The sequence below is a fragment of the Camelus dromedarius genome, chromosome X (genome assembly GCF_036321535.1).
Source record: "Camelus dromedarius isolate mCamDro1 chromosome X, mCamDro1.pat, whole genome shotgun sequence".
Lineage (NCBI taxonomy): Eukaryota > Metazoa > Chordata > Mammalia > Artiodactyla > Camelidae > Camelus > Camelus dromedarius.
The window spans coordinates 102,331,244-102,619,601 of NC_087472.1; the positions used below are offsets into that span (position 1 = coordinate 102,331,244).

Here is a 288,358-nt window from a genome sequence, read left to right on the forward strand (position 1 = left end):
AGAACATGTTACAGGTTTGAAACTTGTGCCCTTAGGTCTATTGGCATAAGGTACAATAATGATATAATTTACATTCAGGTATAGATATATTGAAATTTTCTAATTTATCAGGAATTCTATTTTCAAAAACAATTACACATGCTTTCAAAGGCAAAGCATGCTTTTGTTGTGGTTATTTGCCTGCTTTTGCTCTAAGCTGACCCTTTTTTCACTCTGCTCTGTGACACCAGGGCTGGGACTCTGGAAACTGCTATTCTCCAAACTCCCAAGCCAGCTGCCTTCCCATTAGGTTCTGTCAATGGGAGGCTCTGATGGGAAACTGGAAGGAGGGACAAGGGACCTCTGGTTGTCAGTTTCCATCAAAAGCCCCCACTCTCCCCACACCTTGCGCTTGGCTCCAGCCTCCGGCTTCCTTCCTCCTTCCCAACATCACCATACCAGGTCCCCGCAGGGGCACCAGCACCCATGAGCCACGTCTTCCGTGGTCTGAGCAGGGCTGTGTGCAGCGCACCAACCAGCACACGGCCTCTCCTCCAAGCTTCCAGGTTCTGGTAACACCACTTCTTTCCTTTTGTTCCCCCAGCTCTAAGTGTGCTAGCTGCTTCTTGCAGTGACTAATATCAGCCCTAGGGGTACAGGAAGCAGTGACAAATATCCAGGTTACCTTGTGGTCCTCTCAGCTAAGCACCCAATTCTCTGTGTTGAATCCACTCTATTGGAAACACTTTGCACGAATATTTTCCTGTAGCTTTTATACAATTTTGCAAATATTTTACTATCTTATCTATTTCCTCTCAAACCCCAAAGGCCATATTCCTTACTTAAGAGAATCTGTGGTTGAATCCAGGACTTGGAGGGGGTAGGGGTTAAGGTTAGGTGAACATGAGAGGTTCTTTGGTTGTAAGCAACAGACTCAGGCCAGCTTAAGCAAAAAGGAATGTGGAAGGACACGGAGGAGCTCACAGAACAAAAGGAGCCATTCTAGACACCTAGGAAGCAGGAACCAGAGGCCAGCACCTTGGGGTGCTTCACCAGCAGGTCTAAGGAATCCACATGCCAGGAAGGGTGTGGCTAACTGGCCCCCAGGGGGTTAAGTACCTGCCCGTTGGCTGGTGGAGAGCAGGGTATCATGATGGACAGTCCTACCACACTGTAAGAAATCTGAAGAAGGAAGAGGACCTCACGCCCCCAAAAAATTTAGCATGCTGCTCCCTGGAGAAGGCCAGCAATTATAACAAACTGTCGCTACAGTGAACTTTAGAAGAGATCTTGAGTGGTAAATTAAAATTCATTGTGTACTAAAACTTTGAATAAAAGAACAATATGCTTGGGGTAGACTGCTCAGAGCAATTTTTCTAAAAGAAGGTTCTACATTGGAAGCCTTTTCATTTCTGCGTATGGATTGGGAAAAGGCCAGGAGGAATTTCCTAGTCAATATTTTTCGTTTGACAAATATTTATTTACTACGCACCAGTGAGTCTAAGCCCCAGAGATTCTGGTCCAGGTCATTTTCTTTATTCACTATCACCAATGCTGAACTCATGTAGCCTAACAGTAACAGCGAGCACAGCAGGGTAAGGTGGCTTTTCAGAAATCCAGAGGCACATGCCATAAAGGTTAAAAAATAACACATTTATAAGTATAAAACAATTACTTCACTCCATCTAATAAAATATCACAATAGTAAATGAAAACAAAGTACAAGTTCAAACAAGTACAATGTGTTTTCAATTTTATAATGATTTTCCTTCAACTCCCTCTCACATAACTGCATTAAATATTTTAAGAGAAATTACTTAGAATTCTAGCACACTAAGATAACCCTTTCCATTTGTAGAGCAATATACAAAGAATAAAGTAACCATCATCCATAGTTATCAGTAACCGAGAGACAGTGACTATTAATGTTTTGGTGTATTTTCTTCCACTCCTAATGATTTGGATGAAAATAATTTGGCCAGAAACAAAATTGGTATTCTTTACGCTCTTCTTTTGCTTGTGTAATTTTCAGATTTTTCCGTTTAGCAAAGCTACCATAGTGAGAAAAACAAACAATAAAGGAATGTATAAAAGAGCAGGAGCTGTTACATGCCTTGTTTATTCCAGGTATCTCCAGTTCCCAGAACACTGCTTGGCACACAGTAGGTACTGCAACATTTTTTTTTGAATGGCTAAGATTTTTGCCCAAAGCTAGTAAGACCGGGATGCTATCGAACACAGAATCACCCGCACCTTTGTCTGGGTATTATTTCCCTCTCTCATTCCTTTTGGTAAACAGTTTATTCTATCACATAGGATCACTTTTGCTGTCTCAATATTTAAGACTGATTAAATTCAAATTCCAACACTCACCAGCCATGTGACCTTGGCACCTGCTGCCTGAGCGTCCTCGTCTGGTAAGCTCTAGTCCAGTTGCTGGGGGTACAACAAAACAAAGTCCTGCCATCAATTTACATTCTAGTGTAGGAGGAAAAGCCTATGAACAAACATATGTCAAGTGGTGATAAGTGCCATGAGAAAAGGGAAAGTAAAGGGGATAGAAAATGATTACCTGGGGGCAGATGAGGGTGTGCTGCTATTTTATAAAGGGTGGTCAGGGAGTGGATAGAAGTTTCAAAAATACACTAGTGTCCAGTCTCAAACCACAAGTTGTGACGAAGTGCGAACATGGAATCAACATAGGGGGTAATTTGCATATTTTAAAAAATGAAATAAATTACCAGAATGCATCACACATATTAAAGGTCAGCAACGTGTGGTGTATGTAACTTGTTCTGGTTTATATACAAGTGTTCTAGCCTGTAAAACATGGCTGGTGTGGAGAAAGTGGTGGTTAACACTGTAGCAACTTTGAGATAAGCAGTCTTAGAGAAATGTACCTAAACAGCGCATCTCTTGGTTAAGATGGCCCACATCTTATGGGTGCACCTGTTGGTGTCTTATTCCATTGGTAGACTCAGCTGAGCAAGAGAGACCGACAACCACAGAAAAAGTGGGAGAAAAGATTAGGACAAGCGTGAAGAAGTCGGGGTGAAAGGCCAAACCAAAACTGAACAGTTAAGTAATTCAAGAAAGAAAACTGATGTTACATTTTTGAGGCAAAAAAATACCTGACCAGAAAAAGATTTTAAAAAATTTAGAGACCCAGAACTGACGGATTCAATTTAAGAACAACAACAGAAATCCAAAGCTAACGAAATAGGCTGTACATGATACTTTTGGATTTAGTGTATGATAGTACCTGAATATTTTCAGAAACTCCCCAAATATCTGCTCCCTATCCACTCCAACCCTCAGTGAGGTAGACAGCATAAAAAATTTTAGTAATATCGTCTGGGAAGGTTTCTTTTCTTTCAACCCTTTTAATGTTTAATGGGTTTTGGAAATCATGCCTACCCATCAGAAATAAGTAAAATATATTAATGGGAGACTGGAAATCGTCTCCGAAGACTTCTCTGACTGTGCACACGAGTTAGTTCCCACTGAAGCAGAGCTCTAAGGCACAATTATTGTACAACAAGGTGGGCAGACTACAATCCTCTGTCTAAATCTAACTCGCCACCTGTTTTTGTAGGGTCCACGAGCTCAGAAAGATTTGTTTCCATTTTCAAGCAGTTGAAAAAAATCAAAAGAACATTTTGTGACCCGTGAAAATTGTATGAAGTTCAAATTTCAGTGTCTATAAAGTTTCACTGGAATACAGCCAGGTTCATCCATATTGTCTAGGGCTGTTTTCTCGCTACAAGCTGCGTGATTGGCCCCAAAGCCTAAAGTTTACTATCTGGTCAATTTTAGAAAAATGTCTACCAACCAGTGTTTTAGACAAGAGGGCTGTATTGTTTAAACACCCTTCCAACCTTCTTCCCTCTTCAGCCGCTCCTCCCCTCCCCAGTTTCAGTCACTAACATTCCTGGGCCTGACATGAAAGGGAGAGCGTTATAATAATGAATTGTATCGTATCGGAAACTAAGAGACACCAGACAGTAAATTTCTATATAAGGCAATACAACTGGTTCCGCTAAGGACTAGAGTAGCGCCTGGGTTTGTTTTCCCGATCAGAAAAGTGGGCATCAGAGCAGCAACTATACAATTTCGTTTGAGAATCACCAAGGTCACATGCATGAAAGCATTTGGAAAATAATAAGGCAGCAAGCGTTTGGACAGGGGGGTGCTTTTGCAGGGGGAGCCTCTCTCGGAGCCTGGATGTAGACTGAGGTTCCCTTTGCACTAGGAACCTCGGCCACCTCCCCCCACCCCGTTCCCTCGGCTCCTGGCCCTCATTTTCATTCTGTTTTGGCCTTGCAGCCCGCTTTCTCCTCACCCCCACGCACTCCTCAGGGGCTACCAAGTCCCTGGGCAGAGCAGGTCTCAGGCAAGCCAGCCCTGGGTCAGCTGAGCCCAGCTCTCCCCAGCTTCTTCACTAGGAGTGGGGTCACCCTGGGACCCCCTCAGGTGACAAGCATGACTCAGCAGGGTCCGTAGCTGGGACGGAGGCTAGAACGCCAGTGCAGGGACAAAGTCCCCTGCAGCAGGAGAGAGTGCAAACATCATTTTAAGTATCCAAATTTGTGAAAAAACGAAAATGTAATTCAAATCAGCTTCGGGGCGTTGGCGGCCTGTGCCTGCACAGGCCTTAGGTTTAAGCCTACGAGGGAAGCCCGGCGGCTTCTGCAGTCAGAAAACGCCCGCGGCCTCTGCAAAAGGCCCCCCCTTGCCTCCGACTAACCCCATCTCGGCTCGACCAGGTCCCAGGAAAGGCCAGTCGGCTGGAGGAAGACCTTTCGGGATGCACAGAATTGTATGCCCGTGATTATCAGGGAGACTTTGAGGGCACAGTAATCTCTCGAGACTAGAAACCATTTTCCTCTCTCGCTGAGATTTTGCTTGGCTAAGCGGCAGCAAACTCCCTGCCCCCCTCCCCCCCGCCACGGCCACCGCCACCGCCGCTCCAAGCAGCCACGCCCCGCGGCCCCAGGGCTCGCCGCCCCAGGGCTCGCAGCCCCCACGCAGCTTGCACGCCGCACCTCCCTTCGCCCCACCCCCGGGCGCCCCCATCCGCCCCCGCGGCCGGCCCTGGGAGCACTGGGCGAGTCCTCGCGCCTGCGCCTCGGCAACTTCCTGCCGTGGAACACCCCGCCCACCCCCCCAGAAGCCCGCCTCCGAACCCCCCGCGAAACCTGCCTGCAGCACGTCATTCGTCGAAACAGCAGAGCCGTTGGCTCCCAGGCCCGCCTCTCCACCGCCTCTCACTTTTCCCAGGGCGGATGCGCCTGCGCTCAGCTGCCTGGGCGGGCTGGGAGGCGCGGGTTGAAAAGTCTCGTTCCAAGTTTGGAGAGAGAGAGAAGAGCGCCTCAGACCTCGGTACCCGCAAGCGGGGAGGAGGCAGGAGAGAAGGACGTAGCGTCTGGGGAGCACCCAGGCTGTAAGACGGAGCTCAGGCTTCGAAAGCTAGAAGTGTGTGACGCTCCTGGGAAAGGCAGGAGCGCCTGCGGTTGGGCTGCTCTTGACTAGCGAGGGGAGTCCGAAGCGGCGGCGAGGGGCGAACGACCCGACGCAAGATGGCGAGTAAAGAGAGTAAGAGGCCCTGCGGGGCGGCGCGCGCCGGGGCGGCGGGGGGCAGCGGGCGCGCGAGGCCGCGGCACGCGCCGGCGAAAGGCGCGAATTGGCGTGAGGAGCAGGGGGCGGGGCCGGGCGCGAGGCTGGGCGCGCGTCTCGAGGGGCCTACGCGGGACGAGGCCGCGCCGCGGAGGGCTCCGAGCACTTCCGGAGCCGGGCTCGGGGCCGCGGGTTGGGCCCCCTCCCCCCCACACCCCTCCGGCGGCGTCGTTCCCTCGGTCCCCGGGCGGAGGCGGCCTCCGCCGCCGGAAAGCGGGCACGGCGGCTCCTTCCACGCGCGCGCGTCGACTGCCTCTGGGTCGCGGCCCTTGTCCGGGGGATTCTGGAACCCGCCGGCTTATGGCTGCCGAGGCGGGCTTCGTGGGAGCCGAGGCCTCTCCTGGTGGGGGATGGAGGGAGCGGGCGGCTGGGTTTCTGCTCCACGTGGATTCGTCTCGCCGGGTGGGTCCGGGAGCCCCTCTACATACGGGTCGTCATCTTGGAACAGGTGCGAACAGCTGGAGCCGGCAAAAACAATTGCGATGTCCGTGTAATTAATTACCCAATTTTGTATACGCAAGCGGTATTGATTTCAAAGTGCAGAAAATCGGTTTCCTGGTGTTTATATTCTCTCCACGTTCTGGAATAGCAGTTAATTGTTCGTATCCAGATTAGAGGTTAAGGGGAAGAGTAGATAAGGTGTGGCCATCTCGAGGTGACCTCCAGTATCTGTATACAGATTCTGATTCCGCTCTCAGCCACTTAATCGTGTGGGCTTTCTCCAAATTTCAGTGTTTGAAGATACTGTGGAGGAGCGTGTCATCAATGAAGAATATAAAATCTGGAAGAAGAATACACCGTTTCTGTATGACCTGGTTATGACCCATGCTCTTCAGTGGCCAAGTCTTACCGTTCAGTGGCTTCCCGAAGTGACTAAGTAAGGGTTTTTGGCAACTTTTATTTTGCGTGTATTTAATTGTTGTCCCGAATTTTCTAGTTTTTGGCGTATTATATGTAGAACATAAGCATGTAATCAATTTAGCCCTTGGGTGAGGTGCCAGGTGATTTTTATTTCCAAAACTTAAGTGATTTATGGGATGATTTCTGACGTATAAGTGTGGCATTAAAAGGGGAGAGAGAATCTGTTGTGAGGATAATGATATTTGTAGGATGCATCGGATATATTTGACATTTTGGGGGCATAAATATAGAGCAGCATCTCTTTGGGGGCCCGACTAATGGATTTCTTTAAAACTCTATGGGAAAATAGCATATGTGCAGAAAAGTGCACAAATCATAAGCGTATGGCTTGATGAATTTTTACAAAATGAACACGCCCGTGTAACCAGCCCCCAGGATGAATAGATTTTAATTGGTAGAGGAGGAAAGAATTTAGCAGCAGGTCACCAAGGAAAAGGTGTTGTTACTGGCTTATAGTATGGGATACACTTTGAGGTTCCTGTTGGTCTTCATGAAAATATTATTTTCAGCTCTTTCTAAAATTTCTCTGGTAATAATTGCTGACATATATTGAGCGCTTAGAGAAGGGCACAGCTGTAGAGTTTTACGTCCTGCTATTTGGTTTAATACTGACAACAGTACAATAGTTACTTTTTATCATCCTTTTTTAAAAAAACTGATGTGGAAACTAGGGCTGAGATGTTAAATAACAAGCCCAGGATCACCCAGCTGGTAAGTGATGGAGCAGACTTTCGAACCCAAACCCGGTGGCCCCAGAATTGAGGCAACCTGTACATCAGGTTATCGTTCTCACACAGTTGGACTTTTCCTAGTAGGAACTTGGCCACATACTTTAAAAGTGTATTAAATTTGGGTAGTGTGAGCATTTAACTTAATGAAGATTAATCAAACTAATCTAGAGGAGGGGTTTTTCGACAAATTTAAAAAATAAGAGTAAATTAATATTCTTTATATAGTGACTTCATAATGGCTAGATCCTCCATGTATGAACATTGACTTCCATACAGATAGGGGCTTCCATTGGGCCTCCCCAAAATCTCAACGTAAATATACAGATGTGGAAAGAGTAGCCGAGTACTAAATAATGGAGACTTACAAGCATTGACATTTACAACAACTTTGACCATCAAATACTTAGAGTATTGAGGTTCTGGTTTAGAGCATCCTGTGCATTTGACTTTTTCTGTTTTCTTATTAAGCAGATTTAAAACTTTAACAACTTAATTTACATTCTTTTGAATCTTTTTGACCCACTGTGACAGTAGATGAGAGCAGGGTCTTTAAGGTTAGAGACTTGAGTTTGCATCATGCCCCCTGCTTCTTAGCTTTGTGAATTAGGGCAGGTTGGTAAGTCTCTATCCTCCAGTAGTCTGGTCTGTAAATGGAGGTGCTGATGGTTCTGACTGCCTGCATTTGAGGGCGTGAATAAGACCATGCGTGTTAAAGTGCTGGCGCAGAGTACATACACATTAAGTGGTGACTGATGGTAATTCTCCCACTCTTTCCTATTTAGAAATAATTTGTTAGGATGGAATAACTCTCTTCATTTGTATTTCAATTAAAGACTGCTTACTGAAGTCTTTTTAAAATGTTACCTGTAATGTGTTTTGCATAAAGATTTTGAAGATAAGAGATCTAGGGGAGGAGGGTATAGTTCAAGTGGTAGAGTGCATGTTTAGCATGCAGGAGGTCTTGGGTTCAGTCCCCAGTACCTCCATTAAAAATAAACCTAATTACCCTCCCCCCAAAAAAAACCCCAAATAAAGATAATCTATGTTTTCAGCCCAGATACTGCTTTTATGTTAACACTTAGGAACTTAACAGAAAATACTTTAACTAAATTATGTATTCCATAGTGTCTTTGCATCGAAAGAAGTGGGATCTACTGGTGGGACGTGCAGTGGCTCTGGGAATGCAAGAAAATGCCAGCCAGCCTGCATTCTTGGGTATTGAGAATGGCTGTGTGGTGACTTACAGGGTTCTCTTTAGGGTATGAAGGAACTGAGATTGTTTTGTCACTTTATAGAACAGTAGAAATGTTGGCTACTCTTAATAACCTGGCTTTTTGAGAGCTAGTCCCTACTCAGCCTCATAAGGCAGCCTTCTGCCTCCATATAGCAAGCTTCTGAATGATTACTTGCACTTTCTGAGCTGTTGTCCTCAAATTCAGTTAGGTGATCAGCCAAATAATTGATTTGGCTCTTTAAAATTTTTATTTAGGTATTTCTTAGAAATTATTTTTCAAATCTGCTAGATGATTAAGAAGTTATTTAATGAGAGATGAAATAAACATGTTTAGATGGTCTCTATTTTAAAAGCTTATGTAATCATTCAAATCAAGATGATACAAAACTGCATAGAGTGAAAAATAAGTCCCCCTTCCACATCCTCTATATTCCTAGTTCTCTTACCCAGAACAGAGGCAGTCACTATTTACAATTTCTTACCCATCCTGCCAGCATGAAGAAGTATGTATAGGTATCTTCCCTCCATCTTTTTTTCTGGTAGCAGGTTGTTCACTTGACTTTTTAGTTAGGCATTTATATTGGAGACTGTTTCCTATCAGCATGGTCTTTTTGTTTTAAGGGCTCTGTAGAATTCTGTTAGTGGATTATACAGTAATTTATGTCTCCAGTTCCTTACTGATGGGTATTTGTTTTCAATCTTTGACTACTTCAGTCAATGCTACTGAGAATAACTTGGTGATGGTCTGTGATTGTTCAGTGGATTTCTTAGCAGTGGAGTTGAAGTGGTCAAAGGATTCTGGCACTGAAAATGGACAAGGTCTTTTATTATTCATTAATGCTTCTGCAGCCTTAGGTGCATCCAGTATTAGAGAATAGTGTGATATTGATTGGCTCAGAGAAATAGACTATATTTTAATGATGGCAATAAAAAGACTTGTAAAAAGAAAAATCCTTATGATGATCGTGTCAGAGGAAACTGGAATAATTGAATTTTAGAGTCAAAAGGAGTATTTCAGACCCTCCAGTCCATCTTGTGATCATACTCTTTAGAAAAGTCCTATTATGAATTGATGTTTACTTGCAACTTACCTGTTGGTCTTAGTTTTTCTGCTTAACCTCACAGAAAAAAAGTATCATTTTCTTCCTTTTATATCAGCCCTAACATTGCTCTGTTGTGCTTCCTTTTAAGTATTCATGTTCTTTTCAAATGGTTCTTGTGAGATGTATTTAAGTTCTCTTTCATTTTAAGCCACTATTCCCTGTAAAGGTTTCATTTTGTCTAAGTCCTCCTAAAGTACATTGCCTAGAGCCTAATTTTTTAGGTGTGGTTTTTCCAGTTAAAAATAAGTGGGTAGGTGCTCACATGTGTTGCCTCCCCCTGCATTTAAGTTCATCTAAGATGGAATTAATTACCTTTTTTCGATAGCCACGTTGTATTCCTGGCCACTGAACATCCATCAACTCAGACCCATGTCTTTTTTCAAATAAGCTGCTATTGCTTAGCCATGACTGTCTTAGTCTTTTGGAGTTTTTGTCTGTTTATTGCTCTTTTTTTACCTTAAGCCAAATCTTGATAAAATTTCACCTAGTATTTTTTAAAACGTTTATTACTAAATTACGTGCCTAGAAGTAACCCCCAAACGTTTTTTTCTAAACCACTGTGTCCTTTGTACAACTGAAATTAAGAAACGGATAAATATTTAACTCATCCGGTGTTGGGGCCCAGACAGAGCCCTACTTCTCAGCCCTCCTCACTGAGGTAGGACCGTGGAACTCAGGTGAAAATTGCTATTCTGGATAATACAGATTGGGAAAGCATTGTTAAACAGACACAAAATCACTGCTTGGATCAGGGTGCCAAGAGGCATCGATGGGTTCTTGAGCCTCAAAATGAGTTTCCACAGACTAGGGTAAAGACACCCCTCCACCATAAAAATGAGAATGCCCATTTTATAAAGTTAAAGCACCATAAAGATAAATAAAGGGTTTTCACATCATGCCATTTGCACTTAAAACCTATTTTTTAGATGAAGAAATTGAAGCCACGGGGGAGTTGTGATTTAAGGAATTGCATATAGTGAATTTTAGTTTGAGCCAGGATTTAAACCCAGTTTTTCTGACTCAACACTTCATTTTTTCCATTCTACTTTGTTGCTTCTTAACTGGAAAACCAGAAACATGTAGTGTATTAAAATGGAAGATTTTTTTTTTAGGTGAGAAGTCATGATTTATGAATACAGGGATCAGTGATGGACTGAATTTGTTAGCAACTGATTTCTTGGAGGATTAGTATGATTTATTTTCTTTCCTAAACAGACCAGAGGGGAAGGATTATGCCCTTCATTGGCTAGTGCTGGGGACTCACACATCTGATGAGCAGAATCATCTCGTGGTTGCTCGAGTCCATATTCCAAACGATGACGCACAGTTTGACGCTTCCCACTGTGACAGTGAGAAGGGTGGTAGGTATACGGTGTATTTCAGTATTTGTGTTCAAGGGAGTATGTCTCTTTATGTTATTAAAACTTTATACTAGTATCTTTTGGCCCAGCAGTTTAACTTCTAGGACTGTGTCCTACAGAACTATTCACCCACATGTGCACAAGGATTTTATAGCAGCATTATTTGCAGCATTGAAAAACTAAGAGCAACCTATACCCCAGTTGTGAGTTCTTAGGAAATTTGTTAAACACATGATGGTATGTTTGAAATGCTGTGCAGCAATTACTAAGAATGAGATAATTCTGAAATTCTTCACATACACAAAGAACGAGATAAATCTGTATGCAATGGTATGGAAAGATGTGTTTCAGATAAATTGAGTAACTGGTATGTGATTATAGTATCTATTTTGGTAAAAGTAAAAACATGTGTTGGTGTACGCATAGAAAATCAGGAGGCATATACACCACAAACAGTTAATAGTGGGGGTTTTTATGGAAGCTGTTGACTCCCATCCCCCAATCTAAATGTACATTCTCCTGTTTTGGTATTCCCACAACCATCCAATTTTGCTGTTTTTGCTTGGAGGACTCACAGAACTCAGTAGCAAATTGTACTCATGAGTTTGTTACAATGAAGAATACCGAACAAAAGCAGCAAGAAAAAGATAATGCATCAGGGAGTCTAGGGAGGGCTGGCACTAGTCTCACCCAGAGCTACACAGGATGTGCTTTCTCTCTGGCAGCAAACAACAGGGGAACGTGTGGAGTATCTCCTTTCCAGGGACACACATTTGAGTGCCAGAGTCTTTCATGGCGGGGGGTGGGGGGGAGGCTGGTTTTGTAGGCACCTCATGCTGGTAACCTTTCATGACAGCTGAAGCTCAGGACCCCAGTAATGAAACCAGGTGCATAGCGTCAGTCTTGATATTTGTGCAGAGCAACCCTGACAAACTGGTACAGCATGGTCTGTTGCTCCAGGTGTACACCACGAAATCATCAACCTGTCAGTGACATAAAGAACATTCTGAGGCCCATGTTCCCGGGAGTTGGTCAAGGGTCAGCCGTGATTCTTGTGTCCCTCAGACTTGCGATGGCTAAGCAACCAGACCTGTTGGGTTAGTGCTTTTTGCACAGCCCAAGTGGTTGAATAGGTATTAACATTTCCCAGTATTTGCTTTAGGGTTTTTTAAAATCAAAAATGAAATACTACTTTATGGCTAAAGTCCTGCCACCCCTGCTCCATTCCTCCCTGCCTTCCTCACCAGAATTCATTGCTGTCCTGAGATTAGTGTGCCATTTTCAACTTTTTGTATTTTTATAGTCATACAGTGGTAAGTATACATAATGTTTTTCAGTTTGCTTTTTTCATTCAATTTGTGTGCGTATACCGTGTAAATGTCTAGCTCATTCTTTAACTGCTGTATAGTATTCCTTAATTGTGACTAAACCTCTGTTTATCCTTCTGTCAAGTATTTGGCAATTGGCCTGTGTCTATGTGGTTTGTTTGCTCTTATGAACAGTGATTCAGTGAACACTCTTTCCATGTCTCCTTGTACACATGTGGGAGAATCAATCTAGTTGAGTGGAATTGCTGAGGTGTGTGGTGTATTCATTGTCAACTTAAAACAATATAAAACTTTTTCCCAAAATGATTTAGTCAGTTTACCACTTCCACAGTTTACACGCCATTACCCTTCAAACCTTATGTGTTATTTCTGTAAATATTATAATCAGAAAATTTTTAATGGCTTTTAGTCCTGAAGTATGTACTTAATTGGATTTTCAGCTTTAGAATTAGTCTCTGGGCATAATATATGGATATATTAAGTTATTACTCACTTGCCCAGTGTTTTACATTCTAACAAGTTACTGAAATAATTCAAAGTTCAAAGTTAACACCTTCTAAAATTTTCAGTTATGGTAGTTTTAATGGGTACTATCATTAAGAAAGTGATTTTTCAAACTTTTCCTATTGAGTTTGAACAAACAGCCCCATGTGCACAGTAAATCTTACCTGGAAACCCAGTTTTTATTAAAAGGAGAGCTGTTCAGTTTGTTTTAACTAAAGGAATTGGGTAACTTGAATATCTTTGTAGCAGAAGTGGGGAAAAGAACCCTTGGGGTCCAGAGTGGTGGAAGCTTGAAAATAAAACCAAGGGCTTTGGAGCAGGTTCTCAGGAGGTGGAGGTGATAGGATCGGGGCAGGCGGGTGGGGGCTGTGGTCTTAGAAAGACTGAGGCATTTTATTCCATTGACACGATGGGAAGGGAAAGTGCTGAGAGGGAAGTGGGATATTGCATATGTTGTGTGAGAGGAGTTGTGTGAAATAGGATATGAATTTCAGCCACACACAAATAGTAAGCTGTTTTTGCCATAGTGAAGAAGGACTAAATTCTGATATTAAGTCATGGGAGCCAATGTTCATTAAGCATTCGCACATAGCAAGAACTGGCTGAAACTGAGAAATGGCTTACTGCTTTCGATGTGTTTTCGCCAGGCCCCAGCCAGTCTGTTTTACTTGTTACCTGCCTGGCTCCATTAGGCCGTTGAGTTAGTGTTCCTTGACCTGAGACACAGGGTGAGCTAAAAAGGAATGTGCAAAGAAGAAGCAATATAGGTCAGGAAGAGATAACAGTTATAATGTGAAGCCTCCGAACTTTTCAAGTGTCAGCAACACTAATTCAAGTTTTTATCTATGAGTACAGAAAAGAAAATGTTCTTGTTTGCTGTTATCTGCTTAGATGTTCTCTACTTGTATTCTTTCTGCATCATCTTGTTGCTTCTGAGAAGTTATCATACTTTTTATGTGGCTTTGTCACTTCCAAGGTCTTTTAAATAACAATTTAACACTATAGTCATATTCCCACACCAGATAGAGTGGTTAGCCCACTCATTTTAGCTTTGGCACGCCACTAGCAGTTGAAGCAAGTATTCTGGTGGAATCAGTATGTGTGTGTCTGTGTGTCTCTTGGGGTCGAGTGGGGGTTAGTTAGCATGGATTTCTGAGTCAGCATGGATTTCCAATATGAGGATGTTTTTGACGTCAGACTCAAGGAGTGTTCATATTGCTGAGGATGAACCTGTCTTAATGAAACCTAAAATAAGCTGTGAATTCATTTCAACACTTCATATGAGTTGTATTTGAACTAAAAGATTGAAGTCTGTTTATTATGTGGTTATTTGAATTTTGGTGAAAAACTACATCATCCTCACAACTGAAAGAATCTGATTTTTCATTGTTTTAAATCCAGCTGAATTCACTTGCATAAAATAGGTATCAATATTTTTCAATTCAAATGGGCTTTGAGAATAAATTAATTAGAAGTGGCAAGTGAACCCGTATTTTTGTGTTCTCTCTTTCATCCATTTGTGTTGTATTCTGTCAGGTTAAAATCTGTTGGGTTGATTAAACTAAGTGGTGAATTTTAATCTTAAGTATATGTGTTTATTTCTTTCTTCTCACATTAGAATTTGGTGGCTTTGGTTCTGTAACAGGAAAAATTGAATGTGAAATTAAAATTAACCACGAAGGAGAAGTAAACCGTGCTCGTTACATGCCGCAGAATCCTCACATCATTGCTACAAAAACACCATCTTCTGATGTGCTGGTTTTTGACTATACAAAGCACCCTGCTAAACCAGGTATGTAGTAATAAATTCAGACCATGCTTGACCTTTCTTCTTGATTCGGAGTGATAATTGCTTTGAGGTAATTCAAACTAGTATCCTCTAATTTTTAAAGGTTTAAAAATTGTTTCAGGGGTCCCATACCCACCCTCAAGTTCGATGATCTGACAGAAGGACTTCACAGCAAGTTACACTCCTGGCTAAGGTTTATTAAGCAAAAGATACAGAGCAGAAACAGAAGGGAAAAGATACACATCAGGCAGAGTCCAGAAAGGTCAGGCATAGACTCTTCCTTCACTGGGGCCACAAAAAATGTGCTTTCTCTCTAGCTGCAAACCACAGGAGCATGAATGTCTCTGTCTAGGGAAGCCCATTTGAGTCTCAACGTCTCGGGTTTTTAATGGCGGTCTGGTTACATAGGCACATCCTGCTCTTTGACTAGCTTTGGTAAGGGAAACTCAGGACCCCAACAGTGGAGCCAGATACGTCATAAATCTTGCTCAACAATCCTTCAAGTTTCGACAAGCTACTACAACATGCCCCACTGCTCTGGGCGTACATAGCTTCATCAGATGGCGACATGAAGAAATTTGTGAGGGTCACATTCCCAGGGGTTGGCTAGGTCACTCATGGTTGCAGGCTACCCTGGAGACATACATGGACTGAGCAGCCAGACCTGCTTTGTTAATTTTTGCCTCGCAAAAATATTTTAATAAATCAACTTGGGGGTGGAATAGGTTGTCACCATGTAAATTTGTAGGATAGCTATAGTTTTCAGTATTTTGTGTTAGAACTTAGTATCGGTTTTGCAAAGGAATCAGTCATCTTTATGGTCATGAAACCTGGTTTGCATTGAGTACTTGAAATGAAGAACAGAACAGCTTTTCAAGGTGGCTGTGAGTCATACCAAGTCCTTGTTTGTGTGCAGTGCTTTTCCAGGCATTATAATGAATGTTACAGCTCATTCAGTTAGGAATGAGAATTTGCTCTTACCAGTTCTAATAAACCAAAAATCACCTAGTAGTTAACCTATTTCTTTACTTTTTTCTTTTTTTTTTTTTTAGACCCAAGTGGAGAATGTAATCCTGATCTTAGGTTAAGAGGCCACCAAAAAGAAGGCTATGGTCTGTCCTGGAATTCTAATTTGAGTGGACATCTCCTAAGTGCATCTGACGACCATGTGAGAAACCTGTTCTTCCTAAGCTACCCATGTACTGAGCGTTAAAGTCTGTGTCATGGACAGCTCTGCTCTGAAGGAGAGTAATAGATGAAAGGTTTTCTAAGATAACACTGCTAGTTATTGTGATAACATTTCAACAGCATTTAGAGCGATGGTTATCACACTGCCCTTTGGGAGCCTTAGGATTCCGCAGAGCTCTTTTGAAGCAGCCTTAGATTGGAGGGAATGTGGGCAAAAGGTGTCCCATTATTTAAAAGTGGCCCTCTGTAATGGAAACTCTATGAAGTGTTTGGGAGGCCTGATGAAGTTACATTTTAGTTTAGGTTTTGTTTTGTTTTGTTTCTGGTTTTGGTTTTTTTAAACTGTTTTTTAAGTGTACAATTTAGTAGGGTTTAGTATATTCACAGTTTGTACAACCATCGCCACTATCTAATTTTAAAACATTTTCACCAAATGTCACAGAAGGTAACTCCATACCTATTAAGCAGTCACTCCTTCTCCCCCAGCTCTTGGCAACCACTAGTTTACTTTCTATCTCTATAGATTTATTTATTCTTGATATTTCATATAAATGGAATCATATAGTATGTGGCTTTTTGTGTCTAGTTGCTTTCTCTTAACATAATGTTTTCAAAGTTCATCCATGTTAAACTGTATGTTAGTACTTCATCTCTTTTTATGGCTGAATAACATTTCATTATATAGATATACTACAATTTATTTGTTTAAGTTGGTGGACATTTGAGTTGTTTCCACTTTGGGGCTATTTTGAATGTTGTTACTGTGAACATTTTTGTACAAGTTTTTGTGTGGATGTACGTTTTCATTTCTCTTGGGTAGTTACCTAGGAGTGAAATTATTGAGTCATATGATCACTCGATATTTAACTGTTTGAAGAAGTGCCAGCTGTTTTCCAAAGCAGCTGCACCACTCCACATTCCCAGGGTTCCAGTTTCTCCATGTCCTAATCGACACTTGTTATTGTCTGTATTATCGGCATTCTAGTGGGTATGAAGTGGTACCTCATGGTTATGATTTATAATGATGACTAATGATGTTGAGCATCTTTTCATGTACTTACTGGTCATTTCTATATCACCTTTGGAAAAATTTGTATTGAAATCCTTTGTCCATTTTTAATTTTGTTTTTTATTGTTGAGTTATAAGCATTGTTTATATATTTTACATACAAGTCCTTTATCAGATACACAATTTTTAAAAATTTTCTCCCATTCTTTGGATTGTCTTTTCACTTTTTAAATTTCTTTTGCATCACAAAAGTTTAAAATTTTGAGTCCAGTTTATGTATTTTTTAAATGACATTTTTTTGATATCATCTAAGAAATCATTACATAATCCAGCATCACAAAGATTTACACCTATGTTTTTTCTAAGAATTTTATAGTTTTAGCTCTTATATTTAGGTCTTTGATCCATTTTGATATAGTATGAGGTAGGGGTCCACCTTCATTCTGTTTGTGGATATCCAGCTTTCCCAGCACTCTTTATTGAAAAGATTCATCTTTCCCTATTGAGTTGCCTTGGTATCTTTAATATAAATTGTTTTAACAATTAAAAGTACCACGCAAATGCAAAGTGATCTTGTTAATTATGGATCGGTGCTTGTAGCATTCTTGCCACTAACAGCCTTATATTTTCTTTCATGAATTCCATACTGTAAGCAAAAAGTGTTTGGTATGATTCCCAAGCACAAGCTGAGAGTAGGCTTCTGGAGCTTTGGAAAGCTCATGTAACTTGGCCACAGTTAGCATTTTATGTCAGCTTTATGAGAGCAGGTTCCTTGCCACCTTCCTTGGTATGTCCCTGCACCTAGAACAGGGCCTGTCATATCGTGTAGATCTTTATATTTCTGTTTGTCATAATTTCTGTTAAGCTTTTTGAAATAATTGAGAGTAAATTTTTTTTACTTTATTTTTTCAATTTTGGGCAGGGTAATTAGGTTTACTTTTTTTTTTTAGAGTAAGTACTGGAAATTGAACCGAGGATCTTTTGTATGCTAAGCATGTGCTCTACCACTTGAGCTATACTCTCCCCCCCAACAAGAGTAGATATGACTCAGTCAAGATTCTTCAGTTGCAAGCAACCAAAACCAACTTCTGATTTTGTTAAATAATTTTTTCTACTTTTTTTGTAAATTTAAAATGTTCACAATTTTTATTTTTAACTTCTAAAGATAATCTTCAGGTAAATATACTGAGTGATCGTTTTTTAAAAAAAAATCTTTATTTTTATTTTTTAAAGTAAATTTATACCCCCTTTTCTATTCCTCCCACCCTCCAGCCCTGGCAACCACCAATCTGTTCTTTGTATCTGTAAACTTGGTTTTGTTGGTTTTTGCTTTTAAAATCTCTATGTGAGAGGGAGATCGTATGGTATTTGTCTTTCTCTGTCTAACTTACTTCATTTAGCATAATGCCCTTAAAGTTCATTTGTGTTGTCACAAATGACAAGATTTCATCTTTTTAATGGCTGAGTAGTATTCCATTGCATATATATACCACATCTTCTTTATCCATTCATACAGTGAACACTGAGGTTGTTTCTGTATCTTCACTATTATAAATAATGCCAGAGTGAACTTGGGGTTGCATATATCTTTTTGAGTTAGTGTTTTTGCTTTTTTCACATAAATATCCAAGTGGGATTGCCAGATTATATGGTAGTTCTATTTTTAATTTTTTGCAGAACCCCCATAACTCTTATCCATAGTGGCTTCAAAGGTGACTGCAGCTGATTTAAATAGAAAAGGAGCTTACTGGAAGGGGATTAGGTAGGGCAGTTCACAGAATTGCTGTGATGGCTAGAAAATGGCCTGGAAGAGAGGAGAGGCCAGATATTTGACTCAAATCAGGCCGGTAAGGATGTCACTCTTGCCACTCCTGGAATGTTGATGTAACACACACCCCTCCCCCAATCAGAACAGATTCTTCTTTGTTGCTAGTCACAATTTGAAGACCTGGTGAAATGATAGAGCCCAGGTCAAGTTCTTGCATCCATGCTGCAGGGGAGCTGGGAAGCGGGCGTCTACCTCGGTTCTCTGAAAGGAAGCTTTCTTCCGTTTCCCTCAGAGTGGACATAGGAGAGTCCTAAGCAGGGAGGATGGGTTATACTCAGGAACTTAATTACTAGTACTTTTTGAAGACACCAGTTTGGGAGTTGTTAGTCATAATTAATAGTTCACGTTTCCGAAGGGCTCTGCATGTGCCATGCATCTTGATAATGTTCCCAGGATCCTTCTGAGGTGAGGAGCAGGGGAGGATGGCAAGAGTTTCCCACATTACTTTCTCTTCTGTGCATGTAAATTGTGCGTCTGAGTGTGTAATGTCAACAGACTAAGGGCCCATGTGTATTATGTAAAATTGTTTTTTATTACTGGAAAATAGGTTGATTACAGAAACCTTTTCAGATAAGAAAGCGATTTAAAAAGAGATGAAGCCCATACTAGTGTCAGTGGAATTAGTATGAATATATCTTAATGGAATTACGTCTTACTTTAAACCACTGAGATGAGAATCATTGCCCTATAGCTTACAGTATTTTTTTCAGAGAAGTTTAAGACTTTCCTCAACATTTTTTGTGATAAGATGTCAAGAAGAGACTTAGCTCCCAGAGCCTGCAGATCTGTAATCTTTGAGGTCTGGGCAGGCCCCATGGCCTTTCAGGTGGCCTTATGGAGGTTCCTAGGTCCTCCACCTGTTGCACCTCCTGATGCCTCAGTGGTTTCTGCCATGGAGGGAGAGAGGCTTGTCCAAAGGCTTTTGCTTTTTAAGAGGCATGTCTTAGTGTTAATTCTCAGTCTCCCAACATAGTGTGAATTTTTAAGATGTGCATTTCTATTCAGTAGGTAATGACCACCAGGCTCTTAGTGTTGGGTTGTGTAATTTAGATGAATTTTAGATACTTGACTGAATGTATGTGGGTGGAAACTTGCCTGCCACCATGCTCAGTCTTCTGTCCCCATTACAGTGCGTCTCCCTTGCCCTCCACATCTCAGATCATGGAAGCTACACCCATACACACTGTGCAGCTTCAGTCTTGTTTATATTTCCTCTCCCTCATGTTTATTTCTAACTTCTGTGTAAGTTTGTTTTTAGTTAGGTTGTTTTAAATAAGATGTTAGAATTTAAGTTCAGTCTCTTATAACTCTCAATTATTTGTTCCTTCTTCAGACTGTCTGTCTGTGGGATATAAATGCAGGACCAAAGGAAGGCAAAATTGTGGATGCTAAAGCGATTTTTACCGGCCACTCAGCTGTTGTAGAGGATGTGGCCTGGCACCTGCTGCATGAGTCATTGTTTGGATCTGTTGCTGATGATCAGAAACTCATGATGTAAGGTGGAAAATTCAGTGGGATTTTGTTATATGGGTGTCCTGAATGACCATCAGTGATTGTGGTGGCCTTTGGTTTGATTTCTTTCTTTGTTTTTTTTAAATTATATCTTAGCCTTTAGAAAAAGAAAAAACAACTTTAGTGACGTATAATTGATATATAATAAACTGCAAGTAGGTATGGCCTTTTTACATAAAAGTTACTGTGTTATATAAATGAACACCACTTTGTATTTAGAAAAAGAGAGAAAATCGGGTATGTAAACATGAAGAAACATGCTTGGGTAGTGGTACATAGTAAAATTAGGATCAGGGTGGCTTCCATTGAATTTGAGGGAGGGGAATGATTGCGTTGGGCATAGCCGTGGGGCTTCATTCAACCACCTGAAATGCTTTTTATGTCGTAAAGAAACTAATACCTGAGGCAAACAAAGCAAAATACTGATACTTGACAAAGCTAGTCAAATTGTTAACGTTATTCTCCATGTATTTGTGTATGCTTGAACTAGTGTGTAATTCAGACAGGAACCTAATGAACAAGAAAGCAGGAATAGCCCTAACTTGCTTTCCACAGGTTTAGCGCATGTCGCTTAGTGGTTGGAAGCCTGACTCAGCACCCCTGCGTGGTTGGTGTCTCCCAAGGGGCGAGCATAGCGAGAAAACAGAGGCGTAGAGTGGTGCTGTCGTGAGTGCCAGCCTGTGAGGGAGAGGCTGGCGAGGGCTGCGTGGCCTGCCTGTGTGCTGTGTGCCTTGTGCCTTTGTGTTTTAGATGGGACACCAGGTCCAACACCACCTCCAAGCCGAGCCACCTGGTTGATGCGCACACTGCCGAGGTCAATTGCCTGTCGTTCAATCCCTACAGCGAGTTCATTCTCGCAACTGGCTCTGCAGATAAGGTTTCTCAGTTTTTGCATATTTGGTGTTTAAGAACCCACTTGTACTACAATTGGGTATTTTAAATTTTTTATGTGAAGTATAGAAACGAATTCCTTTTTATTTATTTTTCCTTCAGACTGTAGCTCTGTGGGATCTGCGTAATTTAAAATTGAAACTCCATACCTTCGAATCTCATAAAGATGAAATTTTCCAGGTATGTGTCAGTTTTCTGGTATCTCTGTCAGATTTTTGGTAACTTTTTGGTAGGGAGAAATCAAATTTTTTCCTTTTATATGGTGGGCGTGAGATGTGTGTTTTTCCTTTAAAGCTTCTATTGTATAAGTTAACTAGTGGGAGATAGCTTGGAGCTTTTTGAGCTTGGAGCTATTTTTGTTTGTTTTGTGGGGGGTGGTAATTAGGTTTACTTATTATTTTTAGAGGAGGTACTGGGGATTGAACCCAGGACCTCATGAATGCTAAGCATGTGCTCTACCACTTGAGCTATACCTTCCCCTCTTTGAGCTTGGAGCTTTTTGAGAGGTTTGATAGTTCAGAAATTGAAGGAAAAACCTTACAAAACAGGATCACCTTAAAAAGTGAAATACAAGGATTCTTCCTTTAAGCTGTGCCAGCCTCGTGGGTCCTCTAGTGAAAAAATACCTTGTATATGATTTAAAATAGAGCTTTGCATAGGCTAAGATACAGTTCACTGAAAAATTTAAAAGCTTCTTGGGATGGTTTTGGGGCTGAATGAGTTTATGGGGATGCCTAGCTAAGTAAGTTCCCCTGTGTTGGGGAGTACAACTTCCCTGGGGCAGGCTAAGGAAATGGACCATTTAAGAGCACCTGAAAGGACAGGACAAGGAGGGATGGGGGCTTGTAGGTTGAGGAGAGGATGCAGAACATGAGATTTTAAAATATCAGGGATTAGAACAATAGCCACAATCTGAGGGATGGATGATTCTTGACATTTTCAAATATGTATTGCTAGGTCCACTGGTCTCCACATAACGAAACTATTCTGGCTTCAAGTGGTACTGATCGTCGCCTGAATGTGTGGGATTTAAGGTAACTCAGAGTCTGGTGACAAGAAATTGCATAAATATGCTAATCTTGTAGATGATGTAATAATTCATAAACTAGAAGTGCAATTTGCTAATCCCAGTTTAATCAGTCTAAAATTAATTTTAAGTACCTTCCTAAAGAGTCTTTGTTCCATAAAGTAGAAGTGAATCAGCAAATGGATTGTTTAAAAAAAAAACTGCACATGTGAGTTTTTTCTCTTGATAATCAAGCCTAAAGTTGGAGTAGGGGTGTGTGTGTTTTAACATCCAAATTGATGGTATTGAAAACATTCTTGCTATAGGAAGGGGTGGAGACATCAGTTATTCATGTCTCATTGGATCTCACGTACCCTGAAGAACTAGTCTTTCTCAGTTTTTCTACCATTTGCTCTCCTGTGCTTTCATTGATTTTGCAGATAGGAGCTCTGCTGTGGGCTGTGTAACTGCTGGGGATGAACTTGGGAACAGTATAAGCACAGCCCATGCTGTCAGAGAGCTTAAGTTCTTTTGGAGGCTCATTGTATATAGAGTTCCTCCCAATTCTTAAAGTTCCTTGACCTGAGAGTTGCCATTCTAATAAGTTCAGACTCCTTTGCCCTTTTTTATTTTTTTGAGTCTTTAGAGCCATTAATAATGTTGCTCAGTTATATATACACATGTCTATAAGATGTGGTTATCTTAAGTTTAAATCATTAAATTACCAAAGGTAACTTATTTCCTACCTTTGTTAAATGTATTGCTTTGAAGTGGACTCAGTTTTTCAGTCAGGGCTGCCTTAATCACAGAGACAGTAGACCCATTTTCAATGTATGGAACAGAGACTACAGAGTAAAATGCTTGTTTTGTAGAACTTCTAAACATCAACTGTTTCATGTTCTTATGGAACAAACTGGCCCTGATAGATGCTTGAAAATGTAGAGAATCTTTAAGGCAGACATTTGAGTATACTCTTCTATTTGAAAACAATTTTAGCAGTAAAATTAGAAACCTAAAGCAAAAACCATTGTGGTATATAAAGTGGTGTAGCAAGGTTTGAGTCTCATGTTCTGGCAACTGAATTGTCCTTAAAGGTGCCAATAATAAATTTGCAGGCATTGTGTGATTTCTTCTTAAAACTCATTCGTGACTTGCTTACTATTAAAATAATACATTAGGTAAAATTATAGATTAAAATGGTCAGTGTTAGTGATTGTACTCCTGACAATGGGAGGAGAAATGTAATTGTCTACCAGACTGGTGTGTTTGGTTTGTTTGACTAGTTTTATGGGAAAGAAAACGTATCAGTTGGAAGGTTGTGTATTTTGGCTGTTGGTTCAGCTTTATTACTAGCAAAGTCCATCTGTGAGCTAGATACCAGATACTGTGGGCTGATATTGGTGTGTAACTTGAGTGATTTCACTGTTAGAACTGCCGGCAAATTCTACAAATTGAAGTTTTTGAGATAAGAAAAAATTAAAACTTAACCTTTCCTTTGCTTATACATTCCATAGTTATTAAAGTTCTTCTGTTACATCTTTAGACAGAGCTATAGTACTGATGTGTAATTATATCTCACTCCTGGAATGAAGAAGGCTTTGATTAAGAGTGAAGTGTAACTATATGTAAAATAGATAAACAACAAGTTTATACTGTATAGCACAGGCAACTATGTTTACTATCTTGTAGTAACCTATAATGAAAAAGACTATGAAAACGAATATATGTCTGTTCCTATATGACTGAAGCATTATGCTGTACACCAAGAATCGACACAGCATTGTAAACTGACTATACTTCAATAAAAAATTAAATTTAAAAAAGTGAAATATAGGGGCTGGGCATCAGTTCTTCAGTAGATATTTTATATACTTTTTACCTTTTAATTTTAATGCAGGAAATAGTTGAAATGTTGAATGAATGTTAAGTTAGTATTTATTATTAACAGTTTCTGTTTTGCAGCTTCAGTTATGAACAGCTCTTGCTATTTCCAGAAAATAAATACCCTACCTTCCCACCAAATAACTAATATAAAAACTCTTAACTGATAACAGTATGGAAATAAGTTGTGGGGGTTTTTTTATTGAATTATAGTCAGTTTACAATGTTGTGTCAATTTCTGGTGTAGTGCACAATTTTTCAGTCATACATGAATATGCATATATTCATTTTCACCATGAGCTACCACAAGATCTTGTATATGTTTCCCTGTGCTACACAGTATAAACTTGTTTATCTATTCTATACATACCTGTCAGTATCTACAAATTTCGAACTCCCAGTCAGTCCCCTCCCCTCTGGCAACCACAAGTTTGTGTTCTATGTCTATGAGTCTGTTTCTCTTTCAGGAAATAAGTTGTTTTTAAAGTGTGTGTGTGGTTTTTTTTTTTTAAATAAGAATGTATTTTTTTTAATGGGGGTACTGGAGATCAAAGCCAGGACCTTGTGGGTACTAGGCATGTGCTCTACCACTGAGCTATACTTGCCCCGCCCCAAAGTGTGTGTTTTAAGATGTGAGTCCTGGGCTGATGCTGGCTTTACAAACTTTCTTTCTTCAAGAATTGTGTTCTTTTTTTTATAGCAAAATTGGAGAAGAACAATCAGCAGAAGATGCAGAAGATGGGCCTCCAGAACTCCTGGTATATATTGGCTTTCTTATGCAAGATGAAATGTCAGATGCAGTTTGGACTGTTTGTCATTGCTTCATGTATCTGGAAATCAAGAACCTCGAATTCTAGCTCTTGAAGATGATTTCAAATTGGAGGTCTTGGAGGTTATTGTGATAGGGTTTTGACATCTATTGAAAATAGTAAATAGAGCCCAGTAGGTTTTTATGAATGTTTCTCTAAGAATAATCTAGGCTCCTGGAAAATAGTCTATAATAATGTCTCACGGATTTGCAGTTAGAATGCTTCTGAGGGTTTGGGGAGGGGGGCATTGATACTCAATTAGCAATACTGAACACTTTCTAATGTGGAAAACTTTTAATAACTTGATAATTTTTAAGTTCCCTGCCCAGAAAAATAAATGCTTTCTTGATCTTGTTGATGCCAACAGTATCCACCATCTTCCTCCCATTCCTAACCGAACTACCTTGGCATCTCCTCAGCCTCTTGAAGGTTTACATGGTGGTATCTGTCCTGTTCATCCTCATCCTTCCTGTCTGACTCCTTCATTGTACACTTCAAGTCACTTTATGGAGCATTACCAGACTTAGTAATGGTTCTTTGTCCTCATTCTGAATTCTCCATTTGTCACCACCAGTCACTTGGCAGATCATCACTTATTCCTCTGTAACGTGTGTTTAACTCTTAGGCCAGTGCTAATTTTTGGTATACTGGAGCTTGCCCACCACCTTTAAAAAGTAAAGGCCCTTGAGGGTGAGCCCTACACACAGAAGATGCTCACCAAGTCCTACATAGTGTGGACATCTGAGACCCCCTTAATCCTTGTCCAGCACGTTGCTATGCCCGACACCACTGGCCTGTGGCAGACATACCAGCAGGTTCAGTGTTAATACCACTGCTGCTTACAGTATCTCTCAGTAAGCTGCTGCCTTGGACAGATGACAGCATCTAAATGGTGGATTATATATTGGGTGACTTAATCTGAAAAGTCTCTTTTGTGATTCAGGGCTTCATAAATTTTAAGTATTTTTTAGCTAAGGTGTTGCTACTGCAGCTATTTTTGTCCAGCTATTACTTTTTTTTAAAACTTTGATAACACCTTTATTGAGATGTAATTTACCCACAATTCACTGTTTAAACACTTCAGTGGTTTTTAGTATATTCATAGAGTTGTACAACCATCACCACAAATCAATTTTTGAACATTTTTGTCCCTTTACCAAGAAACTCCACACTCTTTAGCTGTCACCTCCCAATCTTTTGCTAGCCTCTGGCCACCAATAATCTACTTTCTGTCTCTCTAGATTTGCCTGTTCCAGACATTTCATATAAAAGAAACCATACAACATGTAAACTTTTTGTGATTGATTCTAGCACTTAGCTGGAAACCTTGAAAACATGCTATTTTTTGATATTGCAGGGAGAAGAGAGTGTGTATATTATATTTGTATATTATACCTCTGTAACAGTTTAATGGCCCTTGAGAAAATTCACTAGGATTTGGCTTTATTTTTGTGAGAGTCTGAAATCAAGGGACATTTACGTATAGTAAACTGGATACTATTAATAATTATAACAGTAGCTTGATTTGATGACTCCTGTATATATTCTAAGCCAGTGGTCTGAAAGTATTTTCACTTGTGTCCCCCTTACAACTATTTTTAAAAGCTGTTTATCCCATCTCACATTTTTAAACTGATAAAATTACTAGGTAAAGTAGTTACCTTGTATATTAACCTAATTGGCAAAGAGACAGACCTCTCATTGTCAAACTAGAGTCAAATCAGACTTGTTAGGAAGGTGTGACTTGCCAGTTCATAACAAGGTACTCATATTGTCCTTGAGAGTTGATTCTTCTGAACCTTAATTGTGAGATAAATAAGGCTCAGTGCCTTCCTGGGATGTTGGCTGTTGCAGGAAGTAAGACTGCTCCCTTCAGCATTTCTTAGATCTCTGTTTAGCCCTTAAGGGGGACTTTCTGGAGTCCCTGGGGGTCCTCCCTCCCTCTCCTTGCCTTGGAGAGATTGAGGATGACTGAGAGGTATGCCTTTCCTTCAGTAAGGGGGAGAGGGGCTCTGTCACTGGGCCACAGAAGAACCAGACTACTCAGGCCAGCTTTTGGAAGGAGTATGTAACCTGACATTGAGATTTACTGCCTTGAATATTTGTATGTAACTGTATATTTCATAACCTTGCTGAATTCATGTTAATTGTATTAGCTATGGCAATGGCACTGTGGTCTTGCAGGAAAATGGCCTTATTTTAGGCAATGCAAGCTGAAATATTCAGGGGTGAGGTGTTCTATCCACAACATTGCTGCGGCTCGGCTGGTGTTGTCTGTGTAAGAGAAAGCACGTTAACAAAATATGAGTATTGGGGGAATCCAGGTGAAGGTCATCCAGGCATTCATTGGACCAACCTACCACCTCTTCTGAGGGTTTGGAAATTGGCAAAAAAAAAAAGTGGTAGAGGGCTAGATTATTAAGTTGGTACCACCCTCCATCCAAACTGCAGGACAGCGACCCCCAGTTGCAAGACTGATGCTCTGAAGACTATTAACATAAAATGAGATGAACCCAAGGCTTTTTTGTTCTTATTAACAGTTTATTCATGGAGGACACACCGCCAAGATATCAGATTTTAGCTGGAATCCCAATGAGCCTTGGGTCATTTGCTCAGTGTCTGAGGATAACATCATGCAGATATGGCAAATGGTGAGCTAAAATGTTTATTTTTCCTCAATGACTATCTTATAGAGACTTTACTAATGATATAATGTAATAGAAATATTTGAAATACTTAGGTGCATATTATATCAAACATTTATAGAAACAAGTCTTAAAAGACTTTTCCATTTTAACAAGTCTTTAGTTGATGCTGCATCTGTTGGGTCGGGAGAAGTCTGTGTACGTGTGCTCCGATTTTCATGATTGTTACACTCTTCAGCTGGGTTCTTGAAGGCATCAGTGCTCCGTGTCTACTGTCTGTCATAGGCATGAAGGAAGTATACAGGAGGGAAGTGTCACTGCGGTCACATGGTACTGAATTCCCTGTTGAGCACTAAGCACTTACGTGTCTGAGGCGCCATTGACCAGCCCTTTCGTAAATTTCGGGGCTATTGCCCCTTTGAACGATGTTTGAAATATTTTTGGAAATCACCTTTTATGCATAATTGAAATAAACTGGTACATGTGCAGTGAGGTATGTATGTGGAATTGGACGCTGGCAAGTAATTTTTGAGAACACTGCCTAGCCTTTCCTCATTAATTTTATTAAAGTCTTCAAGGGAAAAATACAAAGGAAACTACAAAATAATTACTCTAAAATGTATCCATATTTAATTTGCAACATTAAATCACACTGACCAGTGACTCTTAAAATCTGGATAGAACTATTAAATGCAATTTTTAGATAACCATGTGAAAAAACTGGGGAGTTTTACCTCTGATCTTATTTGGTTGTTATCTCCAGGCTGAAAATATTTACAATGATGAAGAGTCAGATGTCACAGCGTCGGAACTGGAGGGGCAAGGATCTTAAACCCAAAGTACGAGAAACGTTTCTGTTGAATGTAATGCTACACAAAAGCTTGGTTTATCAAGCGCCAAAAAGGCATTGTATAGTAGAGTCTAAGTGGGGTGGCGTATGGCGTTCTTTACCTTCTGATCCTAGCACTTTCAAGTGAGCTATTGCGTACTGTATCATATTGTAGCTTTTAGGGAAGAAAGGAATGTTGCTTAAGAAAGATCATCAGCGTTGTTTTAAAATACAAGTAGCAGGGTACTGCCTTTGATTCAAGTATTTTAAGTCCTCGTTTTCTCAGACTAAGTGCTTGCTGTGCGCAAATACGCAAGAATAACTTTTACACTTTTTCCCTCCAACACTTCTTGATTGGCTTTGCAGAAATAAAGTTTTAAAATAATTCTTGTTTTATTCTTTTAGAACCTGGGTAGAGGTGGGGATGTGTGTGTGTGTCCCTTTATGAGGAAGCAGTTAGGTATACATGTTGAGAACTTGCTGAATTTCTTTCCACGTTACATGACTATCTGATGCAAAGGTGGTGAGAACTTAGGTGTCTGTATTTTGTGAACCTAGAACTACCTGACTTCCATGTCATTTCATCTATAGCCTATTTGTGCCTGACCTTGGGCAGTTGTAAGCAAACCCTAGATTTCTCCCCGAGAAAGAATGCTTGTGTGGCCAGTTAGCTAAGGGGACAACCCAGCCTGCAGCTTGGCCATCAACCTCTTCTGTAAGGACTGCCATCTAGGGGTGGTTTTTACATTGATTCTTAAAAGTTGTTGAGGGAAAAAACCACCAGAACTACACCATACAGACCTTGGAGCCCACTAATCCTAAAATACTCAGTACCTGACTCAGAAAAAAGGCTTGCCAACCTGTTACATTTGATTGTACGTGCTCAGACACTTTTTGCTCACCATCAAGGTCTTTTCCTATGCGCCTCTGTGTATGTACCCACTTTCTTTTTCAGCTAGGCACACCTGTAGTGTTCTAACAGCTGCCCAAACTGGAGAAATCCATAGTCCTTATAGATCTGTAAATATTTGACAGCAGCTACGCTGTAGAATTTTTTTTCTAGTCATCTACTTTAGTGGTTTACAAAAAGGTACTAATAGAAGTCTAGCTACACAAAAACTTGCGTCACCCAGAGTGGCTGCTGCCCTGCCTCTTTCTTAGAACGTACAATAATGAAACCACCTTTTAGGGCCCAAGAAGCAGTATCTACAACTGTCTTTGGGCCATGATATTTAGAAAAAGTACCTTTTCTTCTTAGCTTTGAAGGAGAACAACTGATTAGAAATGTAACAAAATAAATTTAGGCCAGAAGTTTTACTTTATGATTAAAGATAGCTGGGTTAATGTCTTCACACGGGCAACAAAAGAATACACAGAAGCTGTTAAATTTATCATACATATTTACTTAATCTATACAGAATTGAGTAGATAAAATCAGATTCACATTAGTGAAAAATCTCTACAAAATGTCTTTGAAAAGCAAAACAAGACTGCCTCAACAATTTGTATCCTCATGAAAGACGTGGGCTGTAAAAATAAAGCAGTGTGTTTAGCACAAACTAGAAGATATCTGCATCGTTTTTTCACAGTTATTTCCATCTACAGTCTGAAAGAGGTAGATTTTTCTGCAACACCTGAGAATTGAACTGATAACCAGGTGTAATAAAGGCAGTTGCATACATAACTAAAAAATACTGGTCTCAAGACCAAGAAATGTACTCCTACAAGTCTGAGGATGAAATGGTCCATTATCCAGGACCCAAGTTTTCTCTACTCCTTAGAGTCTCCTGTCACTATAAATAATACATAGCAAGATTCCATGATGGTGCAACAAATGCAGTTGAAGTGATTTTTGACATTTCAACCTTTTCTGAGCCAGCCTGGTAACAATACAGTGTTCTAGAATGTGGTAGGAACAGGGTGTGCTACAAAGCCACAACACTGGGCTGGCGAGGTGGTTGCTTTAGGAGCATGTCCTTGTCAGAGGGTCCCGTCTGTATTTATTTACAGGGTAACGGGAGGAAAGATTCTGAAAGGACACCAAAAGCATCCCGGACAGAATCCATATCCTTTAAACACCATGATAGCATCTAGCTAAAAATACATAGGAAGCCAAAAGCAGCAGGCCAAGTACTGTGAATCACATTGCTTTATAAAGCCTGTGAAAACAGGCAACAGGTCCGAGGTTTACAATCTTCCACACAGGACAAGCACCACAAAGAAATGTGGTGGGCTACACAAATGGCTTAAAATGGAAGAGCTGTTCATCCAGCAGAGGTCCTGTGAAATGGGATCATTAGTACTAATCTTACAGTAGAGTGCATTTCTGATACATACCTTAATTTCCTCTTGGGGAAATGAGTCCAGTATTTCATTTAGTAGCCAAAGAGGCTGCTGGAGGAGGCAAAGACTCATTTTGACAGTAATTAGATAACTGACTTTGTGGGTTTCTTTTCTGCCACCGTCTGACCCCTTGATTAACCTGATGGAAGCTCAGATAATCATCCTCCACTCCAGGCGCTGTTTCCTATCTATTTGGCAATTTTCAATTCTTTTCAACCCAGTTTAGATCATGAATGTGACAGGACAAATAAAACTTTAACAGAGAAAAACCCTTTTAACTGGACAGAAAGTTTATTCAGTCCAGTAAGCAATGTAAGAAGTGTCAGTTTCGCTCAGTGGAATGTGCTAACATCAGTTCTAGCAGAGCCTTTTTATTTCACGAAGTATTTCAATGCAAATTATACCAGGGATAAAGTCAAAACTCTCATCAGTGCAGCCTGGTTAATGGTGTGTATAAACTCGGTCACATTCAACATTGTGAAGAACAAAGGAAGTTAAAGAACGAATCCAAAAGTGATGTGCTGCATTTCCAAAGCCCCCCATTCCAAGTGTAGAGACCTTGATAATACTGGGGTTCTTTTCCTTAAGGGGGGAAAAAACTAAGGGTGAGAAACAGACTGAAAGCCTAAGTAATTAGATCGTGGCTACTTAACTCTGCTAAGTTTCTCCAAAGTTAAAAATGCTAGTTCCCTGTCTTTGTTTTGTAATTGAAATCAGTTTCAGTTAGCATAGTCGTAATTAAAATTCCCTTTTAAAAACCCTGGAGGGGAGGGAAAAAAAATCCCAACCCTAGAGAACTGTGCTGGCAGGACCCTCGGAACAGTTGAACACCACTTTTAAGTAGCCAGAAGGTCGTGGAGGGATTCCCACTTGGCAAAAGCTACACGTGCTTTTATCCTCGTCGTCTTAAACCAACAAAGGACTTTCAGTGACAGCTTTCCCTGGTAACTGAAGGGTGTGCACCCAAATCCCAAACGGAAAGCAAACCAAGCACCAGGCTCCCAACACAGCTGGCTTCCAGGTGATCCAAATTCACACACTGCTTCTAACCTGAAACCAGAACAACTGTTTTTTTCGTCACATAATTATTGAGCCTGTTCCTCAGATGATTTGCCTGTATATACTACTTTGTTTAAAAGTTACACCTTTATGTACATAGTCTGCCCAAACTCAGAATTCCAGGCTTGTGGTCATCTATCTCAATTTGTCAAGTGATACAAATATCAAACAGCTAATCTGAATCAAATATGCTGTGTTTGCTTCTGACCCAAGCCCAGAGTTTTATTTTTACTTGGCATTTAATTGGGCCATCAGACAAAAACGAATCCTCTTGATATTTTCTTTTGAATAATATTGATGGGGGAGGCCAGGGCACTTAGAGTATTGTTTTCACATCAAGGAACCATTATCAGAACAAAGTTCCCTCGCTGGTCGGCCCTGTCTGGAGTGAAATTTGAATTCGGACAGTTGTGCGCAAGGAGCGGGGGAGAGGACAAGGCCGTGAGCACATGCACCCGATGGAGGCGGCGGCGGGAGGCGCGCACGCGGCCGAGGAGAGTCAAACTATGCAAACTGCCGAGCAGCCTCCCGTACCACATCAGTCCAGTAGTTCTAAGAAAATACAGATATAGTAGAAAAAGTAAGAAAATTTTCACCACAAAACCAATAGTCAACTACTAGCAGAGAAAGTTATCCACAAAATAGAGCTCTCGGTACAGTGATCGCACTCCGTCTCAGTCAACTAGCTCGACGCCGGGCGCGGCCTCCGGGGCACCCCCGGCTGGGGCGCTGGGCCAGGGGCGCGGCTGGTCGGGGGAAGCACGGGCGGCGCAGGCCTGGGGCCCCAGCGGTGCTGGGCCCAGGCCCGGGCCCGCGCCCGCCGCCCTGCCCGACACCTGTTCCTTTAGGACCTCCACCTTCTCGTTGAGCTCGTTCCTCTCGGTCTGCAGGGCCCGGCACAGCTTCTCGAGCCGGTCCAGTTTGATCTGAAAGGCCTTATACTCTTTATCACGGACAGTTTTCTGTCAAGAGGGACAAAGAAGGCAGGATTTATGTAACCTCACTGAATACAAACTGGGTTACTGGGTAGAAAAATGAAGTAGTTTTGAGTCACTTGTTTGATCACCTCTCGAACATGTTCAATTCCGTCGAACCCCTCCTAATGTTCTGGCCAGCTGCATTCTGCACACATCCCCACGACACCAGATGATACTTTGCACAACTAACGTCGGTCTAGGGTGACAGAACTAAATCCCCTCTTTTCATGTTTCTCGAAAGTAAGCAAAATCATCTTGTAAGAACATTTCATAGTGATGAAATATTAAGGAAATTCAAGACAAAGACTAGCAGATAAAAAATTAAAGCTCTGATTAAGTATAGAGAAGGACTCATCTTATTTCTACAGATTTCTGTTTTACCAATCCTCAGATGAGAACAAGATTCAAGGTGTGATATTTCATGTTTGTAAACAGTACACTTCTGCTGCACAAAACTGCCCAAAAATCCGACGGTGCCTTTTTGAAAAGACTAAGTCACGGCAGAAAGAAAGGCAGCTGGGCCGGTCACCCAGGCTCCCAGTGCAAAATCTGAGGCCAACTCCCTGACCTCAGCCCAGACCCCAGGAACCCACCTCTGGGTGGAGCCCCAACCTCCCTGGTCTCCAAGCTGGAGCCTAACACAGGCTGAGCTGCTGGAAAGCCAACAGCTCGCCAGGGGCCCGACGCCTGCAGCCTAACTACCGCCAGGACAGGTTATACTCTAACTCTGGCCAGAGTCCTCAGCGGTGACAGCAGTGTCACAACACACGTCCCCTGCCCTGTGAGGTACCTTACCTGAACATCATGAATCCCCATGACTAAGAACAAACCCCAGTCGAGGGAAATCACCTCACCTCTTCAGCCATTTGCAGAAGTGCTTTGTTATTGTTTTCCCATTTGGTCCGCCATATTATTGTTTCTTTTTCCAGTTTTTTAATTTTCTTTGTCATCTGTGGATCAACACAATTTCAGATTTAAGCTCTCAGTTCCATTTATCTCTACACCCCGTCCCACCACAAGAAAGTCCGCTCCTTCCTGCCCTCATCACTGCACCTGCCTCGCCAGGGGGACAGCAGTGCTGTCTGCTGGTGGCAGAGCTCATCTCAGAAGCTACCAGGGTGGCGGCAGCAGGAAACAAAATGGAGATTCGTATTGTGAGAAAACCAAATTAAATCTCAATTTCAGAGGCAGCAACGTGGAGGAAGCTGTCAGCCAGCATGCTCTGAAGCCTCACTGGTGCTGGAACGCATTTCACTCCAGCCGGGGGGACACGAGGCGAGCCCTCCTCCCCAAGTCCTATGAAAGAGTATCCATATTCGTGAGTTTCCTTCCACTAACTCACGTGACTCTTGGAAGGACAGCTCCCACCCCCACCCTGAAGATTTAAGAACTGGGGCTCTGCCACCCCCTCCAGGAGCACAGCAGGCTCAGGACAAGGGACAGATTCCAGGGACTAAGAAAAGGGAACAGTGTTCCTCCCGAGCTTTGGTTATCCTCACAAGTCACAAGGCTGCTTCACTCCACTCCAGACTTTACAAAAAAGAAAATGGGTCCAAAAATCAGGGGAATGTTCTACAAGGACCCCGTTTTCAGAAATTCAGACTGAGATTTCTGCCTGTCAACGGACCCATTTTCAGGAGTCCTCTGTGCACTGATGGCACCCAGCTCTGGTCCCAGTTGGGGTACAGGGGATGCAGATGATGGGACCAGCGCACTCGGGTCCAGAGGGATGGCGGGCTGGGGCGTCCTCTGTGCTCAACTTGGCTCAGCAGGGGCCTCGGCTGAGCACCGGCAGGCAGACCTGCGCACCGAATTCTCCAGATTACTGGGTCTAAAAATACCTGAAGGTGGTCATTTGAGCACTTAACATGGCTAAGCGCTGTCTGAAACACTCTCCTTTATGAAAGGCAGGTATTTTTCTTATTTTTAACAAGGAAGGCACAGAAAGGCTGAACCACTTGTCCTCAGTCACACACTATTCGATGCAACCAGGGCCTGACCCCAGACAGCGCACCCCAGTCCCTCACCGCCACCCATACGGTGCCACTGCCCGCCCACCTCCCTCCTAAAACACCTCCAAGGGGACTATGCCAAGTAAAATAAGGATAGATGGATTGATATGTATGTGTGTGTGTGTGTGTGTGTATATGTATATACATCTTGGTTCTTAGTTTAAGACCAAGGATATCGCTTTTCTCCATGCAGGCAGCAAAATCGAACAGAAGCCAAATAGGTTTGGTTGAGGAAGAAATAATTCAGTGGGAGTGTTACTGAGAAAAAAGTAGAAACACTGATATGTATATGTATTTATATACATCAACCAACCAAAATATGTAGTTACTAAAATTTCCAAGAACACAGAGCTTTGGGAAAAGGGTGTGTGTGTGTTGGGGTGGGGTGGGGTGTAATTACCTGAAGTAAAGAAAACAAAAGACACAACAAACGAAAAAGAAACCACTTTATTTCTAACAACAAATTGTATTTAATAGAGGAATTAACTTTAATAAGGACAGAATCTTAAGAGCCTAGAAATCGCTAGCTACGTGGGGTACTACTGAGGGCAAAATGACTACATGTGATGCCACTGGAGGATCAGAAAGGATAAACAAAGACAGTACCATAATGACATGAACTCGTCCAAGTAGTGACTGTGCTTAAAAGAGCCTCTTATATGGAGGCGCTCGGTGGTAGAGTGTATGCTTAGCATGCAGGAGGTCCTGGGTTCGATCCCCAGTACCTCCATTTAAACAAATAGAAATAAATAAACAAACCTAATTACCCCCTCCAAATGGCCTGGGGGGAAAAAGTCTCTTACATAAATTCCCTTTTAGGTAATGCTGCACTAAAAATACGCAAATACCTTTTCCATTTCCTGCCGGAAGGTTGTAAACAGTTCATTGCTTTTTGCCATGGTAGTCTGGAATTCTTCAAACTTATCCATATAAAGAGAAAGCTATGGAAAACAAGTATGAAATATTTTGAGTTCTAGGTAAATGATTTCAAATCCCAAATTTTTAAAAACAACATAACATGGTTGAACAATTACTTGGTGTAAGTGACAGAAATAAAAACAGACGCGCACTCAATCCTCAACATCAGACAGACATCAATGGCTGCAGTTTTAATAACCCACTGAAATGCACTGAAACAGGAAGTTTTGTTGACCTTACCATCTTTAGATGTGTTTAAAATATACAAATATTTATTAGCTCCATTCCACCAATTTTCATAAAACCAGGAGGACAAGGAATAGCTGTAAATTTCATACAACTAATCTTTTATGAACTACACTCTCTCCTTATATCTGAAAAACTATCCCTGGAAAATGATCCTTTTTTTTGGAATACCACCTGCACCGTTCTTAGCTTGATACTCAGGATATCTCTTTCCTGAACATAGGCAGGAAAATGAAACAGAAGCCAAAGAATTGGCTTGGTTGGGGGAGAAAGAATTCAGTGGGAGTAGTTAGGAGAAAAAAGCTAAAAAAGGTAGAAACTGATTTTTCTTTTAACTCTCACCCTCAAAGAACTGTTATTCTAACTGGGAAAATAATGCTACTCGACAAGGGAAGCAGTAGACTATGGAGGCACACTCTTCTCCCCAGGAAGAGTTCAGAGAAGCCAGGGGACAGGGGAGGCGCAGTGCGGCTGAGGACGGAATGGTGGCTGGGCTAAGTCTCTAGCGCAGGCTGAATTATTTCACTTTAGACCAAGAGGGAACCCTCAGGACCCATCTAACGTAACTACATTATTTCAGGATGAGGAAACGGGCCCAGAGGAAGAAAGCGCTTTGCTGAAGATCACACAATGAGTATCAAGAAAGCAGAGGAGAATAAAAGATCACCAGAGGCCAAGAAACAGCATGAGCGCCGTGCTGCTGTGGCTTTCAGCAGTGCTGTAAGGGGAGCAGCCAACAGCAGCAGCCACACGGGCGGGGCGAGGAAGAGAGGAAGCAGCTCCCCGCAAGGTCAGGCGGGCCAGGGTCCGGGGAGATGCAGACCTGACGTTCCCAGTGATGAGAGGCGGGGATGCCGGTAAGACAGCCAAAGCACAAGCTGGCAGAAAGGTGAGGCCGGGGGACAAGGACCAAGAGAAACGTAGGGACAAAGCGAAGAGTGCAGAGGATTTCGCAGAGGATTTCGGAAGGATGGCGGGTCTCAGGCAGCTGGAGGGAGCCGCTGTGGCACTTGAAGAAGATCAGAAGTTAGGGCCGTCTTAGTGTGGTCTGTTTTTATCAAAGATGGAACATGCGGGTGTACTGTCCCATCAGAGTTCAGTGTGGCCCACACGGGGCAGTTAGTAAGTGGCAACTACCACCTTGGACTTACGTACCTAGATTACAAAACAGTGGTCAAAACACACCAATAAGAGTAAGAGATCATCAACAAAGCCTGGCAACAGACTCGGTAGGAGCAAAGAATGAGATCAACTCTTGGAAGAGACAGACACATTGTGGAAGCAGGAAAAGGAAGAGGTGGCAACAAAAGAAACAAACTAATGATCAGATGACATAACTCAGAGTGACACCAATCACAGACAACAGAAGTTGCACTGGTACCAGTACAACAGCACGGGAGCTGCCTGTGACCCCAGAGGAAGAGCCTCTGGTGCCTTGCACTGGAGAGTTAGCCGTGACCCTCGATGTAAGGCCATCCTCCGAAGCCATATATAGATTGTGTGTACTTTCCCACATGGATTCTCTTTTCCATTTATATGGATGGCTGAATTTATAAGGCTAATAAGGGGCTCACATTTCCTAGAAGCATTTAAGCACGATAACTTATGGTGGAAAGTTCAAAAGATTTCTTGAATTTTCACTCTAAGTTAGACTAGCTTTATAGGAAATGAGTATCACCACACTGTAAAGTGTGCCCAAAGACCAAAAGCACTCATAAAGATTTAGGCCAGTCTACATTTTAGAACTATAAATTTAGAGTCCTCACGTCAAAGAAACTTATTACATAATAATCTTTTTAAATGAGCAATACTTTTTTCAACAGAATGTTATCTAGTTAAGTTTTTCTGAAACAGGGAGAATTATAGGTACAAATGCCTAATTTTCATCTGTCCATAAAGACATGGAAAGTCTTTACACAAGGCGCCCACAGAGAAAGACTGCATCAGAACAAACCTAAGGGCAGGGGGGCAACAAAGAAAAGCCTAGGCCCAAATGGCTTCAGCGGCAAATTTTAACAAACATTTAAAGAAGGCCTAAGACCAATTCTTAAATTCTTCCAAAAAATTGAGGAGACAGGAGCATTCCCAAACTAATTTTACAAGGCCAGTATTGCCCTGATACCAAAGCCAGAAAAAGACACTAGAAGAAAATCACAGGCCAACATCCCTGATGAATATAGATGCAAAAATTCTCAACAAAGTATCAGCAAACTGAATTCAACAACACATTAAAAAAAAAATCACATGCCATGATTAAATGGGATTCATCTTGGGAAGCAAGGATGGTTCAGCATAGGGTAAACCAACAAATGTAATACACCACATGAAAAGAACAGAATGAGACAAAAATCCCAAGATCATTTCAACAGATGTAGAAGAAACATTTGCTAAAATTCATTATCGATTCAGGATAAAAACAAATTAGGTATTGAAGGAACATACTTCAATATAATAAAGGTCATATATGAGAGACCCACAGCTAATAACATGTTCTACAGTGAAAGGGTGGAAGCTTTCCCTCTAAGAGCAGGAACAAAACAAGGGTGCCCACTCTCACCACTTCTATTTAACACAATACTGGAATTTGTAACCTGAGCAATTAGATAAGAAAAAAAAAAAAGAAACAGCATCCAAATCAGAAAGGAAGAAGTAACACAGTCTGTTTGCTGATGACATGACTTTATATAGAGAAAATCCTGAAGAATGCACTAAAAACTGTTACAACAAATTCAGTAAGTTTTCAGGATACGATAATCAACATACGGAAATCAGTTGTGTTTCTATACACTAACAACAAAATATTTAAAAAATAAAATAATCCTATTTACAATAGCATCAAAAACAATAAAATACTGAGGAATAAATTTAACCAAGGAAATGAAAGATCTATACACTGAAAACTATGACTCTGATGAAAGAAACTGAAGATGACAAAAATAAGTGGAAAGATAGCCTGTGTTCATGGATTAGAAGAATCAATATTTAACTTATGGTGAAAAAGACTATGAAAAAGAATATATTTATGTCCATGTATGACTGAAGCATTGTGCTGTACACCAGAAATCGACACACTGCAAACTGACTATACTTTGATAAAAATATATATACAAAAAAAGAATTAATATTGTTAAAAATATCCACACTAGCCAAAGCCATCTACATATTGAATGCAATCTCTATCAAAATTCCAATGGCATTTTCCACAGAAATAGAACAAATAATCCTAGAAATGGTATGAAACCACAAAAGAGCTCAAATAGCCAAAGCAACCTGGAGAAAGAACACAGCTGGAAGTATTATGCTCCCTGATTTCTAACTTTATTACAAACCAAAACAATAGGTTACTGGCACAGAAGCAGAGACACAGACCAACAGGACAGAAACAAACCCATACAAATATGGTCAACTAGTATTTGCCAAGGGAGCCAAGCATATTGAACGAGGAAGGACAGTCTCTTCAATAAAAGTTGTTGGGAAAATTGAATAACCAAGTGCAGAAGACTAGCACTGGACTGCTATCTTACACCACTCACAAAAATTAACTTGAAATAGATTAAGGACTTAAACTTGAGACCTGAAACTATAAAACTCCCAGAAGCAAACATAGGTAAAAAGTTCCCTGACAGTGGTCTTGGCAATGAATTTTTGGATATGACACCAAAAATACAAGTAACAAAAGCAAAAATCAACAAGTAGGACTACATTGAACTAAAATGCGTCTGCACACACAAAAAAACAATAATCAATAAAATGAAAGGCAACCTATAGAATAGGAGAAAATATCTGTAGACAATATATCCAATAAAGGGTTAATATCCAAAAAATATAAGGAACTCACACAACTCAACAGCAAAAAAACAAAAATCCAATTTAAAAACTGGCAGAGAAGGGGTAGGGTATAGCTCAAGTGGTATAGCACATGCTTGGCATGCATGAGGTCCTGGGTTCAATCCCAAGTACCTCCTCTAAGAATAAATAAATAAACCTAATTACCTCCCCCAACCAAAAATAAAATAAAATAAAAACTGGCAGAGACCTCCTATCAGGATGTCTTTAATAAAAAAAAGACAAGAGATAGCAAGTGCTGGTGAGGATGTGGAGAAATGGGAACACTTGTGTAGTGTTGGTGGGAATGTAGATCAGTGCAGTTACTATGGAAAACAGTATAAAGGCTCCTCAAAAAATCAAAAATAGAACTACCATATGATTCAGCAATCTCACTTCTGGGTATAAATCCAAAGAAAATGAAAAACAGGATATCAAAGAGCTATCTGCACCCCCACCTTCACTGTAGCATTATTCACAACAGCCAAGACAGGGGAACAACTTAAGTATCCGCTGACAGAAGAATGGATAAAGAAAATGTGGTTTTTATACACAACGGAATCTTATTCAGCCATTAAAAAATAAGTAAATCTTGCCATCTGTGAAAACACGGATGGATGTTGAGGCATTATGCTAAGTGAAATAAGTGAGACACAAAAAGACGAGTACTAAATACTGTATGATCTCACCTACATGTAGAATGTAAAAAAGCCAAACTCACAGAAACAGAGAGCAGAATGGTGGTTGACAGGGGTGGAGGGTGGGGAGAAAGGGGGAGGAGCTGGTCGAAGGGTGCACGCTTTCATTTATAACATGAACAAGTTACAGGGATGGAAAGTGCAGCATGGCGACTACAGTTAACGATACTGTCTAGTATACTTAAAAAAAAAAAAGGAAGGAAGAAAAGTCAGGAGTCCCCCATTAAGGTGGACACCACCCCCACAGCTCTACCGAGGAGTGGCTGCATGGTCAATAGGCAGTTTTTAAAATAGGTTACATGCTCATAGCGCAAAATTCTATAGATTTTTGGTTACACGATATGAAATTGCCTTTTTGTAGGTCAAGTAAGTCAGGTATCAGCAGTTTCATTTGGTTCATCTTATACAAAAGAACTAAAATCTGAAGGTTTATCAGTTTTTCTTTAGTTGGAAATCAGCTGACACATGTGGGAAGAGAGGGAGGGAGGAAGTATGTGGGATACTGGAGGAGGGTTCTGCAGATCACAGGACCAGCTGTTCCACCTGCCTGGTTCCTGGGACGCGGGGCTTGGGGTGCTACAACCAGGAAAGTCCTGGGCAAATCGGGGTGAGGTGATCACCCTAAATGGAGAAGAAAATTCCAAGAGGGACAGGAGATCTACTCTCAGGTCTGCTGGCAACAAGCAAAAGCATCCAAGAGGAGATTCACAGTATGTATCAAATGAACCACAGATTTTTTTTCTTACAAATTCTACTACCCCTGCTGTCAAGTTACCTGCTGTTTTAGTTGTACTTCTTGCTGTTTCATTTGTTCATATTTGTGTCTCGATTCTGTTGCTTCTTTTAATAACTAGAAAACAGAAACATTCTGGCAAAATACTGATAGTAATTACAAATAAGACTACAATGTCCAACCACCAGTTAGGCTTAATCCTTCCACTCATTAAGAATCATGAGTCTATAAATGAAACACTCCATCACATCAATTGCCAATTACCCATCTCTTTGATCTGTTCCATTGTCAACACGTAAGAATGTAGGAATAATCTTTTATTGCTTAGAAAAAGTACCCTGGAGGCCTAATAGTTTTATAAAACTTAGGGTTAAATTGTTGTGTTTTAGGTGAAAATAATTAGAAGTCTAGTATTAGCAGAAAACATGGGTAGGAATCTTAACGTTATCTGGGTGATTTAGAAAGCCCCTGTACCCCATGAGAGGCAAGACAAGGCAGGGTGAAAGGTTACAGAGCAAAACAATGATTTCTGGTTTCTGATCACTTTTTAAAGTGGGGGTAAAGGAAGGGGAACTTCCATTTATATACTCGAGTCTAGGAAAATTACACAGTGAAGTTGTAGAGCAGGCAGCTGTGAAATGCAGTCCCTGAAGTAAAATGTCACACTTAGTCCAGTAAGTATTGAGAAGTCCTTAAAACCAACCAGAAATATGTGTGTTGTGCATTCGTGTGTGGTTATATATGAAATTTATATTCCAACTTGGGAAACGACAACTGTCTCCTCAGTTACGCACGGGATGGTGCCGTCACATCATGTGGAAGGACCATGTGTGCAAAAAATGTCTCTCTTAACCCTAGACTCACACTCAGCATGGTATGTTCACGTCACCAGGGCTGCTCAGGAACCAAGTCTTCATACAGGCTCACCTCGGGGCCTAGGTTACTCAAGTGAAAAGTGGATGCAACAGTCCTCATTATCATAGTCATTTCTGACTTTCACTATGTTTTTGGTTAAGCAGGTAGAGTTAAATTTGCACGTGTTAAATATACATACCCAACGAGATCCCACTGTGTTCACAATTATTGACAGGAAAGATAACCTGAGCACACATTCTGGGAACAATGCTGAGTTATTAGGGTATAGAGAATTCTGCTAAAATTTTATCAGAAAATTATACCAGAGTAAACAAATAATTTCTCTAGTTTTGAGTTACTTGTTTGAAAACAAAGTGTAACAGAATGTAGTAGATTTATCTTTGGAAAGCTCAATATTAAACTGAATTCCCAGATTTAATATGCTAAATACTGGTATAATTCTTTAATTTGGTGACCACTACACCAGTCCAGTGTATCTTTTGTATATAAAGTTAAATAGAAATAAAACACTAATGCTTTCACACACACACACACACCCTTCACAATCTAGAGCGAAAAAACCAATTAGCACAACCCAGGGCTACATCAAATGTAGAGTAAGTTTAAACGCTTTAGACGGCACTGGCCCTTCTTTTGGCGATAATTCTTTTTTTAAGAGACAGCACTTACAAACTCTCTCTCTCTTTGATGTTTTTCATCAGCTTCTTTTATCAGCTGTGTCGTCTGCTGAAGCTTGGCGTCCACAAGCTGTTGCTGCAGTTCCTTATGTTTAAACACTTTATCAATGTGCTGGGGAAAGTAAAGTGTCTTCCGTCACTTAACAAAAAAAGGGACATAATGACGAGGAAACAACACAAGTTACGAGACCTGGCTCATGACCCTGCTTTTCGTGCCGATCCCACGAGAGCTGGTTACAGCAGCTGTCTGTCCGTCTGCAGCAGCTCACAGACCCTGGGCCCTACCCCCAGAGGTGAGCCCTCAGCGCCTCAGCAGCTGGGCTCGTATCTCCTATTTCTGCCCAAAGGTGAAAATGAAGCTCAAACTTTATCGAGATAAAGATGGATAAGGAGATCAAACCGTGAAACCCATCCACCATACACATAATTCCTGAATACTTTTTTCTCTCCATTAAATTCCCCTAAATTTCTCAGTTGGAGGCAGCACACTGTGACGGTAGGAATGGCCCCGGGCAACGTCCCCCCTTGCTGAACCTCAGTCCACTCACCCCTGGGCGGGGAACCACACCTGCACCACACAACTGCACAAGCCAATGCAATGGTCACACTATGGAAGGTGCTTGGGGCTGGGCGCTTATCAGATACTTGGTAAAAGGCCATTATTACCTCCAAGTGAAATTGTTAAGCAGTCATTTATGTACAATAAAGACATCAGAACATCCCTTCTCAAAATCAGAAAGAGTAATTCCTCCTGATCAAAGAAAAAACATTCAATAATATTCAAAATGAATCATATGCACAAGTAATGTGATTTAAGCATATATCTTTCAAATTTTCTGTATCTATAATGTAGCAGACTGTCATATGTAAACAACAAACTAAAAGAATAACTTTAAGAAAATTGACTGCTTTATAATCTAATAGAAAATGTATTCATTAGGACAAAACAAAGTTTCTTCAACAAACACACTGTTAATAATAAAAGAGAGAGAAAAGGAAATCTTTATGTTGGAGACTCCCTATCACACAGTGAAACAGATGGGCCTAAAGTGCATCTCGATTTAAATAGATTTTTTCATTTTTTTGAGGAAACAAAAATTTAAACAATGACCAGATATTTAATATTATTATTAATTTTTAGGTGTGAAAATGGTATTGTGGTCATGTCTGAAAATGAACCCTTCTTTTGACGTACACCCTCAAATACATATGAATGGACCGACACCTTGGATTTGCTTCAGAATAACCCAGGGGAAGGTGATGTGAATATAGCTGAAAATATGGTTTCATCTGCTGAAGCCAGGTGATTACTTTTCTTTGTGATTTTCCATAATAAGAAGTTAAAAAAAAAAGCAAGAAGAAGCAGAGAATGATAAAAAGAAAATCTTTTAAGAAACAACTAGTTTTTAAAAGGCTATATATAAAAGTCTAAATTAATATAATCTCAATTTTGGCTTGAAAACTGGGTAAAATATCCCAGAGATGCCATAACCTTTTTAAAAACATTATTTCAATCTATCTGTGTAAAGGATACAATACACATAAAAGAACATTTTACAAACTTAAAAGGCAGGGAGATGCATCATTTAAAAAAACCTAACCTCTTCTAATTCTGCCTATTTGACCTCTAAAAGGTAAGAACCTTGAAAAGCACATTAGCACTTATTTGTTTCTAATCTAGACACCATGTCCAGACGTCCTAGCTTGTAAAAGTCTTAGTTGGAAGCCAATGGCCAACGTGAGCAGCCACAGATCCTTCCAGTAAACTTACTTCAATGGCTGGATGAGGGTTTAGAAATAGGTTCTTTTTTTCTCCCAAATAGTATAAAACTCCCACTAGGAAAAAAAAATCTGAGCCAGAGTTGTGATGCAATGGTAGTCTAGACTGTACAGACTATCATAGTTTTCTGAGATATGGGGTATTTTGGGGCCAAATATTTATTCATTATTAGTCTAGATAAAGGGGAAAAAATCTCTGCTAAAATCATAATTTTCCAGCATCACGTGGAAGACCAGTAGTGCTTAACATGCCTCCAAGGAACTGCCTCACACACCCAAATCCACTGACTCCTGGGCCATCAAGTGATGATCCCAAAGAATCTTGTCCACGAGGAGGCTGAGCCTTTCCTACCCAATGCCCCGCTCCCACTGCGCATGCACACAACTTCGACAACACCTGTGACAAGAGCAGTGGAGGGAGAAGTCCTCGCTAATGATGAGAAGCCGCCTAAACAGGCAAATGCCGCTACCTCCTCCCGCAGCGCATACTGCTCGATGAGCTTCTTCAGCTTTTCTCCCAGCTCAATGTTCTCCTGGCGGAGCTTGGCGTTGTGTATGTCATGTTGTTCCAGCTGCGCCTGGATTTCATTCAAAGTGATTTGGAAGTGTGCAGTGGCTTCTTTCCGTCTTTCTTCCTCCTCTCGTGCCTGTTGCATGTTTTCTTCCTTATTACCCAAAATAACTTCTGTTAATGGTGCAGACCTACAGATGAGACACTCACAAAAGATGCTCCCACTATGGGGGTTCATTTACGGCTGCCCAGAAGTGCTGCTTCTGACCTAGAATTCCTTCCCTTTATCTGTGACCAGAAGGCTCTCATTTAAAAGCCGGCAGGTTCTCCCAAGTAGATAATCAGAGAGATGCAGACTACCCGGCTCTAAAATACTGCTACGTGGCCACCTAAAATCAGACCAGGAAGGAGCTTCCCCCTCCCCCCCAGCACTGGCTTCCTCCACGCTGGGTTCCCAAATGCCCTCCCCCTCACTGGTTCCTCAGGGCAGGATCTGAAATCAGCCTGAAGAGAGCGATTCCTTCTTGCACCTTACTTTCTAAGTCTCACCTTTTATTCCCTAGAGAGCAAGGGACAAAAGGAATCTGCAGCTTAAAAGCTGACTTCCACCTCTTGCTAGGATACAAGTGTTAAGAGAGCTTTACAAGCCTAAACAGTTCTCAGTCCAATCAAAATGTTGACATGCTGTGGGAAACAAATACCACTTATCTGAATGAGTATCAAAATCCAAGGACTCAAAAGCAAAGAAAAACCAACAGCTCCCATGTCAGGTGAAGGCCCACCTCCCGAGGGCCCCTGTGTTCTGGGCCTGGGGCCGCTGCCCCAGCCAGGGAGGCTGCTGAGCCTTCCTGCTCAGTCACAATCGGACGGAAACCGAACACGAAGACAGGCCGTGTTTCCGCTCTTCTCCCTTCTTCCCCTGTTGGTACCAATTAATCCTTGGGTACCTGCTCCCTCTTCTTTTAATCAGCCAAAGTGTAAGTGCTCTTCTAAAAGTATCTGGCAGTGGGGGAACCGGACAGGCAGGGGCAGCTGGCAGCGTAGCCTACTAAGAGACCCTGAGGAGCTCAGCGTGGGTTTCTCTTCCCAGACCCCTTTCCCACTGGGCTTCACGTCCACTTTTCACACATGCTAATTAACTACCTCAGTACTCAGCAGGAAACTGGCAACTTTGAGCTTTCTAAGCCATGGCCCCAAGTGGGAAAGCTGTGGTCTCAACATCACCCTCATCTGGGTTCCCCATGAGCAGGTATGAGGTGTGTTAAGAAGCATCAGGCCCAAACAAAATCAAAAAATGGGCAGTAGACCTAAACAGACCTCTCCCCAGTGAAGACATCCAGATGGTCAATAGGCACATGAAAACATGCTCAATATTGCTAATTATCAGAGAAATGCAAATCAAAACTACAATGAGGTATCACCTCACACCAATCAGAATAGCCATCATTAAAAAGTCCATAAATGCTGGAGAGGGTGTGGAGAAAAGGGAACCTTCCTACACCATTGGTGGGGCTGTAATTTGGTAAAGCCACTATGAAAAACAATATGGAGATTCCTTAAAAAACTAAAAAAAGTTACCATGTGATCCAGCAATCCCACTCCTGGGCATATAACCAGAGAAGATTCTAACTTGAAAAGATACATGCACTCCAATGTTCACAGCAGCACTATTTACAATAGGCAAGACATGGAAGTAACCTAAATGTCCATCAACAGATGACTGAATGAAGATGATGTGTATGTACACACACACAATGGAACACAACTCAGCCATAAAAAAGAATGAAATAATACCATTTGCAGCAACATGGACGTACCTAGAGATTATCATACTAAGTAAAGTAAGTCAGACAGAGAAAGACAAATATATGATATCACTTATATATGTGGAATCTAAAAAAAAAGACAAACAGACTTATTTACAAAACCGAAGCGGACTCACAGACATAGAAAACAAACTTATGGTTACCAAAGGGGAAGAGGGGGAATTAGGACTTTGTGATTTGCAGATACAAACTGCTATGTATAAAACAGACAAAGTCCTACTGTGTAATAATAGCACAGGGAACTATATTCAATAGCTTGTAATAACCTATAATGAAAAAGAATATGAAAAGAAATATATGTATGTATAACTGAACCACTGTGCTGTACACCAGAAACTAACACAACACTGCAAATCAACTATACTTCAATTAAAAAAAAAGCATCACGTCAAGCAAAATAGAAAGGTGGCACACCTGTCTCCAAGTAGAGACAAGAATTGATTTGAAATAGGTACACAGTGACTAAATTAAGCTAAGTCAGTCCCTCCTGAAAAAGAGAAAAAGGAACCAACGAACCTTTAATGTCTTGTTGTGACGCTGAAGTTCCCTGCAAAGAGACTCGAGTTTGCTTCTTGCCAAGATAGCCTTGCTGTGTTCACTCTGCAAGTGAACTTTCTCTTTCACGATCTGGGCTTGCTTCTTCTGCAGAATCTTCATTTGCTTCTGAACATTCCTGCTCTCTTCCAGCTAAAATTAGTAAGCACTTTACATTTAGGAAGTACAGTGAAAACCTTTGCATTATGGCTGGAAGAATTATAGTGAGAACTATGGAACACATTTTCAAAAACCAAATACAGTACTGTAGTGTAATATCTTATTTAAATGGTTTTAAGCCATGCTACCCTGCCAACCTCTTTTCCATTGGGATAGGAAAGCAAGCAAATAATTTAGGGCAGAAAAAAACAATTTTAATTTCTATGCTCCTTTCAAAAATAAAATAATATGATGTTTTGGAAAACTTTTTAGGAATCAGCATCATCAAATTTTGCTTTCCTGAAAAACATACACAAGCTACTTTATCGAAACAATCCTATCCTCTAAATTAGAACTTAATAAGCAGCCCTCAGGATTCTTGGCTAGTGAGACAGGGATCACTGCAATGGTTAAGTCTGGAGCAAATGCATCCATTTCAAGGTTAAATCAACACTAACAGATAAGATGGCAGCCTTACTGACCTTTTACTGAAGGAAATGATGCTGAGTCACAATCTCCAGAGCAAGAGTGACACCTGGTGGCCTATCAAAACATACCAAGAATCCTTACAGACAATATGCTTTCAGCTATTAAGAACATCTTTATGGAAATTCCTGCCAGAAACATGGTTTTGTTTTCGTAAAATACTCTTGTAAAGTCATCTTACTCTGGACCGTGGGCTGCAGGATCTGCACACACAATCAGTAACTCGATGGGGGGAGGGCTGGAACTGCCCCGGCCCTCCCCAATTCGAGGTAACCACAGTCCTGAATCCTGGGTTCACTAGGCCTTTGTTCTCCTCTGTACTTTTTGTCATCTGTGGGTGGTCCTAAAAGAAACCGTTTTGGTTTTAGTTGTTCTGACTTTATTGTGGCTACTGCAATTGAGAAACCACATTTTTTCTTTTCTTTAAACGAATTCAAGCTTCAATAGCCACACGTGGCTCGTGGTTCTATTGGGGACAGCACAGCTGCAGATGACATCACTAAGACTCATCCAGGCTGTCTGCACGCAGCCAGAGCAGGGGACAGCACACCTTTTCTGTAAATGGCCAGAAAGTACATAGTTGAGGCTTTGCAGACCCCATCCAGTGTTGGTTGTCTTCTAAGCAACACTTGAAAGACATAAACCCATTCTTAGCTTGGGGGCAGTACAAAAACAGGCCTTGCTGGCTTTGACCCAAAGGTTGTATACTATTCCACTTAAAAATTATATACTGCACACAACACACTTTGTTGACCCAGTCTCTTGTCAGTGGGCATTTGGGTTGTTTCCAGGTTCTACTGCTCACAGCGGCTCGAACGTTCTCACAAATGCTTCCTGGTATACACCTCTCCCATCAGCGATTTGTAAGAGATCATGCAGACACACAGCCTCTCCAAAACTCCATACAATCACAATTGTTTATTTATGCCACTACAATGGGCATGAAACAGTATCTCACTGTGGTGCTGATTTGCATTTCCCTGATCATCAATAAGGTCGAACATCTCCCTGTATGTTTAGGTACCTTTATGTTAAGATGCATCATGGATGTTGTTCCACTTCTATGAAATGCCTCTTACGTGTCTCTTGCTCGCTTTCCCATCGGGGTGTTTGTCATTTTCATACTTGTTTGTAGGTGTTTCTTAGATATTCTTGACACTAAACCTTTTGTTGGTTATTATTTGTTGGAAATATGGTTTCCCCAGTTTGTAACGTGTCTTCTCACTTCCTTCTAAAGTGTCTTTCGACGAACAGAAAGTCTTAACTTCAACATAGCCAATGTCTGCAATCTTTTCTGATAATGCTTTTTGTGTTGTAAGAAATCCTTCTCTTAATCGAAGTTTGGAAAAATAGTCACCTGTTACTATACTTAGACAAATCTAAATGATATCTAAAATTTCACTTAGGTTCTTAATCCATTTGGAATTAGTCATTGTGCATGGTGTCTAAGAATCTAATTTCATTTTTCCATTAGGATATTCACTTTTTAAGCTCTATTGGTAATTCTCCCCTAAATGCAACCACAGATTCCATAAAATGCTCTTCAAAATCCCCAAGGGGTGTTTTTTCCCCATGGAATTAATAAGTTGAATCTAAAATTTTATAGAGAGTAAAGAGGAAGGAATAACAAAGATACTTGTGATGAAATGAGAAGGATACACTTACCCAATCAGATATCAAAGTTTATTATTATACTACACTAATCTACACAAACTAAGGAATGGGAAAGAACAGCACCATAACGTGCTTAAGGACCATTTTACAGGCCTAATGGTACCCACACTTAGCAAGTGAAATGTGCCATAAACCCACGCCATATGGCAAATGTGGCAGCCACAAGACCCCCGAGTGGACCATCCTGACTGCAGCGCAGGCACCACTCCACCCGCTCTACAGGACTTTTCTATGTGTCTGAGCCACAAGCACAGTGATGTCAGATGATGCTGTCACAAAACAGACAGAGCAGTGACGGCAAAAGGGAAGTTTTCTGAATAATCCTTGGGAAAAGGCTATTACCCTGATGGCCTCACTGCTATGTAACCTATATACTCTACCTTTTAAAAGAAATGAGTGTGGTTTCAAGAAAGAAGGCTTATAACATTTTCTGAAACAGTAACTATTTCATCCTCCACATGTTCAGCACAAATCTAAATTGAAGAGATGATACTAAGCAAGTCTTCAATGTGTCACATCTTATAAAATGAATGTAGCAATTACTACTGGTGCTGAAAAATAACCATACCCACCCCCCACACCAACAAAACACCCTAGACCCTTGCTACTTGGCGTGTGATCCAAGGGCTGACAGCATCACCACCAGCCTGACCTGAGAGCTTGTTAAAATGCAGACTCTCAGGCCCCAACCCAGACCCAGTGAATCACAATGTGCCCTTGAACAGAAGTCCCAATATCTGTGTGTCTAAGAATGTCTGCCCAAGGCGACTACCCGCCCCTTCTCCTCATCCATGTGTCACAACACTGCCTGCTATGGTCACAACACTGGGTCAAGTAGCTCACCCCCTACACTACTTTTTTCTTTTACTCTTTTCTCCATTTTTTCCTTTTTCCTTTTTAGTTTTGTTCTTCTTCTCCCACCACTTCTCACATGATTCTCCTCATGTGGATGAAACCAATAGGAACTCTCTTCCACGGCCAATGGAAGAGTTCCTTTCCCAAGCCAGCAATCTGACCTCGTTGTGTTTTTTGCCATCTTTGTGTTTGTGACTGTCCTAGGCCGTTTTCACTGATGCACAGGATTTCCTGTAGCTCTGAATGGAAGGTGCCAGACTGCTGAATGCCAGCCAAGTGGGGGTCTACATGGACCCCTTTATAAACTGAGGGGAAGGAACTGTAATTCTTCGAATAATAAATAAAACAATTCATTTTCAAAGCTGGTCACTGACAAAAAAGCTAGTGCTTATGACATGGAATAACAGCTTCAACAACAGATGACAATGCATAAAAACTGTCCATGATAATTCACCTAAGTATTTCACAAAAGACATTGATTTAGCATATTAGAACCACTTATTCTAAAAGTTTCCCACAACCCTTACTTCAAAGGGTCCTATGACTTTCCCATTCTTCTACTTAAATAGGATGGCAGTGTTTCCATACGGACAACTGCTTTCCTAATTTTAAAAACAGAATTAACGCTACTTGAAATAACACAGGTCTGGAACAAATGAGGTCAATTTCTTTGGAAGATGGAAAAAGGAATGCCTGGCACATGGCAAATGCTAAATCAGTATTTCCCAAGACACAGTATTGTTTTAGTAAACTATTTCATCGAACTCACAACTTCAATCACAATGGTTAGAGCCTTTATCTCTAGAATTCCCTTGGGAAAATTTAAATACAGGAACCACCACACTCCAACTGACTGGCATCTAAAGACACAACATAGGAATGAAAAGGCTGAGTGAGAAATAGTCTAAGACTGAGTTTTAGAAAATCTATGCCGTATCTTAGCATTATAATGCTCTCTATATAGATCACCTTATAAAATGAAGTCATATAAGCAACAAAAAGCCCCAAGAAATCAGATTCTCCTCTTCAATTCTGGAGTAAAATATAATTTTACATTTAAAGCTATATTGGGGGGATGGTATAGCTCAGTGGTAGAGTGCATGCTTAGCATGCACGAGGTCCTGGGTTCAATCCCCAGTCCTTCCACTAAAATAAGTAAATAAATAAACCTAATTACGTCCCCCCATCAAAAAAATTTTTTTAATTAAAAAAAAAGCTATATCAAAATCATATTTTAAAAAGCTTATCAAGCACATACACATTTAGCTCTATTTTATATGGACCTCACTCCCTTGATTTAATACTCACAAGATCAGCATATTTCTTACAGAGAGCTGCCAGCTTCTCTTCTGGAGTTGAAAGGGTGTTTAGGGCTTGCATCAATAATAAAACTTCTTTTCCTGATGATTAACAAAATAAGAAATAAGTCCAGAAGAAGAAAGATCAAATCTAATCTGTAAATGCTTCGCTTCTGTGTTCTGATATCCAGAGTAAAATAATTTGCGCCTATAACTAGAAATAAAGACATTTACTAGCTAAATTAAGAAAGCTATTTTTAAAATCTGGATCAGCAGGCACCCCTTCCTCCCCACCCCCAACTCCAAATTTCTTCAGTCACTAACACTGTCGAGCTATTTGTAAAAAAAACTCTTGCTGAAAGCTTAAAAACTCCCTTGCTTAACTACTGATATCTAAGTTAAGACAAAGGGCAAGTTACAAAGGGCAGAATATTTTTAAAAGCTTCCTCCTGACCAAGTACGAATATAGAAGGAAATTCAAAGGGAGTTTCAGTTGGTACCCTCTGCCTATCTAAGACACACACAACCACTTGTGACACATATCTTTTCCTTTGAGCAATTTAAATAACTTCTGATGACTGAGTAGGCATATTCTGCCTGTTAACCAATTTAGTGTTGGGGGGAGGATGTCAAAATGGCTCTTCCCTTGGGGAAAGTATTTTAAGGACTCTGGCAGGGAGAAGCAGGTGGCTGGAATAGGAAGGGACAAATGGTGTTTCAAAATAAGTGACAATAATGTTTTACTTCTTAAGCGAGGTGGTAGGTACCATTTTTACTGTTTTAAATGTTCACTCTTTATGAAGGATATTTCATTACAAATACATACATTAAAATGACTTTAGTATATGGTGTACAGACTGCTATGAGGAAAATCAGCAGGCTGACTTCAAAATAGAATCCTTTTCTATCCAGAGAAAACTTTAGTAACAAAGCTTCTCATTCAGCCCAAGACCAGTAAGAATTTTAAAAGAGATGACTAAACATGATATGATTAGAAATAACTGTAATATGACCTGCAATTATTATGAAGATTTTTAAACTCACACGCTACTTAGTTTCTTCTGAAATATAATTCACTACCATAAAATTCACCCTTAAAGTGTATAATTAAGTAAGTATATTCACAAAGTTATACAACTATTACCACTGTCTAATTTCAAAACATTTTCATCACCTCAAAAAGAAACTCCATACCCGTGAACAGTCACCCTGCTCCCTGCTCCAGGCTCCTGGCAACCACTATTCTACTTGCTGCTTCCATGGATTTGCCAATTCTGAACACTTCGTATGAAGTGGAATTACCTAATTTGTGGCCTTTTGTGTCTGGTTTATTTCACTTTGCATAATATTTTCAAGGTTCACCTACTATGACTCATTACTTCACTCCTTTTCATGGCTGAATAATATTCCATTGTACAGACCAACCACATCTTGTTTATCCATTCATCACCTGATGGGTAACTGCATTGTTTCGACTTTTTTGGCTACCATGAACAATGCTGCCTCAGGCACTTGTGGACACGTTTTCAACCTCTCTGAGTACATAATGAGATGTGGAACTGCTGGCTCACATGGAAACATTATTTGTAACTTTTTAAGACTCCATCTGCTTTTACACATTTAATTGGGGCTGGTAATTTTGAAGAAATCTGTCTTGTTTGTAAGGAATTAAAATTATTTTTCATATTTCTATGAATGTTTAAGTTTTCCAAGTTAACAGAAAATGGATTTAATAAGAAGGATCATTCCAACTCAGCATACAGAAAACCAAACAAATTAAGCACTGTTAACCTTAGATATAATAAGTATAAAAAACTTAGAGGCAAACATAAGCTTAAAATAAAAGGGGAATTCAGATTTCATAATGAGATTTAACATATCACATTCTTAGTCCTAAATCTCCAACACAGCAGGACAAAGAAAACATACCCTTGAAAACCAGTCTTAACCCACTTTCTGCACTATAGATAACATGTCGTCTCTAAAGTTTTGTGACTAGTTTCAAAATGGAATGATACATAGTTTTCACAGTAAATTTTGGTCAGACTACATTAAAGATGCAAACAAGGCAAGTCAGATACTACTTCTGTCACTTTGACCCCAGATTTTTTCAAGAAAGCCAATTCTTGATTACTGAGAAAGAAATCGCTTTCTGTGCTGCTACCCTGGCCCCCCGCTCTTCACTGCAACAGACAGGCCAACTGCCCCACTGAGGACAACACATGTAGTAGCTGGACAACATCTCCCTCAACACTGGCCATTTTATAATCACGTGTGCTGCAGAAAAGACAAGTCAAATGAGCAAGGTGTGAAACGTCCAACCCCTGAGCAGAGGTTGTTACCTAAGGTTTTCTCTTTGTTCCTGTTGCACTCTGAATCCTGCCGACCATCGGGGGGGTCTGTTCGAGCCTCTTGCCCGGGAATTTCCTCCCTTGCCTCCTGTGTGCAGTACGCTGGGCTCACCAAACTCCTGCTCTTTGTTAGAAAGTCACTGCTCACATCCTCTTCTAATGAGTGTTTGTTACTTGTGCCACCGCAGTTTGCATCCTGATGTTGAAGAATATCATTTGACTGAGAGTTACGCAACATATCTGCCTTCACCCCTAGCCCGCACATTCCAGCTTCTTCCATTGTGCCAATCACAAACTAGAGGGAAAAGGAGGAGAAAATAGATGGAAAGGGGGTTAAGTCAAATGTAATCAATCTTCACAATCAATCGCACACCATAGGTTGACAACTTTTTTTCTTAGTTTGTAAAATCTATGTAAACATGCGGGTCTCTAAGTTTCACTGAGGTGACCTAACTGTAAAGAAGAAGAAAATTAAAGTTAAAACAAATCACACAACTAAGCAGTACCAAAGGAAGAAAGAAATGCCATTTAGTTATACACCTAAACTTATTTCAAAAAAAAAAATGTATCAAGTTGTGTTAGTGCCTGGCCAATAAAAAATAAACTTATTTCCCTATAAAAATTCACCACTTAAAATAATTAGCATCTTAAAAGGCACAAAATTACCCTAATGAACATTAATCATTCTAGTCTCATCCTCAGGGAGATGGGATGGCAGAGCTGGCTCCCAAGCTGTCTAGCAGAAACCCATGTTCCTCCAATATCCCATGGAGCTGGTACCACCGGACGACATCGTGGGACTCCCACGTCAAGTTCCGGCTGATAAAATGTGAGCTGAAGTGGTGACCTTCTCTTGGGTAATGAAACTTTTATTCTTTAAAGCACACATTCTTTCTCCACCATCTGGTCTTCACTCTGGCTGGATGCAAAGGTCTCCGAGCATCTAAGAACTGGCAGAGCCACAGGAGGAAAGCAGCCTGAGCCCTAAATCTCACATACACATAGAAGGAAAGCTGCCCTTCTACCACTCACACTGGACTCTTAGATGACTAAGAAAATTAATTTCTCTCACGTTAAGCCACAGACATTTTGAGATTTGTATTTTAAGCAGCTCTCCCTGCCCTAACAAATATAGAAAGTAGGCATGGGAGAGACAGCTTCATTCTAGTATTTTATTCTCGAATCAGTAATTTAACTTTACTTTCTCTTCTACCATATCATTAACCCATTCATTTGAGGGGGTGTTTTCCCCCTTGTTAACACTACTTGGCCATATGATGGGGCGCAAATTTAAATTCTGTACATTTTCTCTCTGTATGAAAGAGGGCCTCTTCCTTTTTTGAATAATACAACTGAAGGGGAGGTGGCTAATACCTTTCTCTTATCACAAGTGGACAAAAGCTATTTTACAAAGTTAATAGGAGAACAGAGACTTATTACTTCAAGTTGTTCAACTGAAGAACTGAAAATAATCTGAAGTATCCAAGTAGCAGGTAATGGAGAGGTTAAGAGAACTAAATCCTTATCTTGTACATCTAATGCTGATAAATCAAGTACTGCACTTTTGGAAGAACAAACTGGTGCAGCCACTTTTAAAAACTCTTTCACAATATGGACACCTTCCAACCCAGTTAATTCTACTCCTAGGATTTTACCCGAGTAGGTACGGGTGTGCAGCCAAAGGCCAAGAATGTTTAAAGCAGCACTATTTGTAATTGCCCCCAAACAAAATCAACCCAAATTTCTCTCAACAGAAGAATGGGTACACCATAGTATGTTCATGCCATCCAGCACTGAGAATGGACTAGAGGCAGCGTCACAGATGAGTCTCAGAGAATGCTGTCAGGAAGCTGCCAGAAGAATGCATAATGCAGGAAACCATTTACATATAAAGTTCAAAAATGGGCAAAGCTAATTGATAGTAGTAGAAATCAAGACAGTGTTTACTTTGAGGGGAAGGGTCCTCTAGGGGGCTTGGTAATATTCCATAGTTCTTAACCTGGATGGGGTAACAAAGATGTTCACTTTGTGAAAATTCATTAAGCCTAAACCTTTATGGTTTGTATACTTTTCTGAATATGTATTTTACTTTGATAAGGTTTATTTTTAAAGCTGCAATTTATATGAAGAGTTATGAAGAACTGAACCAGAAATATTTTTCTCTGGGGAGAGAGATTAGAGATGTGCTGCTTTTCAAGACGTTTTAAAAATAATGTACATGTAATATTTTCATTTCTTAAAAAAAACAATGCATTAAGGAGAAATGGGTTTAGAATTACGGTTTGATGTTTCACTCTTAAATTCTTTCCGAAAATTTAAAAATTCTCTTCCATATGTAATGCATTCCATAGAGCAGCGTCTCTCAAATGTAATCCAGAGGTATTAGGTCTACAAAATTTCATAACAAGGTTTTAGGAAACGTCTTTTGTTAAATTTCATTACTGCAGAAACTTCTTAAAGCCATTAATATGCCCAAATAACATATTACAGAACTATTAATATCATACCAAATGCAAAATGATCATTTTAACACTGTATTATAGATATAACTACTAGTTCCACATCTATTTTATATCAAATATTAAACTGTCACATCCTCGTTGGGCATGGATAATGTTAACAGAAACCCTTTACACAAAAGCAATACAGAGAAAACGGAGAAAAAAACTCCAAGTACTATTAATACCATCTTCCCCAATTTCTAAAAGATAATTTTTAAACCTATTCCCTGAAAACCATTAGCCTAAGAACAGGGCTACAAAACCACAATGCTGGCTTTAAATACTGATGGAAGTCTGTTAAAAGATAATTAAAATGGAAGATTGCTTATCTCTAACACGTAACAGAATTTCTCAGAAGCAGAATGATAATAAAGCTCACATAATACCAGAAAACATGGTGTCAAGCCACATCAAAAGTCTAATGAGCAAGCAATTTGTTGGAAGGGGAAGCATAAATAATTTTCACTAAGGAAAAGCTGAGGTCTCTCCCAAGATCAATTTTAGTAAGAAAGCTACCTGAGATTGGAATTGGTTAATTTCCAGTTTTCCAGTTCTATTGGTGATTTTTCATAACATCTTTTGAGATATAATTCACATACCATACAATTCTCTGGTTTTCAGTGTATTCACAAAGTTGTGCAACCATCCTCACAATCAACTGTACAACACTTTAGTCACCTCGAAATGAAAGCCAGTACCCTTTTAAGCTATAAATCCCTAATCCTCCCAGCCCTAGGCAACTCATGTACTTTCTGTCTCTAAGATGTGGTTACTCTGAACATCCTGCATAATGATTTCAAGGTTCATCCATGCAGTAGCATGTATCAGTACTTAATGTCTTTTTATTGCCAAATAATATTCCATTGCATGGATATACCACATTTTATTTATCCATTCATTAATTAATAGATATTTGGATTATTTCCAACTTTGGTTATTATAAATAATTTTGTTAAGCTTAGTTATTGCACATTTTAAGTGTTAGAATCAATTAGTCTAAGTCCTTCAATTTTATTATAGTGTTTTTTAAATTTACCTATTTTTGTCTCATTTTAAAATATAAAATTCATGAATGCAAAATCAAAAATAATAATAATAATTTTGTTATGAACATTATAAAAATTTATTATGAACATTAATGTACAAGTCTTTCTGGGGACATATGTTTACTTTTTGCCAGGGTACATGCCTAGGAGGAGAACTGCTGGGTCATATGGTCACCTTATGTTTATTCTGAGGACCCGCCACACCATTTTTCTAAGTAACCACACCATTCTACATTCCCACCAGCAGTGTGTGACGGTTCCAATTTCTCCACATCCTTATCAACACTTGTTATGTGTCCTTTTGATTACAGCCATCACAGCTGCTGTGAAGGGATCTCATCTAATGACTAGTGATGTTGAGAATCTTTTCATGTGCTTACAGACCATTTGTATATCTCCTCTGGAGAAGTTTTTATTTTTCAATTTTTAAAAAATTTTATTTATTATTGCATTAATTACTTTGGTGAGGGTGAATTAGGTTTGTTTATTTTTGGAGGACATACTGGGGATTGAACCCAGGACCTTCTGCATGCTAAGCATGCACTCTACCACTTGAGCTATACCCTCCCCACTGGAGAAATGTTTATTCAGATCCTTTGCCCACTTTTAAATTGGGTTGTTATGTTATTATTGAGATGTAAGAGTTCTTTATATGTACGAGGTACAAGCCCCTTACCAGATAAATGATTTGCAAATATTTTTTCTCATTACTGTTCTTCATTCTCTCAGTTTTGGAGAAAAGGCACAGTATAGTCACCTATTTCAAAATGTCATAGGAAATTTAACTAAAAGTTACTCTTTCAGATTAAAGCTGTATGTAATCAATAATAACTACATAGAAAAAAGACAGTTTAGAAAGGTCACATTGTTCACTTAACTCAAAATAATAGCTGGTGGCACTGAGTATAAATCAGGATATTAAATTAATCTGTGTAGTGCACAACCATCACATCTCATACTATAGTTTTTTTTTTGTCTTTTAATTGGTGTATTTTTTACCACAAAGTATACTTCTAATGTTATTTCATCACTCTCTATTTTTAGTTACTACTACTTCTTTTTTCTTCCCAGACACTCCTTTCACCTCTAAGCTTCTATCACACGTATTACATTATCACCCATTTGGTAGGTACATCCTCCCAGATAGTGACAGATTATGCATAAAAGGTCCTCGAGTGTCAACTGATGGAAAACACAAGGGGCCAAAATGGCTGAAAACAAGTTAAGCATTACCACAAGTTTGAGAAAACTACCATTATTATTTTATCATGAGGAAGAAGACAGTATTACATTTCCCTTCTCTCCTGTGCAATTAATTTTGATGTACTTTTCACATTTGCTAATGAAAGACTTATACTGGCTCTACAAAATCTTCTTGTTTATGAATAAGCCCAGTTCCAGCTGGGCCTGATTCCAACCCTAGTCTACAAATACTCTTGAAATAGCAGGCCCTAATTTTCCCTACTTGAGACTCTGTACTGGACCATTCAATATGAAACAAATTCTTAGGGCCAACAACTTTAAGTTGTAAATGATTTCTCAACCTTCATCTCCTTTAGCAGAGAATTCTGTATCATGTGGCCAATACAACTTCCTACTCTGCCCTCTCTGATACCCATTCTGGACGCCTTTGTTTGGGTACAATCTCTCATATAAACAGCAGCAACAGCAGCTAACACAGAGCAAATACGACATCCAGGCACTATTGTAAGCACTTTCCTATATTAACTAATTTAATCCTCACAACGTCACAAGGTAAGTACCAATACTATCTCTATTTTACACATGAGCAGACTGTGGCATGCTAAAGTATCTAGCCTAAGGACACAGTTAGAAAACTGCAGGGCAAAAAATTGAACTGTCAGTCTAGCTGCTAAGTTCATGTTCTTAATGACAATGTAGTGCTTCAAGACTACCCTTTGCCATACAAACATCCTTGTCCTGACCCGGCCATCTTACAGAAGTCTGTTGAATAATTGGGAGAGATGCTCCCAAAATATTATATTTTAAAAGAAATTACAAAATAGTATGCATCATCTATTTTATACATACACATGTGTGTATATGTATGCACATATGTATATACACATACTCACACAAAGTGTTAGGAGAAAATACATCTAGATATTAATAATGGTTATTTCTAAATGGTGTAATTATGGGTGGTGCTTTTTTTTGCTTCATTGTATTTTCTAGTTTTACTACAGTGAATTTTTATTACTCCTGGAATTTAAAAGAACTCAAAAAGAAAACTACCCGCACTAACAACACTGGAAGCATCACAGAACATGCCTAATTTTTACTAAAAACTCTAAGCACAGTCATAGATAAAAATTAATCTTTTATGTAACATAAATGGATACTCAAATAAAGAAGACTATGACCTACAACCCAACAAAAATGGGCCATCATGAAGCAAGGCTTCACAGAAAAGGAAACACAAATAGCTTATCAACATATGATTAACTTTACTCACAGTAACAGAAATCCAACTTAAAACTATCAGATACCATTTTTCACATCAAAAACTTTGACAACACAGTGTGGAAGAGGGTGTGAGGTATTCTCAAGCACTCCTGGTCGGGGGATAATTAGTTTAACCACTAAAGACTCCAATTCAGGGTGAGGATTGTCTGGGAAGGGGACAAGGTAACATTCTGGGGTCCATGGGAATGCTCTGTATCTTGATGAGGGTTTGGGTTCCAGAGCTGCACGCAATTGTTAAAAACTCAGCATGTACATATTTAACATGGCTTCATGGGTGAAGGGATGGATAGATAAGTAAAAAAGCAAGTATAAGAAACTGTCAATGCATAGGAAACAAATTTATGGATACCAAAGGGGAAGGGCAGGAAGGGATACATTAGGAGTTTGGGATTAGTGGATACACACTATTATATATAAAATAGATAAACAACAAGGATCTACTGTATAGCACAGGGAACTATATTCACTCTCCTGTAATAACCTATTATGAAAAAGAATATATATGTATGTATAACTGAATCATTACGCTGTACACCAGAAAGTAACACAACATTGTAAATCAACTATACTTCAATTAAAAAAAAGAAAGAACTGTCAATGATAGAAACTAGGTGGTGGCAATAAGATGTTCAGTATCAAATTCTTTCAACTTTATTGTATGTTTGAAGTTTTTCATAATAAAATGTTGGAAAAAAATCATCATGCCACATATGCTTTGACCCAACAAATTAATTTCTTATAATTTTTCCTACAGAGAAACCATTACATCTGTAAAGTGATATACATAAGAGATATTTATGCAGCATTATTTGTAGTGACAAAAAAATCAGAAATACCCTAAATGACAATTAATAGTGGACTGGATAGATCATCTGTCTACATCTATACAATGGAGTACTGTAGCATCTGTTAAAAAAATAAGGTCATTGTGTAATTACTGACCTGTAAGGATAGGCTGAAAAGCAAAAAAACAAACTACGCTGGAGTATGTACTATACTGCAGGCCATGATTGGGGGGGTTCAATGGGGAGGGGGGTGCCGTGTAAGTTTATGAGCAGAAGCTTATGTACAACCTCTGGAAGGAGACAAAGAATGGTATTAATGGAGGATAAACTGGGTGGGTGGGAATGGGAGGGGCAGGTCAGTGGGCTTACTTACGGAGCACACCTGTTTTTACCTTTTGAGTTAGGGACCACAAATTACCTTCAAAACAGTTTCTTGTTGTTTTTAAATACCAAGATGAATAGAGTTCTCTAATACAGTACCTATCATGAGGAAAAACAAGAGGAGGAGGAAATGTTTATATAAATTCCAATCTCAAATGAAAATGAAACAATAAATAGTTTCAAGATGAATTTCTATTTGAACTCTTCCCTGAATAAAATCCTGAAACAAAAGCTATCACATTTTCATTCCATTTACCAGTCTATAGTCACAAGCAGCATGTGTAGCTCTTCTGTCCTGGCCTGAAAGACACTTTGAGAGCAGTCATTTACTACAGCCCTGACCCCCACATCCCAGACCCTAGCCACACCCTCTGTTAAAGGATCCATTTCCCAAATCTCCCTCCATCATCCCAACACTTGGAGCTGAGATGACCCCTTAACTGAAGAAGATATGCCTTCAAAATGGACAGCCACCAGTTTATCAACAATTAATTCTAGGAACAAAGAATAACTATTATAGAAATTCTTACAAACAAACATGAACACTCTGTATTCACCTACTACTTGTAACAGCTTTTTGAATCAATACATTTGAAACTAAGATTGCATGGGAACTAAAAGCCTAAAAAAATGTAAGCTTCTTTCCCTTTTACTCTGTGAATAGAGAGAAAGATGAATAATTTTAAAGTGCAAGACTTTCACTGATGCTCCTTCAAATACTGTTGAAGCTAAAGAACCATATTTCTTTGGCTTATTTTGTTTAAAGAGCTTAAATGTTTTTAGTGATGGTTGTTCTTTTACTAAGACTGGCCTAAAGAAAAAACAAAAAAGCCAGCACCCACATTCACTTCCTAATTATTTCAACTACCATCTGCTTAAACCTGCTTGAATGCCCTGTAACCAGCACCAGGCATGTGCTGAGAGCAGATCACTCGGGCCCTGCCAAGGGCCAGGGCGGCCCACAGAGGGAGCAGCGGAGAAGGATGTGTACACTGATGCATTTCCCCGGGCTGAGGTCCTTAGCATCCCTAGCTCCTCCTTGCCCACAGCCTTCAGCAGCACCTCCTGAATTATGGGGGCCCGATTGGCCCCACCCAGCAGGATCACCTGCTCGATCTCATTCAGATTCTTCTCGGCACTCTGGAGGGCCTGCTGCACGGGCTAAGCACCCAGTCAGGTAAGTCTGCACACAATTCTTCAAACTCGGCTCCAATCACCTTTGCCCTGAAACCCACATCGTCCATCAGGCCCGGGATCTGTGCCATGTGGTTGACATTGGCACTCAGGACGGTCTTGAGTCAACTGGCCCCACACATCCTTGGCTCCCTAAAAAGCTGGTCAGGTGCTCATGCGGCTGGAGCTCCATCTCCAGGCTCTCCAGGTTTGGTCAAATCCCACTCCCTGGATCCGCAGCTATGGCTGCATCCCCGCATCCTTAGTCTTCACTGTCTGTTATAAAGTAGGCAAAGGGACCCTTCAGAACCTACAAGCCCCATTACCCCATTTAATCTTCTCCACTCCACTGAGAGGTGGGCCTTACTTTTCCCAGAAAAGGAAAGTGAGACTCAGTGAGCTGAAGTAACTTACCCAAGATCATATTAAAGTCAGTATAAGGGGTCAGCAAAATTCAAAACCAGGTCTGTCAAATTCAAGACCCTATGTTCCCACCATTACCCTACTCCCCTCCGTTCACACCGCAGCCTTGGAAAATGAAGTTCAAAGTCAAACAGGCAGTTACAAAACAAATTTAAGAAATTCAATGTCTAAAAATACACAAGTTGCTAGATGTACCAGTATGAATTTAGGAGCACACTGGGGAAGAGCTGGAGAATTTTTAGCAGTCATTAACTCTGGATTTAAGGAGGTGAGACAGAACTAATTTGGAGGTAGGGATATCTTCAAATAATATTAAGTGATTATATTTAAGGTATTAGGGTTTTTTTGTTTTGTTTTGTTTTACTTTTTTGTGTCTTCAGATAAGCTAAATTATCTCTAAAAAGCCCTTCAACCCTGTGTTTCTAATAACTTACCCTAAGAGTCATCAACTGCCAAACAGGAATGTGAAGACAAGGGTGCGTGCTTGCCCGGGCCCGTGCGGGCCAGCGCCGGGGCGGTTAGTACCCAGGACACCAAAGACGCTCTCTGCTCTCGGCATGTCTGCTATAGGCCTTGATTGATTTTGGAAATGTGAACCTCTCTCCTAAACATTTCCAGTATGTTGAGGGGCTTTCACATTTCCAAATACAAATTTTACAAACCTACCATTTTCGTATGTTTTTGTATTATTTTTTAAAATGGATGGATGGAGTTGGTGGGTTCACGTGCTTGTTAAACTAGAAAAGTGGCTTCAGCTTTAAACATCACTTAAAATGGTCTATATACTAAGGCTATTTTAAATCATTCTGGATAGCAAAGTTTTTCACACAGCTAACACTTTATCATTCATCTCAAAATTGTGTTTTAATCATTTTAGACCAAAGTTTTAAAATATGTATTCCATAACTCAATGCCTCCTTAAATAGTCTGTCTTACTGTGTTAGAACAAAGGAATGAAATGGAAGGGTTTTTATTTTTAACAGATAAAATGATATAATTAAGTTCTGCTGTACTTGTTTCTATGATACGCCTATATTCTTTAAGACAATAATTTCTTAATATCTCAAAACATAAACTCCTAAACGTGAGATCTCATTTTTATTTCAGATATGGAATACTTGTCTGAGACTTCCTAATTATATAGCACTGTCTTCAGAAACAGGCCACATAGACCCATATATGGGAATTTACTATATTAAAAACAGTGTCATATCAAATTGGTAAAGGAACTAAACAATCTGAGATATCTCCCAAGCCTTATGGGGGTAAAAAGTGATAAGCTGTCTCACCCCTCCAGATATATCAAGATTGAAACATGAAAAATGAAACCAACAAAGAATTAGAAGTTCTAAGTAAAAATTTTTTCATAACCTTAGCAAGTGGAAAAGGCCTTTCTCAGGAAATCAGACAAGTGAGAAGCTATTTTACTTTTTAAAGAAGAGATCAATTTACTAAATAACAATCGATAACTTTGGACTAGCCAAAAGACTACGTTCATAAGGGTTTCAAATGAGTCAGAGACTCAATTTTCAAGGGTTTGTGAATAAGTAGATCATTGTTAAAGAACTAAAAATGCCCAACATACAAAAGTGTGTTCAACCTCCTTCATAATTGAAGAAATACAAATAAAATGCAAATCAAAGTAATACACTATCTTTTACCAACCAGATTTAGAAGAATGATTTTTAAAAAACCCTTCATGTGGGCAAACAGGTCCTTCAGTACAGTCCTGGGAAGTCTATTGGCAGGGTGTTGGTTTTGCAGAGGTATTTAGCAACATTTCTCAACGTCTGAATGCACTTTCATTTTCACCAGCGACTCCACTGTAGTTTATCCCACAGATATTCTCACTCAAGGGCAAAGGCTATTCAGCAAACCACCGCTTGTTACCACGCACAACTACCGGGATGTCTACCAGTAAGGAACTGGTTAAATAAATAATGGTCATCCACACAAGGTAAAACAAGGCAGCTATTCAAAAGAATAAGGCAGAGCCATGTCACTACGGACAGATCTCCAAGGTATAATTAAGTAGGGAAAAAGAAACATCTGGTCCAGGATGAACACATCAGTATAAACAAAAATGTATTGGTACAGAAGCCAGTATACAAAGAAAATTTTTCTATATATTCCTAAAACTGTTCGCCATGTACAGTATTATAAAAAATATTATTATATTTTTTCCACTATTCCACCACATACCAACCTTCGAGCCTGAAGACCTGCAGGAGTTTGTCTCGAAGCAGTTCATGTCATCTTCTCTCTTTTCCCTGCTCTATGGACCTCTGTATCTGTCCCCCCCAATCTTTACACTACATCCTCTACTGGATTATTGTGGGAGTAGGATCTACTAAACATGATTTTTTTTTAATTGAAGTATAGTTGATTAACAATATTGTGCTAGTTTCAGGTGTACAGCAAAGTGATTTGGTTATACGTATACATATGTATATATCTCTATTCTTTTTTTTTTCCCCAATTCTTTTCCCTAAGCATGAATTTTTGTAGCCATTCTGGCTTATTTCCTTCTTAAAACAATTCTGAAAATTGAAATATCTCATTTAAACTTGGCCTCAATTTATAACCATGGCTAGGATATCTGCCAAATTGCTTTACCAGTTTAAAAAAAAAATTTAGTCATGGATAATGAACTCTTTCCAAGTACAATCAGATGGTAAATAGTAAAGCCTACTGTTTGAGACATATGGGATACACAAAAGAGGGTTACGTTAACAGAGTATGTATGAGGAAAAGTTCCGAGTGAAGGGAGGGAGGAAAAAACCTAACATTTACTAACTGCTATGTGCCAGATATTTAAAAATACATTATTTAATTTAGCCTTACAATTCTAAGATAGTGAGAATATTTTTCCATTATACAGATAAACAAGGAAGCAAAGTAGGAAGGGAGGGAGGGAGAAGAAAGCCATTATCTGAGCCCTACATGCACTCAGCCTGGTATGGACGTAATGCTTCTATGGGGAAGGTCCTCAAGAGTGACATCTAAAGTTAAGAAACACTGAAATATCCAAATGTCCATCGATGGATAAGCTGGTGAAGGAAATGTGGTGCATACAGGCAGACCTTGTTTTATCATGCTTCACTTTGTTGCACTTCGCAGATATTGTTTTGGGGTTTTTTTGTTTTGTTTTGTTTTGTTTTTACAAATTGAAGGTGTGCGTGGCGACCCTGCACTGTCAGATAATGATTAGCATTTTTTTAGCAATGAAGTGTTATTTAATCAAGGTATGTACATTATTTTTTAGACATAATGCTACTACACACTTAAGAGACTACAGTATCGTGTAAACATAACTTTTATATGCACGAGGAAACCAAAAAATCCACATGACTCACTTTATTGGGTTATTTGCTTTATTGCGGTGGTCTGGAACCCAACCTGTGCTATCTCCAAGGTGTGCCTGTATATACATACATTAGGACATTATACAGCCTTAAAAAGGAAGAAAATTCTGACACATGCTACAACACAGATGAACCTGGTAGACATCACGTTAAGTGAAAAAAGCCAGACACAAAAGGACACACATTGTATGATTCCACTAATATCAAATACCTGAAGCAGTCAACTTCATAGAGACAGAAAACAGAATGGTGGCTGCCAGGGGCTGGGGGCAGGGTGGATGGAGGACAGAGTTTCAGTCTGGGAAGGTGACAAAGTTCTGGAGATGAATGGTGGGACAGCTTGCACAGCACTGTGAATGTCTCAATGCCAAAGAACTGCACACCTAAAAATGGTTAAAACGGTAAATTTTATGTTATGTGTATTTTACCGCACAAAGAAATACAATGAATCATGATTTCAAATGTTCAAGCCTTTAGCAAATAAAACTTAACTTTATACAGGTCATCAGGAATTAACTGTAAAAATATTCTGATTGCTAGGATTACTGAATCGCTCCATTAGCAAGATAAAGCAGTTGAGTAGTAATTGGGATGCCATATTCCTCAAAACAAGTCTTAGGAAAAGGCCCAGGAAAAATAAACCTATTCTCTTCTGGCAAAACAGTACCGGGGAAGATGAAACAAGAAAAAGTAGACCCCACTTCTGATAAAATCAAAGGGCAGTGGTTCTCCAGTACACTCTGTGGACCCTTCCAGGTAGTCTGCAGGCTCAAAAACTATTTCATAGTAACACTGAAATGGCATTTGTCTTTTTTGGTGTATAGGTGTGTAGGTGTTGACACCTACACTGATGGTGCAAACGTTATCATGACTAACACTTCTGACTCCTTAGAACAAATCAAGGCAGTGGCACCAAAATATATCAGGAGTCATGGGTTTCATCACTATACCATGTACTCAAGGTGGGGGTGGGGACAGTTCACCTAAAAATGCCCTTGGGGAAGCAATAAAAAATTATTAATTTGTATTAAATCTCAACCCTTGAGTACACATCTTTTTCTATTCTGTGTGAGGATACAGAGCACTTCTGCTACACAACAAAGTATGCTGGGGATCTTGAGAAAAAGCACTAACGCAGCTCTTGGAATTATGAGCCCAACTGGCAGCGTTTTCAAGGATCACCTTTTTGTAGTCCTTTGAAGGACAGTCTATGCGTGTGTATTCAGACTTGGGTATCTGGCAGACATTTTCTCCAAAATATGTGAAGTGAGCCTGTCACTTCAAGGCAAACAACTCAAAGTGTTTGTTGTCAAAGATAAAATAGTGAGTTTTCAAGCAAAATTTAGAGTTTTTAAAAACTATCTGCCACCATGAGCTTCCCAATACTTAAAAAGACTTTTCTGTGGAAATCAGTGGTGATATTAACAAGATTTTGATATTGTAAAACAAAACGTGCTAACAGTTGGAAGAGCAACACAATTCAGTAAATCAGTACTTTCCAAATGACTAACGGATGATGTTACAAAATGATGCATGGGAGAAAACATCCATTCAAAGTGCAAAACAGACCCAGAGTTTTCAAACTACGAAAAGTTCAATGGGGTTTCAGATCCCACACTGGCAACTAACCTGCAAGAACAACTACTTGCCAAGTTTTGGTGTAGTATCGAAGAATTTCCACCATCATCTAAAAAGGCTATTAAAATATTCTGCCCTGTTCCAGCTACATATGTGTGTGAGGCTAAACTGTTCATACACATCACCTAAACTGGCACACTGCCGCAGACTGAAGCAGCAGCAGAGACAGAACTCAGCTGTCTCCTACTAACTCAATCATTAAAGAAATCTGCAAAAACGTAAAACAATGCCACTCTTCTCAACTCTTATTCTGGAAAATCAGCTACTTTTAATTTTACAACAGTATTTACATGAACGTGTAGAAGGCAGCTTCTGACAAGGCCCCCAACAATCCTCGATCCTCGAGGTATCCACGACCTTGTATAATCACCTCCCCTTGAGTGTGGGCAAGACCTAGTAACTTCTAAGGAAGAGAGAATTTGGCAAAAGTGAGAGGACATTACTTCTTTGATGATGTGATGAAGGACTGCCCCTCCTCCGCCACTGCGCAGGCACTCTCTCCTCGCTACTCTGGTGCAGCAGCAGCCATGCTGTGAGGTGTCCATGGAAAGGACCCCGTGGCAAGGGACCAAGGGAGTCCTCCAGCCAACAAGAGCTCATGAGGAACCAAGGCCTCAGTCCAACAACTTGCAAGGAATTGAATCCTGCCAACAACCACCCGAGCGAGCTAGGAAGTGGACCCTTCCCAGACAAGCCTTCGGATGACAGCAGCCCACCAGAGGTGGAAGCAGAGGACCCAGCTAAGCCAGTTCTGATGGACAGAAACTGAGATCATAAATGCTGCTTCAAGCACTAAGTTTTGGGGTGATAGTTATACAGCAATAGACAACTAGTACACCACCAGCTGATCTTTTCAATTGAATAATCATCTGAAAATTGTTTTGACTTCTAAAATATAGGAAGCATTATTAGGTATAACCCAACTAAATGAAAACTCCTTGGGATTCTCATTTTTAAGTGTGCAGAAAGATTCTGAAACCACAAAGTTTGAGGACTGCTGTGCTGGCTGCGGTGGAACAGGGACAGCGAGGGACTCGGCCAGCTCAGTCCAGCCACGGTCCGCGAGGGCTCCCTGTCTGGGCACCCAGAGCCGAGCAGATTCATCCCCAGGGAACACGAAAGGTGGGAGGACAGAGAGGAGAGAGCCGGGGCCTTCCTGTTCAACCACACCGAACAAATTAGCCTTTCCCTTTGGGCTGTGACTGGTGTACCGTACAGTATAACCACATGGGTGGTGAGGGAGAATTGGTATAAACCATTTTCCCTTGGCCTTTCTTTGTTGCTGTGGTTCATTCAGAAGCTTCTCCAACAGTACTTGATATATTCCCTCACGTAACCCTCAGAACTATCTTAAAGGCAGGTATGATGAACAAATAGCTTCAGTGATCAGGTAATTTTAAGTAATTTGTCCAGTCACAGACCTAGCACTTGGAAAGCAGACACTGAACTCTTATCTTTCTCTACATATTCCAAAGAGTATGTTCTTCCAAGGGTACGTTAAAAATAAACAGGTGTGGTTATGGTCACACAACTCCAAATATACTAAAACCAGTGAACTGTACTCTGTAAGTGGATAATTTGTATGGTATGCACACATCATTTGCCTTTTACTCAAAGGATGATGGCATGAGATTTCACACTTACTTCTAAAGCCATTTCTTTTATTAAAAGGAAGGGTGCTGGACTCCATGATTTACAAAATCACTTCTAGCTCTAAAATTGTAATTCAGTGATTATCAGCAATCTGAGAGATACCTGAACTAGCCTAAACACCTATCTAGGCAGCAAAAGGGTCAGGAAATAAGATTTTAATGCCCAAAGCTACAGCACTATGCTGGGGCTTGATCTATTTTGCCAAAGGGAAGGAGCTGAGCCACACATTCAGCACCTTCAAGTCACAGACTCTTAAGAAAATGGTCCTCTACTTTTTATGAGTGATCTAAGTGCAACATCCCTGTCCCAATTTTATGGAGTCATCCTTCCTCAGTTCCACATGGACCAATCATGATGCACATCTGAAACATCAACCCTTCTCTTTTTACTTGTCCTACTGAACCCAGCCACTTCAGCTTTTTGTTACCACTGTGTTGTGTAGACTTTGAGAGGTTTAAAAGGCTCCCTCTAAAACTTTCAATTCATCCAAATTACATTTGGAGGTGACTTTGCAGGAAGGTACACGGCAGCACACCTCCAAAATGATGTATCTTAAGGTCAACGTAGGGCCTAAGGGAATGAAACAAATGGTAGTAAAGATATAAGGCTCAAAACTCCCCAGGTTCCTGAATTACAACCACTTTCCTATACCCACAATGGCCCAACCCCACCCTTTAAAATTTGTTTTCATTCAGCAAAAACTAATACTCGTTTTACGTACCACCAAGTTCTACTCACATTCAACAAGGAACACATTCTCATTTACTATCCTTGAGAAATGTGTTTAGAGAGCACAAGACACATGGAATATGGGTAATGCCTTTGGAGCCAAAAGACCTCGGCCTCTGAACAGACCACTTACTACCTCCTGGGTGGCCATGGGGAGATCAACCTCTCAGTTTCCCGATCTGTAAACCAGGGATGTACAGGACCTACCTTCTAGAGTTGTAAGAAGATTAGATACAATGAATATATATTGCTAGCATGTTGCAGAACTGTTTATAATATCTGAATAAAGATACAATTTACAAATTATGCAAAATGCCTACATTCTTACTTTTAATATTGCCCACATGTCAATTCAAAAAATCCTTAAAGAAACATGTTTCTAAGCAACTGTACCTCTTCCTCACCAAACCATCCTACTTTGACCTGAGACAAGGAAAAACAGAAAAATGAAAAAGTGATAGTTTAGCAATATTACTCATGACAGTCGCAGAGTGGGAGGTGGGTGATGATAAGAGGACGACACTGGTCATTTAAAATATCTTTTCCTTCAAGAACATTTAAGTAGTTATAAGCAACAAGAGAATTTCAACTAGGAAATAAAGTAAATCATAAAAATATACTCCAGGTTCAAACCCTTAAAGGGTCATCTGGCCTATTTTTATCCTCTTCTAGAAACGCTCCACTTGGGAAAAATTTAACCGTAGCTAATTCTCAATGTTGATGAATACTGTATTAAGCTGATATTTCACTTTATACACTTTACTGTTACATTCATTATACTAACTTAAAGTTACTGATAATCACAACAGAACCAAACAAACAGGAACTGAGGAGGAAGGGGGCGGGAAGGGGAGGAAGAAAGAGGCAAAGGGATTTCTTTGGGATGTTGGGTTAGAACTTCCCAGGTGACAGAATCTGCGCGTGGAGTAGGGTACGTCAGTTGTATTATCAATTACACAATTAAATATCAGCTCAAGGCCAACTTTACCAACTCTGAGCTGTGCTATTTAAGCAAGGTTTTCTTTTGGACTGAGCTTCAGATGCCCTATCTATATCTGCAGAGATAAGGAAATATTAGATAGAATGTCAATTTTAAGTGCCTAGCACAATGCAGGAAATAGTGAGAACTCGGAATCCTTTCCTTTGAAACACAACTCTCTAAAAAGTATAAAATCTGAGCAGCTTATTTATTGAAAAGAAATCTATTATAGTGACTCCTTCCGTGAAGAATCTCACACAAAGGCAAATCACACACACTGTTTTATAAAGTCTGGATTTGGCGCACACATTTCTAAACAAAACTTCTCTAGTCAAGACCAATATAGAGGACACCAAATCATATACAACACCTACCAGTAACACAATATATCAACGTAGTATATTATGATCGATGAAAAGTGGTACTGCTGGAGGGACTGCTGTATCTGGTCTGCTCTCATTACTGCTTTGCCTGTTTGGTTCTTCATGAAAATAAAATTTACCAAAGCTTGCTGACAGAGTGACAGGGTTAATGATCACTGGGTGGGTGGGTGGGGAATAAACTAGGAGTTTGGGATTAGCAGATACAAACTACTATATACAAAACAGATAAACAACAAGGTCCTACTGTATAGCACAGGGAACTATATTCAATACCTTGTAATAGCCCATAATGAAAAAGAGCATGTACATATATGTAGAACTGGATCACTATGCTGTACACCAGAAACTAGCACAACATTGTTAATCAACTATATTTCAATTTTAAAAAATGTATTCCAAAAACACCTATTAAAAAGAATTAGATGACACTGTTGCAAATGGAAGATCACTTTGGTTCTTACTACTTAATTTCTGTGGCAGAAGAGTGGAAATTCATCATCAAGTCCACAAATGGGGAGAAAAGGTAATGAAATGGTTTCTTCCCATCCCATACTCTTGCTCCATCCTGACCTGATTTCTCCTCGTTATGGCTATCACAGAGAGATTCTGGGAAAAGGGAATACAAAGGTTGGGAGACAGAGAAATGAATCTTTCATATACTATCCCCTGCACACCAACTAAAATTCGCCACACCTGGCACGGTGCTGAATGTGTCACATTGACTCTTACACTTCACAACAATCCTATGTGGTCGGTGTCAGCATCATCCCCTCTTCACAGTGATGCAACTGAAGCTGAGAAGGATTGCGAAACCTGCCCAAGGCTGCACAGCTAGGAAAAGGCAGAGAGCCAGGAGTCTTGAGCAAACCCATACTATTTGCCCACTACCCACTACTTATTACCATAGTGTGGATGAAAGGGTACTGGATTCCAGGTTGGACTTCACGCCTTAGGCAAATCACCTGACCTTGCTGAGCAATTTATCGTCTGCAAATGAGGACAATGACAGCTGCCCAGCCTTCTCCACAGCATCTGAATGACACTGAAAGAGTTAATCTATCTGCAAATATGCCATAAAAACTAAAGGGGCACCATGTACATGTAAGACTGAGCAGAGGTTCCATGTATCTTCATCCTTCCTATTTGACCTAAAAATAAATTTAATAGTAGTTAAACACTTTTTAACACTCCAAGAAAAACTTTAAGGGAAAAAAATCAATCTTAGACATTCTGGAAAGGCAAAACTATAGAGTCTGTAAAAAGATCAGTTTGGGGGAAGAGAGGGAGGAATGAGTTAAATTTTTAGGGCAGTGAACTCTTCTGTATGATACTGTAGCGGTCGATATATCTGTCAAAACTCTTAGAATGTAAAATATCAAGAATGAACCCTAATGTAAATTATGGACTTTAATTAATAAGAATATTTCTAACAAATGTACCACACCAATGCAAGATATAAATAATAGGGGAAAGGGGTACATGTGAGGGGATAGATGGGAACTCTGCAATTTATATTCATTGTCTGGTAAACTTAAAACTGCTCAAAAAAAAAGGTTTTAAAACAAAATTTAAAAAAACTCAACCTTGTAAAACAAAGTCTACATAGGGATTTAGGAATTAGTATGAATGACCTTGGCATTCTAAAAATGCCTGGAATACTTGACAATGTAATATCCCATCTTTTTAGACCAATATTGTCCAACAGAACTTTACGCAATGATGGAAATATTCTAGATCTGCTCTAATACAGCAGTCACTAGCCACATTGGCTATCAAACACTTGAAATATGCCTAGTATACTGAGGAATGGAATTTTTAATTTCATCTAATTTTAATTAACATTTAAATAGCCACAAGTGGCTAGTGGCTATCATCTCAAACAGCAGAGTTTGTCTAAAATTCAAGAGCCCCATAGAAATGTATTGTAATGGGGGGTGGGAGGGGTGAGTGTATCTTAGTAGTAGAGTGAGTGCTTAGCATGCACAAGGTCCTAGGTTCAATCCTCAGTACCTCCGTTTAAAAAATAAAAATAAAAACAAAAATAAAAATGTACTGTAGCATCAACTTTAAAAGAAAAAAGTTACCTCAAGAGACCATTCAAATGGATGTAGTTGTGAGACAATGCCACAATTCCCTAAGTCAAGAGTGAATGAAGGGTGGTTAAAATAACCAGGAAGCAACACAGCCCATCTGCAACTGTTTCTCACTTTAAGTTCCATAATGTAACCCAATAGTGGCAAAACGGTCGCTTTTCCTTGAATTCCTTCAGTATTTTCAAAACAACCCGATTAGTTAAACATCATTTCTGCTTCCTGAAAAATAGGGCAGAGGTCAAGTTAGAATTAGGACTATGTTTTCAAGCTGGTGACCCAGAGGAAATAAAAAATGAAGGGTCGTAAGGAAATAACATAAACTTGACTTCTGCAAACCTAAGACAGTCACCCAATTTTTTGAATGAAAATTCAAGAACTAAGGTTTAATCATGTATTTCAATTCCACGTCACAGGAAATCAAAAGAAAACAAGATGCCTAGAAAAGCGTGAGCAAAGAAAGGTGCCTGAGGTAAGTCAACAAAAATGAAATGGTAGAGACACACAGGGCTATTCTTATCCAGCTGTTAACCAGAGCGCTACTCAAAGGGTCATTACCTCTTGGTTGTTTCAAATGATAGTTGATTAAAGCTCAGTTCCTAATTCAGACTTTTTGTCCTTATCCCAGTGGCAAAAAAGGTAACTCATGTCCTCAATTGCAGTGACTTTTTCTCAGAGTCCTCCCCTGGGGGTCCTATGAAATCAAACACTGAGATTGGCTCCCCACCCTCAGGGAATAAGTGCCGTGTCCAAAGTGATGGTGTTGAATCCCTAGAGTACATTCGGTCCACAGCTTCTTTCTCAGTTCTGCAAGTGCTGGATCTTTCTTTTAGAGTACAAAGAGAGGGAGAGAAAGAGGTAATTGAGAAGTAGTAACACCCTCATGCAGAGAGACATGAAAACACCTGACCTTAGAAATAGGTCCCAAAAGCTAACTCTTCACACTTTGCCCAGAGGTAGACGGAACCTTTGTTCTCCTTTTTCAAGTTCACGAACCGCATTAGAAAAATACTATTTCGTAAGTTGACACAGGAGTGATCTTTAACAGTATTCAAATGCTTAATTAGGTAATATTAAATAGCCCCGACAGATCAAGCAGGACGTCCAAACAAGTTGAACGTTTCAATATGTTCAACTGCAAGGAGAAAGACGGGTTTCCACCTTCCCAGCCCTTTTCCCCCTCACTTCTCTATTCCTGGGCCCAAAAGCCCTGTACCCTGGTCGTTGTGCAATCTTTTTCGAACTCCACCCACTGACTCCAGAACAAGTGGAATTCTCCCATTCTGAAGGTCTTGATTTTCCTGTATCCAGGGAGACACTGAAAACTCCTTGACGTGAGTCAAGTAAGGCAAGGGGAACGGTCCAGCCTGACTCCCAGATTAAGAGAGACCAAAGGCCAAGGTGGGGGAGGCGCTCAAGTTTCCGCTCACCAAGGGGGTAAAAAAAAAAAAGGAAAGGAAAGGTGAAGGGATAAAGAGCGAGAAGGGGAAGGGAGGGCTGGATTGGGAAGACCGGCTCTCTGCGATGCTGCTCGCAACTCTCCGGAACCCAGGTCCTCCAGCATCGCCTCCCCATCGCCCACCCAAGTGCAGCCAAGCCGGTGGCTCCCAGAGAGGAGCTCCGGGGCCTGGGTCCCGGGGGCCGAGCAGTCCCGCTCGCCTGCCCGCGTAGTGGAGGGGAGAGCAGGGGGCGGGGGAAAGGGGGCGCAGCGCAGCCCCGACTCCCGCGCGGTTATCTTACTGCGCAACAGCCTAGCCCGCGTCGCCCAGGCGCACCCGCAACGCGCCCTGCACACCTGCCCTGCGCGAGGAGGGCGAGCCCGCGACCCCAGGCAGCACCTAGACGGCGGCGCCCAGGGCTGGGAACAAGGGAAACCCACGGTAGGCGGGGGCTGGGATCGGCAACACCTGGTGCCCGGGGCCCCGCGGCGCCGGCTGCACGTGGCTGTCATACCTGGCGCGCCCCCGCCAAGCACGCCAAGCACCCCTTCCCGCTCCCACCAGGCTGCGCCCCCTGCTTTCCCTCCCGCCTCCGCCGCGCGCCCCCAAACCCCAACCATCGCCCCCTCCCACCCCATCCATCCCGGTCCCACTCCCCCAACCTGCTCCCACCGTCGTCACCCCCAGGAGGGAAGGGGGCCGGATGTTCGTCCAGTGGCTAAGGGTAACCAGGGAGAGTGAAGAGGTGGACCCCGAAATAGCTAGCCCCAGCATTCCCCCGGCCCGGCACAACGCGGGCGCCTCCCCCCCCAGACCGACCTTCTGCCGCGGGCTGCGTCGCCGTCCGCTCCGTCCGGCCTCAACCACCTCCTCAGCGCCGCCGCTTCTTCCCCGCGCAGCCTCCTCTACCCGCGTCGCCATGAGGTGACGGCAGCAGCCAAACAAGCGGCCCGACAAGGGGCACGGAACCTCACGGGGCCTCGTGCCCCGCCCCTGAATCCCTCCGCCAATCGCCGTGAGCATTGCTCCCCACGTGACCGGAGGAGGTTGGCCCCCCGAGGGAACGGAGTGGGATGGGGGTGGGGAGCATTGAAGCCTGGGCTGGGCTTCTGCAGGGCCGAAGGGCGAACGGAGGCCGCGCGAGTCTGCGCCAACTGAAAACTGGACTCCCGAACCGACTACAAGTCCCAGCAGGCGGCGCGGCCACGGCTCGCGGGCCCGGATCAGGATTGGAGCGTAATGCGGCGTTCTGAGATGGGGCGAGTATACACTGTGCTGCGCGTGCAGCCTACTGGGACTTGTAGTTTTCTGGGGACCACCTACCGATACCGGAAGGTATTCTTTATTATCCTGGAGGAAAAGTTTAGAAATATTTCAGGGTTTGGGAAGGACCATGGTCGGGGACACGTTGTGCTTTTGTTGCTCTTCTTCGAAATTGAGCCTGAATGATTGGGGGGTAAGGGGAAATACTTCGCTACTTTCAAGGTGGGAGAGATGTAAGAATTTGAGGTTTCTGGCTCAGACACCTGCCGTGAGTCCTGTCCCTCCACCAGAGTTCTCAGCACTGTTTACCAGTCCCGAGCTCCTGCGGAATGGTGGCTGCATCGTGCTCACCTGGCTGGACCGCCCGGGCTTCTAGCACAGTTCTCCGCACTTGGCGATTAATACACATTGAACGTATCCGGCTTTCTCTGCCAGTCGTTTCGTTACTGATTTTTTTTTTTAAACAAACTCGTTTGCTGAATTCGTTTTTTTGTCTTGAAGTGATTGCGAAGGGGATGGAGTTTTTCTTAGGAATACTCCTTATTTACATCTGATAGAACCAGATCTCCAATGACCGAACTTCTGACAGTACCAGACCGGCATGAAATCCTGGCATGTTGCCTTAAATAACTCATTATGAAAATTTGTGTAAATCCTATGGCTTTTTTAAAATTAGAGAATACAAAACAGTGGGAGCAGGCGCCAAAAAAAAACAAAAAACAAACTTACATTAAGAGTAAATTGCAATATTGAGGGAATTCCTTCTGTTACTTATTTCTGTAAATTTGAAGAAAGACAGAACAACTCAGTTCAGCTTTGAGATTTCAAAACTAGAGCAATTGATAACGAACCCATACCCAGACTTTATATAAAGCTGATGGCCTCAGCGACTATTCTTAAAAGCAAAAGTCCTAGCGAGATGCAGAATAAATCTATCGGAAATTCTTCTTTTAACTCGTCCAGGGATTTGAGTGTCAAAATGTTAAATTATGGTTAAAGAGAACACCGTGCAGCTACTAAAAATGATAAACGTTTTTTAAATTGACCTAGAAAATATACATAGCATAGTGGGCTTTAAAAAAAAATCCATTTATATAGAATTGCCTCTAGGTTTATAAAGAGATGTTTAGAAGGACATTAATCAAAATGTTCATGTTTTTCCCTGGGAGATGAGACTTGGGAGTATTTTGACTTCATGATTTTATGTATTGTGTGAGTTTAAGTACATATGGAACAAAAAAATCAATAGTTGCCTTTATTAAGAAAGCACAAGGACTATGCAAGTGGTGACCTCAAATCTTATGAGAAATGAAAAATATTTTAATTGTGTTTGTTTTATTTATACGTGTTCTTTTTTCAAAGGGATTTGGAAGGCTAGTAAACATATATAAACAATATGCCACAACAGTGTGTAGATACATGGATATATATCATATCATTCGTTTATAGACAAATAGAGAAATGAGAAGAAAGTGAAAGTGAAAGAAGGATGGGAAAAGTAAGCTGAAGTTATGGGACCCATAAAACACATGCCTTGAGAGTCTCGTCCACAAGCTGGAGATGAGCTATTTATTTTGAGATTCTTGACATTAGAGAAAAGAGAAAAACACAATTTACAGACTGATTCACAACATCACAAAATAAGAACCAACCGGGTGCTCGAGAGAAACAGCTAGTACTGCTCCCGTGAGAAATAGGAATTTCACAAGTCTGCTTCTTTTTGTTTGTTTGTTTGGGGTTTTTTTTGGGGGGGGGTGATAATTAGGTTTACTTATTTATTCATTTTTAATGGGGATTGAACCCAGGACCTTGTGCATACTAGGCACAAACTCTACCACTGAGCTCTACCCTTCTCCCTCACAGGTCTGCTTCTTACAATGTCTTTAATGGAGGCGATGTTGGCTTTTAAATCTGTCCAAAAGTTCTCTGATGCTCCTCCTTCCAAAGGTGGAGTCTGATTCCCTGGTTCTTGCTCCCAGGTTTAGGGATTGGATTAGAAGGAAAATAGTTTAGCTGGAGGGATATGTAGCTTCCCAGGCTGGGGAGACAAAGAATAGCTTCTGCCTGGCTCTCCGGGTCTTGGATCGCTCTCTTCTTCCCTGGGTCAGACTAACCTGATTTTGGTAGACCCATTCTTTGTTTAGAATTTTATCTTAAATATCTTCAAAGAGGTTACTGTCAAGCCTTAGCCCAAGGCTGTGAAAAGCCCTGAGCTTATCTCTGCTGAGATCCCTTGCTGGGGTTATATTTTAGGTTTTCAAGGGCTGTCATTTCTTTTTGTCCAAGTCTTTAAGAGGCACCCCTTGTTCTGTCTGCATTAATTATTCTCACATTTGCTCAAGGAGTTGTCTCTGTTTAGAACTGTGTCTGCCAGAAAGATGAAGGTCACAGGAAAAACAGCTCCTCACCAGTAGCGGTATATTCTCCCCAGGCTCCCTCAATGCCATGAATACCTGAATACAGCCCACTTATTCTTATGTTTAGTAAACAGCCAGGAGCCTGAGACACAAAACTGTTTCTTTAAGAGTAGTCAGCTTTCAGTGATTCCCCTAGCTCTCAGTCCTTTTAAGAGGCCAACTCGCCACTATAACAGAAGCAGGATTCTGTTGGACTTATAGCCAGTATCAGGGAACTGGAACCCTCAGAGCTCATAGCTGGACCCAGGGCCATTTAGAGGTTTGGCCTGACCCTTAAGGGAACAGGCTTCAGAGTGCTAGGTTCTCATACCCTGTCAATGCAAGGGTGAGAAGTGTCTCAGAAGTTTTAAACAATACACGTATCTAGTATATCATTAATTTCAACAATGTGAGCCCATTTCTGACACCCATCATACTGGCTAACAAGCTACTAATTTCACCAACAAAAACCCATTTCTATCCTTCATTTTGCTGCTCAGCAAAGCCTCTGCTGTTGACTGAGCTACGGCTAACAGAAGCATTTGTAGTAGCCAGAATCTGGAATACGGACTTCCTGATTAATATAGCTGACTACCCCTGTGTGTGAAGTCCTGAGTGGGATCATTGCCAGCCCTTAATTTAACACAACACACACACACACACACACACACACACAGAGAGACTACTAATACTGCTACTACTACTACATGGCCTTTGCGGGCAGTAAACTACAGATCTCGTCATGCTCTATATAATATGATCAAAGGTACTGACAAATCTAAAGAAGCAGTGTGGAAACCTAGAAAAGGGAAAGTCAGGGAGGACAGACTGGCAGCGCCCATCCAAGCAAAGTTTGGGAAAAAGAGAATCTTGGTCAAAAAAGAGAATTTCAAAAATAACAGCCCCATGGGGAGGGATAAATTGGGAGTTTCGAGATTTGCAGATACTAACTACTACATATAAAATAGATAAACAACAAGGGCCTACTGTAGCACACAGGGAACTCTTTTCAATTTCTTATAATAAGGTATAAGGGAAAAGAATTTGAAAAATATATATATATGTATGTATAGGTGAAACTGAATTGCTTTGCTATATACCTGAAGCTAGCATTGTAAATCAACTACATTTCAATAAAAAGTAAAATTTAAAAAAATAACATCCCCTTTTGCAAGGTGTGGGGATGGAGGCGTCATCATTCTAATTTAATGCCTTTGAAAGGGAGAATTGTTTTGATTTCTTATTCACTGCAACAACCTTCCCATTAGGCTCTGTCTCCCTGTGTTGGTCTGACTGTGGAGCGGGAGAGAGAGAGCAAAAGGATGTAGATGTGTGCTGTTGACTGAAAAATAAATCCACCACCTAAAAGTGGAGAATGCTGTTTTATTTGGTGGACTTACTGAGGACTCAAGCCAGGGGCATCTCAGATGGCTCTGAAAACCTATTCCAAAGAGGTAAGAGAGGAGCCAGGATATATAGGAATCTTTTGCTGAGGAAAAAAAACCATGTAGTCCAATATCAGAACATCAAAAAATTACTGCTAATCACAAAAACAGACATCTCAAGTTAATGATTTTAGTGCTTTTCTATGTATGGGAAGATGCAAGAGTCTGGGTTCATTGAAATCATTCCTTTGATCTGCACCTTAACTGTCGAGGTCCAGTATGTTTTTCTCCATCCTGAATCCCCTTCAGGTGCACAGGTAGGGGCAGCTACAGTGGCTGGTGGCTTTATGGCCACAACATCCTTTGTTTACTGAAGTGGCAGGCAACATTCTTTGTCCACAGTGTACACTTCCATGCAGTGAAATGCTTTCATTGCTTACAGTTAATAAAGGGACATTCTGACTTTGTAAATCAGGGCTGAGCGCTGGAGAGGGCGCATTCTAGGAGTGTGTTCAGAAGCCCCTCCAGCGCCCAGAATGTTTTGGGTGTTCCTGTTTTGTACCTCCAGCAGGCTGTACTTCCCAGACAGGCCAGTCCACTCCTCAGTGTAAGGGCTTGTTTAGTTGACTCCCCCAGCCAGGTGCTAAACGAAGTGAGGGCAGGGGCTGTGCCCACGGAGCTCCTGTCCCCAGTGCCCAGCAGCACGCCAGGCTCAGAGAAAGCTCTCCATATATACTTCTGGCGAAAAAGAGCCTCTGAATAGATAAAATACACCGATCACTCAGTTTTCTGAATCTACAGATGAGGGTCAAACCTCCAGTTTCCCAAGGAATTGGGAAATTCTTTGAAATTCTTCCCCATCCCTTTGTGTGACCTCTTAGAGAGTCTCCTGGTAGCCACAGAGCTGAGATCATCCCAGGGTAAACCTGGTGGCAATAGAAAGCTTTTATTCACTGGGGGTGAGGGAATAGCTCAGTGGTAGGGTACATGCCTAGCATGCCTGAGGTCTTGGGTTCAATCCCCTGTACCTCCATTAAAAAAATGAATAATCTAATTACCTCCCCTCAAAAAAGATGAAAAAATGCTAAGTAAAAATTAAAAAATAAAATAGTTGAACAAATGATTTAAAAATTAAATTAAAAGAAAAGAAAGTTTTCATTCATTGATTAAACATTTACTGAGCACCTACTACATTCCTAGACACCCAGCATACCACGGTTTAGAAAAAGGGCTGTCACACCAACACTGGACAGTGACACACATAACAAACAATAACAATTCAGAAGATAGAGGTATTGCAAAGTAACCTCTTGAGCATTATTTTCTACTGGTGGTGGGGAGGTTAAAGGAAGGTTTAAAGTGACATCTGAGCCGTATCTTGAAGGGACAACAGGAGTTAAATTAACCACGCTAGTTTGTCCACCTCAGAGTATTTTCAGAGAAAGAAAAACTCCTACTAACCATTAAAATAGCCAAGAGTATTATTACAACAAAAGAGTTGAATTTCATGTTTGTTGCATGCTATTAGGGTTGTAGGCACTGAAAAGGAGTATTTGCCTTTTCATAGAACAAAGAGCTTATTATTTAATTTGATTACTCAATACCATCCTTCTGGGCTCACCCTGATTTTAGTCCTTATAGGAATTTGGCCAATTTCAGCATTTGCTATACACGTCCACATTTCTGGCAGACAGTGTAAGATTTAAAAAATGATTATACTTTAAACCCAGTTTGCTCAGGCATATTGATGGCAGGCTGTAGAGTGTACTATTAGATTGGCAGACACTGGGGTACCAGCTCCAGCAGGAAGAGGATACTTAAAGACTTGTCATGTATGGGCTACTGTGAGAGAGTACATGCATTTCCAAAATTCAAAGACATATATTGTGTATATAGGCTTCATGAATTTTGTTCTGATTTATTTCTACAAGTCTCAGCCAGAATTACAGACTTTCAAGGAAATGAAAAGTATATTTGTGTATAAAGACAATGGTAAAGAAAAATACAAAATACTTGTGAGGTATTTTCTATTGAAAAATCACTATATAAAATGTCAGGTTTTCCTTCAGAGAATATTTCTGACATGAAATAACCTTCTTCACCAGTGTTTTCCAAAGTTGGTCCAAAAAGCCCAGTTTCAATTTCTCCTGGAATTATAAAATACAGATTCAAGTCCCGCCCCCCCAAGATCTAATTTGGAGAAGATTGGCGTCTTTAGGTATATTTGTCTTCCCATCCATTAATGTAGTAAATCTTTCCTTTATTTAGGTTTTCTTTGATATCTCCTTACATGGCATGTACATCTTTTGTCAGGTTTATCCCTAACTACTTTGTATTTTTTGCTTGCTAATTCAAACGGTAAAATGAAAATATTAGAATGAAATAATTTCAGACATACAATCAGCTATAAAGAAAATATAATGAATAACTGCTGTTGGTGCATCAGTCATGTCCTGTCAAAAGACAGAGATAAAAGTTATTTTCACAGACAAAATTTAATATAAAGAATGGTTAACTCATGTATTGGAGGGCTGAAAAGGCAAAAAGGGAACACTAAGGTAGGAATTGTAGAAACAGCTACAATTCCTAAAATTGGTACCAAAAAAGGAGAGAGGTTATTATTATGAAGACTAACAGAAACAGTGACCTACTGAACAGCACAGGGAACTATATTCAATATCTTGTAATAGACTATTATGGAAAAGAATAAAAATAAGATTCTGGATATATACATATATATGTATAACCAAAATCACTCTGCTGTATAGCTAAAACTAACCCAATATTGTAAATCAACTATACTTCATTTAAAAAAAAACACAACTGACTTGGAGGAGGGGCCCAGACCTCTGACGAGGGGACGCTGTCGATGCCAGGGTCGCACCGTGAGGTTGGTTCTGGGGAAAAGCTGCCCAAGGGAATCAACTGCAACCACTGAAACCGATTAGAGCCAGGAGAAAACCGCCGCTGAGTTTCTGCAGACAAAACCCGGAAACAAGTCCCCTCTCACCTCCAGCCTGCTCTCTAGCGCCTCCCAGTGGCAGGGCCCAACAGGGAGCAGCTGGCTAAGGAGAAAGGAGCGCGCAAGCGCAGGTGCTTGGCTTCTGGCTGGATGGGGTCCTTCCTGGAGGCCCTCAGCTTGGCTGGGCTTTTGCGGTGTCAGTGGCCCTAATGGCAAAGGGACATATTTACAGTGTCATTATCAATGCTAAATTTCTAACAATAATCTCTTCATATCATCCAATAGCCAGTCCCTTTTCAAATTTACCCTATTGTCTCTAGGCTGTATAGAGTATACATACATACCTAATATCATATGTTTTTACATTTATTGAGGTGAAAGTCACATAACATAAAGTCAGCCATTTTAAAGTGAACAATTCAGTAGCCTTTGGTACATTCACAGTATTGTGCAACCACCACCTCTATCTAGTTCCAAAACATTTCCATCACTCCAAAATAAAACTCATTAAGCAATTTCTCCCCATTCCTCTTCTCCCCCAACTACCAATCTTTGTTCTGTCTGAATAATTCATATAAATGCAATCATGCCATGTGCGATCTTGTTTCACTTAGCATAATGTATATATATTATTATAGGTACATATCTATAATTTTTAAAGTCTCATTCATGTTGGAAAGGCAGCTAGCAGTGCCTGTAACACTTTTTCGTTCCTAATATTATTCAACTTTCTCTTTTCTTCATCAGTGTTTCTTTGAGCCTAATCTTGGTTAATATTCATTCGTTCATTTCTGTTTTTCTATTTTCTTCTTTCTATTTTTTTTGATGTGTAAGGAAATGGCCTTATTGATGTTTCATATTTTAAAAGTAATATATACTAAGTGAAAAACTTTCAGACAGATATTGAGTCAAAAATGATCACCTATAATCTTACCACCAAGACAGAGCCATTATTAACACTTTATTGTAAAGCCTTCCAGTTTTCCAGATACAGCAGTAGACAGCACACACCCATGAGCATGCATAATTTTTCAACTTTTTAAAAAATGGTAAAATATACATAACATAAAATTTACCATTTTAATCATTTAGTAATAGTGAATGGATGAACTAGGCACTGAATATCAACAGCTCCCAAGGTCCACTGGGAGAAACCAGCAGCCATTTATGTCTCTTGATGTGAGAACACCCACCATGTAAGCTTTGTGTCAATGTGATCAAAACTGAGTGGGATTGTGGGGAGGGTAGAGCTCAGTGGCAGAGTTCCTGCCTAGCATACATGAGGTCCTAGGTTCAATCCCTGGTACCTCCATTAACTAAATAAACCTAATTACCCCCAAAAAATTGTTTTAAAAAAGTTTTTTAAAAACCACCAAAGTTAAAACAAATTTAAAAAATAGAAATTGAGTGAGATCAAACCTGGGCATCCAGCTGCCAGCTTGCAGGAAGTACCAAGGGCAGAGTTAGTTACTCCTGGAGCTATACTTGGAGTTTGCAGTCAGCAACATCCACACTGCAGGGAGGGGCAGGGGTCAAAGGGCCCGGGTTCCTCTGTAGATAAATTGTAAAGAAAAGAAAGGGATGGAGGGGAAACTGCAGATAAAATGACTTAAAAGACATTTACAAAAATGGGCAAGACTAAACCACAGTGTCTAGGGACACACACATCAGGCACACATGGGTGAACCATAAAGAAACAAGCACATGGTGACTGTAGAAGTCTTCTGGGGAGGAGGGAGGGAGGGAACAGTGATGGGGCTGGGGCCTTGGAGGGTATTCTGGGGTTGTGGGGGGAGCTGGCAAAGATCTGTTTCTTGACATGCACTGAGGTTACCAGGGTATTTGCCTACAAATAATTTATTAAGCTACACATTTGTTTGTATGTTCTACCTTTATTTTCCAAAAAACACAAAACCCCCCCCAAAAATCCCACAGAAGTCTCCTGCTTCACACATCCCCATCTCTCAACTCCTACTACCCAGAGACCACCATTTTCATCTCTTTAAACAGTCTCCTTTACTTGCCACTATATTTTGTACTAACAGACTTTTTTTTTCTTTTTTAAATCTGTTTTATGATTTTCACTTTTAGATCTCGGTGTAGACTTCTAGCTGCCCACTTTGAGATCAATTCTTCCTTCTTTCTTAGTAATACACACCCCCTCCAAATTACTAGTTGGACACATGGACATCGAGGATAAGACTATATTTCCCAGCCTCCCTTGCAGCTGGGCTGGCCAAATGACAAAGTCTCCAAGTGGAAATGCAGTGTGGGTGGTTTCTTATAACCAGAGAGCAGATGGTGCCATTTGCTTCTTGTCCCTTTCCCCCATCCATATGCTGGGCATGCTGGTAAACAATCCCTCTAGGCCAACATGCACATGAAAATATGTTTAACATCACTAATTATTAGGGAAATGGAAATCAAAACCACAATGAGTTATTACTTCATGCCTGTCAGAATGGCTATTATCAGAGTAGTGGTTACCAGAGGGGAAGGGGGGGAAAACAGGTAAAGGGGACCACCTGTATGGTGACAGATGGAAACTAAATTTTTGGTGGTGAGCAAGGTGTAGTGTGTAAAGGAAGTTGCCATATGTTGTATACATGAAACGTATATAATGTTATAAACCAATGTTATCTCAATTAAAAATAAAACAAACTATGTATGAAATAGCTAAACAACAAGGTCCTACTGTGTAGCACAGAGTACCGTATTCAACATCTTCTAATAACCTATAATGAAAAAGAATATATGTATAACTTAATCACTATGCTATATACCAGAAACTAACACAACTTTGTAAATCAACTATACTTCAATAAAATAAAATAAAATAACCCCTCTAGGGAGCCGAGGACTGGAAGGAACCAGAATTCCTAGCCTCTTGGAGCACACTGCCTAGCCTTGCTCACTTCCTCTGGACTTCATCAATGTGAAATAGAAATAAGCATCCAATTTAGAACACTGTAATTTAAAATTTTCTATCCCATGTCACCAAATTTATTCTTAAATCATAGGTATTAGATACAGATTTGTTTCTAGGCAAGAAGAGGGTCAGATGCTTTTTTAGCCACCCTCCCACACCACACCACAGGGACCAAAAGAGAATCCTAAAAGCTTCCAGAGAGAAAAGACAGGCCACATACCAAGAATCAAGAATCAGAATTGCATTAGTTTCCCAAGTGCAACACTAAAAGTTAGGAGGCAATATAGCAATGCATTCAAACTTCTGAAAGAAAAACTTTTCTAATCAAAAATTTTAGGACAGCTGTGTGTAAATCAATGAAGTACACCACACACAGAAATCAACTCAAAATGGCTTGAAGACTTAAATATAAGACAAGACACTGTAAACCTCCTACAAGAGAACATAGGCAAAACATTTTTTGATATAAATCTTAGCAATGCTTTGGCCATTGGAATATGGGCAGAAGAGACATGTGTCACTTCTGAGCAGGAGCATAAGGGTCAGTTAGCCACACTCTCTTCTCTGGCTTGAGATTGGTGATGTCCCAGACAAAAGCTGCCCCTCCCCTAGGTTCTGGGGAAAGGATGACACACAGGACAGAGCTATAGACAGCCCATGAGGGACAGCTAACATGCAGGAGGAATGTTTGTTGTCGACTAGAGGCCAGCGAAGTGTTGGGGTCATATGTTACCACAAAGTAACTTAACTTTGGGTGACACAAAAAGGGGTAACCCAGAAAAGAGAAAAATCTGAGGTCCAGAAAAAGGGACTCAACAAAAGAAAAAGGAGAAGGAAGACCCCAGCTCAAGAGCACAGATGGTCCAGATTCAAGCAGGAGGGCATAGGGTCGCTGGAGGGATGTTTCCTGAAGTGGATAAAATGACTAATTTACCTGAGGGGTTGGAATATATTGGGAGCAGAGTAACATTTCTAGCAGAGACTCTGGAAAAGAAATGGGTAATCAGTGTATAGAAAATCAAGCAAATAAAAACTGAGACAACTATTAAGTCAGAGACAAAAAGTTGAGCAAGAAAAGTAATGTATTCATAGGACACTATATGACTAGGTTGTGAATAATATTCACATGGAAATAATGTAAAAAAGAGATTAAATTAACAAAATTAAAACAACTACATCAGAAAGATGGGATGAAGAAGTGTCTGTGTGTGTGCTGGAAGTTTCCTTAATTCTTTCATAAATTTCTCCTCTCCATTTTGTTTTCTCTTTCTGGACTTCCTTTAGTTAGATGTAACACATTCTGGAATGATCCCCAATTTTTATCTTTTCTCTCCTATTTTTCTACAACCTGTTTTGCTCTATTTTCTAGAAGATGGTCTCAACTTTATCTTCTAATACTTCTAATGAACTTTTGACCTTTACCATCATATTTCAGTTCTCAAGACCTACTTCATATTCTCTGAATGTTCTTTTTTAATAGCATATTGTTATTTTTTAATAAATGCAATATTTTCTAATATCTCATTCAAGATATTAGAGTCTGGTTTTTTTGGAGAAGGAAGTAATTAGATTTGTTTATTTATTTATTTGTTTGTTTATTTTTAATGAAGGTACTGAGAATTGAACCCAGGACCCTGTGCATGCTAGGCATGCGCTCTACCACTGAGCTCTACTCTCTACTCCAGAGTCTGTTTTAAGTTCATTATAAAGTTTCCTATCCACCTTTCTCTTAATGGTTTTAGCATCAGTGGTGATTATTGACCAGTCCTTACTTCATCTGGCCTTGCAAAATGGTGATATTTGTATTTATTAGCTGGAATTCTTTATAAAGAACTTTCCCGCATCAGCTCTTCATGTCATCAGTACTTCTTCAAAACTCCTTCTCTATCCTGAATATAGTAAGCAAAGGGCAAAAAATTGTCAAGACAATTATTGAAGAATACTTTGTCCTGTCGAAAGGAACCAGGACTCCTTGGAAAAATGCCTGATTTCAGGTGTGAAGCAGGAACAATAAAGGTGGGTATGGGACGTCTTGTCATCTTGGTGGTGGGGGGTATGTGTGTATGTGTATGTGTGCATGTGACAAAGCAAAGAAGCTACCAAAGACTACTAAGATTGAGTCAAAGGGACTCAGGGTCCTCCTTGAAGAAGCTCTTATTGGCCTAAGACGGGACAATTTAAACATCAATATTAAAAAAAATCAATAAGGAAAATAAACTTAAACCCATCAGTTAAGAAGAATCCTTAAACTGACCTCTGGTTTAAAGCCTCAACTAAGGGAGCTGAAGTCTCTGCAATTCTTTGACTTTTCTTTCTTGGTCTGAAGGAGGTACGTGCAGCTCCAGCCATCATGTCCAGGGAACGAGAGAGAGGAAAGAAGGAGGCTGACTCAGGTTTTCTGGAAGTTCCCCTAAAGACTTTTACTTGCTTCTCACTGGCCACTCTCACCTGCTAGGGACACTAGGAAATGTAGTTTTATTTCCCCAAACTGAGCACATTGCTACCCCTTATAATGCAGAGTGAAGAGAAAGGAGAGAAATGATACTGGAAAGGAAGCCAGTCTGTTCAGCCACACTTTCATATCTTTGATTATATCCCATTTCTTGTTCCTAATATTATTCACGCCTCCTTTCCTTCCTTGATCAAGTCTTTAAAAAAATCATTTTGGCTTCCTTGATTCTTTGTCTGGCACTTCTGTTATGTTTATTATCCTTCCCTTCTACTTCTTTATCTTTGCTTATTATGAAGTCATTTTATTGATTTTTCTTATTTTCTCTCCATGTCAAGGACAGAAATTTCTGAAAACAGACAAAAAAAAATAGTGTTAACAAAAAGACATAACAGCCATTAATATTTTAGTGTAAGTCTAATTTTTGTATGGGCATTTTTCTATGCACATACATGCCCAACAGACACATACACATTTCTTTTTGGAAGAAAAAGTGTAATATCAAATATATTTTTGTAACTTGTCTTTTATTTGATACTATACGGTATCATTTGATACTATACGGTGAACCTTCTCGCGTGTCAAATATAGAGCTCCAACATCTCTGTAAGCGGTCAACAAAATCCTTTATCCAAAAAAAAAAAAAAAATTACTCTCAGAGCCTTGATGAGCAGAACTGGAGTCGGGGTCCCGGGTAGATGGGACGGGAAGCAGGCTTGGGCCGAGCTCGGGAGTTACACTTGACTCTGGGGGGCGGTGACTCAGCAGTCATTTGCATAACCGTAATGCATTGCACGCAATATATTTGGCACCCAAGCCATAGATTTTCTTTTCACCTATTATTTCAAAGAATGAAGTGCTTACCCAGTTCACTGAAAAAACTGCTGCAGGCTCTTGACCCGGTTTTACAGTCACCCTCACTGTTCTAGGAGTGGCAGTACCCTCATTACTGTCTCTCCGAACTTACCGCATTATTCGCACTCATGTTTTTCCTTCATGTTTGTGTGAGACTTTTTCTTACTTAATAATAGTTCCTGATATCATGGAAGCCTGAGTGACTGCATAATTTTTGGAGGCCTTACAATCAGTAAGGCTACCATTTGTGTGTAAAAAGATAGACTTGTTGAACTTTTCTTTCTTAGTACGTACGGTCTGTGCATGTAAGCGCGCATTTTGTTATATGCGCGCAGTTAACGAGTTTTCGTGATGGTCAAGTTTTTTGGTTCCGGCGTTCTATGTAGGTTTTTGTATTTCATATGTAAGTTCGTGTTGGTGAGTTTTGGTTTTTTTTTTTTTTTTAAAGTTTCCGTTTAGACGTACATTTTTTTGCGTTATTTTGCGCACTTAGGTTGGGTGCAGCTTGGGGCTTTCAGAACACTTTCAGGGATGTTATCGCATCTGTTACTAGTTGCAATAGGGGACCTATCCCTTGATTTATCTGCCATTTTACTAGATAATAGTAATCATATTTTAGACTCCCTAGGAGAACAATTGCTAATCAAGTAAGTGCATATTTGGCTTTTCATTTACGAAACACCAATTTTTGCTTTTTTTCCCCAAAAGTATTGTACCAGTACCCACTCGCCAGCAGTATATCGGCCTTTCCGTTGTTTCACGTGCTCAGCAACTCTTGCTTTTTTCAGGCTTTTACAATTTTTGACCATCTGGCAGGTGTGAAACCCACTGTTTAAAATATTTGCGTATAATTCCATTGTATGGATGGCTATGACTTGTTCAAATCAAGATTCTGGTGCAGGGCATGTAGATAGCTTCCAGTTTTTCCATTTTATAATCAAAGCATCAGTTGTCCAATTACTTCCTCAAAATAAATTCCAAGAGTGGAAATGCTGGACTAAATGTTCCACACATTAAAAAATTTGATCCATATTACTCAACTGCCATCCAGAAAGATTTTACAATTTTAGGTTCCCATCTACAGTATTTGCATACCTTTCCCCCTATACTCTTGTCAAAAGCAGCTTAAAAAAATTTAAATGATGTATATACCTAAATTTAAAAATGAAATGACACAAGGCTTTCAGAAGAGCAGACCCCCGACTTTTGCTTCCCCATCCCAATTCCCACCTCCCAGAAACAAGCATTTTAAACCCTTAGCAGTTTCATCTGTTTGCTTTTCTATCTCATGCTTATACTGCTCTTTTTGGTTTTGTTTTAAATTACAGCAGACACTGTTAGTTGCCCACCCTGATACCAACTTTGCCTCAGCCTTCAGAGGTAGCTCAGAATTCCTGAGCATTTATGGGGTTCAGAAGCATTAAAATATCCTTGTCACCACCCAGCCGCTGTTACCTGCTATCTTGTTTTTTTTTTCAATATGAATTTCTATCTTTTCTTTTTCATTCCTTTACTGTCATTTAGTGGGGTTTTGTGGATGGAGTGGAGATAAATGCACATATTTAATCTGCCATATTCAACCTGAAATCCCAAGATATTGTAGATTTCAGAAACTAAAAAAACGCTTTGAAGACAATTAGAATAGTATCTACTTTACAAAGTCCTCTCTTAAAATAGGATAACATTAAATCAATAAAAAATGTTAAAAAAAAATAGGATAACATTTAGGACACAGGATCGACTTTAAAAAATCTTAAATGAAAAAAAAATCTTAAATGGCTTTAATCTAAACAAATTCCTTAGTGTGAAGATCTAATCACATAACTAATTTAATTTGTGAGAAATATATAACCACATGTGTTTAAATCTTCATGGATATGTATTTGTCATCTGCTATGACTTAGTTTTCTAAGCACCATCTTTTGGGATAACAAACATTTTGTAATTTTATTTTCTTCGTATCAATGTAGTCTGTGGAAGTAATCATTCATTAAAATTAAAATGGTCTTTCTCTTTCAGCCATCTTGGAGACTGTGGAGGCCTGCTGGGAACAGGACTTCTAAAACGATAAATATGTCTGGAAGGCTGTGGTCCAAGGCCATTTTTGCTGGCTATAAGAGGGGTCTCCGGAACCAGAGGGAACACACAGCTCTTCTTAAAATTGAAGGTGTTTATGCTGGAGATGAAACTGAATTCTTTCTGGGCAAGAGATGTGCTTATATGTACAAAGCAAAGAACAACACAGTAACTCCTGGTGGAAAACCAAACAAATCCAGAGTAATCTGAGGAAAGGTAACTCGTGCTCATGGAAACAGTGGCACGGTTCTTGCCAAATTCTGAAGCAATCTTCCTGCTAAGGCCATTGGACACAGAATCCGTGTGATGCTGTACCCCTCAAGGATTTATACTTATTGAAAAGTAAATAAATAAAAGTGTAGATTTGTTCTCTTGAAAAAAATATTTTAAATAGCCTGTTTTCTCCCAATGAAACTGATTATATAAACTACATCAAAATTTCTAACATATGTGTGTGTATATATATATGTGTGTGTGTATGTGTATGTATGTATGTATGTATTTATTTATTTATTTTAATGGTGGTACTGGGGATTAAACCCAGGACCTCATGCATTGCTAAGCATGCACTCTACCACTGAGCTATTCTTCCCCCTATTTTTTAAAACTGAAAAATAAATTTGTTAAAATTGAATGCATCTAATTTTCATAGTTGAAAAATGTGTCTTTACTTAAAAATGCAGGGAAAAAAATCTATCACCAGAAAGAGCAACTGTATCAAGTAACTCAAATTATAGAAGCCCACTTAGAGTCCTGTTTTTTTCATACCAAAAGCAGTCAAGGAGGCAAATAAAAAATGGCAAGTTGGATGAAATCCTAAGTTTTCTTTTGGTAAACCTTTAAAATGTTCTTAAAAAATCCTATTTGAATGATATTTTGATTGTGAAAAACCATCTTGGTTACAACACGGCATCTGAAAGCACGATGAGTACAAATATCTGCTTTCTCACCTAAAAGATAAGGTTCTCTAGTTTACTTTTTCAACTATTATAAATTGAGACTTCTCACTTTAAGTTACCACTACTGAGTATAGGAGATAATGACATTGTGACCAAGTCCACTGTAGCAGCGCACAACCTTCTGATGAGACCAGTAGGGTCAGCTGAGGATTTGACTTGCCATCAACTGCTGTAATTGCAAGTAAATGGATTTTTAATTTTATTTTATTTAAATGGATATTGTTAATTCTCATATAGTATTGACTCCAAGCACCCAAAGTAGGCTTTAAGACTTAGTTTGGTTCAATGCTCGATTGCCTTTTAAACGACTTTTGTTACTTGATTTCTCACGCATAAAACACACCATCCATCCTTCAAAGCCTTCAGGGCAGGCACATCAGCCCTCCCATGCCCTCCAAGAAACTCAGAGAAAGCTTGTGAACACGTAAAATGGTTCTCGCAAAGCCTCACCTCTGCGATTCACAGTGGCCATTTTCCTTTGAAATGTGGTATTAGAAATAGCTGCTGTAGCAGGATTATTCATTGTCCCCCCACTCCCATCCCGGAACTTGGTTCCTCTTAACTGAAACAGCAGAGGTACCTATAATGCCAACTAGAAGGGCAGTGTCACCTGAGGACGCTAGTGAAGGAGTAAGAACAAGTAAAAAGCTCTGCTGCCCTGAGCGCATTTGTGCATTAGTCCTGCATCTCTCAACCTGTAAAGTCCATTCTAATCCCTGCGGGTCTGGGCCAGCAGGTCTGGGGTGGGGCCGGAGACCTTGCAAGTCTAACCTTAGCTCTATTCCCCTTTATGAAGCTCCCAGGGCAGGAGGAGGATGCGGTTGCTACCTGAGCTACACTCCAAGTACTGAGGTGTAATTCCCAGTAATGAAGTGTGTTCCTGTTTTGTTTCATGTATTTTTTTGTTTGTTTGTTTCATGTGTTTTTATGCACAGTATATCTTGTTGGCTAACCCCGCAAGCAGGTAATAAATACTTAGAAATTTCCCACCAAACATAATTACAAATTATTTTGCCCTTTAAAAGAGTAACACTTCACATACCTGTGAATCCATAAAAATATAGCATAACTGTATTTTTATGCTGTGTATAAAATCTTATTTTATTTCCACAGGACAACACACAATTAGGCAATAGACAATCAGGCAATAGGAGTATCATGTAAAATTGATAGCAACAACCATAACATATTTCAATTGTCACGTTAGGTTTTGTTTCTTTCTCTGAAAACTTTCCTTTTTTGTATTTATTCAATATTCATCGATAAGAATTTTAGTGCATATACTAACAGCTAAGCACTGTCATATTCTGATCTGCTTACATCTAGGATTTTTAACTACTTAAAAACATTTAATGTATTTCTTCCCCTCTAGAAAACTCTATTAAAAAGCAAAGAAATTTTTCCCTTCAATGGGATTATTTCAGAAGTTGCCAGACCCATCTCTGGGCTCAAACTCAGTAAACAGAAACTGTGGCACCAAAAGTGGAAATCTCTCGATGATGGGGTCAGGGGTTTCATCAGATACAAACCTGCAGTCCTTGCCGAGGAAGTCTGACTTATTTGCACAAGCAGATCCCAAATACAAACCCAAGAGTAAGGCTTGCACCCTCACCAATTCTCTAGTTGACTATATCTTTGCCAAAGGACCAGGGACTAATTTTTCTGGGGTCAAGAACAGAAATATGTACATGTTTCTTATAAAGAATTACCTTCATTCTATTCCCCTTTATGAAAGGCTCCTTGAAAAATCCAAGTTTCGGAAAGCAAATGCCATGGAGTGTTCTGATGTTCAGCCACCTGTCCTTTTCAAGTAACTGTGTTTTGTGAACGGTCCTGCTGGTGGAGCGGAATCCAGGCAGGACTGACCAATTAAGTTCCAAAAGTTGTACTCAGACAACACAATTTTATAAAGACTGACAGTTTAATTAAGACCAAAAAAGCAAAAAACATTTGTATGTGATGACGATTTAAACAACAGGAGACTTTAAGGTGAATGGGCTTGTGACAGTCATTAATACAAAAAGGATGAAAGGCCCTGCTTTCTACAAAAACCACGACGTAAAATTTAGGAAAACAGTATTAAATGTGGTATAGTTTAAAAAAAAGGCCCCGAAGAAAAACAAATGTTTTTGCACAGTATTTCTCCATGTCAAACCGTGTGATGTCTGTATCATTATAATCAACATAATTATTTTATCTTTTGGTTTCCAGATGGAATTTTAGAAAATACTTGCAAGAAAATAGTTCTGAAAGTGCTTCCTCTTAAGTTCTTTGGTACAATTTGGTCATTTTGACAGTTATTGATCCATTAGATAAGTACTTTAACATATATGTATCAACAAAAATGCAACAAGAAGTACAAATGTTTAGAAAACCACAATTGAAGAATATATTATATTTTTGACCTCACGGAAAACAGAACTCTAAAATTTTACTTATGTTTCTGTGGCAAAGATGTCTGCATCGACTACAAGAACATCTCTAGTTAGACTATTTATACTAAAGAAATGTTACATAAAACATCTCTTTTTGATTATTAGAATAACCATCCTATGTACTTTTTTTTAAGTAGAAGAGGCAAGTTTTAGCTTGAAAAAAAGACTAATTTTGAATTTCATAAAGTTATATTCTTTTGTGCCTTCTGATTCAGCAAGCATCGACATCTAGAATTTAATGTCAGTTACAGAATGTTAAGGATTATTCTTTTATTTCAGGAGATGGCTAATTTTCCTCCTGCAGCATTTTCTCTATTTCCTTATCCCAGTTTTCATCTCGTTTCTCTGATTCTGTCACCACTTCATATTCCTGAAGTTCCTGTTGTAGTTCTTTTTCCCAATCTGCAGAATCCTCTGAAAGAAACAAATGAGAGAAAAAAAAAAAAACTGAATTCCTAACACCGGTCCCAACAATGCAGTCCACTATAATTACCTGTGTAAGTCCTAACCACGGAAATATTTACCGTCTCAGGCTTCAGCACTGAGGGTGCTCAGAAAAACTGAACAAATCTGAACAGTGGCCAAAGAGAAATAAGATTAGAACAATAAATTTATTTAATACAGAAGCAAAAGTATCAGAAGTCGTCAGTAAATTTGGGGTATTATTTTTCTTTACCTAGGCCTCTGATTTTCCTGCTATTTAAATGGATAATTGATAATTAATATTTGGTCACAAATTAATTTTTACCATGACCAATGATGACAATGGTAGCAAAAACAGCTAACGTTTCTAGTGCACTCACTCAGCCAGGCCTAGGGCTACCCACTCTCTCTATATCACTCTTTTCATCCTTAGAACAATCCATGGACTAGATACACAATTATACACATTTGACAGATGGGGAAATGGAGGCTTAGAGGTTAAGTGACTTGCCCAAGGTCACACAGCTTGCCAGTGACAGACATATGGATGGAACCACAGTCTGTGCTTAATTATCTCCCATGAGTGGCAACAGACACAAGGACCTGAAGTCAGGTGGTCTCTCACCAAAGCCCGGCCCCTCCTGGGAGGCTCCACCTGAGCTCTCACACTGGGGAGAGTCAGAGCTGCATCCTTCTCCTTGGGTGCTCAATATACACGCAAGGCATACATACAGAATAAGGGATCTGCTATGCAGCGTTACAAAACAGCCAGAAAACAAAGCAGCTATTTAAAAAGTAAAAGCTAAAATTCATTTCCAACTCTTAAAAATTAACCCTTAAACTTAGCTATAAGGAAAACAGAAACCAAATGTTTAAAATTTTTACAGCAGTGACCTAAAGGGAAAAGGCACTGTGTGTTGGGTAGCAAACCACTGATTTCACAAATATTAGGTGCTTATTGGGTGCTAAGCTCCATGTTAGGTGCTATGGGGGATAAAAAGACAAGGTGTGACTGCTCTTGAGGAACTTACAGTTTAGCTGGAGGGCCAAGACACCTTACATGTAGAAGAATACTAAGTGGTCCAAGTTCTAATGAGGGTAGGAATTCAGAGAAAGAATAGCTTGCCGGGAACAGCCAGCCAATACCATGTGAATCCTGACCCAGTGCTCCTTCCAGTCTCGGTGGGGTCTCTGCTGAGGGTCAGCAGCAGCAGAAAAGGAACCAGGGCACAGTCTGCTCTAGCCCTTGCCTGCTACACCCGGGGCTGAGGCCTGCCTTCTTCCAAGGTGGCCAGCAGCCATCTTCTCAGAAAACAGATGGGGGTGGGGGTGGGTGGGAGGGGTCTGAGGGTAGGGAGCCCAGATTTTCACTTCCCCACTCGCTTCTCTCCTCTGCCCCCTCTGGCTCCTCCCTCCTTGCCAGTTCTTTCCCCCAGAGGGCCCCCGCAGGGTGCAGTGTGCAAATGGGCTTCCGGTTCACCTAGGGGAGGCTAGTTTCTCACCAGTGCTCTCTGCATGACTGTGGGAAGAGCCAGCTTCCTGAACTGTAAGTCTCAGAAGACTTCGTGAATGATGATTAACCCAAGCCTTTGCTTGTCATCCAGGAGAAGGCCAGTAATTTGTCCTGATGTGCCAAAGAAAGCAGCCCCATGGCTGGTACTTTTTTTCTAAACTACCTTAGTTTTTAAATCAATTTTATTTTTAAAGGCAGTCAGCTCCTTCTGAGAAGCCATGCTCTTGGGGCACACAGCAGCTGGGGAGAGGGTTTTCTACATACAGTATAAACCCCAGCAGGAGGCTGGAGGGCAGCATCTCCATGAGAAGGGATGAGCTGGCTTTCCTGACAGCTCCTGGCCACGTGTGTTGGGGCTGAGAAGCTTCGGAAGAATCACTTAACCCCTCTGGGTCTCAGTTTCTCCTCTATGTTTCTGGGCTTAGGGCAGAGGGCCTTGAGATCTGGTCATGTCTGCTAGAATCCACCTTCTGTTGGGGAACAGAGAAGCCGCTCTGGTGCAGAAGTTACAACACAGGTTTGTCTATCTGCTTCAGAATAACAGTCTTCTACAGTCAGCTTTGGCACTGAGGACAAGGACAGTGGTTCTGGTTGTTTTGTACCTTCAAGTGCGACTGTCTCCTCCTCCTTTTTGTCCAGCACCAGCTGCTCCATCTCCTTCCTCAGATCCTCCTGATTTAAGTTACAGGCATCAAAGGCATCACTGACAAACTCAGAAACACCTGGGCTGGTAGAAATCTCCTCTTCATCCTGAAATGCAACAAATGAGCTCTGGAAATGGTTTTCTAAGTGACATGCACAGAGCTCTTGTTTATGGTCCTCTCACAATTGAACGCAGCATCATTTTCATTCCCTTCCTCTGCTAGTCGAGTGGTCACTGCTCACCACCTTCTAACCTGCACAGTGACTCAGTAACTAGACGCATTACCAGCTCCATCTATATGCTCACTCATGGTTTGGATCACTGCAATCATTCTGTCCAATCCCTGATGTGCACATCTAGAATTATTCATGCCAGGAAATCGCCTCACGTCTCAGCTATAAGTCCTTAGTTCTTCAAGGACCAGACCCTTCTTCTTTAGAACAGATAAGACCCACATTTGTAAGTAGTTTTGAAATGGTATCTGAGATACTTAACATAGAGTGACTTCATTTCCAGACATCAACTACTAGGTATAATGTAAAGCTGTATTACCTCTTGAGTTTTAAGTTGAGATTTGATTACGACAGGTGGCGTTTTGGGCCGTACTGCCTCTAAGAAGTGAGAATAAAAGAGACAATAATTGCTTGATTCAATCCTGAATACATATTATAATAACAACCAAATTATCCACAAGTATGATGATACTAAATAATTTTCAGAAAAGAGCCTTTAATGTTACGCTTTCTGTTTTTCTCAAGTTATTATGAGAAACCATCTCAACCTCTTTCCTTTGGGGATATTTTTAATATATCATCATATTCAATGCCCCTTATATAAGATTTCCAGCAGGAAATAAATTTTGATTTCAGTGTTAGCAAAATTCATTGAAGAATAGTTCTGCTCTTTCTTTTAGGATGAGAATGAAGTTATTTATCAAGTTTTCCCTTCTTCACGTATGCTGGAGAGCACAAAGTAAAATGTAAGGCCCAGTCACAGCAGCTACTCTTTGTCACAGGCCGCATTTTCTATCTTCTCAACCTTACAACATGTACAGTCTTTACTGAACCCCGTCTTAAGGTCACTTAGTTATACAGGCAGTATTTGGAAAATGGCATTTTCCAATATATTAATAAAGAGGAAATACTAAAGGATGAGAGACAACTGGGATTCATATCAACATCTATCCGCCAAATGCCCAACGCTGCTGTATGGGGCAGCTTCGTGACACCTCCCTGACCCCAGTGCAGTGTCAGGTGCTCTTTGAGTGTCTGCACAACTCGCGCCTAAGGACACACTGTTTTGTGTCATCATTTAAAATTCCACGAATGAGTAAGTCTCCAGTTATAATAACTGGTACCTACACACAGTATGTGTTTGTTAAATGTTAAAAATGTGACACAAAATACATATTTTATTTTAATTACTACAGATATTAAATCATTGCTGATATTATCAACCACTTTCCCCAATGACTGGGGGTAAAACTGTCACGATAAGGATGAGTCAAATGTGTAACTGAATGGCGCCTGGCTCCAGGCTGGATATTTATAACTTGGAGTGGAATGGAGCTTAGCTCTGCGCTACAGACGATCAGCCTGGAGAAATGATCAGGCTGAATGGAAGATCAAGAAACAAAGATAAGTGGTGAACTGAGTTGGAGGAGGACAGAAGGTATAAAAAGTCACATGGCAAAGGACAAGGAAAGAGATGGGAAGATGACTGGTGAGGGAGGGAAAAATATAAAGGAAGAAATAAAAAAGCCAAAGAATGAGGGAAAGCTAGCAAAGTAAAAGCTTGGGGAAGACATGTGAGCAGGGTCAGAGAAAGGGCAACAAGAGAACAACGAGTATTTTCTCTGGAAAGAACTTTCCCTAAGGTGACAATGACACTTCTAGTACATACAAGATGACAAACTCGTGAAAGTCTCAAAGTTAAGAATGTGTTACAAGTAATTCTCATTTTCCGCGCAGGCGCACCTGCGCCGGGAGGTACCTGTCAGCGGCAGCTCGGCGTCCCTGCCGAGGCTCTTCTCCTCCTTCCCCGCGGCCTGCTGCTGCGCCGCCAGGGCCGTGAGCTGGGCCGACTGCTTAATCAGGGACACGCGGTAGAAGTAGTTCCTCCAAAACACTTCTTCCTTCACACTTTCAAAGACAGACAACAACACATTTGAGAATGCATGCGGAAAATGCATGCCAGGGTTATTTGCTGCAGTGGAGACTGGAATAGATGATTGTTAGGGACATTTTCCAATCTGAATGAGGCTCAAAGGAAATTCCTGTTTGCTTTTGAATTGAAAGCTGAATAACAGGATAAAAAGAACAGCTATCTTCTCCACAGCAGCAAAAGACAGCTTACAGAACACCAGTGAAGCCTCAGCGTTTCCTGGTATTTTAAAGATACCAATGCTGCCATCAGCAGAGGAAAAGGGGAGACTGCTGCGAGAGCACGGAGAGCAGCCGGGGAGACTGGAAGCAGAGCCAGGGCTCCACCCATTATTTGCTGTTTACCCAAGGATGAAGTGCTTTCAAGCAGTGAGAAGGAAGGATTGTGGCTATTGTTCCTTATGAAAGGAAATGTTTGGCAGCTTGCAAATAACTAGCAATCATTAAGAGTTAGCGATGAGGTGGAAGATGGTTGATAAAAAGACTGAAGTGTAGTTCAACCTGAGAACTCTGAGTGATTCTCAAACTTGGCTGTGCACTAGAATCACCTGGGGTGCAGTGTTGGCACCCAAGACAGGTAAGGTAAGTATCCACATAGGGGTGGCCTGGAATGGGGAATGAGAGCCTGCGCAGGGAGGAGGGTGTCTAAGCTGGGAAGGGGGTGGTGGCAAAAAAGGAAGATTGATCACTCACCAGGAGATTAAGTAAAAATATTAAGGATAGTGGAAACAAGGTTTCTCATCATCAGAAAAGGTAGTTACAGCCATGGAAAAGGAAAATTCCAGAATGAACCTTATTGTGAGGTATCACTGTGAACACATGGTTTTCATTCAACAGAGATGCAAACAAGTGCATGTGTGTGTATATGAGCACACTAGCTCTGTCCACTGAGCGGGCCAAGGAGTAGTGACACCCCAGTAACAATGAACCTGCCTAATGCTTAGAACTTGGTTTCTAAACACTATTTTCTGTTAAAAGGAACCAGAGCTCCTTGGATAAATGGCCAATTCTAGGGTTACAGTAGTGAAAGAACAAGGTAAGCTTGGACTTTCAAGTGAAAATCAAAAACCAAAAAAAACCTACCCCGAAACCGAAACCGAAACTGAAATTAAAACCAAACAAACAAAAAACAAAACAAAACAAAAGGTAAGCTTGGACTATCTCATGGCAGGAAGGAAATGCTCCAAGAATGATGGGGATGAGTCAAAAGGACACAGAAACCAGCTTGAACAGGCTCCCACTGGCAAATAGGTGATGATTTGAGCATCAAAATAAATAATGATAGCAATGGATTATAATCACTGCATAAAACAGGACCATGAGTCCATACAAATATACATAAATTCATGAATATACGAAAAATTTGAGGAGGAATGAGGTATTTACAGACTTTCAAAGTACCTCCCCAGAAAATAGTTATTAATTTCAAAGAGGAAAGGAGTAACTTTATAGTCGGGAAGGCTGGCAGACACCACCTTCTTTATCAAGTGACCAAAATGTAGGCAGTAATGGGACAAAACAGCAGTACGTGCCACCTGACAGGATGCAACAGACTCAAGGAGACTGATGAGGCACTAAAACCAAATGCAACATGCGAGTCTGAAGTGGATCCTTTGGCTAAAAAGGGTATTATTGGGACAAATGGTAAAACTTGAATAGGGTCTGACAATTAGATGGTAATAACGCATAAGTACCATTTCCTGATTGGGATAGTTACATCCTGGTTATGTAGGAGAATCCTTGTTTGTAGGAAATACACACTAAAGAATTCAGGGTTAATTGGGTATCAGGTCTCAAATGATTCAGAAAAAAACTTCTTTATACTGTACTTCCACCTCCTCTACAAGTTTGTGGTTGTTTCAAAATAATGATAAAAGACACTGATGACTGTGCTCACCTGAGAGCAATTAAATAAAAATCTCCAGGATGTACAAAACACGAATCAACAAAAAAACCCCTCTCCACCTGTCCCCCAACAAAACACAAAAGAAGGACAGCCAAGGAATGGCTTGGGTGACCTGCAGAGTATGTGTGGGTTGGTTTGTTTTCTCCTGTCTCATTTTATGCTCTAAAAATGTTTTGCTAGTAGAAATGACAAAAGGGTTGGAGAATGTCTCTCCACCTCCTGCTTTACTAGAAGGGATGCAAGTTCCTGGAATGCGGTGGGGTATATGGGGAGGGGAAAGCTGTGGAAGAAAACACGACAGAAGACTTTGAAGGAGTAAAAGAAAGCCAGTGAGAATTAATAGAAAATACTGAGACCCAGGTTTGTGAATGAGGACAGGGCTTGCCTTAGATAGGACTTCAGAACATGTGGTTGTCACATCTGTGAATGGCGAAGCTGGGCCAGAACTGACAGAGACAAAATGCAAGATTATCTACACAATTCAGGCCAGGTAACAAGATGATATGCAGCTAGATGCAGCCCATCTTTTCTTTCATTAATTCCACCAATATTTACCGACTGTCACATGCGTCTGGCTTCATGCTAGGTGCTGGGGGGATTCAGGGATGAATAAGACAAGCTGTTGGCCAAAACAGATGACCACAGAATAATGCCCTCTTACTTGTCAAGTTATTACTATGTGTCCAGCAGCATTTCCCATAATCACATGGCCTCATACCATTCTTTTTCTCATAACATCTCTTGGAAGTAGATCGGCAGGAGGGAGACCTGGCTTAACAATGGTTCATAGAGGGTCATGGACAACTACAAGCATTGCTGTACAAACTGCAGTATGTTACAGCTGCTAGGAGAGCTAAGAAAATCTTAGGCTGCATTAAAAAGCACAAAAGACACACTATGGTATACTGTTCTGCAATTAGACAACACATATTCACTTTGGGGAACTCATTTTCACAGGTTAATCACCTGGATGGTGACGGGGTACAGAGACTAGGACACCTGGGGAACAAATGAAGGAACTAGGGCTGTTTACCCAGATACGTTCAAGGGTCTTAAACCAGAACACCACAGTGATACAAAATTGAGACTAGCCTTCCCATGAGGGAGTGAGCTGCCTTAATATTTTCAAGGTCAGTTTTAATTTTGAGCTCTATAGAATGTCCAAAATGAAACAGGTATACTATGTAAGGTGGGCCATAGGCAATGTTTGCTCTCTTAATAAAAACAAACATCTGGACTGTTTTATTTTCCAGAGTCTCTCCCTCTCAATGTAAGAAGTGATCACAGAGACACACCACAGAGATACTCGGTTACCCTCTAGAGAGAGTCACAAAGCATATGACATACTAAAGGTTTTGACAAGTTCTATGATAAAGAAATCCATCAACTTTAGCAACACCCAAACGTTTATCTGACCACTTATGCTCTCATGGACCATTTTAAAGTATTAGTATGCGGTGAACACCTTCTGGGAAACACTGGGCGTATGTCAAAGCTTGAGGCCGGAAAGACTTGTGGCTTCCCTACTGTCGTCAGAGGGAAGGCCTCAGAGGGTGCCTGTGACAGCAGCAGGGCCTTGTCTCGTGCCAGCTGTCACAGGGAAGTACTAACATGCTAAGAGGCATTTTGAAATATGGAGCAAGTGTTTATTTTGTTTGGTTTTCTAAATTGTTCCTGGTTAACGATGCTGCTGTTCAGAAAAAGTGTCTCAAATGATCAAAGTAGCACTTCTGTATGTCAGGAAGGAAAAGTCCAGAAGTCTTCTATTTGTATGTGATGGCTCAATTTTGTTTTGTTTTAATATGGAAATTTCAACAAAATAAAAGTAGAGAGACTAGAACAATGAACCCCACGTACCCATGACCTAACTTCAACACGTTTCAAAATCTATGTCCCTCTCCCCTGCATACGTGCTCTTCTCTGGATGGGGTTGGAATATTTTAAGGCAATGTCAGATAGCATGTCCTTTTATCCATAAATACTTCAGTAAGCATTTCTAACAGATAAAGACTTATAAACACTAACTCTAATTTCTAAATCATCCCTAACAGAATTAGCAGTAGGAAACTGGAATTACATAACTCAACGGGTAGTTTACTTAGCCAGCAACAAATAAAAAATACTATTTGCCAAATATCAGTTCTCCAAAGCTTAAAAGAAATTGAAAATTACTGTCAGCGGCAAGAGAGGAGTCAAGAATTGGCAATAACCGAAACTACAGGCCTGCCAGGAGCACCCCAGGCCTCCCGGCCCAGCGCCTCGGGGCCTCTGGGCGCCTGAGAGCCCAGCGGAAAGCCGGTGTGTGGCCTGGGGTGGTCTGAAACTGGCTCCCAGTTGTGGGAGCCTTCAGGCCCTTCGGGCGTAGGCACACCTGACCCCAGAGCTTTGCTACTCTTCTCCCAGAGGCAGTTACTCCTGAAAGGTCTGACCTAAGAGCCCGAGATGAAAGATCTACAAACAGATATACACACATGAATTGTTCCAAGGCCAACTCCCAGAGTTTTGTGAGCATAATAGTAAAAAATAGATCAGATGATAAAATCTTTTATATCCTTAATGAAATATAGCTACTTTACAGTCTAAGGATTAAATTTGTAATGAGATTTTAGCCATAAAACACATACTTTTCTTTTGGGAGGGTGGGGGAAAGCTGTAGAAATTCATCATCAGTATGTTAGTATAGAGAGAAGAGTTTCACCAACACGTGTGAAAAAAAAAAGATTCTATGTAATTGCTGTTTCAAGTCTGGAAGAACACTTTCAAAGTATTCTCTCACAGATGGAAGATCTGTGCTGCTATGTGAACCAAGTCTAGCAAACATTTGTTAGAACCCCTGGAGGCCAGCTAAACATAGCAAAACAAACATGTGTTTTATGTGTGCTGCTTGTGAAATCACCACTAAAATAATAGGGTAAGAATTAAGTAGATAAAACCTACAGTGACAAGGAAAACTAGCAAGAAAAATACAGTGGAGGCTGAAAAGTTGATGGGCAGATAGTAAGCTATCTTGTACACCAGAGAGAGCTGCGCTGAGGTGCCTGACGGCGGGGCAGCCAACAAAAAGCAGGCCGGTTTATCAGGCAGAAGCACAGAAAGATGCTGGGACGGCAGGCCTCAGGCATCTTTGAAGGCTGGTGCAGAGGCCCTGAAGGAGCGCTGAGATGGCTCCTGCACTGCCCCTTCAGGCCAGGGACTGTGTTCGCCTGTGGCAGAGACTGACAGTTCACCAGAAGCCAAGGGCCATGCAACTCAGGGACAGCTGGCGCAGCGGAGGATGGGAGCGCCACGCTGCGCCGAAGCCACAGGGCTCAGACTCTCCCTGATGTGAGGCCTGCAGCCAGACAGGAAGCTGAGATGTCCTGCAGGGAAAGCCTCCCTGCCCACATGGCCTATGTGGGGCACAGAGCCCCAAGCACCCTTTCAGCTCGCGGTGCCTTCAGCCACAAAGGAATGGTAAGAAAAGCCTGCAACATGAACCACGGAGCCCAAAGCGAAGATTCAGAGAAAGAACACAGAGAAAACGGTGTCTCAAGAAAACTATACTTCGTGTCTTCTCAGGGAACAGTAAGAAACTGCATTCCTACAACCAGCACAGAGTGCCACACAACAGGAACACTCACAGAACACAAAAGACCATTGACTTTAAAAATGGGGCAGATTCAAAGTAAGGCACTGGAATTACAAACAGTGAGAAAGAAGTGGAGGGAAAGGAAAGGGGGTCACCGCTGATGGCAGTGTCACAGAAGACATTATGTGTGCAGTGGAGCTGAAAGGATAAGCAGGGATTTCGTGAGGAGAGAAGGGCCTTTGGGCAGAGAAAAGCCATGGGTGGCAAAGAGAACAAGACCGCCACTGCCAGGGAGCGGGGCCTGAGTGGAGAAAAGGCAGCGGCTGGGGCCTCGTGGGCCTTGTAGGCCTTAATTTTATTTAGAAGGACACAGGCACATTTGTTGTTTTTATAGGAAAATCAGTTTTACCTTCTAACTGGGCATAAAAGAGCACATTTCATCTGCACACCAAAAATCCCAAAAAGCCCACCCTGAGTTTTAATTTGATGCCCCCTCCTCCGTGTGTGTGCTAGGGGGAGGGTACTGCTTACAGTTTAGGAACAAGGGCAAATCTCATCCTGCTCAGCAGCTCGTCCTCCTGGAGCATGACCAAGGCGACGGGGTACATCTGATCAAAGTCAAAGTTAAACTGCACACCGGCTGGAGGGTCACGGAGGAAATTCCTCTTGTCCTTTGATGAAAACAGGAAAAACATGGGGAAAACCATGGATGCAATTAATACATAACAGCGCATCAGTTAATTCTCCTGAAGGCTTCAGGTGCAAAGTCCACTGAGCTGTCATTAACCTGCCCACCTAAGAGAGAGCAGAGAACAACTGACCTTTTCATATATTTTTTAACAGTCTCAGTTGGAGAGGGCCTCATGGGAGGCCAAGGAATTCAATTGTGCAATCTGTTGAAATTATATCATTTGAAATCATATGAATACATTTGTTTCAGTATGTGAAAACTTTTAAATATGTGAAAATTAGTGTAAATAATCTTAGAAACACTCTACCCAAAGTTAGAGTTAGTTAACCATATCACAAAAGTGAAATACATGACCCAACTCATTTCTCAAGTATGCACAAACCACACTTTCACCCCACACCTCTTGACAGAACCCAGAGGCCCAGGCTCTCCCTGATAAATCTCTGCCAAGCTCCTCAGGTCAGTCCCTGCACTGAGGGAATGCGACAGTAACTGAAACACAGTGCAGCTTCTCCACAGATCATGGCCAGGCTGGGGAAAGGCTAGATGTAAGAGAATGAAATTAGAACATTCTCTAACACCATATACAACAATAAACTCAAAATGGATTAAAGACCTAAATGTAAGACTGGAAACCATAAAAATCCTAGAAGAAAACATAGGCAGAACACTGACATAAATCGTAGCAACATTTTTTTGGCCTGTCTCCTAAGGCAAAGGAAACAAAAGCAAAAATAAACAAATAGGACCTAATTAAACTTAAAAGCTTTTGTGCAGCAAAGGAAGCTATCCACAAAATGAAGATAATCTACTAAATGGCAGAAAATATTTGCAAATGATATGACAAATAAGGGGTTAATATCCAAAATACACAAACAGCTCATACAAATCAATATGAAAAAAAAAAACAACAAACAACCTGATTAAAAAATGGGCAGATGACCTGAACAGACATTTTCCCAAAGAAGACATACAGGTGGCCAATATGCACATGAAAAGATGCTCAACATCACTATCAGAGAAATGCAAATCAAAACCACAATGAGATATCATCTCACACCTGTCAGAATGGCTATCATCAAGATGACCACAAATAACAAATGTTGATGAGGCTGTGGAAAAAATGGAACCCTTATAAACTGTTGGTGGGAATGTAAATTGGTGCGGCCACTGTGGAAAGTAGTATGGAAGTTTCTCAAAAAATAAAAACAGAACTACCTTATGACCGAGCAATTTCACTCCTGGGTATGTATCCAAAGAAAATGAAAACATTAATTCAAAAAGATACATGGACTCCAATGTTCATAGCAAAATTGTTTTCAATAGCGAAGATATGGAAGCACCCTAAGGGTCCATCAACAGACGAATGGATAAAGAACCTGTGGTATACGCAAAGGCAAAGCTTCCTGGATTAGGCAAATTTTCTAGGGAATAAGGATGACTATGAACTCCTCTGGGGAGGAGCATGACTCACACTGATTAACATATAAAGGAGTGTCTCCAAACCACCCCCTTTCCTACAGATAGAGCAAAATAACCAAGGTAAAAGGCTGTTGTTTTGTACCACTCAAACAACTGACTGTTGCTACTCTATTTCTTTTTTAAAATCTTTTTTGTTTGTACATATGATATATACTCATTTTTTGAAAATTCAAAGCAGCAAAGAAAAACACAGTCAAAAATCCCACCCTCCACAGACAACTCCAGGTAAATGTTTCCTCAGGCCGCGTCAGTGTCTGTTTGAATACAATTTGACGTAAACAGGAAGACCCTCACAGGCTACAGATCACCTGTTTTTCCTTTCCACTCAGGGTCCTGAACATCTTTCCATGCCTGATGTGGATATGCATACACTGAATAAGCCATGATTTACTTAGCCAGGCCCACTTAGGTAGTCTCTGAGATTGTTCCTAACAGAGAATTCTGCAAGCAACATCACTTTACAAATAGACAGCTTTTATTCCCTTCTAAAGTGATCTTTTTAGACTAAATTCCTGGAAGTAGGATTTCTAATCTAAAAGCACGATTATTTTGATACATATTGCTCGAACTGTCCTCCAGGAGACAGCAGCAGTTTATACTGCTACTAACAGCATCAGTTTCATTTCACTGAGCCCATGTTGGATTTTAACAACATTTTTGGTTTTTGAGAATTCCTAAACTAATAAAGCAAGAACAACTCTGAGTCTAAATGGATTTTAGTTATTATTTACCTTCCATTATAAAAATTTCAAAGCCTGAAGCTGCCCCAACCATGTCCCACCTGCATTTCTATGGCAGCCTCCAAACGGGCAGCTGTCTCCCATCCCATTTCTCCCGCCCACAGCAACCCACTTTCTACACTGCCCCAAGAAAACCATGTATCTTACCTATGACTAAAATCCTTCAAGGACTCCTTGCTGCCTTTGAGATAAAACCTAACCTTATCAGAATGGTATGAAAAGGTCCTCATGCCTTGGCTCCCTGTCGACTTCCTCACTACAGTCAAGTTAATTAGTCATACATCGATGCTTGCAATATCCCTACCTGAATACCGAACCCTGCCCCACATCCCCAAAACATCTATGTGCCCTCCTAAGACTCATCTCAGCTCCAGTGTCATCATTCCTGGGACGGCTTCCTTGGGATCATTCTTTTCTCTCTCCAAAATGAATGAAATGCTCCTTTCTGCTGCATGTCCTTAGCATCCTGTATTACAGTACTCATTACAGGGAATAATACTGTATGTGCATTCACTGAGCAGCTCTCTAGCAAGCCTGCAGGTTCTTGCAGGATGTATCTCATTTATGTGAAGTCCTAGGAGAAGGCTGGGCCTAGAGTACTTACTAAATTCAGTTTGCTGAACTGAGTTCTCACAAGCACCTAAGGACAACTGTACTCTCCACTTCTTTTCATGTATTATGTGGCCCTACATAGCCCCCCCAATACAAGGAGCTTAAAGGGTTGCTCTGCTATACACTCTGAATTGTCCCCACCTAGTGCCTGGTAAATCAGAGAATGTTAAGTCAACTCCGGCAGAGACTGTTAACCATCTCCAAGTATTCATTTCCTCTTTCCTATCTTTCAGGATCATAACTCTGAGTTCCAGCTGGGTATATGGCCACACACGCAGAGACCAGACTTCCCAGGTTCCCTGGCGTCCAGGGGTGGCTGTGTGTCCAAGGTGCCAAAGGGATGTGGGCCTGAGTGATAGGTGCAGTTTTTTGGGTCTCGTCCTTCAAATGGTCTGGCACGACCACCTCTTTCCCAATCACCACAGGCTGGAACAGTTATAGAAGACAATGTCCTAGAGGCTGGTACAGGCTAAGAGTAAGATAGGAAGGACTCAGGCCTGTAAGTGACTTCATGGGGCAAAGCATACCTACTGATACCTTTGGGTCACACTGACATCTTGTGAGCTCTCTTGTAGGCATGTCTGGGTGCAAGGTTCATTCCATCATCTACTCAGCAGATGCTCATTCGGCACCTGCTGTGCTCCAGGCTCCATGCTACCTGCTAGCAGGGCACAGCACAGAGTCCATGCCTTCACGGCATTTACAGTTGGGAGTGGGTGAGTGGGGAGAGAGACACAAGGGTTTAGGCTGCCAAGGCTCTGAGACGGGGTAACCAGGAGTGCAGGGCGGAAAGGGTAGTGAGGGAAGGCCTCTAGGAGAAGGTGACATGTGAGATGAGATCTTGTGGAATGGTACAGGGTAGAGTTCCAGGAAGAGGGAAGAGGGGACAGCAAACATAAGGCACTAAAGCAGGACAAAGCTCAGCCTGATTGAGCACCAGAAAGAAACAGTGGCTGGAGTGTTGGCGACCAGGGCAGTGGGGCATGAGGGTGTGAGAAGCCAGGGGCCTTAGAAGTCAGCGGATGGAGTTTGGATTCTAGTCTACTAGAGATGAGATGCCATGAAAAGGGTCTGTATAAGAGAGTGATGTGAAGCATTTTCACCATAAATGGACCCCTCTGGCTGCTGAAATGTGCTGATACTGGAAAGGGGCAAGGATGGGGCAACAGTCGGGAGGCCTCAGGCAGGAGATGATGGCACCAGGGCCACAGTGACAGCAGTGGGGAAGTGGACTTGAGTTATATTCTTAATACAGCACTGTCACAATAGGGGGCAGGCATGACTCAAGAAAGAGTCCTAGGCTTGTGGCTAGAAAAAAATGGCAGGTAACTGGAGTGCTATTCTGAGATGGAGAAGATGAGGAGACAGACAGGTCTGGGGGACAGAGGAGCTGTGGGGACTTGACTGGTATCTGATGTTTACCCTCAAATGACACCAACTCTCACTGCCCCAATTCTCTTCTGGGGATAAGCAGGCATATGACATCAGCGTCAGGTGTGGCTGCAACATGGTAAACAAAATACATGGCGTGCACCTGAACTCACAATGGATACTCAAGCTTTTAAAGGGTTTACTAATGGAGAGAAAAATGCCTTGAAATGACCTGGGTCAGTGGAAGGGAGGTAAAACCCAGCTCTACGTTTATTTTCTAGACTGAGGTTCTATTTATGACTTTGGTTTAAAAAAAAAAAGTGGTTTAAAAATAAAGCTTGAAAACCAATGATAAAGTAAAAAGCCATATTCACTGCGTCCTATGCCAGGTGGGGTGCTGGGTGCTGGGGACAGAGATCAAAGCCAGCCTTCGCCTGCTGACCATTCCCACCCCAGAGAGACACAGATAAGAAGTGAGGGTCATATTCGAGAGTCTCGGTCCTCACACCTGTACAGAGGTGATAGAAGCCCCTATATGCCTCACAGACAAGCAGTGAGGCTCAAAAGAGGTAATGTGTGACAAAGTGCTTCCTGGAACTGTCAGGTGCTACACAGTTGTTAGCTGGTATCCCTACGTTCCCTCTGAAGCTCCGAGAGAAATTTTTGTGGGCCAGCAGATGAAATTTTCTTTCTTTCAATTTCAGTTTCAAATACATATAGTAGTTAAAGAGAAAATTTAGAATATAATCATTTCATTCAGAAGAATTAGAATGCTGTCTAGAAACTTCATATGACAGCATATCTCAAAAGATTATCTTAATAACATAAAAGAATGGCTAAAAGAATTATATAATCGGCTAAACTTTTCCAGTAAGACAAAAGAACTTAATAAGAAGCAAATTATAAGTCAGTGAAAAAAAAAGTGAAAGTTCACGTGTACATTCCTAACATCTCAAAATATTTTAAAAAATTATATAAAAGAAAAACACTCTGCTAAGGATAAAGTTACGATAGGAAGAAGGTATTTCTATACGTGGTGTCACAAGATACTTACAGCCGATAGGGCCAAGATTTGTTGTTGAATTGTTTCTTCATCATTACTATCAACCCATGGGGGCACTGCTGCTTCTAAAAGGTTTTTAATGGCAAAGAAAAAGAAAAATAGGTTACAAGGGTTATACTGCGATTCGTGGCTTGAAAGAATGAGAAAGCTTCCACCCAACCATTTTAGCAATTTACTAATAAGTTCCAAATATGAATATTCAACATAATCCTCAAGACTTAATGTACGAATTTTACAACTGTATGTATTTGGTAAAAAATTACTTGAATTATACAATGGAGGAACTGGACAATGCCTTGACCAGGTGACCAAAATCATCAACGAGGAAGAGATGGCCACTGTGGGCCGCCTTAGATGTGATGTCTTGGGAAGGGCACACCATCCCTAGAGTATTCTGGCCAAGAGTGCATAATCTGAGTCTAATTGTGAGAAAATATCAGGCAAAGCCCAAATGAGGAATGGCCTATTTAAAAAAAGGAGGGGGAGCGTATTCTTCAAAAAATTAATGTCATAAAAGACAAAGAAAGGCTGTGGAAATGCTCCAGATTATAGGAGGCCAAGAGACATGACAAAAAACGCAGTACTGTACCTGAGACTGGATGCTGTGCTGAGGAGGAAAATGTATAAGGACATTTCTGGGTCAATTGACAAAATTAGACTATGAATATTATATCAATGCTAAATCTCCTAAAGCTGGTAACTGTACCATTGGTGATTATGCAGGAGATTATCCCTAATTCTTAAGAAATGCACACTGAGTGGAACAGAAAAAAAAAAAAGACAGAGTGAGCGAGAGAACATAAATAATAAGGCAAATGGAATAAAAGTTTAAATCTAGGTGGAGGGTACACAGGTGTTCTCTGTACTACTTTTACTGTGATTTTTCTGTAAATTGAAATTATTTCCAAATAAAGAGCTTTTATAAAAAATTATTGTACTTGATTCATGACAAAATGTGGTAAGGAGGGTGCAAGATAAAGACTTAGGAATTGAGAAAAGGGTTGTCAGAGGTGAAATCAAATGAAGAAAGAAATGGGCAAATTGGAGGCAGTAAACAGGGCTGGGATCAAATCCTCCATAAGTCTTTAAAGCAAAAAGCTGGGGATGCCAAGATGGCTAACACCCGGTCTATGTCACCCGGGGCTCATGAGAAAGATGAGTACAATTCAGCAGGATTAAAATGCCAGATGACAAACAGCAACTGCTTGGAGAGATGAATCCCATGGGGTTTCTGTGGTGACCTGGGAGCAGATCTTGGACTAGGAGGAGGAGTTCAGCAGTGCGTGTGCAGGGTTTTCAGAGGGAGCAGCGAGCATAAAAGGGAGGAGACAAAACTAACAAGCGCAGCTCATCTGAGCAGCTCTACCAACTGAGCCTGGAGCAGGGCAAGAGGGCAGAGCTAAGGCTGTGGATTTGGGTGGTCTGCACAGAAGATATACATGCAGAGGAAGCTCATATTTTTGTAGAAATAGTGCCTTTTACTATAATGCTGCAAAAGTCAAATGGAAGAGACATCCTGTTGGGTGCCAAATGACAGAAAAGTTATCTACATGCATGGATAGATGGACACATGGACAGATAAACGGTTCTTTCTCTGGCTCATCCTAAACAAGCAAATGGTGTCAATTATAATCCAAATTCTGTTACTTATAAGATCAAATTATTTTTAATGCCTTTTTAAAAGTTAGGGTAAAGCCCCTTCAAAACTTTTTTCTTACACTGTTTAACATTTTGGTGTCCATTTTAAGTCTATTCACCTCAGGCAGCCTCTCCTAGTGCCACTTATTCTTGAATACTGAGGTCCTCCCAAGGCCCAAGCTACTGGTATGGATGAGACATGACACCCCCTCCTCATTCCTCTAAGACGGGTTTTTTAGGGTGACCAATAACCTTCTGGTTGTCCAGCCCCATGGATACTTCTTAGTTCTTTTCTCTGCAGGCCAGTTTCCTTAACTGGAAGGTGGAGGTAACAGGAAGTACTTCAGAGAGTTACTGTGATTGTTAAGTGAAGAGATGCCTTTCCTCATGGTCACCTGACCTCGCTCTCCTGGAAATTCTCCCCTCTCTGTGCTTCATCGCTTCTCACCCCCAGCTGTTCTCTCTCCTGAGTAAATGGGTACTGGTTTTGATGGCAGATTTGTTTCATCACTTACTAGCTGAGCAACCTTCAGCAAATGACTTAACCTTGCTGATCCTTCCTTTTATTAAAGGAGATGTTATATATATAAAGTGCCCAGCAGGCTCTAAGAAACTGTCAATTCCTTCCATTCCCCACCCCTCCCCTCAACACTGGAGAGCTCTACTCAGCACTTTTCATGCTTGACATACTTTTCATTGAGGAGCTCACCTACTCTCATGGTTTTTACATGACTTGACTAACAATCTGTATCAGCATGGGAAATTCTCCATGCTTCAAACAGGACTAAACTGCTGCTGGACCCCGTCCCATTAATTTAAAGCAGTGCTGACCAACAGAACTTTCTGCAATGATGGAAATGGCTCTGTATCTGCATTGTCCAATATGGAAGTCACTAGCCCTATGTGGGCACTTGAAATGTGGCTATTGTGACTGAGGAACGGAGTTTTCCCAACGTGCCACCTTTGTAGCCTTCCCTGACTTTGTACATGTTCATCTCACAGAATGTCTACCAAGTACCTCAAGCAATTCCACTCCTGAATATATATTGCAAAAACACCCCACATTAATTCAAAAAGTTACATGCACCTCAATGCTCATAGCAACATTATTGACAACTACCAAGGTACTGAGGCAACCTTAGCGGCCATTGATAGATGACTGGATAAAGAAGATATGGTATACACATACAATGGAATACTACTCAACCATAAAAAAGAATGAAAATTTGCCATCTGAAGCAACATGGATGGACTTGGAGGACATTATGCTAAGTGAAATAAGCCAGAAAGACAAATACTGTATGATATCAGTTACGCATGGAATCTAAAATATACAACAAACTAATGAATGAAGCAAAAAAGGAGACTCACAGATATAGAGAACAAACAAGTGGCTGCCAGTGGGGGTGGGGGAGGGGCAATACAGGGGTAGGGTGGGAAAAAAGAGCTATTACGGGATTGTATGAAATCATGTGTGTGAAACTTCTGAAAACTGTAAAGCACTAAAGGATTTACTTTCATTCAATTTTTTTTAAAAAAGTGAAACTGCCTCTAAACCTTTCACCCCCACTCCCTCCACAGTTACCACCTCAGAGGCACCAACCAGCTCCTACCCCAAGTCCCCAAGCCAGAGTCAATCTTACTGCTTCCCATCAATCACTAAGTTATGCTAACCTGCACAGTAGTTTATTTGTCCCAAAGAGCTGCTTCCTACTTTTGAGTACCTAAGGGCAATGATGCCTATCAGGAACTCACCACAGGACTGACTAGCTCTTTTTGAATTTGTGGCACTGCTCAAAACCCACTGAATTATTTTACACTACTTTTGCCAAATTCAAAGATATGAGGCCAGTTTCATGTTTGAGCACCACTAAATGTTAAAAGCAGACCCTCTGACATTTTGTAACTGCAAACATTTAAACATGCATTTGTCAGTAAAGAAATGCAGTAAGTTAGTTCCCAAATACTCCATGACTTTTCACGGCCCTCTGTCACTCCCCTGGAAAGCTCTTTCATTTTCTCTTCTGAACAGAATGGGAAGGCAGCTAACATTTGCTGAGTGCCTCTTAGGTGTACATCAGACATTGTGCTGCACATGTTATAAAGTGAGAGATAAAAGCTTACTCTCTCTCTCTCTCAGAGCTAGGTCCCCAGAGGGGGTGATCTCACCCACTATTCCAGCTGCAGGGAACAATTTCCTTCCTTCCTTTAAACCCTGAAGGTTCACAGGTTTGTCCCCACTAGTCTTTGTGCTACCTGAAAGATGGGGGCCTAACTTAGATATTTTTGTATTTTCAGAGCCTTAGTGTGGTGTCTAGTATGTAACTGGTGCTTGATAAAATCTGGCAGGAAGGTTAAGTCATGTATAATAAACCTATACCATACCTGATTTTTTTGTATGCTGCTCCTCAACAAATTTTTTCTGTTCCTTCTGGAAATCTCCTATAATTGTCTGTTAAAAAATACAGAGTCAAATTACTTTGAAAAGCTTATAATAAGATAAGAATTATATTCAAGATTTGTGGAGTCTATTTGAGACATTTTATTCATTTTCTTCAAATAAAGAGACTAAAAAAGTGATACTCCATCCCTTCACCAATAAGAGAGGAACTTCAACATTTCTGAACATTTTGAAAGGCAGTATAAGCTGCCTTTATGACAGACGATCTTTTCAAATGCAAAAATAAAATGAGTTAAAAATTGAATTTTTGTGTTATTCCATACAACACAGGTCAAATCTCATTCTAACAAATAGTACCCACAACAAAAATATCTAAATAACAAGCTATCTAAAGTTTAACTGATGACCTCCTTAGTTCATTTATCGACATAAATGAAATTCCTGAGGCCTGCACCTTACCACTGCAAAAAATGAGCAAACTCACTCTTTAGAGTCTTAAAAGGGTTGTTTCTGTTGGGCTAGGACTTTCAAAACTTACCGGAATGATGCAAAGGCATAAATGTATTCTGAAATGGTTATAGTTGAAAATTAAACTCACAATATGAAAAGCTTAGTATTACCCAAAAGTATCAATGTATTTTAGAATATATTAAAATAAAAACAAAGGTTATTTAAATCAAGTAACTTATAGCTACTTGCTATACAAAAAAGAAAGAAAAACAAGAATCTCTACAATATTTTTATCAGAATAAGATATCTTACTTAGGTTAATAAAGTTCATAAGAAGAAGGGATAATTATATTAGCTGCTAATGAATTTCATAAACTTCTATTTCCAAAAGATATTTAAATGTACCTTATCGATGATGTCATCTATCTTTCCTTCTTCTACTGATTTCTTTATGGTTTGTGCTGTTTCAGCAACTGACTCAGTTATCTTTTTTGTAGCAGCAGTTGCAAAGTTAAACAGATAGTCTGTAAAGAATAAAAAAGAGTCTATGCTCCATTCAAGTTCAATGGTTACTGTTTGTGATTTCTCCCTTAAAGAGCGCTCATAAGACTCTTAAACCGTAGGGAGACAACACTCCACTTTCTCAGTGGATTGGCCATCTATACTGAGCTTTTAAATCATAGCTTTCAAAGACTGTTAGCCTACTCCCCAGTTCACCCAGTAGCTGTTTCAAACTTGCCTTGCCCTTCTCCAGTCTCTATTTCTAACTTATCTCAGCAAATAATCTGCCCACCTACTTTACAGTAAGATCATAAGGTCAAGGCTCCTTTTTACTTTCTTTCCTTTCAAGATCCTAAGTATCCCATCTTTCTTTTCTCTCTCTTGTTTAAGAGAGAGAGAGAGAGAGAGAGAGAAAGAAAGAAAGAAAGAAAGAAAGAAAGAAAGAAAGAAAGAAAGAAAGAAAGAAAGAAAGAAAGGAAGGAAGAAGAAAAGAAAGAGCGAGCTCCTCCTTTCCTAGATTAACACATCTCATGATAAATCTGGGGGAGTTTTTAAGAAATAGAAATCTTGGCAAGCCCTAACATAAATCCTCTTCACTAATAATAATGAAAAATATATAGAATGAAATTCAAACTGCAACACACAAACTTTCCCCTTTACAAGACAAAACAAAAACACAAAATTAACTTTCCTAAAGACCTGAAAAGACATTTGGCTCTTTTTGCATTATGATCTAAAAGTGTATTTGGAGACAAATATCATTTCAAAGTCCACATCCTACAGAATCTGGGCTGCAGGAAGCGACCTCAGGCAGGTCTTACTGGGGGATGCCCCTAGGCAACTGGCCTTCAAATTTCATCTGACAGAAAATCCTCCGTAGGTTAGAGCAGTCTTGTGCTTTGCTACTCACGTCTGCTGAGGGGGCAGATGGGCTGACTCAATACTCAGGCAGGGACAAAAACTCCAATACGAATGGAACAGGGAGCCCGGCACAGCTGATTAAATCCTAACTCTATGGGTGGAATAACAGAAAATCAGGCGACTCATACTGCTATCTGGGAGGACTATCTCCTGATCCAAATGACCATCTCTCCCACTTACCACATCCTTTACCACTAAACTGGCTTTCTCCCAGTGTCTGGTGGCATTCATCTGTTAATGACATTAACACCCATTGTGACTATACCACAGGACACTACTTGTCTCTGGTCTCATGCCCGCCATACTCCCCCTCCTATTCTATATTCATATGACTACAAGAAATCCTTGAACATCTCCAAGGAGGCCCCAGACATTCCTTTGGTTTGAAACACTTTAATTGGCTCCCCCTTTACCTGGCTATCTACATATCTTGTGAACCTCCACTTACATATCACTTCTCAAGAAATGTTCCCAGGCTCCATGGCCAGCATAGGCATCCCTAAGATGTGTTCCCTCAGTACCTGTGTTGCCAGACCAACAATATTCATTACACTCTGTCGATTACTCAGTGAACCTGTCTTCTCAGCTAGACTGAAGACCCATCCTAAGCCTCAATGGGGCGGGGACTGAGGCAGTCTGATTCACAAGCGTATCCCCAGAGTGACCATTAAGTAAGTACTTGCTGAACGGATGGATGGGGAGTGACGTAAGTGCTGCGCTTTAGGGAGATCCCTGATTTCTCCTTGGTTATGATTAGGCTATTTACCCAGAGTGGTATGATAAAATGGGTAGACAGCCACACTTCTTTGTAAAAATATTCTCTGCATATAGACAAATCTAGATTTCCAAAAGAGCAGTGTTTCCTTTAAGATTTTCTCAGGAATACCTTCTGAATTAGAATCATCATTTTTATTCTAAGGGAGGATTGTCATTTTAAAGCTGATATTTTAGCAGAGTAATCTCAATTCTCAGATTTCAACGACTCCATGGATGGAATACACTGAACGCTGGAGAAACACAGTTCTTGCCATCAAGGGATTTTCATTTCTAAATCAAACAACCAACCGACAAATAAAGGATTCAAAGACAACAAGAGGAGCAAGATTATTCATTAAATTGAGGCCTTCAGAGAAGGGAGGGAGGTCTCCCGAGAGTAATTAGAGAGCAGCCTGGATTCTAAACTCAGAGGGAGTGGGCAGCGGGAGGGCAGGACAAGAGATTTTTCAGGTAAGACGCTCATAAAGATGAGAAGTTTGTAACTGTGTAGAAATCGGCTGACACCAAGTTAAAGGCAGTTTTTACTAAGTGGTTAGAAAAACTGAGACGTAGATAATTAACAGGAAGTAAGAGGAGTACAATGTCCACTTCACGGACTTAGGCATGAGGAGAGGGTCTGAACTTAAGTGGCAACCAAAGACAAGGAAATCTCAATAAAATGTCTGCGAGTGAATAGACTCAACAATTTTATGGAAGGAGGGAGCAGATTGCTAACATGAAAAGTAGTCATTTTACCTTCATTTTCATCATGTCACAACCATCCTGGGATGAGTATGTATAATTAGCCCAGTTTACAGATAGGGAAGCTGAGGCTCACAGAGGATAAATACTTTGCCCATGAAGACAGGGGCAGATCCTGCTGACTGCCTAGCCAACAGCCTATCCCCTTCCTCCCTGGCAAAGAAACCCAATTTTGGTGGGTGCTCCTCAAACCTGGCAGTGGTCTTAAGGACCCCTGACACAGCCAATAAAAGTCCTCTCATTAAGCCTTTTCATTGGACTTTCTGTAATTTGCAAATGACATCACAGTGAAGACAGTAAGTAGTACAGGGAACTCAAACACGGGCTACCTGCCTCCAAACGGCAAGCAGTGCCCCAATCCCATACTGCCTCATGTCAGATGAGCAAGGGACAAGGGCTTACAGAACTGAATGGATCATAAAAGTAAATGAAAGTGGGAAGGTTCTCAAAGGTCAGAAAAAGCATAAATTTATCAAAGCAGAGGAGGGCAGCGTTTAAAGCGTGCTGCTAGAATAGGAAAATAAGCAATAAATAATGGTTTCTAAGGCAGCCTTTGAAAATCAATATTCTTATGAAGAGGGTGGTTAATTTTCCAAAAATACTACATTTCACACAATTTTAGAATCTTTATGTTGGAAGGGACTTTAACTTTTCAACTGCCTATCCAGGTAGCCCCACTTCTAGGGATGGGGAGCACATGACTTTGAAGGGCAGCCAATTATTACTGTTATCCATCTCTAGTTCCAAAATCCTTTTCACCTTCCTTGTCATTTCTGCCTCTCAGACTTAGATCTGTCCTCTTCAGTAACATAAAATGACTTCTTTTCTACCAAAATACCTTTCAAAATTTTGAGCAATGTCCCTAAAGTTTCTTCTTCTTTAAGCTAAAATCCCTTGTTCTTTTTAATATTGTTCATAAGCCATGGAATCCAAGCTCCTGACCATGTGTGCTGCTCTCCTCGTGGCAAACCTGGGTTTGTCATCAAAACTGAACTGGGTATTTCACTTCCGTATTAAAGCAGACATATATTTTCCTACATACACACTAACTTTTGGAGTCCTCTGTTGTAAACTAAGCAAATTATACATCTAGAACTCGAAGCATACTTTCCTTACAGAAAAAAGAGGATGGCCTAATTAACACAACTCTATTGCAAATATTAATAGCACTTTTCAAAGAAGGAAGAGGAGGTGGCCCTTCCTCCATTCCTGGGCATGGACTGGCCTTAGGGACGGTTTGAAAAAGCCAACACTTATCTCTGGCCACCCTCTCACTTACATGAACTGTGCAAATGACTCAGATACTTAACACTCTCAGACATACGGGCTTGTTTGTTTTTTTAAAGAAAGGGTACAGATAAAACACTAATTTGACTTGAGCAAAAACCAATCAACCAATCTGTGCTGAATAAGAAGCTACTCTGGGGCACGAGGCCTTGGGAGGTAGGGAGGAGCTCTTTGATGAGTTCCCTAATAAACTGCCCTCCTTCTGTGATCACAGCAAGTCCTAAGTTCATCAGGTGGCAGAGCCAAGCATGCAAAGATTTAATTTTTGGGGGAGGAAGTGGAATATAGCCCTGGGTGTCTACCACTCCTAACTGGTACCTATTTTGTAAAGTTGCCTAAAATAAATAAGTCACTATGAACTAGAATCTACTCAGTGGGAGTCAGGCATAGAGATGTTTGACTTCAGTTTCCAAAACATAGATGGGTCTTTTTAAAGACAATATACCCCATAAGATCAATATGTAGAAATAAAAAATACCCGATCATTTCTCTTGCCTTTTTGAAGGTTTGTGTACAAACTAGGACTTTTTCATCTCCTTAAAATCAAATAAATTTTGGAGCCAAACGAGCTCTATTATTCAGAAACTGCATTCATAATGTGTGTGTGGGCGGGAAAGTACTTCATCTAACCTTAGCCTCCCAACCTCAAGGGAGTCTGGAGAGGAAAGAGATGGCAGCGTTAAGCTCCAAAGTTGACATCCATATTGAAAACATACTTATTAAAAAATATTCACAGGTCTTTATTACTAAATACAAATGTGAGGTTTCAATAAAACCCAAAGTTTTAAGAAGCCACTTTTGATACTCCTCTGACCAGAAATGGAAATGGTTCTTCATGCTCTATGAAATCAAGGAAACAACCATACCCAGCTTTTCCTAAGGTGGTATCATCTTTATTTATCCCAACTACCTAACATAGCTTCTTTGCTCTAGTCAAATTTATCTCCTCACATCTCTCAAATATTCCAAGCTTATTTCTTCCCAACTTTCCAGAGGGGAAATAGTTGTTCCCTCTTTAGTGATATTATTTTGTCTTTTTTTTAGGGGGGTTAGTAATTGAGTTTTATTTATTTATTTTAATGGAGGTACTGGGGATTGTACCCAGGACCTCGTGCAGGCTAACCACACGCTTTACCACTGAGCTATAACCCCCTCTCCCTTTAGTGATATTATTGCATAGCACTTAGTTTTATTTACCTTGTGCATTTTGGGGGCTTGGGGGCTGAGATTGTGTACTGCCATGATTTGAGATTATGCCTATTTTCCCTGCTTCTCCACCCCACAGTAAACTTTTTGAATGTTAAAGCCTTTCTTATCCAAATACATGTTCCTTCACTCTCAAGATCCAGCCTGTGCTATGCTCTTGCCTTTCAGTATTTGTAGTAAATTCTTCAAAAATGCTTGCTAAATGGCTAAATGTAATATCTACCTTTACTGAAGTTCTCTCCCTTGTAGTGCTGTCTGCTCTAGGGCCACCTTCTCAAAGATGGTTTCTTTAACTATTTATTTAAGCCTGCCAAGGTCTCTCCAGGAGCAGGATTACTACGGCATGTGTTTATTCTGCAAGCCTATTACTTTTACCCTCCTCCCGAACTAGACTGTAAGCTGGGAAAGAGCATAGGCTTTGAAACTAGACAGCCCTAGGTTCAAATTCCATTTCTACCATTTATTATCAGTATAATTTTGGGCCATTAACTCTACACTCGTGTCCCAAGTCAACGGGGTGTTTAAACAGATGAAGTGAGATATTGTTCACAAAATATCTAGTACTAAACTTGCACATCACAGACAAGAATTGGCAACTACTTTCTTGCCTTAAGGAAAAAGGTCCCAATGCATCTCAAAGGAGATAAGCCTGCCTGCCACAGGCCTTCAGTAACTCTTCTCCAATTTATTTCGGACGACACATTCCGACCTAAGGGCAAAAAGACACTTTTTCAACCAACTCGAGGTCCCCAAAGTCCCCTGTGCTCTGGGTGGGCGGTAGTCGAGCTGAAAGTTGGCGAGTTCAACAAAAAAGATTCCTCATCAAACCTAAAGACGTCGCGCCCCACCGCTTTACCACGGCCCTGCTCCCAATGTTGACACACTTGGCAAAGACTGACATGTCACCAGGAACTTCAAGCACAGGACTTCACTGCTAGATGAAGGTTGGGCCTTGCCCAGATCCTCACCAACCTCTCCAATTCTGAGAGGACCGACCAACAGATACACCTTCTCCCCACCCCACACCCCCTGACGAGTGGTGGTCCACGCCCAGGGCCGTCAGGAGGAAGGATGCGGGCGCTCTCCGAAAATCTCTGGTCCCGGGAGCCGGGGGAGACTCACTGCCGAGGCCTTTGGCCTGGTGAAGGAGCTCCTGGTCCCCGGCTTGCTGTGGCTCCCCCTCCGCCGACTCCACCACCGTCTCGGAGCGCTGCTGGGGTGGAGCGTCTCCCTTGGGCTGCCCGTCTCCCTCGGACTGCCGGCCACCCGCCGCCGGCTGCTCCAAGCCAAACCAACTGCTCAAACCCCGGAACATCACGCCCGCGGGGCCGCCACCGCGGTTCGGGTCACCGAAGACCCTAGCGGGTGCCACCTCCCCAGGACTCCACACAACGCGTCCCCCAGGGCGACAGCCGGAAGTGCGACCCCGGAGCAGCCAGTCTATTCGTCGCCCCGCCCCTACGACGACTCCGCCGCCGGCCGCGCATGCGTCACGTCCGGCCAAAGGCCCCGCCTTACCGCCGGCTGATTATTTCGTAACTTAATTACGCGCGTGGAAACCCGGCAACGGGATTTCCCCACGTTGTCCCGCCCCGCCTCTTTTCCCTCTCCCCAGGCTTTGTAAGTGATTAACCTAGGCGTGGAAACCGCGTCTTTGTCACTCTAAGCAGCTTGGCTGGTGGGTTAACCGCTCCTATTCAGGTCCAGCTGGTCCAGCCCCGCTGAAATGGATGTCTTAGCTTTCTCTGGAGTCCACGTCAAAACTAGCCCAGGGCCTCTGGGTCCGCCTACCAATTTGCAGAGTACACAGAGGACGGAGGGAAGTATTAAAGGACACCATGGGATGCAGGTGCAGAATCTAGGCTGTGAGGGACAACAGGCAAACGACCTTGTTTCTTCCAATAAATTGCAAGGAAGCGGGGGAAGGGGAACCTATAGATGAAAAACGATTTAAGAGACCTCATGGCAACTTGTGGATTTTATTTGACCCTAATTCAAACAAACACAAGAGGGGAGGGAAGTATGACGTTTATAAGAATTGGAAATTTGGGCACTAGATAGTTGATTAGATTAAGAAATTGTTAAAAAAAATTCTACTTGTGTTAGATAAACATAAAATTTACCATCTTAACCATTTTTAAGTGTCCAGTTCAGTAGTAGTAACTACGTTCCCATTGTTGTGTATCCAGTCTCCACAATTCTTTCCTGTTGCAAAACAGAAATTCTGTACCCATTAAACAACTCTTTTTTCCCCTCCCCACAGCCCTCGGTAACCAAGCTACTCTCTGTCTGATTTTGACTACTCCAGGAACCTCATGTAAGTGGACTCATACCATATTTGTATTTTTGTGACTGGTTCATTTCATTCAGCAAATGTCCTCGAGGTCGTTCATATTGTAGCATGTGTTAGAATTTCCTTAAAATTCTGCCTTAAAAAAGGCTTCCTCTAACACTCTGAAATAAATTGTAGCAATATTTTTTTTTGGATCTAAGGCAAAGGAAACAAAAGCAAAGGTAAACAAATGGGACCCAATTAAATGTAAAAGCTTTTGCACAGCAAAGCAAACCATCCACAAAATGAAAGGACAACCTACTGAATGAGAGAAAATATTTGCAAATGATATGACCAATAAGGGGTTAATATCCAAAATACACAAACAGCTCATACAACTCCATATCAAAAAACAAAAAAGCAAACAATCTGGTTAAAAAATGGGCAGATGACCTGAATAGACGTTTTCCCAAAGAAGACATACAGGTGGCCAACAGGCACATGAAAAAATGCTCAACATGACTATCAGAGAAATGCAAATCAAAACTACAATCACCTCATACCTGTCAGAATGGCTATCATCAAAATGACCACAAATAACAAATGTTGGCAAGGATGTAGAGAAAATAGAGCCCTTATATACTGTTGGTGGGAATGTAAATTGGTGCAGCCACTGTGGAAAACAGTATGGAGTTTCCTCAAAAAGCTAAAAATAGAACTACCGTATGATCCAGCAATTCCTCTCCTGGGTATATAGCCAAAGAAACTGAAAACACTAATTTAAAAAGATACATGCACCCTAATGTTCACAGCTGCATTATTTACAGTAGCCAAGATGTGGAAGCAACCTAAGTGTTCATCAACAGATGAATGGTTAAAGAAGATGTCACACACACACACACACACACACACACACACACACACACACACACACACACACACACACACACACACACACTGGAACACTACTCAGCCGTAAAAAACAATGAAGTTTTGCCATTTGCAACAACATAGATGGACCTGGAGGGTATTATGCTTACTGAATTAAACCAGAGAAAGACAAACACGTATGTGAAATCTAAAAAATAAAACAAATGAGTGAATATAACACAAAAAAAGCTACTTTAAAAAAGGCTGAATAATTTTCCATTTTATGTATATTCCACATTTTATTTACCCATTCATTGTTTACGCATTGATGGACTTAGGAATTATTGATTTTTAAATTGTGGTAGTTCTATTGTGTGTGTGTTTAAAAGAGTTCTTATCTTTTAGAGAGCTTTTTATATTTACCAATGAAATAATAGGATGTCTGGCATTTGCTTCAAATTAATATAGGATGGGAGGAAATGTGTGGGGATTCAGATGAAACAAACCTGGCCATGGATTGATAATTGTTAAAGCTGGACTTTTGTGTCTGCTTTTCTGTAAATTTAACTCTTCCCACAATAACATGTAAACAAATGAACAAAAAACTGGCCAAGTGAACAATTGCCCCTTCAGAGCAGGAAGTTCATGAACATACTTCCCGAACACAGTCTCAAGCATTATGTATTCCGCCTCCCTCCTAGGAAGAGTAGCCTAGTTCCAGTGACCTGCATGATTATGTCCAGGACAGATTACAGTCCTTACTCTCCAGTTTTCCAGCCTGAGGTATATTTACAATTCTGGTTCAGGACTTTAGCTTAACAAGCCCAACCTATTATTTTTCCAAACAAATTTATTGAGATATAATTCACATACCATACATACCTGTCCAAAGGGTACAATTCAATGGTTTTTGGTGCATTACACTATTAATTTTTAAAATTGTGTAAATATATATATGACATAAAATTTGCCATTTAAACCATTTTTTAAATGAGCAATTAGGTTTGAATTTTATCAAATATCCATTCTGTAATCACTATGAGTTCCCATAGTCCTAAAAATAGTTTTTGACAATGTTTACTAGAATAAGAACCCACATAACATATATTAAAATTATGTCTCTTGTGTTTCCTTTAATTTATGGGATCTTCCTTTCATCTCTCTTTTTTTACTGAGGTATAATCGGTTTCATTTAACCATTGTTAAATGTACAATTCAGTGGCATCAATGACATTCCAACCTGTTTTTAGAGAGAGTCTGGGTATTGATTAAGCTTTGAAAGGCAGGAAATATCTTAGGACCAATTCCTTCAGGATTCAGTCAGTGAGAATCTGAAAGTGGTCAACACTTTCCAGAAAGAAGATGTTTGGTTCAAGAGTGATTGGAATGAGCCTGGAATTTCATTCGGAAGCCTAGGACAGGGGTTCTAACTCCATCACTTAATAGGTGAATAATTTTGACCTGTTACTCGTCCTTTCTGTCCTGCAAGTTTCTGTGAAAGGCCTGATAGCAGAGATAGGGCCCACCCCATTCAGCCTTACTCTTGCGCTAACTCCAGGACACCCCAAACCACGTTGAAGGCCGTGTTCCCTGGGGGACAGATGGTTTTCCAATCATTCTGAAGGGCAGAATTCTTCAAAACAGAAGACTGTAAAAGAACACAAGTAGTCAACTTAATGACAGACTTCTTTTTTAGCTTTTTTTTTTTTTAACTCCTCAGTGCTATGCAGGCCATAAACACTCTTATGCCAAACAAATCAATCTAAACCATGTTATCAGACTCTACTTCAATTAAAAAAAATAAGCCCTGTTATCAAATTTGTTTTTCTGCTCAAATTTTTTTCCCATTTTGGATTAATAATGCAATAGTTATAATAATCCCTTTGTAGTCACAAAATATCCTCCAGCTGTTTACCTTGTAGATTAATACAATAAGGATGAGGTCTTATATCCTGTGGTGAAGAGTTTGGCTTTGGGGACAGTCATTTCGGTGAGGACACTTCACATCTTTAAAGTTCTTCATTATAAAAAGGGGAGCATAATAACTGTCCTGGTTGTAAAGAGGAAATGAAGTGCTGAAATGTGGAAGGAAACCTTAAGTATGTGCCAGGTATTAAGTATTACCATCGATGTCAACCTGTTTCACAAGCATCCTTTCCACTGGGTCTTCTGGAAGACTTGTTTCACAACAAACCCCTCTGTGCGTCCGGCCTTTTTACAAGGTGTTTTCTCCTTAAAAAAAAAAAATCATTTCTTGGCCTCCAAGGTTTCCCCTACTGTTCCTGCCGAGTGGAGTCTCTGCTGATTTTCCCAGAAGTTATCACCATCCCCAACTCCTTACTGCTTCTTCCACTACTGCTCTGTCACTCTTGGTGGCGGGGAACTCCCTTTTGTTTTGAAACTCATTGAAGTTCACCTTTACCCTTCCTTGTTGCTGTTGTCTACTAGCTTTGGGGTCTTTCTTCCACATTCACTGAAGACTTGGTTCCTCGGCCTCAACTGACTCCTCCAAGTTCTGCCATCCTTCCACCCATCCTTCCTTCCAACACCTTCGGTGTCCCCCACACCAGCTTGGTGCACATAGGACCCAATTCCAGTCAAGCCCATCTCACCTGACTCCGTTTCAGTGTAGACCCTAAACTGGATCATCTCCTGGAATTGCTTCCCCTTTGCCATCTGCAACACCAGCACCACACTCTGGTGACAACTCCCCAGTTCCTTCATTCCCATAGACCCTTATCTTTTGGTCCACCTCTTTACTTTCTCCCATTCTATCAGCTCCACACTGCTCTCCCTTCCTTTCCTCTGTGGATCAGACCCCTGGTGCACTGCTACCATCACATCTTTCGGTGCCCTCAACTTCCTCACTTTCATCTTTCTAGTCTACTCAAACAGCAAACTCTGGTTTCATCATAAATATCTATATTTATGTATCAACCTATAGATATCTTGCACAATCATAGCTGGACCTCGTTACACAATGATGGTTTCTAAACTCCAGTAGGTCTTCAGTGACGCGCATCTCACTAGTTCGTTCAGCCCTCTAGTGACTCACCTGGTTATTCAAAATTCTCAGTACTTTCCTAACCCCTCTCTCTCCAAGCCCTCCTACTATCCCTCCGTAGATCCTTTCCCCTTCAGTGGTTTCTGTATATTCTTCCCTTCGCCTTAATAATCTCCTTTGTCCCTTCCCAGCACCAACCATCCTCCAAATACCTTTTCAAAGTCACTAGGTGAAGCCCTGATTGTCCTCCCCCTGCCCCCGAATTTTTAATTTTTTTAGTTTTAATTTTTGCTACACGAGTACTGTTCTAGAAACCTTACTGATTCCAGAGGACATGGAGACCTCCCCCCCCCCCCCCCGATTGGGAACCCCTCAAACGCAGGACTCCTGTCGGTTTCTCATCCTCTTCTCGGCGCCCCTGCAGTCGCTGGCGCGCGGTAGGGGATCTCTCTGTGACCGAGGAACTTCTTCCAGCGCCGAGAGCGGGACGGGAGGACCCGCGAAGGGTCTGGGCGTGCCGAGGGGCCGGGGCGCGGGAACGTGGCGTTCACCCGCGTCCCCGAGGTGCCGGTGCTCAGCGAGCCGCGGAGGGGAGGAGCAGTCCCCGGGCTGAGCCAGGCCTGGGGCCAAGTGCGTCCAGGGCGGAGGGTGACGGGAAGCTGCCGGTGCCTGAAGAGTCACTTTTTGGGCGCTTGTTTCGGAGCGTTGCCCAAACCAGGGTGCAAACCTCGAGCTCACCAGCGTGAGCCAGAGGGGCCCGCGGCGGCAGAAGAGGGGAAGGTGGGCTAGGAGGGCGCCGCGCACCCCCGAGGCCCGCGCGTGTGGCGGGAAGGACCCTGGGGCGACTTGGGACCCCCTGGCGGCGGCCCCCTCCTCAGTCGGACAGGTGAGCGCAGGCAGGCCTCGGGGCGGAGCCCACCGTCCCCATCGGCCACCCTCGGCGCCACCACCGCGACACAGGTAATCCCCCGCCTGCCCGGGCCTCCGGCGCGCACGTGGGACCAGGGGCCTTTGTCCCCTCAGAGGGCGCCCGCCGCGCGCGTCCCCGCACCCCGCGGGCGCAGCCCGCGGGCAGACAGCGGTCGGGACCATGAGAGCCCGCCCTGCGGCGGCCGGCGGCCCGCGGCCCATGATCCGGAGCGCCAGGTCCCGAGGCTGCGCTTCTCAGCGCCCCTGGCCTTGGAACCGGGCGCTGGGGCCCGCCGCACCCCCCCGTCCCGTTCCTCCCGGGCCCCAGGAGCCTGGAGCTGGTGTTGGCGGAAGTGCAGCCCCGCGCGGAGTGAAATGGCCTTTCTGTCCCCTCCCCCGTTCAGTGCCCTGGTTAAACCGGGACCCTCGCGTTTCCCGGGTCAGAGCTGGTGAGGGCGCGGGGAGCCTAAGTCCGCTGAGGCTACAACATAGCTTTCTTTTTGCAACAATTTTTCCAAATTTGATGTGTAATTTACATGCAATAAAATGCCCTTATTTTAAGTGTGCAGGTCGGGGATGTGACAAATTATACGCCCGAGTAACCACTACCCTAACGTAGAGCATTTCCATCACTCCAGAAAGTTCCCTCTTGCTCCTTTCGAGTCAATCCACACCACCCCCATGCCCTTTGATTTCCATTAAGGCTTAGTTTTGCCTGTTCTAGAACTTCATAAAATGGCATCATTCAGTAAGTACTCTCTTGTTTTTGACTACTTTTTAAACGGCAGTCGTTGAGAAGGTGTCTTTTGGTGCTTCCGAGGTTTTTAGTTGCTGTAGGCCTGCACTGTCCACTGTGGTAGCCACGCGCCACGTGAGGCTCTTGAGCACAGGAAATGTGGCGAGTCCGAGTTGAGATGTGTCGTAAGTAGACACACCTAATTTCGAAAGACTTAGTACAAAAAAAAGGACGTAAATTATCTCACCAAAATATTGATTATGTGTTGAATGATAGTTTTGATACACCGGGTTAAATAAGATATTACTAAAATTAATCAGTTTCTTTTTACTTTTTTAATATGGCTACTGGAAAATTTAAAATTACGCATGTGTAATGTTTCAATGGACAGCAGACAGCCTACACACTTCTATTTTTACAGACAATTGGTTCTGCTCACTGCATGTAAGACCACATGTAGACTGGTGGTCTTCACAGGGGAAAAAACATCCCAGTTCGAGAAGTAGCTGAAGAGCCTGTATTTTTCTGTTATTTTAAAATTTTGCTTCAAACTTACTTGTTTGCTTGAAAGAGGTAGCAAAGACTAGATGTCTCCTTGGTATTAAGTTACATTTTCAAGAAGGACTTAGTAAAATATCTGACGTACTTAAAAAGGTGCTTTTGAAATTATAGAAAACTAATAATTACCTACAGCCCAAACACCTAAATATATTAAAATGTAGCATTTTGGTGTAATTTTACCAGTCTTTTTTTTTTTTTAAGTGGAGGAACCGGGGATGGAATCCAGGACCTTGTTCATGCTCTCTGTCTCTGAGCTATACCTCACCTCCTGATCAGTCTTAATTGAAAAAGAATAGATGATATGTTATATTTAACTTTGTATCTTGCTGTTATATTTAATTTTATATCCTGCTTTGTTCATATAACATAAGCATTTCTTATATGAAAGATTTTTAGGCTTTTTGACATCCACATAATGTGAACTCTCATGAATACACTCCAGTTTTCTATGGCATTTTTCTATTTTGCTGACTTTTACAAATTGGAAGTCATTTTAATAATGTGACAGTGCCAGAATAAGGTAGTTACAGCACCACTTATTTGCCCCTTCATTCCACATGAAAAGTAAAGACCAAGAGGGCAGGGACCATGACGTTTTTATTTTTTTATTTGTTATTTACTTTAATTTTATTTTTTGGAGGGGAGATAATCAGGTTTATTTATTTATTTATTTTAGAGGAAATACTGAGGATTGAACCTAGGACCTTGTGCACACTAAGCATGCACTCTACCACTTGAGCTATACCCTCCCCCCTTTAAAAATTTTTTAATTTATTTTAACTTTAAGGACCTTAACTTTTTGTTCACCCACACATTCCCAGAGCCTGGGAACACGCCCATATTCTTGAAGAAATCTCTGGTGATAGTTCTATTCCAGGAACAGGCCCTTTACCTAAATTCTTTAGGCAGCAAAGGGGATGGTAAAAAAGAAAGACTTCTTGAGTCTTCAGTCTTCCGTTTCTTAAAAATAATCAACATAAGTTGTCGTCCTCATGCCAAAGAGACACATTTTGGGGTGGCAGGTTTTGCTCCCCTACGTAACAGACATTCAATAAACATTTGTGAGCTGACTGAATCAGTGAGTAGGTGGCTCTGAAAAGTCAGAGCTAACCTTCTCTTAGCATCGGGTGCTCTCTGTAAATGCCTGCACAACTCTATAAGGCAGGCACTGGTGTTATTTCTGTGTACTGCACAGGTGGAGAAAATCGAGGTTCAGAAAGGTTGAAAAAGTTGCCCAGGGTCATAGCTGTAAGTGACAGAGTCAGCGTTTGAATACAGTCTGTCTCCAGAGGAAGTGTATTTATCAAAATAGAGGAAATCCACAGTGGATTGTGATGATTTTACCATTATAAAAACTACCTGGGCTAGTAGGAGTGGCAAGAGATGAATATTCAGATACATTTGGATCTACCAGAGAAACATTCTGGGTTCAGACTGAGAATCTCTTTCTGGCTCCAGTCAGTGGATGGCTGGGTGACCAGTAAAGAGGAACAGTGGCATTGAACATGAGCAACTGTAGTGTGTACAGAAAGGCAGGCCCAGGGACTTAAGGAAGCCATTTGCGATGGGACATGTGTGTATTTTGGATGGCTTCAGTTTACTTGCCCTGACGGTGGTCAGCTAGTTGGAACTGAACTCACAGCTCTGAAGTGAGATAACTCTACACCTTTGAAGTTAAGATAGTTTGTTTGGAAAGTAGAGGAAACTACAAAATCAGAATGGGCATTCCTTTGAGGAAGACAGACAAGTAAGATAAATGGGTAACTGAAATCATTTTTCCCTGGTTGCATTTGTGCTTAATTTCCAGATATTTAAATTTTTTTGTGAATTACAGTGAAAAGTGGGATTTAGAGTTACTAGCTTTTGTTAGTTACTCTCTTGTCTTGCAGCTGCAATTTTATGTTGATAGCGTTAATTGGCTGGTTGGCTGCCAGAATCATGCAAATCGATGCCTTTAAGGCTCACCTTCAGGTGCAGGGTGAAATGGCCAAAGGCCCCTGTACGTGCTCAAGGCAAAAACAGTAGTACTCACAGTAGAGAAAACCAAGTAGCTCTTGGGCTTCCTGTCTGCCTCTAAAACAAAAGAGTTTGACTCAGACAGCAGCATAAAAGTCAAATAAAATTTCCTTATGACATAATATACATATTTTTTTCCTTCTTGAATATTTCTGCCTGGTGAAACTGATGGGTAAGGAAACAGATTCAGTGTTCCATATGCTTAGTTAAGGAAGATACATTTGTTATTATTAATAGTGACATGAATAGCTAACTTTTATTAAGGTCTTACCATATGTTAACATAGGAGTTGTTTTGACCTCCTTCTAAGCCAGGTATCAGCAAACATTTGCTGTAAAAGATAGTAAATATTTCAGGCCTTGCGGGCCAGAGGTCTCTGTTTTCACAACTACTCAACTCTGCCTTTGTAGCAAGAAAGCTGCCGTAGACAATATGTAAATGATGGGCATGGCTCTGTGCTAATACAGCTTGATTTATGGGCACTAGAGTTTGAGTTTCATACAATTTTAATCTGTCATGAAATATTCTTCTTTTGATCTTTTCTTAATCATTTAGAATGTAAAACATTCTTAGCTTGGAGAGCACACAAAAACAGACAGGGGGCCAGATGTATTCTGTGGGCCCTGGTTTCCTGACTTCTGATCTATGCCTTAGCCTGTTTGATCCTCACAACCACCTGCAAGATTTTTTTTTTAATGTTGGTATATTCGAATGTTGATTTAAAAAATATTTTTTAGACCAATTTTAGGTTCACAGCAAAACTGAGCAGAAAGTACTGAGTTCCCATACATACCCTGCCTCACACCCACAGCATTCTCTATTATCGACATCCTGAACCAGAGAAGTACATTTGTTACAGTCAATGAACCTACATTGACACAACATTATCATTCCAAGTCCATGGGTTACATTAGAGTTCACTCTTGGTGTTATACATTCTATGACTTTGGACAAATGTATAATGACCTATATCAACCATTACAGTATCACAGGGAAGAGTTTGATTGCCCTAAAAATCCTCTGTGCTTAGCCTATCCATCTGTCCCTCCTCCCTAACCCCTGAAAAATATTGATCTTTTGACTGACATCATAGTTTTGTCTTTTCTAGAATGTTATATAGTTGGAATCATAAGTATGTAGACTTTTCAGATTGACTTCTTTCACTTAGTAACATGCATTTAAGTTTTCTCCATGTCTTTTCATGGATTGATAGCTCATTTCTTTTTAGTGCTGAATAATATTCCAAGGGAATGGTATTTTTTATTCCATCCACAGATGAAGAAACAGGCACAGAAAGGATTAGTACCTTGCCCAGGTACAACTGGTTCAGACTTATCTGACTCCAGAGCCTGATCTCTTAAAATTTTTTACCATGCCTCTGAATCCCAGAGAAATTTGGCTTCTTATGATGAAGTTTGTCATGTGACAGAGTTGGGGTAAATGTAAAATTAGGGTAATGGAGCCAGACACTTTGCTTTCAGAAAGTATCCACAGCTTCTTGCATATCGAAGAGAATGAAAAACTTAGAAGACTTTGTTTCAAATATTTAGTTTAGATAGAAAAAATGTTGTGTGCTTTTGAAATTCTGGTTTAACATGCTCTCTGCTTTACTGGTTTGAGAAAATGTTTCTCTTCTCTGATCCTTAATTTTATTACCTTTCAGATTATATCTGGGTGCTGGCACCCAGCCACTTCTCAGCCAATGAAGTACATCCTGGTCACCGGTGGGGTCATCTCGGGCATCGGTAAAGGGATCATTGCGAGTAGCATTGGGACAATTCTAAAATCATGTGGACTCCGAGTTACTGCCATCAAAATCGACCCGTATATAAACATCGATGCGGGCACTTTTTCACCGTATGAGCACGGTATACAAGAAAATCACTTCCCCCCATTAAAAAGCACTGGGTTAAATTGCAGTTCTTCCTTGTATTTTGGGTAATTTCTTTAGGATCGAGTTCCCGAAGTAGAGTTGCTGGATCATATGTGAATGTTCTCATGGTTACTGATACATTTTTCAGATTGCTGATGACATTCCAAATTAATCCACCCTTTTGGAAAACAGTGTGTGAGGATTCCATTTTTGTTGTACTTTTTGTAGTATGGACTTTTTTTTTTTTTTGGAGGCAGATAATTAGGTTTATTTATTAAGTTTATTTATTTATTATGGAGGTACTGGGGATTGAACCCAGGACCTCATGCATGCTAGGCATGTGCTTTACCACTGGAGCTATACCCTCCCCACCTTAGATTATGTTTTGTTTTATTTTCTCATAAAGGTGATATATTTTGCTTAACATTTCATTGTTAAGAGGAATGCTCAGACAATATAGAATATATTGACAATTATATTGACAATATAGAATGACGTGAAGAAAATAAAAAGCATCCATTTCCCACCACTTAGAATAATTATTGTTAATGTTGAAATGTTGATGTGTATACTAATTATTTTTAAAAAGGCACCAGCCCTCATTTACTTTCTTTTTAAACTTTTTATGTACAAGCAAGAAGGTGCATAAATCAAAAATGTACAACTTGATGAAATAAACATACTGTGTAAACAGCACTCAGATCAAGAAACAGAAACCCCCTTTAAAATGCTCCTTCCATTACATGCAATATAATGTGTATGTGCAGTCGAACTGTAATAATTGTACCTAATAAAACTGAAAAAGGAGAGAAAAAAATGCTCCTTCCAGTCTCTCTCCACTTCAAACAACCAGGATAACCACTATCCTGTCTTCTAACATTGTAGATTAGTTTTGGTTTTTTTTTAGAGAGAGGAGAGGTAATTATTTGGTATATATATATATTTAACAAAGGTACTGGGGATTGAACCCAGGACCTTGTGCATGCTAAGCATGTGCTCTACCACTGAGCTATGCTCTCCCCTAGTTTTGCTTATTTTTGAGCTTTAAATGAACTGAATCTTAGAGTCATACTATTTTTTAATCTAACTTTAAAACTTAACCTATTGTGGACATTTTAATATATTCTGTACTCCTAAAGGCTGCACAGAATCTGTACAATAATAGCAAATAATTTCTAGTTTATTGATATTATAAACAACATTATGATGGAAATCTTTAAAATGTTTTTTTTTTTTTTAACATAAATGCCTAGGTACAGAACTTCTGCTTTGATAGGTAGGTATGTTTTTCAGGTTTTTAAAGGTATCTTTATACCTTTGGTGAATACTATTCTTTTTAAACTTTACTAACCTGAAAATACACCAAAAACCAAAAAAAAAGGTGGCTCATTATTTTTAGTTAGATTTTTTTTTTCATTTTTGTCTGTGGAATGGCTTATTTAAGTCTATAGTAGATGATGTATTTGTTTGAAACTACCACCCAGCTTCTGTGGAGAAAATTTCCCTGCCCCACTGACTTTGGCCTTTGGCCTTGTAGGATGGTTAATTTCCTGATTTGTTTGGAACTTTCCTGGTTTTGAAACTGAAAGTCCTGCATCCTGGCAACCTTTTTACTCCTGGGCAAACCAGAGAGATTGGTCACCTTATTTGGCTATGTGATTTGCTGCGTAGGATATTAGTGACTATGACATGTGCCTTGTTGAAGCAGGACTTTTCAATGCAATGGCATGCTTTGGGCCAGTCTCTCTTGTGTTTCTGCCCTCTGCTGTGAGACCTGCCTGCCTCATGTAGGGGTTTCTCCTTCAAGCTGGATCCTAGAATAAGAAGACACAGGGTAGACTCACAACTGACCCCTAATTCCCCCATAACACGAGGAAGAAATCAATAAATGTTTTGTAAGTTGCTGAGATTTTAGGGTTGTTTGGTAGGCAGCAAAGTTGACTAATGCCATGTGTTATGCCAATTTTTCTTTGGATTCTTAAAAATGATTTTTCAAGAATACTTTATGTAGAGTATATTAACCTCTATTTACCACATGTATATATTTTTACTCTGTTTGCAATTTGTCTTAATATTACCTCTGTTCACTGCTGATCAATTTCAATTTATCATTTATGTGATTAACTGTATCAACTGTTTCCTTTATGGTTTCTGCCTTTGATGTCACCTGTAACCTTCTCCATCTCAGGAATATTTAAATATTCATCTATATTTTCTTTTCATGCTTTTAGAGTTTCATTTGCTTTTATTTTATTTTTTTCTTCCAGTTTTATTGAGGTATAGTTGACATAGAACACTGTATAAGTTGAAGGTGTACAGCATAATGATTTGACTTACATACAAAATGAAATGATTTGACTTACATACAAAATAAGTTTAGTGAATATCCATCATCTCATATAGATACAAAATAAAAGAAATAGAAAAAAATATTTTCTTTGTGATGAGAACTCTTAGTATTTACTCTCTTAGCAACTTTCACATATGACATAGAACAGTGTTAATTGAATTTATCATGTTGTATGTTATATCCTTAGTGCTTACTTACCTTATAGTTGGAGGTTTGTACCTTTTGACTACTTTCATCCAATTTCTCCTTGCCCCACCCCCTTGCCTCTGGTAGCTACAAATCTGATATCTTTTTCTTTGGGTCTGTTTGTTTTTGAAGTATAATTGACCTATAGCACTGGTGCACAATGTAGTGATTTGATGTTTCTGTACATTTCAAAATGATCACTATCATTTGCTTTTACTTTAACACTGCTAATATATCTGGAATTTAATTTGATGGGAGATGAGGATGTAATAGTTTTTTTTTCCCTTAATTTTCTTCTGATTAGTCAACTATTCCTTATTGCAATTATCAAAGATTACATCCTTTCTCCACTGACTTGAAATACCACCTTTTATTACATACTTAATTTCTGTCTTTGTATTCTGTCCTGTTCCAGATCTCTTTGATTACTTCTGCCTACCATTTTAATAGCTGCAGCTTTTTAGTATCAAGTAGGTCAGGGACTTACCTCATTATTCCTTTAATCCTTTTTTTTTATCCTCAAAATGTTAGTTGTCTTCAAGGTTAACTTTGGAGTCATTTTATCAAACTTTATAAGAAATCGCTTTGGAGTTTTGGACAAAAATTTCTTCAAATTTATGAATTAACTTGGGGAAGAATTAAATACTGAAAATATTGACTGGCCCATTCAGGAACTTTATAAGTGCCTTCCATTTTATCTATACCTTCTTTTATGTCCCTGAAGTCAAGTTTTTAAGTTTTCTTCATATAGGGCCTATATATTTCTTTGTTTTTTTAGAAAATGGTTTTACTTCAAGTACAAGTTATATTTTAATTAGTTCAAAACAGATCTCTATTTGGGTCATTTTTGGACATTTGACCTATCTTTCAGATAGCTTTTAGTTTTATCTAAACAACAATTGATCTGTATATACTAGAGTGGGTAGGTTTTAGGGGCATAGTTCCCAAATTCCTACACTTTTCTTTGGAGTTTATTTCTGTGTATTTTATCTACCTTGATTTGTAATGATATCTTTGTTTTTTTTTTTAAGTCATATATTAAATTCCTTTATGTAGTAGGGACTTTTTTGGATATTTTGATTTTTTTGTAGCATTTGTTTATGTTATCTTGTTCCATATTTGTGTATATTGAAATATATATGTATACATAAATATTTCAGTCTTCCTTTACTCACTGTTATTTTATAAGGGCTTTTATTTTTATTTATTTTTTGGTGTGTTTTGTTTTGGTAATTATGCATGCTTTTCTTCCAAATTAAGTTAATTTTATTTATTTATGTTGTGCCATTTTTTTTTAGTTTTATTTTTTGTTGAAGTGTAGTTGATTTACAATGTTAGTTTCAGGTATACAGCAAAGCCATTCAGTTATACATATACATACATAATATATACATATATTTTCAGGTTCTTTTCCATTATAACTTATTACAAGAAATTGAATATAGTTTCCTGTGCTATAGAGTAGGTCCTTGCCAAATTAACTTTAGTGTCACTGTCAAGTTAAAAAAAAAATCTGTTGGAATTTTTATTATAATTGCATTAAATTAAAAAAAAAACCTGTTTTTGAAGTCATTATCTATAGCTTTTCTTTTTCTTCTAGGAAGATAATGGGTACTACTTTTAAAATTTAGGGATCTAAATTTCAAGACCTTTGTCATATATCTGGAGTATTGCCAAACTGGATTTGGCCTGAATTAACTCAAGAGGTTTCAGAGATCTTCCCCTACTTGTCAGAAGTTAAGAGGATCAAAGTACAAAGACTTTTTGATAGATTAACATGAGAAAGTAGAACTTGAACTGAAAATGGAATTTGGGAAATATGAAAATATTGCAATTTCATCATTTTGCTCTTTGTCCTTAAAATTAGAGATCTTTCCGACCACACCGTATGAGAACCTTATGAGTGAGACATAAATGAGATTATAAAAGGCTTTTGATTAGGTTCAGAAGCTAGCCAACCTTCTTTTTATGCTGTGAACATCTAGTAATAGGAGTGATAGAATTTCCTTAATCAGGGAGAGGTTCAGTTCCTACAAGATGGCTTTGGAACACTGGACTCCCAAATGATGTCCTCAAGGAATGCTGGAGACTCAGGCACGCCCAGTAGTCAATGGAAGTGCTCGTAGTGTGATTCAGCCTTCATTTATAGCCTTCTTTGTGGTGCTGTTGTGCAGGTGGCTTATTGCTCATTTTCTTTTTGGCCTCACTTTCACCAAGTTGCCCCGTGGGCTAGCAGGGGCTTTGCTTTCCGTCTACTGTCTGTCTAATTGTGACTTTACCCAAGTTGGGAATTCATGAAAATTTTCTTATGCCTATTCCAGAGTCCAGAATACTGATGCTTTGAAGCAAATTGCTATTTGTTTTTAAAATTGCTGTTTATAGTCTGTTTTTCATATGGTATATAATAAGTTTGGAAGAGCTAAATCTTGAAAACAGAATGTCAGTAAGCATTTAAAAACTACCATAATAGAATACCAGAATTTTTCCAATGCATTTTCATGGATAGAATCGAATTGTTAAATTTTCCTATCAAAATAAGGAAATGGTGATAGAATATGGTTTATAAATAAGTCTTTTACCAGCTTTTTAATATAATGTGCTCATCTTTGAAAAATAATCTACTAAAGCAAATTTTTAATTTTTACATTGTCTTTTTGTCCCAGGTGAAGTGTTTGTCTTAAACGATGGTGGAGAAGTTGATTTAGATCTTGGAAATTATGAAAGGTTTTTGGATATTAATCTTTATAAAGACAACAACATCACCACTGGAAAGATATATCAACACGTGATCAATAAAGAAAGGCGTGGTGATTACCTGGGGAAAACTGTACAAGGTATTATATTCCACAAACATTAGGGGACCCTATGTGCTGAGCATGCACACTCTGCTCAAAATAGACCTGAAGATGAGGCGGTCCCTGCACTCTACAAGCTCTAATACTTTTCAGATCCCTGTGTTCTTTTCCTTTTCTTTTTTTTTTCTCCAGTTTTATTGAGATATAGTTGACATAGAGCACTGTATAAGTTGAAGGTGTACAGCATAATGATTTGACTTACATACATCATGGAATGATTATCGCAGTAAGTTTAGTGAATATCCATCAACTCTTATAGAGATGCAAAATTAAAGAAATAGAAAAAAATTGTTTCCCTTGTGATGAAAACTAAGGGTTTATTCTCTTAACAACTTTCATATATAATATACATCAGTGTTAATTATATTTATCATGTTGTACATTACATCCCTAGTACTTACTTATCTTATAACTGGAAGTTTGTACATTTTGACTCCCTTCATTCATTCTCCACCCTCCTCTGCTTTGCCCTCATAACCACGAATATGATCTCTTTTCCTGAGTTTGTTAGTTTTTGAAGTATAACTGACCTACAACATTTTGTTAGTTCCTGTTGCAAAATACAGTGATTTGATATTTCTATACATTTCAAAATGATCACCATGATAAGTCTAGTTACCATACAAATCTTTTATTTTTTATTTTCCTCAAAGGTTTCAAGTTCATCCACCATGTTCCTGATTGTACTTTCATCAGTCTTTTTTTCTTTTTACTAATATTCTTTTCTTTAGGTCCTCTTTCTCTTTCCCATTTTGCTTTTATTTATAAAATCCATGGGGAACTACTTATTTATCATTTATTCATGTCACATCTGATTGCAGTATGGATTTATTTTGGCTTGTTTTGTCCGTCCTTTATTTAATATTCTTTTCCTACTTTTTTCTTGTATCTTTGTATGGATGATGATTATTCCCCCTTGAAGGACAGCGTTGGGGAGGGACTGGGGGATTGAACTGGAGGGCAGCATGATATGACCCTTTCCCCACCGACCCTTTCCCTGGGGGGTACGATTCTGATTGTCCTTCGTCCTGCAAGAGAAACTCAGGGGCCCACTCCACCCAACCTTGTATTCATACGTTCCTACATGGTAGGGTAAATGTGCTAATTCCCCATCCCCTTTAAATCACTTTCATGTTGGAAAGCAGCTGAGAAGCAGATAAAGAAGTTGGACGGTTGAAGATCAAAAGATTAGCTATGTTACTGCTGAAACTGGATGGTGTGGCTTAGATTCTCAGCTATTGTGCGTTCTAATAGATTCCCCCCAAGTGTAGGTCCTGGGAAGACCCCCGGGGAGGGAGAATTGCTGACTCACACCTGCTACGTCCCAGCGCTGGGGAGAGGGCAAGGCCCCAAACCTGGACCGGGATCCAGGCGCAGCCTACCTGGAGGGAGAGCCTGCCTACCCCGCCCTCCCGTAAAGGGGCCGGGCTGGGCATGCGCAGTGGGTTGTACCAAACGCACCAATCAGAGACGACTTCCTCTCGCTCAGCTTCCCGGAGGCTAACGTTCCTGCTTCGTGGATTAGGTTAGTTGGCTGCATCTTTTTGTCACTTCGGCTGAGATAAGCATCTGCGGGCCTGCCCACCACCTAAGGGACCCCCCCCCCCCCCCCCCGGGCCTCTTGTACTGGTGGAGATGTTTTTTGGCCTCTTCTGTTGCCATTAAGCAGCCGCAGGCCTCCGGTCAGTACGCAGCCCTCAGGCCTCGGGCCTCAGGCCTCGTCTGCACCCTCTGGACCCCTCCCCACGGGCTAGAGGGCTGCTCACCGTCTGCAGGGCTGGGCCGCTCGCTCGATGTCATTCTTCCCCTTGGACTCCAGCATTCAGCACTCTTGGCAGCCCTCCTGACAGTTTTTAGTTGGCCTTCGAGGTGTTTTGTAGTTGCATCGATGACGTCATTTCTGCTGTTTTTTTTTTTTTTTTTTTTTTTTTTTAGTGGGGGAGGAAATTAGGTTTTGTTTTTTTGTAGGGGGAGGTAATTAGATTTTGTTTTGTGTTTTTTTGAGGGGAGGTAATTAGATTTTGTTTTTTTGAGGGGGAGGTAATTAGGTTTTGTTTTGTGTTTTTTTGAGGGGAGGTAATTAGATTTTGTTTTTTTGAGGGGGAGGTAATTAGGTTTTGTTTTGTGTTTTTTTGAGGGGAGGTAATTAGGTTTTGTTTTTTTTTGAGGGGAGGTAATTAGGTTTTGTTCTTTTTTGAGGGGGAGGTAATTTTATTTTGTTTTTTTGAGGGGAAGTAATTAGGTTTTGTTTTTTGGGGGGGAGGTAATTAGGTTTTTTTGTGGAGGAGGTAATTATGCTGTTTCTTGTTCTCTGTGGTTGGTCGATTTCAAGAGAAATGGCATAACATTAAAATGACTAAATCTATATTGCATCTATAATATTAATTTCAGTGAGATGGATAATATGAGAACTGTGGCTTGTTTCATTCGCGAGGTGGCTTTCAGGTAATTTGGGAGGTCTAAAGACACTAATACATTCATTTCTCATGACCATGACCGTGAAATAAGCTTTTGTGCTAATTATTACTTCCTTCTACAGTTGTCCCTCACATCACTGATGCTGTCCAGGAGTGGGTTATGAATCAAGCCATGGTGCCCGTGGACGGTCATAAGGAAGAGCCCCAAATATGCGTTATTGAGGCAAGCATGGAACTTTTCTTTATAAACGTATATCCTTCTGGGTTTTTAAGTATCTGATCTTCATTCATTTAACAAACATGTATAGATGGCCTCATGTGTGCTGGACACCAGGCTAGGAGGTGGGATTATGGCAGGGAGCGATATAGATGGTCCCTGCTCTTGTGGTCACAAGTCAGTGGGCGAGATTGGCTTAAACCTAGTAAGCACTCCTGGGCTGAGCATGCAGTAGTCTGCAAGTGGGGACGGATCAGTCGCAGAATGCATTCTACTGAGCACTATTTGAGAACTATTTCCAAAGTACTTTGAAAGTAGAAAGAGACTGAATTAGAGAAGTTTGACTGTAGAGGTGATTTGAAGGTGAGAAGTGAGTATTAGCTGTTTAAAGAAAGAGCATAGCATTTGTTCTTGCCACTTGTTTAGTGCGTCCCTTCCTTTCATTGTGCAGAATGGGAATAACAACCATGTACCTTATCTAAATGTCAGTTTACCTCATTGCCAGGAAGGACAGCAGAATAATGAACATTTTGGTTCCTGGAGGCAGCCTTCCCAAGTTCAAATTTCTGCCATGACCCCTGAGCAGTGTATGGTTCAGTGGTTAGGAGTCTGGGGCCATACTGCTTGGGTTCATAGCCCAGTGGGTCACTTACCAGCTGGGTGACCTTGGACAAGTTTGCTTAATTTCACTGTGCCTCAGTTTATTCATCTGCTAAATGGGGATACTGTCTTAAGGATTACATAAACCAATACATTTAGTGCTTAGATTATGTCAGATCTATAGTAAGTGCTTAAAAATTATTAGCCATTATTAAGATGCTTTTTAGTGGGGGAGGAAAATTTAGTGTGACTTTCGGCAAATTACTTCTCAAAGCGTCAATGTATGCACCTATAACAATATGATAATGTAATATTGTAATTACAACAAGATGATAGTAACAGGGTTGTTGTGAGAATTAAATTTGATAACATAAAAAGCACTTGGCCATGTCTGGTGTTTAAGAAGTCCTCAAACATGTTAGCTGCTATTATTGTCATTGTTAGCAAATAGATATTATGCTATCCACAAGATCCATTTTGTTAATAGTAGAGCTGATAATATTAACATAAATGCATTCTACTATATAACTAATATAATAATAATATATTAATTATATATTATGCTACTATAGTAGTATGGTTGACAAACTTAATATAAATATATAAGTGGACCATACAAAATTTCCCCTTTGGTACTTCTTCCTTCACAATGTACAAGGCAAGAGAAGATGCTTCCTTTATAATTTTTTAAAAATCAGTGTATAACATAAACATAGAAAAGTGCACATCTCATAGATGTATAGCTTGATGAAATTTCATACACTGAACATGCCTGTATAACTACGCTTGCTTTCCTTAAAAATATTTAGTATCTAATACAGTGAATAGTTTGCAAACAAGTTAAAGCAATGACAAAATAGTGCAAGAAAAGAGAAAAGCAGGTAAAAACTCCAGGAAGGATCACAGCTGATACGAGGAGGATGTAAACCAGGGCATAGCTTGACTCTACGCTGAAGGAGACTTACACGGTCACTCTCTATTGATTTTCAGTTTTGGGGCTCCATCCCCAAGATGCATCAGAGAAGCCTTAAAAGCAGCAATGTGTCATCAGCTTTAGAAAGAGGCTTCAGGAGGTGGAGGGGGTGAAAGAGTGCTGGCGGGAAGGAGGGAGAGCAGAACCTCATTTTAAACTGTGAGGGGCCACAGATATTGTTAGTAGTTGACTGAAAGAGAAGCAGACATATCTTAGGTTAGGAAAGTAACCAGTAGAATTCACCATTGACATTGGGATCTGGGGATTCACCATTGAGAGCGGCATCCTTATCTGTCCCAGCAGGAAATCAACCTGCATTCTTTAGAGTCTGAAATGGGTAAGTCAAGAAAGAGCCAAGCTGGATGAGCTTTGGTTTAGAGATACGGAGGTAACTACCAGAAGAAATCCCAACAGAGAAGTTAAAGCGCGTGCCTTGGGGAATCAGACTTGGGAGAGGGAAGGGTGGGACAGGGACCTCTTGCTTTTTATTGTAAGCTCTGCTGTACAATTTGGTTTTTAACCTCGTGCGTGCATTATTTTAATCTTTGAAAAAACACTTATTAGTATCAACATGAAGGTGCCATTTAGCAGTTTCAGTATCTACAGTTCAGCCCAGGGCTGATTTTATTCAAGCGCTGCAGAGGGTAGGACAAGCCCTCATGCCTTTGGTTTACAATGGTTATTTGTTGCAGAGTACCACGTTGTCTAGTATGGTAGCCACTCACTGCATGGGGCTGTTGGGCACATGAAAGCAGCCAGTCTAAATTGAAATGTACTGTGAATTTAAATATACACTGGGCTTCAAAGTCTTAGTATGAAGTAAAAAAAATTGTGATATGTTGAAATGATAGTATTTTGGATATTTTGGATATTTAACATTATATAAAATATAGTGTTAAATTAATTTCTCCTGTTTACTTATTTATTTATTTATTTTTTTAATTAATTTTTTTTGGTGGGGAGAGAGGGAGGTAATTAGGATTATTTATGTGTTTTTAGAGGAGGTACTGGGGATTGAACCCAGGACCTTGTGCATGCTAAGCATGCACTCTACCACTTGAACTATACCTCCACCCCCTACTTTTGCTTTTTCAAATGTGGCAACTAAAAACTTTAAAATTATGTATGTAGCTCACGTATTTCTGTTGGATAGTGTTGGTCTAGTGCTTTCACTGATTTTTGCTGTTCAAGCAACAGGAAAGATAAAGGATCCAAAGTGTGTCCATTTTCCCAGAAGAATTGGTCCCTGGCCCAAAAGTAATGACCAAACCTGAACATTTTTATAAGTTTTCTATTGATTTTTTTTCTTTCTTTTAGTTTTTGTGGGTGAAGGGATAGCCTTTTCTTAAGACTGTTAACCTTAATCACAGGAAAAGTTCTCAGTGGTCATGTGTACCAATGTTTTTGCCTTTTATTCCTTGATTCTGCTCTTTTTTTTTTTAAATTACATTTTAAAATAATAATCACAAAAAATGAGAAGAGGAAATGTAGTTTTTAAAATGTAATTGAGCTACCCTTGAACTTCATTAAAATATAAGCCCAATTTGATCTTGGGATGAGCCTTAACACTTTTTCATCTTCTCAGCTCTTCTAGCTGCTGTTTTTTGAGAATCCTCCTTGAACAAAGCTTTTATGCTGTGAGAAGTTGTCCTCAGCAAAACCCCTTTTTCTCCATATAAGCCTGATGTTTGTATTTACTTTATTGGACGCAAGGTCAGGCATCTTTTTGGGTTCATTTTAAGTTATGCTCGACAGTTGTATTTGTGCACAATTTTAGCTTTTGAGATGGACCACCAAGGCCGATATTCAGTTTTTAAGCTTGTGGAAACTCTTGAAATGTCTCCATAGCCTTTTTTTGCAGGTGAGGTTTCTGCTTCTCAGACCAATGGAGCTGACAGGCTTTATTCATATCACTTGCAGGTCATCCAAGCATGAGCCTGAAATAATTTACACCTGGCTTAAAGGAATAAAAGGTTTCTTCCTTTTTCTTCTTTTTTTTCTCCCAAAAAGAACTCCTTTACTTTTATTTTTACTTTTTATTAAAAATTCCTGCAGTTTTATTGAGATGTAATTGATATATAACATTGTATTAATTTTAGGTGTACAACATAATGATTTGATGTATGTATGTATTGTGAATTGATGACCATAATAAATTTAGTCAACATCCATCATCTCATATAGTTAAAAATTTGTTTTCTTGTGATGAGAACTTTTAAGATTTCAGATAAAGATTCCTTTCCTTAAAGGCAAAAATGGACATTGTGTATCTCATAAATTTGTTTGCTCCTGCTTCAGTTTTCGCTTTGGATAGATCTTAAAATGTTGTTATGGGTGATACTTTCCCTGTTGTGCAGGCAAAGAATTAATTTAGAACTATTCTAACGATAATACTGAAAGTTTCTGATTACAATGATGATAATGGGGAAACAGAGGAGAGGTAATGGGACCTTCCAAATTGTCAGAGAATGAATGCAGTACCAGTGTAGGCCATGTGGGGGCAGAAGCAGATAATATTTAAAGGTTTTGTTTCCTTTTCTGGATTCCCTGTTTACTCCCAGAACAACCCTCATCAAAAACCAGAAAATGTTTTCTTATGATTTAGTTTAAGTGCAGACCTCTTTTTTCCCTAAAAAAAAATTTCCCGTTAGATTCTGGTGCATTGTAGTTAGTGAGCTCTTAGAACTCTCACCCTCTGCAAGTTTCCTGACTGCATGTTTTATTTCTTGGATTTTCATAATTAAGTTTGTCATTCACTTAACAGAATGATCATATGTTTCTATCTGTTCTGTAGCCAGGAGACTTGAATTTTAATTTTGTTTTGTTATCTGAGTTGGTAAGGAATAATTTCTTCTGTAGCAGTGGAATCCTGAAACTTCTTAGATTGATTCTGTTGTAATTATGGTAAAAGGTACTAGAACGCTGTGACCTAGAGGTGATATTGAATTTTGAGACCCTTCTGTCCTGTCCTGACCACTAGCCTAAACTCCCAGTACTGCCTGCAGGGCTCTGGGCTTGTGCTGGAGATATGGCAGGCAAGTTCCTACCCTCACGGGGCTTATAGGCTAGTGGGATGGAGAGATGGGAATCAAGGACTCAAATAAAAGAATGGCACCTTGTGCTGTGTTCCTAGAAAGGGCAGAGACAGTGCTTTAGGTGGGTGGTCAGGGTCTGATTCTCTGAGGGGGACACAGCTCTCTGGGCTGAAGGATAAAAGGGAGATAGGTGTAGATGAGGAGGGAGGGTAGGAGGGCTTAAGGGACAGGAAGGAAGAGCATGGTCCATCTGAGGACCTGAAAGGCTGGTGGGGCTAAAGCACACAGATGTGGGGGATGGGGGCATGAGATGAGATTAGAGATATATGCAAGGGTCAGATCATGTAGGGCCTTTTGTTGGCTGCTTAAAGTTTAGGTTTTATTTTTAGCGAAGCACTGAACCACTAAAAGGTGTAAGCACAGGAGAGACATACTCCGAGTTTTAAAGGTCACTCTGCTGGTGTCTGACAAATGGTTTGTAGGACAGGAGAGGGTAGAAGCTGGGAGGCCATTAAGATTGGGGACAGCCACCTTTTTCTGTAAAGGGCCAGGTAGTAAATATGTTTAATTTTGCCCATCACACAGTCTCTGTCCCAACCACACCACTCTGCCGTTGTGGTGCAAAAGCAGCCGTAGGCAATATGTAAATGAATGGGTGGGGCCTGTGCCAGTACAACTTCCAGTATAAAAACAGGCGGCTGGCCATAGTTAGCTACCTGGCTTAGATGATTGCAGTAATCCCTGCAAAAAGATGGTGTTGGCTTGGGTGTCTAGGGTAGTAGCAGTGGAGATCGCAGTGGAGAGATTTGCAAGAATGTTTTGGAGGTATGACTCACTGGACTGGGCTGGGTAAGGAAAAGGTGGGGGATTGATGATGAGGAGATGTTATTGCTGAGATGAGGAGGTACCCAGACAAACAGGCCCAGGGGTGTGGGGCCCAGGAGTTCAGTTGGGACACGGTAAGTTTGAGTACTTATTGATCCATCCAAGGTGTCAAGGACAAGTTAGCTCCAAAGCCTAGTGGTGCTGGGAAGGCAGGTCAGGGCTACAGGTAGTTTTCTGACCCAGTTGAGTAGCCGAAGCCAATAAAGATGGTGAATTCTGGGACTGGCCCATCATGATCTCTTCTTCCGCAACATCCAGATCATTTCACTTAGTGCTCACATTTTACTCTTGATTATTGTTCTTTAGCTCTGCCTTATTTTCCTCGCTAAATTCTGAGCTCCTCAGAAGCACGTTATCTTGAATTCTCACCAACACCTTATTTATGGTGTTGAATGTGTATTAGAGGTTCAGATGCTAAAGAATTAATTTAAAAGTCCGTGTTATCTTTAAGTATTTAAATATGGTGAGGATAAATGGGTTAAGGTGAATTTTATCCTCGTCTAGAGTAAAATGCTTAAGTAACTTTACTGGGAGTACAGTGTAAATTAAGTTAACATTTATCAAAGGATTATGCTGTCAGGAATATTCCCAGGGCTTTCGGTACTACTTGTTTCAAAAAGCCAGCATGTTTTAATTCTAGTAGTACCACCATTGCAAGGAGACTGTACAGATGTATGTGTGTTTGAATATGTGTGAGTGTTCATGGAGAGAGAGAGAATGCTCAGTGTTTCACACCAGGCAGAGCCAGGTGGCTCTCACTTTTCTCATATTGTCAGTGGATTTGAATTCTACCTTCCATTGGGGACTGCTGGTAGAAACAGACTGATCTCACTCCTCTGTGGTCTATATTCTAGATCTTTTTGTCTGCTTATGAATTCCCTTCTCTTAAAGTGCTCCTTTCTTAAAAAAAATTTATTTCAATCTCGGTGAGATGACTGGTTGAGAGCTTTATAATGATACCCCATTTTTGGTGTGTGCAGGGGATTTACTAGACTGTACAATCCAAGTGAATCAATGACAGTGTGATTCATTTACTTAACTTAGTCTGTACCTCCACACAGTAGGCAGAGCAATCTTACAAACATAGGCATCTGATCATTCTTAAAGCTCTCCTTGACCTCGCTTACTTCTCCCTTGATGTCCTGCTTTCTCTCTTACCTGTTTACCTGGCTGTGTTATACTCTATCCCTTCTTTGTCTTTTATTTTCTAGTCTTCATTTTCCCTTCCTATGGCTTCATTTCCCTCTTAAACATACAGTGCTTTTCTTTTTCATTTCTAACAGCTTTAGTAAGGTTTAACTTGCATATTATAAATTTCACCTGTTATAAGCGTACAGTTCAATGATTTTCAGTATATTTGCAAACTTCTGTTCTTCTGCAGTCATCAGACCTCATTTCTTATGCTTAGTGGGTTAAGAATTGTTCTCTTAGGCTGTGTACCACAGAAGATATTTGATTTCTTGTGCCTTTTTTTCCCATTCCCAGCTGGGTGGCACCATTGGAGACATTGAAGGAATGCCATTTGTGGAAGCGTTCAGACAATTCCAGTTTAAAGCAAAAAGAGAGAATTTCTGTAATATCCATGTTAGCCTTGTCCCACAGGTGAGCTTTCCAGATTACTGTGTAGTCAGCAACTCCTATAGGTCTTCCTATGATATTCTGTTTATTACACATTTTGTTTTATTTTGCAGGGGGCTGGTAACTAGGTTTATTTATTTTTAGAGGAGATACTGGGGATTGAACCCAGAACCTTGTGCATACTAAGCATCCGCTCTACAACTTGAGCTATACCTTCGCCCCACTGTTTATTCCACATTTTAAACCAGGGAGCCATTTATTATCCAGAAGAGCTAAGAGCATTGGTGGTTCAGTGGTAGAATTCTCGCCTCCCAGAAGAGGTAGATGTCCAGTGTACTGACAGCGACCTATTTCTTTTCAGCCCAGTGCTACTGGAGAACAAAAAACCAAACCCACACAAAACAGTGTCCGTGCACTGAGGGGCTTAGGCCTGTCTCCCGACCTGGTGAGTAAGGAGAGTGGGTAAGTTTCGTGGAATAGGAAACATTTCCTAATCTGTAACATGTGAGTCCTTTCTAGCTCTCAGAAGGTTCCTGTGACTGAGCTTTTTGTATCTGGGAGCCAGGGAAGGCTTATTCCCTCACCCTCAGATGTTGCTTCACACATTTCTGAATTGACCATCTTTTCTTCTCCAGGGCCTCATTTCATTGGCCGCATTGACATCTGGGCAAGTGCAGCATCCTGTCATTTATGTGATCATCTGGGTCCTTAGACAGAGGTGGGACCTGGGAGATTTTTCGGTGACAGTGGTCTAGATCAGGGGTTGGAAGTAAGGGCCTGCAGGCCTGCCTCCTGTAGAGGAGGTTTTACTGTGACGTGCTACCACCCATTGTCCACGTGTGTTGATAGCTGCCTTTGCACGTGGCGGTACCATTGAGTAGTCAGGGCAGCGACTGCACGCCCTGCAGAACCTAAAATTTTTACTGTCTAGTCCTTTAGAAAAAAGTTGGCCAACCTTTGGTGTGTTCTTGTAGTTTTAAAAAAGTAACATTTGTGAGCCTTGACTCTGTTCACTAAACATGCCTTGATATTTCTTACTGGTGGATTTGTGTTGAATTTGGTTACACTTGCTTATATTAGTGTTCAGACAAATTTCTAGTTAGCCCAATGGAACGCCCAGGATGGAGAAACGCATACTCGATCAAGTCTCTTGCAGCGAAAGGAAATTAACATAGCGTCCTCCTGAAAACCAGTAGCAGTGTGAACAGCCCGCTTCCTGCCTGCTAACCTGTGCCTAACTGACTTTGACAGATTGTCTGCCGAAGTTCAACGCCCATCGAAATGGCTGTGAAGGAAAAGATTTCTATGTTTTGCCATGTGAACCCTGAACAGGTTAGTGCTGCTCTTTAGATTTCATTGCCTTGCAGGCACTTCTGTTGATGCCAGCGTTTTACACCTCTTAAATTATCATACTACTTTTCACAACATTTAGAAACGCTTTGGGGAGCTCATATGCAACTACGGTTCCCTTGCTCGTAAGTGAACAATCTTAAGACCCCTGACTCCTCGGATAGATTGCATATTTCTTTGCATCATCCCTCCTTAAATTTTAATTACATGTACAAAACCAAGTGGGCTTTTTTTTTTTTTTTTAAACTCACAGTCCAACCTCTAGAAAGAGAACACTGTGAAGCCTGCTTATTGTCTCTTTATCTTGTCTTTTCAGGACACTTACGGCTTTTACTTCAGTTTCTCCTTTGTACCTGTTACAGCTTAACTCTCCCCAAAGCACACATTACGGTGACATTTACACTGTCGCTTCTGATTACATCAGTGGCCTCAGTTCAATTCACTGCTACTAAAACTACTGGGATTTGGGTTCAGGTCCTCTGTTCTGCAGGACTTTCCACCTGGGTATCTGAGAGCCAGCTTTTCTTTTTATTTTCATTCGCTTATCTCTGTCTCTTGTTTGCGATAAGGCTCAGGCACAAGGGATTGGAGTTCAAAAAGTGATATGATCAACAGTCGTTTAAAAAGTGATATGACTGGTGCTCAGAAAAAGGGTGAGGTTGGGCAGACAGCTTTTGTTTTCTTCAGATTAGCTCTGCGTTCTCTGAAGCCTAAAAACCGCCTCATCAGATCTTTGTGTCTCAGGAGGCAGGTGATGTATTCACTGCCCTATGCTGCGGGGTCAGTGCACAAGTCTGAACTACTTTGAGAAATGTGATGGCAGATTTAAAGCACTCTCCTGTATTTATATGTCATCAAGCCATTTTGGGTTTGTTCAGTTGTTTTTTGTCCCCTTTTTATTGGTAACTGGTACGTGGTGTGGGTATCACACATGTTTAACTTGGCTTCCCAAGCAGAAGGAGGATACAGCTTTTAGAGCTGGGTTGCTGAGAGCTCTGAGAACAGGAGATACAGTCCAAAGTCTCAAACATAAAGAGTTTATTTTCTAGGTAACTATACATTGTGAAGAAGGTGCTACCCCAGCAGTCCACAGGCTAGTTTATTAGCCATTTTTTCAGCACAGTGCTTTTTCTGATTTAATTCTCTCATTTCTTAGTTCCTGGTGCATTGCATTTAGAGCTCTTCTCATCTGGATTGCTGAGGAAGTGAGGGAGGGTCAGAGGTGTCTCTGTGGATGTGCTCTGTTACCATGATATTTGGAAAAATGTCCCTGGCCTGGAGGATAAATGAGTAAATAGCTCCACAGTCCACCCTTCCACTTGTGGGAATTGTGGCTGTCTAGAGATTTAATTTTAATTAGTAATTGGGGTGGAGCCTCATATCTGTGACATCTTGGCACTTTGGCATCGGGGAGTGCACAGTGAGACACGGTAGTCTTAAGTATCAAGTGGGCAATTTCCAAACAGCTTAGGAACCCTTGGTTGGATAGCTATGGATTTGGAAAGACAACACATAGAGTTGGCAGAGCACTTCTTAGCATTTATTTAGGATGTGGCAGATCCTTAAATGCATGCCAGTAGCCCCTTGTATGTACTTGAGAGGGTGGTGAAAGCTCATTAGGGTGAAAAACAACCACACCACCGACATTTAAAAAGAGCCTGTCTTCCCTCACAGGTGTAATTAATTTGACTGTGTTCAACGTGTACTTGTAAATTTACTCAAATGAAGGGAGCAGACAAAAGCAACTACAGCAGCAGCAACAACAAATGAATGAGCAAACAGACCTTGTACCCACACTTAGAAGATGAGGTGTGTGTATTCATTGCTGCTTCTTTAACCTAGACCTAGAAGATGGTGCCTTGGGCCGTATGTCTTGGATGTTGACGTATACCTACACCAAGCATGCAACACCAAGTCTCTGACACTCCCTGGGGGCCGTGCAGTTCAATTCAGATACTAACTGCCTGGAGTGAGCATCAGACTCCTTGGGCTTAAGGGCTCAGTCCTTTTCAAGACTATTGTGCACTTCAGACACCAGCCACAGGTTCCCATTGTCCCAAGCCACCCACACTTTTCGCCTGGCTGACTACAAAGTTGAAGCTTCCCATAACCCCCTCAGGTCTGATAATTCTCTAGAATAACTCACAGAACTCAGGAAACTGCTATACTTATGATTACTGTTCTATTATAAAGGGTGCAAGTGAATAGCCAGATGAAGAGACACATAGGGCAAGGTCTAGGAGAGTTCCAGGCGCAAGAGCTTTGTCCTGGTACATCTGTATATTCACTAATGAGGATGCTCCCTTGAGTCCCAGTGTTCAGTTTTTATTGGGATTTCATTGCATAGGCGTGATTGAGTAAATGATTAGTCATGTGATTGAACTCAGTCTCTAGTCCCCCTCCCTTCCCTGGAGGTCAGGTGGCTGAAAGTTCCAGCCTTCTAATGACTTGCTTGGTTCTTCTAGTGACCAACTCCCATCCTGAAGTCATCTAGGGGCCACCCTGAGTCACCTTATTAACATAACAAAATTACCCCTGTAACTCAGGAAATTTCAAAAGGTTTTGAAGCCCTGTGCCAGGAACTAGGAATAAAGACCATTTATATATATACATGTATACACACACACACACACACACACACACATTTATTTATTTATTTACTTATTTATTTATTCATTTTACCACAGCGTCCATGGATCCAGATGTAGAATAATGAGTTCAAAGTGTTTTGTAATTAAATCAAACCAAGCTTGTGTTAATTCTGACTTTTGTTTAGGTCGCTGTCAATATAAAGTGTCCTCTCTCTTGAGTTTGGCTCATTCTTGGGGTGTATTTGAGTCATTCAATTAAATATGGTGTTTTATCCTCATTGATCAGGTCATATGTATCCATGATGTTTTTTCCACCTACCGAGTGCCTCTGCTTTTGGAAGAACAAGGCATCGTTAAATATTTTAAAGAGAGATTGGACCTGCCCATTGGGGATTCTGCAAGTAATTTGCTTTTCAAGTGGAGAAATATGGCTGACAGGTAATGTGAAAGGAATTACTAATGTAATCTTTAATAATTCTTGGGTTTGGAGCTAGGACTGAGGTGTTCCTTAAAAGGTAGCATTCTGCTTTCTGCATGAGTGTGTTTGGTTCTAAAGCTCTAGCAGATCATTAGGGTGTTTTGCTATATTCTTTGAAGATGTCTGGGGCGTTTGATTTTGCTCTACTTAAAGCAAAGTGAATTGAAGGGATATGGATTCCAGAAATTATTTTTTAATTTTAGAAGCATTTTGATTTATTTATTAGTTTATTACTTACTTTCTGAATATTTTAAATAGTTTTAAATGCTGCAGATTTGGTTTTGTCTTCTTTTGCTTATTTTCAAGATTGGGCTAACATTTCTTACAGGAAATCCTTTTGAAAGTGAGGTTTGGCCTATAGCATTGTCATTCCATCCTGCAGTTATTAACTATCAGCATCGGTAGTAAAACCCTAGATAGGGTTTAGTTTTAAGACAACCATATGAATTTCAGCAAGGTTTGTCTAATTTGATGACATATATAGATTAAATCCCCATCACCTGTTTTCTTTTATTAAACATAGATGAGGTGTGACTCTACAGGCTTGGCTGCTCGACTTTTAATGCAGCTTAGGTAGAGGCTGCAGTTGCAAATGTAGGCTCTGGTGTTGCTAAGGAGTAGATTTTAAAAGTTCTCATCACAAGAAAAAAAATTGTAATTATATGCAGTGATGGATGTTAACTAGAATTATTGTGGTTATCATTTTGTAATATATAAATATATCGAATCATTATGTTGTGCATCTGAAACTAATGTAATCTTGTATGTAAATTACATCTCAATAAAAAAATGTAAGCTCTGGTGTCAGGCACTGTGGGTTCAGACCCCGCTTCTCCTTTCACTAGCTTGTGAGTTTGGCCAGATTACTAAACCTCTCTGGGCTTGTTGTCCCATCCATATATAACTGGAGGATCCTAGTACCCATGTTGTGGCAATTATAAGACAAAATATATTGGGCCTTCATATCAGGCACTATTGGTTACTGATATCGGTAATAGTAATTAAAATGATTTCATGGTGGCAAAATCAGCAAGCTTTGGTAGACAATTATTAGAGGGTAAGTACTTTTGCTCTTTCACTTTAAAATTTAAAAAATGTTTTAGAATTTCTGGGGCAAGTAGAATCAGAAACGAAGTGCATTTTCTGAACTTGGGTACTCTAATGACCTGTGATACAACTAACCCCTGTCCTCCAGAATGTTAAGAAATCAGTGACTTTGTAGGGATTTTCTGAGTAGCTTGGGGCTGATCCTCTTTAAGTGCTAGAAACTTTATTATTTTAACTCTTTGTACTAAAAATAGTTCTAAATTATACTCTATGCCTCTGTGCTTTTTAAAGCCAGTGTTTGGTCTTCATATTAGTTTCCTGTGTCTACTATAACAAGTTACCACAGACTGGGTGGCTTAAAACAACAGAAGTGTGTTCTCTCACAATTGTGGAGGTCAGAAGTCCAAAATCATGGCATCAGCAGGGTTGCTTCCTTCTCGAGCTCTGAGGGGGAATCCGTTCCACAAGTGTCTCCTGGCTTCTGGGGGACAGCTTCCCTGGTGTTCCTTGGCTTGTGGCGGCATCACTCCAATCTCTGCCTCTGTCGTCACATGGCCTCCTCCTTTGTGTCTTCTCGCTTTCTCTTCTTTTATAAGGATGCTTCTCTTTGCATTTTGGGCCCATTCTGATCCAGGATAACTCATCTAGAGATGCTTAACTTAATCGCACCTGCAGAGACCCTTTTTTCCAGAAATGCTCACATTCGTAGGTTCTAAGGGACATAAATTTTTTTTGGAACCACCATTCAGCTCATGTCAGACTTCAGGCAAAGGGGATATTGAGCATCAGTCCCTCTGCATCACATTGGTCGTGATGTTGGTTCATTGGTGATGGCGGTATAAAGTGTCCATTCTATAGGCCCTGTCCCTTCAGCACAGCCTGTAGAGAGATAGATACAAGGAGGCAAACACAGGTCAAAGGGGCAGGCTTGATCATGGAGGTCCAGTGCTGCTCAGAGGTCAGGTGGTCCCTGTTAAGCTGGATAGGAGAACTTGCCTGGGACCTGAAGTGGGACAGCCTTGTCTCCCCAGGAACCTTCCTGTTGGGGCTGGGTCTGCCTCCCACCAGCAGCTCACAGCGGTATCACCCAGCTGATGGCTGAATGGAGAACATGAAGGAGATGAGAGAGATGCTTGCCTGGTCGGAGCGCTGCTCTGTGAGCCCAGCTTCCAGGTCTGAGAGCAAAAGAGAGCACCAGGGGATTGGGCTCAGGATACCTTCCTGGATGCAGCTGGACTTCTTCCTCCACTGGACTGACTCAGTATTCTCACCCATCCCACCTGGCTGCCAGGTGACTCCTTCCCTGGGAAGACCACATGTGAGTGAGTGGAAGGTGGGACTGGCAGTGCTGACTGTAGCCCTGCGTCCTTCTACGGAGCGGAACTGACATCCCTCCCCCTCAGTGGAGGAGTGAGACTGGGATGAGGGCTTAGCCAGGCTGCCGTGCTCACATGTGGTTGTGATTGCCAGTGCCCATGGGCCATAGCCTGGGGCAGGATGCTCTTACCTCTGACATCATCTTGGAGTCTTGGCTTGATACCAACTCACTTTGTTACCTGAGTCCTTTCTGTAGAGGTGGGGTGAAGCACAGATAGGCAGGCAATCTCCAGAGGGACATAAAATTAAGTAGGAAGGTAAAGGTTCAGCAGCCTTCTCTCAGTTCTCTAGTCACCTTCCTAAAAAGTCACCTTTGCTGTCAGTTTTGATTTCTTAGCTCCTTGTGCATTTTTCTCCCCCTAGCCTGTTTCCATCACGCTTCTCTTGCACTTTTGCAGATATCGATATGAAAGAGGGATATTCTTCATCATGGTAACATTTTTGTACTAAGGTGTTTGGGGAAGGGTTTACTTCAAAACCATAAAAGATCTTTAGCCCCAAATGACATTTCCACATGTTTAGTACCAGACCAGACATTTTTCGTGTTCTTTGAACAGCTCTCCTGACAAAAGCAACAGTAAAGATTGTAAAGATTGTGTCTCTAATGGTAAAATGTGATTGAGCATCTTATGTAGAATGGAATTTTCTCATAAAAATGATCCAAATGGCTTAAAAGATTTTAAATAGTTCTCTCAGTACCATTCTTCAGGAATGCGATGAATAGCCTGGCTTTCGTGGGCCAGCTGGGAATGTAATAATTTTTAATGTCAACACTTTGAATGCATTTTCTCATATAATGTCACCTTACAAAGTTAATATTGAAGTGTTTCCTATTGACACAGAAAATGCATTTTCTTATACAATGTCACTTTATAAATGAATTTAAAAAGTGCCTTGGGATAAGAACACTGGCTGTCATTATGCTTGTGATGTGATGTTACATGCATATAACCTTTAAGCTTATTTTCCTTCCCAGGTATGAAAAGTTACAAAAAACATGTTCCATAGCCCTGGTTGGCAAATACACCAAGCTCAGGGACTGCTATGCCTCCGTTTTCAAAGCCCTGGAACACTCAGCCTTGGCCATCAACCACAAGTTGAATCTGATGGTAAGCCCCCGCCTGGTCTTCTGCATGTTTTGATCTTTTACCATGAAATCTCATGTTGCAGAGAGGCAGGTTGTGTTGAAGGGTCCCCACATCCACTTCCAGGATTGATGATTCTCCACGAGGACTCACAGGACTCAGCATACAGCTGTACTCATAACTATGATTTATTATAGCAATAGAATACAGAGCAAAACCAGCAAAGGGAAAAGGCACATGGATGAAGTCTGGGAGAGACCAGGCACAAGCTTCCAAGAATCCTCCAGTGAAGTCACGGAGGACATACTTAAATTCCCCAGCAACGAGCTATAACAACACATGTGAAGTGTGCTGTCTACAAGGGAAGCTCATTAGAGACTCAGCACCCAGAGTTTTTTTGGGGAGGCTAGTCATGTAGTTGCCATCTGTCTCCTGAGTGTCAGAATTCCAGACTCCCAGAAGGAAAGCGGGTGTTCAACATAAGTCATATTGTTTCTACAAACACTAGCACAGTGAGCCACTCTTAGCAGTTCTGGGACTGGTTGAACCCTCCCCAAATCCAAGTTTTTTCGGATGCCAGCCAAGGGCCAATCTTGTAAGCGGGCCTTTCCAAGGATAGCAATTAGGCCTGCCATATTAATTTTTTTTTCTCCATGCAGGTTTCAGGCAGTTCTTGAAATTAGGCTTTGCACATCTGGGGACATATATCCTTCATGCTCACTTAAGGATATTGTATTTGTCTAATAAGAAAATAATGGAACACTTTTCCCCTTTAGCATTGGAATTGAATCTAGATTTTAAAAATGTCATATACATATGTATATGTATATGTATCCCCCTTCTAACTTGGAGGACTATCTGGCAAATAGTGATTATTTTTTTTTAAGTCAGTATTATGGGATAGCAGAGGTGGAGTTATATATAGCTTGAATATATTCTTTATTGTTGTTATAGAAGTAGTATATGTTCAATGTAGAAAATTTAAGCAAAGCATAATGTAAAATGCATAAAGTGGAAGATTCTTCCTCCCTGAAATCCCACTTCTCTCTTGTACCTGTTGTTCCTAGATTGATGCATATCTTTATAGACTTCATTCTCTCTCTATATAAACGTTTATATTTAGTAATATTCTCTCTGGGTATACCACAGTTAAAGGAAGTCTTATTATCTTTTTTTGGAGGGGGAAGTCTTATTACCTTGATTTAAATGGTAAAACCTTTATATAATGAGCCAAAGGATACACTTACATGTATGAGAAATTTAGTAACTTCCAGCTTAGGACTGATCTGATTTTCTCACTTCTTTGTAGCTCCCTTCTCTAATCACTTTTTATTTTTGACTTTCCAGGGTATAGCTCCCTTCCTGTTCTTCCTATTCCTTCAAGTCCCCTACTCCCTCATAGGAAAAAAATAAAACAGCAATAGAAAATCTGTTATAATACAAATTTTCTAAAGTAAAATTTTGTATCTTTAAAATTTTTTTTTGTTTTTTGGAGGGGGAGGTAATTAGGTTTATTTAATTTTTAAATTAGGTTTACTTACTTACTTATTTTCTTAATGGAGGTACTGGGGATTGAACCCAGGACCTTGTGTATGCTAAACATGCACTCTACCACTGAGCTATACCTTCCCCCTAAAATTTTGTATCTTAAGATCTGTTCAGATAGTAATTTTTTTCCTGACGTTTCAATCCTTTATTTATAAAATGATTTATCTTAAAATATTTCAATCAAGAAAATCCTTTTTTTAAAAAAAATTGAAGTATAGTTGATTTACAATGTTGTGTTAGTTCCTGTTGTACAGCATAGTGATTCAGTTATACATGTATATATATATTCTTTTTCATTTAGGTTATTAGAAGCTATTGAATATAATTCCCTGTGCTGTACAGTAGGACCTTGTTGTTCATCTGTTCTGTACATAGTAGTTTGTATCTGCTAATTCCAGATAGTAAGTTTTACAATAGGAATACTAAAATCATACAGATATATGGGGACTTTTATGTGCATAGGAATTACTGTACATGTTTGTACGTTTTTCATTTAATAGAGTGCATTGGCAGTAGCTTCTGCTAAGTACCGTTTGAATCATGGTCTTGTGCTGTGTTTACCTCTCCTGGCTGTCACAGTGACTTTGCAACTGGTTTTCAGTCTTCCCTCCATTTCCCTCATTGTGCCACAGTGACCTTTCTAAAATCACTCTCTATTCCTTAAGACTTTTCATTGGCTTCAAGGGTAAGCTTCTTCTCTTACTGGGTGGAGTCTCTTGAGGTCCCCAAAGCAGTCACCACTTTCTGTCTTTCGTCTGAGGGTTCATCCAAGCTGTTCCTTTGTCTCCCCCCACCCCTGTCTCCTGCACACCTTCCCACTTGTCTCCTAGCTGCACACATGTGCTTGTCTTGCTTCTGCTCATCCTCAAAAGCTTAGCTTCTTGCACATCCCCTCCCCAGAGGGCTTCCCTGAAGGAACTCCTTCCTGTCTTCTCTCCGATCTGGGTCTAGATCAGGCTTCTGATTCCTTCTGTAGTATTCTCTTCTTTGCCCATTGTAGTCGTTATCTCCCTGTGGTGTGGATGCCTGCTTATTTGGTTTCATAATCTTCCTGAAAGATTACAAGAGCTCCAGAACAGAGATGGTGCTTTTCTAAGCTAAGTGACCAGTACAGTGTTGGCATGATAAGTAGCTTTTGAATAATTCTGTCTGGATTAGATGGCTCTATTATTTTCCAGTATTTATTTTTCTTAAATGTTCCTTTAATCTGTTGGATGTTTTTAGTACATAGACTCCATTGATCTGGAGCAGACTACTGAAACTGAGGACCCTGTGAAATTCCATGAAGCTTGGCAGAAGCTATGCAAAGCTGAGTGAGTACTGAGGACCATCCACACCAGTTAGGAAGATGCCATTGTGATTTTTCCATAATGATTTGATTTACCCCAGTTACTAATTTTTGTGCGTTTTGAAAGGTAGTTTGTCATACTTGTGATTCTGAGTGGTTGTGCCACATTCATACTGCACTTACTTTAAAATGTGCCATGTTAATGTTAGTGGCATGTGTGGTAGAAATGGTTTGATCCTGGGGAGGTTGGAAATACTGTATTGGGGGGAAAGTGCGTTGATGCTACTGAAAGATGCAGAGATGGCCCTTAAATATTCAAAGTTAAAATGTAAGAATGACAGCCCTCCTCTCTTGGGTTTATGTTCTTTTCTACGTCATTTGGTTGTAGGTTTTATTTTGTAAGTAATCCATAGAATTCTTCGAGGTGGCATTGCGTTGTGAGGGTAGCATGACCCTCCGGTTTTTCTGTTGAACTCTTTTCTTTTCAAATGAGAGTGTTTACACTGAAAGTCTCTAAAGGGTCTCCTAGCCAGGAAATTTTCCTGTGCCTCTACTAAATTAGCAATCAAAATCCAAGGCCGATTTTACCAGTTTAACTCTTTCTGATTATGTAAGATATCTTAACATTTTTGTAATAGTACTTATAAAAGAACTGCAACCTATTTTTATTCAGATAATTCTTTCAGAGGCATTTTTAATTGAATTGAGTTTTTCAGTCATTGTGCTCACCTCCCACAGAGACCTATCAGAAAATACATACCAGTGTCAGTTGTGAGAAATTTTTGCACCTTCTTTATAACATTGGGAGGATTTTGAGAAGAAAATTCAGGATGTGAACTCATGTAACCAATTCTGAAAATAGACCCCCAAGCATATTCTCTAGCAGTTGTGCCAAGTGTTGGATTTGGGATCAGTAAGCATGAATGACTGCAAATAAGAGTTTTACAAATAAAAATAACATGAAAGTCACCCTCATCTTGTGTCAACTGCAGTGGTGTTCTTGTGCCAGGAGGCTTTGGAATCAGAGGAACGTTGGGAAAACTCCAGGCTATTTCTTGGGCAAGGACACGGAAGATTCCTTTTCTGGGTGAGACTGATGTTTATGAATTCTAACTATGAGTTTTTTAGATTTTTAACACCTAGTAGGGATAACACTTAATAGGGTTTGTTAACATGAACAATGTGATCTTGAAGTTGAGCATTCAGGTACCAAATAGTTGGCTACGGGGTCTGGAAACTATATTCTGCAAGCCATACCCGGCTTGTAGTACAGTGGCAGAGTTTGAGACCCTATAGCCTGCAAGGCCTAAAATCTTTACTTTCTGGCCCTTTCCAGAAAAAAATTTCTCAGCCTAGGAGAACTTACCACTCTTCTGGTTGGGTAGCGAGAGTTTGGGAAGAGCTGTTGTTCATACCTGCCCTTACTTTGTCTGATTCCCACCTGAATTCATCTTTTTCCACTTCAAGCAGAGAACAGTTCAACAGAATTCCACCATGTTATTTCTAATCAGAAAGAAAAAAATTTAAGTTAAAATTTATATGCACTTTCTAGAAAAGATAATACAGAAAGACCATCCAGTGTGACAGGGACAGCTCTGTTAAGATTTAGTAGAGCTGGGTCCTTTTACAGCTTTTGCTCAGATTGTAAAGCTTGGCTTCTGGAGCAGTGAAACCAGATGAATTGGAACCTTGATAGTATACAGGCAACCCTGCAACTGGGAATTCAGAAGAAAAGGGAGTACAGAGAGGCTGTGTTTCATGCTGTGCTTGCATGTGCTGGTGGGTTTATGAACCAAGTGGGCCAGCTCTGGTACCCTTTACTTAATATCAGCAGACTGTTCGTTTTCCTCATTGCCTCTTCTTTGATTAGCTTCCTGGATGCTGTCCACTTGGGATCCATTTTCAAAAGAGAAGCCGGGAGTCGTTACCTTGATACCTGGCTTTGTTTTACCCATCTGAGCTCATCTGGGCCACTGTTTTCTCCTGAAGTAATCTTGTTTAGTTTCTGTCTAAATGTGATTAGCATTCTTCAGATAATTTTCAGTGTGTAGAAAGAAGAGTTTGCAGCTCTTTGGCTTTCTCTTTCATACAATGTCTCTATGTCCTGGCCTTATGGAACTTTCTGAAGTCCCCCACAAAGCACTCAGCTGTTTCGTGCTTATTGACTTCTGTTCTGGCCGCCCAGTGTATTGATTGTTCTCTCCTTTGAGCCCCTTGTGTCCCTTGTATATGTCTGTCAGAGCATCTGGAGTGCTCCTTGGCATTTGTTTCTTGGGGAGGCTTAGTGGGCTGCAGTGAATATGGGCACATCCCTCTGGCCACAGGCCTGGGGCTGCACAGGCCTCTTTTTCTCCTTATTGAGCTCTCTGTTCAGTTCCATTTGCATCTACATCCTGCTTAAACCCACAGGGGAGGTGCCAGCTCCCCCAGCTGCTGCTTTTTCCCCTGCAGTGAGGCTACAGGGCTGTTCTGGGCTCAGCAACCAGGCACAGACCTCCCGCTCCACTGCCCATCTGTAGGTGCTCCTTGGATCCCAGCCCACTGGCCAGTCAGAGGCTGCCCATGGTCAGAGCCCGTATTTCAAGCTGTGAAAGTACCTCAGGAAGAGGAAGTGTGAAATCCCAGCCCACGGAGACTCCCTCATGCGTTGAGGTGTTGTTAGACATTCTCTGATGAAATCAGGGGCTCTGGGGCAGCCCTGCAGCCCACACGTGTGCCTCGATCTAGAGACAGATTTGGAGGGGGTCAGATTTGCCTTTTGGACCTTGCCCTGTCCTTTCCTGCCCTTTTCCAATCTCACATTTATTGCTCCTCAAGTTTGGGTCGTCCAGCCCCTTCCCTGCCCCTGCCACACGTGTTCTGAGGGCAGACACTACAGCAGTGAGCTCAGCGGGGCATCTTGCTCTGTTGAGGCCGATGGTGGCTTGGATGGAGGCAATATACAGCCAACAAATGAATAGAAAATACGAAGTGATGCAAAGTATGTTCATTTCTTTATGTATGTACTTTTTAAAATAGGAGTTTGCCTTGGAATGCAGCTGGCAGTGATAGAGTTTGCAAGAAACTGCCTTAACTTGAAAGGTAAGTCTGAAATTTTCTAAAAATCAGTTATTAAAACAGTTCTTATTATTTAAAATATTTTTCAGCAGTATTGGTGAGTTATTGAACTCATTTCGTTTCTTAATCTTCAGATGCTGATTCCACAGAATTTGACCCAAATGCCCATATTCCTGTGGTAAGTGGCTTGTTTATCTTTCTCGGTTGAGTCACTTGTCATTTTGGTTCTGGCTCTTGCCTAAATGCATAAGGGGCTGTTATTATTATTTTTTTTCATTCTAACATCAGGACATTTTAATTATGTATTATTATTATTATTGTTATTAGTTTACATCAAACTGCTTTGTTCTTAGTAGTCCATCTTGTCAGCTGTGTCTTGGAGAAAGTCATGATCCTGGACTGGTTTCTCTGTGCAGCAATTTTCAAGCTTAATGTTTAGGAAAGGATTGAGTTGACTGTGATGACACTTTACACACAGCTAATGCAAATACGTGGGCTGTCCTGTCTCTAGACCCATCCCTGTCTGTTCTTCCACTGCTCCTCATCTTCCACCAGTGTCTTTTCCGGTAAAATATTCAGTCCAAGTTTCTGGCCGGGAGCCAAGGCCATTGTACTCTGTCACCTGCTGCTTTGCTAATTCATCCCGTGGCATCCCCATCCCTCCTGTGCTTGGAGTTTTATAGTTGGACAATCTGAATGAGTTCTTTAGATGTATCCTGAGATGCCCTTATACCTGAGATGTCCCTCTTCCTGCAGCCTCCCTACCCCTAGAATCTCAATAAAACCACTGAAGCATTTAATTAAAAAGTAAACCAAACCTGATTACTGACAACTTTCTGTTCCTCTTGGGAAGCCTTTCCTGACCTCCCTTCTTTCCTGGCCTCTGCCTTTTGTGCCTAACACCCACCTCTGTCAGAGTGTACACCTCACCATGTGATTGATTTTTTATTAATGGTTTATTGAAATTTAATTCACATACCATAAAATTTAGCCGTTGAAAGTGTATAATGCAGTGACTTAGCACATTCAATAGATCTCTGCAACCATCACCACAATCAGTTTTGGACCATTTTGATTACCCCAAAATGAAATCCCACATCCTTTAGCTGACACCCCCAAGCCTCCTTTGCTCCCAGCCCTAGGCAGCTATTAATCTGTTTTCTGTCTCTATGGATTTGCCTGTTCTGGCCATTTCCTATATAGTTGACCTTTGAATAATGCAGGGGTACTGACCCTCTGCACAGTCAAAAATCTGCCTATAACTTATAGTTGGCTGTCTGTATATGCATTCCTCCACATCTGTGGTTCCGCACCTACAGATTCAACCAACCATGGCTCATGTAGTACTGTAGTATTTACTATTGAAAAAAACCCATGTGTAAGTGGACCCACACAGTTCAAACCTGTATTGTTCAAGGGTCATCTGTAAATGGAATCATATAATATGTAGCCTTTTGTGACTGGCTTTTACTTAGCATAACATTGCCAAGATCTATGTTATGGCAGTTATAGCATCTATCAGTACTTTCTTTTTATCGCCAAATAATATTTCATTACATAGATATACCACACTTTCTTTACCTATTCATACATTGATGGATGTTTCCACTTTTGGGCCACTGTGAATAATGCTGCTATGAACATTTGAGTACAGGTTTTTGTATGGACCTATGTTTTCATTTCACTTGAATATATATACCTAGGAGTGGAATTGTGAGTCATACAGTGACTGTGTATTTAATTTTTTGAGGAACTGCCAAACTGTTTTCTAAAGTGGCTGCAGCATTTTCCATTTCCATCAGCAGTGTGTGAGGGTTCCACTTTGTCTGTATCCTCAACACTTGTTATTGTCTTTTTGATTACAGTTGACTCTTGAACAACATGGATTTGAACTGCATGGGTCCACTTATAGGTGGATTCTTTTTCAATAAATATATACTATAGTACTGCACGATCCACAGTTGGTTAGATCCACAAATGCAGAACTGTGGATACAGAAGGCCAGCTATAAAGTTATGCTCAGATTTTTGACTGCTTGGTGGAGGGGAATCAGTGCCCCTAACCCCTGTGTTGTTCATAGGTCAACTGTATAGCCATTCTAGTGAGTGTGAAGTTGTATCTCATTGTGGCTTTGATTCACATTTCCTTGAGGTCTGAGGATGTCAAACATCTTTTCATATGCTTACTGACTCCTTGTACATCATCTTTGGAAAACTGTTCAGATCCTTTGCCCACTTTTAATTTGGGTTTTTTTTTTATTATTAAGTTGTAAGGGTTTTTTATATATTCTAGGTACAATTTCTTTATTAGGTATATAATTTGTACTATTGACATTTTGGGCCCAATTGTTCTTTGTTGTAAGAGAGGCTGTCCTGTTCATTGTAGGATGTTCAGCAGCATCCTTGGCCTCTCCTCACTAGATGTCAGTAGTACTGTCCTCCCCACCCTGACTTGTGACACTAAAAATACCTCCAGACCTTGCCAAACATCCCCTGGGGACATAGGCAGAAGAACCCCCCCCACTGAGAACCACTGATTTGGAGAAATCTAGTTCTGTTCCTCTCTCATCCAGCATATTCCCTTCCTTCCCTTATGGCAACCATTAATTCTTTTTTTTTTTTTTAATGAATTATCTTTCCATATACGTCAGCCTGTATGTCTACTTGTAACCCCTCCCCTTCTTAGATAAATGATAGCATACTCTGCACATTTTTTTTCTGCTTTGCTTTTTTCACTTAACACTATATGCTGGAGTGGAGATCACTCCATGGAAGGATGTGGAGATATTCTTCACTCCTTTTTATAGGCTGCAACTCAGACTATAATGAACCATAACTTCCCAGCCAGATGGTACTTTTAAGTCTTAGACTCAGAAGACTTAATACGAGTGAAGGGTTCCTAATAAGGCTTTAACAGAAACATACTTCCTGACTAATGGCTGAAATGGCTGTGCCAGGCAAACTTGGGTTTTCCTCTCTTACATTATACTTTGGGATAGGAAGTGACTTTACCAGTAGGTGCCACTGTTAGATAGTTTTGACACTGTTAATTCCTCTATCACTATCCTTTACTCTGTGTGTGTGTATACAAACACTTGCTCACACACATATATGGATATACGTTCCTTAACAAAATACACATGCTAGCATGCTTGAGACATTGTTCACCCTTGCTTTTTGTACTGATCACGCCACATCAGTGCACAGGAATTTTCCACTTTCTTGCCTTGCTATGTGCATTATTCTTTATTTAAACAGTCTCATATTGATGAATATTTAGGTTCTGTCCATTATTTGCTGCTTTAAATCATGCTGCAAATTAGTATCTACATATGTCCTTGTACTCACATATTCACATTTCTATGGGATGAATTCCTAGAAGGGGAATTGCTAAGTCAGAGGAAATGGGCATTTTACATTTTGATAGCTTCTATACTCATAAGTGAGATGAGAACAATAAAACCTAATTGCTACTGAACATCTTTATGGTCTGCAATCAGTTTGTTGGAGAAAAATAGCCTTAAGATCCAGCATTTGTGAAGATGGGGAGAAGTCTTATTAAAGAAAAAGACTAAGGTAATAGAATCACCAGGCAGCAAGCACCAGGAAGCCTGGGGAAATCACTTAAACTTGAGCAAATAACAATGACTTACAGTGGGTAATGGCCATTCTGGCCCTCCTTGCTAAAAAAGCAAATAATTTGGAAACCAGGCGCCACCTTTAGGGTATACTTGCTGCTAAAATCTGTTTCATGGGTATGGGGGAGGAAAAATAATTTTACCTCCACTCTTTTAGATTCTTGGCTGAGACCCCCTGTAATAAAAGAGAATAACAGGAGAAAAACAAATAGAAGCTTAATAACACGTATACCTCCTGTAGACTCAGGAAAACTGAGAAACTCCCTGAAAAGGCCCAGGCTACCATCTGAAATACCATCCCCAGCTAAAAAGGAAAGATGTTAGAGATGGGGGCATTTATGGGAGGTTTTCAGGCAAAGCAGAGTAAACATGGGTAAGGTTGTTATGCAGATTTAAGTCATTATCTTCTCCATTGATAAGAGTTTCTAAAGATTTAGAGTCATCCTTGTCTTCCTGGTTGAGAGAGAGAGAGAGAGACAGGGAGACACTCTTACCCATGGAGAGTTCCCTTATAAATGTAAATGTCTCTAACAAAAGGGCAACTTCTACTCTGTTTTCAGAGCTTCTCTTGTGTCTGCTGTTTCTTAAAAAATAATCAGCACAAGATAATCTTTATGCCAAAGAGACATATTTTGGGGTGGAAAATTCTGCTCCCCTTCATGGGTCATCATGCTCCTCCTTTGGCATGCGTGATTAGTCCTGTGGTTGTTTATTAAATCAGTAGAGACACTGGTATATAGGGCAGACACCTAAGAGGAGGTGTTTCTTATGCACATAAGAGGGGAAATAGATTTTTTTCTGAGAGTAAAGGTAGACTCTGAGTCTGAAAGTACCAGGAGAGAGTGAGTAAAATTTATTGTGTCATTTCTCTGCTTATTCCACAAGGAAATAGAAGGCCCTGGAACTTTGCAGAATATTTAGGTTCTCCTGCGAGTATGATTTGGGGGCCCACTTCCAAGTAGCTTTACTTGCCTTTTAGATGACACTTACCGGGAACACAGCTGCAGCTGACTTGCATTCTGACTTTATCAATCGCACAGCTGCTGCTGACAGCTTTGACCTTGACTTTGGCTTCAGATCTCTGGCTCATGTGGAAGACAGTCCATGGCATGGTGTTTATATTTAGAATGTTTTTGGCTTTTGAGATATCTATAGAAATAATAATCTCAATCTAATGTTTAGGTATGTGGATATGGATAATTTTTAGCATTTCTTTTCTGTTTATTGAAAATAGTAACTTTAAAAATCTGAATTTACATTAGATATTTACACAGTATCTGAAAACAGGATCCGTGTTCCACATTCAAACACATCAACACACACAGTGTCAGCTAAAAAATGATGCAAGAGGCTGCAAATAAGAAAGGAGTTTATTTCAGGTCTTAAGAATTGCAGCTTGGGAGACACAGATTTGGGTAACCCTGGAAGAATGTTCTGAGGGAGACAGAGTCGGGGATTATAAAGGCAAAAAACCAAGAGGTTGTTAAAAGTTACCTGGTGAGAATTATGATGGACTCTCACCCAAATAAGAAAACATATGCCCTGGAGGAATCATGAGTTGTTTTAGGGGTCTGATAAGTATCTTGAGTTTCTGGCAGGTGTTCTGATGACTTTATCAGGTCAAAAGGTCAGATTCCATCCAGGCTGAGACGTGCATAAGTCACACTTCCTTAATGGCTTCCTGGCTCCATTTTAGAGAGCTCTGTTAGCAATACCGACTCCATTTTGTTTTTCTTGTCACAATGTACATGTGGATGGTTATATTATGGTAAGGAAAAGTGAGAAATTTGAAGTATTTTAAGCAGATGCAAATGGAGATTTGAGATTGTGGCATTTGCTATTATTTCAATTTTAGTTATTTATCATAGATATGACTTCTTTTATCCCTTTTTATCTAAGGATTTTCAAAGTCAAAATTAATTTTACATCTGACATAGTGGATTTGTGATTGATTCAGTTGAAGGGTAGCTTGTGTTATATATTAAGCATAATTAGTGCATAACATTTTCTAACCTTTAGTTGAAGCCCTGTTTAAGATATTTTGTACTTTCATTTATTTTTCCACAATTTCATATGGAAAGCAAATTAAGAGAGTTAAAAAAAAACCACCCAGAAAACAGCCACTTAGAGTAACCTTCCAGGCAACTTTTATTAGTTTGAAGACTGCTTTGCATTTAGAACATTGTAGTAAGCATCTTCCAACTATCCAAGCAATCTGAAGTCATTAGGAGCTTAGTTTGGGCTGAAGAACTTTTTTCCCATAAAAGCAGCTGTCAGGAAGATAGCTATCCTATGGGTAAGAGCCTTTTATGGACCAGTCTGGGAGCCTAATAGTCATTTAATCCTGTCTCTGTGGGGACCATAGGTTCAGAGTGGATATCAGGCTGTTGGCTGTAGTAACTACTTTCGATATGGAGAAAGAAAATTCTTCTAGGCATGATGGCTGCTGCCTAATGGCTAGGGCCTCTTTTCCACTCCACCCTCCCCCTTATCCAAATCTACCTTTTAAAAGGAGTCAGCATAGCTGGGAGTAAGCCCCCATTAGTGAGTCAACAAGGGTAGTTCATAATTTTAGCAATAACTGAATGACTAAATGAGTACTTCAAAGCTAATGTATTTTAAAGCTTTTGTACCTTTAGCTCAATGGGAAATGCCTTAGGAAGAGGTATTTCAATGACTTAAAAGATTTTTTTCCATAGAAATATTTGGATGCTAGCAGAAAGAGATTATTAAAAAGAAAAAAGTCCCTGTGTGTTCAGCACTCATCCACTTAAGTGCAGTCCTAAATATAGTGCATTACAAGTGAGCAGCCACCACAACCCTGCTTGCGGTTTAGTTGGAGACACAAGACATAGACTTGTGAAACATACAACCAAATGTGTGGGCAGCAGTGAGTACACCCTCAGTAATGCTACCAGCACTGACAACTAGGACTTCTGCCATGTTTGAATCTTCTGGATTTATGCCATCCAGTATGGCAGCCACTAGCCACACAGGACTATGGAGCACTTGAAGTTTAGCTTGTGTGGCCAAGGAACTGAATTTTAAATTTTATATAATTTTAATGAATTTAAATGCCAATAGCCACTTAATCTAGTGGCCATGATATTGCATGGCTCACTTAGATCTTGGATAGTTAAGAATTCAGGGTCAGGGAAAAACTCCTGAAGATTAGAGTAAGAAGGGAAGAGTGTCAGTGGCTTGCAGACTTAATTGGAAGGAGGGAAGGCAGAATTTAGGCTGGAATGTCCAAGATCTGATCATAAAATAGCATGGCCGGGGCACATAGCTCCTGTAGGGAAATGGAAGGAAATAAAAGGGATGGGTGTGAACTTGTGGAGGTCCTTAAGTATCAGTGTCAGAATTAATTGTGAAGGCAATAGGGAACCAATAAGATAATAGCAGCCAATTGTGACATGTTATGCAGATACCATACTCATTACTGAAGACTTTCCAATAGAAACGGGCAGTTTAGGAAGATTCAGTTGGCATGGGGGAGAGAGGGACGAGAGAGGAGAAAGGGACAAGAGGGGAGAAAAGTCTCCAAGTGGGACATGTGATTGAATATCATGGCAGCCTCAGTCTGAGATCTAAGGAGATGGATTGGGGCGGAAGTTATAGTAGAAAGACCTAGCTGGCAGAGCAGCTTTGTGGAATGAATCAACAAGATTTAGTGACTGGACAGTCAAGAATTCTTCATTCAGCAAGTAGCTATTGAGTCTCTCCCATGTGCCAGGCCCCGATCTAGACTTGGGGATGTCAGGGAGGAAGAAACTTTCCTCCACCGTCCTAGGTTCTTCTGGCTGGTATAAGAATTAAATTGACATGAAACAGATTAACAGGAGAAAATCAAATAAAACTTTAGTAACATGTATACATGGGAGAGACCCAGGAAAATTGAGTCACTTGCTAAAATGGCCAAAGCATCACCCTTAGCTGAAGACAAAAGAGGATGTTGAGGGTGGAGAGAGTGAGTTACAGGAGGTGACCAGGAAAAGCACAGTGAACAAGGACAAGATTGTGATGCAGATTTAAATCTTTGCCTTCTTCATTGATAAATTTCTGGAGATTTGGTTATCATCCTCTTCTAGGTACAGCTGAGGGAGACACTCTTACAAATAGAGATTTTCCTTACACATGTAGATGTTTCTTACAAAAGGGTAACTCCTACTAGGTTTACGTAGTTTTTCCCATGTCTGCTGTTTCTTAGAAAATAATCAGCTTAAAATAATATTCTAAAGAGACACATTTTGTGGGGAGCAAGTTCTGTTCTCCAGGGATACGTCAGTGAAAGAACAGATAAAAATCTTTGTCCTGGTAGAGCCTACAGTCTGGTAAGGATTGGAGTTTTATGGCTGACAAAATGCTGGTACTATTGATTCAAGAGGAAATTTTCAGGTGAATCCTCTTGAATGTGAGAGATGAGATCAACACTGGAAACCAGGCCAAGAAGGCTGATAACAGACATGTACAAGTGTTATTGTTACAAGTACAAGGTTTGGCTGCTCGAAGCTCGAAAGCCAATATTCAAGAGACAAGTGTTAGTTGGAAAGGAACGGTTACTTTGTTCAGGAGACTAACAACCCAGGGAGATGGTGGACTCATGTCTAAAAACCAGCTCTGAAGATTCTGCTTGAACCTGAAAGTTTTTAAAGGGAGAACCATTTGCAGAGGGGGTCAGAGTCTTTATCATCTTCCCCTGTGTGCAGACTTTGTTCTGATTGGTTGGTGGTGAGGTAACAGAGATCTTGTGCTCAGCCTGAAGTTGCCATCCTCCACCTGAGTGGGGGCCTTCGTTCCTGCAGAACTCCTCAAAGGTATTGTTATATGTATTCCTTGAGGAGAAACCAGGACCTTGCTACACTCCTGTTTCTTGACTGCTTCTCCTTTGTTTCTGCATCCCCTCTCTTCCCTGTTAAGCAACTGTTTGAATCTGCCCTTTGGAACTCAAGGAGGCTGAGTGAAGCCCATTTCCTGCAAATAAGAAACCAGGACTTGGGAAGGATTTGTACCAGGAAGGGCCCTGCAGGGCTGTGCTTCATTTCACAAACACAGACACCCCCCCCACCCCCCACCCTTTCCCCTACACCACGCACCACACCCAATGCTCCAAGTGTTTTCACCCTCCTTGAGGGTTAACCCTCAAAGGATAATTTGTCCAAGTCAGTAAATCTTAGCCTGAGTGAGAAGGCATCTCTCTCATGTGCTTCCTGTGCATTGCCACTGGTTTTTTGAGGCCTTCTTATCTTGCCAGGAGGCCCCCTGCTTAGTCCTGGCCTCCACTCTGTGGCACCCCTGTGAACCCCACAGACTCCTTTTGGTGCTGCGTCATCTCCCAAAGCACCTTTACATCACTCTGTGGTTCCTACACCTTCCTGCTCCCTTTCTGACTTTGGTTTAGTGTGGCAACCAAGGACCTCCATGATCTGAAGCCATTGTGGCGTCCTTAGTCCTCATAGCTGGCATTGCACCCAAAATGTGTGTGTGTGTTCCCTGTACCACTTTGCACTTGGACATTGTAGGGGAGCAGAATTGGCCACCCTAAAATATATCTCTTTGGCATATTAATTACTTTAAGCTGTTTATTTTCTAAGAAACAGCAGACATGGAGAAAACTCTAAACTAAACAACAGTTACCCTTTTGTAAGAAACATCTACATTGGTAAGGGAAATCTCCATTTGTAAGGGTGTCCTGTACCTGGAAGAGGAGAATAACCTAATCTCTAGAAATTTATCAATGGAGAAGGCAAAGACTTAGATCTGCATCACAATCTTGCCCTTGTTTCCTGCCCTTGCTTTTCCTGGGAACCTCCCATAACTGATTCTTCCCACCCTCAACATCCTCTTTTGTCTTTAGCTGAAGCTGGTGTTTAAGGTGAGGATTTTGGCCATTTTGGCAACTGACTCAGTTTTCCTGAGTCTCTCCCATTTATACATGATATTGAACTTTTGTTTGACTTTTTCCTGCTAACCTGTCTCATGCCAATTTAATTCTTACACCAGCCAGAAGAACCTAGAAGGCTGCAGAAAAATTTCTCCCTCGTTAACAACATGATGCTTATTTGAGATGTTTTCTCTCTTCTTGGGTGCCCAGTGCTGCCCTTTTTCTGCAGGCTCTCCTTAAGGTTGTTCTTACAAATCCCAGTTGAAATACTACTTCTTAGATTAAGCCTTTCTCTGGCCCGATCCCAGAATCACTGACTTAGGATCTCAGAGGTCTGGAAATTTGTATCTATTATGGTATCTTGTATAATGCCTTGCCTGATTGAGTAGGTGCTTTATATATATTGGAATTGAAAGGGATCGTATATATTTACTTTGTGAGGGACTGATTGAGATCCAAAACATAGGTGAAAATGGGAAGCTAGCAAGCTAGCATGACCTAGATATTAGAACTCAGCAAAGCACATACGACAAAAAATAAAACTGTAAACTATAGGCTAATTTTGGTTATTAATAAAGGTATAAAAATCTTAAATACATTAGACTGTCTAACAACACTGGAGAATAATTGATCATGACTGGATAGTGTGTTTATCTTGGAAATTAAATTGATTAACATACCATATTGATCAAAGGAGGGAACCCCAGATCACCATAGACACTCAATACACAGTGTACAGTATTTTTGCCCGGGTGCTCACAACTTCGTACAGACTAGGAAGGGAGGGTTACTTCTTAAACAAGAGAAGGAGTATCTTTAAAGGGGAAGTAAAGATCTTCCTTGACTTACAATGGGGTTATGTCTTGAATATTGGAAGTACAAAATGCATTTAATACACATAACTGAACTTCATAGTTTAGCCTAGCCTACCTTAAACGTGCTCAGAACACTTACATTAGCCTACAGTTGGGAAGAATCATCTAATACAAAGCCTATTTCATAATAAAATGTTGATTATCTCATACTTGTTACTGAACCAAACTTGGGTCCACTCGTCCGATACTCAGTAAAGCCAATCTGCTGACCCTGGGTTGTGGTGAAGAAAAGTAACAGCATTTATTGCAGGGTGCCAAGCAAGGAGAATGCTCAAAAGTCTTGAACTTCCCGCTGGCTTTTAGGTGAGGGTTGTTAAAGGCAGCATTAGGGGAGAGGGTCATAGGGTGCCTAATCAGCTGGTGGACCTTCTTCTGATTGGTTGGTGGTCAGGTAAAAGGTGGTGTTTCTGGAATCTCAATCATCTCAGTCATCAGTCTTCTGGTTCTAACCAGTCTGAGATCTCCATGCTTGTAGTCAGCATGGAGTCAGTGTCCTCCACTGGGTTGGGGGATCTTCAAAGATCTGTGTTGGATTGGTATCTAGATCCCTTCAGGAGGAACTCGGAGTCCTGTGACTCTATTGTTCATGCTAGTATTCCTTTTCTTGCTTGACTGCTTTCCTTTTTTCCTGCATTTTCCACTTCTCTAATTGTTAACAGTTTGAGTCTGCTCTTCAGAACTTGGGGAAGGCCTCGGGGATGAAAGCTTTTTCTACAAACAAGAAACAGAGGACATGGAGGGGCTGGTACCCAGGAGGTACCCTGGTACCCAGGAGGGCCCCTTAGTGTCCTGCTTGGTTTCATAATTGATTGAATACTGTACTGAAAGTGAAAAACAGAATGATTGTCTGGGTGCGGAGTGGTTGTAATGTATCCGTTGTTCACCCTTGTGATGGCGTGGCTGACTGGGAGCTGTGCTCGCTGCTGCTGGCCAGCCTCACGAGAAGATCGTTCTGCATATTGCAAACCCAGGAAAAGATGAAAAATCAGAATTCGAAGTACAGTTTCTGCTGAATGTGCATTGCTCTCATACTGTCTTAAAGTTGAAAAATGGAAAGTCAAACTGTTGCAATTTAGGTACCATCTATAGTAGGGGATTCCTTTGACAACCAGAGATGAATAAAGGATGTACACTATTGTGACTAATAAAGTAGTTAAAATGAGACTGACAGATGCTGTCTGCAGAGTGAAGCTGGCCTTCTCTTGCCTGTTGGTAGAAATAGGAATCAATACAACCTTTGAGAAAATCAACTAGGTGGTCTGTTTCACAAAGCATAAAAATATTCCTACCCTCTGACTGAGACATTTACTTCTCAGAAATTCTCCTAAGGAGATCTGCTATGTTGACAGAAAAGTGAACAGGTATTCATTATGACATTAGTTAGAAGAATCGGAAATGACAGTGATCTAAATGCCTCATAAGGGGGAAATAGTTAAGACCATTAAGGGGTATCCCTTCAGTGGGATATAATTAGTCATTAGAAATGTTTAAGGCTTTTGATGCTATGCAAATACTCTTGTGCTGAATTAGAATGTTACATATTGTGTTTAAACATTCCCTCATGATGTATAAAAATTTCCTTTGTTTCTTGGTGGAAGGGTTAGAACTCATTTTTCTTTTTTTTCTGGTTAAATTTTGGAACATTTGAAATAGCTTCCAATGAATTTCCCCAAATTTAGATAGTTGTATGTTCTGACTGTTCCAAATAAGAGGATGCAAAGAGGCTTTTATGAAAAGCAACAGTATAGTATTTTGCAAATGTTTTGTTTTCATTTAAAATTTTCTTTTATTCTTTTTGATGGGACCCACATCCACAGGGTTGAAAAATCAAAAATGTATAATGAAATATAAAGTGAAGAGTGGCTCTTCCACCTCTGTCCCCCTTCTGCCCAGTCTTCTGCATGAAACCGAGTAAGGGCTCATGTGCCCATGATGCAGAAAGCCAAACTCTGACAGGGTATTTGCAGCAGAGTAAGGGTTTATTGCAGGGCCTCAAGCAAGGGAGCAGGGGAGACAAGCCTCAGATGCCCTCCAGCTTGGTCTTTGAGTTAGGGGTTTTTAAATAGGAAGAGCAAAGAAGCTAGGGTTAATCATTGTCTTGTGACATTTCTTAATCACAGTCGTTTGGGGAGTCAGGATGCCTACAGTTTGTGAGTCTCTGGTCGGGTGGTCCATGACCTGGGGAGGTGGGGGGAGGGGGTTTGTTAGCTCATCTTGCCCTGGAGAAACAACCTAAGTGTGTGAGTATTGACAACAGCAGTTTTGGTCATATGACTCTGGTTGATTAGTGTTCAGTTAGCACAGGATTGAGGTCAGAGGGGATAAGAGAGGGAAAAAAGGTTTTAATAAAGGGGTTAATCATAAACTTGGCAGGAGAATTCAGTTTTACAGGGATTCGATTTCATCCTAACCTGTAACCCTTGATACTAGTTTCTTGTGTGTCCTTGCAGAGATTTTTTTTTTAAGCTCATGTTCAAGCAGATTTGACCATATGAACGCCCCGTACCTTACCCTCAAGTCACTATCTACTACTTACTCATTTTGTGCCTGGCCCACTTTGGGCCACCCTGGCAGCCTTGTTAGAGATCCTCACATCACCGGGATTCACCTCTCTCAGATTCAACTCCTCAGCCTGTAGACAGCCTGCCTGCCCACTCAGTGGGCTGGTGAGGAGGAAGAAATTTTCCTCTACCTCTCTAAGTTCTTCTGGCTGGTCTAAGAATTAAGTTCACATGAGACAGATTAATGGGAGAAAATCAAATGAAAGTTTAATAACATGAATACACAGGAGAGAAAGCTTTCACCTGGAATACCATCTCCAGCTAAAGACAAAAGAGGATATTGAGGGAAGGGGGTGGGTTATGGGAGGTGACCAGAAAAAGCACAGTAAACAAGAGTTAAGGTTAAGGTTGTGATGCAGATTTAAGCCTTTGCCCTCTCCAATGATAAGCTTCTAGGGGTTTGGTCATCCTTCTCTTCCTGGTATAGCCAAGGAGACACCCTTACCAGTGGAGATTTCCCTTATACATGTGTTTCTTATAAAAGGATAACTTCTACCTGGTTTTCAGAGTTTCTCCTGTGTCTGCTGTTTCTTAGAAAACAACCAACTTAAAGTAATTAGTATGCTGAAGAGACATATTTTAGGGTGGCAAATTCTGCTCCCCTACAGAGTGCATGAGGTGGGTGAGTGGGTGGGAGCCCATCTCCGAGTGCCTTTAAGCACAGAGTTGAAGCTCCTGGGAAAATTATAGCAGCCAATTTGACTGACACCCAGCACACACTTCTAATGTGTTAGGTTAGAAAAACTGACTCAAAGGCTTTTCAGGTAGTGATTCTCAGCCTGAGGGTAAGGTCATAGCAGAATCTTTAGGAGGACTTGTGTAGTTTGAAAACCATTCAATATTGTCATTCTCTGCATTTTGAAAGTGGGAATATTCCCCTGTCTTTCTGATGTCAACTACAGAAAGTAAAGTGTGGCAATTTGGGCTCTAGAGCATGACTTAAAAAGAAAAAGATTGACAACCATTGTTCAAAGGTGTGCGATATTGCTGCCAGTGTTACCCCAAAACTGGATTACACCCCTCCCATACTTACCCCTCCCTTGCCTCTTGGTGGGTGTTGAGCCAAAAGACACAACCAAGTCAAAGAGCAAGAGAGGGAAGGATTTATTACTTACAGCAAGTAAAGAGAACACTGGCATCTTTCCCAGAGCAGTGTCTCTTGGAACAGCCAAATTGGGGGTTTTACGCTAAGAGATCATGCGTATTTATGAAGGGGCTTGGGCGGTTCACAGAGTCTAAGCTTTAGTTGATTGAAGTCTGGACGGTCAAAAAAAAGGTCAACATCATCATCCCTTTGGTCCCAGTTGATCTGGTGGTTGAGCTCTTCAGGCTAATCTTTACCACTGAAGGAGAACTGGGTGTCTTTACAAGTGATATATTATCTTTGCTATTGTTACTTCTCTTGCCTGATAACAGTCCTTTGTATCTGCGTTCTTTTGTCCCCATAAGAACATTAATTACTGAGACCTGGTCCAGGGCAAGCACTGTGGACACTCTTTTATCATAAAAAGATTTAGGCCAAAAATGACTTCTCTTCTGTCAAGACAACTGTGCCTGGTTCTCTTTCTCTGGGGACCCCCTACCAAGGTTTATACCAAGGTGGGTAAAATTGCTTTTAAGTGGGTGGTGGTGGGTCAAAAAAAATCTTACTCCATGTCTAAAGTATAGATTTGCATATAGTACATAAACAGATACACACACATGTATATGTGGAATTACAATTTCACTGGAGGGGTAACTAGGACACAACTGTTTAACAAGGCTCATTAGGAGGGCGATAATGGACAGAAAGGTTGAGAGATGCTGTTCACAGGGAATGTGCCACAGTATTGATGGTTTTTGGGTGTTTCTGAGGAGAGGAGAGTGGTGGTCAGGATGAAGACCTGGCTTCCAGGCTACTACTGTGCGGGGCTGTCTCAGCCAGCTTGGTCTAACTTGAACTTTACCATTTTAACTCTCTGGTAAGGGCTAGAAGAAAGTTACACCCCTCCCATACTTACCCCTCCCTTTCCCTGGGTGGACTCAACTTGAGGGTCAGCTGTTTCTCAGATACCCAGAGTCCCAGCAGGATGGGTTGGCAGAGCTGGGAGTGCCCTGTGTCTTCCTGTCCCTTTTATTTTCCACATCACATGCCTGAACCAAGGCCACTCTCAATGATGCATCAGAAGTGACTCTTGGTCCTGTATTCCTTCTGCTTCCCGAAAGGGTCATTTATTCACAAAGCACAACTGGTGCGGGGAGATGACTTGAAAGACAAATATCTGTATTTTGAAGTCTTTCTCACTAGCCATTGACTAAAGTGAAATACTAGTGGAAATGATGTGAGGGAGAGCAAGGAGGGGGTTATCCTCGTAGAAGAGTGGAGGGAGGGAGTTGGTTTGGGACATCAGAATTCTTTCCAAGTCTTTGACGCCATCTTTGTGGTCTTGGTCAAGATGATGGAACTATTCTGGGCCTTTTTTTTTCTTTATAAATCTATAAATAAGATGCATCAGATTAAGATTACTTATAAATCTAGTAAGCTTTGAAGGGGTCAGTACTTGACAAGGTGAGACATGTCTAAGAGTTTCTTTATTAACAATAAATTGCCTTCACTATTAGATCATTACAATTACAAAGAAGTGAGCAGAGACATTGGTGATTTCATATAGAATCGGACCACATCCCAGGTGCTCTTTTTCTGGTTCTTAGAATGATACTGTTCTGTTTTTTTCCTTCACTGGGATATCTTTTTTACTAACACCTGGAATTCTTCGAAACTAACTTCTCCATCTCCATTCTTGTCCAGTTCTTGAAAGAGGTCATCTAGGGTGCTTGGACCCTGGTTTTAGACAAAAAGGATGGGATAGAAGGGAAGAGAGAAAATGGATCATTACTGCTGCATATTCTCTGAAAGAAGAGAATCTGGATCTTCATTACAAAACCTGGGTCACATGTTGCTGATAGAGGTGAAAAAACCAACTTTATAGTATTGATTCATGTCATAGAACTGGCTATCCTTTTTTTTCTTTTAACTATATCACATTTATTATTTTAAAATTGATATTGTATATTTTAAAATAATTGGTTTCCTGTATAATCTAAATCTAAATCATTCTTTTGGGAAGAAGTCCCAGGGCTTCACTTGACTGCCAAGGGGCCCTGCCTCAAGGTTTCCCTGGGAGCTAGTTTGCATCCAGCTCCGGGACTGGGCCAGCATATGATGCTAGTCTTGCCTCTGGCTGTCACCATGCCATGACTTTTCCTTAGCCTGTGCAATTCTCCCAACCGCCCTGTGGGGGAGAGCCACTTTACAGATGAAGAAACTGAGGCTTTGAGACAGTCACTGACTTGCCCTAGGGCCCCCACCTGGTAAGTAAAGAGCTTGGGGTCCGATCACTGACTCTAGAGCTCAAGCCCTTCACTAGCAACCATCCCATTTTTCCCAAACCCTGGGTTGCAGCCCACTTCTGTGCTATGCAAGATGACTTTAGTTCAATGGTCCCTACAGTTTGGCATGTGTCAGAATCACCAGATGGGCTTGCTGACCTTAGGTTACACAGATTGATGGGTCGCACTCCCAGAGTTTCTGATTCCCTGGGCCTAGGGTTGGACCTGAGAATCTGTATTTCCAACAGGTTCCCAGGAAGTATTGGTGCTGCTGGTCCAGGACTGAGCACTCAGAACCACTGCTGGTTACATATGATCATGTTCAGCTTGAGTCCCTTTTGACTACTGATATTCCTGTAGTGACTTAAGCAGAGTTAATTTTTCTTCTCTGCTGTAGGGGTGGAAAAATTTCCCTTCTCCCCTTCTAGGTTCTTTGGCTGGTCTAATAATTAAATTGACATAAGACAGATTATAAGGAGAAATGTAAGTTTAATTATATATGTAAATGGGGGTGGGGGGCATAAAAATATGAGACCCAAAGGGCAGCTAGGTCACTGAGGCTTATATAACATCCTGAGCCAGGGATACAAAGGGAAGGAAGACCATTCCCAGGAAGGCAGAGATGTTTGGTAAACAAGTTTGCCCTGTTGTACAGATAAATTTCTTAGGAAAAAAGGACTCTAGTAAGAGCTCTCTTCCTGGTACAGGCTTCCCTCTGCAGTGTAAATTTAGGCGGTTGAGGGGGAGGTAAAGAGCTTTCCCCGAATCTGTTGGGTTTTGATTGCTTTCAGCTCGAAATGATCTTCATGCTAAAGTGGTGTATTTTGGGGTGACTCACTCCCAGCCGCTTCACTGCCATAAAGCTCAAATCTTAAAGCCATTACAACTCTGACTTTCAGGTAAGGAGCCTCTGTGGCAAAATAGTACCTAGGAAACTTACTGAAATAACAGCTTAGTTTGTAAGTCAGCTTCAAAAATTTTTTTTAAATTATGGGAAGAAACACATAAGAGAACATTCCCCATCTTAACTATTTTTAAGTATACAGTTCAGTAATGTGAAGTCCGTTCACACTGTGATGCAACACACCTCTACATCAAGATATGTTTTAACCCCTACGATTCCTACAAAGACACTTGGCTCTTGGCTGTGATCCCAAGACCAAACTGGAAGTTAGTTTTTCAGCACCTGTTTTATAAATACCAACCACTGTTTCCCTGAAGCATTTACTAGATTCTAAACCATACAAGGCGATGATGTAAACAGAGTATAGCTTTGAAAACCTTAGTAATCTTTATGGAAATATAATCAGTACATGACTTGGTAAGTAGGTTTTTCAAAATTTACCTTTCATCTTCCTACCTTTATCCAAATTATAAAAGTTGTATGTGCTTTTTATAGGAAATACATAAAATATAGCAAAATACAGAAAAATTCAAAAAGGGTAAATTCTTACCCTTTAAAACAACTTGTTTTGAGTGGATTTCCTAGGCTTTCCTGTCAGATTGTTATTTTTCTTCCTTTTATTTTTATTTTCTATTATGCCTATTACTTATGTTTTTCTTCCTTTTGGAAAAATTTAAGTTTGGTTTTGTTTGTTTGTTTTTTTTTTAGAATTGAATCTTTCTCAGAAACATGTTTCTGTTTCTAAGTAGTCTCCTTTTCTGCTAGTGCCTTTAACTGTTTTTTGAATTTGTTTCATATTTTAACTATAAGAAAATGAGAAATTATTGATTATAAAGTCATTGAATTCAGCTACTTTGCTGTTTAGTATGAAAAACAGAAACCTTAACGACTCAAACCAGAAACCTCACGTGTCATTTTGGCAGAAGGGACATTTCTGGTTAAAATCTGGGAACCAGATTCTGAAGTTAGAGCTAAATTGTGACCTAATCAGATGTAACATTTGGTAGCACAGTTGCTTCCATTTTGAAGACAATCTTTAGTTCCTAGGAAAAGAAAGTATATTGGAGCAAAGAGAATCCACCTTTCCAGGTTCCATATTGCCTCTAGATGCATTTTGATTTTGACAACTCTGGGATGGTTTTGATGAGGAACTTTCTGGCTAAGGAAATGTGATCCTTTACTGAAAGTCATGGTTGCTCATTAACACAAAGGTAGGTGCTTAACACAAATTAACACAAATTTAAATGCTTTTAAAATATAAATGGGTGCTGCCAGAGGGCAATTTATCAGCATGAAGCTGATTTCCTTAACAGACTGCCAAGTAAGTGTGGGTCCAGTTGAGAGAGCCTCCCTAGAACAGTGAAGCACATGCAGGTCCACCTCGTATTATTTTACAGGCCTCCTTGTTTGTTTTCCTAAAGCTTGGCACGGAGGTGCTGAATCCAGGCTGAAGGCCTTAGCGTGTTTGCTTGGCGACCTGCAGGTCTTCCAGGCCTAGGTTGGTAAATGTACGATCACTGCTGTCACTGTGGCTGGTAATGGAAAGGTCTGTGTCCAGGCTGTGGGCTATAGGAGGCTTAGCCTGTGCTTTCTAGGAGCCTGCCACCAGGGGAGAAAAGCACACATTCTAGCTCCCTCCCTCAAGTGATCCCCACACCTTGGCTGCTGGGCACCCTGCCCCAGATGGAGCTCAGATCAGTGTAGCAGACCTCAGCCTCTCCCCACATCCTTTCCTCTTCCCTCCTCTCCTTTCCCACCAACGCCACCCGGTCAGCGGACTCTTTGGTTATGCACTCACTTTCAGTAAACTGGGGAATTCATTCTGAATCAATAGCTTCAGCTCCTCCTTTGACAGCTGGTTTGGATCACCTTCTTTGGCTGCGTATTTTTCAAAAATGCCTTTCAGTTCTTCAGGAGACTTTTTGATACTCATTTTGATGTCCTGTAAATAGGAAAAGAAATGAACTTACTGAAAAGCGGAAATGGAGTTACATACTGATGACTGCCAGCAGGAGTTGAGTGCTTTTGGGCTGTTTCCTTGGCATAGGTGAGAGAGAATAAAGGAAAGGGGTTGGGGAGAGGGGAGGAATAAAGAGGAGGAGGAGGAGAGAGGGGGTAGCAAATGTGGGAATCACAATGCACCAGTGACTGTTTTAAAAATAATCATCTTAGATAGTATGTTAAATGTCTGTTCTTAGAGTACTTCTGTTATAAAAATAGTCTCTGGAGCCAAACACTTTTACTAGTAATGATGACATTCTTCGCTTTTTATGTACCTGCTCTGTTCTCTGTAGACTGTGATCTTGAAGAAACCTGACCACAGATTCTAGCCTCTTAAGTTACTGGTAATATCTTTGGACAGCACAAACCCATTTCTCTCTAGACCATGATCTTTCACAGCATTCTGAAAGGAAGCAGAAGGAGCTCCAGATAGTCCTCAAATCACACTTACCTGCTCGTCCAGCAGTGAGGTAGCTGGAAGAATCAAACAGGAGGGTGAGGAGCTGAGCTGGATCCTGTGACTTTTATAGTCTTTACAGACACACCGCCCTGATTATGAAATTTTCCTTGTGTTTTCCATTTAAAGGTAATTATTAATGGTTTTTAAAACCCAGGCTTAAGACTGTGTGAACTTCATAATTAAGGGCAAGAGCCACTAAAGGGCCACCTCAACAGTTGCTTAATAGTTCAGAGTCCCAAGAGTAAGCTTGGATTTTTTACCTCTTAGATTATGTTTTCCCTCCAGTGTGGAATTATGATATTTGCCCAAGTATGGAGGGTTGGTTTTTTCAATTTCATAGCATATTTAGGCTTGAAAAATTTTTTCTTTAAATCCTGAAAGAAATGCTGTGATAGATAATCAAATACTTCATGGTTTAAAACATTGCCGTATAGCCTTTGAAGTCCCTTTGATGCTTTGTACATATTAGGTGCTTAGATATTTGAATAACTGAATGAATGAATGAATAAAGTATCATTGAGAAGCAGGTTTAAGAAGTGGGGAGAAGATACACAATAATTTGTGGTTTTATTTGGCAGAGCAAGATTGCCAAGTAGCAAGGCTGTTTTTCAACTTTTTCATTATTGGTGGTTCCCGTATCTGCTTTTTATTTCTTACTGCTTTCCCTTACCAAATGTATTTTGTTAATCATTCTAAAAACTTGTGAGAACACTTGACTTACTTTTATTCTATTGGAAATACTTCAAACTTTTGCAGCTTCCAGGTTTAAAATTTATTTCTCTTGTAAAGAGTTCCATGAAAGAACTAGGACATTTCCAGGTGACATTGATCCAATACTGATTGGAACTCACATGAAGGGGTTCCAGATCAACTTTAAAAGCACTCATCAACTTTTAAATGCTTGTACACGTCCACATTTGTATAATTTTCTATGACCCTTCATTATATTATGTACAAACTCAGGATTAAAATATTGGACTATATTTCTCTCTTATGCTTTTCAGTTCTTAAATTCTAGGCCCTTATTGACCCTGGAGAACAAATGTGAAATCTTACATATAGACTTCCTTTAAAGCTCCCACCGATCCTGAACACTGATCATTCTGTGTGCCTTAGCTGTCTTGTATATGTTATTCTCACTTTTATTACAGACTATTTGATTTTGGTATGTATCATTATTGGCTATGTATTAAATCACTTCTTAGAGTAAAGATAGGCATGTTGCTTTTAGTTGTAAGATTTTACACAAAAATATTCTGATTTTGGCAATATTTTTTAATCAAGATTTTAGAGAATTTCTCATGTTTTGATACTTAAGCTCTGTTTTATCTGGGAGGAAGTGGACTTCTGTTGAACAGTCGTAACAAGAAATATCTTTTTCCTCCAAACACCTTTTTAAAAAATTTCAAACCTATGGAAAAGTTACGGGAAGAGTCAATGAATACCAATCCACCTTTCGCCCAGATTCGCTAATCACTAACCTTTCCACATTTGTTTTCTCTCCCCTTCGCCCAATGAAATATTTGAGAATCAATTACAGACATCCAGACACTACCCCCGTAAATGCCTCAGCATCATATCTCCTAAGGACAAGGAAATCTCCTACACAACCACAATGCTGTTATCACAGCCCATATATATGTCTCCCCAGTTACTGAGATAGCATCTTAAACCTTCTGTTCTCTCAGCTTACCTAGCACTTGTGAACTAAAATCAACATGACAGTTGTTTTGTTTCTCGAGTCCATATTGAAGAAATGCTTATAGTAACTATATATGATCTTAATGATACATGATTTTAATAAGTACATATGACATATGTTATATATAATACATGGCATATATATATGACACGTGTGTGCGCACATGTGTGTATATAAAATTAGTTTGCAGAAAAACTTTTGGAAGAGTATTGATTAACAGCCTTTTAGGCTACAAATCTCTAGTTGCAAGGGAACACCTCTGATCAAAACAGGTCTAATGCTGCTTGTTGTCAGAACTTAGGCTTGTGGTAAACACTAACAGAACTGGAAAAACACCCCATTGGTCTTTTTAAATTTTCACTTTGCTCACCTCCACCAGTCACATCTCTCATCTCTTATTTTTCTCTTTACCTGTAGACTCAAGCTTGAGGGTACACCTGCAGTGGGAAACTCGAAATCCACCAGCAGATATTGCCATGAAACATTAACTAAAAATATATGGAGATGAGTGATAAATACAGGGTGTGTTCAAAAGAGTGCCTTTTGAAACCTGAGGAGAGGGGAAAAAATGACAGACACAAGACTGGTCATGGAAAAATGGAGAGGCAAAGGTTATTTCACTGTTGGACTGTTTAATCTTTGGACAGACTTCAGTTTTTCCTGGGAAAGCCAAGAGTGACTTATTTCATGAGCTTGGGTGTCACCAGCCTCCATAGCCAGGTTATTCGAAGTCCACAGCAGCAAGTGCCTTGAAAAGCACCTTGGGAAGAGGAGGCAGTGCCAGCACCCAGGCCCTGCCAACAAGATGGGTGTGAAATGCTGTCTGTGGGTTTGTGTTGTCTTTGACCCTGCAGTTTGGGTGAGACTTTCCACTTGCAGCCTCTGCCCTGGCTTGGGGCCTGCCTATGCTGGCCCTGGGTGCTTGAGTTCGCCGATGCCTCCTGATCATAGCCTGCGCCTGCTGAGAGCTGCTTTTTACCCTGGGCTGTGTGCTGCCCCCACACCCCAGCTGTTCCCTCCAGAAACTCTCACGGCACCCCTTGTGAAGTGCGTGCTGCGGTTACCTCCAGTCTACAGAGCTGGTCACTGACCTGTTCCAGGTCACATTGCTGGGGCCTGGCAGAGCTGGGATTCAAGTCCAGGACCAGCCTGCGCCCTCAGCCACCATGCCACCTGCCCCCTCCCAGGAGTAGGGCCTCTGTGAGGAGAGCAGGTCACTGTCAGTGTGAGGCCCAGAGGGAAGACTTAGACTTAAGTGTCATGATCACACTTGAAGGTGTGAGGGTGTTTCTTTTCCTGATGGAAGTAACGTAGGCCTTCTTCCACTGGTGGAAAAAACAAATTTAAAAGACTAGAGGATAGATACGTATTTCTAGGACAGCTCAATGCTTTCAGTCTTATAGATTCCATCGCCTGCTGCCCTGATGCTGCAGGTTGGGAAGATGGGAAGGGAAGTGATGGCCCTGTGTCAGGTGAGAGGTGGGGTTGGGCACAGCGATCCTTGGCCTCAGAGCCGGCTGCTGCCCCTCCTCTTCCCTCCCCCAACTTGGTCTTAGGCCCACCGGCCAGGCCCTTAGTGGTCTCTGTTAGTTTTTGATTATAAAGTCCAGGGGACTTTAATGATGGAGCACTTACTCGGAACCTGACACTGTGCTGAGCTCTGGTGGCGACAGAGAAGATCTAGTCATTTGAGTTGAGCCCACACTTTAGTTTCTGAGAGGAGGTACCTGACGAAATGATGGAGGAGGTTAAATTTGTATACGATAAAGGACTGTATTAGTTTCCTGTCTCTGCTGTAACAGATTACACCAATTTAGTGACTAATTAATTTTCTTACAGGCCTGGAGCTCAGAAGTGGGTGGGCAGGGCTGCATCCCTTCTGGAGGCCCTAGGGGGAGTCTGTTTCTTTACCTTTTCCAGCTTCTAGAGACTGACTGCTCATGGCTCCTTCCTCCATCTTCAGGGCCAGCAAGTTGGCCTCTTCCAGTCCCCACTCCTCCCCTCCTGACCTCTGCTTCATTGTCATATTTCCATCTGTGATTCTGACCCTCCTGCTTCTTCTTAATGAAGACCCTGTGGTGAAACTGGGCCCACCCAGATAACCCTGGATTATCTTCCCATCTTAGGAACCTTAATTTAGTCAGATCTGCAAAGTCCCTTTTGCCATAGAAGGTAACATATTCACAGGTTCTGGGGACTAGAGCAACTTTGAGGGGCCATTATTTAGCCTACAACTAATTGAAAATGAATAAACAGTGTGTCAGTTATTTGTTCAGTAGAGTGAGCATCACAGTGATATTAATTCTGTGGTAATAAGGAGAACTGGGGGTGCCCCTAAAGCATGAGCCCATCTGGGAAGGTGGGGAGAAGGCATCTTAGGAAATGCAGTGAAAAGGGATATGTGTGTAGTGGGATCATGGGGAGGGGGACAGAGGCGCCGTCGGCAGTGGACCTGTCTAGCTGCAGTAGAAATCATAGGTGAGGATCTATGGGGAGAGCATAGATGGTTCTTGAATGAGGTAGAACCTGCATGTCCCATGAAAGAGCTTAGCTTTGATCTGCATTGGTGGAGGCTGCTGTCGCATTTGGAAACAGAATATTGATAGAAAATTGGTTCATACTTTATGAACCTTGATGATGACTCTTGGAGAATCCAAATCGGAAGCAGGCTTGGAAAAAGAAAAAAGAACAGGAAAACCTAGTGGACAGCAGGAAAGGACTGGGTTGGCAAAATCTATGTAAAGAATACTTGAGGAATATACTAGAAAGTCTGAGAGAATCACTGTTTGTGTTGCTTAAGAGATTGGAAACGATCTACTGGGGAGTTGGCTCCCCCAGTGTCCCCAGATGAAATGTCCAAAGGCAGGGGACATGAGGGAATCTGGCCTAAGCGGTGCTCTGTCAGGTAAGTCAGAAGGCTTACACTCTCTCCTGCACTCTTCCCGTTTGGGAATCTCATCTTTAATAAGAGCACCTCACTTCCCTAGACTTTGTTGTTTAAGGCACCCGGGATGCCAGCTGTCTTGAACTCATTACACTTTTATCATGGGCTGCAGAAACTCTGGTAAAGGTTAATTAAGGCCATGTCTATCCTTATGTGGTAGTTTTACATCTCCTAAAGCTTTATTACCACCAATATTCATTACTTATTGATCTTTTTTTATTTTTCTTATGCTCTATGGCTCGGTTCCAAGGAAGGCCAGAGCTATAGTGGGGAATCAGATGACAGCTGGTATTTAGGCCAAACCAGAATGGGCCTAGGTGATCCTTTTGCTATGAGGCATTTTCTTCTTAGATGCAAAGTCAAGGGGATTTTGGAAATGTTGAGAGTAAAACAAAAGCATATTTGAGGTTCTTTTCTTTAACCACCCCAGTAATGATAGATATTTTGAAACTGTGACATTCTCCTGTCTGTCAGGCTTTTTGCGGAAGGAATGCCAGACACATAGATGTTTTCCTGAATTTTGTTGATGAATCAGGTCACTTATAACCCGAGAGGCAACCCTACTGTTATCTTTAGAGCTGGTAGGATGGCCTGATAACTCTGCAAGGTGGCTGGTGGGCCCATGCATGGCCAGAAATGCACTGCGTTTTCTGCCATCCCCAGCTGTCCTGTGTTGGGGGCCCACCAGCTGGTGCCTGGCCTGGACGTCCTTCTCCTGAGTGCGTGCTGGGCATGCCCGGATGAGGCCTCCTAAGGCAGACCAGAGAGAGTAGCAACTCTCCTCTCAGTTCTCATGGTACTTTTCTCCTTTCACTGCCGTTCAGAGCATCATTCAGAGCTGAAAAGCTACTTCTGTCTGCTCCCTCATCTTTTTGCTCACATGTTCTTTGCCTCTCCAGTGGTTTCTATGTTGTAATCAGAGGATTGCCATGGATGTTACACCTTGGGATTTCTTCCTGTGCAATCATTTCAGGAGAAGGTCGTGTTTATTACTTCAGAAAACAGCAGGGATAATGTGAACTAATATCCTAGTGCAGGGCCTACATAATACATTTCACTATTTGGGCCTGAAATTTGTCTTTTCATTAAAGTAATACCATGTTCAAAGTTGGAAAAGTCAACATTTCCAAAAGTCCTATAATGAAAGAATTCAGTAATCCTCACCCTCAACTCTTCTAGCTATTTCTCCTGGTCGTTACCTCCCTGCTCCTAAATAATATTCTCATATTGCTCTTTAAGGAATTTTTATTCTTCCCCCCATGTTGTGGGAGTATTTAAGACCCTTAGGCAGAGGAGAGGGTAGAGCTCAGTGGTAGAGCATGTGCTCAGAAGGCACGAGGTCCTGGGATCAATCCCCAGTCCCTCCATTAAAATAAAAATTAAATAAACCTAATTCCCTCCCTCAACAAACAAAACAAAACAAAACAAAAAAGACTCTTAAGCAACCCTGTGCCCACTGCATTTGCCTTTTGGAAATATTTTCTAGTCGTGTGTTTGTTGGGTTCATCCCAAGTAAGCAGTAAGGCAGTTACTGTTCTTAGTTGGGTCATTGGACTCCATTCTTAATGGCTCATAGCAGAATATTCCTTGAATTCCAAACATACTGATAACTGAACAAAGTAGATTAAGAGCCTCTTCCTGTGTAGTGAGTAAGGGGGCTGAAGCAGCACTGTACAATTAGAAGAAGAAACCAGGGCGAGTTTGTTGCTGTGGTTTAGGCTGTCTTAAACTGAAGTGGAAATTGAGGCTGTGCAGAAACCTAGGACTTCTTCTGAGTCTGTGGCAGGTAGTGGAGTCTTATCTGCCCTTTCCTAGAAAATCCATAAGGGGTTGGGCATTTATAAGCATCTCAGGTTTGTGAACTGGAGGTGGGTGCCCTGTCTCACTCCGCTCCCGTAGTACTTCTAACCGTCATTAGCCAACCAGAGCAGATAGGGAAGACGTGCCAAGGCCAAGAGCACTTCAGAACTGAGCACTCCATCTAACAAGGGGTATAGTCAAGTTTTTTTCTCCACTCCTGCCCTTCAGTGACTCTTAAAGTGTACTGGGGCCACAGGGTTCAAATGGCTTAGAAAGTTCTTCTGGGGCACTGATAAGATCAGACAAGTTCTTGGAAAATTCCAGTTGTCAAGGATTTCTGTAGCACAATATGTAGCAGTTAGGGTATGGGGAAAAAAGGGAAAGAAAGGTTTTATGGGAGGAAACAAGCAACTCCATTAGAACAGGTTAACTCTCCCAACTGTAAGTTAGGAAGAAAAACCCCATGAGACTGTAGTGAACAGAACTGAGAAAACAGACTACTGACTAACAAGAACAGGCTTTTCATAAAAACGTATGTATTTCTGCATTTCTATGAATATAGATCTTTATCTAAATACTTTAAGGATAAATCTGAAATTATTTATTTAACCGTATAAATATATTTTATTTTATTTTCAAATTTGAAATTATTATGACTATTCAGGTTTTTTTGCTTTACGTTTTAACCTAGTATAATAATTATTACAAGCAAAAGATAATGTGTAAAACGCAGGTAAGTTGTAAACCACTGTATTATATTGTATGAAAACTTAACTACATCCTACTCAGTTCAAGAACCAGAGGTTACCAGTAGCTTACAGCTACCTGTAGGTCCTCTCCATTACATCACTCTGTTTAGATGAAATCACTTTCTTGAATTTTGTGTTTATCATTCCATTGTTTATAAAAATAGTTTCATAAATCTGAAATTATTTGATCTGAGTGCATTCACTTGTCCATACACTGACTCAGTGCATACCATAAGCCAGTTTCATGTGTGCTAGGGGCTGGGAACGTGATGGTAAGGAAAAGCAACACTGCCCCAGTTCTCGGAGATTTCCAGTCTAGTACACAAAGCACTCTACGCAGAGTGAGGAGGCCAGTGATGGGGAGGGCGTTTGTAGAGGACCTTGGCTAGGCTATGGTGCCTGGGAATATCAGCTCCTGGAGAATCTCATATTGGATAGTTGAGCTAAGATCTTAAGGTTAAGGATGGTGTAATTTAGAAACAGAGAGTTGGAGAGTGGGAGATGTGCAGAGTCCCAATGGTGGGGAGAAAGAAGATACACTTTGAGGAACTGAAGGAAGGTTCAGTGATCAGAGCTTGGGGTGTGAGGGGCAAGACATGGGAAGTGAGGCTGCAGGGCTAGGCTGGGCCAGTACCACACAGTCAAGGATTTCAAGCAGGAGAAATGACCACAGGGTGGATGGGGGCCGTGTGAGTGTGGGGCTGCCAGTCAGTAAGCTCTGGCCACAGCCTAGGTGAGGGGCTGCGGTTTGGTGGGTGGTTGGAGCTGTGGATGGATGTGGGAAGTCTGGAGCGGGTAAATGGATAGGACTTGACACATTGGATGAGAGGGATGAGGGAGAGGGAGAAGTCCAGGGTGGGGCTTAGGTCTCTGACCTATGGAATGTGCTAGAATGGATGATACTACTTTTTTAAAAAAAGGAATCCTTATAAATGATTTTCTACAAGTAAGTACAGTCCGCCCTCCATCCATGGGTTTGGCATCTGCAGATACTGACGCCTGACTGTTCTACACCATTTTATATAAGGGACTTGAGCATCTGAAGATTTTGGTAGCCACAGGGCACCTGGAACCAGTCCCCCCTGGATACCGAGGGACAACTATACTTTTGGTATACTTTCCCAAAATTGACAAACTTACTTACAGAAAATCTTTAGGGAATGAAGTGGACAGCAGAAGAGGGTTATTTTGACGGTTGTGAAGACCAAAGTGGAAAGCCCAGAAAGCTCCAGAAGGCCCCAGAAGGCCAGAACTTGAAGTGGAAACATTGCCTGGAGCTGACACTTTGAGTAATGATGGGAGGAAGATCATAAAGATGCTCCTGATAAACTTTTTACATGTAATTTGAATGAAAGATGAGCAGCGCACTGTGAGGATTGTATGAAAGCCTGACCGTATTTGAGCAGGAACATTGGAAGGCATGATCTGATTTTGTTCAGGGAACACCTTTACCCAGTGAGCATTCCTCTAAAAGTAAAGCTTAAAATTTGGGAAGTTACAATTTTACAAGATGGCAAAACTGGACTTGTTTTGTTTTCTAAGGTGATTGACATGCCTGAGCACAACCCTGGCAATTTGGGAGGAACAATGAGGCTGGGAATAAGAAGAACTGTTTTCAAAACTGAAAATTCAATATTAAGTAAGTTTCTCAGATTGTTTGTTCTATAATATGTCGGGCGTCCTTCGCACGGCTGTGTGCAGCCACAGCCCTCTTGCGATTCACTCACCCGGTCCAGCTCTCCCTATCCCTGCCAGCGGCCCCTCCCTCTCACCTATCTCCCTCTGCCTTCACCGGTCCTCCTGCTTCGCCATCCCTCTCCCTGGAAAGGTTGGTGGAACACATGTGGATGCCCCTTCTCATTTGCTCTCCATCACACCCTAGCCAGTGGGCTGCTTTGTGCTTTCCTGATGTGCCCGGAGATGACGCTGCACTGAGAGGGCCCTGATTCCAGCTCACTTCTTTGGACTCCACTGTTCTCTCCACTCCATTGAAAACAGCTCCCTGTTAGTTTCATGTCTGACTGGTTTTAGCCACTAACTTCTGAACTTCTTCAGGAGGGGTTGGTTATGTCCCAGAAGTCTGTTTCTCTCTTCCTCCAGTAGCTCCAGCATGGGGAGAGGAAAATATGATGTGATTCACTGTCTGATATTTGCTGATCTACTCCCAATGAGGTTATTCTAATTTCTGTGGAACTTCCTCCCCATAGGTTAACATGATATTAGAATAACTTAATGTAAAAAATACTCCCAAAGCCCTGAATTCAATTTAATAAATATATGTGAGTGCCTCCTCTGTGCTACGTGCACTGTACTCGATTCTGCAGATACACTAGCGACCAGGACAAATGCCAGCTACTCCCTCCCAGGGCCTTAAAACTAGTGGAAAGAGTGTGGTGCTGGGGGACTTGCAGGTGCTACCAGAGCCAGATGCAAGGAGAGAACCCAGGTATTGGGGGCATCCAGCATCATTCCTGTGAAATTATAAGAATGTATTCAAAAAGTGCCTCCTTTTTTGAGGGGGTGGTAATTAGGGTTGGTTATCTATCTATCTATCTATCTATCTATCTATCTATCTATCTATCTATCTATCTATCTATCTATCTATGTATTTATGTATTTATGTATTTATTTAATGGAGGTACTGGGAATTGAACCCAGGACCTCATGCATGCTAAGCACACACTCTACCACTGAGCTGTACCCTCCCCGAAAAATGCCTTCTTAACTCGAAGAAGATTATAGAAATATGAGTTTCTCCTTTGAAAAGGCTGATAAACAGCTTCTAAGGAATGTAAAGCTTCCTAGCAAGAAAGAAATTTAAAAAGGAAGAGTTTCAAAGTGCACACATTTCCCTGCTTTCTCTGACTGAGAAGCCATTGTTCTGTAAGTGACTTTTTTCTTTGAGAATAAAACCCTTTTTTCTCTTTGTGTATATTGGCAGCAATTCTTTGGCTTTTGGATGTTTTCAAATACTTTGAAACTTTGTTCAAATAGTGGCCTAAGTGGCAAAAAATGGTTAGTGAGACATTTCATCTTTTAAAATAGTATCTGCTTTATAAGATTGAGTTATAATCATGCTAAGCTTTTTAAAAAGAGCGCTGTGTTCAGTATATTTAAAAATTGGATCTGTCTTGATGGAAATAAGATTGACATAAGTTTGTTTTTCTTTACAGCAGACATAAAAGTAATGTTGATGATTTTTATGAATCTTTAACACAACACCAAAGATTGTTGCCTAACATTTTTTGCCTGCCCTGACAAAAACTTTTTAACAGCTTTATTGAGATATAACTTACATACCATACAATTCATCTGTTAAAAGTGTACAATCCACTTTTTTATTTTATTCACAGAGCTGTGCAACTATCATCACAGTTGAGTTTTGAACATTTTTATCACCTCAAGAAGAAACCCTGTTCCCTTTAGCTCTCACCACCCCCTTCTCCAGCCCTAAGGCTATTAATCTGTTTACAGTATCTATAGATTTACCTGTTCTGGATATTTCCTATAAATGGAACTGTACGATCTGTGGCATTTTGTGTTTGGCTTCTTTCATTTAGTATGTTTCAAGGTATATGTGCATCGTAGCCTGTGTTAGTACGTCATTTCTTTTTATGGCTGAGAAATATTTCATTGTATGGACAGACCACGTTTATTTATCCAGTTATCTGTTGATGGTTATCCAGTCATCTTCCTGTCCTGCCTTAAATTTAAATTGTGCTTCATAGTTTGCATAAGGCATGTGAGTAGATGAGCCTGTGGTCCCGAGGAGGTACACGGCTTTCCCTCCCACCTGTGCAAGTCCTTCAACAGGAGTCCAGAAAGTTTTGTTGGAGACGAGATAAATATATGACCATTGTGCATGGCTCTGTTGAGTGTCATGAAAATATAAAAACAAGTAGCACCATAGTGTTTTGTGTTTTTTTCCCCCAGTTGGCATATTTCTTTTGTAGGAGCTTTCTTTTAAACCAAGCGGCATATTTCTTTCCAAGGATTTTTTTTTCTCTAGTCAGCCCATTTATTTTGTAGGCTTTTCCCCCCTCTAGTCAGCACATTTCTTCAAGAATGGTAGGAACAAAATACATTTGCCTACATTGCCTGTGAAAATAATTTATACTTTTGATAGAAAGCATTTTGATGCTATTCATTCTTTATTTAAATTTGATTTATAGGCTAGTGATTGTAATGTTCTGAATTAAATGGAAAAACAGAAAGGTAAAGAGATTTTTTAGTAAAAGAGAATACTTTGAAATAGGACCAAAGCCTAAAGATATTGATAGACAAAAATGGCTGGATTACTAAAGTGATTCTAATTTTTATATTCATCAAGACCATTTCTTTTTTTCTTAGTCACTCATTAATTCCTTAAGGGTTATGAAAACTATGAATTTGATTTCTTTCTTTTTTTTAAATTTTTTTCTTTTTTAAAAATCATTTTATTGAGGTAAGATTGACATACAAAAAGCTGTACATATTTAGTATATACAGCTTAGTGAGTCGACCTTGAGTTTTCTAAAGTGGAGATTATAGGTATAAATTTATTTGGACAAAAGTACATGGTACTAATCATTTGCTCTGTTTATAGGAAATGTGTTCCCAGAGACCTACTCCTATCCTGCATTCTGTATGTGTGTGTTGTCTTGGTCTACAGAGGCTTTTTCTTATTAAAGGACTAATGACAGTGTGTGAGGAATTGCCAGTGCTGGTTCTAAGGTCTTTAGAAATAATATATTTTTTTGAAACTGCATTTCTCTGACCCTTCACCCAAGTATTAATTGCATATTCACGGTCTTTCCCAAACTTTTATTTATCGTGCTCAGTTTTTATATAGTCTGCTATTATAGGAAACTTTTTCATTTATTTGTCTATTATTTAACATACATTTAGTTGAGTTAAGGAACTGTAATATACTGATTCATTTCCTATTGTTAAACATTTCAGGTTGTTTCTGGCATTTTGTTAGAAAAATGCTAGTGTAAATATCTTGACACGGTGCTCTTTTGTTCTTTTGATTGTTTCCTTAGGATAGATTTCTAGGAATCAGACTTTTAGGTCAAAGGGTATGAACACTTTCATGACTGATATTTCTGCCAGATTGTTTGAAAGAAGAGGTGAACCAGTTCATAATGACATTTACTGTTGGGTTCTTGCTTTCTCTAGTCTTTTTGCTAGTGTTTTTATTATTTTTCTACTTGCTCTCTTAGCAAGAACAAAAAGGGCCTTGTACTATTATACTTTAATTTGCATTTCTTTTCATTTCTACAAAGTGGAAAGTTCCCCCTTCCCCAGATGCTAATTTACTTCTGTGTATACCGCCCATGTCTGAAGTCTCCAGCAGCACTTAAACATGGGAAGATGTACCTGCCCAAATTCTATTGCCTAAATGGTCTAAAGTAAGGCTTGGTAAGCTTTTTCTGTAAAGGGTCAGAGAGGAAGTATTTTCAACTTTGGGGTCAAATGGTCTTTGATACATCTACTCAGCTCTGTGTTGTAGTATGGAAGCAGGAGTAGACAAATATGTAAATGAATGAGCATGGCTGTGGACACCGAAATGTGAATTTCATGTCATTTTCATGCATCATGAAATATTATTCATCTTTTGGTTTTTCCAACCATTTGAAAATGTAAAAACCATTCTTAGTTCGCGGACTGAACGAAGACAGTCGGGAATCCTGTTTTGCCTTGGGGTTGCCATGGCTTGCAGTACCCCTGTCTGAACAAAAGAAGCACAGGCTGAATGAAGCACAAGGCCAGGCGGCAAGGCTGCTACCCTCCTCAGGAGCATTCAAGGACACTTCCCCACTTGTTCACTTGCCTGTCTGAATATCCTGTTTAGTGACAGAATAAGAGCAAGAGGGCTTTCAGAAGCGATTTGATCCAACTTCTGTATTGTTCACCTGAGGGAGCGGAGGGCCTGGAGGTGAAACAGCTCACTGTCCTTCGGTGGGTGAGGGAACCGTCCTGGCTGCTCCCCCCTGCCCGGCTGCTCTTCTCCCATTGTTCCTAGTCTCCTCCTACTGGACCACATGGCCCTGGCTCCACAGCCCCCAACTACAATCTCTCTCCAAAAGGTAACTCTTTAGACACACATTTTAGGATTCTTAAGCCTGTCAGACACTTCAGATCTGTTTGTTTTATTGCTTGTAAATTATCCCTCAGTTTAAAAAACACATTTTCTCTGGGCATGTAGATGGTAGGAGCTGTCTCCTTATAGTGATACCATTAGTTGGTTGATTAACTTATTTGTTGAGGTAGATGTAGCCAGTATCTAGGTTCTTGTCCCGTCCCAGAAAGAATTCAGAGACAAGATGCAGAAGTTAAGAAAGTAAAGTGAGGGTTTATTGGGGGAGAGATGGTACACTCTCAAGGGAAGAGCGGGCAGGCTCAGGTGAGCAGCTGCCCTGAGTTTTTTTGGCAAGTTGGTTACGTAGAGTATAAAAATCAATGGGCGGAATATTTGTTGGAGAGGGAATGGTTTGCGGTCATATTCCCTGATTTTTATCCCAGCTCCACCTTCCTGAGGGGTGGAGGGATTTTTGTCCTTATTTAGTCTGGATCGAAAGTGTCATGGCATTGGTGCATGATGGGTACTTCTAGTCTGCAAGGCTAATTTTAATTGAAACGAGGGCATAATGAGCAAAAGGTTTAATTAGGACACTGGAGATTCCTGCCTTCTCCTACCTCTGTTTGTTGGCCTCCAGGCCTCTGGACACCCCAAAAAGTGTGACCCTTATCAACCCAGAGTATTTTGCTTTTCTTTCTCTGCCCAGGGACCCCTGTTGTTTATGATGTATGGTTTCCCACATTTGGCCTGTGCCCCTCCTTTCTGCCCAATTCCTGCCATTTGGCCTGTGTCCCCTTTTCTCTGCTCATATCTAGCTATCTGCTTGCTCTAACAATGTGATGACTTTTGAAAAGCAGGGGGATCTGAAGCAGAACAGTTAAGTTTTAAATGGGGTGCTTTGGAGAGTAAGAAATCTAGAATGAGGTGTGGCTAGAGACAGAGGGAGTCGGGCTCTCTGGTCCAGTAGAGAATGCAGCACAATGTCCTGGTGATTTCTTCTGAGAGTTCTGAGATGACCCTTATTCTCAGGGCAGACGACACGGAGACAGTGAGACTTGATCCAGGCAGACATCAGCTGGCAGAGGAGGCCCGAGAGAGCTTTTCAGGCTGACACCAGCCAGCAGCCAGGGTGGCGGAGTCTGGGGTACAGGAGGCCAGTGAAGCCGGCTGGACGCGGCAGGTGGAAATTGAATGCTTTGGGAAAAGACTTAATTCCTCTTGAGGACCTTCTCTGTATTTCCTCATAAGAAGGAGAAGGACTTGACTGAAATGCTTGGTTCTGCTTTACTATATAAGAGATAAAGTTCTTTGTTCTGAGAGAACAGAGGCAAGAGGCCAATTAGGAAGGTATTGAGTTTGAAAGAACTGAAAGAAATCGGGATAAGGGGAAGAAATTTTCAGGCCAGAAAAATTGTTTTTGCTTTCTTATCTCTTCTCAAAACATTGATAGAGAAAACCAACTTCTAGTTCCTGGTGTGATTAGATTGTTAGGAAGTTTAAGAATAAAAACCACATCACACAAAAAGCCTTGGCTGGGTTAATGAGGTGATTTGCAAAGCATTTGAAAAGAGGTCGCCAGGGGTTTAGGGACTTGGAAAGTTTGTGCCACTGTGATCTGATGGGGAGTTTGAAAGGAGCAGAGGAGGTTGTGGGGTGGTGCTCGGGAGAGGAGGGAGCCAGCCAGCCAGTCTCCCCGCCTCTGCATGGACAGCCCACACTGCAGGGTCCCCCTCTCCCCTGCTGCTTCTTGCCTTTTGCTGCGGAAACCATTTGCTAAAGTGGATTTGTGGAGATGGGGGCTCACAGGTCTGGGACATAGTTCCTTTAATTGTAGCAACAGATGGCATTTATGTCCCCCTTAATGGACTGGCTCTGTCCTGAGCCTTTCACTCACAGGAAGTTGGGGAGTGGTTGACAGCCCAGCCCCTGAGCCACACTGCCCGTCAGAGCCCTCTCCAGCCCCAGCTATCAGTCACCAGCAGTGTAGCTGCTGACTGTCCATTCTGCATCTGGAAAATGGACATCAGAGAAGCTGCTGCCTTGTGAAGGCTAAAACAGTTCTGCATGTGGGTCCTCAGAACAGTGCCTGGCCCAGAAAAGCACTATTCAAGAGTGGTGTTGGGACTGTGAATGTGAAAGATTATTGTATTGACCTGTGATTCTCTCAGAGCTCAGGGTAAACTTTAGCTAGTGACCTGTGTTAGGAATGGGGTGAGGGGTGGGGTGGCGGGAGGGGCGGAGAGATGAGCCGAGGGGTTGGGGGCAGGCAGCCCCTTTGTATTGCAGGTTCTCTCCAGCCCCTCTCTTCTGGTTTCCAGGCTCCCCAATCTGCTAATATGGACTAACAGAAGAATACAGAAAATCTAAGAAAAGAGATTTAAAAATGGGACGAGAATACTAATTTGGAGGGGATCAGGAGAGGAAGTACAAGCAATGGAAGAGAATGTGGCACTGCAGTGTAGAGTTAAAGGCAAGGATTAGCATTTTTAAACTAGAACATAAGCATTTTCATAATAGAAAATTGAGATAAAAGCAAATCATGAAAAGTAAAATTAGGGAAGGGGGTAGAGTTTAGATACTTAAAAGAAATGAGATGTTTTCTGAGAATTAAAAGAATGATATGCTAAAATCCAAAAGCAAAAAACGGAGGAGAAAGATGGTGGCCGGCCCGGTCTGTGCACTTTCTAAGCCCTGGTCCCTAGGACATGATGTACATCTTTTCAGTTATCCCTCTCAGCACCCCTCGGACCCAGCCATGTTTTGCACGAGAGAGAGGCATCGCAGCAAGGTGAGGTCACTTGTTAGAAAGTCATTGAGCTGATTTCAGAGCCTAGACTCTTTAAAAAAATTTTTTTTTGGTGGAGAAGGGGGAGGTAATTAGGTTTATTTATTAATTTTTAGAGGAGGTACTGGGAATTGACCTTGTGCATGCTAAGCATGTGCTCTACCGCTTGAGCCATACCCTCCCCCTCAGAGCCTAGACTCTTGACCACCTCACTCCACTGAATGGCTGGACCTTAATCAAAAAGGGATCCCCTGGGTTTCAGGAGGAGTGTCTTGTGGGAGGAGAGCTGGGGGTGCAGGGAGTGAAGAGCCCACCCCTGGCTTCTAGAAGCCGGTCAAAACCTGGTGCTTGATTTGACGGGGGATGCAAGCACTGAATCAACCTTGGACTGAGCAGTTGGGCCAGTGGGACCAGGTAGGGAATGGGAACAAGTCAGATGGCCATGTGTGAGAAATGCCGTGGCTTAAGCTTAGCAATCTGTGGCAGCTACACTGGGCCTCGGAGTTAGGGAGGCCGTGGAGGGGTGGTGGTGGGGAACTGGGGCAAATTGATAGGCCCTTTACCCACCAAAGGAGTAACCACTCCAACTGAGATTTGCATGTAGAACTGTGGACTCACTGTTGCCAGTTTTCTAAATTTTTAAGAGGATCTGGAAATCCAGTTTTATGAGATATCTCCTGATTTTTAAATGTTGGCAACTTATTTAGAAATTTTTTTTAGATTTATTTATTCATTTAATTTATTTTTTTTGATAGACTTTTTTTTTTTTTTAGAGCAGTTTCAGGTTTACAGCAGAAGTGAGCAGAAAATACAGAGTTCCCACATAGCCCTTCCCACCCACACATATATACTCCCCTACCCTCAACATCCCTCATCAGTGTGGCATATTTGGTGCAATTGATGAACCAACATGGGCACATTATTATCAACCAAAGTCCATAGTTTACATTCTATGGGTTTTGACAAATGCATAGTGACATGCAGCCACCACTATAGTATCATACAGAATAATTTCATTGCCCTAAAATTCCTTGTTTCTCCATTTATTCATTCCTCCCTCCTTCCCTTTCCCCAAACCCCTGGAAACCTTGATCTTTTTATTGTTTCTGTAGCTGTGCCTTTTCCAGAATGTCATTTGGTTGGAGTCGTACAGTTTGTAGCCTTTTCAGACTGGCTTCTTTCATTTAGTAATGTGTCTTTTTATTTAAAAATTTAAAACACAGTCTGTCTACCAACACTATGCAAGCCATGTACACCAAAAATCTGCACTCTGGACAGCCTCTTAGGATGTCTAAATTAGACAAACATCAGCAAATCCTTGCACATACGTGGAGAGCTCCAGCTCCTATAATGCCTCATTAGCACAGGGCAAGGTTCTGGGCAGTCTTAAAAGGGAGTCAAATTAAGACACTAGTGCAGGAATTAAAAGACGTTTGTGCAAAAGCAAGGCAGTTCTACCAAGAGAAAGGGATACCGAAGCCCATCAGGTAGTGATTTGACCTTTTGTACATGCTATGGGTGATTTCTTCTAGCGCCTGGAAATAGGAAATGTGGAGCCCAGGTGAAAGGCAAGGATCAGGAGGTACAGAGTGGTAGCGTGTGGCTGACAGCATCCAGAGGGGGTGGAAGTGGGAGAGGAAGGGAGGGTGTGATCTTGGGCAGGGGTCCCCCGTTGAGGATGCAGATCAGGTAAGTGGGGCAAGAGGGGCACAGAGAGGAGCAGAGGTCATAGATGGGGGAAGGGGACGTTACTCAGGTCCCAGCTGAGGGCAGATCTGCTGGGTTTTAGAGAGCAGTTTAGTGAAATAATAGGAATGAAAGCCGAGTTGCAAAAGGTAGGGATGGGGGTTTGGATAAAAGGTGAGTCAGAGGAAGAGGGATGTGGGCGGAGAGCCAGAATGTGGCTGTATAACTTTTACGTTTTCAAATTTTAATTGTGGTAAAATACACATAACAAAATTCATGATCTTAACCATTTCTGTGTGTACAGTTGAGTAGTGTCAAGTATATTCACATTGTTGTATAACTGATTTCTAGAACTTTTTCATCTTGCAGAGCTAAAACTTTTTACACATTAAAAAACAACTCCCCATTCCCTCTGCCCTCAGCCTCTGGAAACCACCATTCTATTTTCTCTTTGTGTGAATTTGACTACTCTGGGTACTTCATATACATGGAGTCATCCAGTATTTGCTTTTTGTGACTGACTTACTTCACTTAACATAAGGTCCTTAAGATTTATCCATGTGGTAGTATGTGTCAGGGTTTCTTTAAGGCTGCGTAATATTCCATTGTGTGTATATACCACTTTTTTAATGTTCTACTTTAAAAATTTTTTTTTATTGATTTATAATCATTTTACAATGTTGTGTCAAATTCCAGTGTAGAGCACAATTTTTCAGTTATACATGAACATGTGTATATTCATTGTCACATTTTTTTTCTCTGTGAGCTACCATAAGATCTTGTATATATTTCCCTGTGCTACACAGTATAATCTTGTTTATCTATTCTACAATTATGAAATCCCAGTCTATCTCTTCCCACCCCCTGCCCCAACCACTTTTGTTTTTTTAAATCCGTTCACCTGTCCATGGACATTCGGGTTGCTTCCACCTTTTAGCTTGTACAGCTTTTTTGGGGGAAAATTTTTGGCTCTGAAAAGGGGAGAGAAACAAATCAGGCTCAGTTGCTAGGATTACTAACATGAGGATGAGGGTGGGCAGGATTGTTAATGGGTTAAATATATATTATATACAAGACAGAATCTACCCAGTAGTGAATTAGAGGAGACGGTGTGATTTGGTAGTGTTTTGTTTCTGATGCCCCTGTTATATGCTTTGTTGGTGTCTTGCTGCCACATTGGGAGTGTTTTATAGGTCCTAAGACTTTATCAGTTGTCTTTCTCTAAAGCATTGTTGCCACTTGCTTCTTAAGTGAACATTAAGCTTATATGCAGTTAATGTCTGTTGCATTTTATTTTGTCTGCAAAAAGACTAGGACAGAAAGGAAGACCACATCACTTTGTTGTTGTTGAGGATGTCCCCCTGTGCCTAGGCTCACCTCATGGCATGTGTACTAAGTAAATCCATCCAGAGACATGCTCCTAACAGCATGGTATACTTACCGTAACTGAGGGTCATTGCACTCCATGCCTGGATATAGTCTGCACTTAGGAACATCCAGTATCTCGCTTGTCATTGATTGTCCTCCTGCACTTCCATTGACAGTGTGGCTCACTGGTTCCTAACTAGGAATGCACACGGTTTCACTCAGTGCTTTGAAAAAACCCACATGCCTGGGCACTCTCCTGAGAGCATCCAAATCAGAATCCCTGATGCCGGGGCCCTGGAGTGAACATTCTTAGTTTTCTTTTGTTTTTAAGATGTTTTCACCTGGTAACATTCTGAGCTGATTCTCAGATACTTTTAGAGGAATTTTTAATTTTTTCTCTTTTTTCATGGATATGGCAGTGGATTAACTTCATAAATTCATTCCTGACAGATTTGTAAGTGACTCAGAAAGATTGAGTGCACAAAACAACCTTTCCGAAGTTCTGTATACATACATGTATACATTCTTTCTCTTTCTACATATATATATATATATATATCACACACACACATACATAATACATATAGATGCTTCATTCATTAAACAAATATGTATTGAGTCCCTGCTTCTGTGCCTGACGCTCGTCTCAAGAATTGAGGGGACAGTTCCCTACCTTGTCTGTTACCTTGTAGAGCTTATGTTCTGGCTTCCATTCTTTCTGGTTGGATTTCATAGTCTAGAGATAACAGTAGCAATCACATGGTTTACTTACTGTTTTAAGTGCTTCACGTATTTTGATTTATTTCATCCTTGCAACAACCCTGTGAAGCAGGGACTATCATAACTGCCATTTTACACACGAGGAAGCTGAGGCAGAGAGGTGAAGTAATTCGCCTAGGCCACACATCCATTAAATGGTAGGGTGGAATTTAAAGCCAGGTGGTCTGGCTCCAGGGTCACTACAACCTCTTCACTTCCTGTCATCCCTGGGATATCTTAGCAAACACAAAGGTGCCTTAAGCCAGGCAGCAGGCAGAAGTCTTGCAGGTTCACCAGTGCACACGATATCCTGCTAGTCCCAGTGACTCAAATAAAATTCTTCAGTGTAATTCCTTATATCGTAATTTGGAGATTTTTGCCATTTCCTCACCATCTCTGTTAATATTGGCAGGCTTTAGTGTTACATCTGCTTCATCATCGATTGTAATGAAGGAAGCGGAGGAGAGATTTTGGACTCTAGGAGGAAAAAAGTCAATCCCCAAATCAGAGGTCATAGTGGAGTCAGGATCCTCTCAGTCAGGTCCAGATCTTCAGCTGCTTTTTTTGGTAACTTCATGATACAAATGCTTCCACTTTTTTTTTTCAACTGGGCATTATTGTGCTCTAACTTTCCATTTTCCCTTTCATTTTTATGAACTGATAGTTCGAGTACAAAGGTTCTGTCTTGAATGACCCCCTGTCAGTGGCATGTCGGAGTTTTCCCCACTGTTTCCATTTTTCTTCTAAAACATATCCCTTCAATACTAGCTGTCATTAACATCATCACCAGGGAGCTCACTGTTTTTTGGGGGTGAATTCTTCGAGGTCAAAGTTTAGTCAAAGGATAGGCATATCTTTAAGGTGGGATGTAAACCAATGTGACCAGCACTGTGAGAACAGAGGTGGCCGGTGTAGTGGAGAAAACATTGGGCCAGGTGTGAGGAGGACTGGACTCAAGATGGGACTGGGCTGCCGGCGGGGCGGGGCTTTGGGCAAATCCTTTGATTTCATTTTCTTCTTTTGTAAAATGAGCCCTGTAGTGAATCTGCACAGAAGTGATGGTGCAGACATTAACTAGGGCTCTCAGTCTGGCAGGCAGGTGTGTAAAAGCACACATCTGCTGGAGTCCATGGTGGACTTCCCTGGATGCCCTGGTGATGGCTTCCTTGAGAATTGCTTCAGGGTTTCAAAGAAGCTACTCCTGTCCTACAGGATAAGAAGAAAATCTAGATTACTATCTGGAGTTTAGTTCATTTTGTAGGCTTCTGATAGATGGATAGAGATCAAAGAGATTTCCCCCCTACCACATATGCCCTGGATGTGGTTCCAAATCTGCTGACTCTAATATTAATCTTACTCTTGTATCTTTACAGGGAAACTTTATGGTGATGTTCCTTTTATAGAAGAAAGACACAGACATCGGTATGAGGTATGGCTTCCTCACTGAATTACTGAAGAATATAGATGCTTAGTGCGAGGAACCCCAGTGATTACAGGCAGGCCTTTGGAAAAGGTGTCCAGCCTGGTATCCACAGGGCTCCGGGGACGGGTACCAGATTTCCCAGAGGAAGCAGGTAGGGGCGAGGAGACCCTGGTTTTTGCTTTCCAAAGGCGAAATTTTTAAGTATCTGCACATGGGATATTTCAAGATTCTGTGTGACCCTAAGTGCTGTCTCTTGGACCAAGATAAAGTTGTCATCCTTCTCCTTAACCTCCTGCACTTTATTTTGGAAGGGTTGGAAAAAGGGAACTTGCATCTTCTCAATCAGATGCCTCTGGGGATAGGAATATATCTCTGGGTATCACATGATGGATTCTTGGTTTGTGAGCCTCTTGAAAGTTGCATTGAGCATGAGGCTTAGTGTCACATGATTAAGAGTAGTTACTATTGAGATTGCCCCACGAGAAGCATAGGTTCCCCAAAATGCAGATTGTCTGTACCGGGATTACTTGGTGCGTCAATTATGATGCTTTTGACTGCGAAGAATCAAAATTCCTCTCATAAGTCACTCAAACCAGCCTAAACAATAAGGAAATTTATCTTAGGTCACAGCTAGTCCAGAGGCTGGACAGGCCCCAGGCATGATACAATCTGGGCTCCTGCTGTCTCTGGGATGCTCTTGGCCCTACCCTTTTCTGTGCGTCTGCCTTTTCCTTAGCCTGATCTCCCTGGCATTTGTAAGATGGCCATCAGTGGCAGCTAAGGCAACATGCATCTCTCCTTGACATAGAGTTTTTTTCAGTCTGATTGGGTCAATTTAGATTACCTCTCCACTTGTGAACTAGTAACGATTGCCAGGGCAATGCTGAACCAGACTTAAGCCTGGGTTCTTGCATCATTCATCTGCCAAGAGGAATGAATTTACCATGTTTGGCTTAGACCAGTTAGGACCAACTTCTAGAATGGGGGAGATGGCGTCCTGTGGGCCATGTGTGGGTGGAGTAGATACCCGAACAAGCCCAGGGTTTTGTTTTGAGGGAGGACAGGTGGGAATCAATGCCAAGTAGGCTACCAGTAGTGTCACTACAGTAGTGCCACTGTGGTGTGTGCAGTGATAAGGGAGTTGGGGGATGGTGGTGAGAGACTGTAGGGTATATTTTTAGATTGATTATGATGTTGGTTGAAAGTCTCTGTAAATACACTAGAAACTATTGAATTGTATACTTTCAGTGGGTCAGTTGTATAGTATGTGAATTATATCTCAATTAAGTTGTTTAAAAAGGAAAAATAATTACAAATTATGAGAACTAGCCTAATGTTAAAAATAAAACTAAATGGGGTTAAGATTGAGACGAGGTGGGACCCCACTTAGATTTTCGATGAGAAAGCACATTCTGTGAAGGAGAGGCTGTAAAGTTTGGGAAAGGGCCCCTGATGAGGTGAATGAGGGAAGGGGCCATGAGCCAGGTAGTCAAGTTGTCATCTGTCACCAATATTTTAGTAGAAAAGTTGTTCCAAGCTTCTCTTTAGAGCATTTATGTAACTATACATAAAGAAAGCTTTTGGTTTAGTCACAAGGAAATAAGGTTATTTCAGTCCTCAAGCAGATTTGTGATATGGGGAGAGAGAGTTAATTACATATGACTCAGGGGAAGAAGCAAATATGGGGACAGCTGTAAACAGCTAGTCTCAAGGTTTCAAGACAGAATATCTGTGTCACAGTCCTACTTTTTTTATTATGTAAGTGTTAGGTGTACAACATTGTAGTTCAACATCTGTATACACTGCAGAGTGATCACCACCATGTGTCTAGTTACTGTGCATTACCACACAGTTGACCCTTTTCACTGATTTTGCCTACACCCTGCTGGTCACCGCTCATCTGTTCTCTGTATCTATGAGTTGTTTTTGTTTTATTTTGTTTGTTCATTGGTTTTGTTTTGTTTTGGAGTCAACATATGAGTGAAGTCATATTTGTCTTTCTTTGATTTATTTCACTTAGCATAATACCCTAAAGGTCCATCCATATTGTTGCAAATGGCATGATTTAATTCTTTTTTTATGGCTGAGTAGTATTCTATTTATCTGTCTATCAATCAATCAATCAGTCACATCTTCTTTATCCATCAATGGACACTTAGGTTGTTTCCATATCTTGGCTATTGTAATTAATGCTACAATGAACATAGTGTGTATATATTTTCTTGAATTAGTGTTTCCATATTCTTCAAATAAATACCCAGAAGTGGAATAGCTAGGTCATGTGGTAGTTCCATTCTTAAGTTTTTGGGGAGTCTCTATATTGTCTTCCATAGTGGCTGTACCAATTTAGTCCCACTAGCACTGTGGCACTTTTTTCCACATTGTTTCCCACATGTGTTATTCCTTGTCTTTTTGGCAATAGCCTTTCTGATAGGTGTGAGGTGATATCTCATTGTGATTTTGATTTACATTTTCCTGATAATTGCTAACGTTGAACATCTTTTCATGTACCTGCTGGCCATCTGTATGTCCTCTTTGGAAAAATGTTCACATCCTTTGCCTATTTTTCAACTGGGTTTTTTTTTTTTGGTTGTTCGTGTGTGTGTGTTGAGCTGTATGAGTTCTTTATATATTTTGGATATTAACCCCTTATAAGATACATGATTTGCAAATTTCTTCTCCCATTTAGTAGATTTCCTTTTTCGTTTTGATGATGGTTTCCTTTGCTGTGCAGAAACTGTTTAGGTTGATGTAGTCCCAGTCCTACTTTTTGAAACTCATCTTTGGGCAATAGAAGGTGGGCCTCCCAGAATTAGTGGCTGTAATTAGACTATTTCTAAGGTTCATCCTGAGTTTAAAAATAGGCTTTGGGGTTTGAATATAGAAATTAACTACTATTTAGAGCATCACCAAAATGGAAAACCTACCCAGTTTGATGGAAGACATTTTCATAAGCTGTTATGTCTGTATTGCTCTTTTGCCCAAAGACACTTAATTTCTTGTTTTTCCAGGTGAATCCTAACCTGATCAACCAACTTGAGCAGAATGACTTAAGTTTTGTAGGTCAGGACGTCGATGGGGAGAGGATGGAAATCATTGAATTGGCAAGTAAGTAGACTTCATTTTTGAAAATTTTTGTGGTGATTGTGGTGAGCTGATGTCTTTTTGTCAATAGTAGGCATACAAAGATAGAACTTGAGCTCCATTTTCCTTGCTCTCTTTCTTTTCCTCTCTCCTTTGAATAGATATGCAACAAAATATAAATCATATGCACTAAATATAAAGTGCATGAAAAAACAGGCCACTTATAATCCCAATCATTTTGGAGCCTATTAGTGTGAATCTCCTGTACAATGATGTAGTGTTTAAGCCTACCAGCCCTCCCAGTAATGTGTATGGTTCCTTAACCATCACTGTGTGCTGCCGGGGGCGTCTCTTGTTGCTAGCCTCTGAGTTAGGCACTCTGGGGAAGGCAGGCAGCCTACTGTTGAGAATCCCCTTCCTCTGAGGAAGAATGGCCCAGTCTCCTCCTCACTGCACTGCTCATGACTGCAGCGCGAGGGACAGTAATTTGTTGGATAAACCACCCTTGTGTATTGAACGCTTAGTGTGTATAGGATACTCTAAAAATGGTAGCATAATTTTCTAGAGCCTTCCTCTCCAATCTGTATGCTTTAGGTTCCAGATAACCTGGACGACTTACTCTTCTAATTTTCCTACTTCTTTTTCCATCTTAGCCAATGTCACTGTTCTACTTCCAATTCCTTTTGTGTCGTTTTCCTTTTCTGTCCCTCATCTGTTCAGGTACCTCAGAAGTCCCAAGCAGAGAGGAGAATTGAAGTTGGGAAAGGCTTCTTTGAGTGCAGTAGCATGTTTCCTGGACCCAGAAAAAGGGAAAGCAATGGACATTGAGTATGCACTCACCGGGTGCTTCTCACTAGACCCTTTGCTAGGGACTCCATGTGCCTTATGTAACTTACAAGGCAGGTGATGTTATTCCCACTTTACAGAGGAGACTGGAGTGGAAGGAGGTTAAGCCACTTGTCAGGGCCATCCAGCTGGTCACTGATGGACCTGGAGCCAAGCCAGGTCATAGCTTCCTTCTGCCCCTACCTCTGTGGCATTTTATTGCTCCTCTTGTTTTCAATGAACGTTCCACCTAAGATGATCAATCCATGCCTGAAATTTTAAATTAGAATATGAGGATATATTTCCTGTAGTCTTTCTGATGAAAGTACCCATGATTTACCATTTTTATCCTGTGGGTCACTGTTTGGTGTTGAAGTCTCTGAAGTCTTCCTTGTGGGACGGCAGACAAATTTCTTAAGCTTATTACTGTTTGTTTACTTTGTTCAGGTACTTTTTCTCTTTAATTCTCCTGGCTCTCATTATTGTCAGCAAACACTTGGAAGTGTCTTTCATTGCAAGGATTTAGTTTCCCATTGACAGTTTCAAATTTCATGTGGGTTGGAAGGGAAATGAGAGCCACTGTAAAACCTTGCAATTTTTAAAAAGCTGACTACTAGGGAATTCATTCTATTAAGAAAAATTTCCCAGAAGATTTTAATCTTAGCCACCCTTACCATATCCATGAATCGGTACCTTCCTAAAGGAGTTCCGAAAGGAACAACAGAGCTTGAGATGAGTATGTCAGAATTTGTTTCAAAGCAATTAAGAACTTCATTTAAAAGAGATTTTATCTAACTGATAGAACATCATCAAACTAAAGACTGTTTAGTCTTTTTCCTCATATTAGCATAGGGGATCTTTTTGATAAAGTGATTCAGAGCAATGATCCATTCTTTCGAATGTTCTGTCCCTGGCTATGACGTGATCCGTTGCTCAGCTGTAGTGGTACAAAAACACAATTATTGTCTCCTTCTTTCAAAGACATCCCTACATGCTGTGCTGCAGGATTCATCACATCTTCAGTTTAAAGCTTAGTTTCTTTTCTATGGGTGGATGATTTCTCTTCTACTTTTCTTGAGGGAGCACGTTCCTGGGAGAAGGTGGCATTCTCACCAATCTTTCATACCCGAGTGTCCCTGTAATTTAAGGAAGCTTCTTCCTAGTTGTGATGTAGAGGATTTCTGCACTGGATTTGTCTGGATTCAGAGCTGAACCTACTGCAATGGTGTAATATTCTGCCCTATTCAGTATGGTAGCCACTAGCTGTTTGTAGCTTATTTAACACTTGAAATGTGCTCAGTTAATTTAAATGAATTTAAATGATCACCTGTGGCCAGGGGCTACCATTTTGTTTAGCAAAGCTTTAAATGATAATCTTAGGAGAATGGATATTGCTGTTCAATCATCATTTCCTCACTACTGAGTAGTAGTTTTAGGTCTCCAGTGTTAAGTGATGGGAATTTGTGATTTTGAATTCCATACTCGGTTTTTTGATCATTTGATAAAGCATCTCACTGAAAGGTTTGAAATTATATTTATTTCATCCTATAAAACTCACATTTTCTCATCTTCAGTTTGATATATATATGGCAATGAAAATGATTTTTAAAGTAAGGAATACATACCCACCATACTCTACTATCGAAATTATGGGATTAGAGAGTTGCCCAGTCTCTAATTAGGAGTTGCTTCCTAATCTGGGAGTGAACATAGTTTTTGAGAGTTCTGATTGGGGAAAGGTATTTGTAATCCTAGAAAACTTCTACCCAGATTTGGAAATGTTGCCCATTCATTTTTACTATTCCCAAGCAGGGAATTCCAGATACCTGAGAAAAGCTACCTTTCTGTTCCCATTATATCTGGGAAAACTTGAATTGCTTATATAGGGGCTTCTTACAGCCCTCAATATGAAATAGCTTAATTTGCCCTCTGATAATCTAACAAATATGTGTTCATTGTAAAGGAACAGTATTCACACGATACAGAGAAGTATAAGAAAGAAAATAAAAATATCTTGAACTCTCGCCACTTTGGGCCATGACCACCATTAACATGTTGAAAGGCCCTCCTTTTATCACTCAGAGACTCTTCATCATGAGAGATAAATTGGCATAGGCTGAAATACGAGTGCCTGGTCAACTTCGTGGTGCTATCCGGGATTAATATTCAACCCAAAGCTGTGACTAGAAAAGCAATTATACCTGCTGCATTTCCTGGGGGCTTGTCCCTTGGGAAAGGAGACCTTGTCGGAAATGGCCTGAAGCCATCTAAGAGAAAGAGTGACTTTGAGTTAGCCTGAACTATGAGGATACCAGGGTGTTGAGGCAGGGGACCTTTCCCCCTCTCTACCCCAATTGAGTTCTTGTGGCTGGACTAATAATAATATTGACACAAGGCAGATTAGCAGGAGAAAAAGAAGCAAATTTTAATTTGTGCACATTGAAGTCTCATACAAATGGGACCTAACAAGTGGCCAAAGCAAGCTGCTTTTATAGAAAGAGAAGCAGTAAATTTGTGAGGAATTAACAGGACAAAGAATCAGGCTTTGGGTGCTTAATTAGTAAAGAATCTAAACAGAGTTTGGGGTTGGGGTTGGGGTAGTCAATTAAATTAACAAGGTTTGTTTATATAGGCTTCTCTGTCCAAATTCCCTATCTCTGGCGATAAGGGTGTTCTTCTACCTCCAGATGCAGGGAGGGCACCTTTCACAAGGGAGATTTATTTCTTGCTTTCAGGGAGACAGAGAGGAGGGTCAGAGCATTCCTCTTGCACCAGCTCTATCTTAAGTAACTTTAATTCAAACTAATCAATATGCCATTGAGGCATATTTTGGGGTGCCTGCCCTGGGCCCAATGGAAATGGAGGCAGTGTAAGTCTCTGAAGGGCCTTCAGATAGCAGGCAGATTTGGGGAAAGCAGATCAAATTACCATTAAAAAACTTTTGCTTAACTTTGCTCACTCTTAACACCTTCCACAAATAAAATACTAGATCTCATTAGTGAGATGTGTTTTGCAACTTGGAATTCTACTGCCAAGATGGATCATGAAAATAACTGGCTCTGACAGTAACAAGTTAAATAATCATCTTACCATTTAATGGGTTTTCTTATTTAAAGATGAGAAGACATTTAAAGCTATTCTCATATTTGTCTGCTTCAATTGTGTCATGATTATTCTCATTTCAGATCACCCCTATTTTGTCGGTGTCCAGTTCCATCCCGAGTTTTCTTCTAGGCCGATGAAGCCTTCCCCTCCATACCTGGGGCTGTTACTTGCGGCAACTGGGAGCCTGAATGCCTACCTGCTACAGGGATGCAAGCTGTCTTCCAGGTAACCAGCTTACTGTTCCTAGCAACAACTCAGGATGCAGTTATCAACATCTTAGGCTTCTCATCAAATTTAATATCATTGTAGGATTTTTTTCCCAAAAGTTGAGAATCATTTTTTTCCCCTCTTAACATACCTTTTTCTTTTAATGAAAATGACTTAGTCACATCTACAGTGGTAACATTTCAGCTTTCCAAATCATTCTGATGCTAAGTATTGTTTTAGAAATTTTTGTCATTTTGGTAAGTGAAAAAAGGGGGTTTCTTTTGTTAACTCTTTGATTAAAAAATATATATGAGTATTTTATGTGTTTATTAGCTCTTTGTTTTATGAATAGCCTGTTCATAGCCTTTGCCCTATTTTCCTTTGGCAATTATCATTTTTTCTTAATGATTGGTAATCTATATATAAAGAACAGTGATCCTTTGTTAGGTTACAAATACTTTTTCAAAGTGATTTTGTTTTTCTTCTAAGCTGTTAATGGTCTTTATTAGTTTTAATCTTAGTTTTTATTTTCCCTAAAAAGTTTTAAATAAAGACTTTGTGTAGTCCTTATTTATGTATATTTTTAAGTTTATGTAGTCATATCTTTTACCTGTATGGATTATGTCATTAGTATCATGCCTAAAGTCTTTCCCTATCAAAAGATAGTTATATAAATGATTACCCATTTGTTTTCCACCAGTACTTTTATGGTTTCAATTTTATAGTTTAAATTTTATAGTAATCTATATGGACTTTTATTTTTGGTGTAGTGTGTGAGGTTTGTGGGGTAGGGATCTGCCTCCCCCGACCCACCCCCACCCTCACCCTGCCACTTGTTAGTCAGTTGTGTGGATTAGATTTGTTTCAGGGATTTCTATTTTGTTCCATTGATGATTTCATCTCTTTTTTCATAGCATTATTGTAAATCAAGCCCTTATCTACCCTGCTCCCATTATTATTTAATATTTTAAAAAATGTATCTTGCTGCTATTCTAGATGAACTGTACAATGATTTTTATTTTTTTATTTAAAAATTTTTTACAATCATTTTTAAAGTTAAGTTTGAATAAAAAAAATCCCTTAGGGATTTTCATTAAGATTTCTTTACATTTAAATATGACTGGGGAGAATTTACATCTTTACTTAGTCTCTTGTAAGAATATTGTATGTAATAACTTTAAAAGTGAAAGGAACGAACCAGAATCATGGACTTGGGTAGAGTTATTACCAGGATAACCAGATATATGTTATTTGGAAGATTACCACTGCAGACCCTCATCCCAGCAAATAACCCTTGTGACATTGTGATAGAGGACTGCAGGATCGCTGCGTCGTTGTGTACATGTGTGCTTTGTTACACAAGCCTGCTTGTTTGCAACATTACCTGCTAGGAGAGGCTCACAGTTCTCTAGCATTTCCTTTACTTGTGTGTTCAGAGGGGAGCATCTGTATGTATTTTGTGTGTTGGGCATCTTGCTTAATTAATGATCACTCTTTACACTCTTGAACCAGTGCACTGGTTTTTACCCTGTGCCCTATGAAGCTGGAGTCCAGGCTGCTGTGAGGAGTAGGCTATGCAGTGGGAGATGAGGGGTGGGGTGGAAGGGTGGGCGGTAGCTCCAGGCTCTTCCCTGCTTTAGCTGAGCAGCTCCACTTTTTCTGACTCATGTGGCACGGTGTTGTATGAGATTGCACATGGAAATGAGCTTCTTGTGTTCTGAGGCTGCGCAGCTTACACGGCAGGGACATTCCAATCTGGTGCCATGTCGGATGTATGTGCTGACCCTTCCTGCCACTTTATTGTCTCCGTTATTTTGGGTGCTCACACATGAAAGGAGGATGACAGTGGAACAAGTTAGATGGCTGAGAGAAATAATTCATTCATAATAATTCATGCATGACTACCTGGTTGTTTGCAAATATCAAGTAGTATGTGAATGGTGTCTGTGTGCTGGGCAGTGTGCCACTTTCCACCTGGGGGCTGGTGGTCTATGGGTAAAACTCACCAGTAGTTTCTGAGAAAAGTGACTGCTTGCTAGCAACTCCTGAGCAAGACACAGTATGTCTTAGAAAGGAAAGACCTCTTAACAAAACTCTGATGCTAGTATTGGAATTCCAGAGTAGCTGGCTTCCAGGCTAGTCAGAGAATCCCTGTGCATTAGCCCTGAAATGGAGTGTTCCTTAAGAGCAGCCAGCATGTGATTTATCTTTGTTTCCCTGGCTCCCTAGTATGCAGCCGTTCTTTACTACCTATTAAAGTAATGAATGTAGGTAGCAGGGGAGGATATAGTATAGTCTGATCTTGACACCTCTCAGGGAGTGGTTGCTCATGACTTAATCCAGCAGCAGACACTGGGCTTCCAGGAGAACCTTGCCGGCTTGTCCCTGCCTTTTCGGTGGTCAGTGACCACCGAAAAGCAAATAACTGCTTTGATGGCCCGGCTCTAATGTGAGCTGAGTTGGGACTGTATGTCGATCAAACAAGATTACTGTTTGTATTCAATCCTCAACAGTGTGGCAAGAAATATGAACACTAGAATAATGACTTCCTTTCCTAGAATTTCTGGGCTAATAATATTTAAATGGACAGCACGTGTACAGCCGATGTCTTTTTAAAACCCACAATGAAAAATTCCTTGGCTTTGAGCAAATGTACCTGGGCTGTAACCTTTGCATTCTGCCCTGTGGAGAACGTTTGTCTTAGTGTCTGGGAAGTTGCAGTAAGAATATTATTTTGGGCTCTAGAGCTGGTGAGCTAACCTCTCAGCTACTCTGGTATATATCGGATGGCAGCCGTTACGAAGACCAGTCCACTGGGTTTTAGATTTGTAGTGGTCTGTTCAAGAGGCATAATAGCGTTAGGATAGAATTTTTTATGTTTTTGTAAGCTACTCAAAAGTACTTGCCAAATTAAACTAAGTCTTGTTTTAGGGGTCCCCCAAGACTGCCCACACATTTGGTGATTCACTGGAAGGAATCAGAATACAGTTGTACTCGGCTAGAATTGATTTCGGTGACACCGTAGGCAAACCCAGCTGGGTCAGTAAGGGGAAGAGGAATAACTAGGGTATGGAGAAGTCTGTCTGCAGGTTTCTTATGCTCTCTCCTTCCTGAGAAAGGTCACAGAGCTCGTCCTCCCCCCCAGCAGTAAAAGTGCAGTGTGTGATGTTTATGCCCAGAGAAGCCCGTGTGACACTCAGAGTTTAGGGTTTCTTTAGGGGGCTTGTCACATGGGCCTTCTCTGCGTAGCAACCACCCAAATTCCAGGCTCTCAAAAGGAGAACAGCATTCACCATAAATCACATTGCTTGTACAAAGAGCCTAGGCCCAACGAAATAACCTTATCAGTTAGTAATGGAGAAAACATTCTGCAAGCTAGCTAAGTTCCCCTGCAGGCAGGCCCTTCTAAAGATAGCAGCCTCAGGCCTGCTGTGTTAACTCTTTTGCGCAAGTCTAATAAACATTTTTAGAATAAAGAAATCCAATGGGAAATTATGGTCCATTAAATAAATCATTGTAATTATTTGCTGATATCTCTCCCCTGGTGTCTAAATAGAATTTGTCCCATGTATAAACGGTAACCACAGATTTGTATGGTTTGGCTGGCATATAATGTCATGGAATGAGACTGCTTCATGTAAATGTAGTGAAGAATTTTAGGAGATTTATGCTAAACAGAATATCCAAAGGTTCTTGTAATTGTGAGTTCCTCAGTATCTAGAAACAAAGCACGTGCTCTCTGTCCAGAATTCCATTTTTAAGCAACTAGAAAGAGAAGTGGTGTGGGAGTCTAAAGTTCCTAGGTTGTTTTTCAGCCCCTGTTGTCTCTGGGCAGACCCTCAAGGCTCTGAGGAGCAATCACTCCACACTGAGCTTGGGAAAGATGTCCAGTTTTTGTGATGCTGACATCTATCATGCCCTTCTGTGGGTCCGAGTCGAACTCTCCTGCTTAGTTAGTGCTTGTTCTATGTCAGGAAGCAAGACCCTAAATGGGGTTCAGTCAGCAGTTCACAAAAATGCGGCTTTTTGGGGAAACGTGTTTTTAAAGTATAAAACTGGAATCTTAAGACATGTGAGTAGCATTTTATTCTAGATTTTAGAATCCTGGATTCCATGTCTCCATCCAACACATACTATCTCTTGTGCAGAAAAATTGTCTTTTTGTAGTGAAACAGGAAGCAGGCTGGTGGAGAAACAGCAGGAAGGAAGTTTCTCCAAGATGCGCTGTATTCATTTGGCTGTTTCAGACCAAACTCAAAAGTTGAGAGTCCTCTCTAATCAGAGGGTCCTTAAAGGAAGTACAGACCCGGAGTCAGTGCCTTCCATTCCTGATCGCTTGTGTGCTCCTGGGATCGCCGTCCGTTCTCTCCTTTGAGCTCACCTTTCCTGCTTCACTTTTCTCTTTGAATCTCAGCAGCAGTCAGGGAGTGAAGGCACCCATGTCCTTTGCCATCATCCCTGGTCTCCCTTCTGTGACTATTGGACTTTTCCTTCTAAGTGACCTGCTGACTTCCAACCTGAGAAGATTTTGTTTTCTGTTGACTTCTAGCTGTAGCATTACAGAAAATTTGGAAAATAGAGGAAAGCATCTGTAAACCTATAAGTCTGACAGTCATTGTGCTTGCTTTTGAGTCTTTCTTTCCCATCTTTAGTGTATATCCATATATGACTCATTTCATGGTTGTAATCATAATAGTGAGTATGTGCGTGTGTGTATTTTTTCACAATTCTTTAATTGATTGATTGAAGTATAATTGGTTTACAATGTTGTGTTGTTTTCTGGTGTACAGCATAGCCATTCAGTTACACATATATATATATTCCTTTTCAGATTCTTTTTCATTATAGGGTATTACAAGATATTGCTACACAGTAGGACCTTGTTGTACTCAGTTCTTTTGTTTTGAAGACGTCCAAGCCTATAGAAAAGAGGAAAGAATACTGTAGTGCAAACTTGGACACTTTCACCTAGATTCATCAATTGTTGCCCTTTTAGCACATTTACTTCTCTCTCTTTCTCTCTGTATAAATTTATTTCTGAATCACTTGTAAGTTGCAAACATCATAGTATTTCCCTCCAAATACTTTATCATGCATTTCCTAAAATGGAAGACATTTTCTCACATAACTAGAGTCTCATGATCACACTTAAGAAAATTACCATTAAGTCAATGACATTGTTTAATATCCTGTCCATATTTAAATTTCTCCATCTGTCCCCAAATGTCTCTTTACCTTTTTTTAAATTAAAAAAATGTAATCAGTGCTCAATTTTAGGTTCATTTGGTTCTGTTTCCTTAGTTTCTTTTAATCTGGGTAAATCATTCTGTCTTTTTCAGTTCTTTATAACACTGACTTTTATGAAGAGTCCAGGCCAGTCATCTTGTAGCAATGACCAGAATGTGAATTCATCTGATTGTTTTCTCACAATTAGAATCAGGTTAGACATTTTTGGAAGAATTGTTCACTGGGGCTGTTGTGTACTTTATGAGGACCTGTCAGGAGGCACATAAGGCATGTAACATTCCCTCTCTCTTGTCACTCGGTGGATGATGTTGAGTTTATCATGTGGGTAGAGTAGTGACTATCTGGATGTCTCTTTTGTAAAGAAACATTTTTCTCTATTTTGGTTTCTAAAATACCACCCCCCCAAAGTGAACTAGGGTTCCTGGAAGAAATAGCTGGTTCCAGGTCTAGGGCAGGAAAAGTACAAGATGAGATTGGAATATATTGCTGGACTTAAAGGAAGAAAGAGTTCAAAAACCAAGGGGGAGGTTTGTATAAGATCAAAGGAACACACTTGAAAGGGTTCCTGCTGGCCTCATTTTGCACAGTTTGAACAGGAAAAAGAATAATTACAGCATTGGATTATAACATACTACATTTCTTACAAAAATTCCATAGTGCTACTCAGGAAAAACATAAAGGCCAATTAAAAAAATGTAGAAGCAACCCCCAATATAATCACTGAGTCAAATAAGGGTCATCAGTGGATGCCAAAGCCATTCGATGAAAGGTCATGGAAAACAGTATAGTCTTATGTTCTCAAAGCATTGCCAGAGTCTTTCTTAATTACAGAAGCCTGTCTTTTGACCTTAACACCTTATACGCATTTTTTCAAGTTGCATGATACTCATGGTGTTTAATGACGGTATACTTCATCATTCACTCAACGTGCCACATGTCCTAACGCTCACTCCATCCTCGCTATGGTGCTGGGCATAAGAGAATTAAGAACTAGTCGAATAAGAATACATGCCCTGTCCTGGGGGACTTACTGTGTAGTTATAATGGTTCTCTACATTTTGGGGCTGACAAATCACCTTCTGAGAATGTGATGAAAGTGGGGGGCTCACTTCCTGGAAAACTGTACACACATAGCAATTTGAACATCATTTCTTGGTGTTCATATCCCAGAAGCCCTCCATCTATTGACATTCTTCTAGGGAATCCTCAGATACAGACCTCCAGCTAAGAAAGGACACAGATGTGCAAGTGCTCAGCCCCCACGGTGTAGGAAATAAGCCTTACAGCTTGTCTCTCTTTGATGGCCGCACCCCAGGAGCACTCCCAGGCTCTCAGGATTATGACTAACATCAAGATAAACATCTTCCTAGTAGTGGTACCACCATCCATTTCATCCACACACCTGACTGAACTCCCACGAGTGAGCTCAGATTCCTCTCCATGCCTCCTCATCTTCCATAGTCAGCAGGTCGTGGAGAATTATGATGTTGGAATCCACCTGCCCTCCCTCTGTCTTCTGCCAGGCTGAAGGGAGTGTGCCTGGGCTTCAGTGCATGGGCTCTGGAGGCAGGACCTGCTGAGTTCAACCCAGCTCTTTCATTTCCCAGCTGGCTGCACCCTCACTCTTCTGTGCATCAGTGTCTTTGTAAAAAGGGGTAGGAATAGTACCCACTTCACATGGTAGTAATGAAGATTACTTTTTTTTTTAATTGAAGTATAGCCGATTTACAATGTTGTGTTAATTTCTAAAGATTACGTTTTATACTAAATGTAAAGCATGTAGCACAGCGCCTGGTCTGTGGTAGGAAATTAAATGGGAATTCTTGTGTTGTTATCATTGTTAATTTCACCTTAGTTCCCATCGCCGTCGTCTCTTGCAAAGCCTCCTGCCTGGTGTCTATGGCGCTAGCTCTCGTCTTCTCAATCCATCTTCTGCCGGCAGAATGGTGAAAGGTCTTCCTAGTTTGAGCTTAAAACTCTAAATGGCTTCCCCTGACTTACAGGATAAAATGCACACAAATCCATATGGAACAGCTTGCAGTCCCTGAACTTCCCCAGAGGGTTTAATGCCTTTGCTTCGGCTCTCAGAGCTCCCTTGGCTCCTGATACACATTCCTAAAGTGCTTAGTGACAGGGGACTGCCAATCTGTAGCCTGTTAGGATGCCGGTTCACCAAATCATTATTGACGGTGGGCATTGGAAGTGGGAGTGGCCTCTCCGCTGTTGATAAAGAGTGTCCATTTCTCCCTTTAAGTCATCCTTATCCCACTGGGTAGCTCTTTCTCTTTGACTAGGAGAGTGAGATACTCTTTTTCTCCTGAGTGAATCTGACATGCATTTTCCAGCAGTGTTTTAAACTTGGAATCACCTTGCCTTTTTTTTTTTTAAAAAAACCTTTGGGCTGCATGGTTGATGTTGCCAGGAACCATTCGTACAATATAAGGTGCAAATATTTTATTTCTGTGAGGTCAGTGTGGGTGAGTGGAGCAGGTGCTATGGGTTTATTTTCTGGGTCTGTTCCATAGGGGGTAATTTTTTCTAGGTTCCCCCACTCCTAAACCTCAGGATCTTCCTCCTGTAGGGTTGCTGTGAGGAACAGTTGTGATGGTGCTTTGTCAGCTTTCAACTGATATAAAAATACTACTCTCCCTGTTTTGTTACATTTCAAGCAAAAGTGAACTGGAAAAAAAGATTCTTTTTTTGCTTTCTTTTTTGACAGTTCTTTGAAATATCTTTTAAGACTGCTCCCCTACCATTATTGTTTGACTGCAACATCATACCTTGAGACTTTTTCTGGTAAAGCACTGGCGATAAACCCATTTGAGTACACCTTCCCTCAGGGATTAAATGTTGCTTAAAAGGTTCTCTTTATTGATCGTGGTTCACTGCCTGCTGATGATGTGGTATCAGCCAGGAACAGAGTTAATAGTCATATAGACTACTGTGCTTTGAATGCCCTGCCAGGGTCGCGTTCTCCCACTTACTATTCAATGCAAAACTCATTCAAAGCGTACTAAGTTTTTATTCCATTGCTCTTATGTTTTATGACTTCCAGGGGCTCTGTGAGAAGGAAGTAAGTGTAGCAGTAACAGTGCTTTGGGGGAAACTGTGCATGGCAACCTGTTTTGAAACATGCTTTTCCCTCATGAAATGGATTTCAATATAAAGTATTGTAGGAACTTACACATGCTGGGAATCATAAGTATGCCATTACAGTTTTTAAGATTCCAACCACCTCTTTCTGTTAATAGAGAAGAAATGGTTTAACATCTGCCTTGGGACAGCATAGAAGGTGGGCTCCATGAGGCATTACTGTACCCTTGCCCTGGTGTCTTGGAACATGTTTTCTCATAGTGGGAATTTATTAGGAACCAGGAATCTTTGACAAACAGACTTGACTATGACAAGCCTTTTGTTTGTCAAAGAACCACAGGTAGACCATTGCAGTCAAGTCTTGTAAGTCAAGCCAGTGTTGTAAGGATTGTGATTCCCATGCATTGCTACTGGTGATTTTATCTTGTAAGGAATAGTGCAGTAAAAAACTTAAAAAAAAAAAAGAGTGCTTCCATTATTTAGGGGGCACATGATAGCATGAGAGATATTTGCTGTGATTTTAATTGACTGTAGATAGCCAGACCTTAAAAAAAAAAAAAAAAAAGGCCTTTCTTAGGGAGTAACAAGGAGAACCACTGCATGGTGATTATGATTTTTTTTGCATCATTATTAATTTCTTTTTAAACCAGTGCTATCCAGTAGAACTTTCTGCAATGATGGAAATGTTCTGTCATCTGCACTGTCCAGTGGGGTAGTACCAGCCACATATGGCTATGGAGGACTTGAAGTGTGGCTCAGTGTGAATGTGTGGGGAATGGAATTTTAAATTTAGATAGCTAGTGTGGCCACTGGCTACCATATTGGACAGTGCAAGTTTAAAACTTTCTGCTCCTCAAATGTAACAAGACACCCATAAATGGATCTGTATCGTGTGGCATTTCATAAAGTTTAATGTATGAGACCCTAATATCTAATAACCCTCTCGACTAAGAAGTATTTGTGTGTGTGTGTGTACAGAGATTATTCAAAAAGACAAGGTAGTCTTAAGATAGAGCTGAGATACCTCAAATTAACTAAAAATATGCCCAAATAAGTAAATCTTATGACTTAAGTCTGTACTGTGTGAAACAAAAGTGAACCCCTAAGTCTGATGTGGCACAGAGTAGTGCCACATTTTATTGGCTGTGCAGGAGCCACTGCTGTACCACACGTGGATGATGATCCACATTTTATTTCTAGCACTTGTTTTTTGCTGGCACATAAATGCCATAAAAAGCAGCAAATTTAGCAGCCATGCCTATGTTGAGAATGCTGTTCTTGAGGTATGGTGATTTATTTGATTGTCTTACCTTCGCCCCTGAACACATAGGACAGAAAATTAGCGAACCCAGTCGCTTGCCCTGGAACCTCCCTTTGTTAGTTTCAGCCTGTGCTATTTTGATGTGTTGGCAGAGTTGGGGGCTGACAGTCGTCAGACAGGATATGACAACCATTAGCTTAAACGGACCCACCCAAGTCCACTTGCTCATGTGGGTAGGGAGTTACTCTTGGTACCAGAAACAATTCTGAAAATCATGCCCTTGGCAGCTTTCACGGCTTCTTTATATTTCCATGACTTTGGAGAGGTAGCATGTTGTAAAGATGTAACCCCCATAAACAGTAACAGCTCATGTTTGTATATAGTTTCAGAGCACATTTATGCATTCTCCTTTGGCCCTCATAACATTTTGGTGAGGTCATAGGTATTGTCACTACTTTTTCCTAGATTCTCAGGATAGGATTCTGGCTCCACCTTGAACATGCTGTGTTCTATGTCACCTGAACATCCTTGGCCTTCACTTCTTCTCACAGAAGGAGTTGAGTGCACCTTCCATGTACCCCTTTGTTCTGTAGAATTGGGAAGGACTCTGTGTTTGTGTAGTGAGAATGCATGGTTATATAAGGATATATCAACTTTAGGGGGCTGTTTTTTTTTAAAAAAAAAACATTCTTCAGTTATTCCTGTGTTTTCTTTATTGGAAACCCATTTGTAACAGTAGGAGTGATTTTTCTGAATTAAAATCTAACTAGGAGGTATCTTCTACTTGATTAGTTTTAATGTTATGTTGATTTATGTGTTTATCTAACACATCTTGTCTTTTCTGCCAATTCTTTGTTTGTTTTGTTTTTTGAGGGGTAATTAGGTTTAATTAATTAATTAATTAATTAGTTTTTTAAAAATAGAGGTACTGGGGATTGAACTAGGACCTCATACATGCTAAGCACACGTTCTACCACTGAGCTGTATCCTCCTCCCGTTTTTTGCCAGTTCTTAATTTTTTTCTGTCTCTTCTCCATACTGTAGCCCCACCCTCTACCCTTTCCAGTGTTTTGTCCAAAAGTCAGGGAGGAGACCAAGATTGTTAGGATTTTGTTTATGTGTTTATTGATACTTGCTCACTATGTTTAGAGTAAATCTTTCTTTTCTAACCTGTCAGCATAGGATTTCTCCAGTTGTTCCCTCTCCTCCCTTTAAAAAAAAAAAGTGGATTTCACCTCTTACGGAATTTAGACTTCTATTCTATAAATCAGTAAAAACTTGACCAAGGTTAGGAATGGGTCAGGCATAAAACACTCCCTGGCAGTGTCGTCTTTATAGATCAGTAGAACTCTTGAGGAGTTGATCAACCTGCTGAGTTACTTGGAACCGAGCAAGAGGAACCCCAAACTGAGCCTATGGCTTGGAGTGAAAGTACAGTTGCAGACCTGTCTCATGGAGATGGTGTAATTTCTATAGGAACCCAACATGGCAGCATCTATGTCAATAATCAGTCCTACATTGAATACTGCATGTAGCTCAAGGTAGTTGGAGCGTCACATAAAGTTTCTAATTTGAAAACAGCATAATTGTGCAAATTATATCTCAAACCCTTGGACCTATGAGAATGTTTGTTGGAATGGAAAACTTTTATGCTGTTGACCTATATTAGTGGTCTTCAGAAAATTATAAATTTCAATCTAAATGGACATGCTTTTATAAATTTTCTGAATAAGGTACTTCCAATTTAAGATAAAAGCCAGTTACCAGTTCCTCTGACAACAGGAGACCGTTGTGTGTGGTTGGACTAACGTCTTCCTGTAGTGACTAGGAAGTGGTAATAGATTATTCCTTAGTATTTTCTCGGAGTGGGGCTTAATTATGGAAAGTGTTTGGGACTGTAAATAGAATAATTGTCCAGAGTTTTTTTACACTTTGCTTAATTAGTTCCTCCTTTGCTCTAGTGACAGATACAGCGATGCCAGTGATGATAGCTTTTCAGAGCCAAGGATAGCTGAGTTGGAAATAAACTGAAACTGATACATGACTTGGAATAACCAGCACTGCCTGAGAGGGTAAGATGGAATCTTTATGTTCTTGTTTGTTTTACAGAAAGGCTGTTGTCTTGGTGTAGAAGGGAGCATTGCAGAACTTGTCTCGCAGGATCTGCCGGCCCGGGATGCTCCTGTTTAGTGCAGTTAGCAGGACAGACTTGCCAGCCGATCATGCTTTTGGGGATCTGGAATGCACCCAAGAAAGCTTGCAGTTAGGAATGCACCTGAGGCCATAAGAAATAGATCCGTGCACCTATAAATGGATACGTGGAGGCTGTAGTGCTCAGAGTTGTAATAGTCTAGGTGAAGGCTCAACAAACTTGTTCTGTAAAGGGCCAGATAGTGGCTATTGTCAGTGTTGTCAGCCTTGTAGTCTCTGTTGCAACAACCTCACTGCCTTTGGAGCCAGAGAGCAGTCTCAGGCAATACGTAATAAACGGGCAGGGCTGTGTACCAATAAAACTTTATTTCCAAACCCAGTTTGCTGACCCCTGGTCTAGGTCACTCAAGGAAAAGCAGATTTCCTTGGGTTTGTTTAAAATAAGTGTTTTCTTACAAACTTACTGTTACCCAAGGGGAAAGGGGATGGGGGAGGGATACACGCTACTATATATAAAATAGATAAACAACAAGGTTCCACTGTATAGCACAGGGAACTATATTCAATAGCTTATAATAACCTATAATGGAAAATAATATATATGTATAACTGAATCACTATGCTGTACACCAGAAACTAACACAACATTGTAAATCAACTATACTTCAATTAAAAAAAAAGGCACTTTCTTTCTTTGTGGGGATATGCCAGAGACTGACTTGGCTTCCAAGGGCAGCTTATTTTTCCCACGGCTCCTTGAGATTTTATTAATGGAGACAACAGGCTGGATGGCTTTACTCCATTCATGCTCAGAGGCAGATGCTGCCTGGACAACCCTAGGGGTGGGGCAGGCCTTAAACTGTCCTTGCTCTCGAGTAGGGACAGCAGCTTTTGGAAAATTTGCTCCTACATGGGCTCTCCTCCTGGTTCACTTAAGGGGCCCCAGGGAAAGCACATCTGTGTCTGTTTAGATTTGCCTCAGACATGGAGATCTTTAGGATAAAACTGAAAAGGTGCAAAGATGAGTTGGGGGTACCTTCAAGACTTCTGTTATTCAACTTCTTTTTTATTGTTGTTGTTCTTTTTTTTCTTTATATTATTTCAACTTCTGATGTTGCCAATACTTGTATTCTTTTTTTTTTTTTTAAAGCTCTGAAATAACTAAAGGCAAGACGAAGAACTCTCTGAAGAAATCAGCACACTCTTATAGAATCACTTTCTTCTCCACCAAACATGGGATGTATAGCCTCGAGCGAAATCTAATAATACCACTTCCTGAACCAGAATCAAAGGGGTGGTTTTCTTTTTTCTCCAGAAGTAGCCTTTAGTTCTCACAAATTTCTTTAGCTGATTAAAGTTTTCCCAACAACCTTATGGGCAGAAAGTGTGTTCATGTTTTGTCCAGTGGATGGTGATGTCCAGGTGGTGGCCAAGGATCCAGGTAACTAAACCTTCTCTGGGCTAGATGGGAAGGCTGGCAGGCACAAGTGAGAACTTATTTTGAGTCAAAAATGAGTCATTCTGTTACCTAAACTCAGCCACAGATTTGTGAGTAGCCCAAGCTTATTTCAGTTTCTTACTCTGTTTATTTCTACTTAAAAGTAAGATGAAACAGGTCTAAGACTGGGGATGGCAGGTGAGACCCTGGCCTCGGGCAAAGAATTTAAGTGGGCATTAAAAAAACTGAGGAATCAAGATTTTTTTTTTAATTTTTATTTTTTTAAGATTGGTTTTATATATATAAATATATATATATATATTTAATTGAGGTGAAATTCACAAACCATAGAATTAACCATTTTAAAGTGTACAGTTCAGTGGCATTAGGTACATTCACAGTGTTGTGTAACCACCACCTCTATCTAATTCCAAAACATTTCCATCACTCCAAAATAAATCCCCACACCCATTAGCAGTCACTCTCCATTCTTCCCTCTTCCCAGCACCACCCCCCTCCTGCAACCTCTAGTCTCCTTTCTGTTTCTATGGGTATTCCTATTCTGGACATTTCCTATCAGTGGAATCATACAGTAGGTGGCCTTTTGTGTCTGGCTTCTCTCACTGAGCTTGATGTTTTCCAGGTTTATCCATGTTGGAGCCTGTGTCAGTTCATTCTTTTTTATGGCTGAATAGAATTTCATGGAAACACAATTTATTTTATTTATTCATCCATTGATGGATATTTGGCTTGTTTCTGCCTTTTCGTTATTGTGAATAGTGCTGCTTTGAGCATATATGTGCGAATATTTGAATATCTGTTTTAATTCTTTTGGTGAACCGTTATACCCAGGAGTGGAATGGCTGGGTCATATGAGACTTATGATTTTTGGAGGAAGCATCAGTAGTATTTTAATATAGTATTTTTAAAAGTCAAAATTCATTTGAAAAAAACCCACAGTGAGCAAAATAACGAATTTTAAAATAAAGCCAGGATTCAGCCCTGCACCTCCCTCACCTGCCCCTGTCCTGGCCCTGTCGTACAAAATTGTGATCCAGTGGGCTTCCTGATTTCCCTGTTGAATGTGTTTGAGATGACTTAGTTGTGGGTTACATTTGAGTCTTCTGATACTAATTTAAATATTTTAGCTGGTCAGTTAATTTTCTTGTCATTGTCTTTGGCCTTTTAACTTGTTTCTCTTAATGCTGTAAAGCATTATTTTGTGAAACACTACAGAAAATTCATCTGCCAAACACATGCAGAAGTGAAATGAACAATTCTGGTAAACAAAAATATTAAAGAGCTTTATGGCTCCACTTGTGAAAATTACAGCTTGAAGATCACAGGAGGCTCCAAATGAAAAGCCCACAAGGTAGGTTAAAAGCTGAAATAGGCCTTACAGAGAGAGGTACGGAAGCACAGAGGGGATACTTTAACTGCACAGTGGGGTAGTCGGGCTTAAATGAGAGTTTTCAATTGTAATGATTATGATTTCTAAAGTCACTTGTAACAGAGTGCTTACGCTTTGGGCTAATAATGTGTGTAAGTAGGACTGGAAGGAAGGGCCCTTCAGTAGCAATAAATCAGCCTCTTTGTTGCTCCTACATGAGATTTTCTTTTTTGGGGACCCCCGTTGAACTTGGAATGGTAGCTTGGCTGCGTAGGTTAGTGGGGCAGCTGTGGCTGTGAACACATGGAAAGTTATTATAAATCATTCATTCAACACATGTATCTTTGAGCCCCTGGCATGAGCCACACGTGGTGTCAGGTGCTGGGGGAAGTAAAGGGGAGCAGAATTTGTCCCTCAAATATGTCTCTTTGATATTAAGGATTATTTTAGGCTGATTATTTTTATTTTTAAGAAACAACAGATATAAGAAAAGCCCTGACAACTGAATACAAGTTGGCCTTTGTAAGAGACATTTACATTTATAAAGGAAACCTCCATTTGTAAAGGTGTCTCCTTCTCTGTACCAGGGAGAGAAGGATGACTCTAAATCTCTGGAAACTCCGATCAGTGGAGAAGGCAGCAACTTAAATCTGTCCAACGATCTCACCCTTGATTGCTGTGCTTTGCCTGGTAACCTTCCGTGACTGGTTCCTCCGCAGCATCTTCTTTTCTCTTTAGCTGGAGATGGTACTGAAGGTAGTGGCTTGGTCTATTTAGAAGAGTTGCTCAGTTTTCTTGGGTCTCCCATAGATACAGCAGGTATACATGTTATTAAACTGAAACCAAGAAGGACCATGCTGGGCTCTCCCAGGCACAGAAGCCTTTCTGTGTCCCCTGTTTCTTGTTTGTAGAAAAAGGCTTTAGTCTCCTAGGCCTTTCCTAAGTTCCAAAGAGCAGACTCAAGCAGTTACTAATTAGGGAAGTGATGGAATGCAAAAACAAAGGAAAAGTAGTCAAGACACAATAGTTCAGTGATACTCGAGTCCTAGTGATGCAGGAAAAAACAGATGTGAGGTGTGAGGAGCGCCATGTCCCAGGCGTCGGCTGTGTCCCGCCAAGTGTGGGTCCTTGGCTTCGTGCAGGAAAGAATTCAAGAGCGAGCCACAGTTGAGTAAAGGCAGATTTATTTAGAGAGATACATACTGCATAGAGTGTAGGCTGTTTCAGAAGGTGAGGGAAAGGCCATGAGGTGTGGGGGTTGGGTGCTCAGGTTAAAGTAAAAGTAGGTACACACTCCATAGACAGAGTACAGGCTGTCTCCGAAGAGGAGGGAGTGAGAGAAGTGGCCACGAGGCACTGTGTTACCAGTTTTTATGGAATCAGTAGCTTCATATGCTAACAAGTGGGAGGACCATTCCAACTACCCTGGGGAAGGGGCTGGGATTCCCAGGAATTGGGCCACCACCCACTCTTTGACCTTTTATGGTTAGCTTTAGAACTGTCATGGCTCCTATGGGAGTGTCATTTACCATACTAATATATTACAATGAGTATAATGAAGCTCAAGGTCTACTAGAAGTCAAATCTCCCTCCATCTTGAGCCTCAAGGCCTACTGGGAGTTGAATCTTCTGCCATTTTGGTGTTAATTGCTGTGTCCTTGAATGACTGTGCCCTGCCCCCTTCTCTCCTGCCTCACTAGTTCCTCCTCAAGGGATATATATAACAATCTGATGCGTATCTTTGAGTTGTTCTGCAGAAACTAAGACCCTCACCCATGTTGAACACAAGCAGTAGACCTCGGACTGGTTGGTACCAGGTTGATGATGTTGACTCCTGAAATACGCTGTCACCTCACCACACTCCAATCAGAGAACTGTGCACAAGCTGATCACGCACTCTTTTACCCCTTTTACTTTTAAAAACCTTACACCCAGGCCAGCCGATAAGATGGATCTGAGACCAGTCTACATCTCCCATCTTCTTGGTCAGTGCCTTCTCAATCAATAAACCTTTCTCTGCTCCAAACCCTGATGTTTTTGGTTTGTTTCGCCTCACTATGTGTTGGGCACACAATCTTGAGTTCAACAACAAAACTTGTTTTTCTCCTGTTAATCTGTTTTATTATAGGGAGTCTTAGCCAAGAACCTAGAAGGGTAGAGGGTGAGTTTTCCTCCCCTACAGAAGCAACTTACCTTCTTGTATCTGACCTTCTCTTGGGGGAAGGTAAGCTTTAAACAAATCATTAGGAAAATAATCATTTAATTATAGTTGTGATATGTTCAGGGGGCTATGAGTGTCAAAGAATAAGGACAAAGAGACTTGTCAGAGAGTGTAAAATGGGGTCCTGGGGCAAACTGGGGAGCCAGGGAAAGCCTCTTAAGCAAAGCTGGTAAATGTTTTACACTCATTTGTGCCTAGACACAAAGACAGTGGACAAAGCTCCAAGACCCAGTGAAGGTGTGGTTTCCCAGACTGGCAGGCAGTCAGGTGAGTGGTGACACTGTTTCACTGGTGTCATCACCTGCTTGGTAGCAGCCTACACCTTTACTTGATTGAAATTTGGATTGGACTGAAGCTGAAGAGACTTATTCCTTTTTTGTTTTCTCCATAAGGTATCTAGCTCCATTCCTAATTGTCACTTTTGTTGCTATATTTTGTACTTAGACTTGCTATTTTATTGAAGTAAAAAGTATCAGTTCCATGCACATCTATGCTCTATTAAGGTCAGTGCCAGACATTGACACTCGCCACTGTGTCTCTGAGAGTTGAAGTTCTGTACCCCAAAGATGCCATACAAGATGAGGGGAGATACGCAGAAATATCACCGGAAAGCCAGAGTTAGAGAAATACTGCCTGTGGGTTCCTTTCCGTGCTGGTGTCTTTGGAGTTTGGTTGGATTTCTTGAATGGAGCAAGAAAGAATTCAGGATCATGTAACAGCAACATGTCTGGACCACTGTCTCCCTAGGCTGCCAAACCCTTCTGAGAGTTGGGTCCCTTCTATCTCTTCCATTTCACTTGTGGATGAGGAAATGTGGAATTTTTTTCAGTCTGCAAAATAGAATCACACTTGTTTTCTCAGGGTCCATGGTAAGGAAGCAGGATCTATACTTATCATTCATCTGAGCGGCACAGTCGGCGCTAGCCAGAAAGTTAGTTTTGGGGAAGTGACTAGCCTCTCAATTCTTTCTGAGGTAGACTTTTCTTGTGTGATACCATTATTTGACTTGTGTTTACATTTGAATATGGGTTTATTAATAAGCCAAGTGTGATGATGAGCTGCCATTTTGCCTGTATCATTGCTGCTTCTATTATCAGAAAGAATCAACAGGTGAAGGGGGAGGGTATAAGTTCAGTGGTAGAGTGTGAGGTTAGCATGCACAAGATGCTGGGTTCAATCCTCATTACATCCTTAAAAAAATAAAAAGTAAAGTTGGTTTCTTAAAAAAAAAAAAGGAACAAACTATTAAAAATATAATCAATAGGTGAGCCATGTTGAGAAGCACCTAATTCTATTGTGACTCACACTGCCCTTGAACAAAGCAACTGGATTTCCATTTTTCTTTGGGTTTTGCTAAACATCAAGGTTTTTCATTGGTCTAGTGGACATCCTACCCTATCTCAACATAGGCTTTGCATGTGGGACATACCAGACTCTGATGGAAATGCAAATTGAACTTGTTGAGCTGCTTTTTGCCATGCAACTTTTGGTCTTCAAGGTTCACGTCCATGAATATCTCTGAAAGTTAGTGGCAAATCCTTTGGGTCTCCACTTTCCATCCCTGAAGCTTTTTGGCATTACCTGCTTCCTCTGAGAAGAATACCAGTGGAAAACTGGGGAATCCAGTTGGCACTGTTAGGTTATATAGTTCATTTTTAAGCCTTCATGGTAAGTTTTAAACTTGCCGTCTTTTTCTTGAACAAGAAATTGTTTTGAAAATAGAATACTGCTTTGATTTTTTTTCCTCTAGGGGAGACTGTGCTTTCAGTTAATATGCTGAGAGTATTCTGGAGAGTAAGATAAAAGTCTAGAACCTAGGGCTTGGGACCAGTGTCCCAGTAAACTAAACTTTTCCCCACTGAATCTTCCTCTCAAGGGGATCCTCTGAATTGGAGTAACCTCATCATGTGCCACAGGCCAGGGTGATGAGACTACTTGTTATAATGGTCACTTCTGTAGAGAATTTAGTGGTCAGCAGTCAACATCTAGTTAATTTAGATTATCTACATTTCTGGAGTAGCAATTTCTGAATTTATTTGCACAAGTATATATTATTTTAGTGTCCAACTTGAGAAGTATGAAGACTCAGAAGTAATTTTCAACCCAGAATGTGACTTCTTTGTTGCCATCATTGATTTTACCCAGAAGAGTTCTGAAAGGATGAGAGTGGCTTTTGAGACACCTTTGCTTTTCTGAGTAAGTATCATGAATCTGTGGTTTATATCATAAACTAGATGTTTTTCTTCTGTTCTTGATCATCTTTGCTTTGTTCCAACATTCCTAACATAATTCTTAACTTGAGTTGAAAGGAGATTTGTTTTGATCTGTTTAAGAATGAAAAAGTAAAGAATATGGTTACACATTGTTGTTCAAAAGAGGCACTATCTAAAGCAGGGTGGTGGTAGGGAGAGTGGCAAACTGATCACAGGCTAAATTCTGCCTATTTTAAAAGTTAAACTTTTACTGACACAGCCTCACATGTTCCTTTACATACTGTCTATGAATGTTTTCATGCTCTAACAGCAGAGTTGAGTAGTTGCCACAGGGACCCACAAAGCCTACAATATTTACTATCTGGCACCTTACAGAAAGAGTTTGTTGGTTGCTGATCTAAAAGGTGCAATGCAAGAAAAATTATTTACAAGTCTTCGATAGAAGCTAAGTTTTAAAAATCTTTTTTGTAGATAGTGAAGATACTCTTTTGAAAAGATTTTAAAAGAATTCTTGGCATGAGGTTACAGACTGAAAGTTTACAGAAAAATCTCTCTTCAACCTCTGTCCTCAGCTACCTTATTCCCTTCCTTGCAGACCTTATCAGATGGTTCTGGGTTCTTCCAGATACATATCATGCGAAAATGATTGTTTAGCTGTGATATTTAAGCAGCATTCATATTTCAGATGTGATTATATTCTTTATTTAGTAATTATGAGAAAAAATGTACAAGGGGAAGATCAGTTCTTAGTTCAGCTTGTCACAGATAGTGTGCACACGCTGTGGGCCCAACCTTGAATTGATACAGCAGAGAATATGGAAAACCGGTAAGATGTGGTCTAGCTAGGGACAGGCCTAATACGGTGCTTGAACTGAATCCTGATGGATGAGTAGTAGTTAAGTAGATGCATCTTTGTATTATAAATACTGGTGAGACTAAAAACTTCCCTAACCTGGGAAAGGAAACAGACATCCAGGTTCAGGGAGCATAGAGAGCCCCAAACAAGATGAACCTAAGGAGAGCCACACCAAGACACGTTATAATAAAAATGGCAAAAGTTAAAGATGGAGAGTCTTAAGAGCAGCAAGGAAAAAGCAACTAGTTATGTGCAAGGAAACTCCAAAAAGACTGTCAGCTGACTTTTCAGCAGAAACTTTGCAAACCAGAAGGGATTGTCATGATGTATTCAAAGTGATGAAAGAAAACCTACAACCGAGAATACTCAACCAGTTAAGGCTATCACTCAGATTTGAAGGAGACAGAGTTTTACAAACAAGCAAAAGCTAAAAGAGTTCAGCACCACTAAACCAGCTTTACAAGAAATGTTAAAGGGACTTCTCTAAGCAGAAGAGAAAAGATCACACTAGAAATGTGAAAATTATGAAAGGAAAAATCTCATTGGTAAAGGCAAAAATACAGAGTTGTTAGAATGTGTTAGAACTTAAGAGATTGTCAACTTAAAATAATCACATATATGTAGGTTGTTATATATGAATCTTATGGTAACCACAAACCAAAAATCTATAATACACACACACACAAACCAGAAAGAAATCCAAACATTAAACTAAAGATAGTCATCAAATCACAAGGAAAGAGCACAAAACAAGAAGAAAGGAACAAAGAAGAACTACAAAACAACCAGAAAACAAACAAAATGGCAATTAATACATAGCTATCAGTAATTACTTTAAATGTAACTGGACTAAGTGCTCCAATCGAAAGACATAGAGTGACTGGGTACAAAAACAAAATCCATGTATATGCTGCCCACAGGAGACTCACTTCAGATCTAAACACACGCACAGTCTGAAAGTGAGGGGATGGGAAAAGGTATTCCATGCAAATGGAAATGAAAAGAAAGCTGGGGTAGCAATACTTATATCAGACAAAATAGGCTTAAAACAAAGACTAATAGGAGACAAAGAAGGACATTACATAATGATAAAAGGATCAATTCAGCAAGAGGATGTAACAATTGTAAATCTATATGCACCCAACATAAGAGCACCTAAATACAAAAAACAAATATTAACCAGTGCTGTCCAGAAAATAAAATGTAAGCCACATGTAGTATTTGAAAATTTCTAGTAGCCGTAGTAAAATGTAAATTAATTTTAGTAATATGTTTCACTTTAATATATATGTAAAATATTATAATTTCAAGATGCTATCAATACAAAATTGTTAATGAGATATTTTACATCCTTTTTGTTATATTAAGTCTTTGAAGTTTGGTGTGGGTTTTACACTTACAAACACATCTTAATTCAGACCAGCCACATTTCAAGTGCTCATTACCTGCATATGGGTGTTACTATGGTATTGGACAGCACAGCTCTAGAGTCAATATAAAGGGGACATGTGCATTCACCACTTGTTCATGGCGGAATCCCAGGGTATAATCCAGAGAGTACAAGTATGCATATTAAAATCATACAGCATCTTGCATTTGGTTATGCATATTTTTGTGTTTGGGGTTAAACCAGTATAGTATAGCCATGTGTGAAGCCTTCCATTGAGTTTGGCGATCTATCATCTGGTTGGTTTCTTCTGGTGTCTCCCCAGATACCCACACCCTACCCCTGCCTCTGTTTTTTGCGAAGGTGCTTGCTTCTCTCTTCCTTAAAACTCTCCATATACTGAATAGTGTTCTTAAAGAGAGGAAAGACACAGGTTAATTGGTTTTGCTTTTCTAGTATTTGCCACTCTCTACCCAGGACCACTGTAGGGGAAATTTACATGGCAGTTTCTTTCAGATTCCGTTTAAGAACATTTGCAAGTAATGAGTAATTTCTGCATTCAAAGGGAAATAAACACAGCAAAATCTACTAATTGCCAGTGTTGTACTTCTACATTTTGCCCTTGATTTGGGTAGAGTTTAGAAAATAGCCAGACCACCTGTCAAAGATTCAGGTGGAAACTACTATTGATCAGCAAATTTGGCCCTTCTAATCACTGGAACTGAAGAAAATGGAACTTCTTAAGAAAGAAAGGTTGAGACACGTGGATAATTCAATTCATCAAACAGTTTTTGAGTCAGCTTTGCCAGTAGTGTGCTAGACAGTAGATTTCAAGCCCTATAATTTAGTCTTATGTTAGGGCACATAGGAAGAGATTCACACACCAGTAACATGAGTCTTTCAAGAGTTCTTTAATGGAGGGTTAGAATAATGTTATGGCTTCTTACTTAGGAGGTGATGACATGTATGCAAGGCTTTCTACTTTACTAAGAGAAGCTATACACACCTGTGAACACGCACAAGAATGATTTCCTCCAACCTGGGATAGAGTTGGGTAGATTTGTGAAATTTTGACGTTTTATGAAGGGATTTTATACTAACAATAATGGCACTTTCAGCTATTGAACGACGAACGGTTGAAATGCAGTCATGCTATGCAGTTGGGAATTCATTAAATTCATAAATTGCACTAGAATCCCTTTCCATGGCCCTCCTAAGTCTTGGCTATTTCTGGCTTATAATGAATAATTGCATATTAGTATAATTCTTTTAAAATCTAAAACAGAGTGAAGGCAACCTAGGATGGCTGTCGTGGGAGGGGAGCCCCTAATGCTAATGACCCAATCAAAGTTGTTTAAAAATGGCAGTTAAGAAAGGAAAACTATGATTGTGGACTAAAGAATCCTTCAAGGGGCTATGTAAAGGATATCTTTCTTAATTTAGAAGTGAGATTTAATGCTTATTGGGCATTTATTTTAAATTTAGCATGTGGTCTGGGTCTGTTGATCTGGACAGCATATCTCAGTGCAGACGAGCTACAGTTCAAGTGCTCAGTGATGGTTCTCTGTGGTATGCGACTCTGTGGCTGGCCACACAGAAATAGGAAGCGTGGTACTCAGAATTATCTTCAGTAAAAGTGTATGTATAATATTACTTCTGTCTTTCTTAATTAGAGGAAATTGAGAGTAAGACTAACCTAAACTTCCAGTTTATATCGTGCAAAGCTGGGATTCACCAAAGAGCCAAAGCCCTTTCATGGAGAAGTGACTTTTCCATTTAAGAGAAGTGGGGTTGAATTCTCACACACAATACTGCTGGCCCAGACAAGGGTAAGGGTCCTTGCCAAGATGGCTGCCCTAGAAAAGTACCTCTCAGAGTGTGGTAGATTCTTCTACATCCATTTTCCCAGGGTTTAATTGGGAGCCATATGATATGAATTGGCTAGTTTTGGAATGGCACTCATTTGCTCTTGATATCTTTCTGGTCTTACAGAAAAGCCCAGCTTAAATGTGATTTTAGTCGCAGGCAGAAAGAATTCAGGAAGAGCATCAAAGGAAAAATAATATGTAACCTAGAATACCAAATGGAAGTACAGTACAAGTCAGGTAAACTCTTGAGGTATGTTTATTTTGTCTTGCCTTGTTTTCTTTGATTCCTTGATTGCAGCTTCACTCTCATGCCATTGGTAGAAACTCAGGAAGGCAACCACAACAGCACTTCAGGGGTTAAACCACAGAGAATTTAAGCCCTAGAAAATGTTTTTTGTGAAGGCAAAATGGCCTTGGGTGGGACTCCACAGCTGTGAGAAAACGTGGAGCGCCTGCAAATTGGCAACCCAATCACGATAATTTATTTATCGTCCACACCTGAGGTTTTCTTAAGCTATAACTCATTTGCTGTGCAAAGAAAATAGCAAAGTAGGTGAATATGCTGGCATATACTCATCATGTCACTGAAAATGTCTCTTTTTTCATAAAATAATCTTTTTTCCACTAAGAGACATACCTATAAGTGACCTTACTATGCAACAGAGCAAACCTGGCTGCTGAAAACTTTTAAAGCCCCTTTGCCATGCCTTATTTAACCTCAAGAAATCCTATTTTATCATAGTAGTCAAATAAAAAGTGGTCAAATTATGAATTGCTTATGTGTAATAGCTCCATGAAACATGGGAAAAGTGTGAATTGTTAATATGTAAAATAGCTGTATGCAATCACTTTTAAAAAGCAATTCCTTAAGAAAACATTGGTAATATTATCAGTGGTCATCTTTGGGTGGTGGGGAATATAGGTGAATTTTTGTTTCTTGTTCTAATTTCTTTATTTTTAAAGAGTCATCCAGACTAAGTCAGTAAAGCATTTAACTTTTGTTATTTAATTTTTAAAAAGTCTATGACAGAGAGCTTAGTTCATCAGGAATCTCCATTCCTCTATCCTCTATAGTCAGTCCAGGGCCCCTAATTTCTTTTTTTTTTTGGTATTGCCTCTCCTGTCCAAGTTCTTGAAAAGATCTAAATCCCTGAAATATTGACAGTGTTGTTTTGTGCACGTGTTTATGTCTAATTTATGTAATTGGCATTGTGCTACAATTCTTATTCTATTTTTTACTGCTATCCTTCACTTCATGATTTAATTTAAAATCTGTCCCGACTGCCTGCCATATGCATATCTAGTTCATTGCTTTGGGCTGCTGTGTAGTATTCCTCAGTCTGCATTCATTACCTTCTGGCTGCAGGTTGGTTTCTGGTCTGCCCCATATATCACCTGTTCGCATGGACAATGGCAGAAGTGCAAAAGAGGCCAAGCCAAACCCTGTGAGCACAACTAAAGCCTCTGCTCTAAGTCCATTGGCTAAATCAGTGCGTTGAGATTTATTCCCTACCCACGGTAAACCCTGGTGAAGGAAGGGAAGGAGGGAAGAACTGAGGACCAAAAATCCATTCAGCCACACTCCCTCTTCTTTTGAGAAATCAACCACGTGGTTTAAATGTGTTTTCTCTCTCCGCAGATTGCATCATTATCTGTTCAGTTGCTCGTGTTAAAAGCCTAGGGTATAAGAGAAGGTCTAGATTGGGAAGGGAGGAGCATTCATTCAATTTTAGATATATTGAGTTTGAGGTGACTGTGGGATAGTCTGAGAGATGAGGAGACTGTTGGCTGTACAGATGTAGAGCCAAGCTATTGTGGTTGGTTGTTTTCTCACTCAAGCACCTACAGGTTTTATGAGTGTGGCTGATGACAAATGTTACTAGTTTCTTGGAGTCCTCGCCACTAAGCTGTCCTTATGATGTAACTTTTGTTAAGTTATCCTGGATTCTGAACCAAGACTGGTCCGGTTGCCTTTCATATATAACTCTGTGAGTTATGAAATGTCAACATCAAGGTTCTCTGTGTGAAATTCCCATGCAGATTTTTATTACTTCAGAGAAGTTATATGACTGGATGGCCTTAGCAGGTTGTATTTTTCAAACTAGACCTGCTTTAGACCAGCATTTGTAAAGAGTCTCCTGAAAAAGGATTTTCTGTTTGTGTAAATACACTTGAGTCATCGTATCTCATGCAAATTATATTGATTAATGGCCTTTTGTTTGCTTCCTTTTGCTTGTTGTATTTATAGCTCACATTACTTATAATTGTTGGACAACATAATATGGCCCAGATGGCTTCATTATTCTGCATTTCACATTTTGAATTTTAAATGTCGTGTTGGACTGCCGGTCAGTGGCCAGCTGTATACTGGAAGAGATGATGAGGCCAGACCATAGTTCAAAGATCCTAGGTCAGATACCATGGACAGTAAGTGCTGTGGAGGTGTTAGCATTTGAGGTTTCCTCTGGCCTTTGGTTTCACTTGAAATTTCAGACCGGAAGGCCAGGGAGAGAGGGAGACTGAGTATCAGAAGCCTCCTGAATCACTCAGCTGGCCTATGATTACAATGTGTTTGAAAAGGCTCTTGACCAATAAGTTGGCAGAATCTACTATATGTTAGGAATTTTAATCACAGCTACTAATATTTAAAAATACAAGAATCAGTCAGGGGCCCAGCAGGAAACAGATGGTATACTCAAATAGGACAACTGAGGAATGGTTACTTAAGGGCCGATTTACAATAGCATGGGTTAAAAACAGGGTACAGTAAAGTAACATTCTAGATTTGAATGGGCAGGAGGGAGGAGACCCAGAGAGCAGCTATAGCTATAAGAGAGGGTGACTGGGCTACTGGATATCAGACATTTGGCCTCTGTAAGTGGGTGGGCCTCATCCAATCTATTGAAGACCTGAGTAGCATAACAGGGCTGGACAAGAGGGAACTCTTCCTGTCTGAGTGTGGAGCTGCAACAACAGTCTTTTCTGGCCTTGGACTTGGCCTAACACATCGGCTCTTCTTAGGTCTTGAGCCACTTGGCTTTTGGACTGCAACTTATGTCACTGACTCTCCTTGTTCTCAGGCCTTCAGACTCAAACTGGAGCTGCACATGAGGTCTCCTGGGTGTCCAGCTTGCCAAGTCACCCTGCAAATCTGGGACATCTCAGCCCCGTAATCATGTGAGCCAATTTCTCATAATAAATCTCTCTGTCTCTCTGTCACTCTTTTTTTTTTTCTCCTTTCTCTCTACACACACACACACACCCTATTGATTCTGTTTCTCTGGAGAACCCTGAGATATAGTATAATATAAAAAACAAGGCAACAGATGCTCTGGCCTTTCTTAGAGGGATGCATAGACAATCCTGACCAATAGACAGGAAAGGTACTGAAGGAATAAATACCTAAATCTCACCCTTCTCCCTGATGCCTCCAATTGGTTGAACTTACCTGGAAGTTACAGAGCACGGGAGCCAGTTGAGGCAGTCTTTAAAGAGTCTGGGATACAGAGCAGGATGTAGAAGGATGAAAAGTGGGTTTAGGGGGGCTAATGGAACCTTTCCATATCATGTTTCTATAATAACTATTGTTACCACTTAAAAAAAAAATCCTCCCAGAGATACGCTATACATACAAAAGCATATATGGCGATCTTAAATTCCATGATATTTTAAATTTGCAAAATACCACTTTTTTTTTTAATTAAAACATAGTCACTTTACAATGTTGTGTCAATTTCTGGTATACAGCATAATAGTTCAAGTCATACATATACATACATATATTCATTTTGTATTCTTTTCCACTATAGGTTACCACAAGATACTGGATATAGTTCTTTGTGCCTGTACAGTATAAACCTGTTTATTTTATATATAGTAGTTAATATCTGCAAATCTCAAACTCCTAACAAAATATCACTTTGATGGCTGCATAAGTAACCATTATTTTAAACTTTTTTATCATTCCTTTGTGATAATAATTTCATTATAATATTTCTACACATAAGTATTTCTGTACAATTTATTGTTAAACTTTGTATGATTTTGACATTTATGTAGTTTCAAATGTATTCATGTAGTTTGCATGTAGACTTCTGAGGATCAATTTTTATACTTAACGTTATAATTTTGTGATTCATCCAAGTTGATGTGTATTATTTAACTTTTGCAGCTGTCTATTGTTCCATTGTGTGTATATATGCTATAATTTGTTTATCTATTTTATTGTCAATGGACATTTGTTATTTCTACCTTTTTGTAATATTGCTATCCAATTTCTGTGTGCATATGTGCCGGAAATTTTTTAGGACAGATACCTGGGAGGAGAAAAACTGGATGACGAGAATTATCTTCAGCTTTATAAGGTAATATCATATTATATTACAAAGTTTTTGTTTTAATGTTCACCCCCAATTGCCAGTGTATTATTATTATTATTTTGCTCCATATCCTAACCAAACACTTATTAATTTTTGCCAATCTGACAGTTATAAAATGGTATCCCATTTGCATGGTCTGATTACTAATGAGGTTGAACATCTTTTCATATGATTATTACCCATTCATTTTTCCTTTCTTATGAAATACCTGTTTATGTCTTTTGCCCATATTTAAATTGTTTTTTATTCCTTATTGATTTGTAAAAGTTCTTTTTATATTCTGAACACTCATCTTTTGTCAGTTGTGTTGCAAACATCACAATCACAATGGAGAAGATAGGTGAATTGAACTTCACTAAAACTAAACACCTTTGATCATGAAAACATAACATTAAGAGAGTGAAAAGGCAAGACACATAATATGAGAAAAAAAATGTTCAATACATGTATTGAACAAAGGACTGGTATTCAGTTTTTTAAAATTCCTTCATATCAGTGAGGACATACAGACATCTCAATTTTAAAAAATAGGCAAAAGACTTGAACAGATATTTCATAAAAGAGGATTTCTGAGTTGCCAGTAAGCGTATGAGAAAGTGCTCAGTTCATCAGTTCTTCAGGGAAATACAAATTTAAGACACAATGAGAAGCCACTCTGTACTCCCCAAATCCTAGCACTAGGAAAACTGATCATGCTAAGTGCTGACAATGATGTGGAGTACCAAAAACTCTTATTCTCTGTTGGTGGTGGTCATGTATCTTGGTACAACCACACTGGAAAATTGGTAGTATCTACTACAGCTGAATCTAGGCATAGTGATAACACACAATCCCATTCCTAGGTATACACCCAACAGAAATACTTACTAGTAATAGCTCTATTCTGTTCATCAGAATCAAACACTGAAAACAGCCCATATGTCCATCCAGAGTTGTATATCTATGCAACAAAGTGGATGGATCTCACAACTATGGGGAAGAATGAAAGACAGTAGATAAAAAAGAGAACATTCTATATGATTCTGTTTATATAAAATCCTCAAATGGGCAAAACTAATTGATGATGATACAAGTAAGTATAGTTACCTGATGACTTGAAGTGGACATACTGGGGGCATCTGCGACAAATGACATTCTTTATCTTGTTCTGAGAATGAGTACACAAATAAATCCATTTTGTGGAAATTCATTGAGGTGTGTACTTACGATTTATGTACTTTTTGGTACTTATGTAACACTTCAGTAAGAACTATCTTAAAAAATGCCATATGTTTGGAAGTTAATGAACATATGTCTAAATAATCATGAATAAGAAAATAAATCATGATGGAAATATAGCTTAATAATAATGACAATACTGCAAATCAAAACTTGCAGGTTAAGTGGTACTGTAAGGGAAATTTATAGTCTTAAATGTTTACACTGGAAAAGAAGAAAAGCTTATAAATACGTGTTGTGTCCAAATATAGCAATAAAACCTTTAAAAAAGGATGAAGAGAGCAATTATAAAAATAAATGAAATAGAAAACAAAGATACAATTTAAAAAACTCAACGAAGACCAAAAGTTTTTTTTTTAATTGAAGTATAGTCAATTACAGTGTGTCAATCTCTGGTGTACAGCACAATGTCCCAGTCATGCATATACATACCTATATTCGAAAGACCAAAAGTTAATTCAAGAAAAAAGAGAGAGAGAAAGCACAAATAAACAACTGTAAGGATAAAAAAAATAGGAAATAACTACAGGAGTTCCAACTACGTCCAGCTGTACAGATTTTGTTTTCTAAAGATCACCCTGCTTGGGGAATGTATTATAGAAGAACTTGAGAGGAACTGCAAACAGAGTAGTTAAGAGTTTATTGCTGTAACCCAAGTAAGATGTAATGGTAGCTTTTATTGGGACTACAGTCTTGCTTAGGAAGGACACTCAGATTCTAAGTTTATCCATTTACTCTCTTAACTTTTCTTTGAATTTTTTTGTATAAATAAATTTTTATTGAAGTATAGTCAGTTTACAATGTTGTATCAATTTCCAGTTTACAGCATAATGCTTCAGTCATACTGAACATACATATATTTGTTTTCATACTCTTTTTCACCATAAGTTACCACAAGATATTGAATATAGTTCCCTGTGTTATACAGTATGAACTTGTTGTTTATCTATTTTGTGTATATTAGTTAGTATCTGCAAATCTCAAACTCTCGGTTTATCCCTTCCCCCACTGTTCCCCCCCTTGGTAACCATAAGTTTGTTTTCTTTGGCTGTGAGTCTGTTTCTGTTTTGTAAATAAGTTTGTCTTTTTTTTTTTTTTTTTTTTTTTAGATTCCACATGTAAGTGATATCATATGGTATTTTTCTTTTTCTTTCTGGCTTACTTCACTTAGAAAGACAATCTCCAGGTCCATCCATGTTGCTGCAAATGGCATTATTTTATTTTATTTTTTATGGCTGAGTAGTATTCTGTTGTATAAATATATCACAACTTCTTTATCCAGTCATCTGTCAGTGGACATTTGAGTTGTTTCCATGTCTTGCTTATTGTAAATAGTGCTGCTATGAACATTGAAGTGCATGTATCTTTTTGAATTAAGGTTTCCTGTGGATGTATGCCCAGGAGTGGGATTGCTGGATCATATGGCAAGTCTATTTTTAGTCTTTTGAGGAATCTCCATACTGCTTTCCATAATGGCTGCACCAAACTACATTCCCACCAATAGTGTAGGAGAGTTCCGTTTTCTCCACACCCTCTCCAGTGTTTATTGTTTGTGGACTTTTTTTTTTTTTAATAGGCTTTATTCTTTTAGAGCAGTTTCAGGTTCACAAAAGAATTGAGCAGAAAATACAGAGTTCCCACATAGCCCTCACCACCCACACATATATACCCTCAACATCCCTCATCAGTGTGGCATTTTTAGTACAATCGGTGAACCAACATGGGCACATTATTATCAACCAAAGTCCATAGTTTACATTAGGGTTTACTCTTGATGTTGTACATTCTGTGGGTTTTAACAAATGCATAATGACATGTAGCCACTATAGTATCATACAGAATAATTTCATTGCCCTAAAAATCCCTTGTGCTCCATCTATTCATTCCTCCCCCCCTCCCTCCCCCAAACTCCTGGAAACCACGATCTTTTTATTGTTTCTGTAGCTGTGCCTTTTCCAGAATGTCATTTGGTTGGAATCGTACAGTTTGTAGCCTTTCAGACTGGCTTCTTTCATTCGGTAATATGTCTTTTAAGTTTCTTCTATGTCTTTCATGGCTTGATACATCTTTCTTTTTTTATTGCACATGTATCTTTAAATTTACATATATGTACTGTTCAATTTTTCTAAGAATGTTTAGAGCTTTGGCTTTTTAAACTTACATAGTTATCAAAAGAATAAAGCCAACCACAAAGTAAGAATTAACTCAAAAAGACACGTACACCCTGCTATTAACAGCAACGTTATTTATAATTGCTAAGATACGGAAGCATCCCAAGTGCACAATAATAGTTGAAAAGACAATGAAGATGAAGCATACATATATGTAATGGAATACAATGCACCCATAAAAAAGAAGGATATTTTGCCATTTGTGGGCCCTTTGTTCACTTTTTTTTTTTCCCACTTCAAAAACCAGAATTTTATAACTGGCAGAGACATTTCCATTACGTCAAAAACAAGAAAATACCTAGAAATAAACTTAACCAAGGAGTTTACCTATACTCTGAAAACCAAAGTGACGCAAGGAAATGGAAAGATTTCTTGTGGTCTTGGATTGAAAGAATTAACACTATCAAAATGGCCACACTACCCTAAGCAATCCACAGATCCAATGCAACCCCCATCAAAATACTTATGACATTCCTCACAGAACTAGAACAAATAATTCCAAAATTTATAAGGAACCACAAAAGACCCCAAACAGCCAAAGCAATCTTTTGTAGGTCTCTGTCTCTCTCTTTTTTTTTTTTTTTCTCTTTCTTCTTTTTGTTCTCTTTTCTTATGGTTTGATGACTAGAGAAGTTCCTTTAACATTTGTTGTAAAGCTGGTTTGGTGGTGTTGAAATCTTTTAGCTTTTGTTTATCTGTGAAGCTTTTGATTTCTCCATCAAGTCTGAACGAGAGCCTTGCTGGATAGAGTGTTCTTGGTTGTAAGTTTCCCTCTTGCATCACTTTAAATATATCCATGCCACTCCCTTCTGGCCTGTAGAGTTTCTGCTGAAAACTCAGCTGATAACTTTATGGGAGTTCCCCTGTATGTTATTTGTTGCTTTTCTCTTGCTAATTTTAATGTTTTCTCGTTATCCTTAATTGTTGTCAATTTGATGACTATGTGCCTTGGTGTGTTCCTCTTTGGGTTGATTCTATGTGGTACTCTCTGCGCTTCCAGGACTTGAGTGATTCTTTCCTTTCCCAAGTTGGGGAACTTTTCGGTTATTATCTCTCCAAAAATTTTCTCAGGTCCTTTCTCTCTCTCTTCTCTTTCTGGGAGCCCTATAATGCGAATATTAGAGTGCTTCATGTTTTCCCAGAGTTCTCTTAAACTATCCTCATTCCTTTTTATTCTTTTTTCTTTTTTCTGTTCTGAAGCAGTGATTTCCGCTAATCTGTCTTCTGGCTTACTGATCCGTTTTCTGCCTCATTTAGTCTGTTCTTGGTTCCTTCTAGTGTATTGTTCATTTCAGTGATTTTATTTTTCAACTCTGAGTATTCTTTATATTTTACAACTCTTTGCTAAAAACTTCACTCTGTGCATCTATACTCCTCTTGAGTTCTCTGAACATCTTGGCCATCATTACTTTAAGCTCCTTCTCAGATAAATTGCCTATCTCCTCATCACTTATTTCTTCTTCTGGGATTTTATCTTGTGCCTTGGCCTGGGAGATATTCCTTTGCTGCCTCATATTGTCTATCTTTCGATGTGTTTGTGGATTCCTTCCACAGGCTTCGGGATTGTTGTTTTCTTATTTCTAGTATCTGCCCCTGGTGGGTGAGGCTGGACTAGAGGCTTATGCAGGTTTCCTGGCAGGAGGAGCCTGCCCACTGCTGGGTGAAGCTTGGTCCTGGACCTTTGGTGGGTAGGGCTGTGTCTAGAGGCCTTTGTGGCTTAGGAAGTCTGCTGATGGATGTGGCTGTGTTCCCACCCTGTATGTTGTTTGGTCTGAGGCTTCCCTACAGGCTGTTGAGTGGGGCTGGGTCTTGGTGCTAATGATCCAAACAAGATGTCAGCCTCCAGGAAAGCTTATGTAGATGAACACTCCCAGAATGTCCGCCACCAGCATTTTTGTCCCCTGAATGAGCCGCAGCCGTCCCCCACGTTCCCAGGAGACCCTCCAAATCCAGCAGGCAGGTCTGGCGCAGGTTCCTATGAAATCACTGCCTCTGCCCTTGGACCTGGTGCATGTGAGTTTCAGTGTATACTTCTCAAGCGAATGGAGTCTCTGTTTCCCCCAGTCCCGTGAGGATCCCAGAGCCAAGCTCCTCTGGCCTTCAAAACCAGATGTCCTGGGTTCTCCTTTTCTTCTCAATGCCAGAACCCTGGGCTGGGGAGCATGATGTGGGGCTTAGCGCTCTCACTCCTGTGGGAGGGCCTGTGTGACTTAACAGATCTTCAGCTGTGGGTTGTCCACCCGAGGGGTATGGGGCCCAATTATATTACAAGCACGCCCCTCCTATCATCCTGCTGTGGTTCCCTCTTTATGTTTCCAATTGCTGAAGATCTTTTTTGCTAGGTTCCAGTCTTTTTTCAATGGTTGTTTAGCATTCATTTGTGGTTTCGCTGTAGTCATGAGGAGAGGCAAACTTGTGGTCCTACCACTCCGCCATCTTCACTGGAACTCCTGTTTGTGGACTTTTTAATGATGGCCATTCTGACTGGTGTGAGGTGACACCTCATTGTAGTTTTGGTTTGCATTTCTCTGATGACTAGTGATATTGAGCATTTTTTCATGTGCCTATTGGCCCTTTGTATGTCTTCATTGGAGAATTGCTTGTTTAGGTCTTCTGCCCATTTTTGGGTTGGGTTGTTTGCTTTTTTATTATTAAGTTCTATGAGCTGCTTGTATATTCTAGAAATTAAGCTCTTGTCCGTCTCATCTTTTGCAAATATTTTCTCCTATTCTGTAGGTTGTCTTTTTGTTTTGCTTATGGTTTCCTTTGCTGTGCAAAAGCTTATAAGTTTAATTAGGTCCCATTTATTTATTTTTGCTTTTATTTCTATTGCTCGGGTAGACTGCCCTAGGAGAACATTGCTGAGATTTATGTCAGATAATGTTTTGCCTATGTTTTCTTCTAAGAGATTTATAGTGTCTTTTCTTATGCTTAAGTCTTTAAGCCACTTTGGGTTTATTTTTGTGTATGGTGTGAGGGAGTGTTCTAACTTCATTGATTTACATGCAGCTGTCCAATTTTCCCAACACCACTTGCTGAAGAGACTATCTTTACTCCATTGTGTGTTCTTGCCTTCTTTGTCAAACTTCTATTTTTATTGTTTTATTTTTTATACTTAAAACTATAATCTTCATCTGGAATTTTAAAAATATAGTGTGAGGTAGAGCTATGACTTTTTTCTTAGATGAAAAACTATTTAACCTAAAAGAACTCATGTAAAAATAAATTGAAAATAAATTTACAACATGGGTAAATTAACTTTCTATATTTACTTGAATCTGTTTCTGAATTCTGCATTCTTTGTTCTATTATCAATTTGTCCTTCTAATGCAGGTACTGTATGGTAGGTTTTGTAGTAAGTTGTAATATCTAGGAGGATAAATTACTCCCCTCATGATTTTTCTTTAATTTTTCCTTGGTTTTATTTTCTTACATTTATTCTTCCATATAAACCTTAAAATCATTTCATCCATTGAAAAATTCCTATTTTCATGCTGATTGGAATGGGATTTGTTTATTATTTTTAGAAGAATTGACACTTGTCTTCCTTTCCAGAAACATGTTCTAGCTTTCCATTTACTCAGGTCGCTTTTTCCCCATGAGTGTAGATAATCAAAAGTTGACTGCAATTATGTTCAGTATTTTATGTGCTTTATTTGAATATTTGAAAGTAGTATTCATTTTACATTATGTAGTTTAACAAGCAAATAGTGCTCATTAAGTTAATCACTTAATAGTCTAAACAATTCCAGCATTTCAAGTATGTCATTTTGGATATGGAAATTCTTCTATCTCTGCAAATTACTGAAAACCTCTGATTCATGATTAGGTTGAAGAGAAGGAAGAGTACTAAAATTAATCAATTCTATATAACTTAATAGACATTCATGTGTAACTTTTGAGTATTTTATGCACCATTGTCTCTTTTATAGATGCCCTTTTCCAGCTTTCAGTTTTGTCATGTGGCAAAGACATGAGGGAGCAGGTTTGGGATTTGAATCAAATTACCTTCATAGTTTGTGGGTGAATCAGATTTAGAAGTTCTTCCAGAATTATTCAACAGTCAGTAATGAAGGTGCATGGACATCTAACATCCTCCACTCCCTATATAACCATCCCCTTGACACTTAGAGTGGAAAGAGGCTACTTCCAAATAGCAATACTCCTAACAAGTGGGAATGATAAATGATGCTATCAATGGGAGCAGTTATTTTTCTTTCATGTTTTAGTGAGATTTTGATCTAGCAGAGTAAGATGTCAGCTATAGCTCCTATTTATTACTTGAATTTCCCTACAGGAATGGTTCTGGAAGCAGCAGCAGGCTTGCATCCTTACCTGAGGCAGAGGATGTTTGGAGACGGACATAAGGGTGAGTGAAGGGAAAGAAGAGAGTGTTGATTAGCTCTGTCTCCAGTCTGGATCAAGAGTTAGCTACTCCTTTACTTCGTTTTAACCTCTCCTTTCTCTTGCCATGGACAAATCCAGTTTTATTTAGCAAAGACAGTGCCCAAACCAGAAACTGCAAAACTGTGAAAGGGAACTATTTTGGGAAAATATTTTTCTTTAGCTGAAGTGAAGCAGGCATGAGAATGCAAGGGGAAAATCTAAATATGGTATGTTTAGGGGAAGAGATGACAGGGTTAATTTTCAATATATGGTAATTCAAGCAAGATGTTAGTTGGTCTAGCCACACAAGTGGAGTAGGGCTCTTTTGTGGCAGTGGATCTCAACCCAGGATACACATTAGAATCACCTGGGGTGATATGGAAAATGCTAGTGCCTCAGCCCAGCCCTCAACAAATTCTTACTCAGTTGGTCTGGGATTGGGCCTGGGCCTGGATCTTTTTTAAAGCTCCCAAGTAAATCCTCGTGTGAAGCCACTGATGAGAACTCTGTTTTGGGGAAATTACCAAGGGACTGGGAGGATCTTTTTTTTAAACAATGTGTGAAATCAAATCACAGCCAATTTTGGAGATTACAGAGTAGTAGACATGTATTTTAGCTCATCTGTTATGAAGGAATAGTGTTCTGCTGGTTAAGTCTGGGCTATTTTTTTCTAAGTTGGACTTTCATACTAAAATGATATTTCCTTCAAATGAACATCATTCCCTCACATTTGTCATTATCTGAAGTCATATCTTGACCTTCCAGAATATAACTATGTCTAGAAAGATCTGGCATGGGATGATCAGCCTTCGGATTGTGGAACTGTGCCTGCCTGCCACTGTTATAAGGTGATTTCCACAAAATGCAATCTCAGAAATAGTCATTTTGGGGTCTTCTTTCTTTCCTAAAACATACATGACCATGTTAGTTGCTTCATAAAAAAACCTTTGGGTCTTATTTCAGCCTTAAAATATCTACTTTATATTGGAATACAAGGTTCATTAAACTTTCTGGGATTCATTCAATTGCTCATTCCCTTGTTCATTCATAGGGTACAGGGGATTACAGATATTTCCAGTACCTTGTGGGCCTCTCATTTCCCCCAGCTTTCAGATGAGTCCTGCTTAACAATCTGCAGATAAAGCCAGAATTAAACTCATCTATCTGATTATCCTTTATTATTATTTTTTAACTAACTAGTTATTATGTTGGCTAGATTCTTTTCACTTTCTGCTGGTGCTCCAATTATCTAGGCATCAAGGATCATAATGAAGTAACAAGAGAGAATGATGTTGAAAACCCATCTGGATAATACTGGGGTATTGACGTATGTGATAACATTAACTCTCCAACCTGGGAATGTGCCTGCATGATGCATAGGTTCTTCTTACCTATGAGAAGTTGAGTTAAATTAAAAGCAAACAAACAAAAAAAGGGTGGTGTATCAGGTGGGATTAGTTTGACTGGAACAGAAACTCCTGGTAGAAGCTTTTGTGTTTCTCACTTTGAAGTCTAGAGTTGGATCTTCTAGAGCTCGTATGAAAGTTTTGCTCCACAGAGGCCCAGGATACTTCCAACTCTCCCCTCGGTCCTCCCTGGGGTATGGCCCTTATCCTAATAGTCCAAGATGAAGCTAGAGCCATCCCATGCATATGTTAAGCAGAAGGATGAGGGAAGGGTTGATGGGGTGGGGATGGTGGGGAAGAAAAGGTGAGGTCTTGCTTTTAAGAAAGGTCCTCAGATAAGATCATATGATGAGATTACATTTATAGCTCATTGACTAGAATTTCATCACATGGCAGCCTCACTGAGCATGAGGCTGGGAAATGTAGTCTTTACCTGGTGACCATGTGCTCAGCTGAAAATCAGGAGTTGTAAGAGAAACAAAGTGGGTATTAGGGGACAGTCAGCAGTCTGTGCCTAAGATGGCATATGATGGATTGGATAGACTCTGGGGAATTACTTTTCTGAGGTTGAATTCTGCTCCACAAACTCTTATTTTCTGTTGGAGACTCAGCTGCATGCACGATTAGTATTCAATGATGACTTTTCAGGATTTTCCTTCTCTGTTTTTCCTGTGGGACCACTATGGGATAAACAAATCCAACTCCATACACTCAAAAGGGATCATCCTGCAGAGAGGTTGATTTACATTCTACCCCATCCCTTATTCACACAGACAGTTCATTCAGTTGTCTCATGGTGTTCTATTGGGACCCCTCTAAGACTGATGTCCCAAGATGGAAAAGTTATTCACCCAAATGGAGGGATTTGAAAGATGCCACTAAAGGCCTTCCTGCAAAAAAAAATATTCCCACAGCTTTTCCAATATACCACCTAAGATTCCACCATTAATAAATAACACATTGCTTTTTAAAATGTCAAGTATCTTGGGGGAATTGTAAAGCATTAAGCTCTTTTGAAGCTACTTGCGCCTTAATATGAATTAGTTCATTATATACATGAGATCTAGCTGGAGTAAGAATTTTGAGAAGTGAGATGAAAGGGAAATATAAATTAGGAACATGAGGGTAGGACCTGGATGGGGCCACAAAGGTGCTTCACTAATAGCTCCAAGGCATCCCCATTGCAGTATATACCATTGCTTTTTACTGAACTACTGGGACACTGGTTGGGAATGTTAAAGGGGATTGCCAAAGGAATGGGAGATGGCAGAGCAAAAAAGACAAATATCACCACTTCAGACTCCAATTGAAAAAGACATTTGTACACTTAGTTAATTTTAACTGGAAGAAATCATCATTTCATAATCTAATATTCATATACACTCAAATTAAGAGTAAATCATGTTTTGAGACAGAGGCTTTATGACCAAAAAAAAAAAAAAAAAAAAATCATACCAGATTCCTCGAAGCTCTCACTTTGCCCAAAGCCAAGGTAACTGGACCCAGTATCACTTTTACAGACATTTCCTTTCCTGCTCATGGATTTTTTTTTCTTTACATTTCTTGACCAATGGGAATCTGTTTGTAAGCCCAGATTGAAAGTGATAAAGTTTGGGATAAGTAAGCTGTCAGAATGATGGGAATAATCATTGGAATTAAAACAGAAACAGACTCATAGATGTAGAAAACAAACTTATGGTTACCAGAGGGGAGAGAGGGTGGGAAGGGATAAATTGGGAGTTGGAAATTTGCAGATACTAACTACTATACATGAGGTAGATAAACAAGTTTCTACTGTACAGCACAGGGAACTATATTCAATATCTTGTAATAGCCTAAAATGAAAAAGAATATGAAAACGAATATATGTATGTATATGCATGACTGAAACATTAAGCTGTACACCAGAAATTGACACAACATTGTAAACTGACTATACTTCAATAAAATAAATAATAAAATTTAAAAAAATCATTGGAATTAAACATCAGCCACCAGTTCAGCAAGTAGTGATAAATATGCTTGCATTTCACTAACATGGTTATTCTCTGCCTTCTTTGCTTATTGTGTTCACTAGGTTATAAGGATCCTTCTGAAACTTTTCCCAGAGAGTGAAAGAAACCAAGTCAACCCTGCTGGATGATTGGGGTGCAAGTAAGTTGACTTACACTAGTTGGATGTTACCTAGGAGCCCACCAGGGCTAGGGCAGAACAGTCGAGGCTGAACAAGTGTAGGTTATTCATCAGAACAGATGAAGTTAGTGCATCCCCCACCCTACCCCAATCAATGCTATATATATATGTATATATATTATAACACAGAGGCAATGTTGATAGAAAGGAAAGTTGCTTTTAATCAGAATGCTGGCAATCTGGGGGGATGGTGGGCTCAGTGTCCCTGAAGACCATCTCTGAAGATTCTGCTAAGCCAGAAAAGTTTTTAAAGTAGGGAAATAATCCCAGTTGATCACTGAGATAAGGGGGTCAGAGTTGTTGCACCCACCCCTCTCCCCCAGGCTTGTCAGTTCCTTGTGAATTTTCCTTAGATGCTATCTTGTTTACACAGTTTGTTAGCAAGATTACTGAAGGGGAAATTGGGGAAGAGATCTGTTCATTTATTACTTACTGTCCATTTCTACTTCTTTGATTATTACTTACTATCCATTTCTACTTCTTTGATCTTTGGAAAAAGCCCAACAGGTTAGGCAAGGTATTGTGTGATCAAAAGATTTGAAAGGTGTGCTTGGGCTGGAGATGAGTAGGGCATGGGGGTGCCTGGTTTAAGGTTAGTGACAATATAGCTTTGCTAAAGGGACAAGAAAAGGGGTTTCCTGCTGGGGCGATTTCCTGCAAAGGGCTGCTTACATGGTGGCAGTTATAGTACCTGTAAAATAATTCAGGAATGTGCCCTGCAGGGTCCTGCTCAGTTTCAAAATTAGCTACTTTCGTTCAAATCCCTGACTCAGTGCCTGCTTCTGGGGGAACCTCACCTGAGGTGTAGGCAAGAAAAGTAATAGAAAACTGAAGAAGACCTGAAACTTATCTGTGGTAGAAACTAGACTCTAACATGTAGAAGCCAGGCAGTGCTTAACGTAACTGACTCCTCAAGAACTTTAGTGAAGGATTGAGAATAATAGAGACATTTGCTTTAAATTTAGAAATGATCCTGCTTCGATGGGTGGACTGAAATAGAGATAATTTTAGGCATCCAAATTCTTCTTAACAAGAGTACTATAGTTGTTTGGAAGTCCTGACTGCTTGTGGTGGTCACTGAGACTTCTTGATTACTGGGAGGGTAGGAGAAAGAGAGAGAGAGAGAGAGAGAGAGAGAGAGAGAGAGAGAGAGAGAGCGCCTGAGCAGGGGTGGGGTGGGGGTTATTCTACACAAATAAATTAAAAATTGCAACTGGAAAGTGGGGATATCATCCATTTAGGATGAAGAGGAGACAATCAGACGGGTGCAAGGGAAAGAAAGGAAGAGAGTAGGGAGATGGGAGAGGTCCTTGCACTCTCGTATCTGACCTTTCCCTGCAGACTCTTCAAGCTTGAAAGTGTTCTACTAAAACTCACAAAATGCTCAGGATGAGAAGAGTACTTGTGGGAAGGGGTGAAAGAACTAATCTTCACATCTGGGCAGGGGGTGGAGCGGCGGGGGACTCAGCCCGTCTCAGAGATGGTATAGCTGAACATCACTGCCTGACCCCAGGAGCGCAACTCCAGGAGTCAGCAGAAGTCACGGGGAGAATCTAGGACTGCCCAGGCCATGATAATGGCCTGTGGTCTGTGCCCGTTTCTCTCTGGCCCCCAAGGTGCCAGAGGCCCACAGCTGGCATCTCTGAGATAGATTGAGCATCAGAAAGGGGAACCAAGGAGGTGGTAGGAGTTCCTCCAAAGTGCCTTTAAAATTTCCTTTTGAGTTAGTTAAGTGTTGCTCCTTCCTGGAACAGATATTTGGTTTAAATGGCTTTTGGAATTTTCTCTGACTTGATTTATGACTCTGAAAGTAGCCTGAAATGTGCAGTTGTTGGTTCCTTGAAATTTTGTCTTGAAAAATTTTAAAGAAGTAGGCAAGGCTACTTTAGCTGACTAGGGGTTCTGTTTTCAGCATCTTATCTAGTGACTGCTTAATTCTATTTTATCTCCTATATAATTGTTAAACATTCATTTTGTGCCTGTCTGAAATTCATGAGTCATTTTGTTTTCTTTGACATTTTCCATGATTGATCCTTGTTTTCAGCCTGAAGACTCTTTCCTTTTTTTTCTTGTTTTTAATTTCCCAAGAGCCTTCTTAGAACTCAGTTTTTATCTACCCCTGATATCCCCACAATTTATGTTGGTCCTCTAAGCCCGCTGCTATAGGGCTTGATGGTGTTCTCTATCTGTCGGTATTGTTTTGGCTTGATTTGATTCTGGACTCCTAAAAAAAGCATTCCTGTTTAGAAATTTGGAGATTTCCTGATGCTGCTTCATTGGTGTTATAATCAGAGGGAGAGATGGAGTGGAATGTCCTTACTCCATAATGAGTGGAACCAGACTCTTATTTTTAATTTTCAAATTTTTATGACCTGGGACAGTAGAAGCTAACTTTTGTGTCCTGGGGATCCCATCTGTTAATCTTTGAAAACATCCTTATTTTCTGAGTTAACATGACATCTTGTCTGTTTCCTGCTTCAGATCCGGAAACAGCCATGTGTAAATTAGTGAAAAATATTTGCATTAAAATGTATTACTGAATTTTTAGAAAGTCATCATCAGAGCCCAGCGCCGTCCTGGTCCTCTTCTCCTTATAACCACAGGGCAATGGGGGGGCTCCACCATCCCCATCACTGACCCACCTGCCTGGAGACGCCTCCCTCCCTCTGCTTAGGTACCAGCCAAGGGGGCTCTGGGGTTCTCCCCCTACAGCCACCCCAACCCAGGCATATCCAGGCTCTGCGAGGCTCAGTGAAAGCTCAGTGGGCAGAAGTGCCCAGAGCGGGAGGCAGAGACAAATCCTGTCTCGGGGTCCCCAGCATCCCTCTGACCCAGTACAATGCCTGGCCCACAGAAAGGGTGAAATGCACAGGTGTTTGATCAAAGCTAATGATTCACAAACAGCTATTCAAAAATACACGGATATTCCAGAGTGGGGACTGAATGCATGTAAATAAGCAAGAAGGCTTGAATGAGCAAACCCAGTAAAGCAACATGGTAAACAGACAACTCTTACAAGACGTCTTGCCACCTTCTGACCCTGCCCAGTGCAGAGTTATCAAGCCCGTGTAGTGGGAGAAACAAGGAATGGTGGGAACTGGTTTAGCACTGGCTAAAGTGGCTTTTTCACATTCCGTAGGGGCAGGGTGCAGAGTATATCTTGGAGAAAGACTACTCTTGTTCGGGAAGACATTTTGAGAGGCTTTTTGGTTACACCAGTAAAGACCCAGAGCTGAATCTGGTGAGAGAGATCGAGATAATGGGGAACTAAATTCCTCCTTGAAGTCTCATTAAAGAAAAGTATGTGTCCATGAAAAAAAATTTTTTAGAGGTGTGTGAAAGAATTTTTTTGTGAGTCTAGAAACATGAGTTCTTAGGGGACTAAAACTAGGGATGGTGAAGATGGTAAAAGATGCTCTGTTCTGAGGGTGCAGAAGCATGACGGCAGTTCAGAGTGACAGCAAGGTTGGAGACACACTCCCTGAAAATATTCAGGAATATTCTGGAGATATCTGGACCTCCACTGATGTAAAAGAGAGAAATCCCCCAGTGCCAGCATGCCCTCCATATAAAAATGGGGAAAGAGAGTAGTGATGGAGGAGTAATGGCAGCATGTAACCCGGCACTGTCAAAATATAATATGAGTTACATATATATTTTAAAATTTTCTATTAGTCTCATTAAAAAAGTGAAAAGAAACAGGTGAAATCAATTTTAGTACTATATTTTATTTAACCCATGTATCCAGACAATTCTTATTTCAATGTTTGATGAACCTAACGTATTATTAAGGAGACTTTTTTTACATATTTTTCATATTCAGTCTTTGAATTCCAGTGAATGTTCTACATTTAAAGCGTATCTTAACGCAGACTAGCCACCATGGAGTGTTCAATAGCCAGATGTAGTCAATGGCTTCCACACTGGGCAGAACCAGTCTAACTCTTCATATTCTGTGATTACTAACATAATTCCAAAGCCTGAAGAAAAAAAAACACAAACAGAACTGGCTCTAAGAGCCTGCTTATCTCAATTACTGCATTTATCTTTGCCGTAAAAAAGCAAAACCAAAAATCCCTTATAGCACACGCAATCTCTTGAGTTCAGAAGACTGTCTTTACAAAAGGCTCATGAAATACTTATGGCCAGGGGTGACCTCTGAGTGGGCGGACAGAATTCATCCCACAGAGAGATGAAAAATAAATGGGTGTAATCACCAATGAATTGACAAATAAAAGTATTAACAGCCGTGCGTAAGTATAATGGTTACTTAGGGAATAAGTCTCTGCAGGAGCTGGCTTCAAAATGCAACTCGTACTTAATTCATTTTAAGGAGTCTTCTGAGAAAATGCCATGTTGTAAGAAAGTAGATATTAATTTATTTGAATGAAAGGAAAAGGCATTGTTTCATTGATTGAAAGGAATATCTGATTCATCAGCCTCTTTGTCTTTGCTGTTTATACAACCCAAGTGTCCCAGCCACACCAGCCTGGAGCTTGAATAGGTCAAAGCAACAGTGACAAAGCGCATGCACCTTGTGTAATTCAAAACCTGTGTAATTCAGATGAATACATATTCTAATCGGAACATTTATTTCTGTTTAATAGCAAAAGTGGCTGTGTCATGTGACAATAGGATAAACTCCACATGAAAATCACTTGGTCATGCAGCTTTGGAATTATGAGGTTCTTGAATTTTAAAAATTATGGATGAGTTATTTCACATTTCACCGATAAAGCGAGACTTCATTAATCTTCTCACACCGCAATATTACAAATCCGTTTAATACAGATTGGCAGAAAATGAGCAGATGCTTAAACTGCCATGCCCAGCCTCCACGTCCAGCACTCTGTTGGAACTCTGGTCCTTCTAATTCCTTCCAGATGGTCTTGGAAGTCTCAGGGAGGTATCTCATGAAGGCTCCAGGAATAAACTCCCTTGGCTGCCCCGTGGTACCTGTGTTTGTCCTCTCTCCTGCTCCAGACCTCTGTGGGACAGTCTCCTCATGCTGTTAATGCCCATGATAGCAGCTGGCTCACTCGTTGGTGGTGGTTTCCAAAGAGGAGGCCAAAGCCAATGTTTTGCCCAAGTCCCATGCCAAGGGCACTGATGTCTGCCTGGAGGGCACAGTCTCCCTTGGCCACAAGAGCCAAGAGCAGTGGGGTGCTGGTGTCCATGAATGGAACTGCCACAGTTGACGCCTTGGTGGTCTAGCTCTGGTGAGTTTTGCTTGCTCCTTTGCTTCCGGCCCCTGGTTTTGGGATTGCATCATCAGTCTATGCCATCAGAAGACCAACCTTCTTCTTTGACCTTGTCCACTGTCCTGGTGCCCAAATTGTTCTTATGATTCTCTTCCCTTAGAATGAGTTTCTTTAAATGGCACATTTCCACAAATGCTCAGGGATCCTGTATTCTCCTTCCCAAATCCCTAAATATACCTGATTTCTGTGCTGAACAAAATTTAGATTCAAGCTGAGTTCCCTGCTCTCCTTAAGGAGAATAGTTTAAATTACTTGTTTCTTCTTTTTCATCGTCCTTAGTATAGTGGTAAGTTACCCAGTGAGTTAGCATCCATGTCAATTTTACTTTAATAATCAGCTCCCAGAAGAAAGGCAGGCACACAATAGGTATTCAGTGACTATTTGTCCAGTGAACGAGAGCTTTTATTTGCAAGAAAATCTTCATTTTGAGAACAAGACTGAGTCTTTTTTTCTGGTACCCTAATCAAGGTCAAATTTCAATCTTTGTTCAGAGCATCTGTTCCTTTTGGCATTAGTGTCAGATGTCTGAATAGGAGCAGGACCCAACCCAACATAGCAGAATAGTTAAGAGTCAGATGAACCTGAGGCCAGACAGTGATTGGACAAGTTACTTCACCTTTCTGATTCCCTTTCCTCACTGAGTAAAGGGAATAACATCTCAGCATGGCTTATGTGATGATTAAATGAGGCAACATGCCTTTAGCATTATACCTGTCACCTAACATTTACCCAACAGATGGTAGTTATTAAAAAATACTATTGATATTTTTAGAGAAGGAAAAAGAATCCCAAGTGTTTGAACATCATTTGAGTTTGTCACTCTTGTCTTTGAGTATAAAGCTTGGAAACCGTGGCCCTTCAAATCTTATGCAAAGGCAGTAAAAATGCTCCCCAAACTCCACACAATTTATACGTATGGATGGGAATAATATTGCAGCAAAATAGTTTGTAGCTCAATGCATACAAGGTTTTTTTTTTTTTTGGTTATCAATATTTCTGCTTGTTATTACCTATCTATGTTCATGGGGTCAGAGGTTATTTAGCTTTCTTGATCCCTATGCAGGCATGCCTCATTTTATTGCACGTTGCTTTATTTCACTGCAGAGATAATGCGTTTTCTTTTCAAAGAGGTTTGTGGCAACCCTGTGTTGAGCAAATCTGTCAGTGCCATTTTTCCAACAGCATTTCCTCACTTCATGTCTCTGTGTCCCATTTTGATAATTCTCACAATATTTCAAACTTTTAAATCAGTCTTTTATTTGTTATGGCAATCTGTGACCAGTGATCTTTGATGTTACTACTATGACTCACTGGAGGCTCAGATGATAGTTGGCATTTTTCAGTAACAGATTTTTTTTTTATTGAAGTATAGTTGATTTACACTGTTGTGTTAGTTTCAGTTGTTCAGCAAAGTGATTCAGTTACAGAAATGTGTGTGTGTGTATATATATATTCTTTTTCAGATTCTTTTCCATTCTGTGTTATTACAAAATATTGAATACAGTTCTCTGTGCTATACAGTAGGTCCTTGTTTATCTATTTTATATATGGTAATGTGTATCTGTTCATCCCAAACTCCTAATTTATCTCTCCCTCCCCCTCCTTTCCCTTTTGGTAACCATAAGTTTGTTTTCTATGCCTGTGAGTCTGTTCCTGTTTTGTAAATAAGTATGATCATCTCTAGGTCCATCCATGGCAATAGAGTATTTTTAATTAAGGTACGTACATTGTTTTTTAGACATAATGCTATTGCACACTTAATAGGCTACAGGATAGTCTGAGCTCTGGGGAACCAAGATATTTGTATGACTCACTTTTTTTCAATATTCATTTTATTGCAGTGATCTGGAACTGAACCTGTAATCTCTCCAAGGCCTACCTGTACCATGTGTCTGAATACAATGCCTGGAACTTAATAAATGTCTGGACAATGATTGCAACCAAGAAAAATACTGTTTTGCCTATCGATTGTAGATGAACAAAATCAAAGTCACTGAAAATTATCGTCTAGGAGAAACAATACTTTGGGAGTGTACTGTATAAAAACTGTTCAGCAATCAAGTTTGTGTTATTTTTTTAAAGGTAATTACACTAATAGTGGAGTGTCAAGAAGCTACACTAGTTTAGTATATTATATGTTGAGTGAAAACAGCCAGAAGAACTGAAGTTATAGTTGGACCAGATGAATGTGATGGTTCAACACGGGGAGTATGAACCTGTAAGGCTGGACCACAGCCTCAGGGACTAGCTAGGCACTGGGCAGTTGTCCACTGCCGGCCAGCACTGCTGACTGGAATGCCATCTTCCCAGCTGAGGACTGTGCCTTCTCTGGCTGGGAAGACTCATAAAGATGGGTGTGTGTAGGAGTTGTGTGCTAGCTGGAAGGCTGGTGGGCAACAAGTGCCCAGGCAGCGCCCACTTGGTGGTCCTGTCAGTGTGGGAGGGAGGACTCAAGGAGCTTTGGGCAGCAGCTGTTTACCAGTTGACATGGGAGCAACTCTGAATTTAACAACCTGGTTTTGTGATTTTCCTAGTAAAATTGGTTGTTTGGTGGGACTCCTGCCTTCTGTGAGGAGATACCAACTAGAACAATGAGCAAAGAAATTGGTAAGTAGGAGGGCAAGGGGATTGAGTAGAGGTCAGGGGCTAATATAGAGAGTTAATCGCAGGGGTAGAGCTAAAAAATGTGCAGCAGATGGCATCGCAGCCCAGTGTGTCTCATAGTACTCGTGTCCTTGACTTAGTTGACATTGGTTTCTTTGGTTCTTTTCATTTCTTTTCTGTGTTGACTATTTGATATAGCTCCTCACTCCCAAGACCCTTTGCTTGTCCAGCAGATGAAAATTCCCTCCCAGAAAGCAAAACTGCCTGCTAACCGAGAGAAAGTGTAGTTGCCGGCATGAGTCTATTTAGTGTTAGCCTTTAAAGGAGGTGTTCATGAAAAATTGTCTGTGAAATTAATTTATGTAAAGAGATAAATTTCTTTCAGCTGATGATGTTTTAAGAGATAGCCCTTTGGAAAATGAGATTATGAGTTCGCGAGTGCTCAGTAAAAAAATGTTTTGCTCTGAACAAAATGTGCTGCTGTAAAAGAGTTCCTGATTTCAGACAGGCAAGACAAAGTAGTGCTTCTTATCATGTGAAAATCAGCTGTGAAATCAGCTAATTGATATGGTAGAATGGATTTGGTTTGAGCTCTCCAAGTCACTTTTTTTTTTTTAACGTGGAATTGTCTGCTTCTTGAGGTCTCTACCAGCTAAGCAATTATTTCCATTGCCAAGACATCACAGCTCCAAGATTCATGCCACAATATAGGACACACAAAAGGCTTTAGACTGACAGCCACAACCCTTGACCTCTAGGCCCAGCTCAGCCACCAGGTAATTATGGATGTTTGTGGTCTTTGTACTTCAGTTAGAATCAAAGTGACCTTGTACACCTAGTAGGCGTGCTCTCTTAACCTGCTTGGGCTTTTCTGATTTATTTAGCACAGGATTCCCAAGTTAAAATTCTGCAAAATATTTGATGTACAAAATCACCACGTGCCATCACGTTCTTCTGTATCGATGGGGAAGATTAATATGTCTCAAATACACCAGCTTTGTCAAATACCACTTTCCTTTTGCTATTTGCAGAGATACTAGGATGGTAGTAGAGAATCATAAAATTCAATGGATATGCATTTAAATGTCCATATATTGAAACATTAGGGGCCCCCAATACTGTGGCTGTAAAATGTTTTGCCACCCACTGCAGAGTTAGCCAAACAGCCCTTCCCAAATTCAGTTGAAATTGATGAAACTAAATAGTAATTTCTAACTCAAAAGCAAGAACAACAGCAATAAAAAAAAAAAAAAATCTCGCCAACTGTGAGAACTTCTGATGAGGCCCTAAAACAAAGTGCATTTTTTTCCTTCCTTAAAATTGGGGGAATGCCATCAGCATGTACAGCTGTGTGGGAGGGATTTGCTGTGTTCCTGGGGGCAGGGACAAGGCCTGTACAGGAGAGATTTCAAGTCCCCACAAAACTCAGGTAAAGGGTGAACTTTAGGGTATGAACACCAGGTTTTAGTCACTGTATTAAAGTCACCAGTAGACAAATAGCCTTTCATTTAAACGAAAGAATGAAGTCTTTGGAGTCACCCTTTTTTAAGAACCACAGAAATGATGGCATTTCTACAGCAGTGCTTTCCTCTGCTTTGCTCATCTCTAAGAGTAGTAGTTGACTTTTTCTGAGCATTTCTTATGTGCCAGGCTCAGGAACAGTATTTTACACGTATTGTCTCATTGACTCCTCATAGCCACCCTGTGAGGTGGACATTGCTAATATTTTAGAAATGAGAAAACTGAGGTTCAGAACTGTTAAAAAACTTGTCCAAGGTACACATGCTAGGGAAGGATGTGGTCTCAGGCAGCCTGATTCCCAGGCACACATTCCTAACTTCTAGGCAATACTGCTTTCAGAGGCTCCTGGACCACACTTTGGTAACCACTGGCTTAAATCAGATTTGCAGGGATGATGGTGAGGGTTGGGAATGGTTGACCCAAGAGTCTGGAAGACAAGATGGTAGGTGGGGGAATCTGAAGCATCACCTGCCAGGATCAAAGTCCAGCAAGCTTCACCTATTTTCCGCTTCAATAATCTGTTCCCATGGTTGTGACACCCTTGGAATCAATCTTCTTCTTCCCTTGTCCCTCCTCTGACCACAGTCCCCTGACTTGCCTGTTTTTATACCTCTTTTTCCTAGAACATCTGCTTTGCTACCTCGTTGGCCCAATATTTTTACCCTCCCCCCTTTCTCCTGGGCTTTTAGCTCCTTCCTGGACACACTTCCTTCCCTCTCCAGTGTAGACTTCATAGTACATCACCTCAACATCCTCCTACCCCCATCCTCAGTCCCTCTCCCCCTGTCTTTCTATCTTGTCTGCCCTACGAAGCTCAGACTCTCTGTCTTTCCACCTAGGTTATCGACGGCTCCTGAAGAAAACCGTCTAATTCTGCAGATTTGTGTCATGAAGGGACCATGAAAGTACTGGCAGCAAGGCCTCAATACCCACCCCACCTCATTACAGTGTTGATTCAAAAGGTATTATTTCAGAGCTGAACTGGAAATAAGAAGGGGAAGTCATCAGGTACAAGAAAGAAAGAAGGTACAAATAACATTCATAGTGATGTTGTGGTGTCCCAAAGGAGTGGATGTAAACCCCAGATACACGGGCTGAAGTTTAACATTCACAACCTAGAAAAATAGATTCTTAAGTCCTTGTTGCCATTACAAGAAATGTAGCCAACCCTAGTCTAGGACCACAGGAGGACCACAGGGGCTAGTTCATTTATACACAGAGAGGTGTCCTTGGGTCTGTGTGGAGATGGGAAGTGGGAATTGGAATCCTAGACTAAAGCTGCCTCCCAGGAAAGGCTGCCCCTGTGTGGAAGGGTAACTAGAACATTCTATCCATGAGTCTAGAAGAGAAGCAATCTTTTTTTTTTAATTGATGTATATTTGATTTACAATGTTGTGTTAGTTTCAGGTTTATAGCAAAGTGATTCAATTTTTATATTTATATACAGTATATTCTTTTTCATATTCTTTTCCATTATAGGTTATTACAAGATATTGAATATAGTTCCCTGTGCTATATAGTAAGTCCTTGTTGTTTATCTGTTTTATATTTAGTAGTGTGTATCTGTTAGTCCCAAACTCCTAATTTATCCCTCCCCACTTTTCCCCTTTAGTAACCATAAGTTTGTTTTCTATGTCTGTGAGTGTTTCTGTTTTGTAAATAAGTTCATTTTTTCAGATTCCACATGTAAGTGATATATGATATTTGTCTTTCTCTGGGAGGAGAGAAGCAATCTTATTCCAGTTGTGGTTTGGAGTGAGGAAAAATAAATGTTTTGTGTGAAACTGAAACTTCAAACCTGCATTTGGGGTGTGGAGCCCGAATTTATAGTCTCCACATGTGTGGAAATCCCTGGCCAAAGAATTAATATAAGCCCAGCTGTACCCAATGCCATAAGGCAAGTAAAAGAAATGAGGCCCAGCTTTTATAAAGGAAAAAACAAAACTCATCACTTGTAGGGTCTATGATTGTATGAATCTAGAAAATCCAAAAGAATTCTCAAATTATTAGAATTAATAAGTAGATATCGTGAGGTCCTGTATACTTATGTGAAAAACAAACATGTAAATAAAACTAAAATCTTTGCATCATGCCTCAAACCCATTGTCCACCCCATCAGTCAACAGGTGACCTTGTCTCATGCTACACAGGGAAAAATGGGGCTCTGAGTTGTGAACTTCCACACCTTCTCCACCTCGTGACCCTACCTAAGTCAGCCCCTACCCTTGCTTCTTTCCTTGTATTCAAAGAGGGCATCCTTTTCTCTTCTTTTATAAACACTTTTCTCTGTGCCTTTGAGTCTCTTCCCTTCCATCTCCACTAGAATAAAGATACGGCTTCTTCTGATAATCTCTTTGTCTTATATGTTCAACATAGCTCCTTCTCTATAGCTTTTTAAAGATGCTCAAATTGCTGTTATCTTTTGACAAAAAAAGACTATGACAAGCCTTGGAAGACCCCCCAAATCACCTCTAGCTCTCACATTTTCAAAAGGACACACTAAACTTGCTGTATCCATTTTGCACTTCTTAAAGACTCTTAAGCCTCTTTCAATCAGATTTCCCTTCCTATTACTCCTCTGAAATGGCTTTTATCAAAGTGACCAAATGTCCTTCTTAACCCCTCAATCCACTGGATTCTTTCCAGTCTTCTAGCACCTACCATTCAATTGCTTGTTTAGCTCGAGACACCTACCTACACCTTGACTGTGAACTTCTGGCCCTTGTATAGGTCTGGCTGTTTCCTTAACTCTGTCCTTTCTATTTAGTCAGTTTTTCCTCATCTGCCATGGTCCTAGGAAAAAGTTGTCTTGTTCCTATGGCAACAAAGGCTTAGGAATCTGAGTACTTTCCTAGGTGGAAGTGTGGAGTTGGGGCAGGCAAAGGGCTGAGATGTAACATCTGAGTTAGAACAAGATTATGGTGCTGCCATTGAGGCAGCTTCTAGGGGCAAAGGGAATTTTCTCCAGCCCTTATTATTCACTGATGAATGTGTGCATCCCAGGAGGCAGAAGTAATTGTAACTCATGGGTCACTGGACTTTTCAGCTATAACTGCTTTGGACTAATGATTGATGACTGATTTGGAGTTGGGACATTTTACAACTCAGGGGGAAGGGAGCAGAGGTGGGCTCAAATGATTAAGGCTGGATTTTCTGCCAGCCAGGAGGAACTAGGGCTCAGAGTCCCATTTAGGTTGACCTCAAGACAATAAAGAAACGTGGCCTTTCTTGCACAGTTAAGTTTGTTAGCTGAGATCCACACCTGTTTCCTATGAAAAATGTCCAATAAAGTGTAGCTTTTAGTGTGGGGAATATCCATAATTATCCAGCTCCCTGAATCTGGCATGGTGTGCTGAGGGACTCAGCTGTTGAAGCAGAAATGGTCAGACGCACCAGATTTCCAGGATGGATGTGATCACTTCTGACTGCAGAGCAAGCAGCGGGATAAAGATCCTTGTGCCAAGATGGCGAACTTGTAGGGCTATTTGACCTAAGATGCCACTACCTTGTTCGTACTTTAGAGTGGCTTGTGATTTTGCAGTGGGAAGAGGCTGGGAAAGAAAGACATATGGCTTTTAGAAATACTGAAAGAAATTTATTCTAAGCCACATTTCTGCCCGAATGCATTAACAAATGCAAGAACGAAATACGAATTTTCAGCTCATTATCGCTCTAGTTTTGGCAGCATGATTTTCCCTGAGGCTTTTAATTCTTTCCTTGGAGTCCTCTATATTAACTTTGAGTTTTTGATGTGTTTTCAAATATTGGCTTAAAGCGTCACAGGTTGTTATTTTATTTAAGTGGATAAATTGGCTGTCTAGATGTATCCTATTTAATATACAAATGTGTATTTTCATGCAAGTAAAACTAACTTCTATAGGAAGCTGTTCAGGATATACGATGTCACGGGAAGGTCATGCATATTTATTTCCTCTCAGAGTTCTGGCTTCTTGATTACGTTATTGTTTAATCATTTATTTATACCACTACCTTGTTAGTAGTGGGACTAAATGTCCCGAAGCATTCCTTTTCTTATTTTCCTCGTTCCCTATGTCACAAACAATCAAATTAGAAAAAGAAAACCCTGTTGATGTATATGCAGGAAGGATTTTTCTAGCCCTAATGACCCCAGTGACAAAGAATTTTCTTCTGTACTTGCATTCTACTCATTGCAGACTTTTGCCTTTCAAATCCCCTTCCACTGGACCTCCTGAACTTTTATTATATCGAACAACCTTCCATTAATTTCAGGCAATGACAGAGTTGAAAGCCTGGAAGATACTTTAGAGCCTTGCTACTCAAAGTATGGATCGTTTTGCCCCATTTATGTTAATGACTTTGAATCTCCATCTCTAGTCTATCAGCTGTGCCCTCGGCATGCCGGGCATGATTTTGCAATAGCTTTTTGGATATCTCTATGTGGATGTCAGCTAGTATATCAGAGCCAGCATGCTTAAAACCCAAACACACAGGGACATGGCAACACACAGTCAACTCACCATTACCCTCTTCATGTGCTTCCTTATCTGTAGTCCATTTTTCATTGATGACATTGCCGTCTTCTTGGTCATCTCAACTGGATGTGAAAAGCACATTGTCACATCTTTCTCTCTCAGTACTACCCTCCCCCCTCAGTTTGATCAGCCCATAAATCCTGTGAATTAAATTTCTATCAGGCCCTGGGCATAGATCCCTTCTCTACTCATTACTGTTCTGATTTACATTTTCATTGTCTCCTGCCTTGCATAATGCAAACTCTCCTAACTTACTTTGCCTTCTCCAGTCTCTCATCTCTCTAACAAATTACTCCAAAACTTAGCTTAAAACTCCCAGTTGCTATAAGTCAGAAGCCCGGAGTCAGCTTTGTTGGGTGGTTCTGGATCAGGAGAGCTCTTATGAGGTTGCAATCAAGGTGTTATCCAGGGCTGCAGTCATCTGAGGCTTGACTGGGGAACGATATGCTTCCAAGTTCACTCACAGGATTTTTAGCAGGCCTCAGGTTTTCACCACAAGGCCCTCTTTGCTGGGCTGCTTAGCACATGGAATCTGACTTCTCTCACAGAGAGCAATTGGAGAGAGTGAGCACTCTCCCCAGGAAGAAAGTTGCAGTATTTTTATAACCTAAAATTGGAAGTGACAGCTATCACTTCTGCCATATTTTATTGGTTAGAAGAGAGTCACTAAGTACAGCCCACAGTCCAGGGGAGGGAATTAAGTTCCATCTCTTGAGAGAAGTATTGAAAAATTTGTAGGTGTATCGTTAAAGCCATCACAAGTTGTCCTCTGGCCACAAATTGTTTATCTTCCTCCCACATGCAAAATTCGTATCAAGGAATTTATAGACATAGACATATCTTTAAAACTACCACACCACCCTCACTTCACAGAAACTGGAATCTTGAGACATATCTTTGTTCTGATTATTTTCACTGACTCTGCTTTACATATACAGATCAAACTCCCCAGGTCCTTTATCATCTGGTCCTAATACATATTTTCCACCACTTGCTTATGAATCCTACATGCATTCAAACCAAATGATTCACCATTTCCTAATTATACCCTAAAGCTACCCTTCTCTGTACCTTCATGTATTGTTTGCCAGTCTGGAAGGTACTCCCTTGTCTCAAATTCTCTTCAAAATTCCAGCCTTGCCTCCTTTATAAAGTGTGGCAGCTCCCCTAAAATAGAATGTATCTACTTTCTTTGATTGTAAATTCCTAGAGGACAAGAACCATACCTTGCACACCTCTGTAGCCCTCAAAATAAGAAGCAGATTTCATTGTATCCAACAGATGTTTAACAAATGTTGAATCAAATTATATGAAGATAGCATTTCTCCATTTAGGCAAAATGAACACTTTGGGTTGTTGGTGTCCGTGTGGTATACACCAACACCATGATAGCATTTTATTCATTGCATACAATCTGTCTTTCAAAGACACAATGCCAAAATTGCTGTATGTATGACAACCTGGTGGAATTGGTGGTAGAATTTCCAAATTATGTCAACATCTCCAAAGTACCAGCCTTCTGCTACTGTGTTAGAAGGCCAAGGAAAGTTCATTTACCAGCATGTTAATGTTCCACATGTATCCCATAAAGTGGGAGTGGTGAAGCTATACACTTAGGCTGTCTATAGCTATGCTATGGTGGGACATTGCCTGTTTAATTTCTGAGCATTTTCTCCCTCCTCTTCTCCCTTTCTCTCTGTCTTTTCTTCCTTTCTTTCCCCCTCCCGCTCTTTCTTCCTTTAAAAAAATTTTTTTTAATTAATTGTTTTTTAGGGGGAGATAATTAGATTTATTTAATAGAGATACTGGGGATTGAACTCAGGACCTTGTGCATGCAAAGAACACACTCTACCACTGAACTATAACCTCCACACTCCCTTCTTTCCTTCCCCCTCTCCCTTTTTCCTGCCTTCCTTTCTTTCTTTTGTTGTCCACATCACTTTCTCATTTGACCTCTCATTGTTACTTTCTCCTACCACTCTGTGAGGTTGTTAACTGGGCATTCTGATAGCATTACTGCCCCTTAAATTTAGCCAAATGGTAGTTCTCTCTTTGTTAACAGTTTTATTGAGGTATAATTTACACACCATAAAAATCCATCTATTTTAAGTGTACAATTCAATGATTTTTAGTAAATTTACAGAGTTGTGCACCTATCACTACAATCCAATTTTAGAACATTCCCGTGACCTCAAAAGATCCCTTGAGCTGACTGAATTATTAAAAAAAAAGTTTTGTACCTTTTTTCTCTTTTTACAAGAGGAATACAGTCATTTCAGATAATTTAGAAAATACAGAAAAACAAAAAAAAGAAAATATAAATTCTCTTCATCCCACAACCTACAGATAATCATCGCTATTCTGACATCTATTTAATCCCTCTCTCTATTTATCTACTAATTTATTTGTATCTTAGAAGGGAAGCTCCTATTTAGGGGATGCTGAGAAGTTGATTAGATCTAGGGACAGAGCAGCTACATATTAATAATTTAAAAATAACAGAGACAATCTCTTTTTATCATATTGATTTTAAAGAACTTGCCTGAAATTTTGACTTTTGAACTACCACATTAGATGTCTATTTATATATGAGGATAGGAAGCCAATTAAGGCAATAAATAGGCCATTACATACTGGGATCGAAATGTGGTTTTACTTTCCCTGTGTGTGTGTGTGGGAGAGGGTGGTGAAGGGGGAAGGGACTACAGTGATTGCTGCCTAGAGGCCTTATGGGATATCCTAAATGTAGAACACCTGGGGTTGGGGGCGGTTGGTAGGACAGATGTGAGCAGGAGAAAATCAGAAGAAATCTTGTAAGGAAAAAGTAAGTTGGGCTTCAAGAACCTGCTCCCAAATGAGGGCTTCTGGCGCTTCCCCAAATTTCTTTGAAAAGGGAAAATGGGGGGGAAAGTGGAATTAAAATAGGAACTGTTTGTAGTGAATTAGCATGTTAAGAGGTTTCTGATTAGCTCCGTTGAGTACTTTACCCAGAGTAAGAGTCAGTACGTGCACCAGTATATGGGGACTCTTGAGTGACAGGGCCTCCATGTGGAATTAGGTGATCAAGATGAGTGTGGGCTGCGGGGATTCTCTACCCTTGACTGGGAAGATGGCAGTTTCTGTCTTGTGTTGGCAAAAAAGCAGCTAAGTTGTGGGACTCATCTCTTACATGTGCCGAGGCTGAAGTTTTGGAGGGATTGGTAGGAAAACAAGTCAGGGTGCTGGATTATGCCAGTGACATTCCTTGGTCTCCAATTATTCTTACAAGAAAGGGAAAAGCATCCCAATTTGGGGCTATTTCAGAACTTTACTATTAGAGGTCTTTCTGCCTGCAGCCAGCAATCCACGTTGTCTGAGAGTCAGTGTACCATGACCCGAGCAGGATGGAAAAAGGTGAATTCTCCAGTTGAGGCTAAAGTGAAAACAGAGAGGCAGGAAACAAAGTAGGTAATGAAATTGGGGCCTGGGAAACACTCCATATTCCTGCCCCTCATGGGCATCTTCTGCAGTGTGTTTCCTGCCTGAGTCAGGTTTAGAACATGCAGCCTGGGGATACAGAGGAGCTGTGCCTTCGTAATCTTGCTACTGTTTTATGTTTTTCTGAATCAGATGTGAAGATGGAGGCCATTAAGGTGGAGGCTGGAGGCGAGGCAGAGGCGAGGCCAAGCCCTGAGATTTGTTACTGAAAGACAGTAATGCTTTGGTTAGGGTCTAAATTCATGGGCTATGACTTGACAAGATCTCTGACTTAGGTTCTTAGCTCAGTGAATTGAGTGAATGAATATAAGCAAAAACTTAATCAAGCTTTTAAGCAGGTTGTATTGCAGGAGAAACTCTAATTCTGTGAGCAAAAGTCTGTGATCTCCTGTTTAACCTGAAAGTTTACATTCAGTTTCCCAAACCTGCAGCAATGGGGATCAAGCTGCTAAAAGGTACAACCGCCTAGGAAGAGACTCTTCCACCAGTGCCCATCTCAGATGCATATATGGAGGATGGTGAATGAGGGGGCTTTTCCCAGAGAGCAAAACCAAGGGCAGCTGGTTCTCTACAGCAGGGAATTATTGAGATCCCTCTCAAGTAGTATATATTGCTCATGATCCTTGTGGTTTTTTCCCTCCTTTCCTTTTTATTTTTTTTTTATTTCCAAATAGGAATTTTTCTAACAGTGGTCCTGTTTTCCACTCTTTTCTCCCCTAGCCTTTGTATAATGGGTCTGTTGGGGTGGTTAAATATTCTATCCATAGACTGTCAGACAACATGGAACTACGTGTAGACCTGTCTGGGAGAGATCACCCAGCTGTCTTGAGTATAATAACTTAATGAAACTTAACATTGGGCTATATCTTTTTGGGAAGAGGGTGAGTGCAATTTTGTTGGTACATCGAATAGTTGCATAATGTTGGAAGGATACATTTAAAAAATTATGTCTGCAAAGAAAGGTGTGTATAGATAGATGTTAGGAAGTAAAGGTGTGGACTGTAGTGAGTCCTGATGCCATTGTTTGATACAGCTGTGACTGAAACTTGACTTCTTTCCCTCTACTTTTCAGTTTTCAAGCCAATAATTTCCCTTTTTAATATAACTGAGTTTCAGTTGGTTTTATTATCATTTGCAATGAGAAATGCCCTCACTGATACAACACATATATATTTAATAGCTATCATCTTGTAGGGGAGGAAAAATATTTTTCCCTCTACCTTTCTAGGTTCTTGGCTGAGACTCCTCTATAATAAAAGACAGATTAATAGGAGAAAAGCAAACAGAAGTTTGATAACATGTATACCTGCTGTATCCATGGAAGAGACCCAAGGGAACTAACTTGCTGAAATGGCCCAAACTACCACCTTTAATACCATCTCCAGTTAAAGACGAAAGGAGATGTTGGGGGAAGGGAGCCAGTTATAGGAGGATGTCAGGAAAAGCAAAGTGAATAAGACTATGATTGTTATATAGATTTAACTCCATGCCTTCTCCATTGATAAGGGTTTCCAGAGTTTTAGTCATCCTCCTTTTCCTGGTACAGAGAAGGAGACACCCTTACAAATGGAGATTTCCTTTCTAACTGTAAATGTCTCATGAAAGGGTAATTTCTACTATTCATTTTCAGAGCTTTTCCTATGACTACTGTTTCTTAAAAAATAATCAGCTTGAAATAATCCTTATGCCAAAGAGGCATATTTTGAGGTGGCAAATTCCATTCTACTTCTATCCCAAAGTCTTATCTGTAGACAACCAACTTACCAGGGATGATGGTTTTAGCAGCTAAGAAAATAGACATATATTTATAAGTAGATCAACTTATTTTCTAGAATATAAACTACTTTTTACCAACTTATCCTTTGAAGAGAGGGAAAATGTCTCACCATCTAAAAACCTGATTAAGTTAATTCATAATGTATTTCTCAGATTTTAGTGGCCACAGGCATACATGGGTTTTAAATGTAATGGGATTGGATAATTTGTTACGCTATTTAAAAACATTATATTTCTGATGGATGTCCACTAAAGTTACTGTGATAATCACTTCATGATGTATGTAAGTTGGATCATTTTGCTGTACACCTTCAACTTACACAGTGCTCTGTGTCAATTCAATCTCGATAAAACTGGAAGATAAAAAATTATATTTCATTATTGGCAGATACATTTGGGGGTTGCAAGCTAATCTTTATGATCACTGAAACTTGCTGGACATAATAGATTAGATCCTTGGCTCAGGAAATTTTACAAAGAGTTCCCTAAGCTGTGAACCCTGTCTATGTAATTCACAGATGTCTAAAGATATTTAAATGATATAGTAATGCTGACAGAAAGATAATTACTTTCACTCATAATTAAATTAACATTTTCTGATAAGCCATTAAATATTACTTTTCTGTTCAGGCAATGAAAACTTTGTTCCACACCATAGACCATTTCACTGCAAATGAAATCAGAAATGGAAAAGTCTAGTTACCTAGCCTAGTCCCTCAAACTCACTATTAATAATAGTATTTTCAAAGAGGTCCTCCAGTACCTTGCATAGCATTTTTCCCTGACTTTCAAAAATTTGATGTTTTCTCTTCTTCTTTCCCCTCTTAAAAACATTTTTCCTTTTTGATAAGGTTTAGTGTGGTTTGAGGGAAGGGACAAAATTAGATGTGTTTTTAATCTGTGACTTTAACTTAGAAGGTTCCATTACACATTGAAAGTGCCTGACCCAGAATGGGTACACAATAAATGGTAGGTAGTATTATTGTGGGTGGTGGTGGTGGTGGAACACTAGGAATCAATGAATGGATTTCATTCATTCCAATGTCTGAGGGACTTTTGATAAATTCGAATGAACCTAGTCTATCTGGTCCATGCAAAATATACACATTTCTCACACTCTAACAGATTTTTAGATTCTTTGTTTCCTCTTAGTTTTGTAATGAGTATTTAGTGTGAAGATTCTGAGCTTATCTTGTGAGAAATACAAGGAAACAAGATGATCTCAAGCATTGTTGGGATTTTTAGGGGGACTCTTTGTGGCATCAGACTTGGTCCCCATCATTACTTATATTTAGTATCAGTAGATCCCTCATCTTAGTTGTACACTTGCATATTTCAAATTTCTTTTCTGACTACTTTTGTTATATCAAATTAATTTCATCAGTATGGCATCATGCCATGATAAAAATATTCCCTGTGGGGTTGGAGGAGGCCTCAGTTTTGGTGGACACTAAATCATATCAAATTCTGTAGGCATTTATTGTCAAACAGCTTGAAAATGCAGGACAAATATTAGGATGAAGATGTGATCTCTGGTATCTAAAATTTAGTAGAAAGGATCAGGCAAAAATGCTCAGGTGACTAAAATGAAACAAGATAGCAAAATACATACTATCATATTGAGTGCTTACTCTATGAGTCTTTTTTTTAAAGTACTTTAAAAATAGTTAATTCATTAAGACTTTAGACAATTATTATCTCCACTTTCATTTGCAGAAACTGAAGCATATAGAGGTTAAGTAATTTGTCCAAGTTACAAAAGTAGTAAGTAACAGATCTGGGATTTGATCTTACAGAGTCGTTTCAGAATCAATGTACTACCCTGCCTGTTAAGCCAAGGGCTACATGCTTATTCAGATGAGTGAGTGAGCCCACATATACTTGCATGGCTGTGTGTGTGTGTTTGTGTGTATATATACAGGGAACAGAATGGAATTTAAAGAGCACTTGGCATTTAAGCTATATCTTTCTGGTTTCATGTGTCTCTGTGTTCAGTTCGTTCCATCTTGATCTTTTCTTAATGTTCCAATTATACTCCACTTGAAACTTCAGAACTCTTGGGCGTTTGATTTCTGCCATCAGGTCAGAACTTTATGACTTTGGACCAATAGCCTTTGCAAAATTTCCAGAGCAAAGTAAAGGTACATTATGTTCTTTAGAAAGGGTTATAGGGTTTCAGACAGAACAGAATGAAAGTCACTGCATCTGTGACCACACATTATAGAGTTGGTTTTATAATAGAAATTATCAGACCAATTCATCACTATATCCAATTGATTCTAGGTCCAAAATCATTTTAGCTCTGATTTTTGAGGTTGACTGAGTAAAGACAGAGAGTGTGGATGATGTGTATGTGCCTGTATTAGATAATAAGTGAAGTGTGGATCCCTTCTAGGGCCTAAACTGTGAGTTGTCCTGCAATTCACACACACCTGGGAAGAGATAAGTAATGGGACATCAAGGGTCTCTAGGCAGAGGAGTTTGGGGAGGAATAAGAACAAGGGAGCTCAGAGGGGATTATGGGAAAAGACTTTGGGGAGGGCAGCTCTGGTCTTGGAGATCTCTCCAAAATGGCCCCATGGGATCATGGTTGAGGTCTCTGGTTGGAGGGACTGCTGGAGGCAGATGCCAGAGGGGTTTTTCCACAAAGGGTGACTCAGGAGCACAAACAATGTCAAGATGGTGACCTTGTGACAAAGTGTGACCAAGGCAGGGAAGAGGATATTCTTCCCCCTTCCTGTAGAGCTCAATATGACCTCAGGGTGGTAAGAACCTCCTGGAAGGGATGGTGACCCTGACTGAGGGCAAGGGGCAGAGCCAGCTCAAGTGGCAGGGACCTGACTGGTTTGTTTGCAGCATACATGAGACACATTTGGGGATTCCTGAGAAGTTAGAGTGGCCTGGAATGTAGAGATGAGAGAGGGTGAGATGTGGCTCACTTTCTGCAGATTACACACTAGCTAGTGCAGTCCAGGAAATAGGTGGTGTAGAAACTCATCTTTTCCACACTATTTCTTGAATGAATTCTACTGCATGAATTTATTGGAGTTAGATGACTCCAATACTAGTTTGTCACTGTTCTAAATTCATTGGATAGGCTGTTACTTAGTATGAGTCCCCTCAAGAAGTACACCTTGAGACAAAGATGCTATGCAAATAGTTCACTGATGAGTTAATTCCAAGAAACACTAGTAGGGAGTGGGGAAGTGAGACAGGGGGAAAAAGGTAGCAAATAAAGTGTGGGTTATGAAGCCAGTGACTACGGTGGGCAACCAGTGTGCAATATCACTGGGGAAACCCTGGGAAATAATGTAGAGCACACACCTCAGAGTTGGCTCTCCTGAGAGGTACAAGAGCTGGGGTATTCATCCACCTGTCCTTGTTATTTCCAGGGGAATGTTAATCCTCAGCACCTCCAGTAGAAAGAGCTGCTCTAGCGGCCAGAGAAAGCCTGCAGGAAGAGAATTGCAGCTGCTGGCATTGGAAGCTAGATTGGTATGCATGGAAATGGTAAGTGTGGGGATAGGATGGGTTGCACACCGCATCTGCTACTATGGTGTGCAAGGTCTTCTAGCTTGTTAGTTCTGCTATTTGGCATTGTCTTGGTTATATAATGGATTTTCCTGCTGACCTGAACCCGAAAACTTCTAGTGCTTCCTCTGTTGGCACTTCTGTTTTTTTTTGATTTTCCACTTCACTCTGTTTATCACCGCTTGGCCTTGGCTTTGATATTGGAGGCTAGTGGAAAGTTACTTTCCTTTCTGTGCCTCACTTGTTCTAATGTCTAAGGTAAGATTAATGCCTTTTTTTTTTTTTTAACACTGTTGTCTGTACAGGCGGACCTTGTTTTAGTGTGCTTTGCTGTATTGTGCTTTGCAGGTAATGCAAATTGAAGGTTTATGGCAATCCTGTGTTGAGCAAGTCTACCAGTGCCATTTTCCCAATAACATTAACTCACTTGGTATCTCTGTGTCACATTTTGTTAATTTTCTCAATATTCAAACTTTATCATTATTACTATATTTGTGATGGTGACCTGTGATCAGTGATCTTTGATAATACTGTTGGAATTGTTTGGGGTGCCACAAACTGCACCCATATAAGATGGCAAACAGAGAAATCGTTCGTGAAAGGAGGCGTCAATTGACATGGCAAACTTCATTGCTGTCTTATTTTAAGGAATTGCCACAGCCACCCCAGCCTTCAGCAACCACCACCCTGATCAGTCAGCAGCCATTGACATTAAGGCAAGACCTAAAAAAAAAAAAAAAAAAAAAAGGCAAGACCTTCCACTAGCAAAAGGATTACAACTTGCTGAAGGCCCAATGATGGTTACCATTTTTAGCAATAAAATATTTTTTAGTGGAGGTATGTACACTGTTTTTCTAGACATAATGCTATCGTACACTTAGTAGATTATAGTATAAACATGACTTTTATATGCTCTGGGAAACCAAAAAATTTGTGTGACTTGGTTTCCTGCGATACTTGCTTTGTTGTGGTGGTCTGGAACCGAACCCACAACATCTCCACAGTGTGCCTGTCTTGAAGAATGAATTAACATACAAAAAACACACGTCATAATTGGTGCTCAAGAAGGGCTATGTCTCTTTCTGTGGTCATACTCTTTTTTCCCTTAACTTGGCCAACCCAAAACTTGGCGATCTTCTCTTTCTGAGACCTTCACAAGCTGAGATGTGTATATAAAGTCTGGGTTTGTCCTCTAAAGGAAAACTATTCTTTGATTATTTTTCTAGGATTTTATCTGACTTAATTTGATTCCATTAAAATTTTATATTTAGCGGGACAATGTAAAACCTACTCCATTGATATCTAAGCATATTACATTTCTTTTACTGTCTTTCATCCTTCAGCTTCTCCCACAAAGAGGGCAGAAAATGGGGACTCAGATTTATGTGGCTCTGGCTCTGCCCTGAGCTCAGGCCAATCTCAGAGCCATTTATTGCCTCGGGAGACTATGGTCTTTTATATTCCTGGCATTTTGTGTCCCAGGGTGTCTATGTTGGCTGTTGATTCAATGAATTATTGCTTTTTGCTCTGAATTATTTAGGATGGAGGAAGGGAGAGGGGAAAGGGAGGAATGAGAGGGGAGAAGCAGGGGAAGGCTCCTGAGCAACTCGAATTATTACACTTTCCTATACATGCTTGTGCTGTGCGTGATTACAGAGTCCTTTCACATACATTTTAAAATGTAACCTTTGTAACTAGCTCATAAAATGAACAGGAAGAAAAGGATCTCCTAAGAACAGGTTTGTGCTAAGCCTTTGGAGGAGGCAACTTGAAGAAAAGGAAATTCAGAGAAAAATAGGATGCATGTATCAAGGCAGTCAAGTCATGCCACTTGTTGCTCAGAGAAGATAGAATGTGCCCAGTGGGGTTTATGTGAAGGTCTTTGATGCTTTCTCTGCAGGTGTGGTGAAGGGTGGTATGGAGACTTGATCAATCTTGGCCCTGGCAGTTCTGAGATGAGTCATTTTGAGAAAGGCCTTGGACCACCATGAGCTCTGGTTTCTTCATCTGTGAAATGGACCTAAAAATGCTTACATGCTTTACCATCCTGTGGGGTGTTTGTAAGAATTAACAAGAGGCATCTAAAAGCACCGTGCAGGCTGTGAAGTGCTGTACCTGGTCCTATAGCTGATACTTCCCTGCTAATGGAGAAATGGTCCTGTAGAATCAGGAGAGTATAGAACATCCAACTGAGAGTTGATTTTTTCATAGGATTGTTGGTGATCCAAAGCTTACTTATTTGTAGGTTTAAGATTTGTCTGGTAGAAAACTGTTTGATTATTTTTAGAAGCAAGATGACAACACTGATTTGTGCAGTACTTGTGCTGACAGTAGAGGGGTAATATTGAAATGTTTAAGAGGTTCCTTTATGCAGATATTTTGTATAAAGCAATGCTTATGCAATATAGAATTGTTATGAATTTTCCAGGTAACGGCAGGAGCTCCCTGTGTTGGGTTGTTGGGTTTTGAAAAATCCAGGTTCAAGTCCACATTCAGCTGCATAGCATCTGTGTGACCCAGGACTAGCTATTCTGTTTTTTTCATTTGTAACAAAGGCTAAAAGTTCTCCTAAGGATCATTGTGAGGATCAAATGAGACAATGGGTGAGACAATTCTCTGAAAACTATAGACAGCTCCCTAAGAGTAAGGAGGTAGAATTATCATTACTCATGTTTAAAGAAATGAAACCAATAAGCAAATATTTAATGATACAAGTTAGAAGGAATCAAGCCAGAAATTAATGAGATGTAGTCAATATAGAGATACAGATTTCTGCTTTAAAAAATATTTATTATTTTTTAAAATTCACAGATTGCTTTTTGATAATGACTTCTTTCCATATGGTTTTGGTATGGGATGCTTATGGGTGATCAATGGGGAACTAAGCAAATGTGATGCATGAGAGCAATTTTATTTCAAGATTTATAATTTGCCTTGCTGGCAAGCTATGAAATTCTAAGAGCTTAATTTGAACCTGTTCAGTCTACTGCCTGTTCCAGACTTAGAAGACTGTAAATAAGTCTGATTTAATCTTCAGTAACTCTATAAGAAAGCCATAGGGCTAACTGAACCCCAGGTGTCAGAGGATAGTGTAGGAGTTATAACTCTGCAGAAGGGTCTCCTAGGCAGGGCTAGGTGACTACCCAGACTGGATCTTCATAAATACATATGTGGTGAATTTGCTCCAGCCCATGTTCTGGGTGTCAGCATTATAGAATATTAAATCTAAGTTTGTCAACTTACAGAGTAGAGCTTTTCTCTCTGGAGTGGACTCACATCATCCCTACTCATCACTTGAAATTTAAGACCTAAATGACAATTAATGAATTTTCAACAAGAAATTTAGTTACCAAGAAGCCCAGGGTTTTCTAGTTAACATATGAGAAGCCAAATTACAACCAGAAAATTGCTTGATGAGCTTGGTACCCAAACGTATAGCCCCTGTCATCTGACTGGAATGTGAAGGGGTTTATCAGTCAAGTTTCTTGGGTGCAGACAACAACATTCTCTCTTGGCTCACCTAAGCAGAAAAGGAATTTATTGGAAGTTCTCGGGTAGCTCACAGAAATGATGGGCAGGCTGACAAACCAGACTCAGAAAACAATGGCAACCAAGAGAGGCTGTGAGGAGAGAACATGGCAGGGCTCACTATCGCCTGTCTAGTGTGTCGCTAGTGTTCCAACTCTGAGCAGTTGATGCTGCTGCTACCTGTGGACTCTCAGTGCTGATACTCTTGCTGGTCTTTTGAAAATGCTCGCACCACCATGGATAGCTTCTTAACTGTCTCTGCGTCTTTGTTTCTCTCTTTGAAGATCCAAAGACTCAGGTAGGAGCATCTGGTCCCTGAATTTAGGTCTTGTGCATCTACACAGCTTGCAGAGTGCTAAGAGAGGGAACACGTGGCCCCAGACTCGTGCTTCTCGAAGTGTGATCTGCAGACTGGTGCCAGGCTATGGACTCACTGTTTTTATTTTGTGATGAGTCGGAGAACTTGTGCTAGAATATAGATCAATTTAGTGCTTTCTCTGTTTAGAAAATTTGGCTATGGAAAAAGTGTCAGCTTAACTAAACTAAACTGTTACTGAACCAAACTTGGGTTCGCTTGCCTGTGCACAGTAAGGACAATCTACTGACACCGGGTTGTCAGTAGAAGGAAAGTGCAGTGTTAATTGCAGAGCGCCGAGCAAGGAGTTCAGGTTGGTAGTATTTAAAAGGCCCAAATTCCCTGAAGGCTTTCAGGGGAGGGTTTGTAAAGACAAGGCGATGGAGGCGGGTTGTGGGGTGTGTGATCAACACGTGGACATTCTTCTGATTGGTGGGTGGTGAAGTAATCAGGAGTCAACATCATCAACTTTCTGGTTTCAACCTGACTGGGGTCTCTACATGCTTGTGGGCAACATACAGTTAACTTCTTCCAGTTGGTGGGGTTTTCAGTATCTATAAAGCAGTCCAAAGGAATGGCTCAGAATATTATGTATAGCCCTTGAGGAGGAACTCAAGGTCCTTGACTTTAGTGGCTAAACTATTCTTATTCCGTCTTGCTTGACTATTTTCCTTTCTTTCTGCATTTTCTCCCTTCTTTGATTAAATTTACTCTTTGGAACCCCTAGGGTCCTGCTCAGTTATACTACTGAACAGAGCAATACTTCCCTAGACTTCATAGCAGGAGGCTAGGACCTGCCATAAGAGGGTTCCCCACAAAAGGAAGGGTATTTGGAAGCTGTGTAGTCAAAAAACAAGAAACGTTCACCACAAGTGACATCAGGCAAAGCCTGATGCCTACTACTCTACCATAGGGACACCTGCCATCAGGAATGTGTGACTTCTGTGGATCTGGACACACTCTCACATGGCTGATGCTTGGTTTGGCATGATGATACTGATTCCAGAGCTACTTTCTTTTCTACAAGGTGGGTATCTATCTACCCTCTTTGGAAGGGAAAGATTGGAGAGATGGTCTGTGTCCATCTAAGTTGGCTGGTTGAGATTCCTCACGGTGATGGTGAGCCAATGCTTAGATGACAATGGAGTGGCATCATCATCTGTCCATTCTGAGTCCTGTCCTTTCTGTCTTCCTCAAAACGAATACTCACAGCACACCCCTGGAGATATGAGCAGTTCTTTATTTGTGGCTCAGGAAATGATCCCAGTGTATAGAGCTGGGGGATGGTATGAGAAGGGGAGGGGTTGCTATCAAGTACTGTGACCACGGCTTCCTTGTTCCTTTGTATTATACGTAGAGGCAAAGTCCTCACTGTCTAAGCAATTGGAGTATGTGAATGTGAATGCCCCCTTGTTCGCTAACTCTCCCACCTCTCCTTTAAGAGATTCCCCATTGAAGGGCCCCTTCTGGCACCTCCCTAGATTGCTAACCTCCCTGTAGAATAATAAAGCCCCTGTCTCTTCTTGAGACTTTTGAATTCAGACTTCCAGCAGTCTACTGGATGTGAAGAGCTTTCCCCTGGTACTGCAGTATGGGATGCTCTGGCCCTGTGAATGAGGTGGGCAAAAGATGGCCAACTGCAGATGATTTCCCTCTTAGGTTCCTAAAAATTGAACATCACTCACCACCTAGGGCACTAATCGCCTTGCAAAGACTACTTGAAAATTGCATAGTAATATCAACTTGACTTTGGAACTGTTCCTTAACGTGCTAGTGCTATATTCATTGCTTACACATTTTGAGCTTCAGGATGCAACTTCTACATGACAGTGCCAATGAATGGCATTCCAGTGAAGTTGTTCTTCTGTGAAGTTCAGTGTTCTTCCTACCTCTCACTTTGATAATGGAGGAAGGGAGGGAGTGTGGGGAAGAAGTTTCAGTTCAATCTACCTTATTCTCCCACTCTCTCTATAGCTGACAAAACTCTACTTCATATAGATACGTTCACCTTTAATCACATTATAGACACATCTTGTGGTCTGAGAGCAAATCTACACCACTAAGATAACATATGATATTTTGATAGTATAGATTAATCTGAGCTGCTTACCATGTGCCCCACCTAGGTAGTAAGGATCATTATATATTTGTCCACTGCAACTTGAAAAAGTCTGAAAAATGCATATTTAATGCTATGTGCTTGAAAACAATATAAAGGAAAAAAAGGGAGGGAAAAAAAGAAAATGAAGATAGGAAGGGAAGAAAGAAAAAAATCACTCAAATCTAGGAAGTAAAAGGTTATTTCTTTATGTTTTCAAATGTTATGTGGTGGGTACATTAAAATAATTGGAATTTTCTGGTGTAATTACTTACCATAGAATGATTCCTATCCTGCATCTGTTGATGGACTCATGCCATAATGATTCATTTTCTCTATGAGGAAGAGAACTGGAGAGCTGTTACCTTTAGTCATATTACTGCAGCCTCCTTCCAAAGGGATTTGTTTGCATTAGTGAAGGAAAGAACTTTTTTCCTGAGGCAATCTGAAGACAAAGGTGTTGAGGGCATTCATTGATTCCATTAAAAAGTGATCTTGTTTTGCTTCTATATCCCATAATTCCTGATTCAATGGGCTTGATTTTGCTGAGTTGATCTGCTTTAGCAGTTTGAAAATGAAAGAGCAGTAAGTGACTATAGGAGAAGGGAGTTACTAAAGAAGAGTGGGGCCAGAGAAGGAAAGGATAGCCCGTGGGAGGAGGAGAGCGGGACACGCACTGTTGTCATATCTGATGATGGGAAGAGGGCAGGTAGGACTCCATCTTCACATGGTGCAAAAGTTCTCTGATGTTTCACATTTATGGGACAAAAATCAATGAGTCATTAAGCCAAGTTTTTAAGGACTATCGTGTGCTGAGCAATGTGTGGGGGAGAACAGGAGATGTTAAAATATAGACACATGCAAAATTATAACAAAATATTCTCTATGGTATATGCTAAAGGCTAAGTAGAAATGAGAAGTGTTAAGAGCTCTGAGAGGTTAGTCAAGTCACGTTGGGGAAGTTTGATGTTGGTTAGACACTGAGGGATGGGACAATAATATCAAGAACTATAGAGGGTCTATTTTACCCTTCTTGGAAGCTAACAAGTTAACCTGCCACAGTTTCATGGATGCTGGCAAAAGACCCCAAGATCAGAGACACGGGACTTTATTGCTCACAGTATAGCAAGTAGAACGAGCTAGAATTTTTTCTCTTATCTTATAGAAGGAATAATAAGGGGAAATAAAGAGATCAGGAAGTACAGCTTGTTCCTAACACAGTAGAAAGTAAGAATCCAAATTGGGTTTTGTCACAGCAGATGTAGCCCAGACAGTGGGGCTCCCTACAACATAATTATCTCGAAGAGGAGGTCTGGCTTCCAGCTCATTCCTTATTCCTCTTCCTTGGCTCAATCCTGCTCGCTTTGGTCTCTGATTGCTATGGAGAGCCCTCATTCAGCTGTTAAATAAAACATAGCGAATGAGGGGTTATTATCTAAGGGCCTGTTCGCTTTCAGGGTCACCTTCCCTTAGGCCAGTGCCATCCAATACCATAGCCATGAGCTACATGTGGCTATTGAGCACTTGAACTGTGGCTAGTCTGGACTGAAACATGCTGTAAGGGCTGAATATACACAGGGTTTCAAAGACTTAGTAAAGAAAAGGCAAATATTTTATTAATGATTTTTATATTGATTACATGCTGAGATAATATTTTGGCTACCTTATTTAAATGAAACATATTATTAAAATTAATTTCACCTGTTTCCTTTTACTTTTTAAAATATGTGGCTACAAGAAATGTTAAATTCCATATGTGGCTTGCGTTTGTGATGCACATTATTATTTCTGCTGGGTAGTGCTGCTCAGGCGCATTTGAGAAAGAGGGGAGGCTTCCTCAGTCCCTCCTTGTCAACCTCTGAGGGCTGTGTAATTCCTATGCCTTCATGGACCACAGCTGGCCATGGCCTGAGCTGCTGATCTGCCTTAAAATGTAGTCCTCCTGCATGTACCCCTACTGCTGCCTCTAACCAGAGTGTCCTCAGAGGGGAGGAGGAGGGATTTGGTCACAACACACCTCCCCTCATGACCTTGTCTCTCACTGCCTTCACAGCATCCCCTCACAAAGATTTGCAGGTGAATCAGGCTTTCCTGAAGGATCAAAGAATCCTAAAGGGAATTACAGCCTGTGAAGGAAGGACTTTTAAACTAGAATCTTATGATTAAAATTCCAGAAACATCAACCTTCACCATCAACCAATCAGAAGAAAGTCCATGAGCTGCAACCCTCATCCCAGATGTTGTCTTTAAAAACCCTTTCCTGAAAGCTGTCATGGAGTTCAGATCTTTTAAACATGAGCTACACATTGTCCTTGCTTAGTGCCCTACAGTAAACACTGTGCTTTTCTTCACCACAACCCTGTGTCAGTAAACTGGCTTTGCTGGGCTGCAGAAGTTTGGTTTTGTAATAACCACACATACACACAGACATTGCCTGTCTTAGTTTGGGTTTCCCCCAAAACAGACTCAAGGCAAGGATTTGGGTGGTTTGTTTTGAAAGTGATTCCAGGAAGAGAAACAGGAAAGGTAGAAAGTCAGTCAAGAGGTGCGTGGAAGAGCTGGATACCACCATGGGCAACAGAGGCTCAAACCCCCCCATCCCTGCCCGGGGAGTTTCAGAGAGGCTCTGGAACAGCGCTCTGAGGAGTAAGAAATTGAGATCTTTATCTACCCACTCCCATCCCTTGGAGGGTGTGTAGGTGAGCATGTTCCTTTAGTGGCCATCGAATATCCTTGTGGGGGGGGGTCCTTTGGACTATAAGGGAATTCTCTGCAGGTGACCTCTGGGAGGTCTGAGGGCTGTGAGCAAGGCACCTTCAGCACCTGCTATATTGCCCAACAAGATGCCAGATGCATAAGAGGTGCTTAATAAATGTTTATTGAATGAATGAATGAATGAACACTCATCATTCAAAGACAAGCTTTAGTTCTCAGGCTGTAATCAAAACTTGATGGTGAAGAGGATAGACTTTTCCTTAAATGCCCCGTAATTATAAGGCTGCTCCTCCTGATTTATAGTAGACTTGGCACCTCATTTTATCATGCATCCACCCCTTGCCTTCTCTTCTCCCCTTAGACCTGCCAAGAATGAGAAAAGGCTGAATCACCGATCCTCTTAATGACAGCTCCTTTAGCTTCAGTCCTTAGGAGGACTGAAAATTAACTTACGAAGGCACAATGAAGTTCTTAGATGGAAAATTCTACCCTCTTCCCATCCCTGCTAGTGGCAGCTGGGGAGTTGGGTGATGGGCTGACTGGTGTGTTCTTCAGTTAGAGCTGTTTATTTTGACATCTTTTCTCCCTGGTTTTGGTGCATTTTACTGAGATTGAAAATGATGGGGTTGGGGTGTATGCTGCAAGTCCTCAAATCACATGAATTGAGGCCAGATCTGTTGTGTGACGTTCTTGGTGGCAGGCAGTGCCAACATCATAGAGCTGATTCAGGAAGACGTGAACTAAATGCACATGAATGGGCTCCTCTGACAAAAGACTTCCGGATATGTAGCGAAAGAGAAAAAAGATGATTTCACAAAGATGTATTGAGCAGCAACCATATATTAGATATTATGTTAATATTATATGCCCACCTATGACACAATAAAACTGCATTAGTACTAATTAATTAACTTATTATCTGTCACTTTCTTAGGAACTCATTTGGGGGAACCCAAATTTCACTATACTGTATATAAAATAGAAGTGTTTAAAGATACTTAAAAAATGTTAAAATTGGGGCACATAACAAATATAAAATGAACACATGTGAAATCTTATTTATCTCATTAATTACCATGGGAACCAGTAAGATGTTATAACCAGTTCAAAGGAGAATTAAAAGAATGGACATATAAAGGCAGTCAGTTTAGACATAGATGCAAAACTGGTCAATATACACTAGCAATAATCCAGTCCATTCTACTGAGACACAATTCATTTGCATTTCAATGGATGGGGATCATTTACATCATAATCATTTTTCTACGATTCATAGAGTTGTAAAATTGCTCAAAGACATTGAAAGGCACAAGCCCCTATAGAATCAGATAACCTGGAAGGATGCACCAGTCAGGACACCCAGAAAATAATTTTTGAAAGGGTCCATTTTGAAGTCTTTCACAGGTTTTCTTGACAGAAGTAAAGAAATGTTCTCTGAGCAGTCTAGTAGGAAGCAGAATGTAGACTGCAGACTGGCCAAGTCTTCTAAATCAGAAGAAAAATGATTTCTTGTGGCAGTACCGCTTGCTACCCAAGAGATGAATGAAGAGTCATTTGGGATTACGTCTTTTAAGCACAAGAGTACTGATCTCAATTGGGGAAAGAACAATCGAAGTGAAATGTGATGAAATTTGCACTGGGGAGAGGAATAGGATCAATTTAGCAGACACTTCAGTTACAAAATGTTCAGCTACAGATCAAAACTGTTGAGGGAAAAAATGTTCATAAAACCTTCTTAATTCAGATTTCCTGATGAATTTTGGTGTGAGGTGGGATGGAAATTATTATTTTCTTTTTTAACAGCTGTATTGAGAGATAATTCACATATCACAGAATTCATCTATTTAACGTGTATAATTAATTTTGGGGGGGTTATATTTACAGGATGTGCAACTGTATTTAGTTTTCATTCCCCCTAAAAGAAATCTGAGACCTATTAATGGTCATTCCACATTCCCCACCCCACTCTGTCCCTCCCAGCACTAAGAAATCACTCATTTACTTTCTGTCTCTGTAGGTTTGCCTATTCTGGACATTTCATATAAATGGAACCATACAGTATGTGAGGTTTTGTGGTTGAATTATTTCATTAGCACCTCGCATAATGTTTTCAAGCTTCACCCATCAGTACTTCATTCTTTTTATTGCTGAAAAATAGTCCATTGCAAGAATGTGGTATCATGATTTATAATATGAAGTTTATATTTGGTCTTTGTCTGGTTTCTGTCAAAGAGCTCTTAAAACCCTTGGGGTTTCCTAAATGATGAGAGTAACAAAGCTGTCTTTGTTATATTAATGGGGTGACTTTTGGAAAGCACCTAAAGAGGGGGCTGGTGTCAGTGGAGCCAACCACGTGATTCTAGTCTGACTCTACTCTGAATTTGTTGTGACAAGGCCAAATTCCATCACCTCTTTTGGTCTCTGTGTCAAACAAGGTGAGATACTGTGATTTATAAGAAATATATGCCAAATATCTATTTCTTATGTACATTTGGTGTTTGTCCACAGTCCCTGGCTCAGGGCTTCTGAAACCCTTGGAATTTCCTAAGTGTGTAGAGAGAGATAAAGGTGTCCTTTGTTATGTTAATAAGGTGACTTTTGGAAAGTACTTAAGGATGGGAGCTGGTCATCTAGAGACTCTACCAGGTGATTAGAGGATTGGAACTTCCAGTCCCATCCCCAGTCTTCTGGGGAAGGGGGAGGGGCTAGAGGTTGAATGAACTGCCCATGACCAGTGATTAAGTTAATCATGCCTATGTAATGAAGCCTCCTTAAAACCCCAAAAGGATGGGGTTCAGAGAGCTTCTGGGTTGATGGACACAGGGAAATTTGGGGAGAGTGGCAACCCTGGAGAGGACATGAAAACTCCATGCCCTTCCCCCATACCTGCCTTTTGCATCTCTTCCATCTGCTGTTTCTGAATTATATACTTTTATAATAAACTGGTGATCTAGTAAATAAAATGTTTCTCTGAGTTTTGTGAACTGTTCTAGCAAATTAATTGAACCCAAGGAGGGGGTCTTGGGTACCTCTAATTTATAGTCAGTTAGTCAGAAGTGCAGATAACCTGGACTTGCAAATGGTGTCTGAAGTGGGGAATGGGGGCATTCTTGTAGGACTGAACCTCTAACCTATGGAATCTGAAGCTCTTTCTGGGTAGATAGTGTCAGAATTTAGTTGAATTCTCAAACACACTGCTGGTGTCCAAGAATTGCTTGGTGTTGTGTGGGAAGCCCCAACACACACACATTGGAATTGGGTCCAAGAACACTAGAAGAGTGGATATACCAAATCTTTAACCGTTCATCAGCTGATGGACATTTAGGTTGTTTCGACTTTTTGGTTATTTTGATATAGTGCTGCTATGAACATTTGTGTACAGGTTTTCACGTGGACATATGTTTTCATTTCTCTCGGGTATATACCTAGCAGTGAAATTGCTGGGTCATGTGGTAACACTATGTTTAACTTTTTGAAGAACTGCCAAGCTGTTTTCCAAATCAGCTGTACCGTTTTATATTCCCATCAGCAGTGTATGAGGCTTCCAATTTTTCCACATCCTCTACAACACTTGTTATTGTCTATCTTTTTTTATTATAGCCATCCTAGTGGGTATGAAGTGACATCTTATTGTGCTTTTGATTTGCATTTCTCTAATGACTAATGATGTTGAACATCATGTGTACTTTTAGGTCATTCGTACGTCTTTTTTGGAGAAATGTTGATTCAGATCCGTTGCCCATGTTTTAGATGAGTTACTAGTCTTTATTATCGAGTAGTTAGAGATTTTTGCATAGTCTGGATACTAGTCACATATGTGATTTGCAAATGTTTTTTCCTATTTGTGGGTTGTTGTTTCACTTTCTTGATGGTGTCCTTTGAAACCCAATTTTTTTTTTGCATTCTTTATTTAAGTATAGTCAATTTACAATGTTGTGAAGCACAAAATTTTTAATCTTGATGGTGTCCAGTCTATTTTTTCTCTCTTGTCTTTTGTGTTTTTGTTGTCATATCTGAGAAATCATTCCTAACCCAAAGTCATGAAGATGTACTCCTATGATTTCTTCTAAGTGTTTTATGGTTTTAGCCCTTACATTTAGGTCTATGATCCATTTTAAGTTAATTTTTCTATATAGTGTGAGATAGGGGTCCAACTTCATTTTTTTGCCCATCGTCCCAGGTCCATTCGTTGAAAAGACTATCTCTCCTCCATTGAACTGTCTTGGCACCCTTGTCAAAAATCAGCTGACCATAAATACTAGAACATATTTCTAGACCCTAAATTCTGTTTCATTAATCTATATATTTATCCTTATGCCAGTACCACACTGTCTTGATTACTGTAACTTTGCAGTGTTTTGAAATCAGGAGATGTGAGTTCTCCAACTTTGTTCTTTTCTTTCAGATTGTTTTGGCTATTATAGGTTCCTTGCATTTCCATATGAATTTTAGGATCAGTTTGTTAATTTCTGGGAAAAAAAACGCAGCTAGAATTTTGATAGGGATTACATTAAATTTATAGATCTGAAGGTGACTTTTAGGCTTAAGTGAAAAGACTTGCCAAACTGAATTTTTTTCCTGATATTTGAGCATTATCCTTTTTCATGTAAACTGTTAATATGTTTATTTTACTTTAAGTAAAGTAGGTATGTTAAGGCCTTTGCCGATAGCACATTGGCATTGATTTATTTATAATCCACTTTTCACAAGTGTGTTAAATCTCCCCTTCCTCTTTAGTTCAATTCATAATAGCGTAGTTTTAGATGGTATATACCGAAAGGCAAAGGATGGGTATAAGGTGATAAGATTTGTTTTCGAAGTAGTGTAATACAGTCTGGTAATAAAAGAACCTGTCTTTTGACAATATAATCATGTTCTAATGTGCTTCATCAAGCACAAGATGTTAAATAGATTGGTAGTTGTCACTGAGTTTTCTCCTTAATTATGTAAATAGATATAATGAATTTTAATACCAAAAGTTGTTTTCAGGGAAATTGAATTTCTTTTTTATTCAGATGTTATGAAATTGAGAAGTGCTGTTTTAACAGTGTTTAGAATGAACCCATTAAAATCATCCCAAACTCCCGAAAAGCAAATGTATTTGAATGAAAAAAAGTAGAGTTACTTTTAAGAGTCTAGAATTATAAACCCAGAGGATATCTCTTGTATATCTGAGATTGTGTTTGATTTCATAAAGAAATTGCTAGATCAAATAATTTATTATTTAAGATGCTATAAATTTACCTGGAATATAAAAGCAGTTATTACAGACATAAATCTTAAAACTATTGTTCACAGAACTGTCAGTCTTGGTCCTACCAAGAGAATGAAGGACTTTTAAGCTACAAGGACAAACTCAAAATGCCTGTGACCCAGGCTGATTTGGATTTGAAGCAAGTTGGACCTCCAGAAATACATAGAGGGGAAGTGGGGCCCAATGAAACAGGCAGGACATGGGTTTATATACATGACCCAACAGTGAAGAGGGATTAACCTCTGCAACACAGTGCCTTAAAGAACCCATAGATTTGAACTGAGTTGACGTTGAGCTACTTGAAACTGGCTAGAATATTGTAATTAGGAAAAAAAAATGTTAAAAGCCTGTTTTCTAGAAGTTAGAGCCATTTGATATTGTGCAGCTGTGAAGTACAAGAATACCGTGGGGGTGCAGCAGCATGAATGACTGGGAAGAGGTCTCATTCCTGAAATTAGGAAGGTGATGTGCTTTGCTCAGAATAGAGCTCGGGTTCAGCAGGGGCTTAGGACCTGAGGCAATGGGCCCTTCATGGAACCTATTCAAATGAATTCTCTTAGTCCTGGTAAGGAAGGCTAGGCATCATGGGTTTATGAAGACCAAGATTTTCCCAACCATATGTGGCCTCTGGGGGCTCATTTGGTTCCTATTCCTGCTAGTGGTGACAAGATTCCTCATGAAGTCTTGGTCATGACTAGATGGTGCTGAAAGTATTGGCACATTTAGCTGGGTTAAACAGGGACTGATATTTCTTACTGGGGTTACCAGAACCAGAATGAAATATTGTTCTTTCAATCAGTAAGTGATAAAACATGGTAGTGAGCACTAAAATATACTAGGTCCTATGCTAGGATTTGGAGATAGAGACAAATGGGACATAGGGCTCCTGGTCTGGTGGGGAGATCCACATGCCTGTGTTGGGGAACAAAACTTGCCGCCCCAAAATGTCTCTTTGGCATGCAGATTATTTTGAGCTGAAAATAATCAAAGCCCAAAAGACTCAGGAAGAACCTTGACCTTCCCCCTAGCTGCCTAAAGAATGTAGTAGATGGAGGACCTGCCCAGGAAGGGAGCTATCACCAATGATAACTATGGTGTGAACTAGGTGTGTAGACAGGGAGGAACCTAGCAAAGACTGTTAAAATTCCTCTGTGTCCCATAGTCTCTGCATGTCCCAGTAAATAGTTGTTTACCAAACATTTGCTTTTCCATCTCCATGTAAATTGCCTTCCTTTGAAGTCCCAAACCACTACCCTCAACATCCTCTTTTGTCTTTAGCTGAAGATGCTATTTAAGGTGAGGGTTTCAGCCATTTTGTTGAGTGGCTCACTTCTCCTAGGTCTCTCCCTTATATAAATGTTATTACACTTTTGTTTGATTTTCTCCTGTTCATCTGTCTCATGTCAATTTAATTCTTAACCAGCCAGAGGAACCTAGAAGGATAGAGGAACATTTCTTCTTCCCTGACACCAGATTTCTGGAAGAATTCTGCCACCATCCATTGAGTGAAGGATTAAGGGAGGAAGAATGAGTTTTGGGGGCAATGAATTCCATTTTGGAGATGGTGAGTTTATGAAGCATGTAGAACATCTGAGTAGGTACCTGGGAGGCAGTTGGAACACTATCAATCTCAGGAGAGAAGTCCAAATGGGAAGTCTAGATTTGTGAGTCATCATTTTACAGATGCTAATTGAAGTCATTGACATTGATAAAATCACACGAAGATTCTATAGAATAAGGAAGAGAGAAAGATTAGAGTTAAATCCCTGGAGAGTTTTTCCATTTCAGTGGTGACATCTGATGAATGCTATTGTCTGAATACACATTGCTCTCACATCATTGAATTTACATTTGAAAAGCATGAATAAACTTGCAAAACACATTCAAAAGGAAATTATCACAGCAAATTTAGACACAGGACATTTTGGAAGTAAAATTTAAAATTCAAGTCAATAATAAAATCCAAAGTATCTTCAGAACCAAAAGAGGAAGTTGAAGCATTAAGTATATTAAAGGAGTAACATAGATAAAATGATCAGAGTTTCTGAACTCAATGTAAGCTCTAATAACTTTGTTCTTATGGGAACAATGGGGCATAACATTTGAAACTGAAACTGGAATGCATGATTGAGATCAATATAGAAAACCCAAGCAACAAAAGGACAGTTCAAACATAAAACCTAGGAAAACTAAGAGGTTATGTGGGATCCAGATTTGTTAATATCCTTGACTGAAATGTGTTGAACTGATAAACAGATCTCACTTTTCTACAGCAGTGTAACAAACTCCCTTAAAACTTAGTGGCTTAAAATAATGAAAATTTATTATTTCTCATGGATTTTGTGAGTTGGCTGGGCTCCCCTGGGTAATTTTTCTGCTAGAGATGGTGTTCCAGTATTCAGCAGGGAGCTGAGCTGGGTCTGGAATGTCCAAGCTGTATCACATACATGTCTGGCCTCAGCTGGAATGGCTGGGGGATAGTTGGACCACTTTCTTCTCATTTAGTGGCCTTCCCTGAGCTTTTTAAACTGTCATCTGATTCTCCAAAATGGGAAAGC

General features: G+C 40.4%; 5 protein-coding genes and 1 pseudogene across 12 annotated transcripts; 3 read left to right on the top strand and 3 right to left on the bottom strand.

Moving 5' to 3' along the window:
* The first annotated feature begins 5,253 nt into the window (after positions 1-5,253).
* Positions 5,254-28,609, top strand: RBBP7 (RB binding protein 7, chromatin remodeling factor). 4 transcript variants are annotated; one of them, XM_031445827.2, is made up of 12 exons: positions 5,254-5,574; positions 6,388-6,532; positions 10,860-11,005; positions 14,483-14,629; positions 15,679-15,794; positions 19,985-20,145; positions 20,914-21,040; positions 21,157-21,234; positions 22,012-22,088; positions 24,642-24,699; positions 27,291-27,401; positions 28,159-28,609. In XM_031445827.2, the coding sequence occupies exons 1-12, from the start codon at positions 5,559-5,561 to the stop codon at positions 28,225-28,227; spliced, it is 1,251 nt and encodes a 416-aa protein (XP_031301687.1). In that variant the 5' UTR covers positions 5,254-5,558; the 3' UTR covers positions 28,228-28,609. The 4 variants fall into 4 exon arrangements, with proteins under 4 accessions (XP_031301687.1, XP_031301686.1, XP_031301689.2 ...); XM_031445826.2 differs by having other exon boundaries at positions 5,255-5,574; positions 14,456-14,629; XM_031445829.2 differs by lacking the exon at positions 5,254-5,574 and adding an exon at positions 5,941-6,103 and having other exon boundaries at positions 14,456-14,629.
* Positions 28,610-29,606: 997 nt separating this feature from the next.
* TXLNG (taxilin gamma) lies at positions 29,607-76,102 on the bottom strand. Of its 3 annotated transcripts, XM_064483374.1 has the most exons (10): positions 75,953-76,102; positions 54,053-54,356; positions 51,721-51,812; positions 47,221-47,391; positions 44,838-45,032; positions 42,581-42,700; positions 41,078-41,152; positions 35,464-35,556; positions 33,458-33,553; positions 29,607-32,588 (listed from the first exon to the last, which is right to left on the bottom strand). In XM_064483374.1, exons 1-10 carry the CDS (start codon positions 76,052-76,054, stop codon positions 32,301-32,303), a joined length of 1,536 nt encoding a protein of 511 aa, XP_064339444.1. In that variant the 5' UTR covers positions 76,055-76,102; the 3' UTR covers positions 29,607-32,300. The 3 variants fall into 3 exon arrangements, with proteins under 3 accessions (XP_064339444.1, XP_064339445.1, XP_064339446.1); XM_064483375.1 differs by lacking the exon at positions 47,221-47,391; XM_064483376.1 differs by lacking the exon at positions 44,838-45,032.
* A 15,264-nt stretch (positions 76,103-91,366) lies between these two features.
* On the top strand, positions 91,367-91,787 carry LOC105094998 (large ribosomal subunit protein eL33-like; annotated as a pseudogene).
* A 2,522-nt stretch (positions 91,788-94,309) lies between these two features.
* On the bottom strand, positions 94,310-122,394 carry SYAP1 (synapse associated protein 1). Its single transcript, XM_010987101.3, has 9 exons — positions 122,061-122,394; positions 115,911-116,029; positions 115,040-115,106; positions 111,008-111,081; positions 105,589-105,728; positions 99,414-99,562; positions 97,974-98,032; positions 97,381-97,528; positions 94,310-95,256 (listed from the first exon to the last, which is right to left on the bottom strand). The coding sequence occupies exons 1-9, from the start codon at positions 122,251-122,253 to the stop codon at positions 95,129-95,131; spliced, it is 1,077 nt and encodes a 358-aa protein (XP_010985403.1). The 5' UTR covers positions 122,254-122,394; the 3' UTR covers positions 94,310-95,128.
* Positions 122,395-127,550: 5,156 nt separating this feature from the next.
* CTPS2 (CTP synthase 2) lies at positions 127,551-223,414 on the top strand. 3 transcript variants are annotated; one of them, XM_031445831.2, is made up of 19 exons: positions 127,551-127,970; positions 132,970-133,174; positions 138,379-138,549; positions 141,110-141,210; positions 148,183-148,299; positions 148,637-148,720; positions 149,527-149,607; positions 152,503-152,654; positions 156,095-156,227; positions 158,976-159,064; positions 160,032-160,126; positions 162,058-162,120; positions 162,231-162,274; positions 190,525-190,621; positions 203,018-203,073; positions 206,079-206,175; positions 210,162-210,306; positions 221,851-221,961; positions 223,191-223,414. In XM_031445831.2, exons 2-18 carry the CDS (start codon positions 133,009-133,011, stop codon positions 221,918-221,920), a joined length of 1,761 nt encoding a protein of 586 aa, XP_031301691.1. In that variant the 5' UTR covers positions 127,551-127,970; positions 132,970-133,008; the 3' UTR covers positions 221,921-221,961; positions 223,191-223,414. The 3 variants fall into 3 exon arrangements, with proteins under 3 accessions (XP_031301691.1, XP_031301690.1, XP_064339449.1); XM_031445830.2 differs by having other exon boundaries at positions 127,552-128,044; XM_064483379.1 differs by lacking the exons at positions 127,551-127,970; positions 132,970-133,174; positions 138,379-138,549 and adding an exon at positions 139,893-140,095.
* On the bottom strand, positions 177,619-181,837 carry S100G (S100 calcium binding protein G). The gene is made up of 3 exons (XM_010987098.3): positions 181,779-181,837; positions 181,125-181,268; positions 177,619-177,874 (listed from the first exon to the last, which is right to left on the bottom strand). Exons 2-3 carry the CDS (start codon positions 181,257-181,259, stop codon positions 177,770-177,772), a joined length of 240 nt encoding a protein of 79 aa, XP_010985400.1. The 5' UTR covers positions 181,260-181,268; positions 181,779-181,837; the 3' UTR covers positions 177,619-177,769.
* Positions 223,415-288,358: the final 64,944 nt, after the last annotated feature.

Coding starts and splice junctions, on each gene's coding strand:
- RBBP7 (XM_031445829.2), top strand. CDS start 5,956: ATGGCTGCCGAGGCGGGCTTCGTGGGAGCCGAGGCCTCTCCTGGTGGG. Junction 20,146..20,913: donor GATGATCAGAAACTCATGAT/GTAAGGTGGAAA, acceptor TTTGTGTTTTAG/ATGGGACACCAGGTCCAACA. Junction 21,235..22,011: donor ATAAAGATGAAATTTTCCAG/GTATGTGTCAGT, acceptor ATGTATTGCTAG/GTCCACTGGTCTCCACATAA.
- TXLNG (XM_064483374.1), bottom strand. CDS start 76,054: ATGGCGACGCGGGTAGAGGAGGCTGCGCGGGGAAGAAGCGGCGGCGCT. Junction 47,392..51,720: donor GTAAGAAATATGCTGATCTT/GTGAGTATTAAA, acceptor TACTAATTTTAG/CTGGAAGAGAGCAGGAATGT. Junction 45,033..47,220: donor GTCACAACAAGACATTAAAG/GTTCGTTGGTTC, acceptor TTGGGTAATAAG/GAAGAAAACATGCAACAGGC.
- SYAP1 (XM_010987101.3), bottom strand. CDS start 122,253: ATGTTCCGGGGTTTGAGCAGTTGGTTTGGCTTGGAGCAGCCGGCGGCG. Junction 116,030..122,060: donor CCAGGCCAAAGGCCTCGGCA/GTGAGTCTCCCC, acceptor TATTCTTTACAG/ACTATCTGTTTAACTTTGCA. Junction 99,563..105,588: donor TTTGCCCTTGTTCCTAAACT/GTAAGCAGTACC, acceptor TGTCTTTGAAAG/TGTGAAGGAAGAAGTGTTTT.
- CTPS2 (XM_031445831.2), top strand. CDS start 133,009: ATGAAGTACATCCTGGTCACCGGTGGGGTCATCTCGGGCATCGGTAAA. Junction 148,300..148,636: donor ATGTTAGCCTTGTCCCACAG/GTGAGCTTTCCA, acceptor ATTTCTTTTCAG/CCCAGTGCTACTGGAGAACA. Junction 159,065..160,031: donor CAGAAGCTATGCAAAGCTGA/GTGAGTACTGAG, acceptor TGTCAACTGCAG/TGGTGTTCTTGTGCCAGGAG.
- S100G (XM_010987098.3), bottom strand. CDS start 181,259: ATGAGTATCAAAAAGTCTCCTGAAGAACTGAAAGGCATTTTTGAAAAA. Junction 177,875..181,124: donor AATTCCCCAGTTTACTGAAA/GTGAGTGCATAA, acceptor GTCTAAAACCAG/GGTCCAAGCACCCTAGATGA.